This window comes from Vipera ursinii (genome assembly GCF_947247035.1).
Source record: "Vipera ursinii genome assembly, chromosome: 1".
Lineage (NCBI taxonomy): Eukaryota > Metazoa > Chordata > Lepidosauria > Squamata > Viperidae > Vipera > Vipera ursinii.
This window is the reverse complement of record NC_139512.1, coordinates 223,232,472-223,520,829: the sequence shown is the minus strand read 5'-3', so window position 1 is coordinate 223,520,829 and position 288,358 is coordinate 223,232,472. Positions and strand designations below refer to the sequence as shown.

The window sequence follows — 288,358 nt, the reverse complement described above, 5'->3', positions numbered from 1 at the left end:
CGTTTGGGGATATTTGGAGAGGCGCCCAAACCTCCCCAAACGTCGCCGGGTCTCCGTTCCTCCGAGCCCTGCCTGCCTGCTTCTTTCCGCTGTGGAAAGAAGCAGGCAGGCAGGGCACAGAGGAACGGAGACCCGGCTTCGTTTGGGGAGGTTTGGGGAGGTGCGCGCGCACCTCCCCAAACCTCCCCAAACTTCGGCAGGTCTCCGGACGGCGGTGGCTTGGGAGAGGTGAGCGCGATCCCGGAAGCTCCAAAGCCTCGGCCGCGCACAAGTCCTTGGTAAGTTTTTTTGTTGACTGGAGTATAAGCCGAAGTGGAATTTTTCAGCCCAAAAAGTGGGCTGAAAAATTCGGCTTATACTCAAGTATATACGGTAATATCTGTAGTGTATGTGACCAAAGCATACACAGGCTGTCAGCACAGCAGGAGGCGCGGGGCTGGACAGCTGCAGGCTATAACCGCATTTGGCGGGAAAGCCTGGTTTAAACAAGTTTGACAGCCCCGGGCTATAGCCAGCTCTGGCGGGAAGCCAGGGTTTAAATCTATTGGCCACCTGCACTGGCGGGAAGCCCAGGTTTGAATCCATTGGTTGGTATTCACCTGGGCAGGTATAAAGGTATGCCAGGTAACCCCCTTTCCCTAGCTTCGTTCCTGACCTTAATAAAAAAGTCTTCTCACCCAGCTGAGTGTCTGTCTCTGTGTGCAACCACACTACTTTACAATATCCATTCTTTTAAGTATATTCTTTGAGGAGTTCAGTGCACCTGAAATGCAACTTTTGATGAATTAACCGTAATGTTAAATATGTAGAAATCATTTTAACATTTTAAGAACCTCAAGGCAGAAATTCCAGTTCTTTAGTCCTTGTTTGAAATATCCATTTATAAATATTCTCCACTTTAAAGAAAGATATGCTCTACCTTTCGGTTTTGCACAGTACAAAAGTGTACCAACTGAGAAAAGCCTCTGAGACAAAGTATTTGGTTCTTACACTGTTAAGCTTTATGGTTGCAGATTGTGAATTGAATTTGGCTGCGAAGACCACATTCAGTTTGAAATCAGGAGAACTCTTTAAAGTGGTCACTAAGTAATAGTTGTCATAAATCATTTTATTAGAAAGTTTCTGCCTAAGCTTTCTAATAAAATGATTTATCACCAGTGTTCAAAAGTAGAATTTTTCTAAAGTCTTATCTAACACTAACACATTGTTTCTTCTTTTTACTCCCATTTGTGGATTTTAAATTTATCAGATCAGATCCAGCACATCTCCTTGTGGTAGAATCTCTTACCCTGGTTTCACTGCTAAAACACATCAAATCAGTCAAAAATAAAACCTGGAGATGTACTTGTTAGATCGTGAGTTCTGGATCGCATGGCCAAGATGGACGACTCAGGACAACAGGGTTCATCATAGTACACTTTATTGCTTCAGCACCAACTAACTCTAACAAAGGGCAACTGCCCCTTTTATATACCAAGCCAGGTATACTTCGAACCAATCCCAATATCCGGATTTCCCGCCAAAGGATGCCCTGCCAATCCTGACAGGGCACCCTGCCACCTGGTGGTGTCAGTGGCTTATCTTTGTGTGACATCCCCTATGTACATAACAGTACTATTCTTTTTAAGCAATGTCTGGTTATGTGCTAACTATATTCCTCCTCCTCCTCCTCCTCCTCCTCCTCCATACACTGGCTTTGTAGTGATGGTTTTGTTGGTGGTGATGGCTTGAGATTCTGAATTGCCTTGTTACAAATCTCTAAACGTAAACCTTCACAATCTGGTGCTCTCTGAATGCTTTGGACTACAATTCCAATCATCCCCAAGCAAATTGCATGCTAGCAGGCACTGGCCTGGAAATAAAGCATATCACATCCAATGCTCTTAGAGTACACCCAATTTTTTTGGGGGGGGGATTCACCCAAAGCAGGAACAGCTATTTGAAATTTCCCAGATCCAGTTGAGCTGCTCTAACATCAAAGGTGTAATAAATCTTGTCAACTCAAAGCTGTAATAAATCTTGTCCCTGCAGATTATGGCTGGGGATATCTGTGGTTTTGTTTTTAATCAAGGCAAGGAAGTAGAAGAGATAATAATTAGTTCTGAACTTTTTGGAGGTCAGGGCAATGTGATGACTCCAAGCCTTGTAGAGATCTAGTCAGGACTCATGATAGCCAAGCAGGCAAGTCAGCCCTGCAGCAGGAGTTCCTGACCCATGGTTCTCAGCACAGCCCACTTGTCTGGCCCCAGTCCCTTGTCCTACTACAGTATGGAAAAGGGCAGCTTCTCATGAGATGAGAAGCCCATTTCCTCTACCTGGCACCAAGCTCTTCTCACCCCTCTGTGCCATATTAGAGAGAAGCCACTAAGACAGGGGTAGGCAACCTTGGCTCTTTTATGACTCGTGGACTTCAACTCCCAGAATTCCTGAGCCAGCCATGCTGAGGGGAAAGAGAGAGGTTTCCAATCTGAGCCATGCTGGCTCAGGAATTCTGGGAGTTGAAGTCCATGAGTCATAAAAGAGCCAAGGTTGCCTACCCCTGCACTAAGAGATGCCTCTCTCCCATCTGATGCAGATCTAAGCGTGATGCTTTTCTCCTCCCCCTCCGCTGAGAGGCACTCCTGAATATAAATGTCATATTCCTCAGCCAATTTGGTGTAGTGGTTAAGGCACCAAGCTAGAAAGTGGGAGACTGTGAGTTCAAGTACTGCTTTAGCCACAAAAGCCATACATTAAAAGACTGAGCTTGGGCCAGTCACTCTCTCTCGGCCCAACCCACCTCACAGGGTTATTGTTGTGGGGAAAAGAAGGAGGAGGAAGGTGTGTTGAACATGTTCGCAGCCTTGAGTTATTTGTCAAATAATAAAGGCAGGATACAAATAAATAAAGAAATCTTTCTCCAGTCAAGCAAATCTTCTGCTCCCAGGTTTCTGCGCAATACAGATAATGCAGATAGTCCTCAATTTACAACAACAATTGGGGCCACAATTTCCATTCAAAGCAAGGTGGTTGTTAAGTGAATCACACCTGATTTTGCAACTTTTTTTTTTTGCCATGGTTGACTTGGCTGGTTGGAAGCCAGCTGCGAAGGATGCAAATGGTGATTTGTATGGGCCTGAGATGCTGGAACCATTATAAATATATGTCTATTGCCACTAAATTAATGGTTGTAAGTCGAGGACTACCTGCATTCCAGAAGTCCAGAGATGTCATGGTGCTTGTGGATCACAAATAAGATACCAGGATCCCCTGTAACATCATTCACTTGAAGAAGACAAGTCCCTTCCTCCTGTTTTCCTTTGTTGTGTTTACAGGTGTTTAAAACTAAATGTCTCCAGTGACTAAGTAATCACCCATAAGGAAGTCAGGTTAGCCATAAGGAATTAAACCTCATAATGGATTTGCTGAACTGTGATGACAGCTGCAGCTGAAAAGTGTGATAACATCTTCTATAAACTTTACAAAAAGGGACAGAAGGAAAAAGGCATTAAAGCCAGGCTTAAGACTGTCCAGGTTAAGGGAGGCTAAAGTTTCAATGGCAGGAAAGAAAGATAATACCGCAGAAAATGAAAGAAGCTAAATGATTGTCACGCTTGCTGAAATGTGCAAAAACAGCTGCTGCTTTGAATCAGATCAAGCCAATCCATTATGACAGACATTGGAAAATGATGGAATTGTAGTTATGAATTGCAACAATTATTGTTTGGACCAGTTTGAATCTATAAATGTAACAGCAGAGAGAAACACACATGCATACACATGCATGTGCCCCTTGTACATGCGTATAGAGACTAGAATATAATTCTCAGTAGGAAATTTATGGGAATCAGATTGAGGGGAAGAAGATTTTGATTGCAAAATCAATGAATAAGGTGTTTGTACATGTTAATTGATGTCTTTTAATATGTCTAAATCTTTAGTATGTTGTATATATTTATTAAGGGACGCGGTGGCTCAGTGGGTTAGGACGCTGAGCTTGTCGATCAGAAGGTCGGCAGTTTGGCAGGTCGAATCCCGAGCGCCGCGTAGCAGAGTAAGCGCCTGTTACTCGTCCCAGCTTCTGCCAACCTAGCAGTTCTAAAGCATGTAAAAATGCAAGTAGAAAAATAGGGACCACTATGGTGGGAAGGTAACAGCGTTCCGTGCGCCTTTGGCGTCTAGTTATGCCGGCCACATGACCACAGAGATGTCCTCGGACAAGCGCTGGCTCTTCGGCTTTGAAACGGAGATGAGCACCGGCCCCTAGAATTGGAAACGACTAGCACACATGTGCGGGGGAACCTTTACCTTACCTTTATATATTTATTGGAGCTATGTTTGACTTGTGGTGAAGCTTAAATTTTGAAATGACTAGGGGCAGGCAATTAGGGACAATTTTTTATTCATACTCTGTGAAGCTCCAGTTCTGAGTTGTCATTCCAGTCAAAGTCATGCAGCATACCAGTTTAATAAAATGCCAATAATAATGGGGCTGTGTGAGGAAAGCTGTAGCAGAAGCAGAAAACAACGACAACAGTGGTTTTAGAATGGCTTGTACTGTGGTGCTTAAAAAATTGTATATCCATTTGAATGTTCTAAGATGGCCTAAAACATGATCTGTTCTACACCCAAAGCCTTAGACTAGACAAAGAGAACTCAATTAAACATATGTGCCAAAAACATTACTCTTATTCATTTAGTCATTGAAGAAAATGATCCAACATTACATACTGTACAGCAGTGGTCCCCAACCTTTTGGGCATCAGGGACTGGTAACATGAAGAGAGGTTTTTCAGTGGACCAGAGGGGGTGTGGTTTTGTGTGCTGCCTGAATCCCACAGATGGGGCTTTGCTTGTTTGTGCGTACCAGTTGCTGGCATACTGCGGCCCGGTACAGGTCCACGGACTGGGGGTTTCTGTACAGCATACAGAAAGGGAGACCTTTTTTGGCAGCAAAATTGAGTCGACTAACTGCACTGATGGTACTTTTGAAACAGCCAGTAAGCTACTGACAAGCGGTAGGCTCACCCCTCGAGTAGATAAAATTTGTTCTTCCAAATAATTTCATCCTTTAAAATTTAATAATTTCACTTTTAAAATTTAGGGATCATGAAGAGCTCGGGCTGTTCACTTGGAAGCCAAATAGCCTTTTGTATGTGAATATCCAAACCATGAGGAAAGTAATGGAAAAGCAGCTAACAGCAATAGCAATTAGCACTTAGACTTATATACTGCCCCATAGTGCTTTTACAGCACTCTCTCAGAGCAGTTTACAATGTCAGCATATTGCCCCAACAATCTATGTCCTCATTATACTGACCTCGGAAGGCCATTAGGATCGAACTCCAGACTGAGGGCAGAATTTGTCCGCAATTCTGCATTCTAACCACTGTGCCACCACAGCTAGCTAAAAAAGAAGGCCAACAAGAATTGTCAACTCAGCCTGTCCTTTTCACTTAACATCTTATCTTATTTGGCTCAGCCCTTTAACAGAGGAGAGGGAAATCTCCAGAATCATCTATCCAAGTAATTGGGTTGATGGCTTGAAGCTTGCAAGCACCACCCAATTCTTTGATGCCCACTGCTCCCTATTCTTGCCTGTTTCTCCTCATCTGCAAAATTGCTGCTATTTATTCACATATTTCACTTACAGTAAACAAACTGGGCTGATGATGATTAATTTGAAACTCCCATGCCAAGTAGCACTGACCTGACCTGAATCAGCCTGTGTCTCTGAGAAAGTTGACAGTTATTGCTGGTTAGTCAATGGTGACAACCCAGTCTGAATGAATCTTTGTGCCAGGGTGGATGACTAGCAGGCTCAGTTGTGATATCATCAGAAGTGGAATTGAAGGATCTGGCTTTTGTCACCAGGTAGCGGAGAAGGTTTACCTCTGATATCTTTTGAAAATCTTAGAACTATATTCCTGATTGCACCAGCAATTCTCATTTTTTGGCAGTGCGGTCATGGGATAAACCCAGTGTAGATAAGGCTAAATGTAGCCCGAAGGTTGCCTGCCTTTGGCTTCTAAATTGGGGAACTGTTGCTCAACTAGTCCAACATAAGCAAATCTGTAACTAAAACACTTTTGTGCTAAGAAACAAACCCACATTTGGTACACTTTTTGTTTGGCTTGGTTTTTTTTTTTTAAATTCCATTTATATCCCGCCCTTCTCCGAAGACTCAGGGCGGCTTACAAGCTTAGCAGTAGCCTTCATTCTATGTATATGCCTGCATTATTAGGGCTTTCACTCACCCCCAAGCGGCATTATTGCAAAGTCAGCTTAATTGCCCCCAACAATCTGGGTCCTCATTTGACCTACCTCGGAAGGATGGAAGGCTGAGTCAACCTTGAGCCTGGTGGGATGCGAACCTGCACTAATTGCAGGCAGCTGGTGTTACTTATTTATTTATTTATTTAAGGATTAAAATTTATTTATTTATTTATTTAAGGATTAAAATTGCAAGCTAGGGATGTAAAGCAAGGATCCCCAAACCCCAGCCCATGGCCCGGTACTGGGCTGTGGCCCTTTGGGAACCAGGCTATGCAAGTGGCAGGCAAGCAGATGAGCAGGCGAAACTCCATTTGCGCAAGTTGGGGGGAGGAGCACACGTTTGCACGCTCAGCTCCATTTGTGCAAGCGGCAGGCACCCTATGTGAAATCATCCTCTCCGCACTCCACCACCGCGACCGCCACTGTCACTGCCTCTGCCGGTCTGCAGAGCTGGAAAAGTTGGGGACCACTGGTGTAAAGAATAATAGCAAAACCCTAATGTAAGAAATGAATAAAATGTAGCAGTTATATTTTCATCAGGGTTATTTATAATGATAGGCTGAATTTTGTGGGAAATTGATCTCCAGTTTTAAACTTTCTACCTATCAGAGAATCATAGAATTGTAGATTAAGAAGAGAACAAAAGGATCATCTAGTCCAGGGTAGGCAACCTTGGCTCTTTTATGACTCGTGGACTTCAACTCCCAGAATTCCTGAGCCAGCATGTCCACAAGTCTTAAAAGAGCCAAGGTTGCCTACCCTTGATCTAATCTAACCCTTTGCAATGTGCTGAAAAAACATTTAAAAGATCCACCAGAGGAGGCTGTTCCTAAAACCCTTTTCGACTTAAAAACTTCCAGAGTTGGAGAATCCACAAACTCATCAGGCAGATGGTTTCTTACTGTGGCAGAGATCTTACCATCAGAAATTGTTTAGCTAAGTCTTGGTAGCTGCAGTTTAGACCTACCTATTGTTTCTGATAATTTGTCTGGCCATAGGGAAATACGTTATGGCTATCTTTCCTGTACTTTCCCTATATTTACTCATATGTGGCTATCATGTCTTCCTTGGATCTTCTTTTCTTCAGACTGAACATCCCATATGTCTTCAGCCTATCCTTACAGGGCACATCTTTGGTATAGCACTTGAATTATGTTTCATTCCTTTCTCTGAAATCTCTCCAACTTAGCGTACCCGGAATTGTATCCAATATTACATGTGTGATCTCCCCTGTGGAACAGGGAATAATGACTTTATAGGTTTTGCAGAAGATGGATATATGCCCGTGGGACAGAACTCTGTTTAGCTGTACCTGTTATGTATGCAGGCACCTGCATAGCAACAGACACCAGGGGGCGTTGGCCTGAACTGTTTTGGCGGGAAACCTAGTTTTGGTGGGAAACCTAGGGCCAACCACATTGGCTGTTCGCCTACCTGGCTAGGTATTTAAGGAGGCCAGGTAACCCTCATCCCTCAGTACGCTACCCCCTCCAATAAAGAGCTGAACACGTGCTCCGGCTGGCGTCTCTTCCTTGCGTCGGACCCACTACACAACAGTACCAATTCCATTTTTTCTTTAAACAAGGAAGAGACTTTGGCAGAAGATTAGGGTAACCCTGCAAGTTAAGTGTTATGTATTGAATATATATATATATATATATATATATATATATATATATATATATATATATATATATATATATATATATGTGTGTGTGTGTGTGTGTGTGTGTGTGTGTGTGTGTGTGTGTGTGTGTATATACACATACACACACACACACACACACATACACACATATATATATATGTAAAAAGTTGTGTTAAGCCCTGCTAAAGCGAAACTAACTTAATTCCAACTGTTTGTGAAGCTTTTGTGAAGCTAAAATGAAACTAACCTTTAGATGACCCTGACTGTTAACTCCAAATGTTTTGGAGGGAAACTTTTGAACATTCATATTTGGGCGGGCTTTTCAAGTATTGTGATTGGTTAAGGCCCTGGGGGCTCAGAGTATAAATTACAGGCAATTGTCTGCAATTCTCCTGTTCTAGTTTGAATCAATAAGCGATGTTGTAACTATGCTGGTGTGCTCCTTGCCTACTGAAGCCCACTACCAGGGCTTTTTTTCTCATAGAACGCTCAGAACGGAGTTCCGGCACCTTTTTTGGATGGAACCTTGTAGGGTAAGCAAGGCAGGTTGTATGACATGTGTGAGTTCTGGCACCTTTTTCTTTTACAAAAAAGCACTGCCCACTACATAATATTAAGTGCCAGGGTTACAACATAGTGACCTAGTGTTAGTTCCTGCTATTACAGTTAGAATAATTTCTTAAAAGCTAATTGTCAAAACTGCTAATAGGAGTGCATTTTCTTAGCAGCACAGCAATGAATGGCATTGCCTGGAAACTTGCAATAACCAGTATAAATTCTTTTTCTCTATCTGAAATGCCTGTATAAGTTTGCCAGACCATGAGCTCAGAGTCTTAGTGAAGGAAATGTCAGGTGTGTTTTTTGGAGGCTCAACCAGGCTCTTCATAAAGACTTCACAAATTGTGTCCTGATGGAACAGAGGATGGGCATAAAACCTCGTCAACTGAGAAGGGAGAAGAGTGTTGAGGGAACTCAAAATGTTTTTTCCCCAACAATCTTTGATGCAGGCTGCTTCCATTGGAACCCCCAATGAATGTCATGTGATCAGCTTCTGTTCAGTGACTGCACTATCAGCAGCTTTTCTGATAGCGTGTTTCCAAGCCATGAAGTGTTCCCATCTGATATACGTTCTCATTTTATTTTTCTCCCAGTGATGGTCTGAAACATCCCCTCAATTTCCGCCCTAACCATTTCCCTCTCTTAATACTGTGTTTGTTTTGGTTCTTAGCCCTGCTGTGCTAAGAGAAGCCAGTTGATTTTGCTGGGCCATGCCTGTCCAAATGTCTATTTTTGTTTTGCAGTACAGTATCTGGATGTTGTTTTCCTACTGAAAACTATGTTTGAGACAACTGATTAAAAACAGCCATTTGTACCTTTGTGGTTATCTGAAATTAAAGAACAGCGCAACCCAATCTGCCTTTTAACACATCATGCACTAAATGGTTTTAGATTCAAAAGGGATGCAAAGAAAGAAATTTGTCATTTGGAATTTGTTGGAAATCCTTGCTGCTTTGACTTTTTCTGATTTTGCAATTCATCTTCTGGTGGGCATCTCTTTAGACTTCCTCTGTTCGTGCAGTGTGTCAGCCAAACATGGTTTTCTGAATTAGCCCAGTTTTCTAGCTTCACATCATAACAAATCATACGTAACCCTGATGGCTGAGTTCATACAAGACGTTAGGATCAGCTGTCATTGCACCTACTTTGTAGTTCAGTGATCCCATGATGCAAACATAGCTGAGTTTGAATTTGTCTTTGATTGGGAATACATAAGGGACTTTCTTCTTAATTAATATGTAGGGCGTATAATCCCACTTTTGGAATATAAATCAGGTTTGTGCCTCAATTATTGCTCTTGGATGTTCTGATTTGTAAGCAGAGGAGCAAGTGTCACGTATGCTCTGGGGATCAGAGAACATCCATTTCCTTTTTTATTTAGTAAGCTATCAAAATGGTAGATGTTATCCGTCTTCTTTTAAATTCTCAGAACAGAGTGATATGGATGTTACATTATATCACGTCTCATGTAGAATGCTTGACACGACTTCCAGCCCTCCCTTTAGATTTTAAAAGAACAAAATTCAGTTTTTACCCATCTTATATCTGTGTGGTGTTTTCTGTTACTGCACATCATGTTCCCTTTATCATAAGCAGGTCATTGCCACCCAGTAACTAAACAGGGGGATTACTGTTGAGCTTTGCACTATAAATAGTCTGGATCTTAATGAGATGCCAGGTTTTCTTTTTCTTTTATATTTTCCCCAAGTCTTGTCGAAAATTATATCCCACATATTCTTCATGCTAATAAATGTTTACCTTAAAAAGCGGAAACTCCATAGGTGGATTACTGAAATGCAAAGTAAAATTACACTTGGAATCTCTTGAGGTAGGGTATTTTTTCCCCCTTTAAATCTTTACCAGTGGAAAAAGGGAGCCAAAGATTTTCCTTTTAAATAGGTTTAGTCACCTTACAGCAGAGCTCCCCAACCTTTCCATTTTTGCAGACCAGCCAAGAAGGGAGGAGAGGAGATTATTCCCTGTGAACGGTGGGCAAGTGTGCATGCAGACGCAACTCCATTTGCGTAAGTGACGGGCACAAGTGCCCACCACTCAAGCAAATGGAATGCACACATGCCTTTGCCTGCTACTTGTGCAAGTGGGGATGTGCATGCGCACACTCACCCACCACTTCCATGGCCCGCTTCCAAGTGGCTCAAAGCCCAGTAATGGGCCAAGGCCCGGAGGTTGGGGACCCCTGTCTTATGTACAATCTGTACATATATAGTACGTTCTAAAGACCAGCATAACATTCTCATGGTGCTGAAGTCAGTGACAAAACGTCCAGTGACATCAATATGTCAGCCCAATTAATAATCCATCTGAGCGACAATACCCACCTCTTTGGGAGATATGGCCTTACTTATTTTGATTTGACAGCCCACTTTTATTTCTATGGCCAGGTTGACATGAAAGAACCACAGGAATATGAGGAACTGTTCAAGGTATGATAGAGGCATCTTTGAGTCCTATGGCTGAATTCAAATATTATTAAGGGTTAAAGTCTGCTGATTCATGCCTTGTACTGGCAGTAGAATTTGCACTGGCAGAAATCTTGTGTGGTTTACTAACATGTGATGGAGGTTGGTCCTAAAAAAATTCAGAAACTGCAGCCACTCAAAATAGAGTGGGCAGATGATTTGTGTGTTTTATATAAAATATAACCCAGAAACTGCATTGAATTCCAATTGAGTTGTAAGCACAAATTCTTCCCTATAAATCCCTACATGTATATGTTTAAGGTATTTGGATACTGGTTGCAACAATGCCCTTTTAGAAGTATAGCCGAATAATTCCTCTCAACAGTGATAATTTTATTACAGATTAGATTATGCAGATAAAAAAACCTACAAAAGATAAGAACATTAAAAAAGAAAAAAGTGCAGAAAAAGGAAAAAGAAAATTAAAAAGGTCACCTCCCCCTTCATCCCAAGTATAAATAATTTATTTATCACTGTCCTTTAAAATCTACAAAACATCTTCTCATATCCCACCCCTTTCTTTATAAACAAGTCTTTAAAATCTCACCACTCCATCCTAATCAGTAAAAGTCCATTAAGGATTGTCAGAAATAACCACATACCTATTACAAATTAAATCTAATAAACCTGCTTAAAATCTTTTGTTTTAAATCTATATCTCATTTTCTATCTTTAAAAAAGCCCACAAACTTAATCATTCAAATCTATCAATAAAAATCCAATAAAATTACCAGAAATAACAGCATTATTTTAACACTGTTTTAGCCGTCATCAAATAAACTTAAAATCCAATAAATGAACTCTCATTCCCATATATCTTCTCTTATAGATAAACAAAACCTTTAAAACATTGTCATCTGCTCCTAGTCATATTAGTCATTAAAAAATACCAGAGACAATATCCCATCTATTTTAACATTGATAAAAAAACAAATTTGCATTCTTTCCCCTCTCAACAATCTGTAATCCCTTCAACTATTGCCATAAGGCTGTTTCCTTTCCATGTTCTCTTTGTCTCTTCTCATGAAATCATTGACAATTTTAATATATTTTTTTTGTAAATCCACTATATGAAGTTATCTATGTTATTCTTCTGGATAGTATTTGTACTTATTTTACAATATCTTTCATTTGTACACCTTTTTCCATCTCCTTCTTACAGCTTATTGTTTGAAAATCCACATTTAAATCAATTTCAGTCTTTTCCAGTGAAACTTGTTCTCTTCCATGGTACCATTTTATCTGTCTATAATAGCAAGAGTTTTCATTTTTCTGGAGAGATTTTGGGAGTCCTGTATCCAGACATTATTTCCAGTCATACTCTCTTCCAGAGAGGTCAGTTTGCCATATGGCACTACTGGCTGTCTCAGAGAAATTCCTCTGAACATTGAAACCCTTTTATTTTTGAGGCCTTTCAGCCTGCTCTTCTAAATTTGTCCATTGTTTCCCCAAACCATACCTTCCTCACTGATACATTCTAGGAGGTTGTGGATATTACTTGCCATCTTCTCTATTTTCTAACTACAAAGGTGAGAAAACCTCAAACCAAGAAAACTGCAGGGACTAATCCACATGGTCAGAAATCCAAACTGACTCACAGGGACAAATAATAAAATAAAAAATAAATTAATAAAAATAAAATAAAATAAAATAAAATAAAATAAAATAAAATAATGAAATAAAATAAAATAAAAATAAAAATAAAATAATAACATAAAGTAAGATAAAATAAAATAAAATAATAATCCTTAAGGAAAATTAGGAAATCACAGCTAGGCCAGTTTCTATACAGACTATCCATCAAAATGTACAAGCTAATGGATTTTCCATATTCTCCAGTATGAATTCTCCATTAATGGATCTTGCATTTATTATGCCCAGCTCATCTCTTTTTGTAAAATGGTTATGGGAAAAGCAGTGGTAAATTCCTGATTAGAAAATCCCTAATTATGACTCTGATTATTTCAGGCACGATGCATAATGTAAACTAGATGGAATCTTGTTTTATAGTAAGATGGAGAGGCTTGCAACTATATATGACTATACGTGAGGATGACAATAAATTTTATTTATTAATCTCCTTGCTCCACAGAACCCCTCGGGTTGCCTCAGGTGTTGCAACGAACCATTAAAATTGCATCTTTAAGAAGCTTGCAAGCATTTGTTTGTCCTTCCAAAAGTTTTTCAGCTTTGGATCTTCTTTCTTTCAAGCAAAAATGACAAGCCCTGGTTCTAGGATGTTTGCATTTGAATTCTGTTGTCTGATGAAAGATACATGCTTTTTCCAAACTTTGTTTTAGGAATTTTAAGTGATGTACCTATTCTTGTATCCCTGGATAGCGTGGCCAAATGATTGGCCCAGAGTAATCCAATAGACTGAGTGTAAACGTGTTCCTGTTCCGTGTTAGCCCTATTTCATGCAACCTAACCACTGCATCACCTCAGCTCTTTTAGGAATTTTTAAAAGTACAGTTTCTTCAGACTCAACATGCATATATCCTCATTGAGTACATTCCACACCATTCATTAACCTTTTATCTTTCAGTACTTGCTTTCTTCCACATAGGCTCCATAAATTCAGCTAATTTTCTCTCCAAATAAGCATACAAAATTGCATCTGAAGGGAGAAAAGGTGTTCTTGGTGGCTCCTTTTTAACTCTGCTTGGTATTTCTTGAAAGTGAGACTATATGGAGCATTACATTCCAATTCACCTGGGAAGCTTGAATTATACTGGCTTCTGTTCAGCTACTGGCCAGAGATTGAATTATAGATAGAACTACCTCTGTACCCCCTGGTTGTCTGGCACAAAAGTAGCAGTCTTCGTGTGGTCTGTGAGAGACCAACATTTTGCTACTAGGCATTGCCATGCAGCCCAAGGCATCCGTTCATCCTCATAAAAATGCTCTGCCAAGTAGTTGGTATGTTTTAAGATAATTACCTGTTAACTCAAAGTCTAAAACCCACTGAATTTACATTGGTATGACTGCCTGTTACTACAGTGAACATGAGATGAAATATATTAGGCAAGGTGACCTACTTTGGGGTTCATGTGGTTGTTACCTGGAGATTTCTTGACAGGTAGCATTTTTAGATTTTTGCTCCCAATTCAGCATGACATTTTGTGTCAGATGTGCTTCTGAAAGTCAAACTCAATATATGCCTTGATAAGTTTGGACTGTGGTAGATTTCTTTAGTTCTACAAGAAAAAAAAAATCAAACACAGATTTGAGAAAAGGATTTCAACAGTCCATAAAGTCTGTTAATGCATTTCATGTTCTTTCACATGACACATGCACATGTATGGTCGGTCATGAGCTGTGAAAAAATCTTAGCAAAATTCTGTGCACATTTTATTCCGTGTCTCCCAATAAGGTGCTTGTTTTATGAGACTGATAATTTGGCAATTGGGCTGTTTCAGTAAATTTATTTGGTTATCAAATTTATATAGCCACCTATATAACTATTTTCCAGATATATTAGATTATAGTCTTATGTTTTCCAAAAAAATTAGTTTGGAATTGTAGGAGTTTTAATCTCACACATTTGAAGGGCACAGCTGCAGTAAATAGTTTTATGTTGAAGGATATAACAGTGCCATTATTTAGGGATCATAAATCTTTAGATTGTCTTTTTGTCATTGCAATGCTCATGCGATTTTTGGAAATATCAGCAAAAGAGCACGGGATTCCTTATAATCTTCCTCTAAGAATATCATTTGTTTCACTTGCCTACGTGTTACCTGTGATCCCCTTAGCAGAAAACATTAAATGAACAGTTCTATTTGCTAAAACAACCACACAATGGCATGCATGGTTGATGTTATTACTAATATATTAAAAATTGCCTACCGAAGTAGATTATCTACAAATGATATGTGATGACAGATAGCTATTATGTATTGAAATGTTTATGCAGTATTTTTATATCTTTATATCTATCTGCGAATGGAGCATGGGCATTTTTCCACCAGACTGCATGGTGATTGATAAATGGGTTCAGCTGGAGTAGCTTGCTCAGATTCAGCAACTGAAGTCTGGGCCAGGACTGATTAGGTTTCTCATATTCATTCTTTCTTTCTGGCTTTCTGAAGATTTGTTAGTGTGTGGCATACACCTTAGCCTTGGGAGAAGCGCGTTTCTTTCTGGAGACATTGCAATTCCATTCGTCACACGACATGCAGTATTGTCTGAGGGGATTAAGTTCCAAGCTGTTTTTGACTTCCTTCCCCGCCAAAATGGAGGGGCCGTTATTTGTCTCTTTATGATCTCCCTATTAGTAAATCTGAGTCAATAAAATGTGCTGATGCTCAAAGTGCCCCTCCTGTTATCTCTGTCCTCTGCGTTATTCAAAGCAAACAAAAGGATTTAAAAATGAGATAGCGCTGGAAACTTATTTAAAAAACCCCATTAGTTAACAACAATGACACCAAGAATCTGAGGCCATTTCCTGAAAGTGAGCCACATTCGACTGTTGAAACAAAATCAAAAAACGATCTTACAGCATCTTCAAATACAAGGATGACATCAGTCACATCTGATGAACTATTGTCTAGCTAGTCTATAAAATTAGGCAGCTAAATACAGAAATATCATTGATGGTGACCACAAGGGAAAGAGGAACCTATTATAGTCAACTGAAAATTTACAAAATAGGTGAAAAGGTGAATTTCTAAGAATCCTTAATCTAATTTAGAAATTCAGTAAACACAAAGGAAGGAGAAAATGACTCTGTTAGTAAAATTATGTGTGGACACAGGCTTATCTGGGAAGTTTGCACTTAGTTCCTATTAGAGATTGGTAGCTTTAAAAAGGTAAAGGTAAAGGTTCCCCGCACATGCGTGCTAGTCGTTTCCGACTCTAGGGGCCGGTGCTCATCTCCGTTTCAAAGCCGAAGAGCCAGCGCTTGTCCGAGGACGTCTCCATGGTCATGTGGCCGGCTTTAGATAGTAACAAAGATAGTAGCTTTAGATAGTAACAAAGATTCTCTCAAAGAGCCTTGTGGGAAAATATCCTGATAAATAAGTCTTCATCTCCTTAATTCTTGACATTTATAAAATTAATTTATTAAAGTCATAGGTGTTTCCAATTCCTTGGGAGATATTCAGATCCCTGGATAAAGGAAAACAGAGGATGGAGTAATTGGACAGCTGGACAAGGTGGGGATAATTTAGTTCAGACCTTCCTACTTTCCTCCAAATAACCCAAATGTTTCTCAGGCTTTGGCTGAGATACAGATTACAAGACACATTTTTTACCTTTATATCCACAAAAACAGAGATATATTTTCTCAAAAGTTCTCCAATGAATGAAAACTCCATCTCAGAAGTAGTCTTTAGAAAACTCCCCGTAATTTTCCCAGTCTGCACTTGCTCAAGGGGATTCCAGTTCCTCTCCAAAAATACTTGTAATATACTGGTAGTCCTCAGCTTATAACCATTCATTTAATGACCATTCAAAAAGTGGCATTGAAAAAAGTGATTTATGGCTGTTTTTCACATTCACAACCATTGCGGCATCCCTATGGTCATGTGGTCAAAATTCAGATGCCTGGCATCTGACTCATGACTGGCTGACAAATCATACTCAATGAGTAGTTCTTAATGGTACATGGAGGGAAGTAAGCATAGGCCCAGCACTCTTCAATATCTTCATAAATGACTTAGATGAGAGAATTGAAGGGAAAAACATCAAATTTGCAGATGACACTAAGCTGGCAGAAATAGCCAACCCCTCCAGAAGACAAGCTCAGGATCCAAAAATGATCTTGACAGACTTGAACAATGGGCCCTATCCAACAAATGAAATGTAATGTGGAGAAAAGCAAAGTTTTACACTTAGGCAGCAAAAACCAAAGGTACAAGTACAGATTAGGTGACTCAAAAACAGTAACTGTGAGAAGGACCTTAGAATCCTAGTGGATGATCATCCCAAAGTGTTTTTTCGTGAGGCAACTGGACTGGCAACTGTTTTTCTTTGAAGACATTTTGCTTCTCATCCAAGAAGCTTCTTCAGCTCTGACTGGATGGTGGAGAATGAAAAGATTTATATTCCTTGAAGACAGCTGTCCATTTGCAACGAATATAAATCTTTGCATTCCCCACCATCCAGTCAGAGCTGAAAAAGCTTCTTGGATGAGAAATGAAATGTCTTCAAAGAAAAACAAGAAAGTCCAATTGCCTCATGAAAAAGCATCTTTGGGATAACTATGACCTGGATGACTGAGAATCTCCATAGACATTTAGTAGATGATCACTTAAACATGAGACAGCAGTGTGCGGCAGCAGCCAAAAAAAGCTAATGCAATCCTTGGTTGAATAAACAGAGGCATAGAATCAAAATAACATGAAGTATTAGAATCACCTTTGTTAGATACTGGGTTCTTCGCTTCAATGACGAGGCGAGTGAGTTCAGCAAAGATCATTGTTTATTGCTTGCAGGATCTGAACTGAGGAACAGGGCTGCGAATGCAGCAATTTATACCCTGGCCTCTAGGTGGTGGCCAATAGGTTTAAAGCAACCTATTGCCACCCTAGAGGCAGCCAATGGCGGCACTGGAGACGGGTTGTCTGAGGAGCTGGGAGCCGTTAGCCAGCTTCCCTGCTTAAGCAACCTTCCAGCAATTAACCCATGGTGTTCCCTTAACAAGACAAAGCCCAATACATTACACCCCTCCCCCCTAGAATGTACAAACATTATAATAACAAAAGGAAAATGATTACAGCAATACAAGTTTACAAAGCTAGAACAATAGTGTGCAATTACACGTTTTTCCTCCTGGCTAATACAGATGCTTCCTAGCTAGCAGCACAATAATGATACAGACAACATTATAGCTTCGTTATTTCAGAACAAAATCTTGTAGATATGCAGGAGGCTTGTGAACCCTTGTGGAACGCCTGGGGGACCCAGGCACTTCGTGGTCTACCAGCTTGCCCACTGCGCTGGGTAGACCAGTGTCTTTAAGTTCAAGTGAGTCTGGTTAACTCAGAATTCTCTGGCTGGCCCTTCCAGGTTGGCCCACCCCAGTTTGCTCCACAGAGTTAGCACAGTGGCTGTAGTGTTCTGGTTGGCTTGCTCTGTCAAGGGACCCATGTTGCACTCCTGGGCTTTCCTCCCCTACGGCCACCTCCCCGTTACTCTGGCTGCTTGGACCCTCAGAGCGTATGGATTGATCGTCCTGGCTGCCAGTTTGCAGTCCATGGAAAGGACCTGGGACGAAGTCCTCGCTTTGTGGCCATTCTGGAAAATGCTTTCTTAGCTGATTGATATGACGATGGACAACTCGCCCGCCCTCTAGGCCCGCTTTGTATGAGGGAGGGCCTGACATTTTGGTGATCTTCCCTGGCACCCACAAGTTCCCATGCCCATAGTTCCTGGCCCACACCCTGTCGCCCACTTGCAGCCCCCTCGGGGGTTTGGGGCAAGAGGCCTCAGCTGCCACCCACTCTGGATGCAGCCTGTCCAACTTTGTGATTAGGCGCCTCCCCCAGTGCAGCTCTGCTGGGCTTTTCCCTGTTGCCGTGGAATGTTGACAGAGCAAAAAGTCAGCCAGTCTGTGGTGCCAGTCCCCAGTCACTATACGCCTCAATGACTCTTTTGTGGTGCGAACCATATGTTTGGCTTGACCATTAGTAGATGGGTGAAATGGAGCCGATGTCACATGCCTAATGAGGTTTGCCCTAAGGAACACCTGCAATTCTGCCACAGTAAATTGGGCCCCATTATCGGACACTACGACGTCCGGCAGCCCATGCGTTGCAAAGATTTTCCTAAGCACCTGGATGGTCCTAGCAGTAGTCATATTTGCGATTGGTATAACTTCTAGCTATTTAGAGTGGCTGTTGACCACTATAAGAAAGAGCTTTTCCCTGAAAGGGCCCAGCGAAGTCTATATGAATCCTAGACCAGGGAGTGTGTGTCTCCTCCCACCTGTGAACTGAAGCATGTGGCATTTCAGGCCTTGATTGCTGGCATGTATAACACCCATGCACCTGGGCCTCAATGGTTTTATCTAATCCTGGCCACCATAAATAGCTTCTTGCCAAAGCTTTCATGCAAACAATATCCGGATGACCTTCATGAAGTGATTGCAACACCCTGTCTCTTAGTGAGGTGGAAACTATGACCCTGTTTCCCCAAAGAATACAACCCTTGTGAGCTGAGAGCTTGTGTCTCCTTGTAAAATAGCTCTGAAACTCAGGACCTGGGCTTTTATCCAGCCACCCTGTGTGCACCAAAGATAGCACTCTACTTAGAGTCTTGCCTGCTGCTGTTTCTGCAGCTATGTCCCCCGCGTGGAGGGGAAACTTTGGCAAGTCCTGAATGGACAAAATGTGGGCCAGTGGAAGCCTGCTCAGGCCATCTGCAAGGCCCATATCCTTTCCAGTTTGTGAATTAGCTTAAAAGTATAAGCCGATTAAAAAAATGGACCATCTAAGCATCCTAGGGGATAGGATGTGGGGTGTCTGTCTGTCTGTAGTGAATAACCCCAATAACAGTTTATGGTATGTGAAGACCGTGAAATCCCTGCCGTATAAGTAGTTATGGAATTTTTTCACTCCAGCAACTATAGCCAGTGCCTCTTTGTCGATTTGAGCATAATTACACTCGGCAGAGGACAATGTCCTTGAATAAAAAGCAATTGGAACTTGGTTTCCATCTCTAAGTGACTTAGGACTGCACCCACCCCGTATGGGGATTCGTCACACGCTAGGCATACTGGCCTTGACTCCTTGAAATGAGTGATCGTGGAACTAACGGACAGAAGGGCCTTCAATTCCTGGAAACTCTTTTCCTGAACACTAGTCCACTTCCATGTAGCATTTTTATCCAAGAGCCAGTGTAGCGGCTCTGCCACTGCGGCCTTGTTAGGAAGGAATGAGTGGTAAAAATTTAGGAGGCCTAGGAATGCCTGCAGCTCTCCTTTTGTTTTAGGGCTGGGTGCCATCTGAATGGCTTTTACTTTTGACTCAGCAGGGTGGATGCCGTCAGCATCAATGCGAAACCCTAAGAACTCAGTTGAGGGGACTCCAATATTGCACTTATTCTTTTTAAGCTTAAGGCCTGCTTCACACAGCCTTTGTAGGACGGCTCTGAGCCTCCTTGCAAGCACCTCGGTGGACTCACCGGCGATGAGCACATCATCAGAATAGAGGCAAACCCCCAGAATGCCCTTGAGTGTATGTTCCATGATGCCATGAAAAATGCCGGGGGCTACACTGCCCCCAAATTGCAGGTGCTTTACTTTAAACGCCCCCCTATGGGTTACAATAGTCTGTGCCGTGGCTGTGGACTCATCAACAGGGAGCTGCTGGTAGGCCTGAGCCAAATCTAATTTTGAAAAAATGGTGCCACCCTGCAAAGATGCCAGGATGTGGCTTACTACTGGTACTGGGTATGTGTGCTATTTGAGTGCACAGTTAATTGTGCATTTGTAATCTGCACAGATTCTGACCTCCCGGTTGGCTTTAAGTGGCGTTACGATTAGGGTCTCCCAATCACCCCAATCTACTGGCTGCAGTATGCCCTGTTCAACAAGTTCAGCATCTATCTTGTGTTTAAGAGCGAATGAAACCCTACGAGGTTTAATCCTGACTGGCACTACATTTGGATCTAGTTTAAATGCTATTGGTGGGCCCGTGTATGTCCCCAGAGCTGAATCAAACACATCTGCAAATTCCTTGCATACTGACGCTAGACTCAACTTGTGTCTGGTTGATCCCGGTTAGTTGGATGCCTAGTGCATCAAACCAATCGAGCCCGATCAGGCTTGTTTGCTGACCCCTTACTACGACAACATCCAGGTGCTCCGAAAACCCCTTAAATTTAATGGCTAATGTGGCCTCACCCTTGACTGCGACTCTGGCATTCTGAAAATCAGTTAGTACAATATCGGATGGCCTTAGCTTGGCCCATCTCTTACTGCGACTACAAACAAAATTAAATGTTTCAAGGGAGATAATAGAAATGGCGGAGCCCGTGTCCAGCTCCATCTTGTAGGGGACCCCTTGCAGCTCCACCTGAAGTCTATACTTTGGCTTAATCGGGCGGCGAGCCCCGGTACGGAAAATGCTCCTGCGGCTGGAGCAAAACCCCACGCTATACTGTCACAGGGCATGAAAGGTTGTAAAATGGGGCAAAACTCACTTAACTGTCTTGCTTAGTGACATAAATTTTGGGTTTGACTGTGGTCATAAGTCAAGGACTACCTTTAGAAGTCCATTATTGATGTATCAGTGGTCTGTGTGTCTTCCTCTGTGCGTATATGTGCCATGCAAGTTGTTTCCAAAAACCAGTTGGGTGCTTGTAGTTAAAGGCACCAAGATAGAAACGGGAGAATCTGAGCTTGTAGTCTCACCTGAGGCATCAAGCCAGCTGGGTGATCCTGAGCCACTCACTTATCCTTAGCAAGAAGGCACTGACGAGCTACTTCTGAAAAGGCTGCCAGGAGAACTGTACGGACTTGTCTGTGTGGTTGCCAGGAGTCAAGACTGACTTGAAAGCATAATAGATGTTTGGTCTTTGGTCCAATCAGGTTAGACTAGTGAAAGTTTCCAGCCAAATAGCCACCCTGTTCATGCTTGCTTAAAAGTAAGCAGTACTGAATTTCACACCTCCCCCCACTATTGCACAAAGGATTACAGATTCACTTGTTCAAAATATATTTCAGAAGGAGAAACACTACGTGTGGCACCAAAGTAAAACCTTGGTTATGACTATCTTGCATTTGAGTGAATTACAGCAGTTGAGCTCATCGTGAGAGCACTGAGATAAAATTGTATTTTTTTGATGTAAGCCTCATTTATCATCGATCTTCAATATTTCTCCTAAGAGGTTCATGTAGGCTACCACAGTTTTTCCTTGACTTTTTGATTTAAATCCTCAGTTGCTGGTTAAGGGAGCGAAGGCAGATTAATTGCTTTTCCTGGATATGTTTATGAAAGAGTCATAATTCAGGGTATAGTTTCAATCTTTTCAAAAGACAATGAGAAGAGCCTAGATAGATCAGAGTGGGCCTACACAGTTGTATATCTCCTGTCTAGTAGCATGCCCACACTACAGATTTTATTACTTTATTCCACAGCGAACTGTAAAACAACTTGGACCTGTAGCAGAGGATGAGCGCTGAGAATATTATGTGTTGAGATCCTTACCTCCCCTTGTTCTGACTTTCCCTTGGACATTGAATCCAGGGCAGGGGTCTCCAAACTTGGGCAACTTGAAGACTTATGGACTTCAACTGCTGGCTGAGGAATTCTGAGAGCTGAAATCTACAAGTCTTAAAGTTGCCAGGTTTGGAGTTTCCTGATCCATGGTATCCATCTGGTAATGATGAGGGATGTGAATTGTGGGTTGGCCTTGATTGTGTTATATCTTTGCTGCTGTTTTTTTTTTTTTGCTCATTGTATTTTTTTTTCCTTGCTTTTTCCTTCTACTACCTGTCCCAACTTGCAACTTACAAATTGGATGTTCATATAAATAAATGAACAACTGGATAAAATACAGAGTGGGGGAGGGGGGGAAGAAGGGAAGCAGCAATCACTTATAAAAAGAATTCCAAGTCAAAACAATATAACTGTCACTCTAGCTAAGCCAGTCGCTTGTTATCTTCTTGAATAATATGAACTTAGGTTGCAGCACATGTTCAGAGTTCATTGCAGAAAGTATACTGTGATTGGAGAGGGACTGTCTGGATTTCTTGTTTGATATTTAAGGTAGTCTGCCAGTAGAGGAATACAGATGGCAACCATCAGTGAAACGTGAGCTTAACCTAGAAATAGGAAAGTATAAGAAAGAAATCAAGATTGCCCACTTTGACACTCTTCAATATAGAGGGGAGAAAATTAGGAATTCTGCCAGGTTTTCAAGATTCTATCACTACTGCTTGGATCAATATAGTAAGAGCTGTAATGTTTTTTGTGGTCCCTGTTTTCTAACCTGGTCTCCCTTCCTTGCTTTTCCAAAAATATTATCTTCAATTTGATAAAAAGCTAAGTATAAATAAAAGCCAAAATCTGTGTGTGTGTGTGTGTGTGTGTGTGTGTCTGTGTGTGTGTGTGTGTGTGTGTGTAAACTAACTGTGGCTTTTGTTGTCTAATCAAAGAAAACATACTACTGCTGATATTTTGAATCTTGTCAGCAAATCAGAAATTATCTAGTGATTAATCTTACTTCCCTATGAACTTTGGTTGAATAATAAAAGTGCAGTCTTATTTTGACCAGTTCTGCAATCCTATAAATGGGATTACAAAGAGAGAACTGAATTTCATATATTTCCATCTCTTTTATTGGATGTTTTAGGTGGTAATGTTGGATCCTGCAAAAAACAAAAAGGCATATATTCCTAACCAAAATGGCACAAGGTCCTTGGAGCAATAAATTAGAAGATATATAAAACACATACTTCATATATGGAATTCCTAGCCAGCCTGAAACCTTTGCTGATAGACTATAAAGTGTCAGATGAAAAATGCATTGTATACACAGAGGCCTATTTCATTTCCCTGTGCTTTTAGTTTTGCTTAGTGTGAACTATAGTGCTGATTGTTCATTGCAAAACTGTTAAAGATAGTCTGCCAGTATAGTGACCTACATGTTTATCTTCCTGTCCTGGATTCATTCACATCTCCTGAGGTATTTGGGAAAGAAATGAAAGATTTGTGTTTGGACCAGTGGGTGGGGGTGGGGGGCTGATGTAAGACTTCAGACCTCCCAATGAGAGAAATCTTTTCCATTATAGTACACCATCACTCTGCTTTGTTTTGTAAACATGTAGGCCTTGATAGGTATATGAATAAAAAGTAAAGGTAAAGGTTCCCCCGCACATGCGTGCTAGTCGTTTCCAACTCTAGGGGCCGGTGCTCATTTCCGTTTCAAAGCTGAAGAGACAGTGCTTGTCCGAGGACGTCTCCGTGGTCATGTGGCCGGCATGACTAGACGCCAAAGGCGCACAGAACGCTGTTACCTTCCCACCGTAGTGGTCCCTATTTTTCTACTTGCATTTTTACGTGCTTTCGAACTGCTAGGTTGGCAGAAGCTGGGATGAATAATAGGTGCTCACTCTGCTACACGGCACTCGGGATTCGACCCGCCAAACTGCCGACCTTCTGATCGACAAGCTCAGCGTCCTAACCCACTGAGCCACCGCGTCCCTGTGGTATATGAATAGGTAGAGGAAAAATGTGTTCGAGTGTATACTAAGTAGGACAGGGGTCCCCAACCCCCAGTCCGTGGACCAGTACTGGGTCATGGCATGCCAGCAACTGGTCCACACAAACAAGTAAAGCCCCATCCGTGGGATGCAGGCAGCACACAAAACCATGCCCCCTCTGGTTGGTGGAAAAACCTCTCTCCCTGGAACTGGTGCCTGGTGCCCAAAAGGTTGGGAACCTTTGAAATAGGAGATGGATTTTTAAAAGGTGGATGTGGGGGAAGGGAGGGCTAGGAAAAATAGCATGGAGACCAAAAAAAAAAAAAGACAAATTCCTCATTGGCCAGAGGTAGGAAACGATCCATTTCCAGACAGCATTCTCCTTCTCTTTACAAACTTTAGACAGGGGAATGTGCTTTGGGACTATTAAATATTTTAGCAAATCACCTGCACAGCAAACTGGTTCCAAATCATTCTCATGATGAAAACAGGAATGGATGGGAAACCATATTTATAAAATGTAGCCCAGAAATTCACAAAACAAAGTTCAGTGAAGTATTTGCATGTATTATGGCCTGCAGCCTTACAAAAGAGAGAGGGGGGCGAAGGAAGGAAGGAAGGAAGGAAGGAAGGAAGGAAGGAAGGAAGGAAGGAAGGAAGGAAGGAAGGAAGGAAGGAATCACCTTTTAGGCTGTCACTCAGATGATAGATTTCTAAAAGCCAAACAAAAACCAAAAAGCTATCTAAAGGATATCCCTCCTATTGTGAACCTGTCCACTTGTTTGAAAAGCTGCTTCTAGCATGTGGGGAAGGGACTTCTACAGGTAGTCCTCAATTTACAACAGTGCATTTAGTGACTGTTTGAAGTTACAATGACACTGAAAAAAGTGACTTATGACCATTTTTCACACTTACTACTGTTGTGGCATCCCCTGGTCATGTGATCAAAATTCAGACTCTTGGCAACTGGTTCATATTTATGAAGGTTGCAGTGTCCCAGGGTCATGTGATCAACTTTTGCAACTCTCTGACATGCAAAGTCAATAGGGAAGCCAGATTCACTTAACAACCACATGCTCTCTACATGGGGCTGCCCTTGAAGTCCACTCGGAGGCTCCAACTGGTGCAAAATGCAGCCGCGCGAGTTGTGCTGGGGGTCTCCCGATACTCCCATGCTACACCTTTGCTCTGCGAGCTGCATTGGCTGCCGGTTGCCCTCCGGGTGAGGTTCAAGGTGTTAGTGATGACTTACAAAGCCCTACATGGCATGGGTCCGGATTACCTACGGCAACACCTGCGGCCGGCGTCAACTTCCCTCCGTCCAGTGCGCTCAAACAGAGAGGGCCTCCTCAGGGTGCCTCCGATCAAAGAATGCCGATTGGTGGCCCCCAGGGGGAGAGCATTCTCTGTGGGTGCGCCAGACCTATGGAACCGCTTACCGGTCGAGCTCCGGATGGCCCCCGACCTTTGCTCCTTCCGGCGCGATCTCAAAACCTTCTTTTTTGAACAAGCTGGCCTGGTCTGATGGGTTGGGGTTGGGTTTTTATAATTAGTTTTAACTTTTAATATGTATTAATTACTACGGACATAGTTGTTTAATCACTTTTTAAATTTTGTATCTTGTTTTTTATTATGTATTGCCCTGTTCACCGCCCTGAGTTCTTCGGGAGAAGGGCGGTATACAAATTAAATTATTATTATTATTATTATTATTATTATTATTATTATTATTATTATTATTATTATTATTATTATTATTATTATTATTACTAACTTAATAACTGCAGTAACAATTGTGGCAAGCAAGGTCACAAAATGGGGCAAAATTCACTTAACAAATGTCTCACTTAGCAACAGAAATTTTGCACTGAGTTGCGATCATAAGTCAAAGACTACCTGTATCGCATCATTTTTAGCTATGGAATACAGGAGTGGTGCTTGTACCTTACCCTATCAGTATTTAACACACCTGGAAAGGCACATCATTTTTGCCAAGCTTTTCATTCACAGACAATTCTAGTACTTATTGTGCCATTTTATTCCTATTTTTAACATTTTAAATTGCGTGAGCATTTGTGTGTATGCATGCATTTTACACTTCATTGGTCTCGAATGCTTGTTGGAGCAGAAGAGCAGGATATACATCAAATAAATAAAATATTCTTGTCCAAGATCTTGACTAGCTGCTTGTAAGAAGGTTCTGAAATCAAGCCAAGACCCCTGAAAAATTAAGCCCAGGACCTCAGGTCAAGCAGTCCAACCAATGTGATAATCTGTTCCACTCCCAAAACTGTTTTAAAGCTTTATGCATTGTCATACTTCTTAAAGCATATTGCAAATTAAAACTAGTTGGGAATAATCTTAGAGGTAAATAGGATCTAGCATCTCCTCTTCAGTGATGTCCTGCTTCATTGCCCTTAAATGCAACAGAAATAAAATGATGAAAACGAGGGAGGGAAGGGAATGTGCTTTGGGACTATTAAATATTTTAGCAAATCACCTGCACAGCAAACTGGTTCCAAATCATTCTCATGATGAAAACAGGAATGGATGGGAAACCATATTTATAAAATGTAGCCCAGAAAGTCACAAAACAAAGTTCAGTGAAGTATTTGCATGTATTATGGCCTGCAGCCTTACAAAAGAGAGAGGGGGGCGAAGGAAGGAAGGAAGGAAGGAAGGAAGGAAGGAAGGAAGGAAGGAAGGAAGGAAGGAAGGAAGGAATCACCTTTTAGGCTGTCACTCAGATGATAGATTTCTAAAAGCCAAACAAAAACACTGGCTAATTGGCAACTTGTAGTGGGCACAGGATATTGAGGAAGAGTCCATTAAAACGCATGGTTATTTCTTGAAACAGGGATTGAGGGAGATGCTCAGATCTGTCAGTCATTCCTAGTAAAGTCTTCTTGATGGTGTGCACCGATTATGCTTGAAAGATGCCTTTTGAGTTGAAAAATGGACTATCCCAGGCCATTTGAATCTGAGGGACTCTTCCCCATCCTGAATTCATCATCCAGAGTCCTTTATAGGAAACTTAGCCAAGGCTTTCTTCTTCTCTAGTTTAGAGTTGAGTTACTAATCACCTCTTTTTTTGGGGGGAGAGGGTGTTAAGAAATTTAAATAAGCACATTTTTATATGGAAAGAGCTAATAGAATCACACATTTAAAAAGAAGCCATACAAACTAGAAAAAGAACAAAATCTATCAGGGTGAGGAAGAACAGTGGCTACCAACCTCAAAAATTCTCCAAAAGACTTAAAAGGTATTGTGCGTCAACATATTTAGTTACTGTTTGCCCTTTCAAATATCCGCTCTGTATAGAAAGTCAAACCTGAGTACCTTAAGAGTCACTTAACAGTGATACAGGTGGCCTATAAATTTAATAAATACATAAAGAAATAAATAAAAACTCAATGGGTTGATTAAAGTAAAAAAACACTCCGACCCTCTGCTTCTTCCCCGAGATCCCGGGAGCGAGGATGTGCAGCCTCCTGAGCTCCGGCTGGTGTACCTGAATGCCAGGTCCGTGGTTAATAAAGCTCCCCTCGTTAGGGATTTAGTTGAGGGTGAGCATGCGGACCTGGCTTGCATCACGGAGACTTGGTTGGGCCCAGAGGGTGGGGTCCCTTTGGTTGACCTCTGCCCACCAGGCTTCCGGGTGCTACACCGGCCACGAGCTCATGGTAGGGGTGGGGGAGTGGCGGTTACCATTAGGGAGACCTTATGTCCGCGGGAGACCACCGTTTCTCAGATAGTCGGGTGTGAGTCTCTCTTTGTGAGATTTGGTCCTGGGGCGCAGTTGGGCTTGCTGCTGGTGTACATTTTGCCTAGTCGCGCAGCGGCAGCCCTGCCCGAGCTGCTCGATGTCCTCTCGGGCTTGGTGGTTGAGTTTCCCAAACTTATAGTTTTGGGAGACTTCAATCTACCATTCCTGGGAGGTTCATCTGAGCTAGCTCGGGAGTTCATGGCTTCCATGGCGGCCATGTACCTGACGCAAGTAATTTCAGAGCCAACTCATGAGGGAGGCCACACCCTTGACCTGATTTTTTTATCTAGACGGTGGTTGGATGATCTTGGTGGTGGCTCTCCATTTATTATGCCCCTGTCATGGACCGATCATCATCTCCTGCGGCTGGTCTTCCGTTTTGCCACCCCCCGCCGTGGGGGCACGGAGCCAATTAGATGGTACCGCCCCAGACGCTTAATGGATCCTGATAGATTCCAAGCGGCGCTGGGGTCCCCACCTGCCTCCATTGCTCACAGCTCGGCGGATGCCTTAGTGGAAGCCTGGGAAAGGGCAGCCACTGAGGCACTTGACCGGGTTGTACCCTTGCGGCCCCTGACCCGGCGCAGATCCCAGCGAGCTCCATGGTTTTCCGCGGAGCTCCGGGAGATGAAGCGTCGGAAACGGGGCCTAGAGAGCTGCTGGAGGTCTAGCCGATCCGAACCCGACCGGTTGCGGTTAAGAACCTATATTAGGTCTTATCTCGCAGCGATGAGGGTGGCGAGGTGCAATTACTTCTCCATCCTCATCGCGTCCGCAGATAACCGCCCGGCCGCCTTGTTTAGGGTGACTCGCTCACTTCTTAATCAGGAGGTGAGGGAGGATCCCTTGCAGGGTCGTGCCGAGGAATTTAGTCAACATCTGACGGATAAAATCGCTCGGATTCGGACCGGTTTGGACTCCAGCTGGGCAGAGTCTGGCGATCAGGACACGGGCGGTCCTGTCAATGTTATCTGGGAGGAGTTTGATTCTGTGACCTCTGATGAAGTGGACAGGATTATGGGGAAGCTGAGTTCCACCACATGTTTATTGGATCCGTGCCCTTCTTGGCTGGTTTATGCAGCTAGGGAGAGGACACGAGGCTGGCTCCAGGCGGTTATATCTGCTTCTTTGAGTGAGGGTTATTTCCCCACCGTCTTGAAGGAGGCGGTGGTGAGACCTCTCCTCAAGAAGCCTGCCTTGGACCCAGCTGTATTGAACAACTTTCGTCCAGTCTCCAACCTTCGCTTTCTTGCGAAGGTTGTTGAGAGTGTGGTGGCGCATCAGCTCCCTCTGGTCCTGGATGAAGCGGATTATCTGGACCCTTACCAATCGGGTTTCAGGCCCAGGCACAGCACGGAGACGGCATTGGTCGCTCTGGTGAATGATCTCTGGAGGGCTCGGGATAGGGGATATTCCTCTGTCCTAGTCCTATTAGACCTCTCGGCGGCTTTCGATACCATCGACCATGGTATCTTGCTGCGGCGTCTCAGGGGATTGGGAGTGGGAGGCACAGTTTTTCAGTGGTTCTCCTCCTATCTCCTGGGACGCTCGCAGTCGGTGTTGGCAGGGGGGCAGAGGTCGACCCCTAGGACTCTCGCTTGTGGAGTTCCTCAGGGATCGGTCCTCTCGCCCCTCCTGTTCAACATCTATATGAAACCGCTGGGTGAGATCATTCGTGGTTTTAGAGTTGGGTATCATCAATATGCCGATGATACCCAACTTTTTATTTCGACCCCAAACCACCCCAGTGATGCCCTTGCTGTGATGTCCCGTTGCCTGGAGGCGGTTCGGGTCTGGATGGGGAGGAACAGACTTCAACTCAACCCTGACAAGACTGAGTGGCTGTACATTCCGGCATCCCGGGACATTCAAAATGTTCCATCTCTTTCTATGGGGGGTGAGCTCTTACCCCCCGTGGATAGGGCTCGCAACTTGGGAGTCCTCCTAGATTCACGGCTTACCCTGGAAGATCATATAGTGGCCGTGACTAGGGGGGCTTTCGCCCAGGTTCGCCTGGTGCGCCAGTTGCGGCCCTATCTGAACCGGGATGCCCTGTGTACGGTCACTCATGCGCTCGTGACCTCTCGCCTTGACTACTGTAATGCTCTCTACATGGGGCTTCCCTTGAAGACCACTCGGAGGCTCCAACTGGTACAGAATGCGGCCGCGAGAGTTGTCTTGGGAGTTTCCCGGTACTCCCATGTTACACCTTTGCTCCGTGAGCTGCATTGGTTACCAGTTGTCTTTCGGGTGAGGTTCAAGGTTTTGGTTACGATCTTTAAGTCCTTACATGGCATGGGTCCGGGATACCTCAGGGACCACCTGCTGCCGGCATCAACTCCCCTCCGCCCTGTGCGTTCCCACAGAGAGGGCCTCCTCAGGGTGCCGCCAGTCAAGGAATGCCGACTGGTGGCCCCCAGGGGGAGGGCCTTCTCTGTGGGCGCTCCGGCATTATGGAACCAACTGCCGGTGGAGCTCCGGACGGCATCAGACCTCCGAACTTTCCGTCGTGGCCTGAAGACCCACCTATTTGAAATGGCTGGTCTGGCCTGACGGGGGATTATGGGTTTTAATTTGTCGTTTTAGATTTGTATTACTGTTTTTAACTGGGCATGGGTTTAATCTTTTTTAATTTTTGTATTGTCTTTTTTATATATGCCCTGTGAACCGCCCTGAGTCCCTACCAAGGAGAAGGGCGGTATACAAATTAAATAAAACTTGAAACTTGAAACTTCTAAAGGAAAAACAAGGTAAAACAAACTTTTCTCTCCTCCTCTCACTTCAAATAGCAGTGAATAAATTGTGGGGAGTGGGATATTACTAATGAGATAGGAAATTTACTTTCTATTAATACTTCAACCATGATTTCATGATAAATAGACTGTATATAATATCCACTTGCATAAATGGAATGTATCGTCTTTCTTCTGGCATATTCTGAAGTGTGTAATATCTAAACTGTAAAATGCTGGGTCCCAATATATTTCTCTTATTACCTGCCAATTGAACAAGTGTTTTCCATAAGCAAAACAATGTTTTATTTTTAAGAACAGCCACACTGAGTCCTACAATAACAGATAGCAATCCCCCTTGGGACCTATATTTCTTTTCCCTCAAATGGTAGGTTTGGATTATTACCTCTGAGTAATTTGGGCCAAGCCTCTTGGGGCTTTCTCCTCAATGGGAGATGATTAACCTCTTTTCTTTTCCACTGATGGAAGAGGATAAATTGGGTTCAATAAAACCATTTCCCTCTCCATTCTGTTCATAAACTGATTACATAGAAGAGACCAATCTCGAGATGTTTGAAGCAGAAATCATCAATGTTTCCTGTGCTGAAATGTCAGGCATTCAAAATAAAAAATGGACTCACCTAATCCTGGAGACAAATTGCTCACAGGTCAAGAATATTAATGGATATTTGATGGGTTGTTGTGCTGAAGAATGAATCCCTAAAAGCTTAGAAGTACCAGGAGAAAGCACAGCTGTGGAGAAGGAGGAAGAGAGAGAAAGAAAGAGACAGATTACTTCTTTCCCCGCTTAAGGGCTGAAGGCACAGTCACAGGCAAACATGTTTTGAAGGAATTGGAACTGGTGGCAGTGAAGGAGTGATGCGGCTAGAGGACAACTGAGAGGGGTCTGCCATTGCTGGCCTTCTGAGTCAAGGGCCAAGGAGTGGCAGATTAACGTGGTTATGAGGAAGAGTCCTTGAGGGTGGAAATAGTTTCAGGAAGGGCTAACAGAGGAGAACTTCCTCTCCTTTGCTTCTTTCCCCCTCATTCCTTTTTTATTATTATCCCAGCAATGTGTTGTGTATTGCAATAAAGGTGTGCAGAAGAATGTTGTATAATTTTCTGACTGCACCTTATTTCAACCCACCCACCCACCCTTCACAGGTATACCTTAAGCCTGTTCTGCAAATCAATAATTTGATTCCTGGCCCATAACATAAACCGGTGGGCTTATGAAGCCATTCAGTCAAATTTTCTCAGGATGTTGTTCGACACCTCAAAATGCACCTGCAGTGCAGTAATAATGCTTGAAGCTAACATGCTGAGTATTAAGGCTCAGGCCTGGATTCTAATCTCAGGTCTTCAAATCATGTTTAATCCTGTAGGCCTAATGGCTCTGCTACTGTTGGCACCACACCTGCATAGCAGAATTATACAGCCTTGACCTTTCTCCTGAATACTTAGGCCAGCTAACCCCAGAGAACACAAATCAATAGTAAAAGAGAGAGAGAGGGACACTGATCACCAAAATATTACCAGTGACCCTGAACTCTATTCCTAGGTGTTAGACAATCATAAGGGGTATCTATACAATTCAATCCTAAGCAAATATGAATGGGACTTTTCCAGAGCTTGTTTTGATGCCCTCTCATCAGCTCTACTGGTGGGAAGATTTCCTGGGACTCCTTATTTGTAGATATTTTATACTTGTGGTTCCATATCTCATACGGTGTCCTTTCTATGATGCTCCAAGAGAGGCTCTGATTATCCCAATCATTTCCAAATATGAGGGCCATGGAGATAACTTTTATGTTTATTATATTTTAAGGGATGCTAACCCGACCATATCAGGTGGCCAAATACCTTCACCAAGTTATACAACTGAGCAAAACTTTTAATTACATATGTTACTTTATTGTCCTATTATTTTTTCCCTTCTCCATAACAAATTGCTATGTTAAACTATTTCCCTTTCTACCATACTCTTTGATTGTAAAGGCTGGTCAAAACGGTAATAAAGGCATTTGATTTGATTTGGAAATGATTTCCAACTGTGTTTTCTGGCCTCTCTGTAAGTGTTTTTCATACTGCCTTAATTCACAACCATCCCTGACAAAACATAATGCCTCGGTTAACAAAACACTAAGAAAAGCCAGACAAACTGCATTGCAGATTAGCCTGATCTGTGAATCCAGACACTGGTTTTTTGTTTTTGTTTTTGTTTAAACACAGGAACCCTTAAAGAATATATTCTTAGCCAGGTGCTTTCCATATGTGTTGCAACTCAACTACATTGTTTGGGAATCCTGAGACTTATATTTCAATGCAGCACACCACATTGGAAAAAAGCTATGGTGAAGCACATATCTTCATGCAAATTAATATATGCTTGGGATTTTTGTTATGTAGACGGTAACTAAGCAGTGTGGATTTTTATTTTCTTTAAAAGCAACATTTCTTTTCTGGATCCTCATTTAGTTTTTAAACAAACAAAGTAAGCAAGCATCCCTAACTTGGTGTAATCAACAGTGCTTGACATGTTATTCATAGTTATCCAATCCATTACAGTCATACTGAATGGTTGATTAGGTCCTCCTCTTGTGCATCGCTATAAAGTTGGTTTTATAGGAAAGTCGGTGTGCAAAATATCAGAAAAGATGCAGTTCAGTTGGTTCTCTGTGAAACTTCAGTGTATGCTTACATCATAGTAATATCTATTTGTGTGTGGGGAGGGGAAGGTTAGGCATCACAAATTCTTTTTTAGTTGAATGAATAGTATTTCCAATTTCAGCCTCAAATCATGCCTGAGTTTCCTAAGAGATAGCCTCAATAAGACACTGCAGGAAAAACAACGAATATTTTGATGCTATAAACTAGGGCTAATATTATCTGGGCTGGGCTGCAATATTTATCTTATCTGGGCTGCAAAATCCAAAAGACCAACAGTTGGCATTTTGGGCAGCCAAGAGAACAGAATTCTACCATAAGGCACAAAAGCTTCTTCTAAGAGATTACAGATAGTCCTCAATTTCTGACCATAATTGAGCCCAAAATTTCTCTTTGCTAACTCAGGCATTTGCTAAGTGAGTTTTGCCTCATTTTATGACATTTCTTGCCACAGTTGTTAAGCGAACCACTGCAGTTGTTATGTTAGTAACAAGCTTGTAAACTGATTTGGCTTTCCCCAATGACTTTGCTTGTTAGAAGATCGCAAAAAGTGATTACATGACCCCGGGACATTGTAACTAACATAAATTAAAGCATCTGAGGTTTTTTTTTTGAGACAAGACCTTTATTATGCCAGTTCAATATCACAAAAATCTTTCCTAATTAAGAAATTTTCATTGGCCAAGGAAGGGTAGGTCAGCTGTTAAAACTGTGTTTGTGTTTTCTTATAGGACAAGCATACCTGTATATATTATGGCAGGTCACAAACAAGTTCCATTGATGACCAGAGGTACTGCACCAATAATGATTAGGTTGAATTGGGTAACATGAAAAGTGTTTCCTGATTTTTTTCTTTAATTATATGGATGCTGTATTTAGAGTTCAAAACTATACACACCCAATCATTTAACAATCCAAAAAAGGCTGGCTTTACAGAAGCTGTTAAGCCAGAACATGCTTTATTTTTTTATTTTTATTTTTTGGCTTTTGTATGTTGTATGAAGCTAACAAATTGCACTTTATTAAATAAATCTTGTTTCAACCAGCATTGGATGTGGAGACCATCAGCAGAAGGCAACAAAATGACTGAGAAAGAGAGGAAGTCACTGGAAACGTAGCAGCTATTTCACTACTTTGACATCAGCACTCCTATTATCATCATCATCATTCCCCATCACTCTTTTTTTAAAAAACAAATTTTATTGAATATACAATTAAAAACAAAAGTGGACATGTTACAACTTCCCTGGCTTCAACACTGCTATTAGTATTACCTTATATAAAGAAAGAAAGAAAAAAAAGTGATTTTTTTCTACATTTGTAACAAAATGTGCATATAACATCTATGAGTTTTCTGGTAAACATTCTTTCATTGGTCTACACTGTGATTAAGTATCTTTCAATTCTCTCCTGTAATAGGTGCTAGTAAAAGGTTTCTAAACTATAAACTAATTAGTTGGTGTTCATCCCAGCGTTCCTCCTTAGCTCTAGCCATTTGTACACATTGTTCCAAATTTCACAATAGTCCGTTTCTGTTTTATTTTTGATCTCTAATGTTAACCTATCCATTTCAGCGCAGGATAGGATTTTGCTTATTACTTCTTCTTCAGTAGGGGTTTCTTTTTCCCCCCATTTTTGAGCATAAGCTAATCTTGCTGTAGTTAAAATGTGCAGTACTAAATATAAAGATCCTTTGCTGAATTTATCATTGATAATCCCTAGTAGAAAGTTTTCCGGGTTTAGTTCAATTTTCATCACATGACCATGGGGATGCCACAATAGTCGTAACTGTGAAAAATGGTCATAAGTCACTTTTTTCCATTGCTGTTGCAACAGTCAATAAATGAACTGTTGTAAGCCGAGGACTACTTATAGATGGAGTATGTCAGTTTTTTAAAGTGCCACAAGACTCTTGTTGTTTTGCTCTGGGGCAAATAAGACTCCTGTAATTGTGTTGTGTGTTGAGTGATGCAAGCTTCCAAAAATTGTTTTGCAACAGTCACCTTCACTTTAATAAGTGGAGTATTTAAAGCAATGGCATCTTTAGACTTCTGTGGAAAAAACTGGTCTGCTTGAACAAAGGGCAAAGTCCAAAGCACTTCTGAATAATTTTTCAAGCACACACAGCCCTATTGAGCAATGTTATGACTAACTCTGAAATGACAGAAGGTAAAGTGCTAATCACCTAGCAGTTAAGCTGCTTGTAATCACAAGAAAATGAGGCTGAATTAACTGACTTAGGAAATATTCCCTTTGGTCAGCTAAGTTTCTTATCGTTTGGGATGTTTATGTAACTCACAAGTCAAGGTATTTGCCACTCCCTGAGGTCTAGGCCCAGATCAGCATGGATTAATGATTAGTCAAGTTCAGCAGTAGTCAGAAGCCACATTACATTACAGCACTAACAGGAACATTAGAGCTCTTACATTCGCAGTGAGCATCCTACATTTTTTTAGTTTGAGGTGCAATATTGTGGTCATTTGACTTAATTGCATATGACACTCAGTGAGTGATTTTTAGGAAACAGTAAGTGCAGTTGGAATACGTGGTGAACAATGGAGGGCATAGCCAGACAACTACATTAACCTGCTTTCAACTAATCCATAAGCAAGCAGAAAAGCATGCTTGCGTTAACTGAACTGCCATTATTACTGATTCTATTCTGCCTATGCAATGAAGAAAGGTTGTGCACCCAGGTATATAGGTATAGGACCAAATATTTATCATGCTGAAGGTTTTGATGAAATCAGAGAAATTATTTAGAATAGCTCGAAACATCTGAATTTGGGATTTTCTTCTGGGATGAAATGCAAAGGCAAAAACCACTCAAAATAGTGTATATAAGAGCTTTGAAGAAACCCTGATTTTAGCACTCCGTTGGTCATCAGAATCCAGAATGGTTATCTCAACTGTACCCATCTGAGCAATATATGATTATTTTGAAAATATGTATTCATTTATCTAGCAGTTACCACTCGTTCTTGGACTGAATAACAGCATATTAAATTCTTGAAAGCATCCATCCATCTATCAACTAGAACAGAGGTCCCCAACCTTTTGTGCACCAGGGACCGGTTCCGTGGAGAAAGGTTTTTCTGCGGATTGGAGAGTGTGTGATTTTGTGTGCTGCCTGCATCCCACGAATGGGGCTTTGCTTGTTTCTGCAGACCAGTTGCTGGGATACCACAGACCCATACTGGTCCACGGACCAAGGGTTGGGAATCCCTGAACTAGAAGTAATCTTCAAAAGTGGTAATCGATCCACTTAGTCTAAGAAAATGTCATCTATGAGCAGGTGTTTTACACATGAATACATGAAGTAGCAGTATAAAAACCACAAAGTTTGTAAGAAAAAGCACATTCTTCATGGCATGTATAATTTAATTTTTTTGTATGTATGTGTATGTGTGTGTGTACACAGATACACATTGTTGTTGTTGTTAGTTGCGAAGTCATGTCCGACTCCATGGACAACATTCCTCCAGGCCTTCCTGTCCTCTACCATCTTCTGGAGACCATTTAGGCTCACGCCTACTGCTTCAGTGACTCCATCCAGCCACCTCATTCTCTGTCATCCCCTTCTTCTCTTGCCCTCAACCTTTCCCAGCATTAGGCTCTTCTCCAGTGAGTCCTTCCTTCTCATTAGGTGGCCAAAGTATTTGAGTTTCAACTTCAGGATCTGGCCTTCTAAAGAGCAGTCAGGGTTGATCTCCTCTAGGACTGACCGGTTTGATCGCCTTGCAGTCCAAGGGACTCGCAGGAGTCTTCTCCAGCACCATAGTTCAAAGGCCACAATTCTTTGGCACTCAGCCTTTCTTATGATCCAACTTTCACAGCCATACATTGCAACTGGGAAGACCATAGTCTTGACTATATACACTTTTGTTGGCAGGGTGATGTCTCTGCTTTTTAGTGTGCTGTCTAGATTTGCCATGGCTTTCCTCCCCAGGAGCAAGTGTCTTTTAATTTCTTTGCTGCAGTCCCCATCTGCAGTGATCTTGGAGCCCAGAAAAATAAAATCTGTCATTACCTCCATTTCTTCCCCATCTATTTGCCAGGAATTTAGAGGGCCGGATGCCATGAACTTGGTTTTCTTAATGTTTAGTTTCAACCCAACTCTTGCACTCTCCTTCTTTACCCGCAACAAGAGGCTCTTTAGTTCTTCACTTTCTGCCATTAGAGTGGTATCATCTGCATATCTTAGGTTGTTGATATTTCTTCTGGCAATCTTAATTCCAACTTTTGATTCATCTAGCCCTTTTCTGGAACTCCCTAGCTTTCTCCATGATCCAGCGTATGTTGGCAATTTGATCTCTAGTTCCTCTGCTCTTCAAAATCCTGCCTGTACTTCTGGTAGTTCTCGATCCACATACTGCTGGGAGTCTAGCTTGTAGGATTTTAAGCATAACTTTACTAGCATGTGAAATGAGTGCAATGGTGCGATAGTTTGAACATTCTTTGGCACTGCCTTTCTTTGGAATTGGAATGTAAACTGATCTTTTCCAATCCTGTGGCCACTGTTGAGTTTTCCAAATTTGCTGGCAAATTGAGTGTAGCACTTTTACTGCATCGTCTTTTAAGATTTTGAATAGCTCAGCTGGAATACTGTCTCTTCCACTAGCTTTGTTGTTGCTCAGCTTTCCTAAGGCATACATATATACAAATACCCACATGGCTTGAAAAGAAAAATAACATCTACAGAAATTTTATTGGACCTAGGATTGACGTGTGATGCTCTCCAAGAATTGTCAGATTTAAGTTTGGATCTAGAGGACTGCAACATCGACTTGTATAAGGCAAATAAGAAAATAAAAATACTGGTACAAGTTTTTGAAGAAAGAAGGCAGAACTTTGGGCCCTATTATAAATGTGCTGTTGCTGCTGTAAGTGATCTTCTCATTCATGGAATTTTACTTCACAAGAGATTCAAAAAAGGATCCTCCCATTGACCCAAGTATATTTTATACAAAATTGAAAGAGTTAGTTGAAGAAAGATTACTTGATAGCAAAGACGATGAGTTGGCATATTGGTCTCATGTACTTAATAAAAACATTGGCCTGAAGATGTTAATACTCAACTGACATTTGGAGAAGTGGAAATTAGAAACTTATCAATCAGACTGCAACTAAATGAAACAGAAATGATTCATGGATTCCATGAATACATTCTCGAAAAGACATATCCAGAAAAACTGTTGCTTCGGCTCAACCCTGACAAGACTGAGTGGCTGTGTGTGCTGGCGTCTCGGGAAATTCAGATTATTCCATCGTTAACTATGGGGGGTGAGATATTACCCCCCGTAGATAGGGCTCGCAACTTGGGTGTCCTCCTAGACTCACAGCTCTCTTTGGAAGATCATATAGGAGCTGTGACTAGGGGGGCCTTCACCCAGGTTCGCCTGGTGCGTCAGTTGCGGCCCTATCTGGACCGGGATGCCTTGCGCACAGTCACTCATGCACTCGTGACCTCCCGTTTGGACTACTGCAACGCTCTCTACATGGGGCTGCCCTTGAAGACTACTCGGAGGCTCCAACTGGTGCAGAATGCAGCCGCGCGAGTTGTGGTGGGGGTGTCCCGACACTCCCGTGTAACACCTCTACTCCACGAGCTGCATTGGCTTCCGGTTGTCCTCCGGGTAAGATTCAATGTGCTGGTTACGACCTATAAAGCCCTAAATGGCATGGGTCCGGGGAGGGCGTTCTCTGTGGGCACGTCAGACCTGTGGAACCGTTTACCGGTGGAGCTCCGGATGGCTCCCGACCTTCGCTCCTTCCGATGTGACCTAAAAACATATTTATTTGAACAAGCTGGCCTGGTCTGATGGGTTTAGGGGTATTTTAATGTTATTGTATTAATTGTATTGAATTGGGCTGTAATATTTAATATTTTTAAATTTTTGTATGTTGTATTTTATTGTATTGCCCTGTACACCGCCCTGAGTCCTTCGGGAGAAGGGCGGTATAGAAATTAAATTATTATTATTATTGTTATTGTTATTATTTGATACGGACTCTGAATACCATTTCTATTTCTTCAAGTGAATGTGAACGTGGGTTTTCACAGATGAATCTAATTGCCACCCCAACAAGAGGTTCATTAAAGACTAAGACAATTTCAGCACTTTTGTTCATCAAACTTGTTGGACCACCTCTGAGACTTTTTGATCCTTCAAAGTACATTGACCTGTGGTTACTCAGAGGACGACATTCAGCCATAGATACTAAGAGCAAGGAAAGGAGTCAAGAAGATTTGCCAGATGAGAATTGGACAAAAGTTTGGAATTTTCTATGAACATTTGCCTTAAATACAATAAATTAAATGTATGTTAAGAATTGAATATATAATTGTTTAATTATATAAATAAATATATAAATAAAATTATATAAATAAAAGATTAACAAGATGAGAGTTCCAGCACCTTTTTTTTATAAAAAAAAAAGTCCTGGAACTAACAATGTATAAACCTAGGTCATGTGCAAATCCTGGCCTGTATCAAGTACTTGATCTGCAGCAAAAACTGCATTAAAGAAAACCATGGTAAGCCATGTCAAGAAATCCCTTTTCATATTTAATTGTGCACTTCCTGTTTAATGCTCTTCTCATCTCTCTGAGCTATTCAGTTTTCTACAGGATGAATGAAAAATGATTTGCAAAAAGCCTGCACTGCAATTTGTCATCTCTACAGTACCTGACCAAAAAAGGATTACTTTTATTGCAAATGATAATGCCAGAGGAAGCAGATCAATGACAGCAGAAACCTGCAATTAACAATAAATATCTTTGTGGAAGAACTATAAAATTCAGAATACTCATTTAGCTGTACTCTTCTCTGAAATAACCCTAGTGATACATCTTAACATTCTGTCATCAGTATCCTTTTTGAGCTATTCAAGAATTTTCTGTCAAAAATCGCTATTATTACCAGTTCCTTGTGTCGTCTTCTTAATTTTTTCTTCTGTTTCCTGCAAAATGGAAGCTATCATATTTTAACTTTTCGAAAAGGAAACAGTGTGGAGAGATTGTCATATTAGCCAATGTATTGCAGGAAATCTATATATTCATTTTGCATTTTATTCTCCTTTTCTTCCTAAGACTTCAAGATAATTGCTAAATCTGTTTTCTCCCTTAACCCTGTCATTAGAGAGAGATGTCATGGAATCCATAGGGTTTTAGAGTCTGAGATCAGAGTGGCTCTGCTCTTAATATATTCCAAATATACCAAAAGTCATAAGAAGCATTGAATGTGCATAGACTTAGTATATGTTTATAATCAGATAGTTGCACTTTACTGAGGGTATGTAGGGTCAGTGGGCATAATGCTGACTCCCATGCCATATGTTCACTCTACATAGCATTTTATGTAAAGATGGTGGATAAGAGATGGGAAGCCTGTAGCAGTCCAAATGTTGCTGAACAACATTTTTTGGTCGCCCAACTTAGTGTGACCAAGAGTGAAAACATGAGTTTCTCCTTATTCTTGATTGATAGTGTGATAAACTTTCACTGAAATGCAGCTAATTCAATCATCTCCCACAAATGATACATAAAATTTATCATCATTTCTATCTGAAGATTTACAAATACATCAATATCCATACACATACCCCAAGATATTTTTCCTATGCAGGGAGATAAAACCAAATGAGAAGCTACCTTGTTCCATAAAACAGGGGTTCTTAAACTATGAGTCATGATTTCCAGCAGGCCATAAATAAACTAGAGGAATATCACAAGAATTTTTAAAATTTTGCTCAGGCATGGTGGTCAAGCTTCAACTTTGGAGTACTGCTAAGTTTACAAATGGAATATTATTAAGCTTTTGCTAGCAGAGGCACAAGATTACTATGAACATTTAAGAGTGATATGTTCTTTAAATTATTGTAGACATTATTTTGAAATATTGATACTTACATATCTAATTTATAAAACTTTTAAAAGTTGTATATCACTGTTCTGTTAAAATGTATATAAACATATATAATTTGCTTTTTATTTGTGCACTGAGTTTTTAACACAATTAAAATCAGCAAACCTGAATTCTAAATAGCATAACTACTACACCAGGTCTTCATGTGATAAACTATTATTCTTATACATATACACGGATCACCATCAACTAGATCAGGATTCTCTTATAAATATCTCTGTGTCTGGGCATTTCTGGCAGTAAAACATATACAGGTAAAACTCGAAAAATTAGAATATCGTGCAAAAGTTCATTTATTTCAGTAATGCAACTTAAAAGGGGAAACTAATATATGAGATAGACTCATTACATGCAAAGCAAGATAGTTCAAGCCATGATTTGTCATAATTGTGATGATTATGGCATACAGCTCATGAAAACCCCAGATCCACAATCTCAGAAAATTAGAATATTACATGCAATCAATAAAACAAGGAGTGTACATAGAACAATATTGGACCTCTGAAAAGTATAAGCATGCATATGTACTCAGTACTTGGTTTGGGTCCCTTTTGCAGCAATTACTGCCTCAGTGCAGAGTGGCATGGAAGCTATCAGCATGTGGCACTGCTGAGGTGTTATGGAAGACCAGGATGCTTCAATAGCGGCCTTCAGCTCTTCTGCATTGTTCGGTCTCATGTCTCTCATCTTTCTCTTGGCAATGCCCTATAGATTCTCTATGGGGTTCAGGTCAGGCGAGTTTGCTGGCCAATAAAGCACAGTAATCCCACGGTCATTGAACCAGGTTTTGGTGCTTTTGGCAGTGTGGGCAGGTGCCAAGTCCTGCTGGAAAATGAAGTCAGCATCCCCATAAAGCTCGTCTGTGGAAGGAAGCATGAAGTGCTCCAAAATCTCCTGGTAGACGGTTGTGTTGACCCTGGACCTAATGAAGCACAGTGGACCAACACCAGCAGATGACATGGCTCCCCAAATCAACACAGACTGTGGAAACTTCACACAGGACTTCAAGCATCTTGCAGTGTGTGCCTCTCCATTCTTCCTCCAGACTCTGGGTCCTTGGTTTCCAAATGAGATGCAAAAGTTGCTCTCATCAGAAAAGAGGACTTTGGACCACTAAGCAACAGACCAGGTCTGTTTTTCTTTAGCCCAGGTAAGACGCTTCTGACATTGTTTGTTGTTCAGGAGCGGCTTGACAAGAGGAATACGACATTTGAAGCCCATGTCCAGGATCCGTCTGTGTGTGGTGGCTCTTGATGCACTGACTCCAGCCTCAGTCCACTCCTTATGAAAGTCCCCAACACTTTTGAATGGCCTTTTCCTGACAATCCTCTCCAGGATGCGGTCATCCCTGCTGCTTGTGCAACTTTTTCTTCCACACTTTTCCCTTCCACATAACTTTCTATTAATGTGCTTTGATACAGCACTTTGGGAACATCCAACTTCTTTTGCAATTAACTTTTGAGGCTTTCCCTCCTTATGGAGGGTGTCAATGATGGTTTTCTGCACAACTGTAAGCCATAATCATCACAATTATGACAAATCACAGCTTGAACTATCTTGCTTTGCATGTAATGAGTCTATCTCATATATTAGTTTCCCCTTTTAAGCTGCATTACTGAAATAAATGAACTTTTGCACGATATTCTAATTTTTCGAGTTTCACCTGTAATAACATATCCATAGTTTTTGACCATCTGTAATGGTATAATGGTAATGAACTTAGGGAATCTATTCAGTGCTTGATTACAGCTGATACACTCCATACTATTGTGGAGGAACAATTGATAAATGTATCTTCTGATGCTTCCTTGGGGGAAAAAAAATCCTGATGTCTCTCCTTGAAATTTGATAGTGCTCATTAGCACAAAAAAACTAAATACAAAGACAATGAATACTCTTGCTGTAATCTAATTTAATCAGGATTTTCTGTGATTGATGATGTGCTGTCAAATTGTGTCTACACCTAACAACCATAAAGAGAGTTTTTCCCTACAATTTGTCCCAAACGTGGTCTTTCAGGTCTTGCAGTTGCTGACACATTGAACAAATGAATGAGGAAAAATATTAAATACAAAACAAGCAATATGTTTTGTTGTCTCAAAATGAATTCCAGCTTTTAGGAATTACGTGAAAGTAAGCAAACTCATCCTTTCGTTTAAAAAAATGTGGTTTTAAATCTGATTTTGATTTTTGTTTGTTCCCCATGAAACAGATTTATTTTATAAAGTTAACAGTTGCATTAATTTAATGTGATAACTTTTAATTCGTAAAAGTGCTATAATTGTTTCTTGACCAATTCTAGTTTACTCATGAAGGCAGAACATTTCCACACAAATTCATTATTTTAGGGGACTGTCATCATGTTAGTTGTGAAGTTTAAAAGAGGATTTTTTTCCCTGTCCTTTACTTTTCACAATAATTAACGAAATAACTTATTATACTCTGGAAAGAATGCAAAAGTACAGTGGATTTCCTTTTGGATCAGCAACTTTGACACATTACTATAAGAACATACACACACAGCAGTAATAAATTTCTTCCATGTTAGCAGCATTTTGGGGGGGTAACAAACCTCATTACAGTGAAAAAAATAGGTTTCACAAAGACTTTTCAGCACGAAGCTTAAAATACAATTACATGACATATTTCGCAGTTAATAGCAGATTGGAGAGCAATGGACAAATGCTCAAGATACATCTCTTACAAAGCCCACACTCACCTCTTTTAATGCCTCATTAATATTATCAAAACATATAGAGGATTAAATGGGCTGCATTTACTAAAAGCAAAATAGCCGCTTACTGTTCACCAAGCATATTTTTTTCACCAATATACTCTATTAGTTAGCACTTTAAGTGCTGGCTTAGCTTCCCAAGCCCAGAATAAATTAAAATAAAAAATATTTCATTTCTGATCCTTGCATGCAGATCTACATAAACAGAGCTCTCTTACCCATTGGGATTAGCAATCTTTCAGTGGTGCGGACTGAAGTGTATGTATATAAAGGACACACATTAAGAACAAGCTCACCCATTGTGGCAAGTGGGGGGTGAGGGGGGCAAGCGAAGGGAAAGTAAGAGCAGAAGAAAAAGCAAGGGGCCGCAGCAACAAATGGAATTTGAAGTAATTTTTAATATATTACTTTATACTAATCAATGGTAAAGTTAACATTTGTATGACCAGAACAAATACCTATCTAAACTTGGATCCAATTTCCTGCAATGATCAACCAATCACCTCTGGAAAACCACAGGCAAGATATGATGGCTAAATGTTCTCATGTATTAATCCTTGGTTTGTTTAACCATGGTTTCTTGAATCAGTCACGGTGATTGTATTTAATTAGGTAAATTAAGGGTATGAAAAGGTATGAAAAGATGGCCTTCAGGGCCCCTAGAGATGCCCCTCGCAGATTAATTGGGAGGGGGCGGATTTAAGAATACTATGAGTACCTGGTCATCCCTTAGCCCTAAGATGGAGGCAAAAGCAAATTAGTTCTGAGAAACCTTGTCAAGAAAACTGCAGGGGCTTCTCCATGCAGTCACTAAGAATCTGACATGGATAACCTGAAGGAGAAGAAAAAATAAATCCTTGCAGATGCTCATCTAATTTCAATTTTAAAAAAAACTCTGAAACTCCACCCTTCCCAAGCCCTAATGTTCAACAGCAGGGGTGGGCAACTATGAGCCCTTTATGACCTGTGGCCTTCAACTCCCAGCATTCCTGAGCCAGCCACATGGCTCAGTAATTCTGGGAGTTGAAGTCCACAGGTTGTAAAGGGATCTAGTTTGCCCACCCTTCCTCAACAGACTTCACAAAGAGCAATGCAGCCATTGGATTTGTGTTACTGTGCCATAAGGTTTATAAAGCATATTGGCTGCATTCACACATTGCAGTAAAGCATACAGAAAGAAATGAGTGCAACTCATGGTCCCCAGTAGCTGGATTCTAGGGACAGACTGTTTCCAACCCTGCAAAACTATCATAACTAGTAGATTTCGGGGGTGGGGGGAGAAAAATATATTATATTGTATGGAGCTGCAGTGAGAATAAACTTTTAAAAGAGATCCCTTTTTGTATTAGCTCGCTACTAACCCCAAACAGTGTCAGGAATATTGCGGGAGAATGAGAAATCCCAGACCGAACCTTTTCCCACTATAGGAGTATGATTGGTTTGTGTTAGCATGAAAGGGTTCCTGATTTCCAGTCTGTGCATGCCAGCCTTAGACAAAAGGGCTGCTACCTTTGGGGAATGCGGAATGTTCAAACAAGTCTCTATTTTCCTGGTAAGAACTGCCCTACATTTTCTGAGGCAGAAAAAATCATTTTGATTTTGACTGCAGTTAAGTTTGGTTATTCAGTGTCTTTCTTTCTTTCTTTCTTTCTTTCTTTCTTTCTTTCTTTCTTTCTTTCTTTCTTTCTTTCTTTCTTTCTTTCTTTCTTTTTCTCTTTCTCTTTCTCTTTCTCTTTCTTTCTTTCTTCTTTTATCTAGGATAGATGATAGATAGATAGATAGATAGATAGATAGATAGATAGATAGATATGATAGATAGATATAACTAGAGATAAATATAGATAGATGATAGACAGGTAGGCAGGCAGATATGGCCATTTGCTATATATGAATGCCAACAAGGCAGTCTTTCTGAAAGAGCAGAGAAAGACATGTTTGCACTTGCTTGCTGTTACAGAAATGACAGCCAGCGATTCCCGGGTGGCAAAGGAACAGACTTGGAAAACCACAGTCAGAAACCAATCTTCTCAAAGACACTTTAACAACCCCAGACAGCTCTATGCCCGCTGGCTTGTTTAAACCAGGCATCTGCCTGTACAACCTACTTATACCATTAAAAAAAAGCAATGCTGGTTTATAATAACGAGCACTATTCCATTATTTGTGTGTGGGGGGGAGCCAACTGTTTAGTACCAGGGCACATTAAAACTGAATATAGTATACAAGACAAAAGTCTTACTTTGCAGACATGAGAAATGGGATTGGATTACCAGTTGCAGCTCCGGGGTGACATTATTTCTAATCTGAGACAATCCTGAACCTTTTGGGGTGATTTTTTTAAGACTCTAAACTAATGGAAAGGAAGGAAGGGTTCTGGGTCAAGCAATGGTGCTGTAGGCCCCTTGACAGTGCCACGAAGTTTTTTTCTCTGAAATCCTAGAGTGGGTGCCAGTACTACTGGCAGGGTTCATGTCTCATGCTTATAGGTGTTTATTTTTTAAAAGCCCTTTGCAGTTCAAGCATTGCACTAAGGTCCACAAACTCAGAGTTCTGAGTTTGCACAACATATTCAACCCAGGCAAAATCACTATTATGGCTTCCTGTAATGTTTCATCTCAATTACTACTGAGATGATAGGTAGGCAGGTAGGTAGGTAGACAGACAGTCAGACATAGAATCTACCTAACTGAAAGGCAGCTTTCTATATTTATAGAAGACCATACCTATTCTACTGTAAACATTAACTGAGCAATTAAAACCAGAATCTTGGAGAGAATTGTTTCCAAACATTTAACTTGTCCCACAAGTTAATATACATCCATATCCATCAGAGTAGCATCTTATAAATACAAGCCACAAAAGTGGACATGTACCTCTCTCACTCTTCATACAGTGCACCCACCCACCCACACGCACACACGCACGCACACGCACACACACAAACACACGAAGATTTCTTATACAGAAATTATGCTTTTCATTGTTGGAAACAATGACATTATCTCTCAGAGACAATTAACTTTAGGTTTCTGCTGTGTTATTAAAATGTACATCAAAAGAGGTCCATGCATGAATCAAGATCACTCTTGCTTTCTGTTCATAACCACAGTAAAGGAGCATTGGCTTCCATTTCTTGAGTCTGAGCTTCAGGTTTCAATTCATCCTTTAAGAAGCAATAAAGATTCTCCTGCTCCTCTGTGAAGAAGTAAGGGAGAAATGGTTGCTGTAAACCCACTCTCTGTTGTGTTCAGTCTTCATTGAATGTATCTATTCTGAAAAAAAGAGAAAGATGTTTTATTGAATTGCTCGCATGCTTAACACTCTGCCGTGTTAAGGTGCTTTATTCAGATGGATGCCGAGAAACATTTTTATATTCATTTCCACATGTTTGTTGCATTTATCGCAAACCAAGGGATTTCATTAAATTATAATTTATCACAAATTATAAGGGTCTTGTTATCTTGACTGCAAACCAGAATAAGTGTGGAGAATGTTACTTTAGAATGGAAACTTTTCCCACTTCCCATAGTCCATGCTATGTCCATGCTATCTCAAAAACCTTCAGATCCAATACAAATTAATATTCTTCCACTACTGTACATTATAGTCAGGTAGTTTCTTTAACCAGATTTTTCCATGACTTAGTGAGCATAATATTAGGAGATCTGCTCACTTCACCTGTGCATCATCAGATCTGAATATTAAACTTCTTTTTTGAACACAGCACCTGCCACAAACAAGTCACTCTGTTATCTCCACTGCTCCTCAGTGAAAGGGGTTCACGATTATACTTCTGAAATCAAAGCAACAAAAAAAAAATCACATCCAATTCCTCTGTCCATATTCCCTTTCTTTTTTTCCTACCTATTTCTACTTACTCTAAATAATTGAAGTTTGTACTATAAACAATTGCAGCTTATACTATATATTTACACAGTTCTTATTTTGAACAGTATACGTGTGTTATACTGCTTGTACTCTATACTCTAATAATAATCACATCAATTCCCTTTGATCGTCAACAAAACAATCAAAGAAAGGACACATAACTGCAACTCCTGTGTCATGCGTATGCAGTGGATGCATTTTTACAAAAAGTCTATAAAATATTTTTATAAAAACAGGGCTTTTATGTCATAGAATGCACCAGAACGGAGTTCCAGCACCTTTTTTCAACAATTTTTCCCGAGTTGCTTTGAACAAAATCCTAGTCTTTTACATACACTGAAAATTGAAGGTTTTTTTTCCCCAACTACAAAGGTAAACCTTGTAGGGTAGGCAAGGCGGGTTGTATGACGTGTGTGAGTTCCGGCAAAAAAGCACTGTATAAAAATATAATAAACTAATAATAAGAGGAGCTAATAAACCTATAAATACATTGCACTTGGCATCGTACAAATCATGGTAGAAAAGCTCAAGATCCACCCATCGTACTGTGAGAATCAGATACGTATACCAAGTCCATATTTTCATTACACTTTTATCATAGTAACTAAGTTGCCTTCATGCTTTTGAGTCGCTGGAAAAACAGCTTTCCCAGAAGTGCCCAATATTTCCCAATTGCTCTCTTCATCAGTCTAAGATCCAGTGTTACGGTGGTGGACCGGGACCAAAACCTCCCAGGTTTTGGTGCATTCTGAGTTATGAAGGTTTCATTGACTAATTTTAGGCAGATAGTCAGCCCACCTTCTTCACAGAGTCGTGGTCCTGAGAAAGATGGGGGGAGGGGAAGAAATCCTACTTGGGCTGCCATGAGCAATTGAAGGAGAGAGATCTAACAAGTAAATGAGTATACAACAGACAGATATCAGATAATGCTATGGAATAGAACAGAATAGAACAGAATAGAAAGTGTTAGAGAAAGACTTTAATTTATCTTTACAGGCAGCCTTTTCTTATAAAATGTAATTTCTTTCTTTAAAACCGAAACAAAACCCGAATGCTTTATTTATGTCAATCTCATTAATGAATATCCCTTGAACGACACAGATTTACAGTTTTGCCAGTATCTGTTTGATTTATTCATGCTGACAAGAAAGCCCCATAAAAAAAATTAAGTGGTAAATATAAAAAGTTCATGATTAAGCAAGTTCTGATCCATTAAGAGAGCAACTTTTGAGAAGAAGCTATTCTCTCAGAAACCATAGCATACAGGAGGATACAGGTAGTCCTCGACTTATAACAGTTCACTTAGTGACCTGTTATAACTGCACTGAAAAAAGTGACATGATCATTTTTTACCCTTATGACTGTTGCAGCATCCCCACGGGATGCTCATATTTATGATAGTTGCAGTGTCCCGGGGTCACGTGATCACCTTTTGTGACCTTTTGACAAGCAAAGTCAGTGGGGGAAGCCATATTCACTTAACAATCACGTTACTAATTTAACAACTGCAGTGATTCACTTAACAATTGTGGCAGGAAAGGTCATAAAAAGAGGCAAAACACACTTAACAACTGTCTTGATTAGCAACAGAAATTTTGGTCGTATGTCAAAGACTAACCTGTATCTGCCCAGACACAAACACTGCTAAGTTTCCCACTTTCCTTTTTCAAAGGTGGCACACCCCACATTGCTCATCTTCAAGCAATACTAGGTAACTATACAAGCCAACTCCTTCCACACCATAAAGTTTAAAACTTTTTTTCAGGTCAAAGCCAGATGAATGTACGTAAGAGGAGCTTGTCTTTTGTTCTCAGTGGGATTGTCTCCTTTGTCCCTTCAGTTTTTGAAAGAAAATGTTTAGGCCACAACACAAGAACCCACTGAACTTTAGTAGTGAAAAGGCAGAATGAAGTGAGCCTGGAGTAGGTGGGGCCAGCACCCACTAATTCTTTGTGGGTAATTGCTGCCAGACAGAATTTAGCAGGTATTGGCAAGAAAGCTGCTTTAACTACAAGTTAATAGCTCCCTTGCAGATAGAAGCTTAGCATCCACTGGATGAGATATGCCTGAATTTCTGCATTTATAGATTCCATTTCCAGCAGACACAACAAGAAAATGTCTCCTGGCCTAACTCACCAGTATTCAACATAAAGACAGACTATACCAGCTGAATACATAATAGTGATTACAAACTTTAAACAGTGATATGTTTATAGCTCCATGAATTATTCTAATTTCAGGAGCATTCGTGCAAAATTATTGCAGCACTGACTTCCTTATCTGACTTCCTCTATGAGCATAAATTTAACCATTGTCTACTATCTTGGCGTTGGATGGACCTGGAAGAAAGAAAGAAAAAGTGTTCTTCAACTAGTCAGTGAATGCATGTACTGGATTATTTTTACCATACAGGTAATCCTCGATTTACAACCATTTGTTTAGTGACCGTTTGAACTTACAACAACACTGAAGAAAGTGAATTATCATCATTTTTCCTGCTTTTCACTGTTGCAGCATCCCCAAGGTCATGTGATCAAAATTTGGTCTTTAGTATCCAATTTTAAAAGATAAAGAAAAAAAACACAAAAAAGTTGTAAAAAGTTTAAAAAGTGGCAAGGCTGCAGGTGTTCATAATAATACTGGAAAAATTTAAAATATGAAAGTGATTTCCACCTGGAATGGTTGTTTGACATGCGTCTGAAGAATGCATCCATGGCTAATGATTGGAAGAATGCCATTAAGAGAGAGTATCAAAACTGCAAGGGGATTGATTAGTTTATTAAATGTTTCTGGAAAGTTATTTGACAGAATCCTGAAGGAAAGGGAACAAGAAATAACAGTGAGCAAAATCTGATACAAGTGTTTTTGCTGTTCAACATGTCAATGTGAAATATATGGAGGTAAGAACTTTTTTGTATTAAAGAGAATCTAGAGGGTACATATGAAATATGTGTGGTTAAATAAGAAGACATAGATTCAAGAATGATTAGGTGTGAAAGAATGTGAATTAAATAAAAGTTAGTGAACAGTATGAAAAGCAGCACATTGAAGTGATATGATCACACAAAGACAGTGATTGAGAATCAAGTTATAAAACAAATATATAAAGAGAAGGCCCCCTCTCATGACATTGATGAGATCCTAAAAAAAAAGAAATGTGAGGAGTTTGAAGACCAAAGATAACATATAAATGTGTGAAAAGAAGGATGGTCTGCAATTATAGGAAGCTATAATGATGTAGAGTGAATGTTGTATAATACTTTAGCTATACAGAAGAAACTTGATTTAGTATACTTTGAATTCAGTGGAAGAAATTCTTGTTATATTTATGTTATTACAGAACATAACAGGAATTTCTTCCAATTTCAACTGTTGCATCTGTGGATGGTGTAGTCTCCAACTTAATGGACTATTGGGAACAATGGGCAATACCTCCAGTTGATCTGTTAACAGAGATTTATGTTGTTTTCTTTTTTTTTTCTATCTCATCTCTTTAACCCTATTTCCCATTCCTTTCTGGTTTTTTTAAATCTCCATGGAGAATAGTGGCAATGACTGATGAAGAGTTAAAGGGAGACTAGTATACTGTAGCTATTTCAAGCCCTTTAACTCTCATCAGCTAGTCTTATCCCTCTGGGATTCGAACCTGGGCAGCTTGTATGTTAGGCAGCCATATTAACCTTTATTTTATTTATTTATTTATTTTAATTCCATTTATATCCCGCCCTTCTCCGAAGACTCAGGGCGGCTTACAAGCTTAGCAGTAGCCTTCATTCTATGTATATGCCTGCTTATTAGGGCTTTCACACACACACCAAGCGGCATTATTACAAAGTCAGCTTAATTGCCCCCAACAATCTGGGTCCTCATTTTACCTACCTCGGAAGGATGGAAGGCTGAGTCAACCTTGAGCCTGGTGGGATGCGAACCTGCACTAATTGCAGGCAGCTGGTGTTACTTAAGGAGGCATTAGCCCACTGCTCCAACAAGGCTCTTTAGGCCACAGGCTCCCCCTTACTCCTGTCAGTAGAGGCCAGGGAAAATATATATCTATGTGTTGGGTAGAGCACCTGGTCTACATATCAAAAAGTCATAAAAGGAAACCCAAGGGAAATAGGATAATGGTAGTATTTTCTCATGGTTGACTCAGCCTTCCATCCTTCCAAGGTCATTACAATGAGGACCCAGATTGTTGGGGATAATATGCTGACTCTGTAAACTGCTTGGAGAGGGCTGTAAAGCCCTGTGAAGCGGTATATAAATCTAAGTGCTATCTGCTATTCTTCATTGTTTGACAAATCAATAGAAACCATTGGCTTTCCACATGTAGCTCACCAGTTGATAAACAGTAATTGTAACACAACTTAAAAGTCAGTTGCTAGATAAAAGTACAGTGGCCCTGATCACAATTAAGCCCAATACTTCTGTTGCTAACCAAGACATTTGTTAAGTGAGTTTTGCCCCATTTTACGACTTTTCTTGCCACAGTTGTTAAATGAATGACTGCAGTTGTTGAGTTGGTAATATGGTTGTTATGGGAATCTGGCTTCCCCATTGACTTCGCTTGTCAGAAGTTTGCAAAAGGTTATCATATGACCCCAGGACATTGCAACCGTCACAAATACGAGTCAGTTGCCAAGCATCTGAATTTTGATAACATAACCATGGAGGGATGCTGCAATGGTCTGAAATGTGAAAAAACGATCGTAAGTCACATTTGTTTCAGTAGTGTTATAACTTTGAACTGTCACTAAATGTATGGCGTTAAGTCTAGGATAACCTATATAACACTGATGTGATGTTAAGTATAATTGAATAGATTGGGACTGAGTTTGGTGGGTCGAATCCTGAGTGCCGCGTAACAGAGTGAGCGCCTGTCCCAGCTTCTGCCAACCTAGCAGTTCGAAAGCACGTAAAAATGCAAGTAGAAAAATAGGGACCACTACAGTGGGAAGGTAACAGCGTTCCGTGCGCCTTTGGCGTCTAGTCATGCCGGCCACATGACCACGGAGACGTCCTCGGACAAGCGCTGGCTCTTCAGCTTTGAAACGGAGATGAGCTTTTCTTGCCGGAAACGACTAGCACGCATGTGCGGGGGAACCTTTACCTTTACCTTTACCTTTTAGTGGTTCACTATAATCACCTTCTGGGCCTTTCCTCATTGTTGAGATGAAGTGCCATCCTCCCATTCTTTTGGTGGCAGAAAACTATGCTGGTGTGAAATCTTCTCCTATTTCCAGTCCCTCTTCTTCTATATGTTGTGAAGCTTTGATGAATTGTAGGGAGCCATGGGGCTGACCTTGGAGAAGGCATCCTAAGGAGAAATTTCCTGAACAATTAATCAGGGGAATGACTTGCCTTCAGAACTTGTGGGTGCTCCAATATTGGAGATTTTTAAGAAGAGACTGGACAGCCACTTGTCCCTGAGCAGAGGGTTGGACTAGAAGACCTCCAAGGTCTCTTCCAACTCTGTTATTCAGTAACTCTGCATCCCGAAGACAACATGACAAGAGCAAGTACTAAAGCTGCATTGCACCCAGGAAGAAAGGAAAGTGCTACAAAAACACTTAGACTGGTTACCCTATAATTTCCCTAGGGTACAAGTAAAAGGGAGGGATGGGAAAAAGCAGGCAGACTTCTCAGCAAAGTATAGTTGTACTGTACTTCCTGCAGAGTCATACCTTGTACTGCTGACACAAACGTCCTGATTTGGGGTGAGCAACACAGGTTGAACAATGTGACTTGTTGAGTTTCTCCTACTTCAGACTCACTCATAGGCTGGAATGAGATGAAGCTTCATGAGGGACCAAGGCAGAAAAAAAGATGCCAGAAGTTTTGGGGGCCAGAGTTAGGGGCATGTGGGGATACAAACTATCTGTACGAACCATGCTTTATCTGTTGGCATGATAAAGGTAAAGGTAAAGGTTCCCCTGCACATGCGTGCTAGTCGTTTCCGACTCTAGGGGCCGGTGCTCATCTCCGTTTCAAAGCCGAAGAGCCAGCGCTTGTCCGAGGACATCTCCGTGGTCATGTGGCCGGCATGACTAGACGCCAAAGGCGCACGGAACGCTGTTACCTTCCCACCATGGTGGTCCCTATTTTTCTACTTGCATTTTTACGTGCTTTAGAACTGCTAGGTTGGCAGAAGCTGGGACGAGTAACAGGCGCTCACTCTGTTACGCGGCACTCGGGATTCGACCCGCCAAACTGCCGACCATCTGATCGACAAGCTCAGCGTCCTAACCCACTGAGCCACCGCGTCCCTGTTGGCATGATAGGTGTAACTATATTTTGGCTCGGTATGACTCTATAGAAATGTTTTCTTATTGCATCAATCGGGGGGGGGGGACTTGTGATTCTCCAGAATTCGTTGGTTTCTACCCACATCCCTGTCATACTTAATGATTTGCTGGGTGAGAGGAAAGATGGGGTTCTAATCATATTTAGAGGGAATCACATCTCCATCTTCGTCCTATATAAAAATTGCAAGCTTGATTTATTAAAGTACTAACAGTACTTTGTTCTGTTAGTTTAAAGAATTACTGCTACAAGTTTAAATTAATTATACAGTATTATACAAGCAGCATAGAGAGAAATGAAATTTGCAAAATCTTACAGGGAATGAGGATGTCAAGACCTTAAGCATGTAAAGAAATTCTACTGGAATACTTCAGGCATCTTCACCCCAACTGTCTACAATGAGGCCACTTACACATAGACCTTGCTAACAAAGTTAAAAGTAGTCTACTGCTCCAGTATGTTGTTTCAATCTGCACTCATTCTCTAACCACATTGATAATCTGGTCTGTTGGTTATGTTTCTTTAAAAATGAAGCAACCAAGAAAATTATTAACAGGTACAGGCAACTGTGTTTACTTTTTGGAAAAAAGCCAATATTTGCAGGAAATCAAGGATGTATTATTTCATAGCAGGAAGTACCTAGCATTACAGAACTAGGCCTGGATTACAGGACTGTAAATATACGATTCAGTAGCCTCCTTACAACTCATTCTCTGACTAATGAATTGTATAAATACTATAACAATGAATTACAAACTGGGCACTTTGTAGAGGATTTGCCATTGAATTCTTCAGTGCAAAGAACTATTCTAAACTATTCTAAATTAACAAAGATAAAAAAATCTCTCTTCTGATATTTTGAAGGACACAGTGAAATTAGCTACCAACAATATTCTCAAAACATTGCTATTTTGAGCTGTTCTTTTGATAGTACTAGCTCTCAGAGTTATTTACAGACTAGATTCACACATTATGCTAAGCCAAAATATGGTTTGTTTGGTTTTAGCATAGTGTGAAGTGTGACTTAACCATTGTCGATTGCATAATATGGTGGACATCTTAGCATATTATGGAAACTCAGCCCTTTGTGGCTCAATTAACAAACCATGGTTAAGTCAATAATGGATTATTGCAATGCATACATCTTTTCCCTGGGGTCTGCCTTTAGAATCTTTTAAATGCTTGCAAAATTCTATATCCAGAGGAGCTTCATAATAAAGTGTCTATGATTATTTCCAGCCTCAAATCTGTAACTGTAGCATATACCAATCATAGGGGGACAAAACTTGATTTGACAAGCAAATTTAAAAATAAAATTCTTAGCCATTCCCTTTCCATCACCACCATATTTCCTTTTCCACATCCTTTCCAAGCTGCTACCCTCAAGCACTGGTTAGGGAAGAAGGCTTTCCTGTTTCAAATATTTTAGAAAAGCTAAGAATCAGCTATATTTATTTTTATTTATTTGTATCCCACCTTTATGATTTTATAAACAACCCAAGTCAGTGAATCTATCCAACAGATTTTTCCCACCACAATAACCCTGTGAGGTGGGTCGGGGAGAGAGAGAATGAGAGAGAAAAACTTGGCCCAAAGTCACCCAACTGGCTTTTCATGGCTAAAGCAAACTTGAACTCACACTTTCTAGCCTGTTGCTTTAACCACTAGACCAAACTGTCTCTCTATGTAGAAATCCCAATCTTTTGGGCAAAACTGAGCAAACAATTCAATTGTTTTCAACCTGACGTCCTTTACAATGTGTTTCTCCTAGCCAAAAATCTGGAGAGTTTGAAAATTTGAGGAAGATTTAACTTGGAGAAGGCCATTTTTGATATATCTTTCCGCAAAGGGAGATGGGGACAAATAAGAAAGATGGTGGGAAAGATGCCTCATTCTTTATCATGCTCCCTAGATGGCTTTTGATGGTGTTTTGGATTAGCCAGCAAATACCCCAAACACCAAAACACCTGCCTTCCACTCTAGGATTTAGTCAAGTCTTCAAGGTCAAGTCTGTGAAACCAGCCCTCCTCCTAAACCAATTTTTGGTCCCAAGATCTCCTTTACTGCTTTCTCTCCTGCAGCTAGGCTTCCTTCACTACTAGTGTCAGTTTAAAGGATGGGATGGAGATTTCATTCTGAAACTATCATCTGAACTGGCTGACTTATCTTGTGTGTTCCTTTCTCTCATCTGTTGGTGTTCTTTTCCCAATGTAGCAGATCCGGTTTTAGAAAAGTTACTACTCACCCAGCTCAGCCTCCTAACTAATTTATATATTTCCAAGGATAAGTTAAAGAAAGAACCATTGATCAGGCCTCTGTTATAGATGGATTTTTTTTCATCTTACTTTTTCCTGGTAAATTCTCAGCTCTGCCCTGCAGATTTTCAAGTAAGAACACTCTTTTATTTAGGGCCATTTGGAGACATAAAAGGTAAAGGTTCCCCCGCACATGTGTGCTAGTCATTTCCAACTCTAGGGGCTGGTGCTCATCTCCGTTTCAAAGCCAAAGAGCCAGCACTTGTCTGAGGACATCTCTGTGGTCATGTGGCTGGCATGACTAGACGCCAAAGGCACACGGAACGCTGTTACCTTCCCACCGGAGTGGTCCCTATTTTTCTACTTGCATTTTTACGTGCTTTCGAACTGCTAGGTTGGCAGAAGCTGGGACGAGTAACAGGCGCTCACTCTGTTACGCGGCACTCGGGATTTGACCGGCCAAACCGCCGACCTTCTGATTGACAAGAACATACTTTCATTTAAACAAGTCTAACTATACCAACAGGATAAAAACCAGTGAGGTCTTCACTTAATGACAGCAACAAAACTGCTGATATTGCTATTGCCACTTTACAACCATGCAGCTTAGCAAAGAAATTTCAGTCCCAATTGCCACTGTAACCAGAGGATACCTGTAGTTGCTTGTAAATATACTGTATCAGATGATTGTGACTTATTAAACAAATCATAGCTTAACATGAGGTCTGTCATTTTCCAAACATAAGACTGTCAAGAGTCTTCTGTTCAGAGAAATATTTTCTCAGACTGTATTAATGTAATTGAGCCAGTTTGGCCTAAGTGATTAAGGTGCTAGCCTAAAAGCCAGGAAACTATGAGTTCTAATTCTGCCTTAGGCAGGAAGCCAGCTGGGTGACATTGGGCCAGTTACTCTCTCTCAGCCCAACCCAACTCAGGGTTGTTGTTGTTGTGAAAAATGGAAAGTGAAAGGAGTCTTAAGTAATACGAAATACGATAAAACTCAAACAAACAAACGATTTTTTTCCCCTCAGCAGCAGCACTATTCCGGAAACTGTATGTTTGAGTGGAAAGATGAGTAAAAAGAAGTTGGAAGCCAATCTTCTTGAATTCAATGGTGTTTCCTTACAAATGAACCCATGAAAGTTTCTTTGTATTATTTCTTCTAGAGCAGTGTTTTTCAAACTTGGCAATTTTAAAATGTGTGGTCTTCAACTCCATACTGGCTGAAGAGTTCTGAGAGTTGAAGTCCACACATCTTAAACTTGCCTAGTTTGAAAAACACTGGTCTAGACTTTTTCCACCCTGTATTCTATGAACTCTTTCCAAAGCTGTTCCCCATAAAACACCAAAGATTTTCTTTGGTTGTTTTTTTTTTTAAAAACCCTTTCCAATGTATATAGTATGTGAGAGATGCATGTGCATTTTTTAGTTTTTATTTTAATTTAATTTCTGTTTTTTGGCTGAAGCATAGCCAGTCTAGGGGATTGGACTCATAAGACTGTCTGATAGGAGACAATCATCAAATACATAGAGGTTGAGTTGGTGTAGGCTTATTCTTTTCTGAGATAAAAATGGGAACATAAGTGGATGTAACTACTTTGCTATTTTCCTGTGATGAAAAATAAAGAGATTTATATTGTCATGCTTTTTAAAAAAAATCAAGGAAATCAAATTTCACTTATTTTCCTTCTGCTAAGAATGAAGTACTAGTGAATAATTAAAACCTTGGTTTTCTATTCAGATGTTATCAAATCTTTCTCTCTTTAAACAAAACCGCTCCGGGTGATACAGCAAGGACTTCTCTGTTAAGCTGTGGGATCATTTCTTCATGAACAAACACTATCATGTCTTAACCAAATGCAAATTCCTTAGTGCTTGAACCTCAGCTAAGATGGCTCTAGAGTCTAGCTAGACAATGCCTACCTTATAATTAGGCAGGGAGATAACCTCCTTGAACAGAGCAGCAAATTATTCATTATTTATTTGGTTGTTGCTGTGTTTTCTCTCCCAAGCATTTCTGCTTTGTGTCAACATTGCTTGCTCAGTTTTCAGAAGGAAATGCCATCTGAGACTTACTTCAAGTAGCATGTTATCTCGGAATGATCCTGACCAAGACACTTGCCCTTCCAAAGATGTATGTAGGGCTTGGTTGCTTATAATGTACAATACACTTACCTCACTATTTGACCTACAGTAAATATATTTTTGCATGTATCGCATTTTATGATGTGCCTAGCATCGGAACAGATTATTATGGCTAGATTAGCTATGGCTCAAGGGCGCATCAACTGATTGATCTCTCTTGGCCGATAGATGCTAACTGATGTCTTTTACTTTGTAAGTTTATTTGGTAAACTACCTTATTTAATCTCAGTATGTTTAACCAGAAACACTGCTGCTCCAAGTGGTAAGTATCAGTATTCGATGACTGCATTTGGGACAGCCAGTCAATACTCTGTGTTTCCAGTAAACACCATTTAGAAAAACATGAGCACATCCCTAGCTGTTGAAGAGTAGAGTAGTCATAGCCCATGCAAAGTGTCCCATGCACAATAGCACACTTCCTTCATGGAGTGTAAATCTCTTAATTTCCATTTATTTCAACTGCACAAGCGATTCTATCTCATATGTATGATCATTTAGCTGTTGCAACTGATGGAAACAGCTTGGGGTTGTTTTTTGTTGTTGTTGTTTTTTGCCTTGATGTACCAATTGTTAAATTCTGGGTCAATGCTTAAAGTTCAGTGAAGGATGGGGAAACTGCCAAATCAATTACAGTATATCAAAGGTTCAAGTTTGTGAATGGATCTTCTGACTCCTACACAACTTTTCAGTAAGTGATGTTTTTAAAATGTCCAGCCACAAAGCCATTGCAAAGTCCAAATGCTAAGTATATTTGGTGAGAAGTAAATCTTATGGATGCACTGTATCCTACTTCCTAGGAAACTGTGCCCAAGACCATATTACATCATGCTGTCCATTTCCCGTTTGACTGGGAACCAGTCCTTTTAGATTTATTGGGGCACCAGCTGAATCAACAACAACCCTGAAGAAAGTTTGCAGCCCTAATACTTAAGCCCTCCTTTTTGCACGGATGCAGTTGTGTATCCAATTTCAGTCAAGTTGAGGCGAAAGGCAATAAATAGAATGAAACATCAAGAGATATCCCACTCACTCCTCAACAGAATGGAAAATGAGAAATGCCAGGAAATAGCTGCGGAACCTGTTATGTTGTGACGTAAGAGGAAGGCTTATCAAATGAAATACAGTGGGGGAAAAGGAAGCACACAAAGGGATAAATAAGAAAGAGGATAGTAGAGGGATGATGAAATTGACAGGTCCCATTCTGCAAAGGACAAAGTGTGTGCCAGTTTATCTTAATTAGATAAAATGAAGGCTTGAGCAAATGGCTAGGCTTTTTGTTATCATGGCCCAACCTGCTGTAAATAAGCTATTTGCCAGTCAGAGGACAGACATGATGTGTAAATATTGACTTTAAATTTCTTTGGTGGTTCTCATTTCTCCTTAGCAAAGTCCATGACTTTCTAAAGGTCAGCTCAAACAGTGGAATCTTTCATAAAAGAAACAGTAACCAGCTGTAACTTTCTGGAAACATTTACCATTATAAAATTATGGAAGGCCCAAAGGGAAGAATGATCAAAACTGGTACCATATGTTATGCCCATAATTCTTTATATATTAAATATATTTATATATTAAAGACAATTTCCCCATCCCTTACTCCACGAAGCTGGAGAGGTAAAAAGGAGAGAAACTTATTCTCTATATATTCATAGCTATGCACAGTGATATCAAAGGTGCACAGATACACTTTGCACACATGCATTCGTGTTACACTGACCTGAGTGTCTCTATGAAAGGAAGCAGTCCTTATGCAAAGTCCTGCATCATCACATTAGCCTCTTTGGCTTTCTTGCACATGTACAGCCACTTGATTATCCGAGCATTGCGTTCAACCACAGAGGTGCCACTAGGCCCCTGTTCCGTGAGCTCTTCCTCCAGGAGTCCATCTTCATCGCTGTGTCTTGTGAAGTCACTTTCAGAAGCTGCCCCGCTGATGCTGTGCAGATGGAATGAGAAATTGTCTGAATTCTCTTGGCCTAAATCTTTTATTACCTCAGGTGCAAGGCCACAGTTCTTAAAGAAAGTGTCAAATTCAGAGAAGGATTTTGAATATCGTGAACTGATATCTGACTGAGATCTTTGAAGACCTTTCGATCTCATCTCCTTTAGGTCATAAGGTGATGAAGTCACATTTAGGGCAGTTTTGCATCTGCTGACCAGGAAGGGCATTGGGTTTGCCTTTGTGGATGAATTCTGTCCTTCTAGATCATAACTATGGCTTGTGTCTTTGTCCAAGATAGTCCCTTCCACTTCAGGAACGGTTTCTTCCTTGAGAACTGCTTTGGACACCTCAGAAAACAGCTGCTTTTCCTTGAAGGAACCCTGGAACAACCTCCGGACCAAATTCCCACGAGTATTCTCCTGGCTTTGACCTCTGACAAATTCACATTTCTGACGATAGATCACCAAGGAATCTGGCCGGATCTGCCTTTTACCACTGTTGCGCCTCACAATGGGCGGACCGCCCTGCCGGGCTGCCAGGCTCAGTTCTGTGGCCCTGGGAACTTGGGCTGCCGTGTCCTTCTCCTCTCTCGAGAGTTCAATCTTCTTGCTTTCCACCGAGCAAGTCTCACTGCTGCTCTCCGAAGTTGAGCTGAGGGTGATGGCAGGCACCTGCTTCCTGCTGATGACTTGCTGGCTTTTCACATACTTGGCCTTATCTGCTGCCAACCTTTCCACGGCGCTCTTCCTGCTAGGGTTGGCTGCCTCCATCTGCTTGCGAAGGTGTTCTGGACCCTTGTGGAGAAGCCGTGCTGTCAGTGAGGAGGGGAAATCAGAGATGGCATGCATTCTCCCCATGTGGGAGAGTTCGCTTGGCATAGCAGGCTCAGGTGTCCCACGCTGATTTGCACTTCCGGGGGGGGAGGGAAGAAAGAAAAAATCAAATCTCCTCCTCCTCCTTTCTGATTCTTCTGGGATAAGCAATCCAAGGAGCCTCTCACAAGCAGCCAGCCCCTGTTGCTGTCTCCCTCTCAGTGCTTTCCAAACAAAGCAAAACACCTTCTGCTCTGGCCAAGCCCAACTGTCTGTGCCTGCTGCCGACACTCTCTAACTGCACACATGCATGAGTACACACCCCTCCACAGCTGCTTCTTTGCACATTCACCTTTCCACTGAGCCAGCCTCTAGGAACCAGGCACAGCCAATCCTCTCTGACATCAGTCGGGAGGGAGATGACTCACTGACGCTAGAGGAGTGTCTCAAACCATCAACACTCCATTGCCTCAAGCAAGGGGGAGCCTTAATGAATAGGTTTAAAAAAAAAGAATAAGAAACAACACATAAGCTTCCTTCTGCCTCCTCCTACAGCAACAGCAAAAGCCCAATGGGAACAAAAGTGCTAGAGGAGCTTTCTTTGGCAGAGATTGAGGCGCAAGGGACAAAATAAACACGCCCAAGATCCTTCTGTAGATAAGGTGGTCTTTTCCTTGATGACCTTGAAAGCCCTATTGGTGAGAGGAGGGAAGTTCAATGAACTTGGATTTGAGTACTGATGTGTATGTTGATGAAGAAACTGAGCTACGAAGCTGGAAGTTCCCAGTTCCGAGTTTGAATCTGCCAAGAAACTTTCGAGGCAGTTGAGAGGCTCAGCCTCATGCTCTGCACTCTTGTCACTTGGGGAACAAAAATCACGATTTGATTGGCAGGTTTGCTGTAAGGGGAATGCTTCCAATGCATTTTGAACACGTGTGAAAGTACTATTCAAATGCCAAAGATTATTTATATTGCAGGCAGAGGCAGGGGAATCTATTTCCCTTTTACCACTTCCATGATGTATTTACAATATGGAAAAGAATTATTATTTTTATAAAGAAGTAACTAAATTCTCTCTCTTTCTGAAATGGTGGGAGGAGAGGTGGGGTAGTCTATGATGGTTAACAAAAAAAAATCAAAAGGGTTCTGGTGACATTTTTTCTGACTCAGGCTTTTTTATTCAAAGGTAAAAAAGCTTTTGTCTTTTGATGAGAGCTGTAGGGCTCAAAATTTTATCCCGTTTAATAAAATGTCCTAGTTGGCAAAGGTGCCATCAGTCCTCGGTTATAGTCCTCAAGGGAATTGTGTCTATACAAGTGCTGACCTACAAGGTTATTTCAAAAAGGACTGCAGCACTCTAATAATTCGGCAAAAGACATGCTTTGGTAAAGTGTTTGCTTTCCATTTTAAACCCTGCTTAAGGTACTCAAGTCACAGCCTGGCAAATTGGCCTGGCTCCAGAGCTCTGATACTCGCCCCCTTTCCTCTGACAACTCATCCTCTCTTCCTGTTGCTCATCGCCTCTCCCAGTGGCTGGAGCAAACCAAACTCTTACATTCCATATTGCGTGTAAAACGGTACGGGTGGGTAGGTGGAATTCTAAGGCTGTTGAAAAGTATATTTTCACACCATCATAAAGAAGAGGGGAGTCCCCAAATCCCTCCCACCCCAAACCCACCCACTTCCCCCCCCAAAGCTAAATACAGGATTATAGTTACAATAATCATATTCTAAATAAAAATTATGCATAATATACAATTAACCAAATTCATAATATGCTTTAACTCCCCTTTAACATAACTACAAACAAAGTACCAATAACAATATCCCACTAAAATCTACTCATAAGCTAAATGGAACTTTTTAGTCCCATATTTGTTCTGAATATAATTTATCCATCTCCTCCAAACTGAAATATATCTTTCCTGTGAATGATCTTTCAAATAAGCAGAAATCTTAGACATTTCTGCAAGATTCGAAACTTTAAACACCCATTCTCCTATAGTGGGCAAACTATCCTTCTTCCAATATTGTCCCACCAGTAACCGTGCTGCTGTTATCATGTTCAACATCAAGTTAGTTTCTTTAACATCACAATCTACAACAATACCCAATAAAAACAATTGCGGAGAAAACTTTATCTTTCTCTTAAAAATCTTTTGAATGTTCCGCCAAATTTTGATCCAAAAAGCTTTTATATTTCTACAAGTCCACCACATGTGAAAATAGGTAGCTTCCAAACTACCACATCTCCAACATTTAGACTGTAAATTAGCTTTATTGTAAATTATTGTAAAATTTTGTTTTTGTAAAACTCTTTAATAAAAAAAAGAAGAAGAGGGGAGTCAAGCTATTCTCCAAAGCACCTGAGGGCAGGACAAGAAGCAATGGATGGAAACTAATCAAAGAACAATTAACCAGTGGAACAACCTGCCTCCAGAAGTTGTGAATGCTCCAACAGTGGGAAGTTTTTAAGAAGAGGCTGGACAGCCATTTGTCTGAAATGGTATAGGGCTTCTTGCCTGAGCAGGGGTTTGGACTAGATGACCTCCAAGGTCCCTTCCAACTCTGTTATTCTATTATTCTGCAAGGGATTATAGCAATTTCTAGTCAACCAGAAAACATGATTGCATACCCTGAACAGTTGCTGGCATGCTGGATTTCCTTACAGAAGGTCATGGGGAGATGTCAGAAGAAAGGGAACTGATGTAAGAGATGGAGCTTAAAGTGTAACCCCACTTTTGCTTTTGTCTGGCCAGGACATTCTCCCAACTCATTCATTGGATTTTTGGAGTACAGCACAGTTTTTGGTTGTCATAGTATAATTTGTCCCTTGACTTTTATCTCACAGACTTGGAGATATATATTGTTTAAACATCACCCCTATGAGGTAGACCAGACTAAAAAACAGACTCCACATAACCTAAAATGTTTTTTTTATTGAAATTGGCTATAGTAACAGAATTTAGCAAGTCTGACTGTCTTTCCCTCCTCCCTTTTTATATTTGTGTGAATTAGGGCTGTCTGTCTTGAGATATTTTTGTAAAATTCTTCCCTCCTTTGAGCTTAAGCAACGTTTACCTTTTTGTTGCCTTGGTAATGGAACTTCCTTTTCTCCATCAAGGCCATCTCTATCACTCTCCCCATTAAGAGAACTTTGCACCGAGAACAGCATAATATTGTATTGTGAACTTTTCTCTCCAAAAGGAAACCAAGTAATCCCCAAAGAAAACAAGTAGTGCTCAGTTATCTCACATAGTTAATCTTGCTGGTTAATTTTTAAGAAGCTTAGTTCTTTTAAAGGACTGCTTTCCAATTAGGAAGGTGGCAAAAAGGAACAAACCTCCCAGTCACACTCTAAACCTTATTGAGGCTATGTGGAAGCTTACTCTGAAGCTTTCTTGAAGTGAGCCTGGGGGATCTTGGTGCTTGGGGGATCCCATTCTTGAAAAAGGGGCAAATGAGAAAACAGGCAGACAGATCTGATATTAGGCCCTAACAATACCAGGGACACTTGAGAATTGACATACTTACTATAGTAGCCTTTCTTGTAGTTCATTTTAAAAGTTTATTTACAGAAAGGACTTGGAATACATCCATTATGTGCTTTTACCTTGTATTACTTTTTTCTTCTACAGAAAGATACATATGCCCAAATACACAGTCAGCAGGAGCAAATTCCATTTCATCCTTATACAGGTAGTCCTCGATTTACGACCATACAGTAATTGAGCCCAAAATTTATGTTGCTAAGCAAGAAGGTTGTTAAGTGAGTTTTGCCCCATTTTATGACCTTTCTTGACACCGTTGGACTAGAAGATCTCCAAGGTCCCTTCCAAATCTATTATTCTGTTATTCAGTTGTTAAGCGAATTGTTGCAACTGCTGAGTTAGTAACACAGTAGTTGATGAATCAGGCTTCCTCATTGATTTTGCTTGTCCGAAGGTTGCAAAAAGTAATCACATGACCCCAGTACACTGCAGCCATCATAAATATGAACCAGTTGCCAAGCATCCAAATTTTGATCACTTGACCATGGGGATGCTGCAATGGAAATAAGTGTGGAAAATGTTGATGGTGATCAGTAACTTCAAATGAACGCTAAACAAACTGTTGTAAGTCAAGGACTATCTCCAGTCATGAAGCCAGTAAAGCCAGTAAAGGTTTTCCCCATCTAGTCATATCCAACTCTAGGGGACGTTGTTCATCTCCATTTCTTAGCTGAGGGAACCAGCGTTGTCTGGAAAACATTTTCTGTGGTCATGGGGTCGGCTATATGCTGAGGTGCACAGAATGCTGTTACCTTCCCACTGATATGGTACCTATTTATCCAGTTGAATTTACATGATTTCACACTGCTAGGTGGGCAGGAGCTGGGGCGGGGAACATGAGTTCACCCCACTGCACATTGGCTATGGAGCTATTGTACTTTTTTTTTAAGAAATGCTTTGATTGGTATAATGCAAAAGAAGGAAAGAAAGATATTCTCCATGATGGAATTCCTTGGTATTTGGAATTCTCAATACTGTTTGATTACAATCAAATAGCAGATGGTTCATAGCAACACTCTTTAACCAATGTCCATTGTTTTGTCCATTGTTTTCTTCTGCTCGATTGCTATAATAACAGTTGGTGCAGTGCTGAATCTTCAAGCACTTGACATGTCATGATGCATTGACCTGACAGCAACTTTGATTTAAGGTAAGAAATTTAAAGACAAAAATTACTCTAGATATATATATAGAGAGAAAGTTACATGATATGTCAGAGCAGACATTTAGCTACTTGATGGTTCACACACACAAAAAAAATCAGTTTCATTTGTTGGCACCACATAAGATCTTCACGAAAAAGATTAGTCTGTTCAGTCTTTGCTTCCCTCTTTTTAACATTTGCAGGAATGTAGGCTGAGGGAGACTCTTCCTGGGGAATTACTGCCAGTTCAATCAAGCCAACATCGGGAAACCTCAGATACTGACAGACTTCATATTCATTCAGTGCAATTGGTGGACTTTAGGGGCTTATGAGAATTTCTCCCTCCTAAAATAGATAGCATTTGTATAGTCCAATGATCTCAGCTAAAAAGCGGTGCCTTCCTGTGTGTGATTTGAGATATAGGTAGCAAAGTTGGAACTGGATGATAGGGACACTTTCAAACATCTCTGTTGAAATGCTTCTATTTATATTTGAACACTGCCCAGGAAGGAGGCTTTTAGTATCTCTCTCTGTCTCCCTCTCCAAATACTCCAGGTAGCTCTAGAAATGAACTTTCTTTAAATTCTGGCAATCCACTACTAGCTGTCATAGACTGGACTTTTCCAATCTGAGATTTTTTGATGTGTGGGATTTGCATAATTCCCAATAAGCATGGGTGAGCACATCTGTTGGGTTTCATGAAAACATTCATAGACAATTGTCTCAAAGGTGCTTTTCCAAAAGGCAAGTGGAGTTTCTTGGTTTTTTCCTTGAAGATATTTTGTTTCTCATCCAAGAGGTTCCTTCCTTTTTCAAAGAAAACAAACAAACAAGGAGGTCTGGTTGCCTTTTGGAAAAGCATCTTTGGCACAACCATGGTCTGGATGATTGAGAATTTCCATATTCACAGACAGTACTGAATTAGATAGACAATATCCTTCATATGGCATACAAAAAAGCTTTGGTTCTTACATTATACAGTGAATTAATTCCAAAACAGGACAGCATGATAATGAGGATGACGTTATCCATTCATTTGTGTCTGACTCTTGGTGATTCTATGGGCCAGGTCTCTCCATGTCTTCCGATCTTGCACTACTTTTCTGTGTTGCTCTTATGCTCTGGCTGTTGTCAGCTTTGATGATCAAAAAGCAGGACATAAGTTCTGTTACAGATCCTGAAGTTGAAACTCAAATACTTTGGCCACCTAATGAGAAGGAAGGACTCACTGGAGAAGAGCCTAATGCTGGGAAAGGTTGAGGACAAGAGAAGAAGGGGACGACAGAGAATGAGGTGGCTGGATGGAGTAACTGAAGCAGTAGGCGTGAGCTTAAATGGACTCCAGAAGATGGTAGAGGACAGGAAGGCCTGGAGGAACGTTGTCCATGGGGTCACAATGGGTCATGCACAACTTCGCAACTAACAACAACAACAAAGTTCTGTTAAAAAAATGACTGCAATTCAAAAGGTTCCCCGCCAAGATGCAAAATAGGGATTGAAAAAGTTAGGGTAGTTTAATTAAATCTCAGCCCTGAATTTCCTCAGTTTTGACCTTTTACGTTCTTCAAAAGCAACAACCAGGCTGGAAGGTTAGCTATCCACTTTGAGGACTGAAATAATAAAAATATTAGATGCTAATCAAGTTTTCTTCTACAGAACAAGACCCTTTGTGCAATGCAATTTTAAATAGTGTTTAAAAATGTCTCAGTAATTTGTTAGCAATTAAATGAATGAAGTTTTCAGAAACTAATGATCAAGTTTATTGTACCATACATATCTGCACACAGACAAAGACAATAGTTAAGATTTACCTTAGCATTGGAGAGATCCAAGTTTGGGTATATCCCTGATGTCACTTCAAAGGATTCTCCCAAGCTCTTTTCAGTTTCCACTTAGAGTTCCAAACTGGTTCACATTATTTTGCATATGAGAGAAACCCCTGCAAACATCTCTCATCAGCCCTGTCTCCCACAGTTAAAATACAACCATCATCATTGATTTGCTGCTGCTTCTTGCTACCAGCTGCTTTGTTTAACAGTAAATCTGCTCTGCCCCCCCCCAAAACACCCATGATAAAAATCAGAAAAGAACTCAGTTCTAAAAATGTTCCACTTGCTTTGGAAAGTTGCAGGTTTTGGCACTTTCTGCACCGCAACAGTTAAACTACCTCTTAATAACAAGCTTCCACTAATTGAAATAACTATAGAGATTAAATAATGCTGTGGATAACAAGGGTAAAATGGCTCAACTCTTCACTATAATTATATCAATTCCAAAACTATTACAAACAATTTAAACCCTGTGCTCATGGTTTGTTAGGTTTGCCCAACCAAACACACACACATGCACACATACATATACAGGCTGAAATCCAGTCAAATGTTTTGTGTGAGATTGGATCTCAAAATGGTGTGCTACTGGAGTGTGAAATTTTCAAAGTCCGTATGGTTTAAACTCATCTCCCTCCCCCCCAAAAAGAAATCCCATAAAACATTATTGGGCAAGTATCTGTACATCAGAAATCTGCTGGGATTTCTAAAGTACTGAAGAGATGTTCAGATCCAAAGCAAAAATTAATAAGAAGCCCTCTGTGTGCTCCCAGAAAAATACTCAAACCAGTTACACTACTATTTGCTGAAAATCTACCGCTGGAGAAAGAAGTGATGAAGCCTCAGCCAAAGATTATTAAAAGTGCAAAGTGTAATGCAACAAGCTGGGACTTGCCTATATACTCCTGGGTCAATCTATTCATTTTTCAGGTTTCCCTCAATCAGAATAAAGACCACTGTTCTGGTCCAGAAAATGGGCAAACTACAAATCTGAGTATTTTAATATTTCATTTTTTATTTTTATTTTTTTGTCTGTGAACTGTATCTGAGCTGGTGCAGCAGGATGAGATGCCATCTTTCCTTTTCAGTAGCTGAGTGTGCCTCTAATACACTTCAAATCACAAAACATCAAGATTCTTGCCTGACCTGCCACCCAGCTTCTGGCTACAAGTCGGTGTGACTCTCCCTAATCCTCCCCCATGATGGCTGCAGCTGATGGGGAAAGCACCAGGCTTCAAAGCTTCCCGAAGGGAATTTATATGCAGGAGGAATGACAGTTGATGGGGAATACAGCTTTCCTCTTGACACACGGCTCAAATTTTGGGCAAAATCAGCAGACAAATGCACACAGTATGTCAGAGAGGCATATCCCCCTTGCCTATGTGCGATAGGACACACAAGATTTTTTGTTACTCCAACAGGTTACTCTTGCCCCTCTTCTGTTTTTTCACCGAAAGGAGCACTGAACACATTTATCATGGTCCCTGCTTGTTCTCAGCACTCCAAGGTCAGAAGTGAAGATGGCTTCAAAGTGCTTGGGAGAGACTGGGGAATAGAACCGATGTGTGGATGTGCCTGTAGCTTCATTGTAATGTAAATATTCAATAGTTTGTGCCTTGGCTTGCTGGTCACCTCCAATTTCACAAAACCATGGGAAATGCATGTTTGAAAATGTGTTTTTAAAAGGATTATCACAAAAAAACACCCACCTTGTAGTTGTCAGAATTGGAGGCTTTGCTGTAACTGAACAAGTGCTAAATAAAATGCCAACTTGACTCCACAGCAGTTAATACGTGGTGTCACTCGATCTAAGTGAACAGAAGAGAACATGACCTTTGAGAAGCTCAATCTCTGTGGTTTCTTTAAGTCAACTGAGATCAAGGGGAGCCCTGAAAGGGTTTTGAATCTGTGTGTTGTTGATTACCTCACTGGAAACCTGAGCTGGTCTTGCAAGAGCAGGTTGAGAATTGAAAGGGCAAACTGGAGATGCTATCAAGCGAGGAGGATTGGATTAAAAAAAAACACAAACAGCTTGACAAGAAGGTGAAATAAAGTGAGATATAGTGAACAAACGACATGCTATGCTTTATAAACTGGATTTTGCCTGCAATGAATCTTTACAAATCAAGCCAGGATTTGATTAAGGTCTGCCTACGCATATGCATATGACATTGGAATAGCATTGTCCAGCCTGTATCATAGCTTTCTACAACTTGGTGTCTCTTGCTTTGTGTTGGATTTTAGAATTTTCCAGTGCATATAGGTTGTCTTTCAGGGTTGCATAAGCAATATAATTTTCTTCTCCCAGAGACCTTGCTGTGGATAATAGTATGGAAACAAAGAGATCAAGTGAAAGCGAGTAGGAATACGGGCTCAAAGTTGATTACAGCTGAGAAGGAGAATTAATTATCTTAATTAAGTGAAAAGGCAAAAAGAGAAGATTGAGAATGTGTTTAGAGAGAGAAGTTACTGTTTTCCACTGAAGTTTTCATTCTAAACTTTTTCAGTTGCTATCTACTTATTCCTTCCCACCCCAACATGTTATATCCTGTACTCAACCCCTACAAAATTACCTAATTCTGTTCTTTCCTAAATAGATAACATGGTCTAAAAATGGTTGCCCATAGGCAACACCTAGCAAAAATAACCCAGCATGTTATCATGACTACTAAGCTATCATTCATTTCATTAGAGAGATAGATAATTAGAGTAGCTTGGAAAAGATCTTAAAGGGTCACCCCTGCAGCCCCATTGGCGAGAGTTAAGTGGTAAGGGAGGGGCTGAGGACCCCCATAAAACCTCTGCTCAGGGGCTGCTCTCCTCTCTGTTCTTTTTGTTCTCTCTTCTGCTTGCTTGCTTGCTGATCCATGAGCTCAATCCAGGCATGGATGCCTCCATGCCAGGGAACTCTTTCTATTTACTTTATCGTTAAATAAAGCTTTGACTGATTGCACCCCTGCGTGATGCCTTTTACTTGGAAGCACCTTAACGAATCATCGACCTCGTGAGACCGTAGTCCAACCAGCTGCTATGCTTGGATACCCAGAACTACCATTTGTTTTTATTTCACTCCCTATGTCAGATAACTATCTTGATGAAGACTTACCTCCTTCATCTGTGATCCTTCTTTAGATGCCCCCACCAAAATGCATCAATACAGGGAGCTATAAGACAAAGATTTTTGGACCGTGATATTGTGTTTGGGGAACGTGCATTGTGTTAAAACAAGGATAAAGGCACTGTGTATATCTTGAACACCTGACAGGAAGCCCTTATTTAGCTATACTTACCATATGAGAAGTTGGGTGTCCTCAATATTTGGGGCAACCAGTGAAGAAGATGTTACATCATCTCACATAGTCATCAGGGACTGGTTGTGGGAATATTCTTGTAGGAAATCTAACATTTCCTTTACTCTTTAGATTTTTAGGCAGAAAAGATATCTATTAAGTGACCAGGAATTGCAACTTTGTCAGGATGTGCACTTTTCTAGATGTCCCTCAGGTATATAATTGGCTGAGGTCCCAATTAAGGAACCTTTGTTCCAAAAGCTCAAGTTTCAGAGAGTTTGCAGTGAACTATTAAGTATAATTTCCTTCAAGCCCTAACACCAAAAGTACTTTTATCTTCTGAATTTCTGTTAATGGTAGCATTTGCTAGCTAAGCCATCTATGACTTGTCTGATACTTAACAAAGATCAGAGTGTTCCATGACAGTGACTGTGAGACTGGGCAGCCTGTGTGAGGTTTATGTTATCCCTTTCGTCTTCTCTGGAGAGCTTTTTTTTTTTTGCAACTCAGATTTGAATATCCAATGATGTCATTTTTAACAGATGTAGGGAATAAGCCAGCTGGGTGACTTTCAGCTAGTCACTCTCTCAGCCCAACCCACCTCACAGGTTTGCTGTTGTGGGGAAAATAGAAGGAGGAAGGTGTATTGAATGTGTTCGCTTCCTTCAGATAGATGTAAAAATAATAAAGGTGGGATACAAATTAAATAAATAAGCCATTTTGAACACAGAAAGACTTCATGTCTGGTTATCGCTTTTGCAGCTTGGTGGCCCAGCTAGGGAGGGAGAGGGAAATTGGCCTGCTGCTTGCGTGAGTGGAGCTGTGTGCGAACATGTGCACTGGCCCTCCTCTTGTGTGGCCCAGTTCCAAATATGCCACGGCCCAGTAGTGGGCCAGGGCCCAGGGGTGTCAGGTCCACCATGCAGGTGTCCTGCATTTCTGTTGGAGGGAAGAGGGAGGAAGGCTTCTGGCATTCCTTGCATGTTTTCGCTGTTGGGAATTCAGGGAGAGGGACTGTCTTTGGAGAAGAGGCAGACTCCTTCTCATCAGCCGGTTCCAGCCTGCTTCCAAGGTCATCGTGCCCTGAGAATGATCCGTTATCTACCCAGCACCTCAGTATTCTCATAACATTTCTGTGGCATCATATTGGCTGCCGGTGGACTGGTCAGGGTGGGTTGGGTGTGGGGGAAAATGAAAGAATTGCTTTGCACTTTGTGCGGGACCTTCAGATTCTGCCTGACATTTATGCACCCACTATTTCTCAATAAAAGTTCTTTTGATCAATCTCAATGGAGACAAGAGTTTTGCTTTCCTGCAGGTGCAGCTGGGGCACATCCTTACAGGGAGTTTGGGACCCTGGCATAAAGTCCATTATATTTTTAAGGAGAGCTATAAGTCAGCAGATGCGCCCACTTAAGCAGCTGTCCTAAATAAGCCTGATTTGTTATATATAGTACATTGACCCTATTTGTTTTTGCAGATCTGACTATTTTACGTATGTGTGCTGGCTGTCATCCTAAAATAAAGGGAGTTGTCTACCCTAGGACAAGGTTTCACTCTGGATCTTAGACATCAGGTAAACCCACAGGTCAGTGGCAGGCCAGCAAATGCTATGTGCTGTCAGAAGTGAGTGAACTCTCTAAATGGCTTCACTTCCAACCTCTGGAGTCATGGGAACAGTAGTAAATATGTCAGAAAATTAGCATAAATGGTTTCAGGTATTTCTTTTGTATGTGACTGCTAGCAGGTCCAAGTGGAAAGAAGAACAACTTTAGCGTGTCTTGTTTTTGCATTTGGTTGGCAAAAGGGCGCAGGAGATTTGTGACATTTCAGTATACACAGGAGGCAGATAAGCAAAAACTGCAGACAAGAATAGAAAGGTTTACTGCATAGTTTATCAGAAGGAAGAACATTACTTTTGAGACATGTACAGTATTTTTTTTTGTTTGCCGGTACTTGAGAAGCTGAAAAAAGTGTTGACTCGTGTGCTGTAGAATTAAAGATTTTCTCAAGCCTGTAAATTCAGATAACTTTCAGAATTGCTTATAAAGGACAGAACTATGTTATGATGTATGCTCAGCCATTCTGAAAAAGAGAATGCTGAAAGTGTGATTTGGCCCTGAATAGATTCAGATTAATCGATTCGGTAAGAGCAGGAGAAGTCTTCACGTCTCAAATATAAATTTAGGGTGCCTTTGGGAGTGAGATACATATTTTGTAAGTTAGCTTCCACACTTTCCAGGCCTCTTTCTGTTACCATTTTAGATGAGAAAGTTGGGCATTAGCAAGTGCAGCTTGCCAACAAATCTGCAGAGGTGTGGACATTCAGCTCCCCATGGATTGGGCTTTACTTGAACCATTTTTCCTTTGGTATGAAGTCAGCTGATGAGGTGTTTCAGCAAAAGAACTGGACATATTTGGCTACATCCAAGGAGTTTTCACTATCACTGGCAATATGATCAAAGCCACAAAGGAAGAGCATTGGCTAATCTTGAGATGGGTTGGAAAGAGCTATTGAAAAGGTTGTCAAGTTTAACAGTTGATAAAATTCTCTTTTGGTAGATGGTGTAGGGTATATGAGACACATCTCTAAAGATGGGGACAGTCCAGATGACACTTTAACAGCAAGCTTAGGTCAGTGTTACGACTTGCCTCCAGAAATTGTGGGTGCTTCAACATTGGAGGTTTCTAAGAAGAGATAGGACAACCATTTGTCTGAAATGGGATAGGGTCTTCTGATTGAGGGCTGGACTAGAACACATCCAAGGTCCCTTCCAGGTCTGTTATTCTGTTATTCTATTAGGAGAATACCATACCCAAAAGTGTTCAGTGCATTTTAGGATGGTGCAGTATTTGGCACTATACATATCCAGAGAATTACTGCTAACAGTACATCTTAGAAATCTGTTCAAAAGGGATCCAGTTTAGTGTTCACATATATCACACTAAGAGACAATAGATTAGATAGCCAGTTTTACTTTATTTCGATTGCATTTTACAGTTAGAAATCAACATTTCAAAAGTGGGATTTGGCACATTAGTTTCAGGCATAATAATAATAGTGGCTTATAGCTATTATTTTTGTCTTTGATCCATTTTTATCAATATGCACTTAATAGGGTGTTGATAGTTTATTTTGTACAAAGCCTTTGTGCCAGATTCCTGCTTGCTTCCAAAGAATGTTGCCGTAGTTTAGAATTATGAATTTAAAGTAGTTTATACAAAAAAGATGAGATCTTTGCAGCAAATACATTGACCGCAGCAGCAAAGAAATTATCTTCTGATAAAGGAAATGTACCATCAGTTGAAATGGATGCTTATAGTTTATATCCTATAGATGCAGAACCAGAAGATTTCCAGTAATGCACTAGTGACAACCTAATTTTGTTAACCTTAAAACATAAATTTACAGGATGACATAGATTGTGTGAATTAGTTAAACCTGAGGTCTGCCCACAGTGGCTGGTTAAAGTTCAGTTGTGTTATCGGGATATAAGGTATTAGTCCCTTCAGATGTCAGGAAAGAAATGGTGCAGTTTATCCACCTGACCTCTGATAGAGGTCGAAGGCACAGGCCACATTTGTTATATACTGGCCAGGCATAAAGAAACAGATTGAGCAATTCATTGCATGCTGTTCACATTGTCAGCGGCTTCAGCACAGCTGTGTATGAGAACCTCTGTTTCCTCCTAAGATTCCTGAGTCGCCTCAGATGAAAGTAGCAGCCGAGATCTTTAACATAAGATGCTCTTTTCTACTAAGGGTTGATTATTGGAATACTGGACTATTCCAGATGGTAAGTTAAAATCTTTATTTGCATGACATTGGATTCCAACTCAGTTTGTTTATGACCACGGCTCTTTGGCAAGTCAAACAATGTTGGAATTTGCACTCCAGCGGGGCATCTAGATAATCCATTTCTAGCCCTACTTTTCAACACTCCAGAGAGGAAGCACAGAGAACAGTTTAGACAATTTAATTGATGCTGAAAAGGCTTATCTAAATGAATACAATCCACATCTTGCACCCCTTTGTTGGAGGAATACACCAGTGACAGACACCAAAGTCTTTGGGAATTATTTTCTGGGCCAATAATAATGAAGATAATGAGGATAGAATTGCATTCTAATCACTGCATTCTTATCCTAAATTTTTAAAACAAAAAATGTCTTCCCACTTAGTAGCTTACTATCACCATATAGAAGGGGCACATACTTATAGCATGGCCCTCCCCATTGCTAGCATGAAAAAAAGGGGACAGTGTGATTAAAACTATACTTTTGTGCAGCTGTCTGCAAAAAGACAGAGTAGATGTTAACTTTCCAGAGCTCACCATAGGCTTCCATCTTAATTGCTACATCAGAACTTGCTTCACATTCGAACCCTTCCCTCGCTATACCCTGAAGCGAGCAGTCCCTGTGCTCGGGGGCAGATCACTTCCTTGGTTTAGACCATCTTTTGAATGCCCTGGAATTTAGTCCAGGTTTAATCAAGAAAGAAAATACAAGATTGACATTCTGCAGACTTTGTTCCAGGAGATTTGGAGCTTGAGAAGAAAAAAAATCCTCTCTCTTGGTGGATCTCAGGCTCCATGGTATTAGTTGTGGCCAATTATTTTATTTCCTCATTGCTGAACTTTCCTACCATCATATAACAACTTTAATGTTCTGGATCATTAAAGGTGATTTTCAGGGGCATCTGAGCTTATCGGATTTTACATCAGGGAAAGTCTGAATGTTTCATTTAATCAGTTAAGGTTCCTCTGGTCTCTCTAACAAGAGCAAAGTGGGCCTGAAACTGTGCTTCAGAATCAAAGTCTCAGCTATTTAAATCAGGCCTTGTTAGGGGAAATCAAGTCTGGGAAACTGTTTCAGTGTAGTGATGAATTGTCCTGAATAAGAAATAAGCAGAAATAATATAGAGCAGTTTTTGAAAGTTGGCAGCTTTGAGAGGTGTGGACTTCCACTCCCAGAATCCCCCAAGCAAGGTCTTAAAGTCACCAAATTTAAGAAACACTTGGATACAGCATGGCTTGCAGGAGGCAGAAACTAGAGGGCAGATGTCAGGTATGTAAGAATGACCTTGGGAGACAAGGCAATAAGGCCTTTAAAGGGACAGCATATACTAAACATGAATGACAGATATGGGGATTTCCTGACAATAAAATTGGACTGCAGTGAACACACAGAGCCATGGTTTAATCATGACTTGTTGAACATTCTACATTTTATAGCACGCCATGAGATAGCCATGATGTACAAAGCATAATACACGTAACATATTTGGGCTCAGAAGTTAAGCAAATTAGTAGTTGAATGGGAGAAGTCCAAGATATACCAGGGTTGAAGGTGAAATTGGGAAATCAAAAAATATTATAGCAACAGTAAACCACTTCTGCTCACTTGCAAAGGAAATTGTTTTTGCGATGTGTAAACTCAGAAATTGACTAAGGAGTTCAAATAAGGCCTGTAATATGCCAATAACAACTACCAGCTTTGTTGTCCTTAGGGATAAATACTTGCTTACAAGTATAGCATATTTTATTATGAAGTACCAGTGAATAGGAGTCTAAGAGTGCTTGGCTCATAAGTTACTTAAAAAAAATGTCAGTATCACAATGGAAAATGTAACTATTATAGGATGAGACAAGGCCTTAACCAGTAATTGTGGTGAGAAAGCTGTAAATATGATTTCTATCTTAGTTCCATAGCCTTTTGGAGCTGCAGTTTATGTTTTAGAATCACTAGGGGTTCAGCCTAAGAAACAAACACACAAACCCATAGGAAGAAAACCAGCATGGTCTTTTTGGTAATTACAGCTGTTATCTCCAGAGAATGAGGTAGTTGCTGATATAAGAGCATGGCAATTCAGCTTAAATTGAGAATAGAAAGTTAGCAAGAAAGAAACAGGGTGGAAACATTAAGTCCCTGGGCATACATCTATGGTGTAAATAACCAGTGGGACTCATTTATGAATAGAGATAGGTGAAAATACCTGGGAGAAGGGCATTAACCCTGAGTGAGAAAATATATATATATATAATTTAATTCTTTGTTAGCAATCCAAAAAAATTTACACACACACACACACACACACACACACACACCAAGGCCATCTACAGGCAGTAGCCACAGCAGTGGCAGCTCATATTTGTGTAAATTTTTTTGGCTTGCTAACAAAGAATAAAGGGAGACAGATATGATCATTTCAAACTTATTTGTTCTCATCAGTCAGCCATACCCTTCTGAGATTCGAACCTGGGCCGACTGCCTCTTAAGAGAGAGAGAGGCTCTCTCTCTCTCTTTGTTAGCTAAAAAAAAATAAAGGGAACACTTAAACAACACAATGTACTGTATTTAATAGTAGGATGTCTTATCTTGTGTTCCCTTTATTTTTACATATATATATATATATATATATATATATATATATATATATATATATATATATATATGTCAAATACTTAACTATTTGGATTACCTTGCTAGGCCCCAAACATGGGGCAAATCTTTATTTCCTGTTTTCAGCCTATCTTGAAGGCCATCGAACAGGCAGTAGTCACACCGGACAGGTCATATTTATTTATGTAAATTACTAACAAAGAATTAAGGGAGACTGAAATGCATTTCTAACTTATTAGTTTTCATCAGTCAGCCATACCCTTCTGAGATTCGAACCTGGGCTGATTGCACATTAGGCAGTTGTATTTACCTCTTGAGCCACAGGATCTCTCTTGCCTTGTTAGCTTTCTGCAAGGGGAGATATGTGTCAAATACTTAACTATTTAGATTACCTTGCTAGGCCCCAAACATGGGGCAAATCTTTATTTCCTGTTTTCAGCCTATCTTGAAGGCCATCGAACAGGCAGTAGTCACACCGGACAGGTCATATTTATTTATGTAAATTACTAACAAAGAATTAAGGGAGACTGAAATGCATTTCTAACTTATTAGTTTTCATCAGTCAGCCATACCCTTCTGAGATTCGAACCTGGGCTGATTGCACATTAGGCAGTTGTATTTACCTCTTGAGCCACAGGATCTCTCTTGCCTTGTTAGCTTTCTGCAAGGGGAGATATGTGTCAAATACTTAACTATTTAGATTACCTTGCTAGGCCCCAAACATGGGGCAAATCTTTATTTCCTGTTTTCAGCCTATCTTGAAGGCCATCGAACAGGCAGTAGTCACACCGGACAGGTCATATATATTTATGTAAATTACTAACAAAGAATTAAGGGAGACTGAAATGCATTTCTAACTTATTAGTTTTCATCAGTCAGCCATACCCTTCTGAGATTCGAACCTGGGCTGATTGCACATTAGGCAGTTGTATTTACCTCTTGAGCCACAGGATCTCTCTCGCCTTGTTAGCTTTCTGCAAGGGGAGATATGTGTCAAATACTTAACTATTTAGATTACCTTGCTAGGCCCCAAACATGGGGCAAATCTTTATTTCCTGTTTTCAGCCTATCTTGAAGGCCATCGAACAGGCAGTAGTCACACTGGACAGCTCATATATATTTATGTAAATTACTAACAAAGAATTAAGGGTTCGAATCTCAGAAGGGTATGGCTGACTGATGAAAACTAATAAGTTAGAAATGCATTTCAGTCTCCCTTAATTCTTTGTTAGTAATTTACACTGGGTGGAGGCGTGGCTGCTTTCTGATTGGGTGGGGGTGTCCTCCGACTGGGTGGAGGCCACTACACAGCCCACTCCTCAGGACACCAAATCACAACACTCAGGATATTACGACACAACAAAAAACCCCACCCATTCAGAACACACCCCACCCAATCAGAAGACAGCCACACCTCCAACCAATCGGAAGACAACCACACATCCACCCAATCAGAAGACAGCCACGCCTCCACTCAATCAGAAGACAACCACGCCTCCACCCAGTCGGAGGACACCCCCACCCAATCAGAAAGCAGCCACACCTCCACCCAGTCGGAACACAGCCCCACTGGCAGTTGGAAGGAAAGGAACAGACAGACCACGCATTGCTCCTGAAAGCAGCAGGAGGAACACTCCGGCCTGATGATGACGGATGGGATTTCGTCGAAACGTCGCCACAACTTTCTGAAGATGAAAGGAACGCGGGAAGAAACCCGAGACTCTAGACCTACACACACACACACACACACACACACACACACACACACACACACACATATATATATATATATATATATATATATATATATATATATATATATATATATATATATATATATATATCCTTCAGAGGTAGTGAAGGATGCTGCCCATTACAAATATTAAATATTAATCTGTCATCTGATAATTTTATAAGTAGAAAAGTGGGATGCAGGTGCCCTAAGTTGTTTGTTTGCCTCAGGTGAAACAAGGTTTTTAGTTGGCCCTGAAACTCTAATTAAGAAGTGGAGCAATACTAGGATGGCCAACTAAATAATAATACTATAAAAATATTATTGAATTGATCCAGCTGAAGGGACACATTCTTATAGAATTAATTCTTTGGAGATGTGACGTGGTTTGGAATGAGATCAAAGGAAAAGAATAGAGAGCACTGTAAGTTGAGGTTTTGTTTCTATTAAAAGCATGTCAGATTCATTCATTCAATTACTCAAGCTAATTTACAAAACAACAAATAGCTGTTAGCTGTTACAGGCACACTGCACATCCTGAACTTGAACTCCTTGCTTAATATTTGAGTTTTCATGTCATAGGAATAAAGGAGTTTTCTTTGCAAGTGGACAGAAATGGTTAACTATGGCTGGGATTTTTTTTTTTACTTCCCAGTCTACCTCTAATTCAGAGTTGTTCTAACTGTTCATGATTAGCTTGCTGAAATCCATCAACAAGCTTAGCATAATTATGAGTTCAGGTCAAAAAGAAAATGAACAAAAATGACCACTTAAAACATTTTGTGTCATCAAGCAAAAATTGCTTGCAACTCTAAATGGGAGTTACGTTTCATAGGGCTCTCCAAAAGCATTCCAAAGAGATGCGCGGCACTATATGTTAGTGCAAATGAAACAGCTTTCTTCAAAGTATTAAAGTAGCAGCCTCTTTGCAAATCTTGTGTAGCTGCTCCAAATGATCTCCCCACTATCTACCTGTACAGATGCTGGTGAAGGCACAGGTAGTAATTCCACCACAGTAACAGAGAGACTTAAGTTAACTAGATAATTGCTAGCATGAGATATGATGCATCTTTCAAGGAGAGATAAAAATCTGTGTTGACCCAATTGCATGGCAAATTCAATCAAGAGACTTTAACTGAATCAGGGGGCTAGAGGTAAAAAGTATGAATCTGAGAGGAGGATTCTTTTGCATTGTAGAAGAAGCAGGAACATTATAATGGGACATATTAAATCACTTACTGAAAAGTGTGTATACACTCATACATATTCTTAGATTTACTTTTCTATATGCTAAAGTTCAGAATATAAAAATTAAACAATGTACCAAGCAGTAAGCCAATTGTTATCTGTGAGTGGTTCATTTTTCATGGTATTTTGTTAAAAATTTGAGGGTCATATTATCTGTGGATGGGCTTATTTGCGAGCTTATACAGTGATTAGAAGCTAATAAGATAGTGGGAATTTCTAAAAATGGCCAATGTCCAACAGCAAACACTAAAGGAAAATGGGAGAAGCCAACATGACTGTATAAAAAAATATATATTAGAAAACAAGCAAAATAGGAGCTTGAGGCTGACAGAGGTTCTACTTAGAATGTGTTTCAGTTAAACTGACAAGTGATTGCAGGAGAACAATTGTTTTTCCTATCTTCAGAAAGGGGGTAAAAGAAGATGATACTACACATCAATTAATCCGACAGGATAACTGGGAATATTCCAGGGAAGCTCATAAAATATTAATCTATAACTGCATTGAAATCAGTATGGTAATTATCAAAAGTCAGTATGCATTTAACAAGAATATATCTTTGCTAGATGCAATTGTTATCCTGTAACATGCCTAATAAATTAGGCCAATGCTAGTTTAGAAGTAGTATTTGGATTTTTGCAAATGTGATGGAATGCAGGTTCCCAGGAGGAAGGCATGCATTCTAGAGGAGTCAAAGGCAACTCAGTCTGGAGAGAAAGAGGGTGAAGACAGCCACTACTTAATAGTTCTCATAGTATAATGTAGTTGCAAAGAGTAGAGTCCTCAGTCTGGCAAGATTTTGTCTATAGAGTTAGAATACTACAGCGGATGACTGCAGTTTGAGGGTCAATCAGCTGTACAATGTTGCTGCAAAAATAAAATATAAATAAATAAATAAATGAATAAATAAATAAATAAATAAATAAATAAATAAAGCTGCACTGATAGAAATATAATTTTCTTAGAGAAACACAGTTCAATACAGCTGGTGTATTTAGTGATGTTTAGTATTTGGAACCTGCCTTTAAGAAGGCTAGATAAGCGAGTTAGAGAGAAAGGAATTTGATATGCAATTTTGAATTTATTTGAGTAAGAAAAATAGTATGCATTGAAAACTTAGTATCGTTTATGATAATTTATTATACCTATCATTGTTATCAATTATTAGCTTTATTACTTTTGTTTATACTGTATATATTTACCCAGACAATATGCTGTTTGCCAAATATTGAATGTTATTGGGGGAAAACCCAACCCTCACCCCCAACCTTTCCTGTATCCTAAGCCTAATTCCCATCCCCTTGTCCCCCTCCTTAACCTTATAAAAACTAATAAAAAATTTTCAAAAAAAAAGAAGAAGAAGGATTCAGGAAACCTGGAAAAGATTCAAAGATGAGGAAGCATCTAAGTCTGGAAATAAAGACTGGTGTAAATAGAAGAAAATAGCCCTGTTCAGCCTTGAGAAGAAATGATAGCTCATTTCAAATACCTGAAAAGGTATCATCCAGAAGGTCAGCCCTTAATCTCATTCCTTCCAGAGCAAAAGATACAAAATAATGGACCTAAGTTACAGGAAAGCAATTCCTGACAGGAAATAAAAGACCATTAACAATGAGCAATTTGACAGTGGAACCAATTACTGAGGATTTGATGGATTCCTTCACCAAATGTGTTCAAGGAGCCTTGACTGTTCTTTTCAGGGGGCTGTGGGAAGAATCCAGAGAAAGAAGTATTTTTTTTTGAATATTAAAAAGGCAGAATATATTTCCCCAAAGGAATAATGGAGAAGATCTTTAAAAAAGACAGAAACCAGTCCCAGCCCCGTTCCTCCCAAGTAGAAACTAGGCAGAAGCCAGCTTTTAGAAATGCAAATTCAATAATCCTTTCAGAAAGGTTGGATCCAGGAAGCTAGTAGCTGAAGAGATTAGAAAGACAAAGACTCCTCCCAAACTCTAAGGACAGGAAACATAATAGGATTGACCCACCAATACCAAAAGGACACCCTCAGACTCAGATCAAAGTACATGACACAGGAAATACAAAGCCTCTAACAGCAACAGGAAACAATCTCAAGAGCCCCAGAAGGTATAAAAACCCACCACTCCCAGCAACATGTGGTCAGCTGCTCCAAAGCCTCATGTCTTGTGGTTCTGCTTTTCAATAAACTCCAAACTTCTTTCTAAAGCAGTCTCCATTTTGTTTATTCCCAGCTTGGACTGGACCCTGATGAAGTTTTTTTCTTTCAACAGGGCCTTAGTGTGAAGTCCTGAATGGAGCGTATGGTTGAATGCAATCTAAATGGCGCCTTTCAATTCTTTGACTCTACAATTTTACATTGTAACTTTAAACAAAGTAAAGGGGGGAGTGCGCGGGTATCTGCATACCTGTATGTATGTACCTAATTAAATACTGCCTTCATCTTCTACCTTAAAAAATAATTTACAATATTAACTATTTATATCCAGGCAATTCTACATTTAATGTCTACACACTAAATCTTTATGGCACGTGTTAATTTATTGCCTCATTTTTCCTAATTTAGCTGCCTTTATTTTATCATTTATTCTTTCTTTATTCTACTTCTTATTCTGCTTTTCCTAGTTATGAAAACAAGTTACAATCGTAATATACTGCTCAAAAAAATAAAGGGAACACAAGATAAGGCATCCTGCTATTAAATACAGTACATTGTGTTGTTTAAGTGTTCCCTTTATTTTTTTGAGCAGTATATATTAATGGTATGTTGACTGCTCACATATTAGCAAGCAGTACTTCATAATGTTTCATTGATATAAGGTAAAGATAAAGATTCCCCTGCACATGCGTGCTAGTCGTTTCCAACTCTAGGGGCTGGTGCTCATCTCCGTTTCAAAGCCGAAGAGCCAGCGCTTGTCCAAGGACGTCTCTGTGGTCATGTGGCTGGCATGACTTTACGCCAAAGGTGCACAGAATGCTGTTACCTTCCCACTGTAGTGGTCCCTATTTTTCTACTTGCGTTTTTACATGCTTTCGAATTGCTAGGTTGGCAGAAGCTGGAACGAGTAACAGGCTCTCACTCTGTTACGCGGCACTCAAGATTCAACCCGCCAAACTGCCGACCTTCTGATCGACAAGCTCAGCATCCTAACCCACTGAGCCACTGCGTCCCTTTTCATTGATATATAAGCTGCCTAATTGCAAAATAATTCTGATACATAGAAAGTGTTTGAAGTCCAGTAACAGGTTAAGTTTGTGAAAAAGGGATGTAACAAAATGAGACATGGAGGGAGGAATATTCAGCTGTGGTTGGTGCAATGGTGATACAAAGGACTAATGGACTGTCTGAGGATAATCCTTCCCTTTGAATTACTCCATTCTATATCTCTTCTAAAACCAAATGAAAAGCAAGCAATTAGCCATCACTAGTTTGAATATGGATAGCAAACTGAACTACTTCTTTGTGGTTCTTAATGCATTTAGGAGAATCATTAAAGAAATTGTGTCAAGTTATGGAAAGCCTACTTTTTTTTGTTTTGAAAAAACAGATAAAATGAATGAAATTGTTCCCTCAAGACTTAAGGAAAACATTTTCTTAATAGAGTTGAATCAAGAAAACATTTATGAATGTTTCAAAGGCTTTGGTTATTGTTCTTTTTATCTCTGTAAAGCAGAGATACTCGTGATGTCACGTATCACAACTTTTTCCTGATTGCCGGCAATGGGGTGGGTGCAGTTTCAGTATGATGCATCTGGCCCTTGGGCCGGCAGTTTGACATGCCTGCTGTAAAGGATTTGTGCTTTCCTGTTTTAAAGAAAAAGAATAGAGAAGTTATCAACCAAAGCATCAATACCTGGGAAGATCCTGGAAAAGATAACAAAAAAACAGATCTGCAAACACCTAGAAAGAAGCAAGTAAAGTTATAACCAGAGCAAAACATGGGATTGTCAAAAACAGATCATGCCAAACAAATTTTATTTCATTCTTTGACAAAGTGACTTAATTACTGGACCAGCAAAATTCTGTGGATATAGTATACTTGGATTTCAGTAGAGTATTCAACAAAGTAGACCACAACCTACTTCTTGGTGAGCTAGAAAAATGTGGGATAGACAGGGCTTTTTTTCTCATAGAATGCTCAAAATGGTGTTCTGGCACCTTTTTTTGCAAAAAAAAAAGCTCCCTCTGAAAGCCTATTGCAGGGCTAGGCAATCTTGGCCCTTTTTTATGACTCATGGACTTCAAACTCCCAGAAATTCTGAGCCAGCCATGCTGAGGGGAAAGTGAGAGGTTTCCAAGCTGAGCCATGCTGGCTCAGGAATTCTGGGAGTTGAAGTCCTTGAGTCATAAAAGAGCCTGCACTAGAGGAGGACATTAAAATTATTTACAGGGTTACTTCTTTAGGAGCTAAACTTTTAGAATCTAAAACAGCTAATTCAAAAAAGCCAACAGGAAAGAACCACACGTTTTTCATCTGCTTCTGTCTTTTGGAAGGTAAAATTAGATAACAAAATAATCTATTTCCTATGTTAACATCTCTGCAATGAAATCAAGGTGACAGGAAAGAAATGAGGAACATTTTTCTCAATGTAATATGTCTAATTTAGCTGATGCTAGAAAAAAATAGCATCTTTTGTACATACTCTTGAAAACTATTTTGAATCTAACCATCTATTACAACTAAACCACTTTAAATTAAACAATTCTTAAGAATGAAATATTCTTAATTTGGACTTCACTTTTACTGTTTGGACTGTTGTGTGTTTTGAAAAATAGATTATTTAGAATCTAGTTATGTTGCACTTCAGTCTTTAAATAATTAACCTAGTATATACATAACAATATATGATGTTTTCCATGGTGAGCTTAACGTCAATAACAACATTTATTAAAAAGGCTAAAATAATTTCTGGTGGTTTTATCTGTACATTAAAATTTTGTTTAGTCACAATCTTTCACTTTTCACATTCTGGAAAAGCAGTGGTCATTTAAAAATATCAAACATACAAAGAAACAAAAATAAGTCCAAAATATCTGTATTACATCCAGAAATGCCAACTTTGCAACCAATATTTCTCATCCATAACTATGGCACCCTAAGGATACCTGCATACATGCAAATGCTTCTCTGGGATCAGTAACACAGCAGGGATTGCTTTTTCCTTCCAGTAACAGATTGCTGGGAAATACCAAACATGGCCTTAAGAATTCCAATGTTTGTTACAAATTTTTCTGGATGTGGTTGGAAAGAGGCCTAGAAATGCCAGCACAAATACATCACACTTGCTGAACGTGCACACGGAACTAATTACAATCTTCAATTATATGTGATATATCCAGGGCTTTTTTCCCCATTGAACACTCAGAATGGCGTTCCAGCACTTTTTTTTCCACAAAAAAAAAAAAAAGCTGAAGAAAACTGTTCCAGAAAGCCAAATTCTCCTCAGGCAGCCAGGTTGCAGAGCAGCAGAATGCAGGGCAACAGAATGCATCGCAGCAACAGGCCTTCAGATGGCTCAAATCGAAGGAAATGAGATCCGTACAGGCTAATTTAAAAGTGGGAGGGTAAGAAGGGCCAAGTGTGAACAGGTTGCTTAGCAACCTGCTTAAACAGTCTCTGTAACTTTGAGCTCCTGGTGCCTTGCCTTTTTTAAGCTGGGAAGTTGAAAAAAAGGGTAAAAAGAAGGCAATAGAGTGCTATCAAGGAAAATGTATAGATATAGCCAGCAGACGTTTAGGGAACCTTTATTTTACATACACTGTTAGAATTTTGTTTTAATGCCATGGTGATACACAATCAAATGTAGTCAGTCTTTTTTTAATCCCAAAGCATCTGTTTGTTAAATACAGTATAACAAAGTTTTGGATGATGGAATTATTTTTTATCCAAGGATAACTAATGATAACAGCTCTTAAATCTCTTTTGTTTTATTTTTGCACAAAAAATTCTATAATTTGCATTTGCATTCATTTACAAATAGAATATGTTGTTAAAATGTATTGGTGTTGAAATAATTAGTGCACACATATACCTAAAACCAGTTTATTGCATTTGGCAATTGTACTAAAAAAAATCTCATTGTCAACCAATATAATTCATTTAATTTGAAATCAAGTGAAAAATTGATTTAAATTATTTTATTAAACCCAATTAATGGCAATTCTTTTATAAAAAGTTGCCTCAAACAAAATGAGTTTGACATGCCTACTCTAGATAGTTGAATGCTCCAAAATAAATTCTAGACCAGGCCTGTACATGCAGCCTACCAAGTACCCTTGGACAGAGCAGACTTTTTTAAAAAAAAAAAAAAGTAATAAAATCACCACCACTGCCCTGAAAGTCATGTTGCCTAGTGCCTCTATGGCTTACTATGACCATGAACTCCAACACTGTAGATGCTCCTCTAGTCACCAAATCATTGATTAGCCCACCAGCATTCCTTTGCAGACCACAAAGATTTTTAATTTATCAGTGTGGGCCTTTCCCTTCTACAAGTTGCACAGACCTCTTCTAGATTTTCTTCTTGCCTTTCCGAGTTAACTCCTTGGTCTGTCATTGAGCAAGAATTGACTTTGTAGGGAAGCATATTATCATTTAATGTATATTTAATATATGTACTACCTTTATTTACTGATTATATAATATTTCTATGCAATCCACATGGCGAGGTTTGGGGCAACTTACAATATTTTTAAAATCATAAGATTAAAATATAAAAGCAGGGCTTTTTTTCTCATAGAATGCTCAGAATGGCGTTCTGGCACCCTTTTTTTGCACACACACAAAAAAGCTTTTGCACAAGCTATGCTACTCCCTCTATTGGCTTTTGAAAGCCAATAGGAATTGCTGCTGAGCATGCCAAAAGACCTGGCCGGTAAACGTTGCACCGGCAAGTTTTTTGCAGCGAAGGCGAGTTGGCAGGAACTTTGCATCCCTCCCTGCTGCCCAACTACATCATCTCAACTAGGTAAGTAAGAGAGGACAAGGAGTGGGAGGTGGGTTCTGCGGAGTCTATGTGCACTCCTTCCTTGTGCTCACCCGTGTCAGCCAGGCTGGCGGCCTACCTGGTGCTGGACCTGTGCCACCATTGCCTCACCCTGTGTGCCTAAGTGGCCGCCCTGCATCGCCCGGCCTGCACTGCCTCCGCCGCCCACCCCGCCCACCCCCGCTATATAGAGCGGGCCCCGCTGCTCCTACAGCACCAGCCGTGCCGCTCCGGCCCTGGGGGGGCAGCCCGCCACCAACACCCCTCGCACCTGTGACCACAGCAGCACTGCCCCCCCTGCCCCCCCAACTCCTGCGCCCACCACCTTTTTTTTTTAGAAGAAAGGCACTGGGGATAGATATCAATCTCCTAACAGTGAGAACAATAAACCAGTGGACTGGCTTATCTTCAGAAGTTGTGGGTGTTCCATCACTGGAGGCTATTAAGAAAAGACTGGACAGACACTTGTCTGAAATGGTATAGGGTCTCTTGCTTGAGCAGGGGTTTGGACTAGAAGACCTTTCTAACTCTCTTGTTCTGTATTCTGTAAAATTAACTAGCTGTTTTCTAATGAAAAGGAACAATAGCCACAAAAGGAATCTCAATGCATTTTGCATAGCTTTCTAGTGATACTTTCCATCTACATTGTCAAGAGGGACAGTTGATGGCATCATTTTTAAAAGTCCTCTGGGAAATGGTTATTTGATTACATTTTTATCAGGCCCATGGAAGCTACAAGAGAAGCTCTTATATCCTGCACATTTAGACTCACAGTCTGCGACCTATGGTAAGCATGTGATATGTGCATAGTGCTGCAAAATCAGTGCTCTGGGCACATTGTATCTGACCATGTTCATCTGCCCATAGACCAAGAGTTAACATGCTCAAAATTTTTCTTCAGCTACGTCTACCATATGGTCATAGGAAGGATGAACAGCAACACTCATGAAAGTTTAATGAAAAAGAGGAACTGCTTCTTAAACTGCCAAATTAGCAGTTGGCCATGTTTGCAGGATAGAAGTCCCTTCTAAATTGCACAGAATACCTTCCTGCACAAAATGTCTGCTTGAGATGGGATCAAAAATTTGGAATACAAGAGAGGGAGTGAGAGTGTTTTAGTGGTGTTTGATGTGCTCCTCTTTAATCCAGAACTCCTCCCAGTTTGAAAGTTCTTCATGAAACAGATTGAAATTTACAGAGGTCAGTTATGATCTGTGATGGATGGACATTTGACCCATCAAATGAAAGAACATTCACTTTAACAAATATAAAATAATTACATGAATCAATAGAAAGATCTAGGCTTTGTTTCGTCATTGCTTAGTTTCTTCATAATTTGAGAGACTAGGAATGTATTTCATTTTCTATTTTTAAAAATGATACCTATCTATTCTCTTCAACTGCTCATTAAATATCATAATTTGAAAGGTACACATTGAATCAATAAGAGTGAAGAATATTGAAATCACTACTTTCTCCTAAAAAATAGCACATACACATCAGAAGATTTTTAGTAAAGTTTAGCAACAGTACTAAATGTCCCAGTGGGGAAACATCTTAAACTGGAATGCCAAATGTACTATTAATTGCCACCCTGATCTCTTTAGAGGAGAGTTTTGAAATGAAAGAAAGACAGTTATTCTGACTTTTGACATTTTTGTATAAAAAGCATGTTACACTCTATATAGTAAACAGTGTTTGATCATAAGTACCAGGAGGCCTCAGAAAGTACAAATGAAAAATGGAAAAAAATGAACCTTTTATTGTCAAAGTACAACTATGTGTACATTGAGATTAGCTGAGCCTCCCTTTGTGCTCCCACCCCCCAACACACAGTGACAACAAATCCTCCATCTTACTACACCATATGAACCAACTATACCACACACCGGCCTCCCAAGTCAATTCTGCATAAAATTCACAAAAGTTCACAAAAGTTATTTCTCATTCGAAAGCCTAACAGCCCACGGATAGAAGCTGTTTTTCAGCCTGTTGGTGCGGCTGGCTATACTTCTATACCTCCTACCCGATGGTAGGAGAGTAAAGAGATACCGTCCAGGGTGTGAGTCATCCCTGAGAATTTTCCTCACTCTTCCAAGGCAACGAGCCCTGGTGATGTCATCCAGTGATGTCAGGGAACAGCCCACAATGTCTTGTGCTCCACTCACTACCCTCGGTAATACTTTCCTGTCCGCGGCTGTCACACCAGCATACCAAACCACAATACCATACGAGAGGACGCTCTCTATAGTAGACCGGTAGAAGAGGGTCATTAGCCGTTGTTCTACCCTGTTCTTCCGCAAGACCCTGAGAAAGTGAAGCCTCTGTTTATGACTATATTCAGAGCATAGTAGCAATAGATAATAGACCTGGGCAAGATTATATTATTGCAAGAAAGTTTATTACCAAAATACAGTCCATAATACATTGACTTTTCTGAATCATAATTGAAGATGATTGACATTCTAGTGAAAAACCAGTTCATGATTCTTCATGAGAATCAAGTGAATGAGTAATCCACATTTCTTAAGAAAGGCACTGTGAAAAGATGAAGAAATAAAAATATTTCTTGCTGCCCTACCCAAGTTCACATTCCATGCATGTTGGGGAAGAGGATTAAGTATAATAAATTGTATCCTATTTTATAGATTTATTAATTTTGTACTACTCGGTTCACTGATTTACTACATCTCATTATTTTGTTACATGCATTCACACTAATTTCTAAAATTACTTTTACCACTTTTTAAAAAGACAGTAACAGAAATACATGTTTTTACTGAAAGGGATACATTCCACCACTCTTCAAAAATAAACATGGTTCTTTTGCCTTGTTCCATAAACCAGACTACATTTTGATCATTTTACCAAAATCACACTGATGGTATACAATATTTCCTGGGTGGCTTAACTTGGACTACTCCATTCATCCATCATCAGGGAAGGGAAGTTTTGGCACTGAGAGGCATTGACTGAGAGCCATTACCCAGCCTAGAGATAATGGCATCTCCGATTTAGGAGCAAATGTTTTCTGGAACATCTGTGGACATCTTGTTTTCCATTTTGTAAAAGAGAATCCTCGCTAGAGGGCATTTTCTGTTTTGAATCATGTTCTAGTTAAAATGATGTTCAATAATCGCTGATGAAGAACCTCAAGGAGTGAGCAAAAGCCCAGCAGCTGCCCCTCAACAGTGAGATATGGATTCAGTAAAACATGAACACAAATGAGTTGCTATTGTTTTCTCTATTACAGGGGTGTCAAACTCAATTTCATTGAGGGCCACATCAGCATTGCGGTTGCCCTCAAGGGGCCGGGTGGGTATGGCCTGGGTGGGCGTGGCCTACTGGGTAGGCGTGGCTAGAGTGCGTATGGCCTACTGGTTGGGCATGGCCAGCTCTACATTGTTCACATCAAGGGTGCCTATGGGGGCCTGGGCAGGAGTGGGACAGATCTGAGGGTCTCTGGCAGGAGGAGGGTCTCTGGGCCAGGGCCAAGGCAGTGGGGGCCATTCCCTCACTGTTTCCAGGATGGCTTCGCAGGCCACATGAAACCACTTCACGGGCCAGATCTGGCCCCCGGGCCTTGTGTTTGACATGTCTGCTCTATTATGATGAGACATTTTGCCTGGAATGTTATAGCATATATAAAAACTATTTTTCTTTGCCTTTATTCTGTTGCATTTTATGCCGCTGTAGCTTTAAGAAAAAAATCTGTTCTGATTTTTCTTTTGGTTTAGGAAAGGACAAGAATGCAGTCATGTGATTTATTTATTTTTTTGCTTTATGGCCACATTGCTTAATGATGGAGTTCCTGGTTCCAATTATGGTAATGAATTTAGGAGTTAACAGAAGGTCGTGTTTTCCCTTCCCTTCCTCTTATACTAAAGACAGTCAAGGCCAGACAACTTTAAGGATGTTGTCTTGTCTCCCCAGGCAGGGCTCCTTTGTGCAGCTTCCCCAAGGTCATTTCTGTGTTCCTATACAACTACCCTCATGGCTGATCCACTAATAATGGTGCTGCCCTTAAGATTTTAAAGCAACACAAGTTAAGGAAAGCAGTTGGTGGATTGTGTTGTGTAGCGGGTTCTTCGGCGCAGGAATGAAGACGAGGTAAATGAGTACAGGAAAAGTAATGGTTTATTTTGTGCAGAATCTGAACAAAAGGCTGTAACTAGCCTCAATATATAGTCTAGCCCCTAGGCGGCAGCCAATAGGTTTGAAGCAACCATTGCCGCCTAGAGATAGCCAATTGCAGCACTAGAGACTTGTAGTTGGGTTGCTGGAGAGCCGTTAGCTGCTCCAGCAACACTCATGGTATTACTAATGAGCCCAATACATAACAGATTGTCAAAACTTTGTTTCCTTGACCACTGCAATATTGCTAGGAGAAAAAAAAAACAATCACCAATCACTCTCCTAATTTCCAATAGCTCTTCTTAACATAGGGCAGGGATCTAGTTGGGCATCAGATGAGTTGCCTCACAGGAATCTGGCGGATAGACTCTCTATTCCTGTTATCTATCAGTTTGGTATTTATGAACATGGGTCTAAGGCCAACAAATGTAAGACTATGGGGAAAGTAACATTGCAATGGTGGGAATAGGCTTCTTGTGTTTACTTGTTTGTTATCTTGGTACCAGTGATGGCAGGATTACCATTCTCTGGGTGATTTATGCTTTGTTCCTGGAGGGATGGAAGACTGATGACCTAGGAAAGCAAGGGCTGTCTTCAACCCTGTCCCTTTCCTGTCTACTCAGGAGTGAAGCAAATCTAGCCTGATGGGTCTAAGAAAAGTTCTTGTACTAGAGCAATGTTTCTCAAACTTAGCAACTTTAAGATATGTGAACTTCAACTTTCAGAATTAAACATGGCTGGCTGTGGAATTTTGGGTGTTGAAGTTCATCCGTCTTAAAGTTGCCAAATGTAGGAAACCACCCTACTAGAGGATGCAAGTGAAATCAGATTTTAGAGTAGCTTTGTTCTCAGGTGACGAGCAACTGCTCTGCTGTACGCTATAGGAAACCCACAATGGAACCATCATTTCAAGGCAATTTGTTGCAGTACAACCCAATGCATCTATTTGCCTGGGAACTTGATTACACTGTAGTCAGTAGGGCTTTGGGATCCCTACAAAGTTTATTTTGCGCTGCTCTTAATAAGCTTTCTTTCTAAGGAAGATAGTTGCCTAAGCTGCAATCTAATAAATATTTGTCTGGGAATAAAGTCACTGGAAATAAGGGAGCAGCTAATGAAATAATCATTGGAATTTCAGTGCCTATCAATCAAAAGGAGGGATATTATGACATACACACATGCTCACACTCACGTAGATCAGTTTGTCAAGAGTGAAATTTATCAACAAATTTCCTCTCTGTCCTCATATCCACTGATGTTTACCTACTACAGTGAAGAATAAACTTGAGAGATGTTCAATCTCTCAAACCAGTTTGTTGACCATTCTTCCCGCTGCATTATTTCTGGCAGTCCTGATATTTTGCCCTATTATCTTTCCTTTGGATTACTTGATTCTTTTTCTGTTTCTTTATGAGGCTTAGCAAAGATCTTTATCTCTTGAAATCCTCTCTCTCTCTCTCTCTCTCTCTCTCTCTCTCTCTCTCTCTCTCTCTCTCTCTCTCTCTTGTATGTATATACAGACATGCAAGCATAGACCTATATAAGATAGACAAATCTAAATAAAGATTGTGTAATATATTTAAAAATAGAAGTAAAAGAGAGGATACCAATATGTCTATCTTTTTGCTGTGCATTATAGATCACATAAAACTAAGATCTGGTTTGGTGTAGGGGTTAAGGTATCAGGTAAAAACAGGGTGATTGTGAGTTCTTGTCTCAAAGCCAGCTGGGTGATCTTGAGCCACTCCCTCAGCCCTAGAAAGCAGGCAAGGACATATCACGAATGAAATTTCAGAGACTAGTCCATGCAGTCACCAGGAGTCAAGACTGATTAGAAGCTACCAAACAAACAAAGAAATTTCCATACACTCTGAGGAGTTTATCCAGAAAGGCTGAGGTCTAGACTTTCCAATTTTATTAAATAAATTGATCTCCCTTAAGCATGAACACACACACACACACACACACACACACACACACACACACACACACACACTTTACAGTGTTCTTCCCCAAGCTGTGACTTCCAGATGGGTTGGACTGAAAATTGCAGAAGTCCTACCAGTCCTCAGACCTCACTGGCTTCACATTCTAGAAGATGCAGTCCACCAGATCTGAAAGGTATCATATTGGAGAAGGCAGACAGAGTCACTTAATGGGAGGTAAGCAAGTCCAACCACTGTCAATTGATATTGAAACTGGCAAACAGGCCAAAGATTCCATCTGGACTGGGTTGAAAAATAACTATGTGTAGGCTGAGATAATAGAGAGACTGCACTACATTATTCTATCCCATGACTCATAAAAGCATCAGTGTACAAGCTGTACTGCCTGTTCACTCTTTGCTCTCACATCAAGCAACAGAATCAATTCATGAGCTTGCCACAAGGACATTAATTTAGTGGTGAAAATGGAGGGTGGTGTAGACTCAAATAAGTTTAGAGACTTGAAATACTCCTCAGGTTAACTCCCACTCCAGTTTATGCCTCAGGTCATGCAAGAAAAGAAAGGTACCCAAAAAGAGAAGCCACCTTCTGGTTGGTGACTCAATTATAAGGGATGTTAATTTAGGAAAGGATACAGAGGTTTCAAAAGAGGTCAGGTATCTTCCAGGTGCTACTGCCAGTAGGGACAAGAAGCGTATTTTCAAAATAGTCAACAATGCCAGCAAAGACTGTGATGTGGATGCCATTGTACATCTTGGCACTAACGATCTGTCCCAAAATAATGTACTCTCTGTGCAGAATGATTTCCAGAGCTTGGGGCAGGAACTTAGCAGAATAGGCTGTAGGATCACTTTTTCAGAGGTCTTACCAGTGTATAAGGAGCAAAATGGAAAAGGCCAGTGTATAGCAGAATTTAATATGTGGCTAAAGGAGTGGTGTAAAGGAGAAGGCTTTAGTTATATTAGTCACGATGTCTGTAGCTGGTCCAATGAAAAAATGTACAAAAGAGATGGTCTGCATCCATCCAAGAAAGGGACTGAGTTACTTAGCAATAAATTCACAGTTTTTGTGAAGGAATATTTAAACTAAACAACGAGGACAGTGAGTTAATTGATACAGAACATCACTGTCCCCGGCAATCTAAGAAGATAGGGGAACTTAGGCACCACACAAGTTATGTAGCAAGTAAACACAGGGTCAGTCATAAAGGACTCAAATGTCTGTACACCAATGCGCAGAGTATGAACAGTAAGCAGGGTGAACTAGAAATTCAGGTAAATGAGGGTGGATATGATATTGTTGCCATTACAGAAACATAGTGGGACGAAACCCACAAATTGGAACACACAGCTAGAGGGATTTAAATTATTTAAAAGAAATAGACTAAACAAAAGAGGAGGTGGAGTTGCTCTATATATAAGAAATAATTTTATCTCTACAGAAATAGAGCACAACAATGATGAAAACTGTAAACTTGAATGTATTTGGGTCAATATAAAAGGGGGAAAAATGACATTGCCATAGGTGTATACTATAGGCCGCCCAACCAAACAGAGGAAATAGATGAACTTTTTGCTAGTCAGTTAACTAAGGTATGTAGGAAGCGCATCACAATACTAATGGGGGACTTTAATTACCCTGATATCAACTGGGAGACAAATTCTGCACCAAGTGGAAGATCTAGCAGATTCCTGACAAACCTAGCAGACAACTTTCTCTCCCAAAAAGTAGAGAAGGGAACTAGGGGATTAGCCATATTGGATTTAATTCTCACTAACAGAGATGAAATGATAGAAAGTGTCAAAGCCACAGGAACCTTGGGGGGAAGTGATCATGCAATATTGGAATTCAACATTATGGAAGCACAAGCAATAGAATACAGCCAAACTAGAGTCTTGGACTTTAAAAGAGCTAATTTCAATAAACTTAGAGAGACCTTGGGAAGAATTTCATGGATGAGAATCCTAAAGGGGAAAACAACTCAAGAAGCTTGGGAAATTTTGAAAAGTGAGATAATAAAGGCCCAGTCTAGCACAATACCAACAAAGAAGAAAAATAACAGCTTTCAAAGGAAACCAGCATGGCTGCATAAAGAACTCTCTCATAAACTGAAAGACAAAAGGGACAAGTATAGGAAGTGGAAAGAGGGGCACATAACTAAGGCAGAATATCAGCAAACAGCCCATCCCTGCAAAGATGTAGTGAGGGAAGCTAAGGCTCAAAATGAACTAAGGCTTGCGACCAAAGTCAAAAATAACAAAAAAAAGCTTCTTTCAACATATAAGAAACAAGAAAAAAGTTAAGGAAATGATTGATCAATTAGTGGGGGAAAGTGGCAAGAAGGTGACAAGCAACAGGGAGAAAACAGAACTATTTAACTCATTTTTTGCATCTGTCTTTACACAAAGGGAAAAAACAGTCCAACCTACCAAAACCAGTGCCATAAAAAACAGAATAGAAATGCAAGTTAAGATAGGCAAGAAAATGGTAAGTGAGCACCTGTCCAGCCTAGACAAGTTCAAATCACCAGGACCAGATGGATTACACCCCAAGGATCTCAAGGAACTGGCAGACGTGATCTCAGAACCACTGAACTGTATTTTTCAAAGATCCTGGAGCACTGGGGAACTACCAGAGGACTGGAAGAGAGCTGATGTAGTTCCCATCTTCAAAAAAGGGAAAAAAAACAGATCCAGGAAACTACAGACCTATCAGCCTGACCTCAATACCTGGGAAGATTCTGGAAAAGATAATCAAACAACAAACCAGCGAACACCTTGATGCGAACAAAGTTATAACTAAAAGCCAACATGGGTTTGTCAAAAACAGATCGTGCCAGACAAACCTTATTGCATTCTTTGACCAAGTGACAAAACTAATGGACCAGAGGAATGCTGTAGATTTAATTTACTTGGATTTCAGTAAGGTATTTGATAAAGTAGATCACAACCTACTACTTGATAAGATAGATAGCATCACCACCAGATAGATTCGTAGCTGGCTGACAGGCCGTACTCAGCGTGTGGTCCTCAATGGAACTGCATCTACATGGAAGGAAGTGTGTAGTGGGGTGCCCCAGGGCTCTGTTCAGGGCCCAGTGCTCTTCAACATCTTCATCAACGATTTGGATGAGGGGATAGATGGGGAACTCATCAAATTTGCAGATGACACCAAGCTGGCAGGAATAGCCAATACTCCAGAAGATAGGCTTAAGATACAGGAGGATCTGGACAGACTTGAACACTGGGCACTATCTAACAAAATGAAATTCAATTGTGAAAAAGTAAGGTTCTGCATTTAGGCAGGAAAAATCAAATGCACAGGTATAGTATAGGTGGTACCTTGCTCGATAATAGTAACTGTGAGAGGGATCTCAGAGTCCTAGTGGACAATCACTTAAATATGAGCCAGCAGTGTGCTGCAGCTGCCAAAAAAGCCAACACAGTGCTAGGCTGCATTAACAGAGGAATAGAATCAAGATCACGTGAAGTACTAATACCACTTTACAATGCCTTGGTAAGGCCACACCTGGAATACTGTATCCAGTTTTGGTCACCACGATGTAAAAAAGATGTCGAGACTCTAGAAAGAGTACAGAGAAGAGCAACAAAGATGATTGGGGGACTGGAGGCTAAAACATATAGGGAACGGTTGCTGGAATTGGGTATGTGTAGTTTAATGAAGAGAAGGGTGAGGGGTGACATGATAGCAGTGTTACAATATCTCAGGGGCCGCCACAAAGAAGAGGGAGCCAAGCTATTCTCCAAAGCACCTGAAAGCAGGACAAGAAGCAACGGATGGAAACTAGTCAAGGAGAGAAGCAACCTAGAACTAAGGAGAAACTTCCTGACTGTTAGAACAACTAACCAGTGGAACAACCTGCCTCCAGAAGTGGTGAATGCTCCAACACTGGAAGTTTTTAAGAAGAGACTGGACAGCCATTTGTCTGAAATGTTATAGGGTTTCCTGCCTTAGCAGCGGGTTGGACTAGATGACCTCCAAGGTCCCTTCCAACTTATTATTATTATTATTATTATTATTATTATTATTATTATTATTATTATTATTATTATTATTATTATTATTATCTTCTTCTTTTTCACTTCATCTTTTATGCTTCAGGTGTTGAGGAAGATACAATAATATACAAAAACAAGTTCAGTTTTTAAAATAAACATTTGCAGATGAAAGTTATTTATGAACTGGAAAAGAGTGAAAGGAGAAGCTACTATTTATTTATATCAAATGAGTCAGTAAACCTTGGCAGAGATTTGGGTGTGATGATAAAGACCACATCTGTCACTGATTCTAGGATGCACTGACTAAAAAAGAGAAGAGAGATTAGGGGAGAAACAGAAAGTCTGATTTGTAGTACCTTAAATGCTGATCAATCTATACATAAACTTCCATGGATCCCTTTCTTTTCCGAAAAAGCAAAGAATGAAGTAACTCACTGTGAGATAGATTTGGTGCTTAGATACAGTTGCCAAGAGGTTTGGAAAAGTTAGACAAAGGAAGTGGTAATCAGGGAAGAATGTTTTGGCAGGTCAAGAGACATGAAACAAAAACCAGTAATCAATTCCTAAAAGTCAGCCCTTGTCAGTCTGCTACAAAATCAGAAATCTGATGGCTCTTCAAAGACCAACAATGTCTGTTCAAGTCTTGCTAGCTTGCTCACTCTCTTAAAAAAAAGAATCAAGGTAAGAATATGTTACTACACTTTGAAGCATAGTTTAATGGCTAAAAGTACTGTATAGGATAGCACAGGGGTCTTCAAACTTGGCCCTTCTAGGACTTGTGAACTTCAACTCCCAGAATTCCTCAGCCAGTGTGCCTGGCTGAGGAATTCTGGGAGTTGAAGTCCACAAGTCATAAAAGGGACAAGTTTGAAGACCCCTGGGATAGCAGATGGAATCTCAAATGGTAGAGAATAACAATAGGCTTTGTTTGTTGCTTAGATCATTGGCTCTCTGGTGTTCTTACTTTAGTTGATGGGATTGATGGGGGGAAAAAGAAGAGTCACATTTTAAACCTACCTACCGAGGTAGGTAAAATGAGGACCCAGATTGTTGGAGGCAATAAGCTGACTTTGTAATAATGCCGCTTGGGGTGTGTGTGAAAGCCCTAATAAGCAGGCATATACATAGAATGAAGGCTACTATGCTAAGCTTGTAAGCCGCCCTGAGTCTTCGGAGAAGGGCGGGATATAAATGGAATTAAAAATAAATAAAAATAAAATAAAATAAATGTCTACGACCTTTTATATGGAATATCCATAGCATCACAATCATCCCAGTGTCCATAATTTAGCAATCTATCTATATAAATTTGCTAAATAAGTAAATTTGGATGGGGAAACATGTAGTGCCTCTTAACAGGTTCATTACCCCAACAAATAAAATGTCTCCACAAGTGAAGAGCTTAGTGAGGACATGCTGATTTTTTGCTTCTGCAAAAAAGCCAAATAGGTGCAGTGACTTGCAACTTGTTTTCATTTCTCATATACCATCATGTCAGTCTCCCAAGTAGACCAAACAGGAAACACGACCAAGTGAGCTAATTATACTTTATTATAAGACTACTTTAATAGTATCTTGCCAGTCTGAAAGTACAAATCTCCTGCCATCTCTTTTTACTCTCTGATAGGTTAGGCAGTTCTTAAAGAGATGGGAGTACCAGAACATCTTATTTGTCTCTTGAGAAACCTATATGTGGGCCAAGAAGCAACAGTGAGAACTGGACACGGAACCACTGATTGGTTCCAAATTGGGAAAGGTGTCCGGCAAGGCTGTATACTGTCGCCTTGCCTATTTAACTTATATGCAGAGCACATCATGAGAAAGGCAGGGCTAGAGGAGTCAAAAGTTGGAATTAAGATTGCTGGAAGAAATATCAACAACCTAAGATATGCAGATGATACCACTCTAATGGCAGAAAGTGAAGAGGAACTGAAGAGTCTCTTGTTGCGAGTGAAGAAGGAGAGTGCAAAAGTTGGGTTAGCATCCGGCCCTCTCAATTCCTGGGAAATAGATGGGGAAGAAATGGAGGTAGTGACAGATTTTATTTTCCTGGGCTCCAAGATCACTGCAGATGGGGACTGTAGTCAAGAAATTAAAAGACGCTTGTTCCTCGGGAGGAAAGCCATGGCAAATCTAGACAGCACACTAAAAAGCAGAGACATCACCCTGTCAACAAAAGTGCGTATAGTCAAGGCTATGGTCTTCCCAGTTGCAATGTATGGCAGTGAAAGTTGGACCATAAGAAAGGCTGAGCGCCAAAGAATTGAGGCCTTTGAACTATGGTGCTGGAGAAGACTCCTGCGAGTCCCTTGGACTGCAAGGCGATCAAACCGGTCAGTCCTAGAGGAGATCAACCCTGACTGCTCTTTAGAAGGCCAGATCCTGAAGCAAAAACTCAAATACTTTGGCCACCTAATGAGGAGGAAGGACTCACTGGAGAAGAGCCTAATGCTGGGAAAGATTGAGGGCAATAGAAGAAGGGGACGACAGAGAATGAGGTGGCTGGATGGAGTCACTGAAGCGGTAGGCGTGAGCTTAAATGGACTCCAGAAGATGGTAGAGGACAGGAAAGCATGGAGGAACATTGTCCATAGGGTCGCGATGGGTCGGACACGACTTCGCAACTAACAACAAAAGGTTAGGCAGATCCTTTCTAAGTTTCTTTTGCTGCCTATTCTTCAGTTACAAGCTCCTCCCCCTTTTATCTGATCATTCCCTAGGAACCATCATTCCTCCCTCTCACCCTTCCAAAGCCACTCACATTCCGTTATATCAGGTGGCCCATTTTGGAGGAAACTTAGTGTTTACAAAATGAAAATTTAAATGCAACTAGAAAGCATTGTCCTACAATTGCTTTTCCAAGCCTTAAAAGAGGTCCTTATAACATAAGATGCCAAGGACGTAGTACCCTAAATTTTCCTACCTAACAGCTTTGCTGAAGACTTTGTCAACACAATTTTGTCTTTTGAAAAATCATGAACTTGGATATTCTTCCACCTCTACCATTCAATGTCTTTTCAAAAGGTAAGACTTGTTAAGGAGAGAAACACAAATCACACAGCTAGATGACTCAGTGCCAGAAAAAGACCTTTGGATACTGAATTCCCTCCTAAAGTCAAATATTTCCAAGATGAACTCCTTAGCTTTTCACCATACTCGGATACTAGAGGAAAGACAACATCAGACAAGTACAGTAGCAGGTTCAAATTATGCTCACTTCATTCAGTTTTAATCCACACAAACACTAGCACTGGGCACAATTAATGAGTCACTGTTAATAAATTGCAGCAGTGAATTGCACAGCACGCAGCAAGCGTTACTGAGGACCAGATTTACTCAAGTGGTATCTAGTGGGCATCCCACATTATGAATTCAGCAGTAACTCATGAAAATGCCCTTCAAGCTGTCATTTGCTTGGTCCCATAAGATGCTCCAAATAAGCAGATAATTCTAGGGACAGGTTCATTGAAAAATTACATCTCCTAATAAAGGTATACTGAGGCATGCACAATGATTGGAGAGATTGTTATCTTTGTATCTGTGAAGATATAATAAACTTTCTGTCAGTGGTTTATCTCATGTGGCTTCAAGAACTAGCCTTTCTAACTTGGATTTATATGTTGCAAAATATAAATTCTCATTAAGTTGTTTCATAAGGAAAACATGAATTTTATCTTTGCTGTGGATCCTACCATTTCGGATAACATATGGATTAACTGACACCACCCACCTTTTTTAAAAAAAAATACAACTGATCAAAATCTTCTGATTCAACCCGCTCCACTCCAATAGCATGTCAAGGTATTGGGATTCAATTTCTAGAATTACCCCCTAAAATTGTATATTACATTGACCAATATGAGGGAGGAAGAAAAATATTAATTAGCAGGGATGAGATCAGAAGCAAATTTTCAAATAACCAAAGCCAAGAGAATAGTGGGAAATGGGGCAGAGATGCAGAGTTTATATTTTAAGACTGAGAGGAAATTAATCATGAAGCTTTAAAATATGGTGTGAGAGTAACCAAGCAACCAAGTCTATTTCATTATACCACATTCATTTTAATCCTTTGTCCCTTAGTCTCAGAATACTGCTCTTCTTGTCTCCAAAATCCTGACATTTTCTTCTCTAATGAAACAGTCAAAACCTGCTCCCAAGGTTAATAAATGAAAAACCATCCAGTTTTACTGATGGAATAATATACTGCAATTAATAAGGCAATGAACTGGTTTTCAAAAATGTTTTGGGTCTCCTGTGTTCTTTGTTGTTATGTATGTTGTATGGGATTTTGAAAGAGACAATAAAAAATGTTTTTAAAGTATTTACTACCACTGTGAAAAATAACTGCCCCATCAACAAATGCATATTACAAAATTTCACTGCTATGGACACATATATTTAAATTTCTCTCTTCAGGTATTGCGCTTCTAATTTATGGCAGGCTTTCTCAGGCTGTTTTTTTCCTTTATCTTCAATAAAAATTGATATAAGAGCTGCTGATGAATATTGATGACAGGCAGCATGGTTTTGGAATGCATATTTGGCCTACATTGTTCATATCAGTTGTTTTAGCTAGAAAAATCTCAGAAACCTTGCTAGTTCCAGAGACAGTTCAAATGGGGCAGCTCATCCAAATTTTGCTGTTGAAGTGTGTCACATCTAAGACGCTTCCAGGGCCAAAGAGCAAACTTTTAAAAATAGCCAATTCTCACCTCAAAATTATGTTAATAAACTATAAATACACTGTTATTATACATTTTAACAAACTTTGAATCAATGCTCAGTTTAAAATCCTCAACAAGTATTAATTACTGCATGACTACCAATCTAAAAAAAATGATTGCTATAGCAAGCTGGCAGCTCTTTAAATGTACAGGTAGTCCTCGACTTAAGACCACAACTGAGCCCAAAAATTTCTGTTGCTAAGTGAAACATTTGTTAAGCAAATTTTGCCCCATTTTACAACCTTTCTCACCATGGTTGTTAAGTGGATCACTGTGAATGTTAAGTTTGTGACATCGTTGTTAAGTGAGTCTGGTTTCCCCATTAACTTTGGTTGTCAGAAGGTCGCAAAAGGTGGTTAAATGACACCAGGACACTGCAAGCGTCATAAATATGAGTCCGTTGCCAAGTGTCCGAATTTTGATCATGTGATCATGGGGATGCTTCAACAGTCAGTTTTCAAAAGTGTGAAAAACAGTCATAAGTCATTTTTTTCCAGTGATGTTGTAACTTTGAATGGTCACTAAATGAACTGTTGTAAGTGGAGGACTATCTGTACTGCTTTGGTGGCAAATAAAATGTGCATTGCTGAGTATTCTTTTTAATTTTGCTCTTTGTTTTTGCTTTCCAGTGACAGAAAATACAACATGAACCTGCCAAACTGTGAAAAAAATTTCAGACTATTCTGCAAGCCTGCAGCACAGAGCTTACTTTGAGCCAAGAGAGAAACATTGTGATATCATCTATCTATCTATCTATCTATCTATCTATCTGTCTGTCTGTCTGTCTGTCTGTCTGTCTGTCTGTCTGTCTATCTATCTATCTATCTATCTATCTATCTATCTATCATCTATCTGTCTGTCTGTCTGTCTGTCATATTTGTATAGCCACCTACATTACATGAAATATAATAAAATACATTAATATAATAAATTATGTGATTAGCATCAGAATGATCTTTGAATGAAGATGCATTGAGAACGTGTGTTTGTATAATCACTGGAAATTCTGTGTTTCATATCAGAACTTGTTTGTTTTATTTAAATAGAATCAGTAAGACTACAGGTGAAATGGATAAATAACTAAAGGAATGTGAAATTATCACAAGTAAAAATGTAAAAGCCCAGGGACAAACCAATTCCTTACTTCCTGTCCCTCTTCTCCTGACCACTTAGGACACTTTCAGTAAGGCCTGAAAATCCTATAATACTGTATTTTTAGTAATACTGAAAAATTGAACCGTCAACTAGTTCATGGGAGCTTTGCAATGAGAAGCAGGGTTGCACAGTTGTATGGGGTTTGCTACCTCATTGAAAACAGCCACCTTGGCCTGTCTCTGTCATCCCAGCTATTACTTCAGTGAGCTAAAGGGATCTCCACACTTGGCAACTTCAAGACTTGTAGACTTCCATTCCCAGAATTGCTGGCTGAGGAATTCTGGGAGCTGAAGTCCACAAGTCTTAAAGTTGCCAAGTTTGCAGATTCCTGAGCTAAAGGCCAGCATTAAGGAAATGGTGGAGGCAGGAAAGATTTGCCATTTGCAAAGACTACTTGCCAAGTCAAACTGAAAACACGTGTGCAGAAGGGGAAAACAACCAAAACTTCAGTAGGCCCCATCTCACATTCAGAGGACTTTCCTCTCATAGTTGCTAATACAAACAGTCCTTGTCCTACAATCATTCATTTACTTCGAAGTTACAGCAATACTGAAAAAAGTGACATGATCGTTTTTCACATTATGATCATTGCAGCATCCATATGGTCACATAATCGACATTTGGGCACTTGGCAACTGGCATGTATTTATGACAGTTGCATTGTTCCAGGATCATGATCACCATTTGTAACCTTCCCAGTTGGTTTCCGACAAGCAAAGTCAATGGGAGAAGCCAGATTCACTTAACAACTGCATTATTCCTTTAACAACTGCAGTGATTCACTTAACAACTATGGCAAACGAAGCCATAAAATGGGACATAGCTCAATAACTGTCTTGCTTAGCAATGGAACTGCTGGGCTCTATCGTTGTAAATCAAAGACTACCTGGAGCTATTATTCTGAGGCTTTGGAGAGTATGAATTCATGCACCATTTTAAGCCATTTTAGTTTAACATATAGTCTGAAGCCAATTGAGATTTAAGGAACAAACCATATTTAGCAATATCTCAGAGTTCATGTAATATGTAAACAATGTGAATGAATGGCTCGGATTTAGAGGAATAGCTTCCAAAGTCAAATATCTTTCAATTCCATCTACCAGAGTAGTGTTGGGTCCTAATAGTTTTTGTTAATGGTGGGCCAAAATGTCTGAACACATTTATCTTTTCTTTTTCACAAGGACCTGAATTTTGTATAATTTCTTTCCAATTTATATATCTTTTTTCCTCCCTCTCATATAGGTAAAGGTAAAGGTTCCCCTGCACGTGCGTGCTAGTCGTTTCCAACTCTAGTGGCCCATGCTCATTTTCATTGCAAAGCCGAAAAGCCAGCGCTTGTCCGAGGACGTTTCCGTGTTCATGTGGCCAGCATGACTAGATGCCAAAGGCGCATGGAACGCTGTTACCTTCCCACAGTAGTGGTCCCTATTTTTCTACTTGCATTTTTTATGTGCTTTCGAACTGCTAGGTTGGCAGAAGCTGGGACAAGTAACAGGTGCTCACTCTGTTACGCGGCACTCGGGATTCGACCCGCCAAACTGCTGACCTTCTGATCGACATGCTCAGCGTACTAACCCACTGACCCACCGCATGCCTCCCTCTCATATACATATGTACAATAATGAAAACAGCATGTGTTGTGTATATTCTGGGAAAGTGTGTACAAATATTTTTCTTTTCTTGATTTATTTAATTACATTTGTCTAGCTGCCCAGCTCCATTAAAGCTATAAATAGAATATGTTTAGTGAGGGTACTTTAAAATAGTACTTTAAATTAAATTAAAATTAAACCTTTAGACATGAAAGCCAGCAGGGTGACATTGGACCTATCACTCTGTCTCAGCCCAACCCACCTCACATGGTTGTTGTTGTTGTTGGAAATATAGGAGGAATATAGAATAGAATAGAAGCTGGAAGGGACCTTGGATGTCCTCTAGTCCAGCCTCCTGCTAAGCAGGAGAATCTATACCATCTCAGACAAGTGACTGTCCAGTTATTTATAAAGGCAGGAAGAGAGAGAGAGAGAGAGAGAGAGAGAGAGAGAGAGAGAGAGAGAGAGAGAGAGAGAGAGAATTTCATTATGAAGACTTGTTTTAGAACTGTCATAATCTGATAAATGGACACAACCATTTTACAACCAAAAGAAAATGAATGCAAAGCAAAGCTTCTTTGTGTGTCTATGGTTCGGTATTTTTCTCTTAGGTTTTTCTCTTAATTGGCAAGCACCCCAGACTGCATGTGGGAGAAAAGCCTCTGGAGGTGCTTTTTTTTTTAAAGTGGAATTTTGAACTCTTTTCAGGTCCAGATTTTAAAAAAAAACACACGCTTGGGCTGTTTCCCCTCCCCCCTCCCCCCACCTTTCTTTGAAAGGAATCCCCAGTGCAATTGCAAAATCAGCTAAGAACTGGAAAGGGATAGTTTGTCTCTGGGAGGTTAGTCTGTCTTCTTGTAAAAGCAAGCTTCAAAGCCATCACATTAGGGGTGGAGAAGCCTTGGTCAGCTCTGTGTGTTCCCTGACAAGAGCTGCCTGTTCTGGCAGCCTTTGTGTCTTGTATCCCCGAAGGGATTGCCATTGTGTCTACATGCTTCTGTCTTGTCCTTTTTTAAGGGACGCGGTGGCTCAGTGGGTTAGGACGCTGAGCTTGTCGATCAGAAGGTCGGCAGTTTGGCGGGTCGAATCCCGAGTGCCGCGTAACAGAGTGAGCGCCTGTTACTCGTCCCAGCTTCTGCCCACCTAGCAGTTCAAAAGCACGTAAAAATGCAAGTAGAAAAATAGGGACCACTACGGTGGGAAGGTAACAGCGTTCCGTGCGTCTTTGGCGTCTAGTCATGCCGGCCACATGACCACGGAGACGTCCTCGGACAAGCGCTGGCTCTTCGGCTTTGAAACAGAGATGAGCACCGGCCCCTAGAGTCGGAAACGACTAGCTTGCATGTGCGGGGGAACCTTTACCTTTTTTAAGTTCATCATATTGCTGAAGTTTATGTAACAGCAGGCTTTCTGCAAACAGACTTGTGACATAGGGTGGTATTATCCAAAAACATCTTTCCAAAGAATCTAATTGTCTAACACAATTTTAGATCTGAGCCACAATGCCTTTAGTGAGGCTGATTGTTGGCAAGAGTTATGCAGATGTTCCTCACCTTACAATCATTCATTTAGTAACTATTCTAAGTTGCAACAGCACTGAAAAAAATGACTTAAGACCAGTTTTCACACTTCTGGCCATTGCACCATCCCCATGGTCATGTGATCAAAATTCAAATGCTTGGCCACTGGTTTAGATTCATGACCATTGCAGTGTGCCAGGGTCATGTGATCCCCCTTTGATTCCTTCTGACGGGCAAAGTCAATGGAGAAGCCAGATTCACTTAACAACCGTATTACTAATTTAACAACTGCAGTGATTCAGTTAACAACTGTAGTGAGAAAGGTCGTAAAATGGGGCAAAACTCACTTAACAGCTGTGTCACTTAGCAACAGAAATGTTGGGCTCAATTGTGGTCATAAGTCAGGGACTACCTGTACTTTCAGTATAATTAAGCAATACAGGATATCTTTTCCTGGCTCATGATGATTTTCCGAGCTCTCCTCACAAAATCAGGACATTTGACAAGCTCAATTGTAAACAATAGGTAGTTGATAGTTGATTATCGATCATATGATGCAGTTCCAAACTGCTGTGACATTTTTGTGCAATCTTTGTCACTATTCAACAGAATTACATAATGATGTCTGTAGTTTTTGTTTTAATTAGGCATTAGATAGAATGTTTCCATTGTATATATTAACATCATAAGTGTTCTGATATATCTATGTGAAAAGTCTGCCCTTGATTTGATTTCCCTGATGGTTACTGAAAACCATTTTGCAATGCTAAGGAAGTTATAAAATACTGAGAACTATTCTAGTTAAGGGCAAGAGGTTTTCTGAGGGGGGGAAAATGGACATTTCTTGAGAGCAATTAGGAGCAGAGAAATGCCCCAGGAGAGAGCCAAAGATCTCCTTTCTCTGCTTTTATTTGGTCTAATTTCTCCCTGATTTTCTTTGAAAAACACAGTGTCACTACTGTTGTTATGCATTAAATTCTGGCATATACTTTTACTTTTGAGATGAAATTTATTGGTTGAGATTTGGTAAATGCCAGTTTTCTGGACTGAAATGGAAAATATAATGTGTCTCTTTTAAGCAAAGCAGGATTCCCTCCAAAGCAGCTAGTCCTGGGAATGTTCTTGTTCTTTCTTCAGTTAACCAGAAGAAACAACCACCATTTTGTTAAATACAACAGGACAGCATTAGAATACATCATTTCTTTCCAGTGCTTGGTACACCCTTCTTTCTCTAGAAGACCCCCACACCTAATGACTTTTAAATTATGAGATGCCAGACCACAAGTACAGTTTGTCTTTTTCCTCTTTGGAAGTTTTTCTCTGAACACACATGGTAAAGTGTTGATAGGTTTTTTTCTTCTCATAGTTTAAACTATAGCCTGAAATTCCTTGAGTGAAATGAAACCAAAGTGAGAGAGGACCCAGATTTGCAGAGACTTGGGGTAAAAATGGTGCATTAGGACACCCAGAAATAATCAGCAAGTGAGGACCATTGATATGAACTCAACTAGGATGGTTCTATTTGCACTGCATATTCAGAATTTTTTTTAATCTTAGGAGGAAAATGGTACTCTCTCAAAAAATGGAGGAGATGAACAATAAGAAAGTTCCCCTACCCTCTTATTGCTTTGTCCTTTTTAAAATAAACAATTGTCCTAAGGTGACCATGCATGCATTTATTCACATCACTGATCTAGTAGGAAATTGCATAGCATATGGAAAGCGAGTCTTACATTGGACTACAAGGAATGCTGTTTGGAGAAAATTGTAGGAGAAGGAGTGGCAGAACCTGGGGGCAGAGTCAAAAGAGGAACCAACCTAGAGCTCTACATAGCCACAAACTAAGTCCAACTCCTCTTGAATTCTGTTGACCCTTATCTAGCTCCAAAATAGTGCTAACCATTAGTTGAGTAGATTCCTGCACAGAGGCACAAGTAGTAAATCTGTTTAATCGGAACTTCAAGTGTGGTGCTGGTCTTTTGTGTCTGACAAAATGCCAATGTCTTAAGCTTTCCCCAATAATGATACTGTCTGGAGGTTATGGGTATTGTTATTCAAACCATCTGGGAGAATGCTAAGTTGGCAAAAGCTGATTTAGGTTAATCATTCTACTCTGACCATTTGTTGCTGGAGAATTCCCTTCCCCTATACCAGGGGTCTCCAAACTTATCAATTTTAAGATTTGTGGACTTCAACTCCCAGAATTCCTCATTGTCCCTGCCCTATACCAAAGAGCTTCACTGGGTCTAGAAGGCCTATTTACAGTGACCCCATATCAACAACACTTGAACCACAAGAATTCAATATGGAAGTACTAAAGAATGGACTAACTGGTAGACAGTGAGACTAACATGTTTGGTCATTGCTAGCTTGTGGAAAACTAATGTATTATTTCATCCTTGCTTCATAAAATAATTCTACTGTTAACCTCAACTCACAATGACCATTTGGAATCACATTCCCCCATCTACATATTAGTTGTATAATTACTTTTATTCTAGGATTTCCGGGTAAGCCAAGTAGGCGATGTGTGTAGCTTGTGGACAACCACTTTAATGAGATGGTTTGACCTGCAGAGTCAAAGTTACTGTGTTGTTCCATCGTAAGCTTGATATCTTGCTCTCCCTCAGCAATGGAGTGGCTTCATCTAGTGTCTTAATTTTCATCTTTGGTGGCTCTTTATAGACCTGTTTGCCTAGTTGCACTCCCAATTTCAATTTTAACCTCAGAGCAACATCCAGTGAGGTAAGTTGTGCAGACTGGCCTAAAGTCACCTAATTAGCGTTTATGGTCTAATGTGGACTTGAATCTAGCTCAATCCAATCTAGTCCTAGATTAAGTACTACACTATGTTGCCTCTCAAACAGATCATATGGGGCACCTGCCAAAGATTTCAGACTATGATACATTAAACACAGAGACACAAAATCATTTTATTAACTTTAAAGAAATGCATATATTTCCTACCTAGGGGGTAAATTTTCCAAAAATCCAAAGAAGTCGTTTTTTTCATGTACACATGCTTGGGATTGCTTAAAATCACCATAATAAAGGACAAGATTTGTGTGTACACTGGGCTGGAAAACAAATCTTAAGTTTATTTTTCATTCACCATCTGATAGCCTATTTTTCAGCTATAAGGGAAGAAAGGGGTGATTTGAAAGCTGCTAATTTGCAAATGGTTCTTGAAAGGCTGAATAAATTTACAGCTGGATCCTCTTCATCAAGTTAAAAAGCACCCGCCTATAGCAAACAGTCTTATTCTGTTCTTCCCCTAGTGTAGCAAAGGTTTCATGAGTATGTATGTGTACGTGTCTTTTTGGCTTCTGTTTTGTGCTTGTACCAGCAACATGGAATGCATGGAGATATTAACAGTTGATAATGCTTATCTCTCTGCTTTGAAAAACTTAGCCTGTTGATTCCTGCACAGCAAACAGCAGTTGAAAGGCAGGAGCTGTTTAGGCAACTTCAACACCACTCCCCCAACTGCTGCAATTAGCTTGGGTAGAGTTCAGGTATTGTGTGCTGACAAACTTGAAGCAAGCTGGTGCTAAGAGTTCTGCCTGTGTGTGTGGCATATTGTCAGTAAACAATAAAGGCCATTGTAGTTATAGGTACATGTGGCTGTTTAACTAAGCTAGCTTTAAACTCATGTCTCAAAAGTCCAAGAAAAATATAAATTCTTTTTTAGTAAAAGGTAAAGGTTCCCCCGCACATGCGTGCTAGTCGTTTCCGACTCTAGGGGCCGGTGCTCATCTCTGTTTCAAAGCCGAAGAGCCAGCGCTTGTCCAAGGACGTCTCCGTGGTCATGTGGCCGGCATGACTAGACGCCAAAGGCGCACGGAATGCTGTTACCTTCCCACCGGAGCGGTCCCTATTTTTCTACTTGCATTTTTATGTGCTTTCGAACTGCTAGGTTGGCAGAAGCTGGGACGAGTAACAGGTGCTCACTCTGTTACGCGGCACTCGGGATTTGACCCGCCAAACTGCCGACCTTCTGATCGACAAGCTCAGCGTCCTAACCCACTGAGCCACCGCGTTCCTTAAATTCTTTTTTAGGACACCTGAAATGATATTTGGCAGAATCCATTTACTTCCTGCTGTTCTTCCGTTTTCTCTCCTCCATTTGGGTAGCCTGTTATTACAAAACCCACTAGCTATGTTTGAAAATTAAACAGTTGGTTTTGTTAAATACAAAACTTGTCTGCTGGGTTCTCCAAAAATCTGACAGGGGAGCAAATGTACTTTCCAATAATTTTGTGTTCCAAGTAAAAGACAGAGGCACAAAAAGGTGGGAATGGGCTAAAGCCACCAGAGCAGTTGTGAATTAATGTAAATAATGTGGGCAGGTAAGTTCTCATAGAAAAGATATCTACATGCCAGAATTATTATTTTGTTTATTATTAATTTATGAGAAAATAGTCATAAAAGTATAGGCAGCATTGGTTTGAATTTTTATTAGAGTCAGATACTTGTTCTGTATCCAAAAAGGAAGAATTAATCTCCCTGTTAATGTTTACAAAAATATTTTAAATGTGGCTATTACTAGTTTTGGGTTCCACATTGTAATGCTGAGTCATGTTTATTGAGATGTCCATTAAACCTACTAGACCATTCTAATGATATTTGTGCCGTACAATGCAGGAAAAAGGCAAAATCTGGTCTTTTTCTTTATATCTTAATAGCGGTTGTAAGAATTCATTCACAGGTTGAAAAACATACAGTATACAGATTTTTCTGCAGATGTTATTTCTTCAGATATTTACTTGAAGTGCCTTCACATGATTTCCCATTAGTTTAACTACAGTTGAAAATTAGTCTAATTTTTTTTGACATCAGCACTTGTTTCTTGTAGTGCCCTTGAAGGATGTCAAAACCAGCAGTTCTGAATGTTGTAAAATGCTCATTTCCTGCTAAATTCATGATTACCATCTTGTTATCAACATATTACTGAATTTCTGCTTCACGTACAGTTCTGATCTGGAGGCTCATTACAGCCAAAAGGCCTCAAGGTTTCCTCTATCTTTTCCCCCAAAATCTGATTTTTAAAACACTTTCCTCAATGTATTTAACCACAGTTCAGCAAGGAATATCTCTTTCTCTTTGCTTTTATAATATTCATATTACTGTTAAGGTTTCATCACTAATCCTGAAACAAAATGTAACTTACTCCAAGATCTGAAAGAAACATGGTTTGTGATAAATTGTATTAAGAGCAGATAAGAATTTGGTAAAAATCAGGCAGACCATTATTTTCTCTCTCAAAATGCCATGCCTGGTTCTTTAAACCACTGTTTATACTTTCATGAAAAACAGGAATTTGAATAGCAAAGAATTCCTTCTTTCCACCTTTATTTAGACGTATCTTCTTCATTAAAGAGAAAGCAATGTGTTTTAAGTTGAAAGGGCCACAAGGAGTGAAGTTGGATCAGGAGACTCTCCACTAAATATTTATTAGAACTGTGCCAAAAAATTCTATGTACTTCAGTTTTGTTCTAGTTCATGAAAGTGAAAGAAAATAAGCATAATGAAACATTTATTGGCTGTGAGATCTAGCCCAAGAATGATGTAAAACAATCCAGCCAAAGTTCAGTTCTTATTTGCATACACCACACAGACAGAATCTTGCCAGACTAAATCTATATTACCCTAACCCACAGGTCTGCAACCCACGGCTCCGGAGCCGCATGCGGCTCTTTCAGCCATCTCCTGTGGCTCCCAGTCCTCTGCCATGTGCAGTTCCAAAAAAAAAAGTGGGACTAAAAAAGTTCAACCAATCAATTCAAATATGCAGGGTAGGTGCATATCTCACCTTGGCTCCACTCTTCAAACCCTGTTCTGCGCATGCGCACATGTACGCGCATGCGCACACATTTTTTGCGGCTCCCAGTTTTTCCTTTTGTGAGGGAACCGGTTCCGAGTGGCTCTTTCACTGTTTCAGGTTGCTGACCCCTGCCCTAACCTAATGGATATACCCAGAAATTTCTAGAGAGTGGCTATCCTCAATCTCTTCCTTTTCCCATGATCCAGCTCCAGACTGTACTGTCTCTTGTTTCAGCCTCCTCCTTGGAATGTGCTCCCTCTTTTCTGGGAACCTGATGTGTTACTGAAAACCATCACATCACACTTTCCATAACATTGGCCCACATTTTTATCAGTTCTTCTTAAAATTCATCTTGGAACACTCTTCATAGAACAATGAACTGTTCATGACCTCATCTCAAACACTGAGGACAAATTGTCACTGTAAGAAGAAATTAAGATGGGATGTATGAGCTCTTGAACAAATTAATCCAGAATTCTCACTTGAGGCACCAGGATTGAATTATCCTACTTCAGACACATTGTGGAAAGACCTTGCTCCAGTGCTGGCAAAGGTGGAAGAAAGCAGAGATAACCATCGGTAAAAGTGGGTGGACTCAGTTACAGTGACAATGGGTATACTGATGGAAGACTTGAAGGATCTGATTAGAGATAGATCATCATATGAAGGAAATCTATGTGGTTGCTAAGAGTCAAGGCTGACTTAATGGCAAATAATCAGTCAAGAAATCAAGGTACCGTAAGCTTTTAAGCTGTTCCAAGGATATTTAAATGTTTTATTTTGAAAGAGCAAATTAAACAGTAAGTAATTCTGCCCACAACAAGAAATTATTGGGATTTGTTTTTCTTCTGAGAGACAACATGACAGCATTTGTTTTTTATACTGTATTTCCATCCCAGATTCTGTTGAACTAATGACTTACATAGCATAAGAAAGTGGCTTATCATTAACTTTTTCCAATATGTGTTTCTAACTTTTCATCTACAGCCTGAGACTTATGACTGGTGTCCTATTGAAGTACTACGGTAATAAGGATCAAGCCGGTTTAGCTTTTTCAGTCAACCAATTCTTTGGCTTATAGTTTCATACCCTTTTCCTGTATGGTGTTGCTTACAGCAAAAAGAATGAGTATCTATGTACCATTGTTGCAGGATATAACTCCTTTAAAAAGTGGATGAAATTATAAGCGAATGAATTTAAAGGTCTGAGGTTTAACAAAATGGAAAGTAAATATACTTAAATCTAGTTTATATCATCTCTATTCACTATCATTCTTCATACCTTTCTATCTTTGAAACCTATCCTGCTTCTGTTATGTCCCCTTTCATACATTGCCATTCCTCTCTTTTTCAAGATCCCGTCATTTCCACGCAAGCGCAACTTCCTTGAGCTTCCTCTTCCTATTGACTCCTTTATGTTTCTTTCATATATTTGTTTTGCAATTTGATTCTCCTTTGTTCTCTCTGGCCAAACCACTTCAGCTTGTTTCCTGCTGGAAAACTCCCTTTGTATTCCATTCATTCGATGGATTGGATAGAGTCCAGATCTGAACTGCAAATGTTGCCATCTTTTCGAATGTCATTTTAATAAGATGGTTCTTTAAGGCTTTGGTTTTGATTGTTGTACTTTGTTATATTAGATTGGTGTAACTACAGGTGACTGTCCATAACAGGACTTCATTGGATTCAATTAAGCTAGAGGCCCTTGTGACAGCCTGATTTCTCATCAGCATTACCTTCTAACAGCTTCCTCTCTCACTGACTGTTTAGTTCTTAATTTTTTTTCCTTTCCATTTCCCCCAAATGTTGTCCCTCAATATCCTCTCAAAATCATCTCAGTCTCTTCCTCCATCCTCACACCTCTGCAACAAAAAACAAAACAAAACCACACTTCATTTTGGGGGCAAAAAGAATTCCTCTGCGAGGGTCAATTTATTATTAATTTATCAAACTTGCTTTACTGCAATCTATTGAAGTTTCCTGGAGGCTCATAATAAAAATGCACAGCTATGTGTAAATTAATCAATATATTTCTGGCCACAGCACAGTCTTAATTAAGCCTTGGGGAAACCTTTCTGGGTGGTGGGAAAGGAAATCTTTGCACTCCACCAACTGATAGATTTAGGCTAGCAATGCCAAATGCAATACCTCAGTCTAACCCCATCACCGGCAAAAAGTATGGCTATAAATCATAACAGATAGTATGGGAATTGTAGTCCTGCTCTAGACATGCCATGTCTCTGCTCTCTGGCTGGAATGGGAGGCGACTGGTTTGGGCAAGGCTGTTTTATAACTCTTCATTTCAACAGCCTTTTGCTCTCGTTACCAGAATTAGCAGGCAGAGCAGGGAGCTGAGACGCAGCAGTCATGTTGCAGAGATTAAGAAGGCTGGAGGAAAAAGTGCTCTGAGCAACCTCATTAGCCTGATACAGATCCTTAGCACAAGGCAGGGTCATGATTGGGAGAAGGGAGGGAACGCTGAAATGATTTGCTAAATACTCTGAATAAATTGAAAATCCACGGTTTAATCATCAACTTCTTTTTTGGTAATGTTACAAATGCCCTGGTCAGGACAACCTTGAAATGGGCTGTGAATACAGTTCAGGAAAGCCAGAAGAAGGAGACATAATCTCCCTCCCCCCTCCAAGCAATTTTTTTGAAGATATTTCCCTTATGGTAACCGTTTCTGATTGCAGTCATGGCAAACTAACTCTGGAACTACACCTAGTGGCCTTCTCTGAATATTGCCCTACCAGAAGGCCACTGCATTTTATGGTCTAATTCCAATGAAATCACAATTGATCTAAGTCTGAAAATTGATCGTTTTCTTTTTTTTTTTTTACATATGGCATGCCAATTTAGCCCCTATAATATTCATAGGATTGTGGAAAGTATAAAAACAACATTGAAAGCGTCTTAAGCCTGCATTCAGAACACTTAAATTTACATTCACTTACATTTATATAGCTACACTGGTATACCTCTGACCTGAGCATTTTTTTTTCTTTTTATGGTGCCCTTGAGTCATGTTGACTCCTGGTAATTGCACAGACTAATCTCTGCAGTTTTCTTTGCAAGGTTTTGGAAGTGGTTTGCCATTGCCTGCTTCCTAGAGCTGAAACAGAATATGACTATCCCATGGTCACTCAGCTGGCTTTGTGCCTAAGGCGGGACTAGAACTCATGATCTAGCCTGATAGATATCAGTTTCCATCCTGATACCTTAACCACTACATCCAACTGGCTCTCTTTTGTGAGCTGAGCACACACACACACACACACACACACACACACACACACACACACGCTAGATGTTTACAACCCCATCCAGCAGAAAAGAAGGCAAAAAGGATCCATGTGTGACTTACACACATTGTACAATGTCAGAATTCTCTGAATTAAAGTATGTCTGATCCCAGTATTTCTTACGTTTCTTACATGTCTACCAAAAGTGAAAAAGGAACCTTCAGATAGTTTACATTTTTAACATATGTTTGACATACTGTACTCTATTTTTGTGAATAATTCAAGATGGCATACATATTTACTATTCCTTCCTTCTCCTATTTTCTCTAAAACAACAACCCTAATGTGAATTATTCATTGTCAGTTCTACAGGCTTCAAGTCAAGAATGAATAATGGCAGAATCACCTTAGTTTCTTCGATAGCAAACTGCACCACATGTTTAAATCCCAAAGAAAGTTCGTAGATGACCAAGAAATTATATCTATACGTGCACATAAACTGACAAATTACTTTGTCCAGAAAGGTGTGTACACTTTAGAGATATTTTCCCCAAGTCCCTTTTATTTGTTTTTGTTTTGTTTTGAATGGGAACATAGAGCAAGACAAAAAGACAAGTAAAGGACAGATCATTATAATGAGAGTACTTATTGTTAAAGGGGCTGCTGGATTGCTTTTGTGCTGTATATTCATTACATTCCCAAAACATTTCAAATACAAGTAGTCCTCGACTTACAATCCCTTGTTTAGCAGCCAAAGTTACAACAGGACTGTAACATGTGACTTACGATTCATCCTCACATGTACGACTGTCACAGCATCCTCCGGGTCAGATGATTCGGGCAACTGGCATGTATTTACGATGGTTGTAGCATCCCAGGGTCACCCAATCACCATTTGCAATCTTGCCAGTCAGTTTCCAATGAGCAAAATCGATTGGGGAACCTGTGATTCAATTAATAACTGCAGTGGTTCATTTAACAACCACAACAAAAAAAGGTCATCAAATCAGTCTGGATTCACTTAACAACTGCCTTGGTTTGCAACAGAAATTCTGGTCCCAGTTCTAGTCATAAGTGAAGGACTACCTGCAGTACCTCTCTGTCAAGTGAAGCTAAAGGTAAAAGAAAAGAAAAATTACGGACTGTGAACCCCTTTGGTTTGATCCAGTGCAGCTTTTTTGTTTTTGAGCTACATTTTAATTCTGAAGTGTACAGATGAATGACTTAGACTGTATTAAGGAAAAGAGAGATAGAAATTTTCAGAAGGTGTATGTGAGGAAGAGGCAAGTGGAGGTTAACTTATCAGGGATGGATGAATTTATATGTGGTTTATTGTCTGCTCATCTTTGCATTGCATCCCATCAATCAACAGCTGTTTTTAGAGTATGTTTAGCACAATCCTAAACAGAGACACCTAGAAATAAATTCCACTGAATTCCAAGGGAACTTCATAAATTCCACTGAATTCCAAGGGAACTTCATGCAAGCATCAGAGTTCTGAGAAGAGACACAATGCCGAAAAGAAAAGGTTCTGGGTTAGCTGATTCTGACATTGGAGACAGGCAGGCAATAAGCCACCAATGAACTCATCCATACCTGATGACAGTTTTGATGGAATAGTATGTAGAACATCACAAGTCCCATCTCTTTCTCCATAGCACCAGATAACTCCGGAATCTTATCAGCATAATGGCGATTGTTGCTGCTGCTGCTGAAGAGAATATAAAGCACGTTAATCTTTAACCACTTGAGCGCAAAATGCTGCCTGTCCTAATAAGGATGATTGATTTGATGCGTGGTCTGACTCTCAGCTGAAAGGGCACTCCATATTGATCAGTGACATTTAAATGTGTGCTAATGTTAAAGATGAGAAAGTTTGAAAACAGATCATTACATTTCATCCCCTGAATCATAAACATGAAAGTATTTTATACAGTAAATGTAAAAAAAAAAGGGAAATCTGTTTCTTTTTCAAATATGGCAGATAATATTTTCTGGTCATTTTTGCAGATTGTTTCAATTAGCTACTCTTTAGCAGAAGTAACTTCATAGTAATTAATATCTCCTAACGTTATCCAGGCTACTAAGAGATGGGAAGTAATCCTGCCAGCGTCATAAAATCCAGATGATAATCTTTCTTCCAACATTTGAATGCTTCCCCCCACACTCTTAATAAGTGGAATTCTCTGTGACAACGGTCATTCACATTCTCCTGCATAATGTCTGCCCATTTCAGTATGACAGAGGAATCTGGTTTTTTACCTTTCACTTTTTTTAAAATTACATTTATATCCCGCCCTTCTTCGAAGACTCAGGGCGGCTTACAAGCTTAGCAGTAGCCTTCATTCTATGTATATGCCTGCTTGTTAGGGCTTTCCCGAAGTTCTGAAAATGTCTGCAATTTCTACATCAAATGGTTACAGCTGCAAGACATTTCTTGTTCAAGCCCGTTTCCTGATTGTGCTTTAAACACTACACCCCTCACCCATGCCTTTACTTTTCTTATTCCAAGGTAAGGTTTATGTTTAAGATAATGATCGTGCCTCCATTCATCAAAAGGTGACTCAGTTATGTGCAATAGATTGTAGTTATGAGATGGTGGATTTACATCTCCCACAACCTCTTTCTGTGTTTCATATATTCAATCATTGTGTAAACCTGAGACGATTGCTAACAAATTAATGGCTCTGAATCTAGAATAAGCAGTTGTCTTCAATAAATCAGGGCTTATCTTCTGCATCTCCTAACGTGTACCCAGATCGTACTTTATCCATTCTGCAATACTTGTCATTTATACATCATGCACAAAAATGGCCTGTACTTGTCAAGAAGAGCTGTTGTTATAGCTTGGGAATGGAAAGGAGGAGGAGGAGGAGGAAGAGGAGGAGGAGGAGGAGGAGGAGGAGGAAGATACACCTCAGAAAAATAGGATAGTAGGCAGATTTATGATCACAACCCTCTGCCCTTATATTCTGGACAATTCTCACTAAATTAAATTCAACATACTCCTCAATAAATGTGCTCAGCACTACACTGCAAACGGCTACAAACAGGATTAAAACATAATATTTTGTTTTAGGTTTCCAATTGTGTGCAGGAATTATCTCTATACAAATTGCAGCTGTTCAACGAGGCTGTTTATGGGAACATCAGTTGGAGTAGGTCACAGTCCCATCCATTCTCCTTGGCATAGAATTCAACCTCACCCTTCATACTGTGCAATAGATTCAGCATTATATTTAAAAAGTTGGCAACCATTACTGCAATGTTTTAGTGGCCTAAACATTATTAGACAAGCCTGTGGAAAAAAAATTACCTTAATACATGAAGAGGTTTTTTAAAAGAATAATAATTGATTACAGTTTATTAAAATTGTCTCTTTATATCCCCTAGCAACAGGCTCTTTCCCAGGGCATGATGCTCTGCATTTTTTTTTTGCAAGTCTCAGAGGGCTTGCTAGGTAATCAAACAATAAAAGGAGGTCTTGAACAGCTATGAAAGGAAACCATGTGTTTAGATAAAATCTGGGGTAGGTATAACTATTAATAAATGTTCAAAAAATCAATATAAGAACAATGATAACATTTTATGAAAGGTTTCATTTACAGTTTTTCTAAAACAAAAATCCCATTGAAGTGCAAAATAAAATCAAAAGCTAATGTATCTAACGCTCCATGATTTTCTATAGTTGGTTATCTCCATGCTCAGTTCAAAGTTATTAGTACTGTAGATTCTATTTATTTACTGCTCTTCCCTTTTAAAAAAATTAGGTTTTTGTTCATGTTGGGACCAGCCTTTGCAGTCTGCATATCTGATCAAATTCATCATATGAAACAGCAGAGACAAGGAAATTGCTACATGGCACAGGGCCCGGTTACTTGATGGACCGCCTGACTTCCATTGTATCTGCCCAGCCAGTTTTATCCTGCAAGTTGTTGCATTCTGAGCTCCATCACTTAAGCCAATGTTTCCCAACTTCAGTAACTTTAAGATGTATGGACGTCAACTCTCAGAATTCCCCAGTCAGCATGTTAACAGTTGGGAAACACTGAATTACACAGTGCTATTTTGGGGGGACTCTGAAAATGTTTGTTTTCTCTGCCATCTCTCTTTTCTATTGTTTGGTGATTTTTTTTCCTGCTGGTCCTTGTTTTAAATGTTTTGGTAATTTGTAAACCATTGTTAAGTTGGGTAGCATATAAATTTAAATTATTACTATTGTTGGTCATACAGTCAGCCAGATATTTAGACTTGGCTTTTTATCCACCTATCGAGTCCTTTCCAAGCACTTGGAGGAGGCAGATGTTGTTGTCCAAGCTGATTTTTACAATTAACTGATGCTGATTTTTGTCTATGCCGATGGTATTCAAGTGATGCTCCAGATGTTTTAGGATTGCACCCAAGGTACCTATTACTATTGATACTTCCTTTGCTTTTTTTGCCACAGTCATTCCGTTAATATGGTTGATTGCACAGTCAACCAAGTTTTTAGACTGGCTTTTGTTATTATCATTGGAAGATAAGGTGCGTAGTTAGTTTGCTGCTTCTTTTTCCCCCTAGCAGACCCCACAAAAGTGTCTTTTGAGGAGAGTTGTTACTGGTAGGAAATAGGTTGACTGATACTTACATGGAAATACTTCCCTGTCCTATTTTAGAATAGTCACCAAAAAAACCCCATCTATTCCAATGATGTCTCATGGGATCTAAAATATTTTTATTTATTTATTTATTTATTTATTTATTTATTTATTTATTTATTTATTTATTTATTTGTTTGTTTGTTTTTATAAACCGCCCTTCTCCCGAGGGACTCGGGGCGGTGTACAGAGTAAGGTAGGCAAACATAATGAACAGTACTGAAAAACAATAAACAAAACAAAACAAACTGGGACCCCAATTAGAGCTATCAGGCCAGGCCGGACTGCTGGAATAGGTGAGTCTTCAAGTCGCGCCGGAAGGTGCGGAGGTCAGGGGCCATCCGGATTTCAGTTGGTAAGCAGTTCCAAAGGGCTGGCGCACCCACTGAGAATGCCCTCCCCCTGGGGGCCACCAGCCGACATTCCTTGAGCGGTGGCACCCTGAGGAGGCCCTCTCTGTGGGAGCGCACAGGGCGGTGGGGTGTTGACATTGGCAGAAGGTGCTCCCGTAGGTAGTCCGGACCCATGCCATGTATTGCTTGAGAGTGGAGAGGACTGATTTAAATCCAACATCCAAGAAGAAATACAAATGCAGATTTAAGCTTTTGTTAACAAGTTATAACATTGATTAATACTTGCTAAAAGTCTGTGAAAACATATTGATCATAGTGAGATGCCTGTGATTTAGCCTTTTTAGCTGGGAAGCTGTTCAGTGTATTCACTTGTCTTGAAGCAGGTGATTATTATATAATGAATGTCTATTTCATAAGGAAATCAAATTAATTCTTCTCATCACTGTTACAGTGAACTTTATTAAAGCTAATTAATACATAACAGAGAACTCAGTGTCTTCCATCAAGGATTTAAAACATCTGATTGTTATCTACCTATAATCATTATGGCAGAAAGAAGCTCAGATTTGTTTCAGTGGGTATCATTGCTAATGGAATTTAGGATTTAGGATTTATTAAATTTATATGCCGCCCTTCTCCCTAAGGACTCAGGGTGGCTCACAACAATAAAAATTAAGAGACATAAAACACAAAAATTAAAAAAGAATTAAACAATGAATATAAGAAATACAGGACAATTTACACAATAAAAACCAAATTAAAAACCATGGTCAGTCCAGGCCCGCTTGTTGGAACAACCATGTCTTCAGGTCACGGCGGAAGGATCGAAGGTCAGGGGCTGTCCACAGGTCTGGAGGAAGTTCATTCCAGAGGGTCGGCGTTCCCACAGAGAAGGCTCTCCCCCAGGGGGTCGCCAGCCGGCATTGCCTGGCCGACGGAACCCTGAGGAGGCCGACTCTGTGGGAGCGAACTGGGCGATGGGAGGTTGACATTGGCAGCAGGTGGTCTTGCAAGTACCCTGGGCCTAAGCCATGTAGGGCTTTAAAGGTAATTACCAGCACCTTGAATTGCACCCGGAGGGCAACCAGAAGCCAATGCAGCTCGCGCAGGAGTGGTGTAACATGGGAGTATAGAGATACTCCCATAAGCACCTGCACGGCCACAGTTTGCACCAGCTGAAGCCTCTGGGTGTAGTTCAAGGGCAGCCCCATGTAGAGACCATTGCAGTAATCCAGGCGAGAAGTGACAAGGGCGTGGGTGACCGTGCATAGGGAATCTCAGTCCAAAAAGGGGCGCAACTGGCGCACCAGGTGAACCTGTGCAAAGGCCCCCTGGTCACAATGGTTAGATGGTGTTCCAGGTTAAGCCGTGAATCCAGGAGGACACCCAAGTTGCGGGCCCTTTCTGAGTGGGGCAAGAGTTCTCCCCCCATCAAAAGAGATGGAACATGTTGGACAATGTGAGATGCCGGTATCCACAGCCACTCAGTCTTGGAGGGGTTCAGCCTGAGCCTGTTCCTTCCCATCCAGACATGCACCACCTCCAGGCACTGGGACATCACGTCAAGGACATCACTGGGTGGGCTCGGGGTAGAGATAAACAACTGGGTATCATCCGCATATTGGAGATACCTCACCCCAAAGCCATGGATGATGTCACCCAGCGGCTTCATATAGATGTTAAACAGGAGGGGGCAGTGAACCGACCCCTAAGGTACTCCACAGGAAAGGGGCCTCGAGGTAGATCTCTGCCCCCCTGCCACTACAAACTGCAAATGGGGTAGGAGGAGAACCACCGTAAAACAGTGCCTCCCACTCCCAACCCCTTGAGCTGTCGCACCAGGATACCATGGTCGATGGTATCAAAAGCAGCTGAGAGGTCAAGTAAGACCAGGACAGAGGAGCAACTCCTGTCCCGGGCCCGCCAGAGATCATCTACCAGTGTGACCAATGCTGTTTCCGTGCTGTAACCGGGTCTGAAACTGGACTGGTACGGGTCCAGATAGTCCACTTCATCCAGGAAATGTGGAAGCTGACATGCCACAACACTCTCAACAACCTTCGCTACAAAGCAAAGGTTGGAGACAGGACGATAGTTATTTAATGAGGCTGGGTCCAGAGCAGGCTTCTTTAGGAGGGGCCTCACCACTGCCTCTTTTAAGGCGGAGGGGAAGACACCCTCTGTCAATGAAGCATTGACAACTGCCTGGAGCCAGCCCCCTGTCACCTCCCCAGCAGCCAAAACTAGCCAGGAGGGACATGGGTCCAATAAACAGGTTGTAGTGCTCAGTCTATGCATAATCCTGTCCACATCATCCAAAGACACAGGGTCAAACCCCAAATGGTAAAACCAAGACCTGCCCTCTCCACCCCACCGGACTCTGCCCAGTCAGAGTCCAAACCAGTCCAGATCTGAGTGATTTTGTCCTGCAGATACTGTACAAATTCCTCAGCCCTACCTTGCAAGGGGTCATCCCTTGGTTGCTGTTTAAGCAGTGAGCAGGTCACTCTAAACAAGGTGGCTGGGTGGACACAATGAGAGCAGAAAAGTAAACAAGCTTTGCCATTTCCATCGCCACTAGGTAAGATTTAAGATAAGTTCTTAGCTGTGTTCAATCCGATTTTGATCTGCTGGACCTCCAACAGCTCTCTAGGCGTCTTTTCTGGTGCTTCATCTCTTGGAGTCCCTCGGTAAACCAAGGGGACACCTGGGATCTGCGATGGGTCAGAGGCCGCAAAGGCACAACTCAATCCAAGGCCCCAGCAACCGCCCTCTCCCAGGCCGCCACCAGGGCCTCGGCAGAGTCGTGGGCAAGGGAAGCAGGAAATGTCCCAAGCTCCATCTGGAACCTCTCAGGGTCCATCAGGCACTTGGGGTGGAACCACCTAGTCAGTTCTGCCTCCCAGTGGCGGGGGATGGTGTACTGAAAGTCTAGCCAGAGAAGGAAATGATCGGACCATGACAGGGGTTGGATGGTTAAATCTCCCCTACCATTAATCCACTGCCCAGAGATAAAAACCAGGTCAGGTGTGTGCCCTCTGTTATGAGTCAGGTCCTGAATTATTTGAGTCAGGTCCATGGCCATCATGGAGGACATGAACTCCCAAGCCAACCCAGATGCCTCACCCATGGAAGGCAGATTGAAGTCCCCCAGAACTATGAGCCTGGGGAACTCAATCGCCAACCCGGACAAGACATCAAGAAGCTTGGGCAGGGCCGCTGACACGCAGCTGGGAGACAGGTACATAATCAATAGGCCCAACTGAACTCCAGGACCCCACTTCAAAAGGAGACTCACACCTGCCTATCTGAGGGATAGTGGCCACTTGCAGACAAAGACTTTCCCTAATAATAACTGCCACCCCCCTGCCCCTGCCCTGGGCCTGTGGCTGGTGAAGCACCCGGAAGCCTGGTGGGCATAATTCCGAGAGGGGGACAACCCCCTCTTGGACCAACCAGGTCTCCGTGATGCAGGTCAGGTCCGCGTTCTCCTCCTCATTGAGATCGTGTATGAGGGGAGCCTTGTTCACCATGGACCTGGTGTTGAAATAAACCAGCCTAAGCCCAGGGTCCTGCAATCCTATGCCCCTGGGGGAGTAAGAAGAGCAATGAGGGTGGGAACAGGCAACTGCTTGAAGACAGTGGTGGTCCGTTCCCCGATTACAATACAGCCCTCTGCTCCCACACTCTCTGCCCCTCCCAATCACCATCAAAATAGGAAGACCCTCCTCACTCAGAGCTGAGTCCACCCCCAAATCCCTACTCCCCCCCGTGACCATCCAATGGTCTGGACTGCTGTCCGGGTCGAACTCCCCCAAGTTCATTCTGGATCCCTTGGGCCTCCCCCCTCCCGGATCCCCTTAAAATTTTATTTAAAAATCTCAGTAAAAAACCCCTCAAACTCCTCTTTGCAGCATGCCATCTCTCAGGGTCCCACAACCTGTCATCAAGAAAGATCTTCTGCAAAACAGATGGACGCTCCTGTGAGAGGGGGGAATCTTGCAGCGAGTAAAGTTCTTTTAAGGTATACGCTGGCATATAAGAGAGACGGTAATGGTAACATCGGGCAATGGAGGGTGCCAGTAGATGGAATCGATGAAAAGTTGAAAAGTTCAGAAAAGTTCAGTCGTCCGGTGGCAGGTCCCAAAGCCACCATCATGATGATAATGGAATAATCAATGGTGGCGACAGCAGAAGCCATAATTAGGTAGAGATGACAAGTCCAGAAGAGGGGGAGGAGGCAGCCCGATGAGAATGACGATGGACCCAAAACAATGGGTTCAGGCACAATGACAGGGACAGCTGCGACCTCCGCGGCGGCAAGAAGAAGGAACAGCAGCAGTGGCAGACCCCACCACCACAACCACAGCGCCACCAGGTCCACTGCGCTCACAGAGCCAACTCGCTGAGTGGCAGAGAGGGGGGGGGAAACATGATATCGAAGCCCCCTTCCCCCCTGCCATAACCCAGATCTCACAATAAAGCAAACAAGCATGAGCAGAGCCCAAATTCCGACTCAAGTTCACTTGGGGTCCAGCTCTGCTCGGCACAACAAAGGCTCGGCAAAACAAAGAAACAGTCAGGTCGGCCCCGCCTAGCCGCCAGCATCCTCTCACCGAAGTGTTAGATGGTTGGCTTCTCCTCCTCCATCCTCCATCATTATGAACTGCATCCAGATGGGGGAAGGCACTAACACTCCGACCAAACAGGGGCCAAACGATAGCAAAAAAGCCCCATAGCCACCCAGCAAAGCCGAAAACTGTTCCATGCTAAAAGCTCAAGACCAGCAGACAGCCATCTTGGACATGAGCAGAGGTAATGAATGCTTGGTGGGAAGTGTTGTGCATTTGTGTACAAAAATACAATACATTAATCTAAAATAATTTAGAATATTTTATTAATCTGTGGATCACTTTCAACTATCCTATCCAGTTGCATTTTAAATCAGTAGAATTGGAGATTGAGGATACGGAGTAGAGCTAGGGCCTTATGAGGTGATGAGAGAGATCAAGAGGAATCAAGCCAGATCATTAGCCATGTCACCTTTCTGGAGCACCCTCTGGATCTTTCCCTGTCACCTCTGTTGGAGTGGGTATTTTTTCTGATAGGGGTTCCCATTGCTATGACAGATTGCTGCTCTTCCTGCATGATTGGGCAATTGTTACTTGGCAATGGAAGAGCAAGAGACGAGATAAGTTGCTAGCAAGAGGCTGATTTTATCATTTCCCATATTAGCCAATTGGAAGAAGTCCTGGCTGGATCAAGGGGAAAGGCAAGCCCATTGGTGAACTTCTTGCATTGATGGTTTGTACAGTAGAAGGTGGTGATTTTGTGGGAGGAGTCCAAGTCATCCAGGAGGTAGAACGATAGAAGAGAGCAGAAGCTTAATTCTCTTTCATGTAAAGTTCTGCCGACTTAATGGATATGAATGAATGAATGAATGAATGAATGAAAGAATGAATGATATGTACGTACACATGTACATACATACGTATCATAAAGGAGTTTTTGGCACAACATGGAAGTGACTTGTCACTATCTCCATGTGGGATTTTTTTTAAATGTACAATATTAAAAGTACAATAATGTATAATATTAAAATATATATTAAAGATGTATCTGGGTAGACAGAAAAAGGAGTGCAATTTTAAATTCATCCCTGATTAGTACTAAGACAACTAATTTTACCCTGATGTTTGCCTGGATTATGTTATTGGCAATAATAAACATTTCAGATATAAAGTTGTTTATTCTAATAAAACATTTTATGGATGTTATAGAAAATGGATTAAGCTAAGGCTAATTTCATGGCAGCTGTGATAGGTAGTACAAATAACCTTAAGGAACAGGAGGAAAAGCTGCAACCAAAGCAATGGTCAGAAAAATGAAATCTGAGTCCAGGACAGAAATGTAATATTAGAAGCATTTCCAACATGACCTGCCCACGGAAGCCGGGAGGAAGTGCATTCAGACTTTCTAGTTTCTGTTACTATAAGCTTACATTAAAAATAGTATTAGCATTGCATATGGTAACTGGCAAGATTATTGTAGGAAAAAATTGGAAAAGCAATAAAATACCTACAGTGGGTTAATAAATTAACAGAACTTGCCAAAATGGCTAAGCTGACTAGTTTGGTCTGGGGAAAAACAATAAAGACTTTTTAAAAGTACTAGAAATCTTATATGAACTTTTTGTTGAAAGAAGAAAAAAGGAATTGATGATTTTGAGACAAAGAGGTTGCAGAAAAGATTAATGTGATAATTACCTGATAGAAAGAAGGTGGAAGGCATAATTGTACACTTTTGCTTTTGCTTATTTCTTCCTTTTTTCCTGTTTCTTATTTTCTATCTTTGCTTTTGTTTGTTCTGTATATTTTTATTACATTGAAAAATTTGTATTTATAGTATTAGCATTTATAACTCTAGTTTCCTAGCCTGGTGTACTTTGAAGGACTGACAGTAGCAGAAATGCTTCCATTCAGAACAAAATTATACAACCACCCTTTGCTAATTGCTCCTGCTTCAGTCACCAATCCTATTTCCTATACTGTTCAAGAGGGTCACCACACCTTGAGGAATAGCTTGGTGGATACCATGGAGTTTGCAAATGTAGGATAATTGACAAACTTCAGGGAGTTTACTTGCTAAAATAGAAGTGTTGTGTTTTAATGAAAAGCCATTGTAGACTGAGGGGGCTAACCAGGCTATGTTCGATGTTTGCTTCGGAGCAAATAGCATTCAGTAGAGTGGGATAATTATTTTTAATTAAATACACATACTACATCCTTATTGTAAACACTAGACCACGGGTGTCAAACTTGGAACGTCACGTGATGTGTCACGATGTATCGCGACCTTTTTTCCATTGCCAGCAATGGGCTGGGTGCGGTTTGGGCATGATACATCAGGCCCATGGGCTGGCAGTTTGACAAACCTGCACTAGAAAGACAATACATTGAGATTTATTTTTCAGGGCAAATTAAAAACATCTGTTACAGGAGTCTCTTTAAAAAAAACTGACATGATCCTCTATGGCAAACTCCATTCGATAGATAGATAGATAGATAGATAGATAGATAGATAGATAGATAGATAGATAGATAGATAGATAGATAGATAGATACAGTGCTTTTTTTGTAAAAGAAAAAGGTGCCGGAACTCACACATGTCATACAACCTGCCTTGCCTACCATACAAGGTTCCGTCCAAAAAAGGTGCCGGAACTCCGTACTGAGCGTTCTGTGACAAAAAAGCCCTGGATAGATAGATAGATAGATAGATAGATAGATAGATAGATAGATAGATAGATAGATAGATAGATAGATAGATAGATAGATAGATAGACAGACAGACAGACAGACAGACAGACAGACAGACAGACAGACAGACAGACGACAGACAGACAGACAGACATTGAATGCATCCCAGAGTATATTATTGAAATTCATATATAAGAAGTATAGGTTTTGGTTATTAGCATATAGGAAAAATATGCTAATAACTTAAAGAAATATTTATTAAGAAAAAGAGTTTTTAATTAAATGATTTATATTGAACTTTTTTTTCTGCAATATTTTTTTCAGTCTGACTTTTTTTTGCACTACTTTTTTCTGTACTACTCTTAGGCAATATAAATCTTGCTTCTGCCATAAACTGCTTAATGACATTGGATAGATTTCAGAGAATTTCATTCAATCAATGTCATTTAAATGAAATTCAATGAAACTCAAATTTATTTTTCTTTCCCAAACTTTGCCATATAAATGTTCTATAATGTCCACCTTAGTTAGATCCTGTTGCCTATTTACTAGCATGAATTACACAGAATGATTTTATGGAGGCAACTTGTGGAACTCTTTATATTGTATACCAGGCAAATATACCATAAATAACATGTTTATATTTCTTTATATCAAAGTTCTGTACTTTGCTTTGCTCTGCTCTGCTCTGCTGTGCTTTTCTCTGCTCTGCTTTGAACACCATTCCATATCACTTGCCCAATACATAACACCCCTCCCCTCTTAGATCAGACAATATTGCAACACAATTTAGACTTAATACAATTATCCAGATTCATTATCAAAATAATCCTAATAATAATAATAATAGAAAATAAACCCAAGGTTAACTTACAGCGTCTGAATGTATAGGCTTCATTGACAGCACACTAGGCAGTTAACATCATAACTCCCAGTTCTGTAGTACAGTGGCAAGTTGCAATACAACAACACACTAAAATAAAAGTAATAAAAAAACCATATAGGTTACAATGTTATTAAACAACGTCTGAATGAATAGGCTTCATGGATAGCACACTTAGACCGTTAAAACATAGCACTAGTTTCTGTGGTATAGTGGTAAACAGCAATACAACAATATTACACCTCTTTATTTTACAACGTAATCAGCAAGATATGAAGGAGGCTTGTGTGCTCTAGTGGAACGTCTTGGAGTTCCAATCACTTTGTGGTCTACCAGCTTACCCAGTGGGCTGGATAGACCCATGTCCCTTGTTGCTCCTGAGTCAAGGGGATTAGATGCTCTCTGGCTGGCCTCTCCAGGTTGGCCCACCCCAGATTCAGACTGATCAACAGAGTAGGCACAGCGGTTACTGAAATCTGGTTGGCTTGCTCCTTCAGGGGATCCATGTTGCATACCTGGACTCCCCACTTCTCCATCTGGTTCCTCATTGGTTATGAAGGAAAAGTCCTGAGAGTCCAAGTGAGGACTATCTTGGCCACAAGTTTGAGGACCTTGGGAGGGACTTATGATGCAGTCCTCACTTAGTGGTCATTCTGGAAACCATTTTCTGAGCTGATCAATGTGGCATCTGACAACTCGCCAACCCTCCAGCCCCACTTCATAAGATAGGGGCCCAGATGCTTTGGTAATTTTACCAGGAAACCATAGATTCCCATGACCTGGCTCATTTGCAGCTCCCTAGGGGGTTTTGGCTGAGAGGCTTCTGCTGCCACTCTATCTGGATGCAACCTGTCCAGTTTAGTGATCAATCGCCTCCCCCAACGTAGTTCTGCAAGACTTTTGCCTGTAGCAATGCAGGGCATAGAATGCTGGCAGAGTAGAAAATCTGCCAATCTGTGATGCCAGTCACCTGTTACAATGTGCTTGAGTGATTCCTTCATTGTCCTCACCATGTGTTCAGTTTGACCATTAGAAGTCAGATGAAAGGGCGCAGACGTTGCATGTCTGATTTAATTTAATTTAATAATATTTCTATACCGCCCTTCTCCCTGAGGACTCAGGGCGGTTCACAGGGCAAAAGTAGAATACAAAATACAAACATTAAAAAGAAATTAAATAATTGCCCAAGTTTAAAACAATTACTATTCAATTATAAAACCCCAAAGATAAAATTAAGAATACAAAAAATAAAAACCCCACCAATCCCCATCAGGCTAGGCCGGCTTGTACAAACAATGATGAGATTTGCTCTAAGGAAGGCCTGAAATTCAGCAGCAGTGAATTGGGCCCCATTGTCTGAAACTACGACATCTGGCAACCCATGTGTTGCAAAGAGTTTTCTCAGCACCTGGATGGTCCTAGCAGTAGTCATGTTAGGGACTGGAATTACTTCCAGCCATTTGGAATGGCTGTCCACCACTATGAGAAAGAGCTGTCCCTGAAAGGGTCCAGCGTAGTCTATGTGAATTCTAGACTAGGGAGTGTGCGTTTCCTCCCACCTGTGAACTGGAGCCTGTGGCATTTCAGGCCTAGATTGCTGGCATGTATAACAACCATGGACTTGTGCCTCAATGTCCTTGTCAAGGCCAGGCCACCAAAGGAAGCTTCTAGCTAAAGCTTTCATTCTGACAATGCTTGGATGGCCTTCATGTAATGATTGTAAGACCATGTCTCTTAGGGAAGAGGGAATTATGACTCTGTTTCCCCATAAAATGCACCCTTTGTGGGCAGAAAGCTCATGTCTTCTGACAAAATAATTCTGAAATTCAGAACCTGGGCTTTTATCCAACCACCCCGTTTATACTCATGAAAGTACTCTACTAAGTGTTCTATCTGTAGCTGTTTCAGCAGCAATGTCCCCAGCATGGCAGGGAAATTCAGGCAGGTCCTGTATGGACAGAATTCTGGCAGCAGGAGCTGGATCTGGTTCCATTTGTGGCAGTGGTAGTCTACTGAGGCCATTAGCATGGCCCATTTCTTTGCCCGGTTTGTGAATCAATTTAAAATTGTATGCAGAAAGAAAAATAGACCATCTCAACATTCTTGGGGACAGTATGTGGGGGGTTTGTTTGTCTGTTGTGAAAAGTCCCAACAGTGGCTTGTGGTCTGTAAAGACCGTGAAGTCCCTACCATATAAATAGTCATGGATTTTTTTAATTCCAGCAACGATGGCTAGGGCCTCTTTGTCAATCTGAGCATAGTTGCGCTCAGCAGAGGACAACGTCCTTGAGTAGAATGCTATAGGAACTTATGTTCCATTCTTTTCTAAGTGACTTAAAACTGCCCCCACCCCATAGGGAGATGCATCACATGCAAGACATACTGGTTTAGACTCTTTCTAATGAGTTACAGTGGACTTTTTAAGTCCTAGAAACTTTTTCCATGTAAATTAGTCCATTTCCATGGAGCTTTCTTATCTAAAAGCCTGTGCAAAGGCTCTGCTAATGCTGCCTTACGAGGTAGAAAGGTGTGTTAGAAGTTAAGGAGACCGAAGAATGCTTGTAGCTCTCCTTTGGATTTGGGCCTAGGAACCATTTTAATGGCCTTCACTTTAGATTCAGCAGGGTGAATGCCATTAGCATCAATTCTGAATCCCAAGAATTCTTTTGAAGGAACCCCAATACTACACTTGCTCTTTTTTTAATTTGAGGCCTGCTTCACGAAACCTCTGTAAAACAGCTCTGAGCCTGCTGGCTAATACTTCTGGGTACTCCCCAGCAATAAGAACATCATCAAAATAAGGGCAAACTCCCTGAATGCCCTTAAGTGTGCGTTCCATTATTCCCTGGAAAATGCCTGGGGCAACACTGACTCCAAACTATAAGCATTTTACTTTGAAAGCCCCCCTGTGAGTCATGATCGTCTGAGCTGCAGCTGTTGCCTCATTAACTGGCAATTGCTAATAGGCCTGTGCTAAATCAAGTTTATCAAAAATAGTACCCCCTTACAAGGAGGCTAAAATGTGGTTGACCACTGGGACCGGGTAAGCATGTTGCTTGAGGGCTTTATTTAGAGTGCATTTATAGTCAGCACAAATGCGAATTTCCCGTTGGCTTTAAGTGGTGTGACTATAGGAGTTTCCCACTCCCCACCATCAACAGGCTGTAAAACGCCCTGTTCTACAAGCTTATCGATTTCTGAATCAATTTTATGTTTTAAGGCAAAGGGGACCCTACGAGGCATAACCCTGATTGGAACTATGTTGGGATCTAGCTTAAATGAGATAGGCAGGCCTGTGTATGTTCCTAGGGCCTGTGTATGTTCCTAGGACTGAATCAAAAACATCTGCATAGTCCTCGCATACTGATGTGAGGTCTGCAGTTTGTGTCCGGTTTATACCAGTAATCTGAATACCTAAGGCATCAAACCAATCGAGTCCAATGAGACTCGTTTTATGGCCCCCTACTACTATGACATCCAGGTACCCAAAAAAACCCTTAAATTTTACCGTCAAAGTGGCTTCTCTTTAACTTGAGCATTTTGAAAGTCAGTTAGGATTATGTCTGAGGGCCTTAGTTTGGCCCATTTGTTACTGTGCCTACACACAAAGTTAAAAGTGTCTTGAGAAATAATTGAGACTGCAGAGCCAGAGTCCAATTCCATCTTACATGGAACTCCTTGTAGCTCTACCAAGAGTCTGAGTTTAAATTTGAGGGGGCGTCGGGTCCCGATGTGGCACATGCTTCTATGGCTTCTTGAAAGCCCCACAATAACCAGACCCTGGGCCCCAGTACCTCTCCTAGTCAGTTCTTCCGACTGGTGTTTGGGTGGCCAGTCTCTCTGGCGGGCTCTGTAAACCACTGCGATGTAGCCTGCCCTTCCACAAGCTCTGCACGTGGCTGATCGGAATCTGCAATCGGTGCAAAAATGGTTGCCCCCGCACCCTTTAAATCTAGGTAACAGAACTGCCTCGTAAGTGTTCTCTCGCTGCTGGCTGTTGTGGTGTTGCACGTTGGGTTGCTTTTGGAGTCTGTTGATTTCAGGCTCTTCTTCCTCGGAAGATTCTTTGGTGCATTTGGCTTCCTCATGATGGACTGTTTCTTCATGCTTTGTTGTTTTGGCGGGCTGTACTGTTTGAACTGCACCCCTGGCAGCTTCATCAGCCATTACTTCGTCTTGTGCTTCTGAAAACGTCAAGTTTGGTCTGGCAAAGAATCTCTGCTGAAGCGTTTGGTCCCGTAGGCCGCAGACGAGCCGGTCTCATAATCACTTTTCTAAGTTTGAAATTTGCAAAGGTGTGTGGCCTTCCTCAGGCCCACTATGAATTCTGAAGCTGATTCGCCGGGTTGCTGCACTCTCTGGCCGAACTTGAACTGCCAAGCCATTTCAAACATCTTGGGCTGGAAATGTCTGGTTAGCTTCTTTTTGAGGTCTGCGTAGGAGACCCCTTCTATCGGTGTTGGAGCGAAAAGTTCTTGGCCAAATCAAAGGTTGCTGGGCCACACAGGCAGAGTAGCGTTGCGGCTTTCAGTCCTTCTTCCATGATCTGGTTTGCCCGGAGGTAGTTTTCTACCTGGGACAAATAGGATGGCCATTCCACTGGATGCTTCACGTCGAATTCTCAAAGTCTCCCGACCTTCGGCATTCTGTCTTTGCTGGTTCCTGTGTTTTCTACCTAATCCTGCTTCCCAGGCTGAGGGAATGAGTCCACTGAGCACAAGGTCGCTAGCATAGCTTGCTAACCGACCTTGAGAGAGGGGGGGGAATGCCTTTTCCCTCCAGCGTGCACTGCCTTCCCCTCGTATACTTCAGCTCTTTTTCAGGGAAGCAGGATCCCACCTTCGTTGCCAGTGTTGTGTAGCGGGTTCTTTGGCGCAGGAATGAAGATGAGGCAAGTGAGTATAGGAAAATTCATGGTTTATTGCTTGCAAGATCTTAACATACAATTGGGCTGTAACCAGCCGCAATATATAGTCTAGCCCCTAGGCAGCAGCCAATAGGTTTGAAGCAACCATTGCCGCCTAGGGACAGCCAATAGCAGCAGTGGAAACTTGAAGGCTGGGTTGCTGGAGAGCCGTTAGCTGCTCCAGCAACCCACGCGGTATTACCATTGAGCCCAAAACATATATATAAACAGAACAGGAGATTGTATTGTAGTCACTGCCCCAGACTTGAGGTGCCTGGCTGAGGAATTCTGGGAGTTGAAGTCCACAAGTCACAAAAGGGCCAAGTTTGAAGACCCCTGCTTTAAGGTAATACTTTGGCTGTGTTAGTTTGGTAATCTCATTGATTACCAAACTGCTCTCCTGCATGTCTAGATCTGATCTTTCATAACATGGGTGTAGTTTCAAGTATGCCCCTTTTCACTCCGTGTGGAGCTACAGGGTGACCTTGTCTTGTTTCTCCCAGAGGAAAGCAACTGTGGTGACAACAACAGCAGCAGCAATGGCAAAAGCAGTTTGAAAAATATCCTTGTTTTTATTTTTGGAAAAGGCTGTAATTTCTAGAGACACAAAGGATAACAGGTGAGCATTTGCTATTATGTGAAATGTAAGCTGTACCTCCAGGGACGAGTTAACATTCCCAACATTTTTTAAAAAATGGGCTCACAGAGAATGTGGACTTTCCAGAATACTGTAGGTTCTCTAGAAAGCACTATTTTCTGGAACCTGTAAGTTTTAGAGGTGGATTTATACACCAGCATTTAGAAAATCCAGAGCATTAACTGCCTTGCCATGTGGCCAAGACTCGCTTTAATCAAAACTGAACCTTTGAGTTCACATAATAGAGAAAATGAAACAATAAATCTGAGATTTTGTTTAAAGAGCCATGTTAAAGGTGTCCAAAATATATCATTTTCAGCAAATTTCCAAACCAAGATATTCCCATATAATAAAAGGCCAGGCCGAGACTGATGAATAATTCCTGAATATTGAATCATATTGTTCCAGTGACTGCTAAAATACAGGTTATTGAATTTTTTTTTACAGACCAGAGCATCTTAGATTGAAACTATATCCAGAGGTAAAGGGATGGTTTTCCAGTGTTTTTTTTTCTTCCTGAATGTCTGCTATGGACATTCAGGGGATCTTCTAGAACTATATTAAGTGCAGCGAGAGGCACCAACTGGAAAAACAAAACTACATTATTTTGTCAGCAAAATTCTCCACTAGATCTACATCTTGGTCCTGTCTACAAACTGAGAAAGAAGCTAAGGAACCTTTGCAAAAGCCATGGATCTAAACCATAAATGCCATTTATTTATCAGATTTTTTATTGCATCTTTATTACTACATAAGTAACTCAACATACCTAATTTTTCCTCCTCCTATTTGCTCCACAACAACAACCATGCGAGGTGGGTTAAACTGAAAGACTGTGACTCTCAGCTGGCTCAGATGCTCAACTAGCTTTCATGCCTAAGGCAGAATTAGAACTCACAGTCTTCTGGCTTCTAGGCCAGCACTTTCACCATTACACTAAACTGGCTCTCTATTATTAATGGTTTCTATCCTTCTTCTTCAATTAATGAAAACTTTATTTGATACAAAATGCTGCCCAGCCTGTCTCAAGAACCTCCAAACTGTCTATCCAGGGCACTAGGCCAGAGTTGTGTATAAACTATATTTTCTATTACTATTTTTAATTTCATGATTTTTTTATTATCTGCATATGATAGTTGGGGGGGGGGGGGAAACTACAGGTATTCTCATAATGATAAAAAGACACTGAATAAAAAGGCCTGAAATAAATCTGTAAAGATTTCATGTGCAAAGCATTTGTGGTATATAGTGACATCTAGGGACTAAATGGTGATGCTGCATCCTGAAACAGAACCAAACATTTTTGGATGGTGAAGAAAACTAAGTTCCAGGCCATTTTTGCCTGGGGACTGGGGAAGATCAAGATGACCCCATAGGGTATATCTTGTTGCAATGCAATTTATGGGTTCAGGATGCCTATAAAAAAATCTGAAGAGTTTCCTCATGCAGGTTTTTATTGCACCATTAAAACTATCATTTTACTAATCTTCCTTGTTCATAAAATTACCTTTTTTCCCACTCAGCAACACAAATGGGATTTTCCCCTTTTATTTCCCCCCCACAATAAGAAGGTGGGCGGGGCTGAGAGAGAGTGTGACTGGCCCAAATTCCCCCATTGGCTAAAGGTTGATTGGAAATAGGTTCTCTCTGTTCCTCATCAAATAAACTAACCCCATTGCCACACTGACTTTCTGTTTCTCCCTCAGGAAAAATGTCTGGATGTTCCTGGGAAATCCAATTTTATGAAAGACCCAAACAATGCCATCCTCTATCTAATTTTGTATTAAGTTTATATCATGCTTTCAGGAGCTGAAGGCAGAATACATAGCATTCCCTTCTCTGATCTCTTCCTTGAGTGAGAATGAATGGATAGGCCCCAAATCATCCAGGGAGTTTCTGTGGGTGAAAGCAGACTCTGGCTCTCCCGATGTAATGTTTATTACTGTAGCACAATCTGGCCAAACCTGAGATAATTTCCTGCCAAAGAGCAAAGCCACAGATAGTAGTTACCTGTGCAACTTTCATCACATTCTCAGGATGGAGAGAAGTAAATTGTCCCCCACCCTTCCAAGTCTTCTGTGCGTAAAAGAAACAACAAACCCATTTAACAAAACAGGCAAGCACCCCACTGGTTTAGAGAAGCAGTTGTAGAAAGAAATTGAAGAAATCTCCACCCTGAAGAACTGAAAGATAATGAGATTCTGAAAGAAAAGCAGTCCGGTGTTGGTAATTTTTATAATAGAATTTCTCTCAATAAATCATGTAAAAACAGGATTTAATGGACACACTGCTTTTAGCTACCAGGAGCCTGACAGAATCACTTCAACCTGAGATGGGCAGCATATAAATTTATTGAATATTTTTTTAAAAAAAATCTTCTCATGACACAAGGCAATATTGGATTGTCATTCCCCAGCTAATGACTCAACAAAAGCCAGGTGTGCTTCACCTGTGACGTATAATGCTCCCCATGACATTATTTCCCCTTTTATTTGTTTCTTGAACCCTCATATGGCTGGTTCTCCTTGATTCTGCAGAATCACCTTTTTCAGCACACATTTATGTCTCTCGAAGAACATCAGTTTCACTGATGCCTTTGCCTTTCAACTGTCACTACTATGTATAACTATGGTTGATTGCATGTCCTAATGACATCCATAAGTAGCCACTCTATCTTGGTGTGCATTCTCATATTTTTATCCTGCTACAGTAACATTAGGGAGTTTAGCTCACTGATTATAATAGCAGACCCATACTACTTGATTCGGTTGTAATCAATACCTTACTTTCAAAACTAAATTTGGATTCTTGCACTGATAACAAAAGTATACTTCTCAACATCCTGCTCATCCAAATCTGTTGTCTAATTGAAAACTTCCAATATCACAATAAAGCTATGTACAAATGTTATTTTGTGATTTTTTTCTATTTATTTCCCCATCAAGTGTTTCATAGATTGTATCCTGCTTTCCACTGTGCCATTAGAGGTTAGATGTACAGGGCTAGAGAAACATTGACTAATTCTTTAGAAATGCAAACTGACAAGACCTCCTGACTTGAAAATAGAATGATCACGTACCAACACACTAGAAATTTCAGGTCAAGGAAAAAAATTGATTTATCAGTAACAGCCTTTGTTGCCTTATTAACCAAACTCACAACCTCTGACTGCTTAGAAAAGTATTCAATCATTAACAAACATAGCCAAAAATCAAGTTCAAAAACACCATCAACCTTTTCCATGGTAGAGCTGGGACCTCTTCCATGGAAAGCAATAACTCCTTTTGATTACTGATGGCATGCAAAGAGAACATTCTCTTGCAGTAAACACAGTCTGACTGAATTCATGACAAATGCATAATCTTTAGCACTTGCTGTTAAATTTTGTAGTCCCTGATAAGAAATATATTCACTAGCCCAAGGCATCTTGCTTCACTGAGGCAGGAACCACCAGTCATATTTCAAAATATAGAATGCCATACTCTACAGACCAGTTTCGGACACATTATCTTGGCCATTATTTTCTAATAATTACTATAACTACCTCTTATGTAAATCTGGGAATGCTTTCTTATCTGTATCTCCAAACAACATATCTACCACACCTTCACCAGACTTGATTCATCTGCTGAAGGATCCTTGACAACATGCTACCTGTACCATTTTTTATGAACTCTATCTTCCATTCCCCACCCCGATAGCATTGCAATTATAATAACATATACTGCATGTGAACTGCTACATTACCCTTTGGTTTTCTAAAAATTGTTTCCAACTCCTTGAAAACCATCTGTATCACTAAACCATTTGTACCATCGCAATTCTTCCACAGGTTCTGTTGGAAATTCTTTAATACAAAAACTACAGCCAACAATGCAATTTCTATTTGAGCATAATTTAGTTCTACAGCATTCAAGGCTTTAAGAGCATAATAAACAAAGATGGCCTCCTGCTTTCCTCCATTTTCTTTGCAGTGGGCAGTCACAAAGGTTGATGATCTGTCTTGGCCATCATCCAGGACTGTTGTGGAGTGGATGGAGGCCAACCTTGTATTTAAGAGTGGAAGCTAAGCTTGTATCTAGGAGCTGGAGACTTTAAGACTTTGGGGGATTCTCATTGGTCAAGCCATTGAGGATATATAATATATAAGTGTTGGGAGCTAAAACTCCAAGGGGAACTCATCTCCTCAGTTGCTGGGAGAAATGATGCCAGTTTCAGTCATAAAGGAAATATATAGGGAGAGAGAGAGAAGAATAGAGAGACATGTTGTAGCATCTGAAACCTGAGAGAGAAAGTTACAAGCTGGGAAGTTCGGAAACTCTTCTGAAAAAAGTTTTTTTTTACCAATTCACACACAAAAAAGGATGGTTTCCATCTTGCTGCCATGAATATAATCTTACCTTTTTAGACTCCACCTCCTCCAGTCTACAGGTAGTCCTTGACTTACGACCACAATTGAGCCCAACATTTTTGTTGCTAGGCGAGATAGTTGCTAAGAGATCTTTGCCCCATTTTATAACCATCCTTGCCACAGTTGTTAAGTGAATCACTGCAGTTGTTCACTTAGTAACACGGTTATTAAGTGAATCTGGCTTACTCATTGACTTTGCTTGTCAGAAGGTAGCAAAAGGTGTTCCCATGACTCTGGGACTTTGCAACTATCATAAATATGAGCCGGTTGCCAAGCATCCAAATTTTGATCACATGGCCATGGGGATGTTGCAATGGTTATAAGTGTGAAAAATGGTCAAAAGTCACTTTTCAGTGCCGTTGTAACTTCAAACAGTCACTAAACAAATTGTAAGTCGAGGACTACCTATATAACATTTCTTTATAGGGGAGAACTGTGAAGACAGCAAATCCAGACCTCAAGAGTGTCCAGTGCTACTCCACTTACACAGGACTGTAACTGAGACAGTTTATTAAAAGCATCTAATAATCAAGATGGTGTGTGCCAAACCAATTATTGTGGCAAAAAAGATCTATGAGTGTTTCAGTTAAAACTCCTATGTGCCAAGCTATCATAATCAACAAAAATAAGCAAAGATTTGCCTTTATGCCACTTCAAAAGCAAGGAGGTTTCAAACATATCTTTGTTTAGCCAACTGCTATAACATGTTTACAACTTGACCACTAGGGTTTTTCCCCCCTCAATGTTTCCACTCATAACTAACAGATCTAACATGCAGCTTTTTTTTACACTCTTTGCTTATATCTGAACGCAAAGTCTGTTCATCTCTGTGAAGTTGCTTTTACAATTAATCATGTGTAAAAGGAAAAAAAAAGATGGGGAGGCTGATACTTTCAGGAAGCAGGAAATAGAGATGTGGAGAAGACAAAGGCTTCCTTTTCATTGAAACAGCCGCTTAAATTATGCATTGGTCTTCCCCAAAGTGGCCAATATTGACTCCTAAGGATTAATGGGGTTGATGTTATTGTTGTTATTATAGTTGGTTGCACAGATGGCCAGATGTTTGAAGTGGATTTGGCTTTTTCATCCACAGGTCAAGTCCCTCACAAGAAGCTTATGTGTAGTCACAGTTGCCTGTACTTTAGCTGGTGTTAACTTTCATATTCCTTGAGTCCTTCTCAAGAACCTAGGATACTGCAATGTACTGGTATAGTATAAGTTGCGGATCCAAGAGGTGTGGCTCTTTTGCAATTGACAGATGGGAATTTTGTCAATGCACAATTTTTCTAAGTTACATCCACATTTTTTTGGTATGGCACAGTATGTTGATAACCACTGAGATCACTCCAATCAGTTTATTCCAATATCTTTCCATTTCAGTTTTCAGATCTTGATGTTTTATGATCTCCAATTCTTCACCTTCTGTTCTACGGTCTCCTGGTATTGCCACAACAATTATCTACATTTTCTTCTTTTCAACCACAATTAAGTTTGGTGTTTTATGAGACAGGTATGTGTGTGTGTGTGTGTGTGTGTGTGTGTGTGTGTGTGTAATAAGAAAAAAACCCTGAAAGAAATCATGGGAAAACATGTTCATAAGAAACACCTCAGCTAGAAAACAGCATGATATTCTCATGCATCTCAGAATTTAACTATTCTCTTGTTTCTTTCAAGGTTCTCCATAAACAGAGATTACAATGTACCATCTAAGATCTGGTTTGTTCTCCAGAATAATTTATGAAAAACATGTGGCCTTCTAATCCAGATTTCTTATTCCCCATACTTCCTACTAATACCTCCATTGCATTCCTCTCATGATTTTCAAAGAGTTCTATTGTGCTTTGCTTGCTTGTCATAAAAGCTTGCCATGAAAAAAAGAGTTGGGGCTACTTCTTTTCCCAGCAATATTTCTGCCAGCTAGCCTTGGTCTTCTTACTGAGTTTCTGAACATTTTATAAGTACTTGAGCTACAGTCTTGGCACTTTGAAAACATCTCCTGGAGTACATATTCCCTCTCCTTTTCCCATCCCACAGATGGATGTGGAATCGGACCCAATATGGACTAAATAGCTCCCTAAACCAGGTCACTTGAGTTAACATAATATAAATCAACTATGGAGTCACCCTGTTATTTATTTGTTTATAACATTCCTCTTATGTTAACCTCCAAAAGTTGAGCCTATTTTTATCAGATCTAATAACAGGTCTCTCCTAATTTGAGAAATAAAAAGCCAAGTTTCTTCCTGGATGAAATCCATAAGGCAGAGAGGCATTTTAGCTTCCATAGGGTGAACAAATATGTTAACTTCAATAGCACAGGCTGCTATGGCAATGTAATCTACTGTAACTCTTGAGGAAATAAAATCTGTTTAAAGTCGAGACCCACACAAACACAGGCCCTTTTCCACAACTCTCTTGCCTGCTTATGAAGCCCAGCATACCATAAGTTAAACAGACTAATTGGGAGAAAAGATGCCCTTTTATTCTTTGAACCTGATTTTTGATGTCTTGGTTTTACCTTGGCTTTGTTGTACCCCATCCAAGCCTCTGGATCAGAGAGGGCTTACATATATTTCAAAATAAAGTAAATGAAATTAAAGGAATTTTACGGATGTTATGATAGAAGAGAATATATGTAGCTCAAGTTGAACTGTGGAATCCTTAGTGGTCTCTGAGCATATTTGTTTGCATGCAAAAATTTCATTAATTGACTGGGTAACATCATCAGGCTATGGAGGTTCACTCCCAGTTTAAATATAGTAACTTGCTTGCCAATGCTTGTCAAGAAACCAAGGAAACCAACATTGGTAAGGCAAGCTACTGTATAGAAACAGAGTGCAAACCTTACACTCACTAGCGCTGAGGACATTACCTATATCTGCAAGCAAACAACCAAGCTTCTGTACTGGTATCTTTTACTCATATATAAAATGGTAAATGACTTTTATTCATTGCATCTAAAGTCCAATTAATTGAGAGTTTAATGTAGTCACCTTATATAAAAGAAGCCAAGGCCTCTAACGAGAATCATTCCAATGCGCTCACACACCCAGCTAGATGGCAGCATCTAGTTGACTGTGGCTAATGTCAAAAATGCTAAGCAGGATCCCAGCAAAAATGACCAAACTGTAGTCATCTCCCCTTCACAGAATGTCTCACAATGGGAAAATGTTCCCATCATAAACTATCACTTGTTGACACATCAATTTAGAGGTCGCATCACACAGAACCAGCAACATTTCACATGGCTGACTGCCAACCAAATAAGAACTGGAATTCATTTAATTCTAAAGGTCTTGCCCCTTGCTTGAGTAGAATTTCCTATATGATCACACCAAAGACAAGTAGATTTATATTTAAAAGGACAGTAAGTTATACAATCAGTGCAAAGAACATGGAATAGGGTCAGACTATTTACAGGGGAATCAAGTTTCCTGAAAACTTCAGTAAGAGGGGAAAAAGATATAAAGAATGCTAAAGAAACAAATGGTCATGTTGTTTTACATCATGTGTCACAGCAATATAGGCTGTATAAGTACTCATAAAGTTTCTTGGATTTATATAGGCCCAGCTAGCTAATAAAGGCCACAATTTCAAGAGCACTTTAATTCACCTTTTATTCTATAAATCCAATGTATTTCATGACACCATGTTCTTTGACTGCAGAAAGTAAGTAATTTTATGGAAATAGGGCGGGAGGGGGGGGGAGAGAGAGAGAGAGAGAGAAATCCAGTGTAGAAATTAGTGTTTCTGTTGGATATTTGAGCTTTTTACTTTTTAGGTGAGTGTAGAAATCAGTTATACCTTCTTCCTAAATTTAGATTGTGCAAAACTTGGTGTTTTTATTTAAAGGACATGAAATTGAATGATCTCAATAATGCAGACCTGTTGCTGCATTACCTACCCTGCTCCTCAGAGCGTCTCCCCCCCCACCAGTGGATTCCCGTCACTTGACAAGAAGTCAAGTGATTAGTCCAAACAAACTGGCCTCAGTGCTAATTTGAAACATATTTCATCCAACACGCAATGTGAAATATCAACATAGAGCATCCTTATTTGGTTCAGGCTTATTTCTTTTCATTAGAACGTGGTTGCTTATTATCCTATGCAATATATAAAGCTGAGCATCTTTTCCAGTTTGATATCCAAGGTCTATTTGGAAATATTTCTTTAAACACTGGATGGAATGAAGTCTGATTTAACTTTAGTTAGTCATGTGGGTGGTTGTGGTGCTTGTGAATATCCTGTGTTTCACTCTGGAATCACTTTAGTAATCTGCAAACTCCCTATAATCCTCCAGTTCAGCTAAAAACCAAAGGAAAATATTATGAGCACGATGACCATATTTCTTTTCAGATGTACCTCTGAAAGAGGTACATGAGGAGAAAAAAATTAAGTTGTTTAGGTTAACGGCTTTGCTTTACAAAGGACAATTCAAGAAAAAAGAGGATTTTTTTTACAAAAATGCATATGTTAATAAAAAATATCTAAAAGCATATAACCATGAAGTTATAAAAAAGCAACTGTTAAAAAGAATTCCTGCAATCAAACTGCATTAAGTGGTACCATTTGTATAGTAAATGTTAAGTGGCCAAAACAAAGGACAAAAGCGAATTTTTGAAAAATAAATAAATGTAAAGGATAGTTCTCTGAAATATAGGCCTGTCCTTTGTAATAAAAGACATATGGTCAGTGTAATTATGAGGGAATTTCTCCCATTGGACTTTTCTTGATTGGAAAGCTAGCATATGCAGCATGGTACACCAAAAGCTATTTTAGTGTTATGGTTACAATATCATTGAACTGAATGTGGGAACATCCAGGCCGAAGTCCCCAATTAACTATAAAGTTCCCAGGATTTTAGGTTAGTCAGTCTCTCTCAGCCTACTTCACATAGCTGTCAGGATAAAAGGAAAGGGATGTCCATATAGTATTATTCTAGAAGAAGAGCAGGCAGAGCTGGAATGGAATTAAGCATATCATCTGCTTAGAATCCAGATGTTACTACAAACTCTTCAAGTCCAACACCCCCCCCCTTGAATTCCATTGATCATTATCTATTGCCAATTTAATATAGAACTTTAGTTGACTAGATTCTTGTGTATAGGCTTGAGCAATGAACCTTCTGAACTGCAACTTAATGTATGCTCCCATTTGCGCCTGACAATTATTATGTCATAATAATAAAACTGTAAGCAGTTGAAGAGCCAACAGTGATCAAAAAGTGTGTAACACAAAACAGCGCTACTGTATCAGCAATAGCAGCTTCCACCAATAAGGTATCCGCAATTTTGACATTTGAAACAGATTTTCAAGCATCTTGAAAATAAGGCAGAAAACCAGGAACCCCTTTGCAGGAAAGAACTAAGAAATGGCAGGGCATCATTCAACACACTATGAATTCAGAATGGAATAGAAACAACACAAACTGAAGATGTGCCGCCTTGTGTGTAATGGACAATTTGACAGAGCATTTGCAAGGCATTACCCATCACCAAGATTAGCCTTGGCTACTATAGAAAAATTCATTGAGACTCAGGAAAAGTGATTTTCACAATCTAACTCCAAACAAGAAAACATCCCTTTTGTGAAAGAAAACTGTTATGTGAATGTGCAAAATGGTTTGCTCAAAGATGAATGGTTCTCTCTCTTCTTCTTTCTGCAAATGTTCAGAAACATAGGCACCAACATGATTGTTTTTAAAAATGCTTCTTTTAATTCAGGACAGGCACCTGTATCAGTAACTTTTTTACTTGTGGGATTGGAGGCTGGCATTTTATAGAGCAATGCTATGTAGAACAACTCAGTAAACGTATATTCATTCTCAGACCAGCATCAATAGCAGACTTTAGGGAGAGTTTTATCATTTGTATCATTCTTGTTGTAATGTTAATCCAGTTAAATAGTTGACATTTATTCACAATACCTGAATAAACCTCTGACATTTTTTAAAAAACTAGATAAATGCTGTCCTAGGGCTTCCCTCTCCTAAAACTGCAGATCTTCCATGTGTAATATTATTCAAGGCCGAGTGATGTCAGAATGCCTTGACAACAAGCAAGGATATCCTTTTGTGTTCACTGGGGGTTATGCTGGGGTAAATACTGTACAGTAATCACGTTATAGGAATGTGGATGCCATCCCAAACATTGTTGGTATTGGATTTTGTCACCGCATGCTGCAAAATGTATGTTTTGTTCCATTGAATCAGCAGCTGACATTTGTCTAGATGCTAAATAAACAGAATCCCAAAAGAAGCAACTAGTGATGTGACGGGAATGGGAATCTTCTGCTGCAATTATTCTGGTCCTGGGTTTGCAATATCCAGCAGGTTCTTCTGGAATGCCCAGTTTCAACGTGTAATTGATTAAATCAACCCTTTCTAACTTAGTATCCTTTAGATATGTTAGATTTCGACTCCCAAATAAAGATATGGGGATCACAATTCTCTAAGATGAAGCCTAATAAATCTGGAGAATACCAGGCTTGAGAAGTCTGGTTTAAGCAGACTCTTTGCATGTTTCTAATAATGCCAATACTGAAAATTCATTTTGGAACAACCTATTTTTTAGATGAAGGGAATTTCAATGGCATCTAAAAACTGCTAAGTTAATGCAGAACAATTGTATGTGGTTTCTCCCAAACCCATTTCTCCTTTTGCTCTCTGCTAGAAATCCATTACTGGGAATCAGTGACCACTTTGATTGGAGAGTGTAGGGCTTGTAGCCCTGCACTGCTTGAGGACAACAAGTTAGGAAAAGCTGCACTGCATCATTCGCAATGCAGATTGGATAGAAGGTAATTTTGACAGGCTAATTCAATCCAGATTGACAGATCAAATCCATCTGTATCTGTTAACAATTAATCATCAGTTTAAACAAGCTTGAAAACCAAGGGCAGTTTCCAGCTTTACAGAGCGACCTGAGGTAGACTTTAAAGACTCTGTTTTGGAAAGCTGTTTATTTATTTATTTTCTCCTTTTTTTAGCACAGGACACCTAAATGCCCATTGAAAGGATGTCCCTATAAATAAAAAAGGAATATATAAATTATTGTGTCTTCATAGAATTTAGTATTATTGAACCAAAGTTCTCCACTGCTTATTTCCCATCTTAGTTTCCCACAGTTATTATTTGAAAAAAAAACATTTTTCCATTCCCACGTTGTTTCTTTTTAATATAATATATTTAATTATGAAAATAAAACAAGGCCACAAGGTTGCTTTGAGAATTATGGGTGTTTTGGACAGCTGGGGTTTGCAAGAACTGCCAATTCTCCTATTTTTTTGTGGGAATGTAATAATGCTGAGATATTTGGTGAAACTAATGCTTGCAATCTTGATAAGGCACATAAGGGACACTAGATTTTTGTAGTGGATTTCCTCATTTGCATCTCCTAAACGAGGCATGGCAAGTAGGAACAAAATTACAAAAAGCAAATGGAGAATGTATACACTGAATCAGAATAAGAGAATTGGAAGGGGTCTTGCAGGTCATCTAGTCCAACCCACTGCTCAAGCTATACCTATAACATTCCAGACAAGTGGCTGTCCAGTCTCTTCTTGAAAGCTTCCACTGATGAAGCACCCACAACTTCTAAAGGCAAGCTTTGTTCCTTTGGTTGATTGTTCTCACTGTCAGAAAATTTCTCCTTATTTCTAGGTTGAATCGCTCCTTGATCAGTTTCAATTCATTGTTCCTTGTCTGGTCTTCAGGTGCTTTGGAAAATAGGTTGACCCCCCTCCTCTCTGTGACAGCCCCTCAAATTGAGAAATGAAGCATCTTCCACTTTCTTTGATTTCATTGATAACCAGAGGTGAGAACTTTATAAAACCTGATACGCTGATACACTTTATAAAACTGATATGCTGAGCATATAGTGAACTCTAGGCACTATAGTGATTGCAGCACTTAAAGCAGCAGTCATTACAGTGAATAAAAATATGTAATCCCAGAACTGTTCCCAAAGGCAACTGGACTTTCTTGGTTTTTTCCTTGAAAACATTTTGCTTCTCATCCAAGAAGCTTCTTCAGTTTTGAAAAACCTCTGAAAAAGCTTCTTGAATGAGGAGCAAAATGTTTTCAAGGAAAAAAAACCCAAGAAAGTCCAGTTGCCTTTGGAAAACCATCTTTGGGACAATCATAACCTAGAGGATTGAGAATCTCCACAGACACTCATCTCAGAGCATTCAAACACAACTAATACCATATGATATAAGAGGAAATGTATAGTTAAGGCTTTTAGTAAGATGAGCTATCAATTTCCCTGGGATCAGTGATCAGTTTCTAGTTAATATCCCCTTGCCAAGTGAAAGATATCCATCAGTGAGATGAAGGGACAATTACTGGCAAAACTTCTTCATCAGAGCATCTCTGAAGTAAATATGAGAGGAAGTATAGCTATTGTATTTCAAATTCCTAATTCCAAGCTTTATATCCTCATTAAGACTTGTGCCAATTGAAAAAAGATACTTGTATTTATAAAAAAATTAAAAAAATTAAAAACCAAAGCAATAATGGAGTAAGAGATCATGTTTTAATGCAGAGCAATGAATTTTGGGTTTTTGTGTTTTTGTCATGTATTGGAGGAGAACTAAAGTGTGTCGTTCTGGCACTCTCCTAATTTATTGTTTCTTTTCCCTCTAGAGCAGTGTTGGGGAACTATTGCCTCTTTATGACTTGTGGACTTCAACTCCCAGAATCCCTGAAGCAGTCATACTGGCTCAAGAATTCTGGGAGTTGAAGTCCACAACTCATAAAAGGGCCATAGTTACCCACCTCTGGTCTAGAACTACTATGGCCAAATTTACACTTTGATTATAGTGATAAGCAATGGCCATCAACATTTCCTGTTTTTCCATCATACTGCTTATACAGTATTTGCTAGGCTTTACATAGGACTGCCATGGTATTTTCTTGGACCTCAGAAGAGGCATAGCCATACAATGAAGCAAAGTGACAAAAGTTTTATAATGGCAGACAATTATTTCATTTAATACATTCTGACAGCTTCTATGGTGCTTTTTCAATTTTCTGCATTGGTCATCCTCTTCTTGTCTCCCCTCATTCCATTTCTCTCTGATTCTATGCTAAGGTGGCCTCTACACCTCATCTCCTTTATGCTCTGAGGAGCAGCTTGAGGGGTAGGAAACAATGAAGTTTTGGATACTCAACTTTGGAAAAGAATGTGCCACCATATCTGTCATGGACTAGGCCAGCATCTCTCAACCTCAGCAACTTCCAAGATGGGTAGACTTCAACTCCCAGAATTCCCCAGCCAGCAGTGCTTAATGTTGTCTTAAATTGCTGAAATTGAGAAGCACTGGGCTAGGAGAATGCCAGTATCTGATTTGTCACAGGTTTAACTGGTTTTAGGAGCATGCTGGGCTAAGCTGAGCATCTTGTATCTTGCTATGGCAAGTGAAGAAAGTTAAGAATACAGCACATTCCTAGGATGAAAGGTCATGTAGACATCCCACAATCATTCTCATAATCATTCTGCAATGAAAGTTGTATCCTCTTACTTAGGTAGAGTATTATACATGGCTTTATAAGTCCAGGATATGCTCCTATAATTTGTGGGATAAATTATTTGCTTAAATTATTTATAGTAAGGAATACTAATTAAACAGTAAACCTATTTATTGCCACTGTCAGTCAAAAAGCTGAATTCATACTTTAGCCTTCTTTGATTTTTGGATTATGATGTTGTATTAACTGAGATAGTGTAAAATGTAATTTATGATGTGTCTGTTGTTGCCCATGTAACAAACAGCAGTTAAAGCAAATTATAACTTAGTGTAATTAAAAGCGTGTTGTAACGTAAGCAGAGTTTTTTCAGCTAAGTGGCTATTCTTAACTACATTTTCACGAAGGAATATTGCATTAAAGGAGAAAGACATACAACCTACTTAACTGCTGCAACCTTCCTACCTGCAACAAAAAGCCTAGTGTTGAACATTGTGACAAATTGTGTTTGACAGCTCTGTTTATGTTGCAAGGAATATTGAGTGCTGACAGTTGTGAGGACCACCCACGAGATTATTTACTTTCAAAGTCAACTGTGTTTAGATAGTGTTTCAGCTGTTGCATCTGGCTAGCCCACAGATGCTACTTAAATACAGTATTTCAGTTAGCACAATCTACCAGGAGTCTAATCAATAATGAGTGCGTGTCAGGTTGTCAAAGCAAGCACTATTAATATCACACTCTTGAGGCTTGTATTAAATATTTTGTTCTCTTAGAGGCCAAGACATCTTGTTAAAGAGTTCTTCTTTTGCATAATAAGGAAAAAAGCACACTTGTGGAATGGTTTATGAAGAAACAAATACAAGATAATAACACAGTTACAAAGAAAATGTTTAAATAGAAAACAAACAAAATACACTTTAAAAATATTAAAAATGCTTCACCAGAAAGGAACAGTCAGATCTGATGCCACAAAGGGAACACAATCAGTAACATTACAAAGGACATCCACTTGGGGTGCCACCATAGAGAAAGCCCTTTTTTTAAATATATAAGGGCATACGTTTTAAAAAAAATTATTAAGATTTTTACACTATAATAAAAGTATAAAAGATGAAAAGTAAAATTAGAACATATAGGAAACAGGAAAAAACACCAATAAAAAAGTAGAGAAAAACTTAGAATTTTGATATCCATCCTTCTTTCCATCAAGTACCTGCTTTCTTACACTTTCTGCATACATTGGTTTTCTCCTATCAGTTAACAGAGAAGGATTTTCCCTCAAAATTTTAATGTACAAGCAGGTTGATGTGTGAGGAGATGCTGTTTTGGAAATTGTGGCCCCTAGGCCAGTATTTTTCAACTTCGGCAACTTTAAGTCACGCGGACTTCAACTCTCAGAATTTCACAGCCAGCATGGTAAGCTTGAGAAACATTGCTTTAGCCAGTTAAGACTATAAAATTCTAAGCCACATCCTGAATTGGGTTAGGAGCCAATAGATGTAGGAGATGACCAGGTGGAACCCAAAGGAGAGGTCAGACACATAATCAGTTTGGAGTGATTAGAGTCCAGCTCCCGGTGAATTCAGCTTATTTTTATCTAGCGCCAATTTGGCTTGGTTATTAGTAGATCAAATTCTTATGTGTAAGTATCATCAGTGGTGGGATTCAAATATGTGAACAACTGGTTCTCTGTGTGGATGCCGCTTCCGGAAGTCCATTTCTGGGCCTTGGCAACAAAAAACTAACTACTGGTTCTGCTGAAGTCATGCGAACCAGCTGAATCCCACCACTGAGTAGCATGAAATAGACTTTTAATGTTTTGACTACTATTTCTATTTCTGGTTTTTTGTGCTTGATAGGAAAATATTACTTAATATAAAATAGAATATAGAATAAAATATTACTTAATGTAATTACTTAAGGTAACATAATTACTTAAGGTATAGTATGGAATTAAGAAAACCAAGATCATGGCATCTGGCCCTCTCAATTCCTGGCAAATAGATGGGGAAGAAATGGAGGTAGTGACAGATTTTATTTTCCTGGGCTCCAAGATCACCGCAGACGGGGACTACAGCCAAGAAATTAAAAGATGCTTGCTCCTGGGGAGAAAAGCCATGGCAAATCTAGACGGCACACTAAAAAGCAGAGACATCACCCTGCCAACAAAAGTGCGTTTAGTCAAGGCTATGGTCTTCCCAGTTGCAATGTATGGCAGTGAAAGTTGGACCATAAAAATGGATGAGTGCCAAAGAATTGAGGCCTTTGAACTATGGTGCTGGAGAAGACTCCTGCGAGTCCCTTGGACTGCAAGGTGATCAAACCGGTCAGTCCTAGAGGAGATCAACCCTGACTGCTCTTTAGAAGGCTAGATCCTGAAGCTAAAACTCAAATACTTTGGCCACCTAATGAGATGGAAGGACTCACTGGAGAAGAGCCTAATGCTGGGAAAGATTGAGGGCAAGAGAAGAAGGAGACGACAGAGAATGAGGTGGCTGGATGGAGTCACTGAAGCAGTAGGCGTGAGCCTAAATGGACTCCAGAAGGTGATAGAGAACAGGAAGGCCTGGAGGAACATTGTCCATGGGATCGCGATGGGTCGGACACGACTTCGCAGCTAACAACAACAACAATGGAATTAACAGGAAATGTAACTTAAAAAAATATTTAGTTTCATTTAAGCCATTCTATTATTGTAAGTAGCCCCCTGGTGAGATGGGCGACAAAAAAATTTAACAAACAAAAAACAAATAAGTAAATAACAATAATAAAGTAGCAACCAAATTTTGAAAAGGTTAAAAACTCCCAATCGTTTAAGGCAGGGGTGTCAAACTCAATTTCATTGAGGGCCACATCAGCATTGCGGTTGCCCTCAGGGGGCCGGGTGGGTATGGCCAGGGTGGGCATGGCCTACTGGGTAGGCGTGGCTAGTGTGTATGTGGCCTACTGGGTGGGCGTGGCCAGCTCTACATCGTTCGCATCAAGAGCACCTATGGGGGCCTGGGCAGGAGTGGGACAGATCTGAGGGTGTCTGGCAGAAGGAGGGTCTCTGGGCCAGGGCCAAGGCAACAGGGGCCGTTCCCTCACTGTTTCCAGGATGGCTTCGCGGGCCACATGAAACCACTTCGCGGGCCGGATCCGGCCCCCGGGCCTTGTGTTTGACATGTCTGGTTTAAGGTAAACACCAAAGTTTACAGGTGGGGCATTTTGCAGTGCCTAACCATCTCTAGGGTAAAACATCTTCAAAGAAAAACAAGAAAGTCCAGTTGCCTCCTGAAAAAGCATCTTTGGTTTCTCTAGGGCTTCTTACTTCTTTCGGACCAGGAATCAACAAGGTTTTTCTTTTTGCCAGTTTCAGTGAAGAAATATAATTAATTTGAAAAATAAACCCCAAACTGTGTTTAGTGTAATTTTGAAGAGATCTTCTCCTAAACAGAAAAAAAGCTTTAGAAACTTTTAAGTCTGCTCACTGATTTCATCCAGCACATGTACAATATACTTTTGAATAGTATAGTGTTTTTAGCCTCTGAACAAAGTGAGATATAAATCTAATAAATCAACCAAAAGCTATGGTTCTTAAAGACTATTAAGTTTTTGTGACTTTCAGATCTGAATAAGTAATTAACATGTTTTCTTTTATGTTTACTGGCATCCTGTATAATATTTTAAAATGATTGGCTGTCATCCTTACCATGTTAGATGTGTAAAGTAGGTTGGGGAATACTTAGTCATGATATAGGCTTGCCCCATTTTTTCCATGCTTTGCTTTAATATTCATATTTTGATCAATACCTTTTAAACATCTGAATGTATTCTTGAATTATATACCCCAAACGTGGAACTGTATCAGATATCAATGATTTATCAAGCACGGTGGCAGCAAGAATTGCTCAACGTTGGAAAGTCTGGCACCAAATCTGCAGTCCTGAATCATCAATATGCATTTGCTTTCTGTTATGAACTAGCACTGCAATGGAAAAACTGATCAATACTACTCCGTGTGGTCAAGGTTGAATGAAGTTTTTAGAATCTGTGCTAAATGATTTTCTCTGTATGTGTGATACACTCACGTGTGCGTGCACACACACACGTTTCTCTCTTTTCTGTATATTAAAGCAATAAAAATAGAAAAGAATTCTAAGATAAACAGTGCAGCGTATTACTTAAGATATTTATTTTAGTCCATACAAGTAAAAAGGTACTATAATTATTTTGTCTGACATCTCTTTTGTAATCCTAATTTGGTTCTCAGCCTTTTCAGAAAGGACTGGAAGATAATATTAAATCCAGGCTGAGCTACAAATAATGTTGTTAAAATGGTGTCCTACCAATAGCTTAAAAAAGGATATCAGCTAAATACAAAACAAATGTTACTTCATGAAAACAATGTGCTGGGAATTAAAAAGCCAGATTGGTGAACCAAAGGACATTCCGCTGGCAAAGATGAAATATTCAGAACAGGAGAAGCTTAAAAAAATAGTTTAATTAATGGTCAGCTATACAATATACGTGATGCATCTTATTACTGCCAAAATGAATGGAAATGCCATTCATTACTTTTGAGATGTGTGAGGGTTCTGTTGTTGTTAATTAATCCAAAGCCAAGAACCTCAGTAGATTCACTACATTCTGTTTACAACTCCATGCAACATGTCTTCTTGTGCTACATGGACACTTGCTGGTCCAACAGTTGATGTTAATTAAAAGCCCATATACAAAGTGAGTGACCCAGAACACTTAAGTGACCCACAACCCATTTGTTGAGTTCTTTTTTCTTCATACATATTTGTCAGAATATGATAGATGACAAGCAACCAATTAAAGCCAGAATGATGGCTTTAGCTTATAACTCAGGGTGGGGAGTTAGTTTTAAAAATCTTGAAGGAAGGAAACAGATTAGGTGCTTTAATACACAAAGAATCTGCCAAAGGGAATAAGAAGCAACACGAAACAAGACACCATTTTCAAAATGAACTGCATTTAGTTCTCTAAATAAATTGGTCCTGAAGAATGTGCACAGGGATTGACATGGAAATCAGTCAATTAAGCAGCATCAGCTTTCAGTATTTGGGATGAAGCACAATTTCTTGATCCCAATCAGAAATTGTCAACTCTAGTTTGTAGCTGCTAAAAGAATATTGCAAGGATAACAGGCAATAGAAAAATTACACCTTTACCTCCCTCATTTTGAGCCTGAAGAAATATTATGTACAAATGAGCATGCACACAGATACAGTTACATAAGCACAAGCTTAACCTCTACACTCATATACTGCATTTTACCCTACATGTTGCTTAAATTCACTCAAGTTTTTGCCATTTTGAACTCCTCTGCTAGAAGGACATGATAAAGCTATGAGACTTGCATTCTCTGCTTCCACTCCCCAGTGCACAGAACTATAAAGAATAAATGAGTTGGGCTCTTCAGGACTCTTGTTTTATCTTCAGTGTGGCTTGTATTGATATAGAATAGTGATTAAGGGACATCGGTATGAACTGTTGTTAGTATCCTGATGATACAAAGAGAGAAATCTGTCGATTCTGGTGGACTGGTAAAACAGGCCAGTAAAAGTTGAAACTGAAGCCTGACAAATTAGAGACACTTCTGATATCAGGAAGATTGGCTCCATTGAGTGGAACTGTCATTCTTCTAAAAGAATGGTTATTTATTCTATACTTACAGAGTTAATGCTACTAGTGAAGGTACAAGGAATGCTTTTACAAAGGAAATGCTTTTTTCCCCAATCTCTAGTCATCCTTGTGTAGGCAGCCCACAGTGACACTGGTAGGCTTAAGTTTGGACTCTTGCAAGAAAGTTTATATGGTTTTACCTTTAAAGCTGTCTTGGTAGTTGCAGTTTATGCATTAAACGAGATTCAATCTTGACTGCATGCAGTCAAAGAGTTACACTGGGTGCCAGAATATTATTCGGTGCTTGAACTGAGAAAGTTTGCACATCTTCGGACCTGGATGCTGATGGATCACCTTCTCTCTTATACACTAACCATGTATTTCTTCATCTCTAGAGAAGATGGCATCTTGATGGAGACACGTCTGACAAGTAGCAAGGGGATAGAAAGCATTAACAATGCATTGATCGTTGACTGTTGAAATTCCTTCCTCCATTTCCCTTGGTGCTAGATCTTACAAGCTGTACAGAAGACCTTCTTATTTACTCTTGGTTTCAGCTGAATCTATGCTATTGTGTCCTTTGTTCCTCTTGCCTACTATGATTTTGCTGCTATCTTCTCTCTTGTTTTATGGCTTCAAATTACAGTACATAATTTTGTATGCTCTTAGTCAGTTTTACATTCTTGCTTTGTATGTTAATTAAAAACAGACAACAAATCTTACATGAAACAAATAATGAAGCTTGGCCTACACATCGTGAGGAACAACTAAAGGATGTGTCTTGGAGCTTAGCAGAGTTCTTATGGGAAATGCTCAGAGAAAGGCACATGGATCGAGATCAGTGCAAATGTTTGAGACTTGTCACTATATATAACAATATAAGATGGAAGGATTCTTCTTTTACTGATCATGATTTTATTAGTTTAAATACAAGAAATACAACCAGCAATTTAAACCAAATCAAAAGGAATAACATTTACATGCTTAAACACAGTGCATAGTATGAAAACATTCTTTTGTTCAGAAGAAATACAGAAGACCCTTGGCAAAAATAATTTAAGGTTTTATTTTGAATTAGTAATGAAACCATATTAAACACACAATATAATAAATGCAGCACCTGCCATGCAGTTCATTCCAATTAATTCTATGTTCAAGTATGTTATAGAAAGATATTAAAATTTATTAAAATATTACTTTTGAATTTATTTTCTAAAAATGCTTGAAAAATATGGCAGAGTGATCCCATAAAACAAATCTGATCCACATAAATAGAAGAGCACTTGTGGATCTCTGTAGCAGCCTTATTTCCTCTGCCAACAATAGCATGAAACAGAACAAGGGAATTCAAGGAATCCAAGTGTTTCCATATCCCTGTCCAACCCACCCCTAGCTTTAGAATGGAAAACTGAATATAGGAGACATAAAATATGCAACTTTTCTGTTCTCTGCAATCTCCTTTCCAGAAGAGGGCTGCAGTGGAAGTTGAGACCTTGACAAGAATGCTTTAATGGATCTTTCCTACAGTAGCCCACATTCAACTGAATCAAAAAAGTATAAAATGATCAGTCTTATGTTTACTTAGGAAAAGGTTACTAATCAAAAGTATAAGGCCATTGTTAAGCAAATATTTAGTTCAGTGTTACATAATTAGCAGGAAAAATGCCAGTCCTGCCGTGTAAACTTCCTTCCCACCAATCAAATTGGGAATCTGTTTTTGTTGTGACCTTGATTTTGTCTCCAGTGTTAAAAGTCAAATCTCCTGGCTGCTGTCCTTGAAAGGGATATATTGCTGTCACAATTGTAGGATTGCACTTGGAGTTTTCTGAAAAAAGAAAGTAAGTTAACTTTGTACAAATTTAGCTGTGTCATATTTTACCGGGAATAGCTAACTTCACAATCTAGAAACCTAAGATGCCTATGTAAACATCTGAGGAGCTGCCTAAAATGGCAAGAAATGGACAAATTCTTAGTCAAAATATCACATTCGTCTTCTTTAACTTTATTTTCTTAAAAAGACCAAATGCTTTTGAAATGGTGCAAAACAGCTAAATTGGCTAAGTTAATCTTTTAATTGTTTCTTTTTCATTCTAACATAGAATTGACAAATTGTTACTTGTTTAAGTTAGATTAAAAGTGCTTGACTGGATTGTAACGGCCCTAATTCTTGAGAAAAAGATGTTCAAAGCACAACTAAACACATATTTTGAAAATATATTGAGTTAGTTACTTGCTTCTGCTTAAGGAGGCAACATTATGCAGTACACGTTTGCTTAATCATTATGTGTATGAAGTTCTTTCAGTTGTAAATTTTTCACAAGATGGTGCTACAGTGCCACCTTCAAAAAAAAATCTAAGTGACTGAGTCATGTTGATCCATTAATTTGGAACTTCTGAAGCAAATACACTGATTTTTATGTTAACATTATTGCTACATTATACATTTTAGAATAGGAAAAAATAGCACAGAAACAGGTACATGTCAGCTGAAAGAAGGCACCTCTGATCAATTTCTCGAGGTAAATCTAAACTTGAAATTTGCTAAAGATCATTTTATTTGTACAGCTTTGATTACTGAACCTGCTTCAGAAATGTTGTTCTCACCTCAGTGATTCCAGAGGAAACAAGATCATAATTAACCTATCACAGAGAGACCCAATTAATCTAGACAAGAATCACTCTGCTATATCAAAAACTTCCAGCTTATCACATTTTTTTGAACTGTATAATACCCCTTACTGACTCAGATTCATACATGAGAGATGCCTATATTTTACTATCCACATATTTTGCAAAATAATCAGAAAACATTTGTTATTTATCAGTGATCATGATAGCAAATGTTGGTGTGTTGTCAGATTTTGGGAGCAATATTCGCTCTCCTTTTGTGTGTGTGTGTGTGTGTGTGTGTGTGTGTGTGTGTGTGTTATGCAGTGTTTTTCAACCTTGGCAACTTTAATATGTATGGACTTCAACTCCCAGAATCCCCCAGTCAGCATAGCTGGCTGGGGAATTCCAGGAGTTGCAGTCCATACATGTTAAAGTTGCCAAGGTGGAGAAACACTATATTAAAACATTACCCAGGCCCTGATCCAAGATCTCCTGAGTAGTGCCACAGAACTTTTAGCCCGGCATGTCATCCTGCACATTCTCTCATACAGTTTTTAAGTCCTCTTCTACTAAGAGGTGACCTATAATAAACCAAGTATATTGACATAGTCTAAGGCCACACTTGTCTTCTCTAAATTCTCATGAAGCAGACGTTGGGAAAGTTTTAAATGGCTATCCAGAATGACCTGACATATCTATGACTATTAATTTGATTTAAATACAAAAATACCATGTTTCTTTTTTGCAGTTGGTACTGAAAAATACTTGCAGCTACTTTAATAATATATCTGCCATAATCTTCAATCATACTTTTGTCAGAGTTTACTCTTAGTAGAATGCTTGGATCATCTCCCAGGGGATAATGTTGCAAAAGGAAACTATAGACTGAATGTTTCCCAGATTTCCAAATTCACTTCTGAAAAGTTAATATCTACCTGCTAAAATTAGCATAAAAGTAGTTTTGTGGCAATGAAAGAGTAATTAATTATGAAATACTTTCACAACAAAGACAAAAACCATTTAGTTCTTGCAGCAGCTAGTATTTTTTTTAAAAAAAATTCAAACTATCATCTAATATTCTAAATGCTAATTTTACAATTGGGCAAAGGAAAAAATTCACAATGAGCACATGCATATAATGTCTACAGCAATTTGTAGACATTACTTTGATCCTTTATTTTCCTACTCCTCTGTCATAGAGAGACCCACTAGAACACAGGTGTCAAACTTCATTGTGTCATGTGACATATCGTGATGTATCGCGACATTTTTTGCCTTTGTGGAGCAAAGCATCCAGCCTGCTGGCCACCAGTTTTGACACCTCTGCACTAGAACAAGCAACATCCACTTATCTAGTTGTGGTTATTAAAACATACATTAATAACTGCTGCAGTGCATTGTTTTCACAGTGTCTAAGTCTGGACAGGTAACGTCATTAAATACAACAAACAAGAGAGTCCATGCTACATTTTGTAAAACATGCTAAGATGCTTATATTCAGATACGATACCTGAAATGATATAAGACAAAATAGAGGCAATGGTAGTAAATCTATACTTGTTTACAAATGAATGAAACATATTCATATTCAAACAGTAAAATTTTAAGAGGAGATATGCAGGTCATATATTTAATTCCTTTTCAATTTATCTTGCAAAACCCTTTATTTCAAATATTTCCACTCTAAGGTTCCAAATATTGCCCTTGGTGACTTCATGTAAGGCTGGGAAAGATTCCCATCTGGAGTTCTGTAAAAACATTGTTGATCAATAGAGTCAAGGTTGAACCAACTAGTTTTAACTTGGTATAATACAGCAAACTTATGTTCCACTTCTGATATTAGAGCTGATATAGAAATAAAAAGGGCAGATACATAAACAACAGATGAGGCTGCCTCCAACAACTACGAGCTGTGTGAAGTTTAGTAACATTTAAACTAGTTTTCCAAACTAATGGCTTCAGATATGTTAAATTACTATGGCCACCATCTCCAACCAAGTAGGAAGAAGGTTATCTTAAAGGCTTGCATATCAGGCTTTGGATACTTATACAAAAAAAATTCAATGGATTCATATTGGCCTTGGAACTGGTATTTATACATAAATAAACTATCTTTGTACTGTAACCTTTATTACTTGCCTAAAAATTCAAGCTACTGCACTGCTGGAAGGAGAAGAGGTTTAAAGTTTTAGTGATATTTTCAACGATTGTTCAAATACCATTGCATACCATAAGAATTTATTTCTTTGGCAAAAACAGCAGAAGTACCAAGTTAAGAATGTTAGAAAAATACATGTTTCTAGTACCTGCCTATTATTCAGTAAGTTTAACACAGCGGCATTGGCCCAAAACACATTTAAAACAAAGACCTCAATTTTCTAGTCCTAGCATGCACTGACCTCAGTTGCTATGTGCCTTTGCAAGCAGCTGGCTCAGCAGAAGAATGGATTTTTCAAGTTTTTTTATCCTTGCTATACTGTTTTGGTTTTTTTTTGCTCATTTCAAGAAAGTACATGCCAAAAAAGAGGCTTCATTCAAAATGATTGCAGAACTGATCATAGCAATGTTTATTGTAGAACAGCAGTTGCAAAAATAATCTTAGCAAGATTCCTGTGATTTCCTGCTTTAGTAAAAGCATTAAGAGAATTTAGATTAGTTAATACAGCAAGAGAGACACTATTAAATTCATGATTATTTTACTTGAAAATCAACTATAAGTTCACCAGAGGATCACAAAATAGATTATGCTGTCAGAAATCTCCTTAAAGAGGAAAGGATTCATTGTTGCACATCAGGTTTTATAAATTTATATAGATTATACTTTTGCTTATAGATCTTCAGATATACATATTTATTGGTTACCTTGATCTGGCTTGCTATCCTTATAGTTTATAACCAACTACAGGTTATTCCCTTAAAACTACAAAAAATATATTGTAACACAGTTTATGAGCATCAGTTCTGATTATCCCGAAACAGTTGAACAGAAATATTTTACCTGCTTCAAAGCGACATACACATTCTGTTCTTATGAGAGGCAAACATTACTATTTAACTACCTTGTTCAATGATATTATGAAAGCTGTTAACTCTCAGATGCAGCTAAATATAAAGGCAGAGACTTAGCTCCTTTGGTGCTGCTAGATGTGTTAAAACTGCAGTTCTACAGTACTACCAACAATATCTTATTTTCTACAAAAATCTGTCTGAAGGACTGTTTATTTTCCATAGATTTGATATTCAAAAATGTCCATTCTTTCTGATATGAAACTCGCTGTGTTCAATAGGGCATACTTCCTTCATCTTTACTAAGTTTGTACTGTTTCTATATTACAATTGTAGTGTGGGAGCCACCTCCATATAAGTCTATTTTATACAAACTGCGTCTATACTTGTTATTTGGTCTGAAAAAGGCCAAAAGATTATTGGGCAAAATATTACTAATTTCTATGAACTAATATCAGGAGTATTATGCACAACAGTCTGTAAGTACATTACTGTATGATATACTGTATACTATACCATACAAGTGGGACGCGGTGGCTCAGTGGGTTAGGACGCTGAGCTTGTCGATCAGAAGGTTGGCAGTTTGGCGGGTCGAATCCCGAGTGCTGCGTAACAGAGTGAGCGCCTGTTACTCGTCCCAGCTTCTGCCAACCTAGCAGTTCGAAAGCACGTAAAAATGCAAGTAGAAAAATAGGGACCACTATGGTGGGAAGGTAACAGCGTTCTGTGTGCCTTTGGCGTCTAGTCATGCCGGCCACATGACCACGGAGACGTCCTCGGACAAGCACTGGCTCTTCAGCTTTGAAACAGAGATGAGCACCGGCCCCTAGAGTCGGAAATGACTAGCACGCATGTGCGGGGGAACCTTTACGTTTTATTATACCATACAAATCAATACTAGGAACAACATACTCCAGAAATTATGTGGAACTAAATGGGGAGCTTCAGCTGCTACCCTCAGATCATCAGCCCTAGGTTGGTCTTCTCCACAGCAGAATACTGTGCCCCTGTATGGTTTAAAAGCTGCCATACTAGTAAGTTAGAAGCCAGACTCAACAACAACATGAGGATTATAAGCGGATGTATTAAAACCAATCCAACTTGCTGGCTTCCTGTTCTGAGCCATATAGCACCTCCAACTTTACGAAGGCAAGATGCACTAGTGAGAGAATACAGAAAAAAATTATGAATAATTAACTCCTAGCAGTGCATTCTGACCTTCCTCATTTATCAGCAGGAAGACTCAGATCCAAGAAGCTCCTGGATTTGCACAACTTCTACACAACAACTTTAACATTGATTCCCAATAGAACTGAATGGCCAGCTATAGGAAGATATATAAATGACCCCATTAAAAAAGGTGCCCAGCATTGAACTACTATGTCAGCAATGGACAATCCTGAATGGGATTCGCACCTCACTTCTGCCAGGACTCTCTGTATAAATGGGGCATAGTATCCTCCCCTCAATGCAACTGCGGGGTCCCATGTCAAACTGTTAATCACATCATGACCAGGTATAAACTGAGGGCATATACCGGTCCAGTATCAGATTTTAATTTAAACAGTACTACACTTCAGTGGTTAGATGGCCTACATTGATATATGAAAATAGATCTTTTGATCTAGATATTTTATTGGGCTCTATTAAACTAGTTGAAATGTTAATTTATATTGCTACTCCATGTATGATAAGCCTTATACTAAATAAATAAATGAATGAATGAATGAATGAATGAATGAATGAATGAACCATATAAACATTTGGGACAATTACCACTACTGTACAGAATATGCTGATCTCTGATTCCAGATGAGATAAACAAAGAGCTAGTATTTGCTCAGCACCTCGGCATACATATATTAAGGTGCCTAGATATACATATTGCTTCTGGAAAAGCAACTCAACAACTTAGTTGCGTTACTATCAGTGATGTCTTTGGATAATAAACCTGTTTTATGGAAAATTACGTCTCTTCATATGTGCCAGGTTTTAAACAAACAGGTCCTAGCTGTTTATCATACCCTGACTCTAACAAATAGCCAAACTAGAGTTATTTAAATTTTAACATAAACATGCAATATCTCTACAAGTTCTTCACAGGAATAAAATGCTCACAAGGACAGTGAAGTTAAAGAACAGAAATAAATTTATGTGTTTCTACAGAAAATAAACTAGTTCAGAAGGCAGTGCTTTCTCTATCTAAAAAATTAAACCCACCATTAATTGACTGAATAATATCTAACAGGAAACGTTTATATCAAAGCCCTTGGCTGCAAATACCTCATTTTATTGTGCTTTTCTTTATTGCGTTTCACAGATATTGTGGGAGGTTTTTACAAGCTGCTCCTCCAGCAAAAAGATTATGACTTGCCAAAGGCTCAGATTTAGCATTTTTGTAACTACAAATATCTTTAAGGTATATATATTGTAATTTTTTTAGACATAATACTATTGCATGCTTAACAGACTACAGTAAACATAAATTTTATATGCAATGTGAGACCAAAAACAATCTTATGAGTCGCTATTTGCTTTATTGTGGTGGTCTGGAACTGAACCCGCAATATCTCCAAAGTATGCCTTAGACCAGGGGTCCCCAACCCCTGGTCCGTGGATCAGTACCGGGCCACAGTATGCCAGCAAGCAGTCTGCACAAACAAGCAAAGCCCCATCTGTGGGATGCAGGGAGCACACAAAACCACGCACTCTCCAATCCACGGAAAAACCTCTCTCTGTGGAACTGGTCCCTGGCACCCAAAAGGTTGGGGATCTCTCCCTTAGACAAAATGTTAGAACTCTTCCAAGCTCTGAACAGGACAGTTTCATCCAGAAGGATCTAAAGAATTCTTTTGCAGCACTTAAAAGGCTGATAATTTTTACTATTCGGTTTAGCGTTTATGTCAACTGTTGCTGTCCTGTCAGCAACAGAGTGGGAGAACCCAAGCGTAAAGTCACTTGGTTGAGCTGGGCAGCTATATACAGTTGCAAGAAAAAGTATGTGAACCCTTTGGGATTATATTGAGTTTTGCATGAATTGGCCATAAAATGCGCTCTTAATGTCATGTAAGTCACAACAATAGAAAAATACAGTCTGCTTAAAATAATACTACAGAAACATTAGCTGTTGTCATGTTTTAATTGAACATAAGATGGAAACATTCACAGTGCAGGGTGGAAAAAGTATGTGAACCTTTGGACTTAATAACTGGTTGACCCTCCTTTGGCAGCAATAACCTCAACCAAACGTTTCCTGTAGTTGCAGATCAGACAGACTGTCTACAAATGGAGAAAGTTTAGCACTGTTGCTACTCTCCCTAGGCATGGTCATCCTGTAAAAATGACTGCAAGAGCACAGCGCATAATGCTTAATGAGATAAAGAAGAATCCTAGAGTGTCAGCTAAAGACCTACAGAAATCTCTGGTACATGCTAATATTTTTGTTGACACATCTACAATAAGGAAAACATTAAACAAGAATGGAGTACATGGGAGGACACCACGGAGGAAGCCATTGCTGCCCAAAAAAAATATTGTAGCACGTTTGAAGTTTGCAAAAGAGCACCTGGATGTTCCACAGCACTACTGGCAAAATATACTGTGGACAGATGAAACCAAAATTGAGTTGTTTGGGAAAAACACACAACACTATGTGTGGAGAAAAAAAGGCACAGCACACCAACATCAAAACCTCATCCCCACTGTAAAACATGGCGGAGGGAGCATCATGGTTTGGGGCTGCTTTGCTGCCTCAGGGCCTGGACGGATTGTTGTCATTGATGGGAAAATGAATTCCAGAGTTTATCAGGACATTTTGCAGGAAAACGTACAACCATCTGTCCGCCAACTGAAGCTCCGCAGAGGATGGGTGTTGCAACAGGACAATGACCCAAAGCATACAAGTAATTCAACAAAACAATGGCTTCAACAGAACAGAATACGCCTTCTGGAGTGGCCCAGTCAGAGTCCTGACCTCAACCCGATTGGAATGCTGTGGCATGACCTTAAGAGAGCGATTCTCACCAGACATCCCAAGAATATTGCTACACTGAAACAGTTTTGTGAAGAGGAGTGGTCCAAAATTACTCCAGATCGTTGTGCAGGTCTGATCTGCAACTACAGGAAACGTTTGGTTGAGGTTATTGCTGCCAAAGGAGGGTCAACCAGTTATTAAGTCCAAAGGTTCACATACTTTTTCCACCCTGCACTGTGAATGTTTCCATCTTATGTTCAATTAAAACATGACAACAGCTAATGTTTCTGTAGTATTATTTTAAGCAGACTGTATTTTTCTATTGTTGTGACTTACATGACGTTTAGAGCGCATTTTATGGCCAATTCATGCAAAACTCAATATAATCCCAAAGGGTTCACATACGGTACTTTTTCTTGCAACTGTAAATTAAAGACTGACAGAACGCATCCATGAACACCAATTGGCAGTCAAAAGGCATGATGAGAATTCTTTAACTTCACAACATACAGACATATTTAATCATAGTTTCCATTGGAAAAATGTGACAATCCTAGACCAGGCCAAATCCAAAAATGCCAGGGAATATCTAGAAGCCTGGCACTCTGACAAATCAGCCATCAAGAGACACGTAGACGTTAACAACATCTGTAGACTATGCAAAAGAGACAAATCAACTAGCCCCAAAGAGAAAAAGACTCTAGCACCTCCCCATCAATAATCAGCACTCAGGTCAGCATAGATTAACTCCGAGGTCACCTTCAGACCAACAATCAAGTAAGCAATACCCCAATACTGCCACAAAGCCATTAGTAAACAGCCCAACCAAAGAATCCCTAAGACCCCCCCCCCCCCCACACACACACACCCACACCCACAGGCAGGCAAGACACCAGAATATAAACTGACAGCAAACAGCACTCCTTACTAGCACTGATGATGTTACCTAGTCAGGGTAATGAAATGTCTGCAAGGGAACAAGCAAGCTCAGAGAGCACCAAGGACCCCTCATGTCAACCCTGAGCTACAAATATTCTCCTTCATTGGTAACTTTGTTGCATTAAGCTTCTTTTAGCCAGGCACCACATCCTGAGAATCAAATTCTTCTGGAGCAGAGGAGAAAATAATAGGAATAATGAAAAGAAATGCTGGGGAGCAGAGGTGTTGGATATGGTACTTCAAACTAAATGTCGTTTGTATGCTCCAGGATTTGGAGGACTTGGCCAAAAGAGTTTACCAAGCAAGATTTCTAGAATCAGGATAAATAAGAATATGTAAAATGAGAATCTGTTCCTTCCTATTTACTTTTTGGGTGGAGGAGGGGAAGAATGGAGGAATGCCAGGCAAAAAGTAGAAGGGGAATATAAACTCTGTAGATTTTGCTCTATTTATTTATGCTGGTCTATGACCATAATAAAGATTTGATTTGCTCTCCACTTTCTGAAAACAGCCCTGAGCATAGCAGAAAACATACCCTAATGTTTTACTTACATAGAAACATTCATTTTTGGATTTTTCCAACTTATTTTCCACTGAGCCAATAAGGAACACACACACACACACACACACACACACACACACACACGTCATGCCGGTAGAGAATGTAATGAGCAATAGTCCATATTGAAGTTGAAAGTGGAATATGCTAGCATCAGTTTACACAACTTTCTTTTTCAACAATATTAGACTGCCTTGCCAGTCCAAGGTCCAATATTGTGGCTGTTTTGGTCGTGTGAGCATAAGAACACTACATTTGCAGTTTGAAGAACTCTGAATTATTGGTATCTGATTTTCTTTCAAAGTAACATCAAAAACTAGCACTCTATAGATAGTAGTTCTATTTGTTCTACTTGTACTACTTTGGTAGGCCAAAACTGCTAAGATTCTAAATAACTGTAACCAATATACAGTATGTGTCTGTGCAGGTTGCCCCTTACCAAAAGCTGCATATTTTTAAGTTTAATTTTCCCCTCAGATATTGTAGTCCAATCTCATTAAATCATAGTTAAATTGTAGGTTGGAATAAATTTCTAAATGGGCATCTGTAAGTGGAACAAGCAAGAACTAATGACAAAACAGGCATCCCAAAATTGCAAGAGAAACTGCATCTTTTTTGTATGAGTGTTGTAAGATTCTGTGGACCTTTCTGAGTTCATATGTGGAGAAGGGGACCCATATCACAGAAGCCTTCATTTACTTCTATTTAAACGATTTCCTAAGTTCCATAACTCTGGGCTGACTATTATGACTATACTATACTATACTATACTATAATACTATGAATACTCACCTATTGCAGTGTAGTTCTTGGGAAGCTCAGGATAAAGTCTGTTTGATGTCCTTGGAGCTATAGAACAATTTAGAACATACTATGTTAGTTAATACATTCTTTATGATAGTTACTCCCTTTCTTATATAAAAACTAAAACTACTGGCCCAAGCTAGTCAGGAGCTAGAGTATTAAGAAAACAAAGAGAGGACACTAAATACTAGCTTACCATGAGAAAGAATTTATAAAGCAACAGAAGAGAAAGCCCAGTCTTAATATGTGCTGATGATTATTTGATACAGCACATTGTGTCCTCACAAAGCAGAACTTTAAAAAGATTATGGGAGGAAATTGACATTTTCTTTGAAAATACATAATATAAATAATGGAAAAATTGATGAGGGTGAAGTTGGAACACTGAATGTACCAAGAAGAAAATCATCTCCGCCGTGTCCTCAACTAGAATAATGTAAAAAGAAATAAAAAGGTTTTTCAGAGCTTGTGATTTATATTGTGTTTATCATGATTCTGATTGCCTACTCTTAATAGTAATTCCTAGTTTTGTTAAGTCATGTATTTTATAATTCATAGGTAATGAATGATACACTAGAAAACTGTAATCTTCATGAAACTATAAATCCTTTATTTGCATGTTACTATTTACATTTTATCATTCGTTTTACATGTTTTGTCTCCGCTTATACTCTTCCTTTAAAATTTTTAATTACAAAGTAGAAAACAGAGAGAATAAGGAAGTATTAGTATATATGTTAAAACATGCTTAACTCCTGATGGAAAGAAATTACTGAAACAGACTTAGATTAAAATTTAAAAATCGCAAGGAATGTTCCACTGACTGATTCAAAAGGCCTGTGTTATTCTATTGTATGGATGCAGAGGATCAGTCATTACTTAAAGATGTTTTAAACTGTCTTAAACAATCCTTGTGTTAAAGTGGTGGATTTAATTTGTCTTTGTTGGACTAAAAGACAAGGAAGAGCACTGTCAAACAACTTTTTGGAGTTGCTTCATTTATAACATAATTTTCAGGCTTGCTGCCCTGGTTTTTTAAATGGCAGTGTTTTATTGAGGAATTTTGATTTGTTTTTTAATGGTGTTATGTGTATTTGCATTTTTCTTTTAGTGTTATGAATGCATCTTGATTACCACTGTTTTCCTAGCAGCCCTCTGAGTTAGGACAGTCAGATATCACAAGGTCTACTGGAATTTGACTCAATAACCGAATACAATACATTAATGTCACTTTGAACCAAGGCAAAAGAAGTGAAAACATTTCAGTGTTCTTAAAGAATAGCAGATCAACCATGATATTTTGTCATGAAGTATCCTTTTTGTGACAACATATGACATGATGTGTTGCCGTAAAATTGCACTTTATGACCATATTGCTTGGCAAATGAAATTGCAGTCTGAATTGCCATCATAATCTGAAGACTATTTTTGCACCAAATTGGCCCTAGATGTCATTTACTGTCTCTTATATCTGCTAAAGGTTCTTGCATTCCTTGGCCAACATTATCTTTTCTATGTGGTCTAAAAGTAGCCTTAGTCACAATATATATCATTGTTTCAGACATTCACTATGCATCCATGCAGGTGAGACAGAACTCTTCATCACACACAGAGTCAGATTACTCCAATCCCTCTCTCTATGTCCAAAAGGTCTGATCATTTTAAAAACAGCAGAAGTCAGAAAGAAAGACTGAGAAAAGCAGAGCATTAGAATTATTTCCCCACAGCCTCTGATTAAATTTTTTATCAGGAAAAATGGAAGGCTGGGTAACTGGAGCAGAGGAAGTATATTTCTCAGGACTCTTCTGTTTCTGAAGAAATTGTTAATAGGTTTAGCAGGAATGTTGCACTAGATTTGATTTCTGTTTTCTATGTGGCCCCAAACCTCAAGTTTTTATTTCCCTACAAAAGCTGGGAACTACATATATCTTCAGCCATTATCTATCATTCAGCGTGGGTTCATTCTAAGGTTTTCTTTAGAATCTATTTGTGATTTGTAATTATACTGAGAACAGTCGTTCTCCAGAGACCTGCAGATCATTTTTTATTAGGAGCAGACCAGTGCTGTCTAAAAGACTAGATTTCTTAATTAAGTTAACAGTTATGTGATTTGGATGGCTCTGTAGTAGGACCTCTCCATAAATGAATGTCTGCATTTTAATATTTTAGAGTTAAAAGTTATTTTTAATGTTTTGTATTTTTCTTTGGAAAAAAAAGTTTGTTTATCTCTGAGGTAATTGGTCTATCTGCCAAAAGGACAAAAAAGGGGCTGGACCTTGCAGAAAGTAGCATTACTGAAAACAAAAAAAGCATTTTTCATCAATATTTCAAATTACACATTACCTTCTGTTGGAATGTTCTGTGGTGTTCTGCTTGGCTGTTGCTTTATATTATTCTGTCAGGAAAGGAAACAGCCCAAACCTTTATTTTCCATACACAGCATAAACAATTTCCTGAAACCTTATAAACATATTGGATTACAACTGTCATAATTTCCTAGCCGATATGACTGTTGGCTAAGCGTGGGGGAAAAGAAAGATATGGAATATGTACACATTTTCTATGGGTAATTATTTTAGTCTGTGATTAGCTAATTCTGCATGAGTCTGACTCCTGCCTGAAAAGGTATACTCTCACAGATTATGGATACTGTACTGTTAAGTTTGTCTCTTTCTCTGGAGGCCTGGATATTAGGAGCAGCTCTCCACCACTTAATGCTCACACGTCAGCTATAACTCCTCAACTGAGATAGCTTACACTTCATTATCCATGCACTAGTAAGAAGCCTTTAAGTCCACTCTAACACATCATAACAAGGGGCTGCCCTGTTAATGCAAAACAGAGCAATCATAGCTACCAGCTAGAACTGAACAGAGAGCACAGCATTGGGATACCTTTACAGTTTTCACGTACTATTGAAAACACTGGTCAATCAAGAGTACTTACCTCCTATTTTCACATGTTTACCTTCTCTGGGGAATTAAACAGAATAGACCAAGATGTCCCAAAGGTGCTTTTTCAGAAGGCAACTGGACTTCCCTTGTTTTTCCTTGAAGACGTTTGGCTTCTCACCCAAGAAGTGAAACGTCTTCAAGGAAAAACAAAGAAAGTCCAGTTGCCTTTTGGAAAAAAAAGCACCTTTGGGACAACCATGACTTGGATGACTGAGAATCTTCACAGGCAGTAGAAAAAGATTTGCTTCAGATTGTATGCCAAACAATTCAAAATCTCTGCTGGGGGAAGGGACAGTTAATTAAAAAAGTTTTTTGCTTTCTTTTACATTTGCAGGTACAAATCCGTACAATCACTTTCAAGGCTTTTTTAAAGGTACTACTGGTAGGAGGTAGATTTCCTTGCCCTCGTTCAGCTGAAACAATAAACGGTTAGAAGTGCAGAAAAACACTGCTATACCATAGGAAGGAACTAAGTAGGCATGAAGCAGGTTAACACAAACCTTTCTTGGTTCTTTGGCCACTGGTGCACTACTATAGCTTCTCCCTTCCTCAAATTCATATTGCAGAGTAAAAGACTCAAGGATATCATAAAGATCTTGTGCCTGAAGAGGAGGAGAAATATCACCAAACAGAATGGCACTGGCACGGATATCTCGGCCATAGAACCTACAAACAAACAATGATCCTATATATTAGTCCACAATGTTTATTTATTTTACTGATTTAAGAAAATGTATATGGCTGTCCAACTCACTCTCAGGGAGTCTGGACACTTTACAAAGTTAGAGGGGGCGGTGGAACAACGCTTCATGTTCCTAGTAACTTCTTTCGGTTTAATTTCTTTCATCGCAGGCTAACTAAATATGAAACCTGCATGTTGCAATAAGTGGGATCTGGGCTGTTGCACTGAGTGTTCAGGTTGGAGCCACAGCCTCTTTCAGGATGTTCCAATATCGGTGCATTCATGATCTACATTAGTTGGAGTTCCTCTCATAAATACACAAAGTCTTGGAAAAATGTACATAAACAAAAACTTCAAACATCTGTATGTGTGTGCCAGAAGCATACATAAAACAAGATGCTCAGTAATTCCTTATTAGGTAACTAGGCTTTCTACAAACTACAATCCTTTAGTAATGTTTCCCAGCTAAAGCATTCCATACTGTATTTTGATTACAAACTGGTTTTCTGGGTAATAAACATCTCAGGACTGATAATCGCTGTCATTTTATCAATATTCCTTGTCACAATGCAAAGCTACTTTGAATCTATTCCAGCTCTAATCCAATTTAAAGATGCTGATGGCTGAACATAACATTTCCTCCTGTTATTTTATATAAACCATATGCGGCATTTTCAAGAGATGATTTTTGAAAACAAAACACTTTTGTTTATATTATGGGGTTGGTGTGGTTTTTTTGCACCAGAGGATGTAGATTTTGAACTAAGCACATTGGGCTATTCCTCTGAACGTACTTGCTGTTGGTTTCTTTTCTTTCAATTAAGCAAGTTCCTTCCAAAGAGACTCCTGCAAATAGTCCTCGAGATATGCAATAGGTATACACAGCAGCAGAGCTCCGCAGTGCCACATCTCCTTCCAGATTTCTAAAAAAGGTGGGAAACATTACGATGAGGTCATGTTCATATACATTTTTTTACTTTGCCCAGTGCTAAAACTACCTTTCGCTTTTCTCCACCTGAATCAGAATGCTGGAAAGTGACCCCAATAGCAATAAACTACTGCCTCAGTAGAGGGACATGACCATGGAGACATCCTCAGACAAGTGCTGACGGAGATGAGCACTGGCCCCTAGAGTTGGAAACGACTAGCACGCATGTGTGGGGGAAGCTTTACCTTACTGCCTCAGTACACCTACTAGCACCTCCTCAACCTTGGCTTCCAGATTAGCAAATGGCTGGGACACCAAAAGGAAATCTCAGCACTTCAGGCTAGATTAGGAAATTGAAAAAAACCTTCTAAAAGAAGGCAACAGAAAACCACTATCCTACTGCTGTTCGGAAATCTGCACAATCATGGCAATATATTTATTTGGAACTGAACTCAAGGAAAGTTTATTTTTCTACTAAATTGTTAACTGAATCTTATAATTAGATATAATGGAAGTAGCTAATTGAAAAACCCCTAGTTAAATGCCATCATGGCACTAAAATGCTAAGTCAGTAATCCTCTGCTCTTCCAGCAATTGTTAAAAACTGAACTGTTTCGGAAAGGCTTGCCTTAAGTTTACACCTGCTTTCTTGACATTTTATGTGTTTTTCTATGGGTTCTGATGTGATTATTGCTGCTACTGTTATTATTCAGAATAGATTTAAGCTAATAGTGGATATTTTAAAATCTCAGTGGGCAACTGAGAATCATTCTGATTGCAACAGGGCTGAAGTATGATTTATAAATAAAACAAACATCCTCCTAATATCAACATATTTATTAAACTTTACTGAACTTTTATGCTTTTAATATTTTATAGTACACCATCCAGAGTGGTTCTTAAATATGACAAATAAATAAACAAGGCTGGGCAACACACTGGTGTTGACAAAGGGCTTTCCTTTCAACTGTGGAGGACCTGTGTCTTCCAGAAGGCCTGGGATGTCAGCTTCAAAGACTTGCCTATAGGTTGTCCCCAAAAATGCTTTCACAATTTGCTGTCACACACCACAGAAATGTTATCTGCATATATCTGCAGAAAACCTGGGCAAAGCCTACCAAACTTGTCAAGGAATTTTCCTCGTTGCTTCAAGAAAGGTGGCATGTAAGGCAAATATGCAAGTGTTTTGCAGAATTTTTACTACTGAAAAATTTGCCTTCAGTGAAATTCTATCTGAAATTCTATCACTCCAAAATAAACCTTTGCACACAAGTTACTTCCTTTTAGGTTGCTTCTTAAAATATTTTGCTGTTTTAAAGCATATCACACTCCTCTATTAAAAGAAATACCGTATTTTTTGGACCATAAGACGCACTTCTTCCACCCAAAAGTGAGGGGGAAAACGAGGGTGCGTCTTATGGTCCGAAGGTGATCCGTGTGGCCAGCCCCAACCTCCGCAAGTGGAAAGCAAGGGAGATTGCCAGGAGCACAAATCGGCATGTGCTGAGAAACGCCGATCTCGCGCTCCTGCAATCTCCCTCGCTTGGTTTCAGCTTCCCTTGCTACAAGAGAAAGCAGGCTGAAACGGAGTGAGGGAGATTGCCAGGAACGCGATCTCGCACTGCTGCAATCTCCCTTGCTCTGTATCAGCCTGCTTTCTCTTGTAGCAAGGGAAACTTAAACCGTGTGAGATCGCGTTCCTGGCAATCTCCCTCGCTCCAGTTCAGCTTGCTTTCTGCAAGAGAAAGCTGGGCTGCAGGGCCGCCTCTGTGGGTACTGCTCTAACACAGAGAGGGAAGGACAAAGAGGGAGAGAAGGAAGGAAGGAAGGAAGGAAGGAAGGAAGGAAGGAAGGAAGGGACAATGGGAGAGGGAGGGAGAGAGAGAAATAGAGAGAGAAAGAGAAAGAGATAGGGAGAGAAGAAAAAAGAAATAGGGAGGGAGAGAAAGAAAGGGAGAGAGAGGGAGAAATAGAGGGAAAGAGAAAAATAGAGAGGGAGAGAAAGAGGGAGAGAGAAAGGAGAAAGAAAGGGAGGGAAATAGAGGGAGAGAAAGAGGGAGAAATAGAGGGAAAGAAAAATAGAGAAAGGGAGAGAGAAAGAAACAGGGAGGGGGAGAGAGGGAGAGAAAGAGAAGGAGAGAGAAATTAAATTATTAACATGATTGTTAAGTGAACCTGGTTTCCCCACTAACTTTGCTTGTCAGAAGGTTGCAAAAGGCGATCACATGACCCTGGAACAATGTGACCATCATAAATATGAATCGATTGCCTAGCATCCGAATGTAAATCACATGACCCTGGGGATGCTGCAATGGTCATAAGTGTGAAAAATGGTCATAAGTCGCTTTTTTTAGTGCCATCGTAACTTTGAACAGTCACTAAGTAAATCGTTGTAAGTCGAGGACTACCTGTACTTTATCAATTTTTTTTCCCTTTTTTGGGGGGGGTGTCAGGTTTTTGACACCTTGCTGGGCGACTGGTGGTACTCGGACATTGCCTTGTCCTAAAAGTGGTACAATGGATGAAAAGGTTGAAAAGCCCTGTTTTAGTATACTGATACTATTTGGTTCAGAATATTTTTTTCTTGTTTTCCTGCTCTAAAAACTGGGTGCGTCTTATGGTCAGGTGCGTCTTATGGTCCGAAAAATATGGTACTTCTAAAGATCTGAAAAAACCCAACAACCTTGAAGTACTGAATCAGAATAGAGCTGGAAGGGACCTTGGAGGTCTTCTAGTCCAGCCCCTGCTCAAGCAGGAGACCCTATACCATTTCAGACAAGTGACTGTTCAGGCTCTTCTTAAAAACTTCCAGTGATGAAGCACCTACAACGTCTGAAGACAAGCTGTTCCACTGGTTAATTGTCCTCACTGTTAGGAAGTTTCTCCTTAATTTCAGGTTGTTTCTCTCCTTGATTAGTTTCCATCCATTGTTTCTTGTCTTGCCTTCTGATGCTTTGGAAAATAAATTGACCTCCTCCTCCTCGTGGCAGCCTCCCAAATATTGCTATCATGTCCCCACTAGTCCTTCTTTCCCCTATAGACTGGCCATTCCCAAATCCTGCAAACGTTCCTCATAGGTTTTAGTCTCCAGGCCTTTAATTATCTTAGTTGCTCTTCTTTGCACTTTTTCCAAAGTCTCAACATCTTTTCTGTAATGTGCTGACCAAAACTGGATGTATTCCAGATGTGGCCTCTCTAAGGCTTTATAAAGTGGTGCTAATACTTCATGTGATTTTGATTCTATGCCTCTGTTTATACAGCCAAGGATTGTATTAGCTTTTTTGGCTGCTGCCTGAAAAAAGGTTGTAACTGCCTTATTCCATACCCTTTTGCACGCAAATGTTCTGACGTGGAGAAACATTAATTCAGGTGAACTCCCTCAGGCACTGGGAATTGGTACGAGAGCCAGGGAAGTGGTATTACATGTTTCGCCCGAATGACTCTCCAAGCATAAGATGAACAGTACATTTTTCAGTTCTCAGGAAACAATTAAATAAGGAGCACAGAAAGAGTTTCAGGCACTCTGACTTTACAGGATTTTAATGATACTTACCTCCCTAAAGGCCCAATTGCCACCGTGAAATTTCCTCCTAGAGTAAGATTTCCACCTTTTGCAAAAGCTTCAACTGCTCTTTCATGGTTCAATATTATTACAAGATCTGATATCTGATAGCAGCAGTTTGGGGGTAGAATAGGAGAGAGAGGGGAAAAAAAGAATTGAATGTTAGTCTTTTTCCAGAAGCAAACTATGGGTTGTTCAAAAAAATCTTGGCTTAGTGCAAAGGTAATCAATAAAATGCCTGTGGCTGTTTGTCAAGATACATTATAGGCACATATAAGGCTACTGTACCTATTTTTTAAAATGTTAAAAATATAAGAATTCATGAGATTTCAGCAATCTTGAATTAAATTTTTGTGATTTTTGTAGTAAAATCTCATGCAACTTTGACAGTTGTGACTAATATTCTCAATATCAATCACAATTGGGGCAATAGGTGAGGAACCTAGGTCAGACTGATCAACTCCAACTTCGTATAATGCAGTAACAAAACCACTGTGTGAGAGAGACAGAAGGAAAGAGATTTCTTGAACTCTTTGTCAGTGGTATGATAATTCTCTAGAATCACTGAAGTAATTTAAGTGGCTATCATCTCATAGTAAATTAAAGGAAGACCAACCCTTTATTAGGAACTGAAATATAGACACTCATTCTGAACTTGTCTGAATGTTGTCTTTACTTGCCTTGACACAACTGGAATGGAATTAAGTGCATTTCACAAGCATTGCCGCAGAAAAGAAGCATTTCTTTGAGGGAGAGGAAGCAATTAGGTTGACTTTGAAAACAGCAGAAAAAAATTAGGATACAAAAATCTTGGAGGGGAAGAAAAAAAGAAGAATTATTAGGCTGAGGAGTATGCTAGCGCAATCCTGCTGAAGCCCTCATTATTTATCAAACCAGAGAAATCATATGCCCTATAATGATCCACGGTAGATACAGGATTTGCTATGTGACCAGTTAGTTGCTGTAAAACTGTGCCATATTATATTGATGATTGAAAAGGCCACACACATCATTCCTAGTGGGATACAGCTGAAGGCTCATGTGTCAAGGGCTATTTCCCACCAAGTCAACCTGGCTAACCTGGCTCAATAATAGTAACTATGAGAGAGATCTTGGGAGTCCTAGTGGACAGACACTTAAATATGAGTCGGGTAGTGTGCTGCAGCTGCCAAAAAAAGGCAGTGCAGTTCTAGGATGCATTAGCAGAGAGATAGAATCAAGATCACATGAAGTGTTAGTATCACTTTATAAATCACTTTATAATGCCTTGGTAAGACCACACTTGGAACATTGCATCCAGTTTTGGTTGCCACGACACAAAAAAGATGTTAAGACTCTAAAAAGAGTGCAAAGAAGAGCAATAAAGAAGATTAGAGAGATGGAAGCCGAAACATATGAAGAATGGTTGCAGGAATTGAAAAGAAGGACTAGGGATGATATGATAGCAGTGTTCCAATATTTGAGGGGCTGCCACAAAGAACGGGGTGGGTGGGTGGGTGGGTGGAGTGATCAACCAATTCTCCAAAGCACCAAAGCAGGACAAGAAGCAAGGGATGGAAAGTAATCAAGGGGAGAACCAACCTAGCTCTAAGGAGAAATTTCCTGACAGTTAGAACAATGAATCAGTGGAATGACTTGCCTCCAGAAGTTGTAGGTGTTCCAACCCTAGATGTTTTTAAGAAGAGATTGGACAAACATTTGTCTAAAATAGTATAGAGTTTACTGGTTGAGCAGGGGGTTAGACTATAAGGTCCAACGTCCCTTCCCATTCTGTTTATTAGAGATCCTGGCATGGTTCCTCAACTCAGAAAAACTTCTGAGCAACAATCTTCACTTTCTAATTTCTGATTTTACAACTCACATTGCTTTTATTTCCTTCCATTAAATAGTAATGGTGGGAGACTGGATGAATAAAGCACAGCCAGAGAAATAGTTGTGTTATCCCCACCAATTTACTTGAGTTCATTGCTTAGTTTTGATAATTGACAAGTGCAAGACAAATGTGGGCAATGCAATTGTTTTTAATCAAAACCTCAGGATCATGTAGTGAAATAAATTAATCATCATTTAAAGGTAACCCGCTACTCTTTTAATCCACAAACTTTGATACATTATTTTTTTCTTTTCATCTTGGAATATAATTCTTAAAGAAAGAATACATCTGCATAACTGGATAAATGAGTTTGCAAACTAGTGGCTGTGAAGCCGCTATCCACTGTAAATATTCATTCTTCTTAAACGCAGAGTAAACTCTCATGGAATTACTATTGTTGTTTTGAAAATATTAACAAATATGGAAAGAAAATGAATGTAAAAGCAAAAATAGTGTATGCTCAGCTAAGATCTTATTAACACCGAGATCTAGTAACTTAAATTATCTCTGCAAAAAAGAAAAAAATGGGATTCTGGAAAAGGCAATCACTCTAACATTATTATTGGATCATATTAAATCTAGTAAATCTAATTAAATCTAAATCTAGTTAAAATCCTCTTAGAAAACAACTGCTCCATTTCATCATAAAGGATGACTCTCACTTGGTTCACTGTTGCTGTTTTACATATTGCATGACTTTTAAAACATTACCAAATATTTCAATTTGTTGTCTAATTTACTGCCCTCGTCTTTTTAGTCGTTTTTAGAACCATTCAGTGTAACATCACAACTCAATACTTACCTCAATACCAATTTCAAATCCACCACCAAGGCCAGCAATTCCTATGGCAGATGGAGCAGACCAGCCTATAAAGGTAATTTAGAGAGACATTGTGACTATGCTGACAGCTTAATTTTGACACAGTAAAAAGCAAAAGATGGCAGAAACAGTTTTCAAGAACAATGCAGTGATGTCCCAATGAGAACAAGAGAAGAAACAAAACGTACCTAAGTATGAAAAATAGTAGAAAGCAAAGTTACCTCACCAAAGTCCAAAACTCCATATCCACAAAAGAAAGAGACTGTTGTGTTTCTGATAAGGACAGAGGAAAGTGAAAGTGAAAGGGTCAAAGGCAACTAGTTGTGTCCACCAAGGAACTTTAAGTGCATTAGCTTGGCACATTATGAAAGTAAATGGCCAAATGGGATGCAAAGAGGTAGCCATTCTACTAATGTTCTTAGGAGGAAGGACAAGAAAGAGTAGGTACTTAAGGTTTGTCTGTTGCACTAAATTAGAAAAGAGAAATTTACCTCCATTAGGCAGGCGAGCCAGTACTATCCCACTGCCTCCTCGAGCTGTTACCAAAAATCCTGCTTTGATAACAGACAAGATTGCAAGGCCTTTTGCTTTGGCAATTACATGGGCTACAAACAACAATACAATTAAAGATTACATTAGAGGTACTTTTAAAAAAACAAAAACCAAAACATTAGCTAATACTTATATAGTCAATACCTTCCTGCCTTTCTAGGTGGACCAAACAGGAAATGATGAACTAGTAAACTAATTCACATTATTTCTTTATGGTAAGTTTACGTTAACAGAATCTTGTCAAGTCTGAAACTACTACTCTCCCCCTCTACTTTCCCCTTTACCCAAGAAAACAGGGGGGGTCTCTTCTGAGCCTCTAGCCCAGCGGTCTTCAAACCTGGCCCTTTTATGACTTGTGGACTTCAACTCCCAGAAGTCTTCAGCCAGCCTGGCTGAGGACTTCTGGGAGTTGAAGTCCACAAGTCATAAAAGGGCCAAGTTTGAAGACCCCTGCTCTAGCCCTACCCACATTCCTGCTCCAGGCTCAGCTGCCTTTTATCTGACAGTTGTCCCGGCTGTGTCTCAGTGCCCTGTGTCCTAGTGTTATTCTCACATACCATTACAATGTGTTGCTATTATGCTAACAATCAGCTGCAGACTTCCTGTTAGCAGTGAAGAGACCAACTTCTTTGCTTTTTTCATTAGAAGACTGTTAGAGTTAGATAGTCTCCACACCAAGGAACATGGGGTTGAACTGATTCTGAATTGAAAACAATTCAGTTCTTGTAACGGCTTTAACTCCTTTCAATCTATCTCAACAAACCTTATTAAACAGAATTCTGAGAGTGCTGTAGGCATGGAGGAATTTTGGTTTAGACAGTTACCCAAGTGCCTGAGAAAAGCTGCTTTTCTGCCAGGATCATGTGGCTGCCACAAAAACTCAGGAAAAGCTGTCTTTCTTTTCAACAGTTGCAGGTAGAGCCAACTCCTTTGCCCTTGTATTCTCTGTATCACCATTTTAACTTCCTATCTAAAGCACTACACAGCCTTAAAAAATTACAGCATTCTTGAGAAAGAACTGTCAATTTAATGATTCCTTTTCATTTTACACAGATGTGGGTTTTCAGTATAGAGCTGTCTTGATTATTGCAGCTCTTTAGAAACTGGAGAGACTTGATTCTAATTGAAAAATAAGATTTGGGTTCAGATTGATTTATTAGAGTATGCCATTTATTTGTTTATTTTTATAGGGCTTAGCCTGAATCCAATTTAACTCTAAATTTTACTCTAAATTCCCATCCTCAGATGTTATTACCAAAGTGGCAATTACTACTGTATCAGAATCAAAAGTGAAAAAAATAAGATCCCAGAACGATCATGCTTGAAGTCAGTCTTTAAAAGAAACACATTTTTCTCAAAAGACAAAAAGTAGTTTTCTATTACAAAAAATTCAAGCAGAAAAGGCCGTAGAAGGGCAAACTCTAAAGTCCATTTATTTTAGTTGGTTTTAGTTGATGGTATAAAAATACTACAATACTGCTGCTGCGTAGAGCTTTCTCTCTTAAGATATTTGATAAGGAAGATGCTTATAGGGAAGAGGTGAAGGCTCTGGTGGACTGGTGCAATAAAAGTAACCTGGTTCTAAATGTTGATAAAACAAAGGAAATCAATGTAGATTTCAGAAAGAGCCAGCATAGTCATACTCCACTCAGTATCAAGGATGCAGCTGTAGAGGTGGTCAACAGTATTCAATATCTGGGGGTACAGATAACTAACAATCTGGTCTCTGCACATGTCATCGTTAGTGAAGAGTGCAAATCAGTGTCTGCATTTCCTGCATCGGATGAGGAGAGCACATCTTTCTCCTTCTGTCTTGGCCACTTTTTACAGAGGCACGATTGAAAACATTTTAACAAACTGCATCACTATCTGGTTTGGTGGCAGCAGCACCTCAGATAAAAAGTCCATACAGAAAATGGTAAGGATCACTATCTGGTTTGGTGGCAGCAGCACCTCAGATAAAAAGTCCATACAGAAAATGGTAAGGATAGCCAAGAAGATCATAGGAAATTCGCTCCGTGGTGTCCAGGATGCTGCTTATAAGCGCTATGTCCTTAGAGTTCAAAGCATTGTTAAGACCTCACACATCCACGTTGCAGTCTGTTTCTGTTGCTCCCCTCTGGGAGGAGGTTTTGAAGTATTTGTAACAGGACTACTTGATTCTGTAATAGCTTTATTCCCTATGCCATCTGTCTGATAAACTCGCAAGATTTATTTTTCTCGCCATGTACATGTATACATAACCCGAACTAGACTGTTGTTTCTGTGTGTCATATAATATATTTGGGTATATGCATAATTCTGTATTTATTTATTTTTGTCATATTTATGTACTGTATATCGGAGGTGGTGACCCTTTGCAACAAAATTTCATTTTAATGTATGCCAATTAGTGTACATTCAAAGTGACAATAAGTTATTATTCTATTCTATTCTATTTCTATATTTGAAGATAAAATTTTGCTTCATGAATAAGTAGCAATGAGGTCTGCTGTCATTAATATTGGAAAAGAAATGTGCATAAAAATATTTCACAATATTATTTCAAATAATATCACATTATTATAATCCATCTGAAAAAGAAGTACATTGTAATTGCAAAAACATTTAAAAAAAACCTCTAGATCTAGTGCCACTGCCATTGGGTACTAATTGCTATCTTAGGTTTTATAGAAAACAGGCCTCTTAAAAATGTAACAACATGTGCTTTTTCATGCTCATAATCCATTTCACAATGTAAATACAGAATCCATGCCTTTACATTATAATTTTTCAAATAAACTCAGCAGGCAAAGACAAGGCTTTAGAGATACTTTAAAAGAGAGAGAGGAAAACATAACTCTAGGCAGGATATGGTATAGAAATGAAAATCTCACTCTTTACCAGGTATGATCTTGTCAGGACCATTTCTGGAGGTTATTTCAGTAAATTCTCTTAAAATCTTAGCTGCCTTTTTGACTTCCGATTTCAAATTGGAAGGTATGGGATTGTTCACTGGAAGAGAAAAAATATATATACAAAAGGACATTATAATAGTATAACATTAAGCCGAAACCATCTTTCATTTTTTCTAATGGTTTTCTAATGCTTGATTGGACCATAATTCTCTACTTTAATCACATTCTGTGATGCCATTACAATTTCTTTCCTCTGCATAATGGCAGAACTCAGGAGAACATTCGCCCTTCATGGGATGATGAACTGAGTGACAATCTCTTTCCAATCACACCTACTGGTCCCATCAGGGATGGATATGCTTTGTAACCTGTCAGCTAGGGAATGTTGTCTAGCTAGAAAGAAACATTTTTATGTCATGGCTTCCTCCCTTTGGAACATCATCCCTCAGAGACCTAAGATGGCGGCGCCTGGAATGGCTGCGGCTGCATTGGCTCTTGAAGGCAAATAGTTTTTAAGGGCTAGTATAGGCCACATGATCAGGAAGATTTTAATGTGTTTGAGCAAATGGTGGAACTAAGGTAACATACGACATACGACCAACAATCTTTGGTAGCATGGCGAGTTTCTAGTTGTTTTGGAACTGTTGGTGAGACCGTTAAAAGTCGTTGGCACTGTTTGAATTTGTTCTACCAGCAGCAAGATCTGACTGCTGGCCCAGTGATGGATTTTACTGCAAATCAGGGCTGTTTCCAGAGGAGGCAGAGGAGGAGAGGACCTGGAGCTTATGGAGCGAAGGAACTGGATGAGGCTGTCGGCAGGCCCAGAGGAAGAGAGAGAGGCTTTTGGAGGAGTTGGTGGCGGCGGCAGCAGCGTGCTCCAGGGGCAAAAAGAAGCAAGGCCTTTTTAAGGAAAGGGTGGAAGAGTCAGGATCAGAAAAAGGAAAGAAGGAGAGGTTGTCAGAATACAAGCGAATTTGAGGGCTAATCCACATGGAGCCCCATTTCCATCTGTCCTGTTTGCCATCGTTCACTCCCTAGAGACTAAAATGGACAATGTGAAATTTGAGCAGGCCACGAACAAGGAGTATATATTGGAGGTGGTGACCCTTTGAGAGCTGTATGCAACGAAATTTCATTTTGATGTATGCCGATTGGTGTACATTCAAAGTGACAATAAAGTTATCATCAGATTAGCCCTGACTGTAAGGCCTTTGAAGTCGTTCAGAGAGGGAAGCACTAACCATGAATATTAACAGTAAGTTTACTGTAAAGTTATAGTAACCGCATCTTGCAAGTCTGAAAGTACATCTCCCCCTCCCCACACCTTTACAGTCCAAGAAATTAGGGAAGGTCCTCTTTTTAGGGTCCTTTTGCCACACCACATTGCTTCTGAAAATCCAGGTGCCACTTCTCTGATTGCTGCTAAGGTCCTCCAGTCTCTCAAGGACATTTTCACAGACCGTAACACTGACCTTATAACAGTTACAATTAAATACCAAGTTGTCCATCTCTCTCACTCGGGCACACGCACGCGTGGGCACACACACACACACACACACACACACAGAGAAATGTATTTACATATATGTATGTATTATGTATTTTTTAATTTAAATACTGCCAAAATTGTGTGAATCCTGGGAGTTTCTAATAAAAAACAAAACGAAATGAAATTTAAACTTGTTCACTCTTTATAGAAAACAAATTCAACATTAAAACTTTAAAATAAATATTTATTGGTGTTATCTTCCCACCAGGCAATATCAGTTTTAAAAGCTTCCACTATCTATAGTGGCTGCAAGTACTATTTCGTAAGGGAGCTTGCAGCCGCCTCATGTGTCAATATTGGATCAGAGTGCAAATACTGTGGTGTACTACCCAGTTGCTTTTGGTGAGTTAGGCTGCTACACAAGTTTGATTAATAAATAAATTATTAAAAAATGGAAATAGGATAAAGGGGTGGAAATATTTCAGGAACATTTACTTATGTCATTGTCCTTTTATTGCACTAGGGGTATGTCTAATAGTTTGCCAAGTACCAAAGACCAGATTGAATTTACAATTAGTATTTGACATAGACAGAGAGAGGGATCACATGGGATGAGTCACAATTTCACATACGTAATTCTAATTATAGTACAGGATGAATGCACTGTTTAGGAAAATATGAGATTTGAGAAACTGAGAAAGAGATGAGAGAGATAAAGGAAGGAGGAAGGGAGAGAAAGAGATGTCATTTCACAAGAATTTTTGCCCTGCATTATTCATAATTAAACAAATACATGGTGCAAGACATGATTAGAAAAAAAGCAATATACCAACAGTATAAAAAATACAAATAAAACCGCTCTTACAAATTGGCATCAAATCAGTTAAATTTACTTAAATAATATGTAGATGTATCAGTCTTCTGAGTGGTGTGGTGACCTAATGGGAGGGGCATGGTGGGCTAATAGTAAAGACACTTGCCTCCCACTTGGAAGATTGAGAATTCAATCCTAGGTAGTGGGCAAATATTTCTCTCCTAGGGAGCAAAGAAAAAAATATCTGCTGTGATATTGCGTGGTGTCAGGAAGGGCATCCGGCCAGTAAATGCTCAGCTCCATCTAGTTGCTCTGACTCTACCCTGAATTAAGATTTCACAGGGTTGTAAAGAGGGAGTTAACACCTAACACACGAGGCAACCCATGAAATACTGCAAATAATAACGTACTGTCATACATCAAGGTCCTGGGAATTACAGTATAATACATCATTTTCCCCCATTGACCATTTGTACTACCTCCACAGAAAATGGACAGTCCATGAACCATAAATTGGGAACCATCATAGTATAAGTAGTCCTTGAGTTACAACCACTTGTTCAGCAACCAGAGTTACAATGACACTGAACAAATGGAATTTACAACCGATGATCGAGGTTGTGGCTGTCGCAGTGTCCCAGCAGTCATATGATTGCTCACAATTATAAAGGTTGCAGTGTCTTCTGGTTCATGTGATCACAATTTGTAACCTTCCATGCTGGTTTGCCATAAGCAAAATCAGTGAGAACACTGGCAGGAGGTTGCATGTTACTCACAATCCTGCAGGGTTTTTTTTTCTCCTTAGGAGCCCCTGGGAAACATGGGGATTTAATACTCCTTAGTGCATACCAACCCATACCCTTTGGTGCTCACCCTTGGCACCTACAGACCTGCACTCTGTAGCATTCACAGACTTGCGTGCCTGGGATGCGCTTTTAGCATCTCTTACCACATTGTGTTCATGTGAGGTCCTTGCTTAGCCACCTGTGTGATCCTTGCTTAATGTCAACAGGATTGCCATCATGTGATATTACACTTCATGATCACATTGCTTAGCAATGGAAATTCCAGCCCCAATCATCATTGTAACTTGAGGATTATATGTAAAGAATAACTACTTCCACATTCTGACAGTTCTCTGCTATTGTTAATAATATTAATCTCCCTTATGCAGTTGTTTTTGAAAAGATGATGGAACACCAGAAATAACAATAAACACCCTAAAGCTCACCTACCATTTGCATATCTTTCTTTAACAAATAGCATGTATTAACTATTTGTTGATTTAAATGTATATCCAAATCAGCACAGCCCTTCTGCCATGTGCCTCTTTACCTACATTGTATTGATAATGCATTGTATTGATAATGTATATGCTACTGCTAAGCTTGTAAGCCGCCCTGAGTCTTCGGAGAAGGGCGGGATATAAATGCAATAAAAATAAAAAAATAAAAAAAATAAAAAATAAAATAAAATAAATAATAATCCTGTTCCCATTTGTTTTAGAAAGAAAATTCAGGAATAGTCTTAGAAACACTCATTTCTATTAGCGCATGCTTCTACTGCTTGCTTTCTATGTAATCAAAAGACCATGTCCATTTTTAAAAATTGCAGTTCATTTATATATTGACCAACAATGAGGTGGAGGCTAGATTATTTGAGATGTTTATAAAGATGATTCATAATTAATACTGAAGATTATTAGAATCTGAAAGTTTACTGAATTTATTAATAAAATTTATTATCCAGTCACAGCTAAGTAGTTCTGCTCTCAAAAGCTAAAGCCCCTGGTTTGATCTCTCTGGGAAATTGCTATGAAGAGATAAGGATCATCTGAAATAATTGGGACATAGGATAAAAGGCTGCAGAAAATGGAGAAAAATGCCTTTATCCCAGAGCTACAATGTACCTACCAGTCCTTCACAACAAGTGGCTCACCACTTCCTTATCCAATTTTTTCCTGTGTTTCAATTTTAACTTTTACTGTGAATATATTTAAATTAATAGATTTTGTCCACAATTCTGTTGTAATATTCTACTTCAAGCAGATCAAATAGTAGAGAACAGGTTAAAATATTTACACAATTATTGCACCTGTGTGAATAATCCAAGGTAAAAGGAACTAGCTGAATTGCTTTACCTGAGCAAACTTTCAATGCGGCTCTAAAGGAAGATCTACCTTAAAACCGCTTTAAGCTAATTTTGAGGAGGGGGGGGAACAGCCAGTCTAGGTAGCTGAAGAAAATCAAAAGATATTACAAGCACAACAGTATATTCAGGACTTTAACAGTTAAAACTGGAACAATTGTCCTAAAAATGCCGGTCCTAAAATTTAACTAGTAGCCAATGCAGTCACATGAAATTCAAAGTGATATGCTACTCATAGCTATCCCCTGCTAAAATTATCCATAGAATTATAAAAATTGAAGCTGCCAGCAGCTTCCAAATTAGAAAAAAAATACTTGAACAAAGATAATTTTTAATAGCTTCCACTAACTCAAAAAGGCAGGAGGAAAAAGCCTAGAATTTAAACCCAGAAATAATAAGAGCTTTTACTTCTGTATACAGATGGCTTCTTGCTTGCCTGCTACAAATTAATGAAATCTTTCCATTGAAGTCATGAGTTTTCTGCTAAGAAGCCAATTCCTAAACAAAAGCTAGGTATCTGGAGAACAGAGTTTTATTCTGCCTAGGCCAAGGCTAATAATAATTTCAAATTAAATTCAGCTTTTGAAATATCTTTAAAATTAACCTCATGGAGTAATCTACAAAGACTATAGTCCAGACATGTCAAACACAAGGCCCGGGGGCCGGATCCGGCCTGCAAAATGGTTTCATGTGGCCCGCGAAGCCATCCTGGAAACAGTGAGGGAACGGCCCCCACTGCCTTGGCCATGGCCCAGAGACCCTCCTTTTGCCAGAGACCCTCAGATCTGTCCCACTCCTGCCCAGGCCCCCATAGGCACCCTTGATGCGAACGATGTAGAGCTGGCCATGCCCATCCAGTACGCCATGCCCACCCTGTCCATACCCACCCGGCCCCCTGAGGGCAACCGCAATGCTGATGTGGCCCTCAATGAAATTGAGTTTGACACCCCTGCTATAGTCCAAGCGTAAATGAGATAACAATGTAGTCAAGTATTATGGAGTTGGGCCTGTCTCCTGGTGTGTGGGTGAAGAGATATATAGCTCTTCTAATAAACAGCAATTGCAGCTTAAATGGATAAGATGCCTAGAGCCTAAATATGTAAACAAGTTGGAAACCTTAACAACATCAACCCTTTGGGTCATGTGACCAGGAGGGAGGAGATGGAAGAATGGAGGAATCTGCCGCAGGGTTTTGAGTCACTTCTAAACTGTCTCTCCTAAAAAGATACCTTGTGGGATTTTTTTTTCTCCTCTGCAGGAGCCCCCATCCAGATCCAGCCAGTTTTTAGATGTTGTCATTCTTTTGCCAGCTTTTCCCCTTTTCCTTTTAGAGACAGATAAGCGGTGTCTTGAATCCTTAATCTTTTTTCAATATTCAACTGACTTGAGAAGACTAAAAATGGATATTAGAGCTCTTCCAGACCTGCTTTTTGGCAAGGACATATGAAATCCCATCATGCCCAGTTCACCTTAGTTTTGTCTATATAGCAACTTATAATGGTAAAAAGTTTATTTAAAGAACTGCATGCCATTAAAAAAAGCCTGTTCTTCTGGTTTTTATTAGTCTGCCCTCCATTCACTGCCTGAAACATTTAAATGAGGAAAGAAAAAGTAGAGCAAGGGCTTATTGTTTATCTGGATTTTCAAGTGTTGAGAATACTTTATCCAATTACTAACCATAAGCATTTTCAAGCTACTTCAGGGTCCAACACCGCAGAAAGTAACACAACTGCCTGTATATCTCCTAATTTACAGGTTGGATAACTATTACAAAATGTCTTTTTCAAAGCAATTTATAGAAGTAGCAATTTATATGAACTATTTATAGACACACACTTTTATTATTTTTATAAATAACTAAATAAATAACTCATATTTACAAATTCCTTCCTCCTATGTTCCTCACAACAATAACAGGTGGATTGGGCCGAGAGAGAGTAACTGGTCGGGTCCAAAGTCACTCATGCGGCTTTCATACCTACAGTGGACGAGAACTGAGTTTCCTGCTTTCTAACTTGGTGCCTTAACCATACTGTATACATAATGTAATGTGATATTTCCCTGTCTCTTCTCAACAGTTTTTACTGCTGATGTATTTTGAGAATTGATAGTTAATGTTATAAAGCAGGGTTATCAAACTGCCAGCCAACGGGCCAGATGCATCATAGCGAAACTGCGCCCACCCCATTGCTGGCAATGGCAAAAAAGTCACGATACGTCACGACACGTCACATGACGTTGCAAGTTTGACACCCCTGTGAGAAATTTTCAGTTACTACTACTTTTGCCACAATTTTAGCACAAAGAAGGTACTGACCTAGATTACAGCTCAGTGGCAAAATTTATTCTAGTAACTCTTGGATATTTCCAAAACTATATTTTGATTCTACAATTTCATCCATGATTATTCTTTTTACATATTTAGGAGATCAGTGTTAGTTCACAACATGGGCGTCAAACTTGATTGTGTCATGTGATGTATCGTGACATATTGTGACATTTTTTGCCTTTGTGGAGCCAGGGTGGTCATGGCCTGCATGTGACACATCCGGCCAGCAGGCTGCCAGTTTGACACCCCTGGTTTATAATATCTCAAAATCAGAGATCTATCTATTAGTATCTTTTCAGACTAATATGTTTTTTAAAAAAATATTAGTCTGAGAAGGTGCTATAGACTTTTTCTCCTGTATGCCTGTAAAACTATTTATTTGCCAAGTATTTTTTTATTCTTTTATCACATAAATTACTAGGAAATAAATCAATCATCCTGGGTACCCTTGAACCCCATTGATCACAACAAGAATAAACCAAACAATTTTACCTCAGCAGGTGGCAGCACAGGGTTTGCTCTGTCTGGTTTACTCATAGCTTAAGCATGGTTGGGCGTGATTAATATTTGGATGGGAGAGTATCAGGAAAAACCAGGGCTGTAGGTTAAACTAGGAAGTCCAAAAACAAAAACAAAACCATATCCCCATCCTGACATTTTAAAGCAACAGCAAGTCACATGGAAAGACTATGCATGTTCAGAGTCATGTTTGCCTCTGTACTTGAAATATATGTTTATGTATTAGATTCTTATCCCACTTTACCATTAAAATAAAGAAGTCACATCATTAGTATAATCCCAAAGATTAAGAAGGAGATATGAAGCGTTTAGTTTTAGCTGGTGTAGATCTATCTTCCTCATGCATTGGTTGCCAGCCCAATACATATTATACATTGCAGCCAAATACAAATACAGATTTCTAACAGTTAAGGAAAGCTATAGATGCGTCTATGCAACACAAGGAAGAAACGAAAGCAGATGCGGACCCTCCCGGACTAAAACATCACCACTTTTCTCAAAATCCCAATACATGAAATCCTCTCTATGGAGATTCTCAGGCATCCAGGTCATGATTTGTCCCAAAGGTGATTTTTCAGAAGGCAACTGGACTTCCAGGTTTTTCTTTGAAGACGTTTCGCTTCTTATCCAAGAAGCCTGGATGGTGGGGGAATGAAAGGATTTATATTCCTTGCAGACAGCTGGTCATTTGCAAGGAATATAAACCTTTCCCTTCCCCACCATCCATTCAGAGCTGAAGAGGCTTCTTGGGTGAGAAGTGAAACGTCCTCAAAGAAAAACAAGCAAGCCCAGTTGCCTCCTGAAAAAGCACCTTCGGGATGAAATCCTCTCCTTCGCAGATCAGCCTCATCCAGATACTCACTTCTGCCGGGCGTCCGCGCACGAGCTAGAAACCCTGGCTGGAAAAGCTCTTCTTGATAAAAAAAAAAAAAGCCACGCGCCCACCCACGCGAGAAAAGCAACGCCGTCACATCCCTTCGCCTGGGCAAGACGGAGGCGGCAGCGGCGGCGGTGGTTGCTCACCTGTAGCAGGTGCACGGGGGTGGGGGTGGGGAATAGCTGACTTCCCGAGTGCCTGATTTTTAAGAGGGAAAAAAAAATGAGCGAAGGAAACCGCGTGGGTTGACCGACATTTTACTAATATTTTGGGGCTCCCGTTTGAAATTCTACGTCTTCCCTATCAAAAGAGGCCAAGCGTCTCTCGTCTTTGACATTTTAAATTAATATCCAGGCAATGGACGAAGACAGACCGGGCCGTTGCCGTAAAGCGACGGAAAAAGATTTTGCGTCAGTTCGAGAACGGCTTTGTCCACTTTTCCTTTCCCTCGTTGCCTTCGGGGTTTTGAGCGATCATGGCGGCGGGGCAAGGGAAGTCCGTTTTATTCGTATGTCTGGGTGAGTGGCGTTTTTTGTTTTTTTTTTAAAGGGAAAGAGAGGTGGAGTGCATCGGTTGGCAAAAAATGGGGGACATTAGCTATTAATCTTTCCCTTTATTTTGATACAGGGACTATTAGGAAAGATTGGAAATTAAAGATTTTTTTAATTTACTACTTCCGCTCTTTTCCCCGCTGTTGCGGGGAAGGACTTTTATTTTTAATTGCATATATTCCTTATTTCTCATCATTACAGCTCCTTCCTTGCATTTTTCTTGAGTTGCTGGATTGCATCCTTTGCCTGCGTCTTTGGCATCAGCATTTACTTGTACTGCAGCAGTAACAGCAGCAGCAGGGAGGGCTGCTGTTTTACCCTAAAAGTCAGTTTACCGGCCCCATGATTCACGAAGAGGGGGAATAACTGTAACGGCGGGAGGATAAACTCTTTATTTTGGCAGGCGTGCATCATTCTGCACAGGGGAGAATCTACTTGTGACTGCATTGTTTTCCTTTGGATAGCTTCAGTGTATCTGGTGAAATCAGACACTCAGTACATTTTTAGTCCATTAGCTTCATAATTTTATTGACTTCATATTTTTTAATCTCACCTCCCCCCCCTTCCATGCTTTTTTCCAGTTAATTTGGGATGTTATGAATAATAATAATAAGCAATATAAAATGACTGTTTGCATGCACTTCTCTCCACTTTTGCTATTCCAACTGCAATAGCAGTTGTCCCTAGGCAACTGTGACATGTACTGAAGTTACAGAAGTCATTCATTAATTGAAACAAGTGATTTGGATTTTTTTTTAAAAAAACAGCAAATAGGATTTAATTCATAATATAAACAATTCTCTAAAAGATCAACCCTATTTCAGGTTTGGGTTTGTATCAGTGGGGACCCTGTCATTCACAAATGAGGCACTGAAACTTGGGACAGCTGTAAATAACACAAATTGGAACTTTAAAGAAGATATTATACAAATCAGTCCTTTAAAGAAACATTTAAAAAATACATAGCAGAATATGTGCTGCCTAAAAGCATGTATACTTATGCCTACAGATGCCTACGATTACTTTTATAACAGATATTTTACAAAAAGAACCCTTAGTGTGCAGAAAAATTGATGGAATAAAGGTTCCTCAGTCAATGTTAATACTTTCCATTGATTCTTTGTAATATTAGCAACCATTGAAACGTTAGTTTAATCACATTTGCAGATGCTTCTTTGAACGCATTCTAAAGTCTCTTAAAATATAACTTCATGTACATGGAAAGGTGAAGCAGAGTGGGCAGTCATCTGCATTCTGATAATTCTTTAATCCACAACGTAGAATAATGAGCATCTGTGGGGGGAGAGCATTGGGAGACAAGTGATAAAATGTGCATTATGATGTCCTTCAAAAGCTATGACAAACATATTTGAATCTGATGTTGAGAACCAAGTATCACAGCATTTACATGGTGACCTTACCATATACAGTGTGTGTCAGTATTTTGGCATGATTGCAGTTTGCTAAGCTACCATTACTCAGAATTACTTTCTGGGATTTGATTGCTATAAATTTGTGATTGTTAGAATGCAATTCCATCACTCTCAAAGCATTTACTAGTGATTATTTCAGATGCCATTCTGTTGCTTGAAATATTTACCTGCACTGTGAAGACTTTGCTAAAATGTCCTCCATTCAGCTTGTTGTGTTGGTACATCATAGTTTTGGTGAGCTGTTATCCTAATCTGCAGATAATTAGATACAGTTATAATCCTATACATGTTTATTCCAAGGTTGATCAAGTTAAATTTAGTTAAACTTACTATCCGAATAGTGTGTAGAGGTTAAAGCCCCAATTTCTGTTATCTCACTAGGGGAGGAGAGTCATGAGTCATTTAATTTCTGATAATTGCATTAAAGAACAGGCAAGCAATTTTCTATGAATATAGTCACAGCTCTGTTTAACTTCTCTTTGGATATTTGCAGATTGGAAAGTTGATGGAATAATTTGGTTTATGTTATGTGTGATCATAGCTTATTGAATAAGCCCCAGTGGCTTATTCCATATACTAAGTAATATTTAGCAAGCCATTAAATACAAGTTGAATAATTTGTCATAAAACCAGTAAATAACTTAAAAGTTAAAAGTACTGTGTGATCCTAATAAGTGAATTAAATTTTACCAGCATTTTTTAGTGGCAGCTATTCTCTATTAAGTACAACCAGATCTACTATTTTTAAACGTACTGTCATAGTAATTTTGTAAACACCATGCTTTTGAAACCATATAGTGTAGGACAGACAGAATATAGGACAGTCCATAAAATGAATATACATTGATGCATTCATACAAGATGGTTAGCATGTATTGAGGATTCTGATTTATTAGTAAAAGGATTCTGTTTGTCAATGGTTTTTACTTGTTTCCTGCACTTGTCTCCTGCACCTGAGAATGATTGAAGTAACCAGAAATTTAATATGCACATATACATCCAATTATAGTTTATACACAGTCAAGAGATGGTGCATAGAATTTGAAGTTGGTTTATGATCCAAAAGTATTAGATGAACAACAAGCCAGTATCCTTTTGGGGGTGGGATGGGTGGTATAATTCTGTCTTACTCAGTTTCTAATTATCTGAACCATTTCTAGAGGGATGAAAGTGATTCAGCAATGTGTTTGCTGCTCCTTGCTGATAAGCTACAATTCTTACCTACTCCAGCTTATCATTTGGTGCAAACATGGCCTAATCAACATATGGACGATATGAGGATAACAGTGTTACAGAGGGGTTTTTCTCATTTCATCTGTGAAATGTTGAAAATTATGTTATAGTACAATTCTTATTTTACATTAATTTCAAAATATAATATGCCGGTTAAATATTACTATACCATCCAATTTCAGCTTGTAATAGGAGCAATTATTTACATAGCAAATTGTAAGTATGTAATCCTTGAAGAATTATAGTACCTAGTATTATTATCAATAAATGGCATTTATTACACACGTAACTATGTAACTTCAGAATGTTACCTGAAGAAGGGAGAAGGGCGGTATACAAATAAAATTAATAATAATAAATAATAATAAGCCCAACCCCCAAAATAAGCCCTAGTTTGGGGACGAGGTACATACCTAAAAATCAAGCTGGGGTGGGGGTGGAGCTTCACCATGCACCACACACCCACTTACTTTGCAGTCAGGCCTCTCCTCGCCAGCCCACTTCTGCAGAGTCCCCAGGCCTACATTTCGCAGTCAGAGGCCTTTCCTGAAGGCCACTGCAGCCGAGAACCAAGCTATGGATTCAGTCCATAGCTCAGTTGTGCAAGTCCTCTGCAACTGAAAACCATAGCTCAGTTCTCGGCTGCAGTGGTCTTCTGGAAAGGCCTTTTAACTGCGAGGCCAAAACTCCATTCTCAGCTGCAGAATGAAGCTGCTCCTTTGGCTGCAGAAGTGGGCCGGCTTGGCGGGGCTGTCCATGCTGGAGGTGAGTGGAAAAGACATCCCCCCCCCCAAATAAGACCAAGTGCCTCTTGGAGACAAAAAAAAGACCAGGTCTTATTTTGGGGGAAACACATTATATCAAATTTGTTCTAAGCAGCAGCCTTAGTTCATACAGCATAATAGGGCCAAACCAATATAGGCACTACCTTTGCATATTCTTATTTACTGGAGTGCAGGGTATAAATGGCAGTACTCTGAAAAACATAGCAATCCCACATTCCTCAATAAATGAAATGTATTTAATGATGGATTATAGAAATGTTTGGAATGACTCAGCAAATCATATACCATTTTTGGATTTTAATAGATATATATAGTAGATAAGCATGATCCCATTTAGTAATATATTCTGAAATAGGGTAAAACTTTGCGTGGTAGATTATCATCAGCCAAAAGAAGTTTTGTAAATCCATTAGAATTTGTACATGAGCTATCTGTTTGGATCGGTGTTTCTCAATCTTGGTAACTTTAAGACATGTAGACTTTAACTCCCAGCATGCTGATTGGAGAATTCTAGAAGGGGAAATCCACATATATTAGAGTTGCTAAGGTTGAGAAACATTAGTTTGAACTATCAGTTAGGACTGCCAGATCTAGAATGCAAAAATCTAGACAGCCACTAGATGGCAGAAAGTAAACTTATCTGTATGCTACCAACTAATGGTTACCTTAATTGTGCAGACAAGATTTGGTAGCCCTTTGGACAATATTATTAAATAGATGTTAAAGGTAAAGGTTCCCCCGCACATGCGTGCTAGTCATTTCCAACTCTAGGGGCCAGTGCTCATCTCCGTTTCAAAGCCGAAGAGCCAGCGTTTGTCCGAGGACGTCTCCATGGTCATGTGGCCGGCATGACTAGACGCCAAAGGCGCACAGAATGCTGTTACCTTCCCACCGTAGTGGTCCCTATTTTTCTACTTGCATTTTTACGTGCTTTCAAACTGCTAGGTTGGCAGAAGCTGGGATGAGTAACAGGTGCTCACTCTTTTACGCGGCACTCGGGATTCGACCCGCCAAACTGCCAACCTTCTGATCGGCAAGCTCAGCGTCCTAACCCACTGAACCACCACGTCCCTTCTGTTGAAATCATAATAGAATTGAACTGCCCAAGTAATATTAGTGTAGGTATTTAATAAATTTGTCCTAATCTATATCTGTGTGACAATATTGGAACAGTGTCACAGTAAATACTTTTCACTGTTCTAGTCAGGGTGGGTTTGATTTCAATCAAGTTGACTTACCGTATATACTTGAGTATAAGCCGAATTTTTCAGCCCACTTTTTGGGCTGAAAAATCCACTTCGGCTTATACTCCAGTGAACAAAAAAAAAGAACTTACCGAGGACTTGTGCGCGGCCGAGCTACTTTGCCTGACGCTGCTGGGGGCGCGTCTCAGCCAGGGCCTTGCAGGATCCGGCCCGGGCGCCTCTGCTCGCCCTCAGCAGCACCTGGCCCGGAATCACATGCGAAACAAGCCCGGCAGAGGAGCCGGAGCGGCGAGCAGAGGCGCCCGACCCAGATCCTGCAAGGCCCGGCCGAGACGCGCCCCCAGCAGCGGAGCTGCTCCGGCTCCTCTGCCGGGCTTGTTTTGCATGTGAGCTACTTTGCCTGACACTGCTGGGGTCGCGTCTCGGCCGGGGCCTTGCAGGATCCGGCCTGGGCGCCTCTGCTCACCGCTCCGGCTCCTCTGCCAGGCTTGTTTCGCGTGCGAGCTACTTTGCCGGCCGCTGCTGAGGGAAGATCTCTGGAGAGGAGCATAAGGTGAGCTGCTGCATTTCCGAGCCTCGGCTTATACTCGAGTCAATAACTTTTTCCATTTTGGGGGGGTAAAATTAGGGGTCTCGGCTTATATTCGAGTCGGCTTATACTCAAGTATATACGGTAAATCACTAGTAAAAAGGCTTGATTTAAATCAATTCAATTTAAATCATAATTTTTAAAGAGCAAATGTCATCTCTGTCCCGCAGCGGCGGCATCTCTGACATGCTGTTGACTCACTGACAGTCACATTCACTTTAATGGGATGGCTGGTGATGCGGTAGTGACACAAAAAGATGAGGGATGTGGTGGGCAACAGGTGAGTGGATGCCCGCTAACAGGCGCTGCCATGATGGATCTGAAATGACAGGTGCTCTTTAAATGTAAGGACTCATTCTTGCTGGTAGTTAGAATGTTTGATATTATTTGCAAACAAAATGAAGCTTTCCTATTTAGGATAATAAGCTGTCAGCAATATCAAAACCGATTCTAGGTTAGTAGGTTAGTCTCACATAGTTGGAGAACTACTCAAATTCTTTTATTTAAAACAGAGCCTGGTACAGATGCATTTTTCTTCTCTTCATACAGTTTGTAGTATACATAGATTTGCAAAACAATGGAATAAATGAATATTCCTGAATTTTGTTTTATGATTTATCTCATGTTTACTGTGAAATTGTGTTGTGAATGCATCAGTGCAATGCATGTTATCTCAGCTTGCAGAGCTTGGATTCATTGAATGAGTTTACCAAAAATGTAAATATTGCAGAATATACAGCCTCATGCTACATAACTAAGCTCCAATTCATGCTGAATAAACTAAATTATTAATGTATCTTAAATAGAAAACTATCTTTAGATAGATTTTTACTCCAAAAGCATTTTTAAAAATAAATTTGATAAAAAAATCCATTTTTTTAAAACAAATCATCGATTATTATCCACCGTGATTCTAGTAGCTATGATGAATTAATTATTTGAAATTTACTGTGGCGTTGTTGCATCAAGTTATTTGGTCAGGAATTCAGAAAATTCATCCTGTGGGATTTGTCAAATGGGTTAATGTGGTTATGGGAATAGTTTTTTCCACCTTTATTTTTCAATTCTAAAGTATATTCAGTTCCTTCACACATTGTCTGTCTTCAGTTACTTCGAACAATTGTGCCTTTTGTAGGGGGGAAAAAAGCACCCCTACATTTACCTTGAGTTTATTTTACTTTAGCAGATTAAAATAATATGTGACCTTTACAAAGTCACAAATAGAATGAAGCCAAAACAGTAAACTTAGTTGTATTCATCAATAATACCACTTCAAATGTGAGTTTAGGTTCTGGGACAGCCTGTTATCTATACTAATTGTTATATTGGGGTCTGGAGTCTTTGACTTACATTGTGTCACTCAGTTCAGATTTGTACTCTTAATTCATAGGAACAATGACTAAGGTACTGTATAGTGGGAAGGAATTTATGTTTTATCAAACTTGTATCTTTTTGAAGTTCAGTTAATATTTCATTAATGTGAATTTAGAAGACTGCAAATCATTTCTTGCAATAGGACAAACTGCCTATCTGTAGTTTCACTAGGAATTGTCTATTGGATTTAAAACCCACAAACTGTAGGCTTGAACTTATTTCCAGTTACATTGAGATGAGTTGGTAAAACTCTAATTTGGAGGTGATGGTGTTGGCATATAAGGATGGAGAGTGCCTACATCAAAGGTCTTCCTAGCTCTACTGATATCCAGTAAAAGTTGTTGATGCATACAGTATACTTCTGTCATAGAAGTAGTCCTGAGCATTTGTGGTAAAATAATACATATGTACGTATTACTCCCAGACTTTGAAACAGGTTGGCTCTTTCTGGATTATACTTGTGTGAACAAGAAAAATACTCTTATGGGGAAGTGTGTTGTTAGGCTAGTACAGGGGTCGGCAACCTGAAAAAGGGAAAGAGCCACTGGGAACCGGTTCCGTCACACATAAAAAAAAGTGGGAGCCGCGTGCGTGCGTCCATGCATGCGCATGCGCAAAAAAGTTTTGCACATGCGCAAAATGGGTTTTTCTTGCGCATGCGTGGACGCGCGCGGTTGCCAATTTTTTTTATGTGTTGTGGAACCGGTTCCCGGTTGCGCGACGGCCCGTTTGCAGAGCTACCGCCTTCGGCAGCCTGCAAACGTGCCGCAACAGCTTTCCCAAAGAGCGGCGCCGCTGCCCGTTGGTGCGGAGGTGCGCGCGCAAAAGAAACAGAGAGAGAGAGAGAGAGAAAGAGATTGGTGTAGTTAAGGCACCAGCCTAGAAACCTGGAGACTTTTTGAGTTCTAAATCTGCCTTAGGCGTGAAAGCCACCTAGGAACAGACTTTGAGCCAGTTGCTCTTTCTTTCTCTCAGCCCAAATTACTTCACAAGATACTTGCTGTGGGGTAAGTAATAGGAGGAAAGTGTGTTGAATATATTTACTGCCTTGAGTTATTTGTACAAAGCATAAATGCAGTATACAAATAAGTAAATGGAAAGGCAATATACTTTATAAATTAAGTATTTCCTACATTAGAAAAAGAAGACGTAAAGTGGAAAGGAAGCCAGTGGCTCTCTCCAGGCCAGGGGAGATTAGATTTGCCTTTGGCTGAAGCCAAAAACAGACAAAGATTGCCCTTTCTTCCTCAGATCAGTCTCCATAGGTCTAATGACTGAGTAGATTTTTTTTCTCAGTATAGGTGAAATTGTAATTGAGATTCATTGGACTGAATCTTTATTTCTACAGGGAATATTTGCCGGTCTCCCATAGCTGAAGCTGTTTTTAGAAAACTCGTAAAGGAGGAAAACATTGAAAATAAGGTAAACTTCATTTTAATTACTCAAGCCATTTTTCTGCTAGCATTATTTGAATAAATTGCTTTTGTTTTTCTGTAGTGGAGGATAGACAGTGCAGCAACCTCTACATATGAAATAGGAAACCCTCCAGATTATCGAGGCCAGAATTGCATGAGAAAATATGGCATAATTATGAATCATATTGCCAGGCAGGTACTGTACCCACATATTCTTTTAAACTTGTGTCTGCCTATGTTCTTATTGTTTGCAGTGGATAATAGACAGTGGTGCTGTTTCTGACTGGAACGTGGGACGCTGTCCAGATCCAAGGGCTTTAAACTGCCTGAGAAATCATGAAATTGAAACAGCTCATAAAGCACGACAGGTAGAAGTGTGTGTGTGTGTGTGTGTGCGCGCGCGCGTGTGTGCGTGCTTGGGTGCATGTGTTCAGAAAACAAGGGCATATATGTATGCTACAACATTTTTGTATTCTGTGCAAGGGTGGATAAAGCATTAAAAATTGAACATCTTTTGTAAAATTGAGGTTAAGTCATAGATACTGTTAACATTGTAACTTGATTCACCTCTCTCTCTGAGGTTTTGCAACAAACCCATACTGAGAATGTTATTGGCCATTGGCCATTTCCTCTGCTTGGACTTTTGGATACCTCTTTGCTTGGGTTTCCACATGCTGAAGAAGGTGGCATCCAGGACAGATTAAAAGTTAATGGTTTTTAAACATTTAATTTTTTAAAAATGTAAATGGAATTTTTTAAAATTAATCTCAGATTTTAAACTATATAAAATAACCATGGAAATTTTATTACATTCTACCTTATACAAAATACTCTATACAGATAGTTCTCAACTTAGGATGGTGCTATACAACTTGTCCCTGCAGTTGCAGTATCCCTGCAGTCACATGAACAAAATTTGGGCACTGGAGCTCGTCCACAGTTATGACCATAGGGGCTCTGCAGCTCCCCACGATCTCCCCCCCCCATCTCAGCTGCCCACTTAGTACGCAAACCTACTATGGCCCGGGAGACCTTGGCTGGCTATAAGGTCCACCAGCATGTTGAAAGCACCACACTTACCTTCATTGTTTTTCTTCAGCTTCTGAGAAGCATGCCTAGGCTGTGTGAGGTATGTTCTTCCTACCAAACGACCTCATACCTTTCTCCAAGCAGCATTAATTGCTACAGGCAAGGGGGGGGATTCATGGCCCTCTGTGCCCCTTGTAAGACCGCAGAGCCACGTTTTGACCCCTTTGCAGAAGGCCAGGACCCTGGGGACTGACCTCACTTCTAGGAAGAGGATGTTCCACAATACAGGGGCACCGGCAGAGAAGACTTTCTTCCTAGACCCTGCCAAACGAAATTCCTTGACTGACAGGATCTGCAGCATGATTGAATGGGATGGGCTAATGTAATGGAGCGAAGCTGGTTCTGCAACAAATGTTTACTGTTTATATTGTTTATTGTATAAACATTATATTGTAGATGTTTATTAAATAGAAGAATACATCATTGTAGCAATTTATGTAATTTGTGTAGTGGCCATTAGGCAAATACTTATGTCATCACACAGATGGCTTTATTTGCATATTGGAAATCTATTTGATATAAAGTCCATTATATCAAAGTCCGGTGAATTGAGGTGTCACTGCAAATACCATTAAAGCAAGTTTTAAGGTTCTTTTCATAAAACTCTTGTGATTAGGAACTGTATACAATTATTTGTTGGGGATGTGTTAAGGACATTATTTATTATATTTGCCAAAAGAACAATAGTTACCAGTTTTTATATATTGTACTAGAATCTTTGTTTCTTTCTGACTGGCATTCTTCAGCAAACAACAAAAACATTGCTTCTTGTTAAAATAGCAATCAAGTGCGTTTTTTAACTATTCATCAATAATCTTTTTTTTCATCTTTAAAATGAAATCTATCTTTCGAATTTTAGATTACAAAAGATGATTTCCTGACGTTCGATTATATTCTTTGCATGGATGAAAGCAATCTACAGTAAGTGTTAAAAGCTGTGAATTTTGCTAATAAATGTTTGTATCTACCTCAGCATTCTCTCTACTTGTCACTGAAAGGAAACCCCTGTAAAATTCAATGTTCTTCTTTCCCAATAGACTTGTGTAAGCTTATTTGAAATGTATAAAAATATTAGAATGGAACATAGAGGTGTGAAAAACAGGGGTCTTTCTGTCAGTCTGAAGCGCTGACCTATAGTATCTCAGCAGCCCCTTTTGTCTACTGTGTCTGTGTCCCACCCACAAGGATAGCTTCAAGTGGTCCTCAGAATTCCAGTTTTAAGGAGTAGCATTTTCCACACGAAGCAGGCTGCACACCTGGACAGTTTTACAGTGGGTATAGATTTAATGGCTATTCTGCTGGACTCGCAGTGAAGTGAAATCTAGAATATCTATGGCCCACTTCAGCTGGCTCGGGTCCCCCCTGTCCCCCCTAATATCTGTGCACTGTTAGATAATTTAATTTTAATTCTAACAGCAGGAAAATCCAGTTTGTTCATACGTGATCTCCCCTTTTAGCTGCTACTACTTCAGGCAGAGGATCCCAGATTAGTTCAAACGGTAAGCTGACCACCGGTAGTTCCCACTCTACCACTTCACATAGCAGTTCCCTTCTGCCATGCCTGTAAGAAGCAACTGGTTTGGCCGTCTCAGTAGAGCTTTAAATCTGCATCCAGTAGAAGCCCGAGTTCTCTTTGAACGGACTTGTGCAATACACAAGCACAAAGCCAGGGTGTGTCACTAAACCCATCAGCCTAGCCATCTGTTAGAACTCACTTCCCATCCTACATGAAGGAATGGTAAATGTTTTCCTCATAGCTGCTTGATGGATCAGGAAAGAAACAATGCTGGGGGAATCTCCTTGTCCCTTTTAACGTGCTGTGCACACAGCAAAATAGGGCCATAGCCAATTGGCAGAGTTACGCTGTGATAGGATAGGTGCAACAAATTTTATGCTGGTTAAAGGACTGGTGGATAATGCTTTAAATTGGCTGTGGGAAACAGTCATCATAACACAGCTCCATTTCCTCATCTCCACTACTTTGATTGCAATTCCATAATTGACAGACAGATTGACATCCCTTAATTGCAGCTTCCCTCTACAATTTAAATATCTTCCCTTTCTTTAGTATTCTCTCTTTTACATCAGGCCAAAGGCTGGATCGTGATTTAATAAGGGCTTGCCTATGCTATATGTTCCATTCTGATAGATATACTTTCTGGATAATTGCAAGAGGTCAGCTATTACCTACTGGCAGGTACCCGAAAGAAGATGCAGCAACGTTTTTATATGTGATTTTGCATCCCATTTTATTGGCTGAGAGTAAAACTGCCTCCCCCCCCCAATTTTTCTTCCAAAATGAATTATTAACACATTTCCATTTCTGCTTGGCAAAATGCTTGAAAGCCATGGAAAATTCCTCACTGTAGATCTCATTGTGAATAGTTACCTTTGTCATCAAGGGAGTCTATTACAAGTGCAGATGCTTCTTTTATATACAGCAATATACTGATGAAAAAGATATGCTTTACTTAATAATAATGGAAAGTTAACTAATCTCTTTTAGAGACTTGAGAAGAAAATGCAATCAAATTAAAAACTGCAAAGCTAAAATTGAACTTCTTGGTAGTTATGATCCACAGAATCAGCTTATTATTGAGGATCCATATTATGTAAGTATTTTCTTATTTAATCTATTTAACTGTCGTTATTTGTAAGAAAAATAATGTAATTTAGGACTCTGTTTTTTTTTCTTTTCACCTCCAGGGAAATGATGAAGATTTTGAAACTGTTTATCAGCAATGTCTCAGATGCTGTAAAGAATTTTTGGAGAAACCTCATTGATGTGGTTATGTTTCTGAACGTGAATAATTCTATGACATTAGAGCAAAATCTCAGTTAACATTAAACTATGATAGTGTGCCTCTAAAATAGATACACTTGTGCGTTCTTAATTTTAATCGTTGTAGTACACCGAATGGGTATACAGTATATTACTTGAGAACATGTTTTTTCAAACTAAATGGAAAAAAAATATGTGTGATTCCATATACTTCTGACCACAGTTGAGCCTAGAATTTTGGTGGTAAGTTTTGGTCATTAAGCGGGTCACCAAGTGACCTAACTCAATTTTTCAACTGCATCATGGCTGTCCCAAGCATGATTGTTAAGCGATCAGGCAGGCTGTTAAGCAGGGTGTCTCAGGAGGTGGGGGAGTCCCTGGGGGGCTTGGCGCAGGCCACGTGCAAGTTACAGGGGTGCTGTGGCATGGCACAGATGTAGGGAAGCCAGGGAAAGAAACTGTAGTTGCCTTCAGTGCAGCGAAACAGTGCGAGACGGAGAAAGATCAAAACACCTGAGAAGCTTCCACAGTGGGGCATAAAGCAGCCTCCCCTCATGTAGCTCTGAATGCCTGGGAAGCTCCAGCCCAGCTGCCCTTTTTGCCCTGCCCTGCACTGCCCCATGGCAACTGACCTTCACCAGCCTGGATCTTTATGAAAAAGAAGAAAAATACTAAAGGCAGCAGCTCAGCTGCAGTGTCTTAAACTACCCCTTTTCCCATGTTCCTGGGCAAGGCTGGAACACGAGCTTGCTTCGTGACGAAAAAAAAAAGAGCTTGCCTCATTTTGCCAGGGCTCTGGGAAGAAAGCTTGGTTTCCCAAGGCTGCGTAAAGCACCCTTGATTCTAAAAGCTAAACATTGTGGCTGGCTTTTTCTCTGCAAAGAGTCAGACTGAGCATGCCTTAAAGCAGGGGTGTCAAACTCAATTTCATTGAGGGCCGCATCAGCATTGCAGTTGCCCTCAGGGGGCCGGGTGGGTATGGCCAGGGTGGGCATGGCCTACTGGGTGGGCGTGGCTAGAGTGCGTATGGCCTACGGGGTGGGCGTGGCCAGCTCTGCATCGTTCGCATCAAGGGTGCCTATGGGGGCCTGGGCAGGAGTGGGACAGATCTGAGGGTCTCTGGCAGAAGGAGGGTCTCTGGGCCAGGGCCAAGGCAGTGGGGGCCGTTCCCTCACTGTTTCCAGGATGGCTTCGCGGGCCACATGAAACCACTTCGCGGGCCGAATCCGGCCCCCGGGCCTTGTGTTTGACATGTCTGCCTTAAAGCTTGATAATTTTAAGAGGTTTCGGGTTGACTTTCCTGGGTTAAAACCATTGAGCTCACGTTCCCAGAGGAAATCGGCTTCAGTGGAAATAGCTCCTTTGCGGGGGGGGGGGAGGGGGGGCTGCCTTACGCCCTTGGAGTCTCCTGGGCATTTGGAACTTCCCATGGGGCAGCTGTTTTGTGCCCCACTGTGGAGGTTCCTAGGGTGTTCAGCCCTGGGGAAGGTTGACTGCTTTGTCCTGCACCATTCGACTTCCCCGGCATTGAAGATCATAGAAGGGGGCAGGGGAGAGAGAGGCAAGTGGAAGGAACTTGAATTTTGATCAGGTGACTACGGGGAGGCTAGGGTGGCTCTAACTTCTGGCACAGGTCATAAGCCAGTGCAGTAGTAAGTCGACGAACGCCTGTATACAACAGTTTGTTTAGTGACCATTCAAAGTTACAACAGCATTGAAAAGAGTGACTTTATGACCGTCTTTCACACTTATGGCCGTTGCAGCATCCCCATGGTCATGTGGTCAAAATTCAGACGCTTGGCAACTGCAGTGATTCATTTAACAACTTTGGCAGGCAAGAAAGGTTGTAAAATGGGGCAAAACTCAACAGCTGTCTCTACAACATAAATGTTGGGCTCAATTGTGGTCATAAGTCGAGGACTATATTGTAGTTACATAAAAAAAAAACCTTAGATTCGTAAATATGGCACACAGGTCTGTTTCCTATTGCTGTTGTTAACTATGGTGTGCTAAACATTTTTCTTTTCACATTGAAACTTTATAAATACTTCCCTGTACATTTTTATTTGTCAATTGTTAGATGACTGAAAAATAGTATGTTTTGATATCCTTTCATCACTATATATTATACAAAATATAGATGTGGAGGTAAGCCAGAAAAAAAAAATAATGTAGGAAAGACTTTATGATATTCAGCCATATAGAATGCTGTGAATCAAATAGCTGATGCACTGACAAAAGAATTTCCTAGTGGTATGATCTTTTTTAAAGAATATGAATTGAAGTAAATAACCACTTATTTATTTTTAAACTTTAAAAAAAATGCCTTAAAGGCTATTGACACAATGTTTGAAAAAAATACTATAGCATTTGGAAGGAAGATAATAATAGATTATGTGTTTCAAATTCTGATCAGTTCCTTAGAGCTCCAGCACCAATAGAAATAGAGTAGACCAGGGCTTTTCAACCTTTTCACCCATTATACCACTTTTAGGATATGGCAGCATCTGGGTGCCACCAGTCGCCTAGCAAGGTGTCAAAAACTTGACCAAAAAAAAAAAAGGAAAAATGTGATGAAGTACAGGTAGTCCTCGACTTACAACAGTTCACTTATAGTGACTGTTTGAAGTTACAATGACACTGAAAAAGTGCCCCCCCAAGCACTTTAACTATGGTATGCTGCTTGCTTTCCTGCCCGGCAGCGCTCTTCCTCCTGAGGTTTTCATTGTGAGCATTTCTGTTGAGGATTGGCAGCGGGGGTGGGGTGTGTTTGGTTTTTATTCCCCCCATCCATCTGCTGGGTGGTGGCAGCAGGTTTTGGTCACTTCCCATGACCCTGGGACACTGTGACCATCATAAATATGAATCAGTTGCCAAGCATTTGAATGTAAATCACAAGACCCTGGAGATCCTGCAACATTCCAGCTGATTGGCGCTTCTTCTGGGCTCAGCAGAAGTGCCAGGATCAGCGCCAAGCTCCAGCTGGAGCCTGGCGCTGATCCTGGCACTTCCACGGAGCCCTGACAGCCGCAAAGAAGCGTTGATCCTGGCGCTTCCACTGAGCCCTGACAGCTCTGCAGCTCCAGCTGTCTCTCGTTCAGTCTTGTGCAGTGCTGCCATTCCCCTCCCCCGCTACCACTTTTCTAGGAAGGTCGCATACCACCTGCCAGGTGCCAATGTACCACAGGTGGTACCCGTACCACTGGTTGAAAAGCCTTGGAGTAGACTATATAAGAGTAAACTTGCTTAATTTCCATAATATGAAAAAAAAAATACAAGTTTTCTGTTAAGAGAATTGTACACAAATGTAACCTTACGGAGCCTGGTATATATTTTGTGGAAGGCATAAAATGACGGAGGGAAGGATTAAAAAACCTACAGAGTTCATAGTTTTCCAGTGGAAATAAAGCCACAGCCCTCCCCTTGCATTTTATGCCAGTTTTTACTGATTTTTCTTATGACATCACTGGTTTCTTTCTTTCCTTCACCTGCTCCCTCCTGTTTTTTTAAACAGTATTTATGGATGCATCAGGATTAAGCCAAAGAGAAGCTGTTAGACAGAAGCAGGCAGCAAAGTCAGCTGGCAAAGATCTGCTTATTAAAAAGCCCATGCTGAAGGATGTTGACATAAACCAGTGATTCCATGCAGATGCTGTATGAGTCATTTCTACTGATGATTGTCAGTATATGCAGTATGATATTGTGTGGTTAATGGTTTAAAAAGATAACAGAGGGTTGTAGGCAATTATTTGCCAAAACTTTCATCTTCTTCTCAGAGTATACTTCGTCTGCATTTTGCAATTATTCAGAGCGTTGCCAGAGTCGAGTCCTTATAAACACTGCATGGGGAAGTACAAGCCAGCACTGTTTTTTCCCTTCTCTTTTAGAGTTAGGATTTGTGTGTCTTCAAGTCTTCCCAAAAGAGGAAGCCTCATAGGCCTGTAGTGGACTTCGCCGCTGTTCATGTTACCTTCTGGATTTGTCATTTTTAAGCAGCCGTATTTCCTATTAATAAGATGCTTTGCTCAGGTTATATTAAAACGTACTCTAGGAACCCTTTTTTGCTTTCCTGAATGTCGGGTTTCATTTCAAATAAATTTACAGCCGCCCTAATTAACTTCTAGATTAGTATGCGCAAGACCAAATAAAATAGTGAAAATGCTATTTTACTTTGTACAATTTTCATTTTATGATCTAGCTAGTAACTTTGTATTTTTGAAATTAGCTAAGCAAAGCTAATGCAAAGCTAAAGCTATGCTATACGAAACCTGGTCCGATCATGTACAAAGTTTCTTTCTATGATAACTGTCGATTTACCACTTAAAAATGAAGGCACTATATTCTTATAACATTTATTAAGGATATTAAAAATGAGTGTTATCCTTAACTGGACATTTTGTTAGAAAAATACATTGTTAGCAAGCAACAATATATTTGAACAAGGTTTTTCTTATTCTAATTAATAATTCTTTATCTTATCTAATTGAACACAAAGGGATTTTATACAGTAAATTTGACATTTGTGTTTCATAGCCAACAAGTTTTGGTAGAATTTTTTTTAACTTAGAATGATTTGATCATAACCATTTTTATTAGAGTTAATGATTGGGTCAAATTTCGATGGTATTAATGATTATTGTAAGCAAATTCCTCACTTTTGATATATTTAAACAAACATGAGACTACTCAAATATTCTTAAATACTGATGTTTTCTCTGAACAGTATACTATTTTCCCCGAGGTCTCTGCTATTTTTTTAAGCTGTCTCTCATTTGTGGGTAATTGATGCCAGCACTGAATGTTTATACACACAGAAAAACACTGTTACCTATTGATTTAATTTGAAAAAAATTAAGGCTATTTTTTTAAAAAGGTTTAATCAGTTATAATTTTACTTGAATCTTTTGTGTGTTTTTAAGGGCAGAAAATCTAAATAATTAGGAAATATAGTAAAATGTTTATAGTTAATTAAAAATAAATTGTTTCTAGTTGTGAAAGATATACAGAAGCTGTTTGTAGTGTGATGTAGTATTGTCCCAAATAAGACTGCTAATTTTTTTAATCATGTTTCCAAGGATGCTGTGGGTATAACATTGGATGTTTTGGCTTTGACAAGATCTTGATCTCAGTAAAGCATTTGACCAAGTACCATTATGGATGATAATACCTATTAATTGACCCCACAGTGGACCCATACTGGGTTTAAATGAATTCTCATAGTGATTTCTCATCAGGTTGGAGAGAGATCTAGTTATTAAACACTTTTATTAGAATCTTGAGCACATACAAATACCGTCCTGATGACACAACCTTAGATGTCTGAACTTAGCAAGAGTTTGGAATCAGTGGCCAAAATGCTGTCTTCCAATTCCATGATTATTGTTGTTGCGAAGTCGTGTCCGACCCATCGCGACCCCATGGACAACGTTCCTCCAGGCCTTCCTGTCCTCTACCATCTTCTGGAGTCCATTTAGGCTCACGCCTACAGCTTCAGCCACCTCATTCTCTGTCGTCCCCTTCTTCTCTTGCCCTCAACCTTTTCCAGCATTAGGCTCTTCTCCAGTGAGTCCTTCCTTCTCATTAGGTGGCCAAAGTATTTGAGTTTCAACTTCAGGATCTGACCTAAAGAGCAGTCAGGGTTGATCTCTAGGACTGACCGGTTTGATTGCCTTGCAGTCCAAGGGACTCACAGGAGTCTTCTCCAGCACCATAGTTCAAAGGCCTCAATTCTTTGGCGCTCAGCTTTTCTTATGGTCCAACTTTCACAGCCATACATTGCAACTGGGAAGACCATAGCCTTGACTATATGCACTTTTGCTGGCAGGGTGATGTCTCTGCTTTTTAGTGTGCCGTCTAGATTTGCCATGGCTTTCCTCCCCAGGAGCAAGCGTCTTTTAATTTCTTGGCTGCAGTCCCCATCTGCGGTGATCTTGGAGCCCAGGAAAATAAAATCTGTCACTACCTCCATTTCTTCCCCATCTACTAGCCAGGAATTGAGAGGGCCGGATGCCATGATCTTGGTTTTCTTACTGCCACTCTAATAATACGGTAAGTAATCAACTGATAGTATATTAAACACAGAGTGATAACTTTTTTGAACTTCATGTGGATCTGGTTTTTCGCACCTCACACCCAGTGAACTAGGGACATTTAAACTAGGAATGCATTATAAATTCACACCAAAAACAAGAGTTACGATGATATTTTATTTCTGTGTCATTTTTCCTCCTAGATGAGCCCAGAGCAGGTTCATAAAGAATAAACACAATTTTCAATAGAGTAATAAAAATCAAGAAAAATAATAGATGAAAATATTAAATGGCTAATTTTAAGAAAGGATTCTAAAAGATGGTATACTGGGAACAGTTATCTACTCATGCCTGGATGAAGAACTATTATTTTCAACATAAAAAAACCCTGAGGCTAGAGGGCCGGATGCCATGATCTTGGTTTTCTTAATGTTTAGATCCAACCCAACTTGCACTCTCCTTCATTCGCAACAAGAGGCTCTTTAGTTCCTCTTGATTCTATGTAGCTTGAAAGCAGTGTTGTCTATTTTAGAATGGAAGTAGGTGAAGCAAATTTGGAGTTAACATCTTATTAACTGGTAGGATGAGAAGGATGAAAGCATGATTGAGTAGGCAATAGCGTTTAACTCTGCAAGAGTTATTTGGCAAGTTTGAAATATGCCCTCAGTTACACCTGTGGTAGTTGACTGTGCAGTGCAGTGCAGTGCCAAGTTACATTAAAATTAATTCTTAGAACTATTTAAATGAACAGTGTTTATTGTCAACCCTCAAGTATTGAGAAATATTAATAGAATGGAAGTATTGAGATCGGTAGTACCCTTCAGATGTACTGAGTTGCAATCTCTGAAATCTACCCAGAATATACACTGATTAAGTATTATGGGAATAGGAGTCTAACATATGTGGAAGACCTCAGGTTGCATACCTCTGCTTCAGAAGCACAATTTCTTCCAAACTTGAATATGCAAGGAATAAACAGAATCAAATTATATACAAAACATTTTATTACATATATTTGTGAATTTACAATATGTACATATTGCACATTTAGCTGGAATGTATATTCTATTATACAGGAAACAAGTGACTTTAGAGTGGGTGCAGAATCCAACCTAAAACATGTTCATCCCTTGCCTAGGGCATGCTGTCTAGTAGACCACAATCATAACAGCTCTATGAAAAGTTTGTAAAGTTACATTGTCAGTTTTATAAGCAATAAAGATATCAAATGATGCTTCCTCTAAAGCAGGGGTGTCAAACTGCCGGCCCGCGGGCCAGACTTGTCATGCAAAAGCTGCACCCACCCTGTTGCCGGCAATAGCAAAACCATCCCGATACATTACGTTGCGAGTTTGACATGTCCGCTCTAAAGGCAAGTTTCCTTGACAGTGACTAATCTCTCTTAAGGGAAACATGTCTATACTTGAAAAGATGTTACTTTTTTGGCAGTACAACACAACTGTTGTAGAGCAACTTTAAAGCATAAAACATGAACAAGTAATTAACATTTTGGTAGTTTTTCACTATAAAGAATGCATCTGTAAACAGTGATGATGGGATACAAAACACATTTTTAAAGATTTATGAGTAGTTGTCCATCAATTTCCAAAAATAAATCTCTGATTCATAATGCCGTATGTTACAAAAATGTTCAATTTCCCTGTCAATTTCCAAGGCACTTCTCTTGGTTCTTTTATATATGTTTCCTTTGATAATAGTAGCATCTGCAGTAAAACAATAGCACAAAATATTAAACTCTTACTTTTCCTGATATTTCGTATTAATTTTCAATGAATTCTGTTAAATATTTCAGTTTGTTTTCAGTTCCTATTGCAATATGGGGACTAAGACAAATGAGAAAAACCTTCCATAATATAAAAATCTAAACTTGATCATTATGTTACAAGGTACAGTAGAACATTCCCAGGTTCCAGTCACCAATTTCCATCCCTGCAGTACTTTCTAAGCTTACTAATAATAATATTTTGCACAAGGTTGATCGTGACTGGTATTCTGAAGCACAGCACAGATAACTTGAAAATTGGAAACAGAAGAAATGGCATTAACTTACTTTTCTTTTATATGAAATAACTGATTCAAAGAAAAAAATAATTCAGCGATTCTCTTTGGGGGGCATTTGTAGTTCCTGGTATTGCTGTACTGTATTGCTAAGCAGGTATAGTAATTCAAATACATATTGCAGTTGAATAAGCAAATACATATTAATGCTGTTTCATGCTATGTGTAACAAAAACAACAATGTTTACATACTGCATTATATCATGAATGGTGTATATATGTAAGTGGCTTCTAATATAAAAATATGTCTATTATATGGACAAAAAGGTATCCAGTATAAATAGAGAAAAATGGCAGTTGATTTTATGCCTGAAAAATTAGCTATGCCCATTAGCTTTGAATTTTAAAAAATACACTATCTACTAACTGCACACTATTATGAATAATTCACAGTTGTTGCCTGAGAGTCTACTGTTATTACTTTCCAGTAGGGAGTATGTTTTTATGAAGGGTAAATATTTTACTAAATGAAAGGGTTTGCATCACTGTTTGAAATGAGCATATTTCAATCCAAAACATATTCTCCCAATGCTTATGAATTAGTTATTGTTACCAACATGGTGGAAGCGTGCAATTCTTCCTCTCAGTAATCTTACCTTATCCTTCTGTGCACATTGGACTTACTGCCAAGCGAGTAAGGAGCCTGGCGCATCTTTTATAATCTGTGGGAAGTATAAAAAGAGGGTCAGGTTATTACATTTTTTAAAATGTGCAATTTGTATGAGGGAATATAAATGTAACTGTAATTCATCTTGGAGCACTATATTGTAGATTTGAATTTGTACGCTTAAGGAGCTAATTTTAAAAGCTATTTAGATTTAGATTTATATGTTTGTGTGTGTGTGTGTGTGTGTGTGTGTGTGTGTGTGTTTTAAACTAGAGACAAGGATCACTAAGACTTAATTGCATCAGTCCTGTCTTCATCGAGCGCGCTGACATCTGTTTGAATTTAGGCGCTTTGCCTCTCTCCACTCGCCCCGCCCGTTCATCCTGCCTCAAGCAGTCCTCTCGTTTAACACTTCTGCACTCGCTGTTGCTGTCCTAGTCCGCGCGCTTAATGGAGACAAGACCAATGCAATTGATTGCAGGAGGGTGTGAGCAGAACGGACCTGTAACACGCTCGTTAGCCAAACTACTGGCCTCACAGAGACTATAAGAACATGCTTCCCAATCCTAGCTTATACTCTGACGATGTCACTAGGGGCTGACTAAAGCTCAGTTTTAATAAATTTTTAAATCTTGATGATCCTTGTCTCTAGTTTTAAACATGAATATACTCAAGACTCATATTTTTAGGACTATTTTAGATAGATTAGATTAGATTAGATTAGATTAGATTAGATGATTAGATTAGATTAGATTAGATTAGATTGATATATGTATATATGTATATGCATGTATACATTATGTGTGTGTGTGTGTGTGTGTGTGTGTGTGTGTGTGTGTGTGGTTTGTTTGCCCTCCTACGAAATCTGATGTGGCATAGGAAGGATGCTGTTGAATGGATGGATATTTTCTCAGATTAAGATGATGGATATTTACTAATATCCATGAAAAGATTGTCCACATGCATGAGAAAAATCGGTTTCTACGTTTGTGCAATGAACTATTTGTATAACTAATTGTCCCTATGAAGAAAATAAACAATTCAGGTTTATTTTAATTTTTATTTTAATTCCATTTATATCCCGCCCTTCTAATCATCATGCAAATTAATCAGCATCTAGCTACCCATCTAATATGGGAATAAGATAACTGCTAACAGGGTAGCAGTAAGAAAGCGGAAAGGAGGACTCGGATGCTGAAAAACTAGTAAAGGAGGGATACTGCTGCTTCCATTTGTAAAGATTACCTAGAACAGCAGTTCTCCGTCTTTTGCATCTTAAAACACATCACTCAGCCCATCAAAAGTCAAGTCCCATAATAAAACCTATTATTTCAAAAGAAGGTTTCTATATGTTCAGACTTTCTGTTGCCATAAATATAGGAAGTATTGAAGGACAAGCGCTGGCTCTTCGGCTTTGAAACGGAGATGAGCACCGGCCCCTAGATTTGGAAACGACTAGCACGCATGTGCGGGGGAACCTTTACCTTTTTAAGGATGTAATAACTTTTCAGTGAATTACCCTGTGTCCCATTAAACAATACTTTTTACTTATTTATTTTGCCTATTTAGGAACTGCCCGTGTCCCTCATAGAGGGATTCTTAAATATTAAATTATGCAACATTGCTTGTACAGTGTCAACCTTTAAATGAAGTATATTGATGCTCATTAAATAGTTCCAGAGCACATTAGTGAAAACACTGGGAGCCAAAAACGAGTAATAGAAGCAGTAGCAAATCATGTAAATTCATTTTCGTCTCAGGAACTAATCATAGCAAGTTTTTGTTAAGGAGCAGTTTCATATTATATATTTGTTCCCATGCAGATATATGCAGAAATCTGGATGCAGTAATAAAAAGAAATGTGGCTCGCCAAATACTGTATTTAGGCTGCCATTTCTGTAATTCAGTTCCTCACGTATCATTTAAGTTCATTCTAGCAATCAGAATTGGTTATAAATCCTGTGAAAAGTACCCTTAGTGCAAAAACCTTGCTATAGGGTAATATACTTTGCCCAGAATATAGTTTTTCTAGAATCTAATTAATTCCCAATCACCAAGCTGATTTTAAAACATTTCTTTAAAAAATCCATAAGATTGTTGGAAAATAGGAAACACTTTGTTGAATTGCTAACTCTTTATTTGGGAGGTCTTTGACTAGATTTGACTAAATAAATAAATGTAGTCATTGTAGTGAGACTTAATATGGTTCCTTGGTTTTGGCTTAGACTAGTTGAACAAAAAACTGTTGGTTCTTCAACTAGGTATTTACAGATTTGGCACAATATGTGAGATTTTGTGGTCAATTTGTTTTGTGAATAGGATAATCTCATCAGGAAAAACTAATGTACTTGCAGAAATCGTATCACCTGTTTACATCTTAGAAGTAAAAATGTGCAGTTTATGCATTTATGCAAGTTCAAACTCTATGTACTAAATGACTAAGTTCCAATCAGGGTTTTTTTAAAAGTATTCTTTTATTGTTAGTATCTTCTCTGTATTTCAAGAAAAAGAATATGAACTTTTTCATTTTTCTTGATGTAATTGGCAAAAATTTTGAATTTTTATATCTAAATCACTTAAAAAGTGTTGACAGCAAGGGGTAGTCAGTGATTATCATTGTCATCAAAATTTATACATTTGCCATTTAATAATGTTGAATTGGTTTCACTGGTAGTACTTCATTTCAGAATTCAGAGTATTTCAGCATAGTATAAGTTGTTTTTCATTTTCTTAAGAAATTGCTTTTCTAGCAACCAGGATTTTTCAGCTGTGTATTTGTGCTCTAAGCGCAAAACAATTTTAATTCGTAAATGACGGTTATCTGATCTGATAAGGAATTCAGTTCCTGTATTGAAATCCTAAAACATAAAGAGTTGGCATATAACGAAAGAACAGATTGGCTGCCTGAAAAAATATGTTTTAAATGCTTGTTTATGAAATTAGAACCATTTAGATCTCCCTGAGGAATTGCAAGAGAGCACTGTTCTGTTTCATCACTGTAACACTACAAACTCTTTAAGTGTATCATGATAATTACACAGGGTGATTATTCTTTAAAAAGCTATATTTATCAGTAATTCTGGACTTAGGTGATAGAACTTACATGCAGGTATGGTACAATCTCTTGTATGGTGATAAAGTCTGTGAAAGTGTTTAGTGCATTTTGGGCTAAAATAAAGGTGACCTGTAAAAGAAGAAAATCAGTGGATTAATTTAATTGGTGCCACAAGACAAAAGATTATAATTGAGGCAATAATTCAGAAGTGAAATTTGGCTTACCTGTTAAATGATTTAAAAATTTGTCTTTCATTCTTAGGTCTCTAGGAAATATTTCTGTTAAAGAGAATAAAAACACGTCTTTAGAAGAATCAGTATTTATATTCTGGTTCATAATTTCCTGGAATATACCATTCAAGGCAAAAGTTAAAATTATCTGAAAGGGCAGTGATGTTTTAGAAGCACAGTATAATCTGTCTCTTTTGTTTTCCATTGATACAATTGGAACAAAAGTCCTATATAATTAAGATATTCCCATTTAATAAGAGCAGCAAGATTTTGAGTAAAGATGACTAATATTTGGAATCACAGCTATAATTTTGCTAAAAGTTCTCGGAAGTCGGTAAATTGTAATTATTTTGCTTTATTTTTGTGCTTCATAGGCACAACATTACTGAGTTCAATTGGTAGAATTAAATAATAATTAGGACTATCTCAGAGGAATTGGAATAGATAGGTACTTCATGCAATGGTTCTTTCTCCAAAAGGGTGTTTTTGGCACTAATGATACAGAAAAACACTGTCTCTGATTCTGAGCAAGTACTCTCCCACTCTCAGGTGGTCCACAATTTGGACATTCTCCTAGCTTTGCTTGGGGAACAGGTGGTTCCTGTAGTAAAAAAAGGTTTTTGCCCAGTTTCATCTTGGGCAATAATAGTGACCTTTCCTGGATCAGGGCCCCCTGCTCATAGATAATAATTTTCTAGCCCCGTGGTGGTGAACCTATGGCATGCATGCCCCAATTGGCATGCAGAGCCCTCTCTGTAGGCATGCACACCATCGCCCCAGTCCTAGGCCTTCAGCTGAGTTTTATAAAACCTTTTCACCTTAGGCTTCTGCCACCATATGCAAAAAAAAAGTTCAGTCAATCAATTTCAACTTCTTGCAAGGAAAAAGAAATCTTGCAAAGTTGGAATTGACTGATTGAACTTTTTTAGTTCCACCCAGTCTGCTGTTACCACCAAAGCCATGCCCACCCAATGGGCCATGCCCATCCAGCACCCGACCATACATAAGTGGGTTTTGAGTGGCAGTTTGGGCACTCAGTCTCAAAAAGATTCACCATCACTGATCTAGCCACTTCCCATTTGGACTTGGAGCGTCAAGAAGCTATAATTGCAGTGGCCTGAGCAGTCCTGGATGTATTTTATATGTACACAAAATGCAGTGGCTTAGGCAGTCCTGGATGTATTTTAATCTCTGTTTTGGGATTACAAACTAAAGGGATTCCTCTTATCCCTTCAAATTCTAGCTTCTCTGTGAATTTCTATTCTTTTGGCTTGATGCTGATTTGTTGGCAAAGGTGTCATGGACCTTCTAGTTGCTTTAAGTAAAGCTGCTCTGACATGAGGGAGAAAGGACTGTCAGCCTAAGTCTTGGCCACTGTGCATAATATCCTTAAAATCCAACATCATTCATCTTAAATTATGCAACATTGCTTGCACAATGCCACCTTTTAAATGAATTTTATTGACACTCATTATTTAAATAGTTCCAGACCACATCAGTGAAAAAACAAAGCTAAAGTGAGTAATAGAAGCAACAGCAAAACTTGTAAATTCATTTTCATCTTGGAATTAAGTATAGCATATTTTTCTTAAGGAGCAGATTTATATCATATGCTTCTATCCATGCAGATGTATGCAGAATTGTGGATGCAAAATAATGAATGAGAAAAAAATGTGTCTTACTAAATATTGTATTTAGGCTGTTATTTCATTCTGTAATTCAGTTCTTCACATCCTTATCTAGGATGGAACAATGTTGACACATATTGTCAGAGAAATTGACAGAATATTGTATTTTGGAAGAAATGAAACCATGTTGTTAAACAAAATATGGAGGTGATTGGGAAATACATATAGCTATTTTGTTATTTACTGCTGTGGTTTGCTTCCTCAAAGCTTATTCAAGGGATAGAAATATAACTAGCTTATTGAAATCCTCTTTAGCTTCTTATGGCCATCTCTTTGATTTAGTGTCACATTTAATATTATTTACAATTTTGTCATGATGATAATTGCATATGATCATTAATATTACCATAAATTAATGCATAAGCAGCATTTCCCTTTGTAACTTTTACATTCAACTATATCTGGCCCACTGGGGAGTTTAGCTGTTTCTCAAAACTTAACTTTTATTTATTTCTAAGTATGGTCCAACTCAGTTGAATGGATCTTTTCATATTTTGATTTAATTCTGTCAATTGCAGCACTAAATGCTTAGATACATCTCTCAAAAGTCTTGCAAGATGAAGGCAATTCAAAAAGGTTTCTTTAGAAAAGTATTTCAGAAATTGGCAAGTTTTCATTAGAACAGATAGACTTCATCTATATAATCCAATTATAGTCTATATAGCAAAATTACACGTTGAATTCAATCTGTTGCTTAAGCAGATTTTGCAGTTGTCTTAAAGTTGTATATTTTAAAAAATTGCTAAAATATATGATAAAATATATATCTCAAACTTTTGGTGAATGCATCCTTGTCATTTTATGGATAATATTGAAGTGGTTTGCCCTTGCCTTCTTTCGAGATATTTTTTTTTCAATTTCTCTCTTTAGTTCTAACCTTAGCCAATAGTACTAAGGTTTCTAGCCACAGTTGACCTTGCTGGACTCTGAGTTTAGCCAAGCTGAGCTAAATGTTCACCAAATGATGAACAGATGAGTTCTATAAGCATTTTAAAATACACATAACCATTATTAGCAAAATGTATCTCTAGGATAAACAAACATCTATTAAAAGTACCAAGCATGTTTCATCCATACATTTTCCCCCCTATAATAATTAAATTTCCTCATACAAAAATAGAGTATACCTTAGGTTTAAGCAAGATCTGTTCATTAATTTTGTTGGTGTTTGAGCTTCTAGTATTGTCCTACTGCTGCCCAAAAATTGCATGGCTATAAAGTTTTTTGTTGTTATATTTGCTGTGGTTTTAAAAGGTCAGTTTTGTTCATTTAGTTGAGGTAGGACATAAGTACCAGTGGTCAATATAAAATAATGGCTAGTTGTCACCAAATTGGAGAGGAAGATCTCTAGGGACATACTATCTGGAGCTTTATCAGTGGCACTTAGTGATGTAATTGGTACTTGTGATGTCAACTGATTTCAGCTGGACATCGGCCCTGGTCTTCAGAATTGTGCATAGTTATCTCTGTTTTCAGTGGCTAGCAAAATCAAGATAAACAATATAAAATTATTTCAGTTGAAGTCAGCATATTTGGTGCACAATTTAGATTGAGTTATATTTTTAATAAAATATTCATACCTAGGCAGGTAAAATGCAGCACTAAGCAACCTTAATTAATTGATCCCTGACAGACCTTCTTCCAAAGAAATACAGCATGTATTTCACTAGGATGAAAATCACATTAAGCATTAATAGATTATGATAAGTACAACTGGTTTTCCCATGGTAAAATTGTATGTTTTGTTACATTGAAAGTTCTTTTTCCCCAACAAATACCAATGCAAAATTAACTATTCTGAGAAAAACCTTTAAATCTGAGATTCTGATTTTTTTTCAATAAAATGAGATGTGTTTGCAGAAAAAAAACCCTTTTTATTTTATAGTATTTTGCATATGTGAGGAACCAAAAAGCTAAATCTATGTACCTAGTTTCTGGGCAGTCAAATAGTTTTAAAGTATGTTCCATATTCACTGTTTTCTTTAGACTTAAGACCAGACAATATTCTTAACATGAAATTTAGACCATCAGTTCTGTTGAAACTTTAAGAAGAAACAAGTTCGTTTCACAGATAGCAGAGCACCAGCATAAAAGTAAAATAATTTATAAACACGGAGGGTTTAAACAAGTGCAATCACTCATTGGTTCCAGAGTGGGAGGTGGGAAAAGAATTATAATTGCTTACAATTGTACATTCTATCAACAACTGTTTTTAAAAGCACATTAGTCTCATATATGTCATATCCTTCCTGTGGAGGATCAGATGAGTAGAGAAAACATTGATCTGATTTACACATTGCACTGAACCATTTTAATAGACTAGTTAGTTGGGCTCAAACAATATGCTAAGACAAAATCAAGCAATCGCATGTTGGCTTAATGCAATAAGTTACTGTGCACATATTAAAAAGAAACCTTATTTTGCTCTAATAGCACAAACTGTCAGTTACAACATTCACTTTGTGGAGATGTTAAAATTAATGAGGTTTTAAAAAAAATAAACTACTGAACACTATGGCACATCATCTTGAAGGAATAAAAGGTCCCATTTTCTCAAAACCATGCTTGTTTATGTGTTAATTGAAGAGTAATAGGAGATAACTTCCTATCTTTTTAATTTTTCCATTAATGCCAATGGGACTCTAGGATGCTAAGCTTAATATAGAATAAACAAACAGTAGAGAAGCAAAAAAAAAGAGATAGATTCAAAGGCAACTCAATCATCAAACAGGATTGGATTCTTGCACAACTGCTTTTGATTCCAAGCAGACAGCAAGCAAAGCACACTTAAATATACATATGAAGAAATGGGAATTTTACCAGATGCATTTGCTCCATGCATATAAGACTGCACCTGAATAGTAGGAGTGAAAATCTGAATTGTAAGAAATGAAATATTTTATAACATCATAAACTGAATATGCCTGTAAGCAGCTCTAGCAGTCATTAGAAAATTCCCATTGTTGTTATTAGTTGCAAAGTTGTGTCCGACCCATTGCAACCCCATGGACAACGTTCCTCCAGGCCTTCCTGTCTTCTACCATCTTCTGCAGTCCATTTAGGCTCACACCTACTGCTTCAGTGACTCCATCCAGCGACCTCATTCTCTGTCGTCCCCTTCTTCTCTTGCCCTCAACCTTTCCCAGCATTAGGCTCTTCTCCAGTGAGTCCTTCCTTCTCATTAGGTGGCCAAAGTATTTGAGTTTCAACTTCAGGATCTGGCCTTCTAAAGAGCAGTCAGGGTTGATTTCCTCTAGGACTGACCGGTTTGATCGCCTTGCAGTCCAAGGGACTTGCAGGAGTCTTCTCCAGCACCATAGTTCAAAGGCCTCAATTCTTTGGCGCTCAGCCTTTCTTATGATCCAATTTTCACAGCCATACATTGCAACTGGGAAGACCATAGCCTTGACTATATGCACTTTTGTTGCTAGGGTGCTTTTTAGTGTGCTGTCTAGATTTGCCATTGCTTTCCTCCCCAGGAGCATGCATCTTTTAATTTCTTGGCTGCAGTCCCCGTCTGCGGTGATCTTGGAGCCCAGGAAAATAAAATCTGTCACTATCTCCATTTCTTCTCCATCTACTAGCCAGGAATTGAGAAGGCTGAATGCCATGATCTTGGTTTTCTTACTGCCACTCTAATAATACGGTAAGTAATCAACTGATAGTATATTAAACACAGAGTGATAACCTTTTTGAACTTCATGTGGATCTGGTTTTTCACACCTCACACTCAGTGAACTAGGGACTTTTAAACTAGGAATGCATTATAAATTCACACCAAAAACAACAGTTATAATGATATTTTATTTCTGTGTCATTTTTCCTCCTAGATGAGCCCAGAGCAGGTTCATAAAGAATAAACACAATTTTCAATAGAGTAATAAAAATCAAGAAAAATAATAGATGAAAATATTAAATGGCTAATTTTAAGAAAGGATTCTAAAAGATGGTATACTGGGAACAGTTATCTACTCATGCCTGGATAAAGAACTATTTTCAACATAAAAAATACCCTAACGAGTATTGCTTTGGAGAAGACTTTTCCTAGCTAAACCCCAAAGGAGACCACAAGAAGAACCTCCCTTCCTGATCTTCAGCGCATGGCCTGGCAGTTTTGTAAGCCTTTGATTCTTAAACTTATTTGAAACACTAGTGTTGGTCCAAGAATTCACAGTCGGTACAGCATTTTCAGGATCAATGTTATTTGATTGATTTATTCATTCCACTTAGCAATTGAGCTGCTACCTTCTAAATGTGACAGTGTCCAATGGTAGCCCTTGATGGAGTACATTATGCTTATCCCATCATGAGATTACTAGGGAATGGTTCACTGAAGCCAGACTAACAGACCAGATGCCCGGACAAACTTGGTCATAGGATTTCTTTGCTAATAAACTAGCTGTCCCATTTGTTGACAGATTAGAATCAAAGAGACACCCCATTGTATTCATCTGTGGGAGTGCTGGCTCATCTAGAACAGGACACTTAACTCCTAGATCTGAAAATCCCTCATGTACAGCCATTTTATTTGGTTCAGCTTACTGGACTTCATCCAATTTATCACTGCCTCTAAGCCAAGAGTCTGAACTTCAGATGATCACTAAAGCTGGATGTGCTCTATTAGTTCTTTAGCCAAGAGCTGCAACACTACTCTTTTCATACCATACCATTTCCTAAAGATAAAAAAAAATCTTTAGGAAATATAAAATTAATACCATCATGATAGGCTGTGAAATATAAATTTAAAAAAACTTTATTGGGAAGTAGTACCAATGAAACCACTACTTCACTTTAGCTATCTAGCTGACATTTTTTTTAATTTAAAAAATACAAGTGGTTTGATTCCCAGATAGATAATATAATCTAGAAAACCCAATCTATTAAGAGCTGTTGCCCAAATCTTGCTTTTCTTTTTCTTTGTTGTTCCCTTTCCATTCTCTTGTCTCCTTGCCTCAAAACAGTCCTTCATCCATGTCTTACCTTAGCAATGAAACCTTACTTGTTCATTGACTTTCCGATTCTTTGCCCAGCAAAGAAATCCTCATACCAGCACTCCTAATATTGAAGACAATTTTAGGAAGGAGTTTCCAGAGGGTGGTGCTACTTAGTATGGGAGTTCTTGGGACACCAAATGTTTAGAACAACCAAACTGGCTCACTACTTTTGGAAGATCCACTGTGCTGAGGAGATTTGCTGGGACGTTACTGCTACCACACCACACCATTCCCTATGATCCGGAGTGTACATGCACATGGCATTCAGCACCCTAGCCTTGCTAAGCACATCTTTGACTGCAACAGAATATGGGCCACATAAGACAAATTGGAGGGCTGCATATGATTCATGATCCAAGAGTATGTGGTTTCTTCTCTAAGCAACTTACTATTATCAGTGTGATCTGATTAAGTGGGTGAAAATTGATTTCAGAATTATCAACACATTCCTTATATCTGCCTGAGCACCTTAGTAGCGCCGTGCTGGTGTTGAATAATCAAAAAGAGAGAATGGCTCTAACCCTAAACAAAAATTTCCCTCAGCTATTCTGATGGTGGCCCTGCAAATAGGACTAGGCCCCCTGAAACACTTGAGCTGAGCTGAGCTGCTTTAGCAATACCCTGCTAAGGGTATTTCTGTGTCGAAGGCACATCCCTGCAGTCTTTCTAAACAATCCTATTCACAGTGAGAATTAAGTCACATATACTCTTACTAGTTTTTTTTTTAAAATCCCATTTATATCCTGCCCTTCTCCGAAGACTCAGGGCGGCTTACAATCTAAAGCACAATGTGCTTAGCAATAGCCTTCATTCTGCTTATTAGGGCTTTCGCCCCCCCCAAGCGGCATTTTTACAAAGTCAGCTTATTGCCCCCAACAATCTGGGTCCTCATTTTACCTACCTCGGAAGGATGGAAGGCTGAGTCAACCTTGAGCCTGGTGGGATGCGAACCTGCACTAATTGCAGGCAGCTGGTGTTACTTAAGGAGGCATTAGCCCACTGCTCCACCAAGGCTCTTCTAGTTGAAAATTTCTTCATTGCCCATAGGTCCATATTTGATGGCTCCATATTTAGAGACCATACATGATGATAAACCAAACACCCTTTTCGTTTCCAGGTGCCATAACAAGGCCAGGAGTGCAACAGAAGTGCCATATATTCATCTCTGAAGCTAGACCATCTTAAATAAAATCAAGCACAGCAATTTCAAATTGGAGTTGTTGTGAGTTGGGTCATTTTATAAATGAAATTTAGATATAAGTAAGTAAAGTAAATAATACTGTTTTGGGGCAGCAAGGTATGCAGTACCCTGTTCTGTCTCTGCATCCCAAATTAAGTAAAAATAGACCACAGCGAATGGAATATGTTACCTCTCTAGTCTATGCTTATGCTAAGCCAAATATCTAATTGGGTAAAACTTGGTCAGATCTGGTCTTCTCATTTCCTCTAGCTTCAGAGCAGTTGAACCCATTCATCTATGCAAAAGTCAGTCAGGCTATCTTTATAAAAACTTTATAGAATTCTTCAGGGACAACTAGCAATGTGATGGCACATTTTTCTTTTTAGTAAAATTTGGGGGTGGGGGAGAGAGATATCTTAAACTGTATTTAATACAACACAATACTTACCAATTTTCTGTTTTTCTGAGTAAGTTCCATAGTCAGGCACTTCCCTTTGATCAAGAGGTGGGTAGTCTTGTTTGTACTGCACTCCATTTTCTTCATCCTCTTCTAGATGGTATTTTTTCAGTTCTTGAATGATCTCCATTATCAGATTTAAGAGGTTTTGTCTTTCCTTCAGCCCCACCCTAGATTCTGATTTTTCTTTACAATGGCCTGCTGAAAGTATCAATGCCATCAGCCCAATCAGCACTGAAGACCTTAGAAGTTTGCACATTGCACTTGTGGAGACAACCCAGGAAAAGAGAATATATTTCCCACTTACTCCCTGAAAGAGAGAAAATGTTTTTAAAAAAAATCAGAAAGAAGACATGAATTCTAATAGAACAATTTTGATTATATATATGGAACAAACTACTTAGAGTTGTTGCTGCTTTCTTATTTCAGTAAAATATTTTTTAGCTAGGAAGACAATTGGACTTTAGATGTAATAGTCTGACCTTATCCTTCATACTCAAAAATATCAAGAAATGTAGTGAAATTGGTGTGGGAGGGAAGAGACACTACAAAATCAGCTGGGTAACAATAAATGAAAAACAAAATATTAGAAAACAGCAAACTATAGCAAAGATAAAATTTATCCATTTGCTTGGCAGATCCTGAAATCCTGACCGAAATGTATGTGTTAAGCACCCTGCCTCTTAACATAGCTAAGAGCAGATAAGAAGCTTCAACAATGAGTAACCAAACATTTGGGAGGGAGACAGAGAAATCAATAGCAGTGTCACCTGACTCCAGTATATGGTTTCTAAGTCACTGGGAATTTTTTCAGCCTCTTCAGATTTGCTTGACTTGATCTTGTTGATTTATTAAAACTTCATATAGTTTTCTGCTGATGGATACAGAGGCATTGATCAAATAATAGCTTAGCTAAGTATTTAGAAATCTACATGACAATCAGAACGGAATTATTACTTTAATCTTGGTTTGGTAATGTTTTCACTCTTTTCAGTCAATACATTGGGAACTATTTCTAATTTGTACACTGGCCTTCTATTAAAATTTTCAAAGCAGAATATCTCTGAATGATTTGCATTCTGAATTATTTTATCTGCCTTCAGTCATAGTAGATTCTACAAGGCTGCCAAATGCTATTACAAATCATCAATTTACTAAGTGATTACACACATTATACCACATGGTATATGGTCCTTCAATAAGCCAGTTCTGAACACTCCGAAACCTCTCAAGGAAAACTTCCACATCATACAGCTCCAGACGGAATTGGTCTGGCCTGATCCCATCCAATGCATGCTGTTCAAGGGATAAAATCCGAATTTAATCCACCCCGTTTATCTTATCTGCTGAGACATCAGCAGTGTGTCAGTTCGGCCTTACTCTGAGAGGTCTCCTCCTCCACGTTGCTGGGGATGCTCAGTGCAGCTTCCTTGCATTTGGATTCCCAAAGATAAAGGATGGCAGAAAAGAAACCACCCAACCCATCACGGTGGAGCACTTGCACAATTTCCACGGGACAGGATGGATGTCAGGTGTCATCTAGAGATACAACGCTACCTAAAAATGACTTAATTCGGACTAGATGTTATGCTCTTTTCTTTCCTCGGAGTGTCTGGCTTTTTATTCGTAGAAGCAAACCCTCCCCCCCTCCCCCCCCCCCACACACACACACCTGCCCTTGATTTCTACTGCCCCTCCCCAGAAGTGCCTTTTCTCTCTCCGGACTAACATCAGTTCAGGAGCCGAAACGATCGAAAGAAGACCTCGCAGGGCGCGCCTAGCAAGAAGGGAAGCCTTCTTGAGACAGGCTCCAAAGATTCGCTCGCGCATCGCTGCAAAGAGCGCCCCGGGAACTGTTGAGAGGAGTCCACAAACTTGGCAGGAAGCGAGCGGGCACTACCCCTGCAGCCGCCACTCCTAGCAAGGAACCTGATAAGACGCCGGCGCTAGCCGTTCGTTCGCACTTGGGCGACTGAGGAGCATACCTGTCTCCGCTGGCTCCAGTCCCGGATGTCCCCCCTTCCCTGAAGAGCTGAGCCTCCTCCCGCAGCCCAAAGAGGAGCCTTTCACCGCCCCTTCTCGGCTTTCCGTCTTCTCCCAGGCGCGCCAGCCGTCTCTTCTCCTTCACCCTAGTCCATGGCCGCGCTTTTTATAGGTTCACAAGGAGTTCATGAGGTGGCCGCCGCCGCCGCCGCCGCCGCCGCCGAGTCAGCTCGTGTCTATTTGCGAGTGGGTGGACGGCCGTCTCCGCGTCCCGGCTTGGTCACCTCGCGGGCGCCGCAGCTCCCCTGTTGCCGCCACCCAAGTTCCCTCAGACTCCCCCGCCTTTGCCGCCGCGCGCTCTCCTCTTATGCTGCTCTCTCCCACCCACCCCCTCCCCAGCAGACGTAGAAGGAGCTGTCCCGGCTCGAGCAAAGGGGAGGGGGGGAGGAGGGGGGCACCCGCCAAGTTCCTTTAATTAGAAATCCTGCGCCGATCATTTCCCTCAACGCGCGCGCGATCACTTCACACACACCCTCCCTCCCTCCCTCCCTCCTCATCCACCCCCCACCGCCGTTTCTTTCGGACGCCCATCCTCCTCCAGGCTTCCCGTCTCGGGGTTGCCTCTTCGGGGCATTTGGCGGCGGCTGCCAACTGAGCGCGAATTGCCATCGAGTTTCGTGACTGGACGGCGCTGGAGAGGCGAGGACGGACGGAGTAGGAAAGGGCGGGAGCGAGGACGGGCAACGGCGACGGTCTCATCTTCCCGAACGAGGAAAAATGAAGAAGCGATGCCAGTCCCACCTTCCCGGTTGAAGGGAAAGAGGCTGTCCGGAATTCCCGCCCTGTCACCGGAGAAAGCTTCAGCCGGTCTTCCCCCTGGGTTGCTCCCTCAGCCCAGGACGAAAGTCCTGCCCTCAGACGGCCAACTTGCGTGCCCGGTTCGGTTCTCACGAAACGAGGAGCGCTGCTGGACCCCAGTTTGTCCGTTCTCCTATGTTTGAGGGATGGGAGTGTGCCAGGTCAAGACTTGCCCCTCCTTGGTCTCCCACTATTGAAACACACTAAAGAGCTGTGGAGAGTGGACTAAGTCTTTGTGATGAAAGTGTCTAATGCTTTTCTCTTTTTTAAAAAAAAATAGTGGGGGGGGGGCATCAAGGAATGCCAGAAGTTGTGGTAGCGAATTCCGCACGGTGAATTAAGTGCTCCTTGTGGGGAAGAAGCACTCTTGTTTCTAAGCCTTGGATATCCTGTCAGACTCATTAGATGGAGTGTCTACGAAGTTTAAGAGGAAATTTGTGGCTTGTTTCAATTTATTACATTGGTGTCCTGCCTTTTCTACAAGCAGCTCAAGGGGGCGTTCGTGACCTTCCCTGCTTTAATCCTCACATTAACTCTGTGGCTGTGCCTGCATAATATATGGTTGAGGGAACACAGTCACTAAGCTACAAATTTGGCCAGCCATAGTTTTAAGCTAGCAGGATGGCCAACTTAGTCTATGAGTTTGACTTAGCAAGCAGGTCTCATGTAGGAATGTCATACCGAGTAAATTATTTCTTTCCACTCCTTAGTTTCTGGAGTTTGTATTACAACTGTAGCTGTTAAATTGTATATAGACATTTCATTGCTTTAAATTTCTGGTTGGGCAAGTAAAAAGTACATCCCAAGAGGGAGCCCTTCTTCACATTTATTTATTACATCTCTGTATAACTCATCTCACCTAAGTGATTCACCTAAGTGACTAAATTTGAATTTTTGAAATATATACACCAATAGTAAGGTCAGGACAAAACATCAGCATCAGAAAAAATGATATGATAAAGTTCAACTGTATTAATTAAATAAGTCAAGTAGGATTTTTATCTGTCTGTCTGTCTGTCTATCTATCTATCTATCTATCTATCTATCTATCTATCATCTATCTATCTATCTATCTATCTATCTATCTATCTATCTATCTATCTATCTATCTAAAAATGACCAAATAATTAGAATTTAGTACATAGACTTTATTGGTGCACTGTGAGACAATTCAGGCTGATTTTTTTTTATTTTTATTTTTGCTCATTCAAGTGGAATGGAAGTTTTCTCTCTCCAGGCAATTTTTTTTTTGATACGGTGTTCCAATTATGGATCTCAGAGCAGTGAGAGGCATTACATTCCAAAAACGAAAGACATTTTTTGCTTGTACTTGCTTAGAAAAATTGGCTTGGAGAGTGAGAAAGAAGAGAGGGGATTAAATTCAGGAGTTCATAGATATGACCTCAAATTAGAGTGGGCCTCAAATGTGACCTTTTGGATGTCTGGCAAAATCTGAGAGAAGAGGAAGAGGCAAAATTATGTTTGCTGTTATTCTACACCTGATTTTTTTTTCTGAGATACTCTCTAAGGAATTCCATGTGAATCTACCTTTTCAGATTTGGTGTTTTTCAATGTTTCTAATCAGTAAAAAAGAAAACCAAAGCAACATAATATAAATTCACAAGATAGACACACATGCAGGGCTTTTTTTCTCATAGAACGCTCAGAATGGAGTTCCGGCACCTTTTTTGGATGGAACCTTGTAGGGTAGGCAAGGTGGGTTGTATGAGTGAATTCCGGCATGTGTGAGTTCCGGCATCTTTTTCTTTTACAAAAAAAAAGCACTGCACACATATATTGGATTTTCCTAACATACCAGTCATGATGCTTGGGGAAAATATTAGATCTCAAAATCCTTGTAGAAAGCCAAGGGACAAGACTCTCTGAATCCTGGGGGAGGATGTTGTTCCATAGGACTTTCCCTGAAACAGAGAAGACATGCCTCCTTGGTCCTGGAACTGGATGGGACCTGAAGGATGTTCTCCCTGTTAGATTTGGTGTAAAGACCATATAATTTGAAAGCTTGTACACTAATTTCTATGATATTTAGTGTGCTTCATTATCTCACAACATCTACATGTTTTCTCATGTTTTCCTTGATGAAAATCCAGTTGAAATGGGTTTAACCAATTGAATCCAAATAAGAATAGAATAGAGCTGGAAGGGATCTTGGAGGTCTTCTAGTCCAGCCCCCTGCTCAAGCAGGAGAACCTATACCATCTCAGACAGGTGAATGTCCAGTCTCTTCTTAAAAATCTCCAGTGATAATGCACCCACAATTTCTGGGGGTAAGCTGTTCCACTGGTTGATTGTCCTCACTGTCAGGAAGTTTTGCCTTAATTCCAGGTTGCTTCTCTCTTTGATCAGTTTCCAACCATTGTTTCTCGTCCTTCTGTCTGGTGCTTTGGTGAACAACCTGCCCCCCTCTGTCTTGTGGCAGCCCCTCAGATACTGGAACACTGCTATCATGTCTCCCCTATTTCTTCTTCTTTTCTTTAGACTAGCCAAACCCAAGTCCCGTAGCCATTCTTCGTATGTTTTAGTTGCTCTTCTCTGATTTTTTCCTAAACTCTCAACATCTTTTTTGTGATATGGTGACCAAAATTGGCTGCAGTATTCTAGGTGTGGTCTTACTAGCGTTTTATAAAGCAGTACTAATACTTCACGTGATCTTGATTCCATGTTCCAATGTTATTGGAACTTGTAAGTGAAAAATGTGAACAGGACAAATGGTTGCCAAGTTTCATATACCATGTCCCAGTCTTCTACTCTTACCAAGCTTTATAGCAACAACTACTCAAGAACTGAGCAGAAACAATGGTTCATATACAGTAAGTGGTCTACATGAGTGGTGTATTGTATTCACATCAGAAGTGTGCTATTTAAGAATTTCCCAAAAAAATCATAACTCTTCTTCCATGGAACAATACTTCTATCTCATCAGCCAAATGGGAATAATATCTCCCCCCCAAGATAGTTACTATAGAAATGAATGGACTAAAAACTGCTATAAGATTCTGTGTACTTGATCTATGCAAGTGATTAATCGTAATAATAAGCAAAAGATTATTTTAAAAAAATCATATTACTTAAGTGAAACACATTCATTTCTTACAAAGAAATATAATATCATTAACATACCTCCTAAGCAAGATAATACGGGACCAAATGCTACTGAAACAGGATCTAGCAGAAGAATCTTATTTGCTCTAATGCTGTGTACATAAACCGCTCCCTTTTCTGCTAATAAAGTAAATAGAAAGTTGGTGTGTATGAAACGGATAGAGGGAAGCACTAGAGGTAATTAAAATGAACTCTGCTTGATGTAGATAAATAATCATATCCCTTGTAACATAATTGTTTCAGAAGCAAAAAAGAATAAAAAAGCCTGATCAGGTGAGTTGAACATTGTAACTAGGTACTAACAGTAGTGACACATAATGGTGATAGCTGGTATTGCTCTAGGGAAGCCTTTTTTAACCAAACAAGCATAAGAAAGACACAAAAAGAAGTATTTAATTAAAAGTCTTCCTCCAAGAGCAGTGAGTCCATGAACCCTTCACTACATGCACATTTTAATTCATGCAAGCTATCTCCTGTTCATTATTAAAGTATCATTACATTTCTCTGGCTCAGAACCACAGATTTTAGTTACTTTCATCCTTTGAGATTTTTTACAAACACAGAGAAATGCATACTGTATTCTTATTTCCAAACTTTTTGTGTCAGTTAGACCTCATACATGACTAGACCTGACTGTTTATCTAACTTCATTCTAATCTCCATGATGAAATCAAATCCATTTCAGACAAGGCATAGCAGATATTACCCTAAGAAACTGTGTATTATAAAACAATGGGTGTTTCTTCATGGGTAGCTCCTATGCTACCTATCAGAAGACTTCTTAACATTTTTTAATAACAAGGAAAAGACAAAGGAAGATTGGAACATATATGTGAGTTACAAGTGAGAAATATCATCGTTTCCCCCCTCCCATCTCATTAAATTCTGAGCAGGAAACCAGGAAATTGCAAGGTAAACTTTTCATCTGGAAGGCTCTATTATTTTAATTTATTTTTGATTTATTTGTTTGCTGCCTTTATTATTTTTACAAATAAGATAGCAAATATATCCAACATACCTTCCTCCTCCTATATTCCCACAACAATCCTGTGAGGTGGGTTGGGCTGGGAGAGAATTACTGGCCCAAGGACACCCCAGCTGTCTTCCATGGTTAAGGCAGGACTAGAACTCAGGGTCTCCTGATTTCTAGCTTGGTGCCTTAATCATGGAACCAAACTGGCTTAATTGGTATTAAGGCCAATATTATTCACCTATAGCTATAACTCTACACTAGGAAAACTTACACTTAACAAACATAGATATCTTTCTGTCTCTTACTAGAAATTAACTCCCTCCCAGTGCCAAGACTGTTGAAGCAAATGGAGGGTAGAATGCCATGCCATTTTATCATGTGTGACTTATTTCATTTTCAGAATTGCATTCCTTCCTGTCACAGTAAATGTCTTTTTCCCCAATCAAAGACTGTTTTTGAAGTCCCGGAGTGAAGCAGTTCGTTCCTTGTATGGCTTTGCTTGCTCTTGTCAGAGGACTGTTGTACATAATCTCAGTTGTACATAAAAATGTCATGTTTTCAGAACTGCATGTTCAGTCTTGGACTTCATGTGGGACAATTTTCAGCTTTCCAGCTATTAGGAAACGCGTTACCATTTTTGATACCCCAGTTGATGAATTTGCAACTAAATTTTGCACATAACCAAATGCATTTTTCCAGCATGATTACCTGTACATATTTACACATCAACAGTGTTTAAAGTTGCATTCTCAGTATTTTTTTAAAATGCGTGAATTAGGACCAAAGAAGCAGACATTTTCTATTATCTCAACTAACTTCAAAATGGAATAAAATCTAAGCTAATGTATGTGCATTTTCCTGTATGAATTCCCTAAAGCTAATTCCAATATTCAAGACAAATCAAAATCATTTGATTCAATTAATATATTTCAAAACACATCCTATTGGTTCTGCAAAGGAGTCTTTGGGCTTTTTTTGCTCTAATATAAAAGCTCATAGCAAATGGCAAATGGCAAAGAGTAATGTATATTATGAAAAATTGAGAGAGAAGGTGATATCTACTGCTCAGAGGAAGAAGAGACAATCTGATCCTTTGGAAGAAGGATTTGATCCTTTGGATCCCAAGAACCTTTGTTTTCAGGACACTTACATTTTTAACAAAACAGAAAGCAGAAAAAATGGGTAGCAAAATATAATAAAGGCATTTCTTTTTCTAAAATATCATTTTAAAATTAGAAGAGATTGGTGGTGGAGACAGTTGGGGTCTGTAGTATTAAAATTCTTATTGTAAAAGTGTAGTGTATGCTCTTAAAGCATACACGGAATGTCAGCACAGCAGGGGGCTGGACAGCTCCAGGCTACAACCGCTTTTGGCGGGAAAGCCTGAATAGAGCAAGTCGTTCACAGCCCCAGGGCATGGTCAGCTCTGGCGGGAAGCCAGGGTTTAAATCCATTGGCCACCTGCACTGGCAGGAAGCCAAGGTTTGAAACTATTGGTCGCGATTCACCTGGGCAGGTAGAAAGAGACGCCAGGTAACCCCTTTGCCCCAGCTTCATTCCTGATCCAATAAAGAAGTACTACCCAGCTCAAGTGTCCATCTCTCTGTGCGACCACGCGACATTGCAAAAAGTTAACTGAATTTCACAAAATTATTGTCTCTAGAAATGTCACACTGTTTACTAAACTCTAAGATCTTGGGAGAATATATGTTTATTTTCTATTTATCTTAGTAGTGAGAATAGATACTCTACTGGTGACTTTTAATTCCAGTCTGTTACAGAGTATATCTTGATCAAGGAAATTTAATTATGTAGGCTTTCTGCATTTTTTGAAAACCTGTCATGAAATCAATGTTCATGTAGTTTGATTTCAATCTCTTCAACATATAGTATTACCTCAAATATCAAAAGGAGAGAGTGACAGCTCAAGCTAAGTTAAAAGATAATGAGGAAGATACTGCCATGAAATAGTTTTAAGTTTCTAGGATCAAACCAATTGCATCCAAGAGCACTGAAGGAATTTGCTAATATCACCTTGGGACCTTTATGATTTTGAGAAATCAAAGAAAATAGGGCAAATGTTCCTTTTCTTTAAACAGAGGTGGAGGGGGGAAATGACTTAGATAATATAGACCAGTTTCTACAAACTCTATACATCTCTACAAACTATAAATCATGCCTAAAGTATTGTTCTGTTTCTGGGCATGTTGATATAATAAACTGGCGCATGTCTAGACAAGAGCAACAAAGGTGATCAGGAATCAAGAGTTTATGAAGAGAGGTTGGAAACATTGGGTATACTGAGTCTGATGAACTATGAGGAGATGTGATAGTTGTCTTCTGATATTTGAAGGGCTCTCATTTAGAAAACAGACCAGAATTGTTGAGAGTTGTTCCCGATATCAGGACAAAAATAAAAATACATTTAAATTGCAGGGAAGTTGGCTTTGATAATAAGAACTGTTCAACAGTAGAATAGATCTTAGGAGTTGATGGACATTTTCTCACTCAATATGAATGGCCATTTGTTGGGTATATTATACTGGTGGATTTCTGCAGTGACAGGGCATTGACCTAAATAATCCCCCCAAATTTTCAAAAGTAATTTTCAATGATCTTATCATATTTGATGCTGCATTTGTATTTTTTAAAATACTGGATTGCAAAACACGAGGCGGCACAAGCAAATTTCCTGCCTCTTTCTCTGCATTACTGCATGTATGCTCACCAGAAAAAAAGATACATAATGGAGTTGAGGGGTAAACAACACTTGAGAAATCATCTCTTGCACAAATAGAAATGTCTTTTTATCAACATGAAATATCATTGGATCCCAAGTGCAATTTAGCATTTGATAGAGTTGATAGTAAAAAAGCAGAATAGCTACTGAAAGAAACTAATGGATGGTACAGTATTAACAAATTTATTATTTAATTACTTATTAAAAGTATTTGCATTACTTAAATGTTTCTGAATTCCAAAGAACTCTGGGAAGCATACACCATTTTTTTAAAAAATATCATTATTATTATCATCCTCATCATCTATTTTTCCACCCAATGGATGTTTTGAAAGGGGCTCCCATGCAGATGTTAATAACCAACCATGTTTATAACAGAAGATGCAGGCCCTTTGACATTGAATATCTAAATTATTGCGGCTTTAAAGATTAAAAAAAGCAACATTATACACAGTGAACAATTGGAAACTAGTGCTAATCTTCTATGCAGATATCATATGATTCAATCACTTTGCATCATTTACCAACTAGCTACCAGTTAGTAACTTTTATCTTCAGTCAGAACTTAGACTTATGCAATAATTTTTTGGGAGGATCAATTATTTCCATATATTAGAACTATATTATTAGATGTCATGCTCAGCTGATAGATTGTAGATTCAATTAGATGAGATGCTCAATATTACCTGGAAGATTGGATAAGAAGTAATGTTGTTCTTTTTCAAAAAAGGAAAGAAGGACACCTCAGGAACTACAGACAAGATCCTGGAATGAGATTATGAACGCTCAAATAGGCATGTTACAACCAACTCGAGCCAATATGGATTTGTCACAAACAAATCATGCTACACTAATGTTATCTTCTTCATTAGAATTACTAGCTTAGTTGATCTGGAAATTATTGCAATGATCCTAGATCTCAGCAAAGCATTCAACAATAGTAAAATACGGCTAGAAGAAACTACTGTTAGATGAATCTACAATTGGCAAAATGATTGCATCCAAAGAATGTTTGTCAATGGCTCCACTTCACATTGGAAAGAAATATCAAGCGGATGCCACAGGGCTCTGTCCCAAGCTTTGTCTGTTCAATATTTTTATTGAATGTCTTGGATGAGAGAATTGAGTTATAAAATTAGCAGATAACACAAAGCTGGGAGAGTAGCCAATATGTTGGAGAGAAAGAGAGCATGTACAAGATGATCTAAAGAGGCTTGAGCAGTGGGATAAAAAGAATAAGATGAAATTTAACAGGGAGAAAAAGTTCAGCAACTTGGTAACAAAAATGTAAGGCACAAGTCTCAAATGGAGGAAACATGGCTTGACTGTAAGATAAGATAAGATAAGGTAAGGTGAGATGAGATGAGATGAGATAGACAAGACAAGATAAGCTTTGTTGTCATTTTTTACTGTGAGCACAACAGCACACATCAAAAATGAAATTTAGAGATCTAGGTGTCTTGTCAACTAGATGTTGAATATTAACCAGCAGTGTGATGCAACTACCAAAATGACAATTGCTATCTTGAAGTGCATTAACCAGATCATAGAATTGAAGTCATACGTAGGAAGTAATTGTTCTTCTGTACTTCCCTGGTTCAGACCCCACCTGGAATATTGTGTCCAGTGCTGGGCACCATATTTCAAAATGCATGGTGATGAATTGGAATTAGCTATCAAGATGGTGAAGGGTCTGGAAAGCAAACCCTTATGAAAACTTAAAGGATCTGGTATGTTTCGCCTACAAAATTTATATTGGTAGCAATCTTCAAATAACTATCACAACATGGGGAATAATCCTAGAAAGATTCAATAGAAAGATTTTGTATATAAATTTTATTTTATAAAAGAGGAGTCCCTCAAATAACATAGTACTCTCTCTTTCTTTTCTTATTTCTTGATATGAGTAATATAAAAATGTTAGAATGGCTTATATATAAGGACATATTTTAGATATTTAAATGTGATTGATTTTAAGAAAATTACAACGGATTGAAAAAAAAATGTTTTGAATAAGAGTTAAAAGACCAGATGACTAGATTTATTAAATGGAATATTTAAAGATTAAATATATTCTTAATTATGGTAAAAAAAAGAATAAAAAGTTTGGAAATAAATATGTATTAGCTGAGGGGAAACCTGGACTTTCAGTAGTATACTATCTTTTGATCGCTCTTTACTCTTGTTCTTTTTTTGTCTTTTTTAAGTCTTATTTAGTCCTTAAGTAAGGTAAAAGTTATGGGATGGTTTACATGAGAAAAAATAGAATCAAATATCTAAATGTAATTAACTTTGAGAAAATCTTAACCAGTAAGAATGTCTTGAATATTGTGGGAAAAACAAATGTAAACAAGAACTGTAAATGGGATCTATGATGAGGCAATCAGAATGACTAGATAGAAAAGAAATATTATATTGATGTGATTATTATTTGCAGAAGTATTAGAAAAAAATTATATTCAATTGTTATCTATCAAAACAAATGTCAAATTTAATATCAAAATGTGAAACTATATAATCCTTAACTAAGTTAGAATAATTTATGTAGCTCCAACAGATCTAATTTCAGAAGTACATGGATTGTTAACAGATGTTCAATTTAGCATTCTGTACATCCAGTTCTAAATCTATGTGGGAAGATCACCACTTTCTCTTTCTACTTGATTCTGATTGGGATATTTTATGGAATAGTAGTTAAATCACCTTTAGCTCATCTCTGGGATGCATAATCAAGACCACATGGCTGTCATTCAAAACCCATCAAATTACAGTGAATGCTGCCTTCCATGACATTTTATTGGGGAATTTATGGTGAATCTAGTATATTTCTGCATATGTGGCTTCTCTATCCAGCTGTCAAGAGCTTTTGAAATTAGGAATTTTTTTAATGTAATTGGAGAAGTTAAGTTAAATGTTACATTCTGTGTAGTAATTTTTCTCCATCTAATGTTAATGGAAGTAGTCTTTAATGTATAGGCATTAATAAAACATTTTGAGCAACATAAATTGTAATTGTCTCCCATTAAAAGACAAAAACAAATTGTACCAGGCAGAATTGAATGGCAAAGAAATAGAACTTGGTTCTCTCTGAAAAATGATCATGTAGCATGATGTGTTGTGACTCTCAGAAAAAGAGTCACACAAAAATGTTGGTCTCTCTCTGTCTCTCTCCCTTCCCTCCCCTCCCCTCCCCTCCTCTTTCTCTCTCTCTTTCAGCATTCACCTGGAACTCTTCTTCCAGTCAGTTGTGGATCTAGAAAACATTCTTCCAAAATGACTTCTTTCTCTTTTTTTCAGATTATGCTACCAAACTTTATTGTTCTCTGTATTTAGCATTATGGATTTTATTCAATAATTTTATTTCAGTTTTTATCTTCTTTAACAAAACTTAAACATTACATATAAATATTATATTCTAATGCTAATATTAATGCGAGGAACCCAAGAGATGTTGCCAGGGCTAGCTGTCCAGGTTTTGCAAACATTGCTTTATGCTGCTTTAAGGGAAAAAAGCCCTCAGTGTAGAGTTATGTGTGCATTGCATATATTGCAAATGTGGGACTTGTGCACATCACTTATTCTCTGCACTTCTATCTCACTGTAGCTTGAGTGGAAAATAATAGCCCAGTTCCAAAGGAGTAGATGCCAGGTTCATTTGAAGAAGCTGCTTTCTGAAGTGAAACTGGTTACTTTTCATATTGAGAAAGATTTTTGGATATGCTCTGGTATACATCGATGACAGTAGCAATACATTTGGCAGTAACTGAACCACTTGCAGCTATTGTGGCAACTGGGATATTGGTGAGTATTGATAGACAAGGAGGGAGGATTGGGACCATGGATTGGGGCAGTGCTTTTTTTGTAAAAGAAAAAGGTGCTGGAACTCACACATGTCATACAACCTACCTTGCCTACCCTACAAGGTTCCATCCAAAAAAGGTGCCGGAACTCCGTTCTGAGCGTTCTATGACAAAAAAAAAAAGCCCTGCATTGGGTGTCCTGGCATAACATTAAGACAGAGGAACCTTGTAGCCCAGCCTGGTTCAGGGGTCCAAGGACCATTAAGCATATGGGAGTGTGCTTAAAAATGCTGGTCACCACTGTCAGCTACTCAACTGCCTGGGACAAAAATATATAGCCAACAAGAAGGTTGGAAAGATGCAATATTCTGAATATGATTCTTCAGCTCCATCAACATCTTAAGTTAAATGTACCTAGTAAAACTATGCTACATTTCCCCACTACCTTAAGCACATTGCCAGGCATTTTATGTGTAATCCTTTTGTTCCACTTCATGCATTCTATTTTATATCACCTCTCCTTCACTGAAATGCCTCTTCCAACCTATATCACAGATAGGTTGGTACTCTGGACCTAGAATTCCCTCCAGACATGTTGACTGGATATTCTGAGAATCACAGCCTTAACAGATCCAGACAACACAAGCTTAAGAAAGGCTATTGTAAGTCTGGAGGGGTAAGTAAGGCATCTGTAGGAAATGTGGAAGTATTTTCAATTCACTATATGATTTAACTCATATTTAATTTCCTGTTTTTATTTCATTTTACCAACTTTGAGTGGTTTACACAAACATCTACAATTATATTAAAATAAGAAATGATTACAAATAACAAAATTACAACTATTGCTTGTACACTGAGGGATATGAAACTAGACACCCAGGCACCCCATCACATATCTTAAAATTCTATATTTTTTTTAAAAAAAATCTGTTTATGAGCATCTCCACGTATATTTTCCCATTCTATACATTTTACACTGTTTATACCAAATATAGTAACATAAGTTTATGTATCAGAATCTACATAAATAGCCACACTATGACACTTTCCTCCAAAAAAGTATTGCATATAAATATAAAATAATATATGTATACCTAGCCCATTTCTATGTAACCCTCCAAGGTAACAACAGCTGCTGCTAAATGTATATAAATTTAGTTGGCCTGAAATAAATCCTTCCATCCCTCCACCATCCATCTAGAACTGATGAAGCTTCTTAGATGAGAAGTGAAACGTCGTCTTCTTCCTCAGTCACCTCTTGTAAAAGTATCTTTGAGACAACTATGACCTGGATTAGCTGCTACTGAAGGCAAATAGCAGAAGTCCTCTAGAACTCCTAGTTAGCTGGGGGACATTTATAACAGATGTAGGGATTCAATATAAGATTTTTCCCATCTGGTGCACATGTTAGAAAGATTAAAATCCTCATTAACACCATTGGAACAAAAATCCAGAGAAGTTGGCTATAAATCTGATACACTGCTAAAGTGCCACAACTGCATGTTCGTATGGAATGCCAGTAAAAGATTATAGTTTTCTCCAAATCAGTGCATCAGTTCAAGGATCAGAGAATCTCCTGAACATTTTCTGTTTTACTTTTCTCTTTGCACATTTTTTGCCTCTTGACAAAAAAGTGAATTATTTTATCAAATCACAAATAGTCTGCATTTTCCTACATATTTCTGTGATGGAAGCTCAGATTTATGGACAATATTTTAGTACTGTACTTGCTATACAGGTTTATCAATCTATAATCATTTATTGACTTTTATTGATATTTCTTGACTAATGATTATACTTTTTCAGCACTTTGCTCATTAAATATTTCTCATCAAACAAGTTATATTTTGAGGAGTCTTTTTTCCCTTTCTTTAAAATAGGTAATATGCTTATAGAATTATCTTTTAAACTGCTCTGTCCATCCATTTATTTAATGCAATAAACTTCCAGGGAGAGATAGAAATGTATCAGAATCAATTCTGTATCATTCATTGTGACACCATGACAATTGGAGTTAACTTTCTTATTCCCTACTTGCAGGTGCCTTTGTGTGCTTATTATTCTATTGTCATGATTTAGATGCTGCCATTCTGGAGATTTTTAGCCCCATTTTATTTTTCTTGTATAATGGCATCTGATAATACACACCACCCTACAAGTTGTTGGAATAAGTAAATAATAGCTAGTCCTGCTGGCCCATTTTATTTCAGAATTTTGTTACTCATGGGTTGCCAGCCGCTGGGGATCTCACAAGCAAAAGCTGGAGACACACCATCATTTGCTGCAGCTGTTCCATAGAGGCGGGTCATCTCCACCAGTAGGTTATACTGAATCTTCCTAACCAATACCCATTGATAACTGTTAATGTAAGGACACTCCATGACAAAGCGGATCAGGTTGGTGGCCATAACCATGTCTTGTGATCATGGATTTCAATGTGTCCTGTACAAAGACTGTTTTCTCCCCCCCCATGTTTTCTATCAATCAGCTTCACTGGATGACATCAAGGTCCAAGCATATTGAGTTGGGGAGAAAACTTACTTCTGTCCATTTTCCCTGGGCCAGTCCTGATTTTATTCACCCCAATGATACACACACCCATTTGGCTTTTCTGAAGCTGAAGAGCTTCAAATGAACCTATTCTTAAAAAACGAAAATCAGAAATGTCCCTATTGGACATAAAATAGGGAGATGCCACCATTTTGGGCCAACACAGAAGATTCTAGCTTGTTTTACCTATATTTTATTTTCAAACTGAAACTTTATTTTCAAATTTTATTTCCAATCCATAATTAATACTAATATTTAGTTTAGAGAAATAAAGAAAAAGGAATCACAGAACTATTAATATGGCTGCCCCACACTTATGGAAAGCCTTGTCTTCAATATTTGCCAAAGATCCCTTGTTTTATAGGCCAAGACAGGGAATGTTACACTCCTTATTACATAAGGAAAAGATACTTGTTATTGGCATATCGTTGTGGCTTGCAAGATTGCCTTAAGGAGTTCTGTAAATAATGGAGAACATTTTGTAACTGAATAGGAAAACCCCAAATAAACACCTAATGGGGACCATAAATTCCCTATCTGTACCATCAGTTCTCAGGGGAAATTGTCAGGCTACAGTGATTTCCTGTGTTTTACAAAATCCCACCATTAAAACCATATGGTTAATATAAAAACTGGTCCCAACTCATTTGCTGAAGAGTGGAAGTAATATATGACCATAATGCATGGGTATAAAAACTGAAATGGGTTGCAGAGAATATTGAAATGTACCCAATAAGAATTTGAGTTTTAGTTTGTTCTCCTTATACTCAGATTTTATCTCATTTCACTTTTCTGTTGTACAGTACGTTGCTTTGTAGGGACATATTTTGAAGCCTTAAAGCATTTCTAAACTTTTTAGCAGGTCTGATTGATGGAGGATTTCTTTGATTTGTTTGCTAAATTGGCAGTAGCTTTTTAGAAATCACTCAAAATGTGATAAAAATATGGGAGAAATAGCTGTTAGATTGTATTGAGAACATAGACTTAATGTAGAGTTCTAGATCAGGGCAAACATTTCACATAAATAATTGGTAATGGCATCTCAAACCATAAAGTATGACGGCAACTACTTTATTAAGTTAGTTAGAGGGTTAAAGTTAGAATGGATGCAAAAGGATTATTTAAAATGAATGCATGAATGAATTCTTAAACATTATAGGCCCTATCCATTATTATGCAAATGGATTTGGCTTGTGCAATGGGCCTTCCCTTAGTCTTCCATCTCTGTTGTTGTTGTTAGTTGCGAAGTCATGTCTGACCCATCGCAACCCCATGGACAACATTTCTCTGGGCCTTCCTGTCCTCTACCATCTTCTGCAGTCCATTTAAGCTCACACCTATTGCTTCAGTGACTCCATCCAGCCATCTCATTCTCTGTCGTCCTCTTCTTCTCTTGCCCTCAATCTTAACCAGCATTAGGCTCTTCTCCAGTGAGTCCTTCCTTCTCATTAGGTGGCCAAAGTATTTGAGTTTCAGCTTCAGGATCTGGCCTTCTAAAGAGCAGTCAGGGTTGATCTCCTCTAGAACTGACCAGTTTGATCGCCTTGCAGTCCAAGGGACTCACAGGAGTCTTCTCCAGCACCATAGTTCAAAGGCCTCAATTCTTTGGCGCTCAGCCTTTCTTATGGTCTTTCCCTGCCATACATTGCAACTGGGAAGACCATAGCCTTGACTATACGCACTTTTGTTGATAGGGTGATGTCTCTGCTTTTTAGTGTGCTGTCTAGATTTGCCATGGCTTTCCTCCCCAGGAGCAAGCGTCTTTTAATTTCTTGGCTGCAGTCCCCCTCTGCGGTGATCTTGGAGCCCAGGAAAATCTCTGTACATTCTCTGTACATCTCTGTACATTCTGCAAATATGCTTTAAAAGACCCCATAACTCTCTGGGTAACTGGGGAAAAAACAGATGGAAGAAAGGTCTGTTCCACTGGTGGATGGCATTCCACAAATGCATTTGATAAGAATTAAAGCTAAACAGTTTTTCATAAACAATCTCTGCATTTTCTATGACAACTTGGAAAGATCAATCACCACGTATCACAACAAGGCACAAGAAGCACTGAAGGTAGGATATTTTCACACTTCAAAAATTGCTCTGGATTCTGTGATTCCACACTATTTGTTGATTTTAGCAGCTGAACCAATTTTTTTCCAGCTCACGCACAGTGAGCCCCAGGTCGCAAAAGTTATTGCAGAGTTTTCCCATTGGAGGAAATGCCTGTCTCCTTTCAGTTCCTAAATTTTACACACAGGTGCAAATACCAACATAGCAAAGATAAGTATTTGACTTTAACCTACAAGGCAGGGCTGGAAATGGTTAGACAAGCTCTCAAGGATACAAGAACTTCCAATAAGTAGCTTTTATTGAAGAAAAGTTTAAAGCCCTCAAAAAAAAGAATCCAATACTTCAAAAGTAAGCTATTTATATAGAAAAAGTATAGTGTGTGTGTGTGTGTGTGAGAGAGAGAGAGAGAGAGAGGGAGAAGGAGAGGGAGAGGGAGAGGGAGAGAGAGAGAGAGAGAGAGAGAGAGAGAGAGAGAGAGAGAGAGAGAGAGAGAGAGAGAGATTCTCCCTCTGTAATGGATTGGCTCCGTCTTTGGGGCAGGGAGGGCAGGCAGACCTAGTTTCCATCAGTTCCTTGTTTAGGCAACAGTGGTATCATCTTGTTCTTCTCTGACAGTATGAGAACTGATTTTCACAGCAGGTCTGCTAAGAGTTCTACTTACCACCATGGCTGCAACTGTTGGACAAAGTTTCTAGTCCCAGAATTTATGACACGGCATTAAACTACCTTCCCAATGGTAATCTAAAAGCAGAACAAAAGATGGCTTGGCAGCCAAGCAGCTGCATCTCATTATAAATGCTCAGATTTTTTTTAATTGCATACAAATGGACAAATACAAAATGTATTAAAAATGTGGAAGGGGGCATCAACAGTTTATCTGATCTGTTTCTTCGTGTGCAGTAGAGCAAAGAGGGCTTTTTGTATTTCAGAACTGATAATATCATGAGTAAAATACTAAAAGTTGGTTTTTTGCACGCTCTTCTGAGATGGCATCCATTAGCTGGATGGAAACTAGCTCACTTGCTTTTTTGGCAAGTTGGAGGAAAGAAAGTTGGCAGGTCCATTTCATATTAGTTTGGAGAGTGAAAATGAGGACACATGGTAGACAGTTAAATTAATTTATGATTGAGGCAAATTAGGAAGAGAGGGTCTTTTTTCATAATTAGTTCACAATATACACTTGAAAGACATGATATTTTTAATTAATGGAAGAAAAATATAGACACATATAATCAGGGCTTTTTTTGTCATAGAACGCTCAGAACGGAGTTCCGGCACATTTTTTGGATGGAACCTTATAGGATAGGCAAGGTGGATTGTATGACATGTGTGAATTCCGGCACCTTTTTCTTTTACAAAAAAAGCACTGCATATAATCATATGATTAGTATAATTTTAATGTTAATAATCATGATAATAAAAGTAGCCTGGACAATGACATTACAAATACAGTTATTATAAAGTGTTTTACTGTTTCCTTGACCTGACAAACAATACATTATAAGAAATAATAGTACCATAAAGGACAGCTCTTTACCAGAAATTTCTTTTCCCACCTTTTTTAGAAGCCATCAAGTTTCTTCTTTTCACTGAATATTGAAAGGGGAAGGAGAAGTGCCAGTCTGGAAAGATGAGAGAAATGGATTATTAAAGCCCTGATATGTCTCAAAGACTGACCATACATGTGCTCTTCCTGTGCCAAATATTAGCAGAATAACACATAGAGAAATTATAAAAAACATTTGATGAATTAATTGATTAATGGTACATTTCTTAATTCACATTTAAATCATTCCTATGAAGCATTCCTCACCCCAGCTCCCGCCAACCTAGCAGTTTGAAAGCATGCATATGCGAGTAGATAAATAGGTGAAGGTAACAGTGTTTCGTGACATCATGCTGGTCACATGACCATGGAAATATCTTCAGACAGTGCTGGCTCAATGGCCTTGAATGAAGAAGAGCATGACACCCCCCCTATAGTTGGCAACAACTAGCGGAGTAAAATTTGCAGGGATTCCTTTACCTTTTTGTGAAGTATTAACATTGAGGGCATACAAATTAGAGGGTATAACATCAAAGGAAAACTAAAACACACACTGATCTAAACTCTTCACACTTTCAAAGACACTTTATCAATAAGCCAGACCAGATATCAAGGTTCCTTTTACCTCAATAATGGTATCAAATTCCTCTTCCTTGTAGAGTAAAAACCTCTTCATCAATGCCATTTTGTTGTTGTGCCAAAGGAAAGCAATTAAGAAGCAGATCAGCGGGTGGATTTGAATCTATGAGAGTCAGCATCTTCTTATTTCTATCATATGTTATGGCATAGTTAAAGAAGTATTCCAGACTGAAAAAAGAAAGAAAAAGGTTTCAAATGCATTTGCAACAGTAAAATAAAAAAAATAAAAAATAAATCAATAAAGGAGAATGTTTATAGCTCAGGCCTGTAATGAGGGGCACTGATGATGTTACCAAGTTTGGGTAATAAAACATCTGCAAGAAAACAATCAATCTCAGAGAGCACTAAGGACCCCTCAAATAATAAATCCTCCACTCACACCATGGATGTAAGGCAGATAAACCATAAATGGAGATAGTTCATTTGTCATTAAATTGGAGCTTTTTTTTTAAAAAAAAAATCAATTTAGAAAATTAACCACATACATTATTAAAGACACTTATCATAGAAGCTACAGTGGCTATATTAACACTAAATAGACCATAGTCTATCAAGCAATATATTCTTGTCTTCATTTCCAACTTTTGGTCGCTCAACAGTGAGAAATTGGTGAAGCGGGCACAGTAGCGCCTGCATTTTCTGCATTGCATGAGAAAAGCACATCTTCCTTCCCCTGTCCTGACCACTTTCTACAGGGGGGTGATTGAGAGCATCCTGTCATACAGCATCACAGTCTGGTTTGGAAGCATCCCTGCTTCAGACAGGAAGGCGGTGCAGAGAGTGGTGAGGATGGCCAAAAAGATCATTGGCGGTTCCCTCCCCTCCATCGAAGCACAGAAGCGTTGCTTGAGCAGGGTCCGTAAGATTATCTGGGACACCACACATCCTCTTCACGACCTGTTTTCCTTGTTACCTTCTGGAAGGAGGCTTCGTGGTATCCTCAGCAAAACATCCAGATTCAGCCATAGTTTCATTCCATACAGCATTAACCTTGTGAACTCTCAGGCTTCCTCCTTCCGTTATATATTCAGGATGGACAGTGTTTAATATTTATTTGTTATGTATATGTAGGGGTGTGGGTCTATACATATGTGTATATAATATGTTTAGGTGTGTGTCATGTATGTGTTCCACTTTGAGAGCGGGCAACTAAATTTCATTTTTGATGTGTGCCATTGTGCCCACAGTAAAAAAAATGACAATAAAGGTTATCTTATCAATTGAATTCAACTGCAAAATATTCCCATCTTCATAAATTCAGGACAGATATCAGTCATCATTTAAACAGTATCATGCAAACATCATTAAAGCACTGAAAACTATATATATTACTTGCTATTTAGGGCTTCTTTTTTAATTTGATCATAAGAAATAAGTTCTATATAAATGAATGTGATGGACAAAATGCCAAATACACATCAACTTTATTGCTATCCCTGCTAGCGAGTGGTCTCAGCATCCCAGTCAAGACAGTAAAATTTGATTCTCTTATTTCTTGTCTCCTCTTTCTATAGTCAGTTCAAGACACCAGCTGCTAAAGTCAATCTCCCCCATCTACTATTATTAAGATATTCTTGGATTGTCCTCGACTCTTAATGTGTCAGAATTTACTTCTTGTTATATCATATGTAGTTATGGTTAACTTGAGTCAAAGAATGTGAAACTAATGTTCTTTTATTAGTTCAACTTGATTTGCAGAAGATGCCTGAAATTCCTATGTAATTTTCCATACATGATCTGATTATAACTAGTTTTATTAAAAAAAAAAATGTATTGGCCTTCCCATTTCACTGGAGGAATATGATTTGCCTCGGCTTTTCTCATGAACGATAGATATGTTGTCTAAAGGGATAATGTGATTTTTCATATCTTATCAGGGACTGTGAACCAAGATATTACACTGTGTTACCATACTGTAATATATTAGATAATGTCAAATTAAATTATAGACTTCCATTAAAGATTTGTTCTTTGCAGAAAGTTTCCTAAGACAAAACTACAAGAAGACAGGACATATTTAAGCTTGTAAATTAAGCTAAGCATGACTAATGGTGAATTAACATGATTAATAGTGTCCAAAAGTATTGACCAATGTGATTATTATATTATTTTGTGCCCAACCTGTTAGGGTCAATTGATACTTTAGGATTTTTTCCTACCTACTTGCACCAATGCCTTTGAGTTATTTGTCCTTTATAGTTCTTCCTTTTTAAAAGCTTCTGAAAAGTTATCTCAGGCTAGTTGATCTTTTTACTCTACCCTTATACCAATATATCTAGCTATATTTAGGGGTGTCCATTTGTTCAGAATAAAAGAGATAAATAGGAAAATGCACCATACGGTATCTAGTCAGCAAAAAAAAAACCACTTTGATGCCATCTAGTGTCATCTGGGTTTTTGTGGACCAACTATTTAGGTTTAAGACAGTAGTCACAGACATTTTCCTCCTACTAAATAATTATTCTTTATTGAGTACCCCTTTATGGAAATGTTTTATAGAAAAAAAAACTGGAACATGGCAAATGAATCAAATTGTTACATAGGGACATTTTATTTTAATATAGTGTGATCCACCAAAGTAAATGATATTGTGGCATGTACAGTAACACTATCAGACTTCACAATAACATCCACCAGTCTCTGCTCTAAAAGTTTTAAAATTAGTGAACATGGTGGAAAATAACATAAAAATCAATCTATTTTTACAAAATTAAACCACATCTCATTTTAACCCAAGGAGTTACAGTATGAGTTTTGCTGCTACTACCCAAAACTTCCTGATTTGGGGGACTTCCGGTGGCGGCGCGGTGCCGGAGACAGCCGTTTCGGGCTGCCCGCTGCTCAGCTGTGTTGTTTTCACCCGAAACAGTGCCGATCAGCTGTTTGGGTGGATTTGAAGCCCCCTCCGCGGGAGAAGAGGAGGGGGTGAGGCCCCAGGTAGGGGTTGAGTTCTCCGGGGCCGCCTGAGCTTAAAGCTTGGGCGGCTGAAGGATTGAACTCCCCCGTAGCCTGGGTTGCTCCCAGCTGTTCAGCGTCTCTGCTCCGGAATTTTTGGAGCAGAGCCAGGCGTTTGTGACCACCCCTGCCAGAAGGAAAGACCCTGGAATAAAAAGGAGCAGGCAGAGCGGTACAGGAGGACAAGGTGAAGAGGACTTTTATTTTTACTCTCTAGCTTAATGGACTTTTTAAACTTAAAGTGAAAGTGCGCAACAAGTGAAAGTAAAAAGATGGCGGCTAAACCTCCCTCAAAAACTCTTCGGAGTGCTGGAACTTCCCTGGTGCAACAGACATCGTTGCAAGCTTTGCTTCCTCCTGCTGCATTGACATCGAAGGATTTACAAGATGCTCTTGAAAAACAAGCCCAGGTAATCTTAGAAACACTGGGTGATAAGTTGGCAAAGGTGGAGGAGAAATTGGAGAAACTGGAGGAGAGGATAGAAGAGAGGATAGAAGAGAAGTTCAGTGCGATGAGGGTAGACATTTTGTCTACAGTGGAAAGTGTGGCTGAATGTGTGCAAGGTTTGGATGAAAAAGTGGAAGACCTGACTCAAAAGAATGCCATATTAGAAGTAAAGGTACTGGAGAATGAAGATTGAAGAGACAAAATGGACAGAGAATTGAGTCTTGTTCAGTATCATCAGATGCAGTATGCTGTTAGAATCAGAGGCTTAAAAGAAAATACCAAAGAAGACCTAAAGCAGCTGATTTCTGAGGCTCTGGAAGCAGTATTTGGTCAGCCAGCATCTGAAATAAAGGGATGTATGGATAAAGTCTTTCGTGTAAACTCATGGATTGCTAGACAGAGAAAGCTACCTAGAGATGTGGTGGTTTATTTTGCAAAGAGAGAAACTAGAGATGAAGTTATTCAAGCTGCCTATGATACTAAAGTAGTGGTTGCTGACCAAGAAGTTTTGGTTTTAAAGGAAATTCCTCCAAAGATTTTAAGGAGAAGGAAGGACTTTGCATTTCTTGTGCAGGAACTTAAGCAACGTGATATAAGGTTCAGATGGGAGATTCCAGTTGGATTGGTGGTGATGCATGAAGGTAAAAGATACCGTCTGGTTACTGTGACACAGGCGCGTGATTTCTACAATAATGTTTTAAAAGCAACCCCACTATCACTTCTGGAAGCTGCAAAGGGATCTGGAGAAGGAAAACCTCAAGAGGCCGAAGATGGACAGGCAGAGGAGAATGGTGCTGGAGGGGATCAAATTATAACTTCGTTGGCTGATGCTGGAGAGCAGAGGGTGACGCGTGCTGCTTTAAAACGAGCAAAACAAATAAAAGAACAAGACCAGCAGAAGTTTATGGAACTTTCAAACCGTACTTACAGCGAAGCAGTGGGAGGAGCGCGGCCCAAAGGAGACAGAGGGGCTATTAAAGATGTGCTCCAACAGCTTCGGGATGACAAGCATGGCGACTAAATTTCTAACCTGGAACGTTAATGGACTAAACTCGCCTCAGAAGAGAAAGAAAGTTTTTCAATATTTAAAACAATTCAAGATTGATGTTATATGCTTGCAAGAAACGCATATTAGGGTTATGGACCAAAAGTATTTATCGAACTCAAGGTTGGGCACGCAATTTGTCGCCTCTGCAATGAATAAGAAAAACGGAGTGGTTGTTTATGTTAAAAGTGCTTTAACAGCGGACTTAATTGAAGCAGATAAGCATGGAAGATACGTTATCATAGATTTGTTGCTAGAAGGCAAAAAAAAACGCTTTTAGTTGGACTGTATGCTCCTAATCAACAACAAGCTGACTTTTTTAGTTTACTTCATACAAAGCTTACTCAGTTGGATTACAAATCATTTATTTTTATGGGGGACTGGAATGGTGTTTTGGATGTACAGATGGATAAGGCTGGTTTTTTTAAGCGTGTTCCATGTCATGCCAGATTGCCTAAATCTTTTTTTTGAAATGAAGGATGATATGGAACTGCGAGACATTTGGCGTGACACACACCCGCATGAAAAGGATTATACTTTTTTTTTCTGATAGACATCAATCTTTTTCCAGGATTGACTTCATTTTGTTGACTAACGATTTTTTTTCGAGGATTAAGAAGGTAAAGATCTGTGCAAGAGCTATTTCTGACCATAGTCCAGTATGGTTAGAGATCAATAAGGACAATAGAGATAGGCGCTCGTGGCGCGTAAATGAGAACTTGTTTAGAAATCAGAAAAATGTGGAAGAATGTAAACAGCGGATGAAGGATTTTTTTGAAATTAATATGAATAAGGATACTTCTATGGACATGGTTTGGGATGCTAGCAAGGCCTATATGAGAGGGGTGTTGATATATATGAATAATAAACACAGACGTACTTTGGAAGCTAGAAGGAAAGAATTGGAGAATGAAATTAAGGAAAAAGAGAAGGCCTTGATTTTGAATCCATTGGATGTGAAGACTAAGGAGGTTATTAAGCTATTAAGAGGACAATTTGATAAACTAATGGCTGACCAGGTGGCAACCAATTTGCAGTTTGCCAGGCATAATACTTTTTGCAATGCTAACAAGCTAGGTAGATGGCTAGCTTACAGACTAAGGAAAAAGCAAAGGGCTTCTAATATAGACAACATTGAACATAAGGGAAAGGTTGTGTTTCAACAGGATCTTATTAAGGAAGCCTTTGTGGATTTTTATTCTAAATTATATGCTAAGGAGAAGATTAATGAAAAAGACATTGATGTATATTTGGAGAATGCTAGCATCCCGGTTCTTACGCAAGTACAAAAAGAGGAGATTAATCAATTGATTACAGAAGAAGAAATTCTTACAGCAATTAAGGAGTTGAAGTTGGATAAAGCGCCAGGTACGGATGGTCTGACTGCGGCTTACTATAAAAATTTACAATTAGAGTTGATAAAACCGTTAAAGGAATTGTTCCAGATAATTCAAAGAGGGGGAAAGGTGCCTCCGTCTTGGAGAACTGCTTTTATTTCTTTGATTCCGAAGGAAGACCAAGATGTTACTCAAGAAAAAAAACTACAGACCGATATCACTTTTAAATACAGATTACAAGATATTTGCTAAGGTGTTGGCTAATAGATTGATGAGGGTTCTGCAACAGGTGATTCATGGGGATCAAACTGGGTTTATTAGTGGTAGGCAAATGAAAAATAACGTGAGGCATATAGTTGATGTGTTGGAATTTTTGGAAAGGAACAACCAGATCCCTGCGGCGCTAATTTTTTTAGATGCTGAAAAAGCCTTTGTTCAATTGAATTGGCAATTTTTGATGAAAGTTTTAGATAAAATGAATTTTGGGGATAAATTTCTGCAACCAATTAGGGCACTATATCAAAAACAAACAGCCCGAATAATAGTTAATAATAGCTTGACAGAAGCATGTAATATTGAGAAGGGTACAAGGCAAGGGTGCCCGTTATCGCCTTTGTTATTTGTGTTAACATTGGAGATATTATTGGTAAAAATACGGAACTCGGAAAGAATTTAGGGTATACAAATTAGAGATCAGGATTATAGATTGAGAGCGTTCGCAGACAATCTGGTTGTTACAGTGACCCAGCCGGAGAACTCTGTTGTGGACCTGATGGAGATAATAATGCAATATGGGAAGGTTTCTGGATTTAAAGTTAATGTACAAAAAACTAAAATTTTGGTTAAAAACATGACAGCATCGCAAAAGGCCCTTTTAGAAGGGTTAACTGGATTTGAGATTGTTAAAAGGGTCAAATATTTGGGGGTGCTTCTGTCGCCCTCTAATACAAAATTATATAAACATAACTATGAAAAATTATGGGGAAAAATTCAAAAAGAAATGGAGAGTTGGGAAAAATTGCAATTGTCTTTGTTGGGGCGAATCGCAGCAGTGAAAATGAATGTCCTGCCTAAATTTTTATTCTTATTTCAAATGATACCGGTTCTTAAGAAAGATTCTAATCTGGAGGAATGGCAGAGAGGTATCAATAAATTTGTCTGGGCAGGGAAAAGGCCACGAGTTAAACTTAAGATTATGCAGGATACTCGTGAGAGAGGTGGTCTTAAAATGCCCAATCTTAAACTATATTATGAAGCTGCTGCGTTAGTAGGAATAAGTGATTGGATTAATTTGACACAAGAGAGATTATTAAATCTTGAGGGCCACGACTTGTTGTTTGGCTGGCATGCATATTTGTTGTATGATAAGAAGGTAGATAATGTGTTTAGAGTGCATATTTTAAGACAGGCATTGCTGAGAGTTTGGAAGAAGTATAGACATAAGTTAGACTGTAAGATACCTTTGTGGGCAATTCCAAAACACGCAATAGAAAATATAAATGTTGGTTTTAAACATGATGTGACTACGTATAAGGAGATTTTAAGCTTGGAAAGAAATGTCTGGTGTCTGAAACCATACAGCCTCTTGCGAGATGAGAAGATTGTTCAAACTTGGTTTCAATATATTCAGCTACGGGCCAGGTGGAAAGAAGACCAGAAAACTGGTTTTACAATGACTGATGAAAATCTGATAAAGCAAATTAGAAATCAGGGTCCAGCACATATTAAACGGATATATCTTGCATTGATAGAGATTGACTCAGAAACAGAACTTGTTAAGGATTGTATGATAAAATGGGCCCAAAACATCCAAGAAGTTATTACAATGGACACGTGGGAAAAGATTTGGGTGAGGAACGTAAAATTTACACAAGCTCAAAATTTAAGAGAGAACTTTTATAAAATGTTTTATAGATGGCATCTAGATCCTAAAAAGCTTGCAAGTATGTACCCGAATTATCAGCCAAAATGCTGGAGGTGTGGCGATGAAGATGCAACATATTTTCACATATGGTGGACTTGCAAAAAGGTTAAGGCCTTTTGGATAAAAATCTGGTGGAATATGCAGAAGATTTTCAAGCAAAGGATAAAATTTTGTCCGCAACTTTTTTTGTTGGGAATAATTACAGATGCTACGGTTGTGGACACTAAGTTGATGTTGAATTTAATTACGGCAGCAAGACTCTTAATAGGTCAGTATTGGAAGAAGGAGGAACTGCCGACCATAGAAGAATGGACTTTAAAGGTTTCTGACCTGGCAGAGATGGCAAAGATTTCGGCTTATTTGAAAGATCACTCACAAGAACGTTATATTATGGAATGGAGAAAATGGATTGAGTATATCCAGAACAAATATAGGACTAAAAAGTTTCATGTAGCATTTGAATAAGTCTTCCTTTTCTTTTTCTTTTTTCCCTTTTTTTCTATATATATTTAATATTAATAGTGTTTGTATTATCCTATATGAGCCAGAGAGTGATAGATTTTAGAGTTTATGGTTGTTAGCATATGGATGTTTATGATTGGGTTTTTTTTTGTTTTTATACCTTGTACTTAGCTCTGGGAAGTCGGGGGGGGGGAGGGGGAGGGGGAGAGGGGGAGGGAGGGAGAGGGGAGGGGGAGGGGGGACTGTTAAAGATAAAATGTATGTTAAAACTTTTCAATTAAAAAAAAACTTCCTGATTTGGAAATTCCTTTATTTTTTGCCTAAATCATTTTATGAATCTCTGAACTAACGTGAGAGCTGTAGACAGAGCATGGAAAAATATGGAACAGTAAGTCACACTGTTAACTTTTAAAGAAGGAATTAAATGACTCTTTATTAAATATTTTATAAAAGGTTGTAAATAGGTTCCCTAAATATGTTGAGGTATTTATAAGGCTGTCAATCTTTGCCTTCTCTGGCACTAAATATACATTCATAAACCTCTCAGTGGGATAGATGGAGGTCATCAGAGGTCTAGGACTCTGGATTTCCCTTCCACCCACATCTCTCCAATCCCTCCACTCCCAAATCCCCTTCCCCTGAGATCCTCCCTCCCTCTGGAATGTAAACTGGGCGGAAGTGCCCTGCATTACATGCTTTGGGTGATGGATCTAATATCCAATGATCACAAACTTCTTTCTATCTTGACTGGTTTTATTTGGCAATATAAAAGAGTTTGGTTTTTAAAGAAGCTTTGGAACGTTCTTTAATTGTGTAATTACCTACAATTGGCTAGAATCCATCAATCAGTTAGGGCAGTTTTCTTGGATCTGTGTGGTTTAAGACCAATTGAATTTGGAATAAGAACATAATTCTGTTCATTTGAGTAATGATATAAACTTCTCTTGTCATACTGAACACTTATTATCATCTGGGAAAGAAGCTCCAATAAAATGGATTTAAAAAAACAAACAAACACTGATGATGTTACCTAGTTGGGTAATGAAACATCTGCGAGAAAACAAATAAACCAGAAATTCTGAGTTCTAGTCCTGCCCTAGGAATGAAAGCTGACTGGGTGGCTTTAGGCCTTTCACTTTCTCTCAGCCCAACCCACTTCACAGGGTTGTTGTTGTGGGGAAAATATGAGAAGGAAGGAGTATTAGGTATGACCACCACCTTGAGTTATTTTTATATATAAAAGCCACAGAGAGCAGCGCAGACTCCACAGCAAAGAATCTTCCAGGATGGCACAGATTATGGGTTGCCATCTTTGTTTTATATCTTTGAAATAACAACCTGCATATGCAGCAAATAATGAAAATCAAAACTGAATAACACAAGGATACTTTTGAAAAAGTTCAGCCCATATTGACCATATGGGTAATTCATTTGGTTAGAAAACCAGGAATCTTCCACCTTGTAATCTATACCCATGACAAAATAACCTTCATTTTCAACCAGCTATGTTGTTAACAGCTGATCTCAGGAGGAGGAGAGAAAATTATTCTTACCATTCTTGGTACACTATTTCATCAAGTTGAATATATTACCTTAGTATCAGCACTTTTATGGCGTTGACATTTTATGTTCAACAAAAAGAATGATTCACCGAGTTGTTTGGGGAAAAAATGGAAGACTGATGCTCTAGATTTCCATTGAAGAAAATAGTATGGATTGTCCAGTTTAAGTGACTGGAATAAAATCAAAACAATCACTTTTTTTAAATGAATCAAATTAATATTAAGCAATAAAGATCTGAAGTATTTTGTTGTGGTGTTTTCTTTGAGTGCTATTCTTGTTTCAGTTAGAATGAAAATGATTTTTTTATTTGCTTTTTTTAAAAAAAAATTGAAACAAATGTAAAATTATAAAAACAAAAAATGTATTATGGCCCAGCACTTAATTCTTAATCAGTTAAAATATGCTTAATTATGCTTTTTAGTTAAATGACATTCTTTGCTACCCACCTACCCCAAATATTCTTTTATATTAAACCAAAGTAATAGCTCCAGTTGTACTGGGCAGACTATTCATTCTGATACATAGTTCAGGGACAGATAGCTATACAGTAGCAATAGCATTTAGACTTATATACAGTCCCATACTGTTTTACAGCACTCTCTTATGTTTTCATAGAGAGCTACCAGTTTGAGCCCATATAACACAAAGCATCTATCCTGGGAAAAAGAAGCAACATTCTGCAGGAAGAGAAAGCAGGACCAGCTAGAGAGACTTTCTTTCCAGCTGCAGAGAAGTATAATTGCTAACAGAAAACTGTGGATGTTCATCACTCTTCTCACATGCCCTGGTTTTCTGGAAAAGAGAGGAAGACAATGTATGTTTCATTTCTTGTGGCTATTTGTATGTAGCCCTGCACAAGGATTTGGCACACTTGCTTAATAGAATAGAATAGAATAGAATAGAATAGAATAGAATAGAATAGAATAGAATAGAATAGAATAGAATAGAATAGAATAGAATAGAATAGAATCTGGAAGGGACCTTGGAGGTCTTCTAGTCCAGCCACCCGCTCAAGCTGGAGAACCTATAACATCTCAGACAACTGGCTGTCCGGTCTGTTCTAAAAAACCTCCAGTGATGGAGTGTCCATGAGCTTATGCTGCAGGATGAGTAAGCTTAAAGACATGCTGAATTTCATAAAGGGACTGAGACATTTTAAAAAAAGTTTTTAAAAGCACACAATTTAGCAGACTTGTGTCATTTATCGCTTTAGAAGTTTGTCCAGAAAGCTTCCAGAAAGCTTCAAATTTCCCACACATACTTATAGCCTTAAATATTGAACACAATGTTTGATCTTTAAATAGCAGTTCCAAACCCAATTATAGATTTAAGCATAAGCAAACAAATATGGCTTAAATTTTTCAATCAACCAGCCTTTTGGGTTGTTGGATCCACTGGCTTATTTTTGTACTTTCTCAAGAATTGCTCTTTCATGGGACAAAGAAATCCTTTCAGGGTTCATAATGTTAATAACAATACCAAGATTTGTTTCTATTTTCACTCAGAATGTTTTGTTTAAGAGAAAGATGCTTCTCCAAGCCAGAGCGTTGTTGCAAGCAACCATGAGAATTGCCAATTTCTGATGGAATGAGCATTTGTCTTGCAATCTGCAAATGTTTGTGAGGCAGCCTGCTCCAGATGAAGTCTTCCATGTATAGAAGAATGCCTAAGTATGGGAAAATCTATGGCCTTCTTGATGCTTATGCTCCTGGGGAAAGTGGGGTGATGGTGGTTATGAACATTTCTTTTTTTCATTTCTGCTACAGCTTCTGAACTGCCTCAGGGCATCCCCCAACTTTGAAGGACATGCTGTGTTTGTGTATGTGTGTGTGTGTTATCAAGTCTTTCAGGCAAAGTGAGAATGAGAAATACACTGGAATACACGGAATAAATGACATAAATAAACAGGATGTAACAATATCTAAGTCCTATGTTATTTAAAACTTACTTAAAGCACTCATTTTGCCCACTTTATGACTTCCTTTTCTTTAAAATACAAATATGGAAATATGGCTCAGTGGGTTAGGACGCTGAGCTTGTCGATCAGAAGGTCAGCAGTTTGGCGGGTTGAATCCCAAGTGCCGCGTCGCAGAGTGAGTGCCTGTTACTCGTCCAGCTTCTGCCAACCTAGCAGTTCGAAAGCATGTAAAAATGCAAGTAGAAAAATAGGGACCACTATGGTGGGAAGGTAACAGCGTTCTGTGCGCCTTTGGCATCTAGTCATGCCGGCCACATGACCATGGAGACGTCCTCAGACAAGCGCTGGCTCTTCGGCTTTGAAATGGAGATGTGCACTGGCCCCTAGAGTCGGAAACAACTAGCACACATGTGCGGGGGAACCTTTACCTTTTACATGACAGTAGGCCATCAAAACACTTGTGGGTCTGCTCTTACCACCAGATCCAGCAGGCTAATCATATTTTGGATCCTTTCTATGTTGCTTAGACCAGGAGATATCTGTTATGATGCCTGCCCTATAGAAGTCTCACCCCAGAGATTCAGATGTTCTTGATGCTATTAATCCTTATTTTTGCAGTCCTAGAGCACTTAGGTCACTGTTTCTCAATGTTGTGTCTTTAAGCCATGTAGATTTCAAGTCCTAGAATTCCCCAACTAACTTGAGTCTGGAGAATTATGTGAGGTGGAATCTGTACCTCTTAAGACAGCTGAAGGTGAGAAACACTGCCCTAGCTCATGCTTTTAAAAAGCCAGTAGTGCAATTTTCCACATTTTGGGCATAATAAGGGATAAAATGGATGTGTTAAGAGCCCTGATAAGTTCAATGCACTTATTTTAACCTTTTTATTAAATAAAAATATGCCCAAAATTCTGCCACCATTTGCACAATGCTGTTGTCACTTCATCAGAATGAATGACCAGACAAAATATTTTAACAAATATGCTTCCCTCCGCAAGAAGGTTATCTAACCATACTTTTCAAACTGACTGGTTATATGGGCAGCTTGTGGGAGTTGCAATCAGCAACAGGAAAAATCAGCTACTTTAATATTTAGGATGGCTTTACCTCTACAGCTAAGAGAAAAATCATGATAAATGAGTGCATTATTCTTTTGTCTATATCAGGGGTGTCAAACTCAATTTTATTGAGGGCCGCATCAGCATTGCGGTTGCCCTCAGGGGGCCAGGTGGGTATGGCCAGACTGGGCGTGGCCTACTGGGTGGGCGTGGCTAGAGTGCATATGGCCTACTGGATGGGCGTGGCCAGATCTACATCGTTCGCATCAAGGGTGCCTGTGGGGACCTGGGCAGGAGTGGGACAGATCTGAGGGTCTCTGGCAGGAGGAGGGTCTCTGGGCCAGGGCCAAGGCAGTGGGGGCCGTTCCCTCACTGTTTCCAGGATGGCTTCGTGGGCCACATGAAACCACTTTGCGGGCCGGATCCGGCCCCCGGGCCTTGTGTTTGACATGTCTGCTCTATATCTATTGTGCTACTGATGAAAGCTTCCCATTGCAGGGACTGCTTTCCCATCTGAAAACTGGGGTCAACAAGGTTTTGTTGTTGTTGTTGTTGTTTTTTCTTTACTAATTTACTTATCTCTAGTAGTGTCCTTAATCTGCCTGGCCCTGATTTTTGCTTAGTTTGTATTTTGTCCAACCTAAACTAATATATTTCATGTGATTAATGTTAATTCTCAATGTATGTTAACAAAAGCAGGACTGTAGTGTTCTCCTTTTCATCTGTGGGAACAATGAGATCCTTTGTTTTCCACCTTCTTCATTTCCAATTAGGGTGGAACAATTCAAATGACATTTAAAAAAACACCAGTAAAGTGAAGATAGGAAAAGAAGATGCTGTGAAGTTGGTTGGCTAATGACTTCAGAACTTATTTCTTTGTATGAAAACCTGTCACCATTTAGTTTATAAACAACCCAAATTGCCCCAATCACTGATTTTCTTTTACTAAGTTAAGAAAGGAGGGGGGGAAAATCCCCAAAGCTGTCAGTGACTGTGTAGATTTCATTACTGTCCAGCATGAGGTTTGCTTGAGAGATTCTGAGAGTATGCTGTATGTTTAAAAATAAGCAGATAAGGCTAAAGTAACACTCTGATTGCATGCAGAATGCAGTGCAACCTCTTGTACTTTGCCTAAAGGACATAGCATGTGTCTCAGGAATAAAGGAAATTATTTGCCTTGTGGATGAAAGACTGGATTTTTCTCCCGGGTCTCGTACATTTGGACAAAGTATTCACCTGTCCAGTGCAAGAAAGACTTCTGCCATCACTCATGTGATATAGTGGCTGTCAAGTATTTCTTCCACCAACCAAATGTAAACACCCTAGGGAGATTCTTAAAGCATCTTTGAATCTCCCTCTCTGAAGCCTTTTTAGCTCTACATTATCTTATTTGTTGACTTTTATTTTGTACTAATAGGTCAGTCAACCAAGGTAGCAAAGAATCAAAAGTAAACTGTAGAAAAATTAAAACTTCATTTAAAACAGCCCCTGCAACCATAATTATTACAACCGAAGGTAGAGTAAGGAGGAAAATCTTGATTCATTTACTAAGACAGAAAAAATAGAGATTAAGGAAGAACATACTATGACTTGGAGCGGCACTGGAGAGCAGCCTCTTGCATGTGCTACTAAAGAGGCCTCTGAAAAGGAAGGGCCTATAGAGAGATTCTCCAAATAGTCTTGATTCCCAGGTAGGTGGTCCTGTAGGTAGTCAGGGATGAAAGAACAGTCATGTTGGGTGAGACCAAAGTATCACCTAGTCTAGCATCTTTTCCTGCAGATGGCTATGCGTCTGGATGTTTTTCCCAGGGGATTTTGCATGCTGTTGGATACGTTATTGCCACCCAACAAACTAGTTAATTCATGGTGCTAAATAGAAGATAGATCACTTTCCATCTCTATTCTGCTGCCATTATGTACATGTGAAGGTTAATGCTGGAATAATCAAAATCCTCTCTTTGGGGTATTGGCCACACTAACAATACCACAGTATTGTTTCTGCAAAGTTTTAGAGAGACAGAGAGAGAATCTCTTGCTTGCTGCTCATCTCTCTCTCTCTCTCTCTCTCTCTCTCTCTCTCTCTCTCTCTCTCTCTCTCTCTCTCTCTCTCCTACTTTTCTCTGCCTTTTGCCTGGTTTTGCCAGTTTTCTTTTAAATGTTTGTTGATATTTCATAAATGAGCACAAGGCATTATTGTTTATGCTAGTTAAACTGAGTGGTGTTTTCTATGCTTGGTCTGATCTGGAGGTGGGGATTGACTGAGAGGATGCTGGCTGCAAACTAAACTGGAAATTGTCCACTATGATTTCCAACCCAAGCAACTGTGTTTGCCACTATTTCTCCCCTGCAACCTATGCTCAATGGCAGATTATTTATGATCATGGAGATTCCATATCACTGTGTGCGCTTCAAAATCCACCCATGAGGCTTAAAAGTAGGACAGGGGATACAACCACATGTTGCCCTTTCCCTTCACATCTCTGAGTTCACCCTCCCTTTTAACCTGTTCCTTCCAGAGTGCCACCTTAGGACCCCTAACAGTTACTCTGCTCTAACTGAGCTTCCAGATTTGCAGGGCAAAAACTCATTCAGATTCTGGTTTTAGGGGTTGAGTAGAGAGGATGAAGAGGGAGGCAAATGTCTGAATCAGTGAGCTAGCCATTTTAATGTTCCAACTCTTGTCTAACTCTTTATGGGAAATTTTAACGGCAGTTCTCAGTTGATAAGACTTTGCTCAAACTGGTCCTCTCCCCATCCTACCACGGGCATCTGATAAACTCTGAACACTTTCAAAACAAAAATGGCCACCATTGTTTTAGATTGTTCTTTTATGGTGTCATAAGCTGCCCAGAATTGCTTGACAGGGAGGTGGGGCCATCCCTTCAAACCTGCAGCCAATCATAGTTTATAATTTGTAAGTAAACTGTTTTACACAATTGCTAATACATTATCTTTTATTTTAATCCAAACAAACTGGGTGGCCTTTGTTGTAAGCTAAGGGTCTGCATTTATTTAATAATTGCATTTTTATCTATTGCTTTTCCCAGGGGTATTCCATACTCATAGGTGTAAGAAGTGAGCACCCCCCCTCTTCCTAGAGAAGGAAATATTTTGGGGGATATTTAAAACATCAGAATATTATATTTCCCCAAAGGAATAATAGAAAATCTTAGGCAGAAACTCCCCCTTCCAAGTCTCTCTGCCCCAAGCATAAACCAGCTTTTAGAAATGCAGATTCCGTGATTCATTCAGGAAGACTGAGACCAGGAACCTTGGAGCTGATGGGATTAGAAAGACAAAGACCACTAAAACCTACATTCCCCCACCCAAAATCTAAATACATGACCTTTAGGACACAATAGGATTATCCCACAAGGATTATACCACAAGGGCACACAAGCTCAGGTCAAAGTTCATTGCACAAGAACAGAAGAACGTCAAATACAAAACCACAGGAACAACTCCAACACAAAAGCCTAAGAAGGTATAAAAACCGACCCCTCCAGTTCCATTTTGTCAGCTACCCCATAAACATGCTATGTCACTGAGGTTTCTGGCAACTCAATAAACAGAACCTTCTTTCCTAAGCAGTCTCCATTTTGTTTATTCCCAGCTTGGACCAGACCATGATGAAGAATTTTCTTTCAACACAGGTTTACACACAATAAAAGGCACAACACTGAAAGAGGAGGACAGGGCAAAAGAGGAAAAAGCAAGCTCAGTTCCTTTAAGATACAGTTCTTAAAATATTTTTGGGAGGGAGGGGCACTTTAAAGAATCTCAAACCCTGTGTCTGTATGTGTGGGGGAAGAGGGGGGGGAGAGAGAGAGACCCAGCTTTTCCTAGTTTTCTTTGCTTTTTCAGAAACATAGAGATCTAATCAAGATCAATCAAACATTGTACAGTGAAACCCCTCCTCTCTAACCAGTCACCTCAGGTTGGGAACTCATCCCTTCTTTGAAATTTCCCACTCTTGAAAATGTGCATTTGTGAGTTTTGAAGCTGGAGAGAAGATTTAACCTTACTCTACCCATTTATGCTGGTTCCCATACTTTCCAGCGGGTCAGAATAAAATAATAATTGCAGGGTCCTTGGTGCTCTCTGAGCTTGGTTATTTTCTTGAGAGAAAGAGAGCACCAAGGACCCCACAGTTCAACCTTGAGCTACAAATATTCTCCTTCATTGAAAATAACAATTAAAAAATCCCTATGGGAGCCACAGGGAACATACATAAGAGAATATGTAATGGCCCCCAGAAAATGGCTGTGGGAGGCATTTCTGAAAAGCCACTGGTTTCAGAGCAGAAGGGATCACCCAGTATGACTTTTCTTCCTCTTCTCTGCTCTGCTGGAGGAGGCAAAAACTTCCGACAGCCTTGTGGCCTCCCACAGGCCTCTTTTCCTCTTCTGGAGAAAAAGAAATTCTCTCTAAGAACTCCTTCCTATTCCTCCCACCAGGCAAAACTGGGAATTCTGAGTTGAGGAAAATGCCTTCATTTTCCAAAGCACACTTGGAGAAGATCTTTGACTCTTCTAGCTATCAAGATCCATACATCCTCCAAAACCAGGAAGAACTGGATTTGAGTGCAACCCATTTGCTGAAGTGTGCGAAATTGTGGGGACGTGATGTTCTCTGTTTTTCGAACAAGAATAGGGAACATGAGCGTAACACCACATCATCTGAGCAATGTGTAGTCCCTTTGATATTAATATACTTACCCTTTCAAAAGATGAATATGAACTATTGATTTGTGTGAATAATTGTGGGGCCTTTCCCAGTCTGTTGCATTTCACTTTATTGGACTTGAGATGACAGAAAGGAGACATAAAAGATAACACACAATAATAACTTCATTCTCATCAGCTGATTCTTTTAACATGTTAAATGTCAAATGCTCCTAATTAGTTATTAGTCCTGGTTCTATCTTTCTTTTCTTATTTTTTAATATCAAGAAGGAATGAGATCAAATGAGGATATTTCAATAACTCAGCAGGTGGGGGAAACCCCAATCAAGATATAATGTTCTTATATGCAGTCATTTTCACCTCATTCTCTTTTAGTCCACTATAACACTTTTAGGGCATCTTATTTTAAGATAGGAACCCTTTGGGATGGAAGTTGTAAGTTTGCAAACTTTGTAAAGTCTGGTACATTTTTATGATGCTAAATAAATAAACAAACTCTGAAACTCTGCGTATAGCTACAGCATGTACCTATTTTATCTAATGGATTGAACCCTGATTTACCATGTTTTACTTCACTCAAAGGGACGCAGTGGCTCAGTGGATTAGGACCTGAGCTTGTCGATCAGAAGGTCGGCAGTTTGCTGGGTCAAATCCCGAGTGCCGCATAACAGAGTGAGTACCTGTTACTCGTCCCAGCTTCTGCCAACCTAGCAGTTTGAAAGCACGTAAAAATGCAAGTAGAAAAATAGGGACCACTACGGTGGGAAGGTAACAGCATTCCATGCGCCTTTGGCATCTAGTCATGCCGGCCACATGACCACAGAGACATCCTCGGACAAGCACTGTCTCTTTGGCTTTGAAACAGAGATGACCACCGACCCCTAGAGTTGAAACGACTAGCACGCATGTGCGGGGGAACCTTTACCTTTACCTTTGGCTGACCTCAAAAAAGAAAAAGAAATATCAAGAATCAAGATGTTTTCTGCATCTTGTGGACTTCCACTCCCAGAATTCCAGCCAGCCATTGCTTCTCTGAGAAGCAACAGCTGAATCTATAGAATGAATTGTAATGTGGAAAGCATCTCAAAAGTGACACTCTCTAATTTCTTGGAGAGGGAGGAGACATATACTTTTAGATTTGCAAGATTCTGTTAATGTAAACTTACAATAAATTTAGAGTTAGCACTTTGGGTGTGGTTCTTGTCTGGAGTACGTTGCAAGGCTGGCAGTAATGCAGGTATTGTGTCTAGGTTAAACATATTGTGTGAAGACAGCCAGTTAATTTCATAGTTAATCTTCTATTTTTTTTACCTCTTCTTTCATTGTTTCTCTTACCACACACACACACAAAATGGTAGAGATGAAAAAATTGGAATAGATAGACAAAGCTTAACTGGCATTATACCGAGGCAGGAATGAGAGGCTTTTCAGAGTAATAGTAGGAGATTTGTTCCATCCAAAAAGGAATGCTACCAGGAAAATTATTAAATTAAATTAATAAACTACCCTTTAAAAACAATCGCCCTATCCTCCCTCTCCACACAGATGTTCTCCACACCATTTCCACTCACAAACGATTCTAAAATTAAGCCCAGTTAGATAGATAGATAACAGACAGGCAGACAGACAGATAGAAGAAGGGCATGACATTATACAAATTCACTCAGGTCAAGTAATGTTTGCAGCTTGCCTAAATACACTCTTCCAAAAGCAGATTTGGTGTGTGCATTCAATCTAAGGTTTACTCAAAATTGCAAATAATTCGGGCCCTAACCCACTGAGCGGTGGCTCAGTGGGTTAGGACGCTGAGCTTGTCGATCGGAAGGTCGGCAGTTTGGCGGGTCGAATCCCGAGTGCTGCGTAGCAGAGTGAGCTCCTGTTACTCGTCCCAGCTTCTGCCAACCTAGCAGTTCGAAAGCACGTAAAAATGCAAGTAGAAAAATAGGGACCACTCCGGTGGGAAGGTAACAGCGTTCTGTGCGCCTTTGGCGTCTAGTCATGCCGGCCACATGACCACGGAGACGTCCTCGGACAAGCGCTGGCTCTTCGGCTTTGAAACGGAGATGAGCACCGGCCCCTAGAGTCGGAAATGACTAGCATGTGTGTGCGGGGGAACCTTTACCTTTACCTTATAGATAATCAGAGAACAGAAAAGATGACTTCTCTTTTCTTCCCATAGAACCATATCCTTTTTAAGAGACTTATGAGTCTTCAGATATAAATAAAACCATAGGGTTCAGTTCACTGGCATTGTATAGAGAATGAAGTGAAAAATGGGAAATGAATGTGAATATTACATCTTCCACAAATGCTTACTGGGATGTAATAAAAGAGGGGGGATACATATCTAATCACTTCACTTGCTGTCTCCAGGTCCAAATTAAGAACTGTTCCCTTACTCTTATTTTTTTTATCTTACTACACATTTATTTTAAAATTCAGCAGTGGCTGGTTATGTATGTAAGAGAAATTCACTGATATTTGTGTGATTCCTTCTCTCCCCATTTTAGGTAGATAAATAGACACTGTGATTAATCCTTGAGGCAGAGATTGACATTTTAAAGCCTAGCTGTATTTTGAAATGTTCAAGTGCTCGAGGGAAATTTATATATATATATATATATGATGTTGCTTAGATTCTGCATGATGAGATTAAACAAAAACAGGTATCTCAGTATTTTAGATAAAAGTCTTATTATGATCTAAATATTACCAGTAGTCTTATGCCTAGGACTAGGATATAATGGGAGCTTTATTCTGGCTCTTAATACAAAACCTGCTTTAAGAGGCTTATGTAAGTTGGCTGCATGACTAATATTCATTAAAAATTCTTTTAATATATTTCTGAATTTCAGTGCGCATCATATGGCATGGTGATCGTGCAATGGTGCTTGATAGAAATTAGAGTTATTCATCAGCCTTGGGCTAGAAATCTGGTGGGAAAAGGAATTGCAGCAATTAACATTGGATATTTTTATCTGATCATACAAGGATGATATATGTAGGCTGGATCGCTTTAAATTGCACTTTTAAAATGAGAATGCAATATTATGTACAGGTAATCTACAGTTAGAATCACAATCTAAGTCTGGTGGAAACTGGCATGCCTCTGGACTCTTAACAACTCTCAGTGGCTCATAACAATCAAATAAAAAAATTATAATAAAATCAATGGAACCTAGAAATAAAGAAAAAAGATGGCAAAGGGTTTCATTCTTCCTCACTATAGCCTGGTTGATGAGCTAGGTCAGGGGTAGGCAACCTTGACTCTTTTATGACTCATGGACTTCAACTCCCAGAATTCCTGAGCCAGCCAGGCTGAGGAAAAAGGGAGAGGTTTCCAAGCTGAGCCATGCTGGCTCAGGAATTCTGGGAGTTGAAGTCCACGAGTCATAAAAGAGTCAAGGTTGCCTACCCCTGGCCTAGAGTAGACAGATCTTCCAATTTCTCTAGGTTGCAGTGCTGTTATTAGTCCTTGAGTTATGACCACAGTTGAACCCAAAACCCAAAACCACAGTTGAACCCAAAATTTTCTGTTTTTAAGCAAGACATTTCCTAAGTGAGTTTTGCCCCATTTTAAGACCTTCCTTGCCACCGTTGTTAAGTGAATCACTGCAGTTGTTAAGTTAGTCACACGGTTGTTAAGTGAATCTGGCTTCCCCATTGACTTTGCTTGTCAGAAGGCTGCTAAAGAGGATCATGTGACCTCAGGACACTGCAACCATCATCAATACGAGTCAGTTGCCAAATCTCTGAATTTTGTTCATGTGATCACGGGGATGCTGCAATGGTCGTTAGGAGTGAAAAACTGTCATAAGTCACTTTTTTCCTGTGCCATTGTAACTTTAAGCAGTCATTAAATTAACTGCTGTAAGTCGAGGAATTCCTGGACCTTAGTAGCTACGAATAACAGACTGGGTTTTGACTAGGGTAGGGATAGGCAACCCTGGCTCTTTTATGACTCATGGACTTCAACCCCCAGAATTCCTGAGCCAGTCATGCTGAGGGGAAAGGGAGAGGTTTCCAAGCTGAGCCATGCTGGTTCAGGAATTCTGGGAGTTGAAGTCCACGAGTCATAAAAGAGCCAAGGTTGCCTACCCCTGAGCTAGGTCTTCATGACTCTTCTAAACAACTGCAGAATGGTGGCCATTTGGATCTGAGGGAAAACTGTGTTCCAGAAAATATATCAATTAAATCTATCCTTATCTATATTTCATAATTTCATGTTATATAAACTAACAAACTAGGATTTGATTTGCTGTGATGTAGAACCCCTTGCATGGAGCTTCTACCTCTGATGAAGCTTTAGATCTGCATGGAATTCTTTGTTATTTCAAGGCTAAAAGGAAAATCTTCTTTGTGCATAAAGTTAATAATGTTATGAAAATTCAGTACAGTTTCAACAATTAGTTATTTTTGTTTTCAGTTTATATATACAGTATATATACACAATGAGGTGACCTATATACACTAATAATAAAGAAAAAATAAGTTCCATGTAATATCATTATCACATTAATTCAGTCTTTAAATTTATTTTTAAATCTAAATTATATAAAACATTAAATAATATTTTGTGACAAAATTAACTTTATTCTTGAATCAAAAGAAATATATTTCCCATTTCTTAAAACTTGCATCTATGATGATGATGATGATGATGATGATGATGATGATGATGATGAATGGAATTCTAATTCCTTATTCTGCATTTCATGCATATTACTAATAATAACCTTCATGCTGGTTTGTTTTTTCATTCCATGTAAAATTGAATTCTTGATTTCACTTTAAGTCCAGAATCTTAAGAAGCCTATACATCTATATTTCCAGGTACATGTAAGGAATTTGGACTAGTTGGTTTATATTCTCTTTTCATTAATATATGCTGTTTTCTTTCCTCATCTTTTTCTTTTTTAAAGTAACCCATCCATAGTCATTATGCAATTGAGCATAATTCTGAAATTAACATATTAAATTATTACATTTAATATTGTTTTGACAGTATTTTCAACTGTATATATTATCAAGCAGATGTTGAGGGGTAAATCATGGTCACAACATAATTTCTCAAATTCCTTATAAATAATCATTATAAATCAGTTGATTTAAGGTATTTATGCCTTCTTTGGCCCCGGCATTAAGTAAAACATCTTCCCCACTACCTTCAAATTTAGATTTTTCTGTAGTATCACAGCATTTTTCGTGGGACTGAGAGTCAAAACATAAACTCTTATGTTTGACAGCTTTCTAGGATGTTACATATAATTTCTGTTAAAACTTCTAAAAAGGAAGATTAAAAAACTAGAATAAAGTAAGGGGAACAAAAGAAAAAGAAAGAAATCAAAGAGAGGCTGAAAGTGCAAGAAAAAGAAAACAGACAAGAAACAAGTTATGAAGAAGTGGCTTTTGATATTCTTCACAGTAGTTGCAAATACTTTAACCTCTTTCTCTGAGGACCCAGATTGTTGGGGGCAATTAAGCTAACTTTGTAATAATGCCGCTTGGGGGTGTGTGAAAGCCCTAAAAAGCAGGCATATACATAGAATGAAGGCTACTGCTAAGCTTGTAAGCCGCCCTGAGTCTTCGGAGAAGAGCGGGATATAAATGGAATTAAAATAATAATAAAAAAATAAAGTTAAATCATCATTTTCTTTCTGTAATCCACTCATCTTTCAAGGGTGAAAAAGAAAGTTCCTTTTTTTACCTTGACTCTAAAACTTGCCAAGAATTAATGCTTAATCTCTAATTAGCCAATATTCATAGTTTTCTTTCTGCGGGAATATAGATGTTGAAATAAAAGCCTAGTGATAAAGTTGATAAAGTGATAAAGCCTGTCTTAATTTTTGTTTCAATAATTTATCTATCTATGAAGGTAAAGGTAAAGGTAAAGGTTCCCCCGCACATGCGTGCTAGTCGTTTCCAACTCTAGGGGCCGGTGCTCATCTCCGTTTCAAAGCCGAAGAGCCAGCGCTTGTCCGAGGACGTCTCCGTGGTCATGTGGCCGGTATGACTAGATGCCAAAGGCGCACGGAACGCTGTTACCTTCCCACCGGAGTGGTCCCTATTTTTCTACTTGCGTTTTTACGTGCTTTCGAACTGCTAGGTTGGCAGAAGCTGGGACGAGTAACAGGCACTCACTCTGTTATGCGGCACTTGGGATTCGACCCGCCAAACTGCCGACCTTCTGATCGACAAGCTCAGTGTCCTAACCCACTGAGCCACCACGTCCCTTCCTATCTATGAAAAAAAATAGCAATTGGACCCTAACCCTCTGAAAATACTGTATTCACTGTATAATTTTCATTTTGGTTATTTTATTTTTGCCTGAAAGTTTCAATTGACAATTTAACAACAACTTTTTATCTATGTAACTCATATCTAAAGATTCAAATAGGTCTTTTGATATGCTTAGGAACTAGGAAAAGCCTATGATTGTCATGGAGACAATGAATTCCTGAACAATCTCCAAAGCTATGGAGACTGAAGTCCCCTGCACAACATATCTCTAACACCAACCCAAAATGATACTAAAGAATATCTAATTAACTAAACATACAGTAGAACAGCAGAATCCCTAGCTTGATCCTCAGATCCAGCTTAGGTATCCAGTCATCTCTAGAGGAGGACTTGTGGAAACAATCACATTCTCATGAAGTTTGGTATTTACGATTCCTCCCTGTCCTTGATAGCATGACTGCTGAGATACTGAAAATTCGGAAGACAGATCTCAGAAAGGGTAATGACCTTAACTTCACCCCAAACAAGGTTACTATGAGACATGTTAAGTCTGTCTGGCCCTCCATAACTAATTCTTGAAGGAGCAATCTTATTCGAAATAGGCTAGGTGTTCAGCAAGCCATGATAAGGTAACTGCAGAAGTTGTGCCCAGAACCATAGGATGAGATTATTGTCAAACTCCCTTTGAATGGCCTGCCCAGTGCCTCCCATCTCTCAGCCAGACACTATAAAATTCCAGTTTCGGCCATTTCCTATACCTTTTGATTTCTACTTCTATTGAAGAATATGACTAGGCTTCACATAAAAATCTTAATGCCTCAATATGCCATCAACAAATTTTATACTGTACTAATTATTATTCTCAAAACTATTTCTTGAATTTGTTTCACAAGTAATATTCCAATCATTTGTTTCCAGTTGTTGAAAAATCCTGTGGTTTTTTTTTTGCATACTATTATGAGCCTTCAGTGAAGCTAATTATTCTTGGGCACATTTTTTGTCAGTCCTTTGGGGAAGGCTCTATAGCTTTTTTGTTTTTTTAATGCCATTTTAAAACTTCATTGTGTTTTCACTGCTATTTTTCCCCCACAAAACTTCATTTATCAGTAAATTAGAACTGACTACAATTCTGTCACTTCCCTTCTTTGGCTGCACAGACAAAGGCTTGTTGATTTCAATCTGGCTAAATGATGCTTGTCAGGCCTAGTTGTTTAGAGCAGCCATGTAACTGCTGCAAAATACTTTTAAAGATGTAAAAAATTCAGGATTTTGCTTTTTGAGTTTCTCTTTAGCTCTTCTATTTATTTCTCCCTCAAGAAGGAACTCTAGCTTTATGTTAGCATTTCCTGTCATAGATCCTTCTGTTTTCATAGAAATCAAACACTTTACAGTGATGGAAACCAGGGACAGGCAAGAAATGTGAAGTGATCTCTCTGTGGCCCAGCTGTCTTCTTGGTTGACAGCCTTATCTTGCCACACCTTGATAATGTGGCAACCTCTTAGTCCTCCATATACGTCCTTAGGCTTCACTTTCTTTTCAGCATCAGCCTCAACTCACTGTTGCCAGTAGCTTATAAGAATTGAAGATACTTTAATAGTTGTTTTGAGGATCTTAGGCTGCCCACCCCAATTTCCAGCCCTGTTGGAGCCTTCAGTATAAAAAGCAGATCCATGTAATACATAGTCCATGTGAATGTACCATTTTCATGTGCTAGACCTTTGATGAAAAAGGGTTCAAGAATTTTGTTCTATAGATATTCTTTGAAAGATAATTTGTTAATGATATATTAGTAAAAACAAAAATGTCTATTGCATTTAGGAGTGAAACTGCAAAATGGATTTATCTTAGCAGCATGTAGAACTATTATGAGATCATTTGCTTCCTGGCAATATTTCTTTTAAAAAAATAATTAAATTGTTATGTCTACAGGGTGACTCTGGACGGCTTACAGGTTATAGAACAAGGAAAAAATAGTTAAAATATTAAAACAGCACAGAATTAAAATGTTAAGTAGCAGGTTCTTTGGCACAGGAATGAAGACGAGGTAACTGAGTACAGGGAAACTCATAGTTTATTTCGTGCAGAAACTGTACTGAGCAAATGGCTGCAACTAGCCACAATATATAGTCTAGCCCCTAGGCGGCAGCCAATAGGTTTGAAGCAACCATTGCCACCCTAGGGATAGCCAATTGTAGCGCTGGAGACTTGTACTCTGGGTTGCTGGAGAGCCATTAGCTGCTCCAGCAACCCACGTGGTATTACTAATGAGCCCAGTACATAACACCCCTCCCCTCTTAGATCAGACAATATTAACACAAGTTAGTCTCAATGCAATTATCAAGTCTCATTATCAAAACACACTAAAATAAAAGTAATAAAAAACCATATAGGTTACAATGTTATTAAACAACGTCTGAATGAATAGGCTTCATGGATAGCACACTTAGACCGTTAAAACATAGCACTAGTTTCTGTGGTATAGTGGCAAACAGCAATACAACAATATTACAGCTCTTTATTTTACAGCAAGATATGAAAGAGGCTTGTGTGCCCTAGTGGAACGTCTCGGAGTTCCAATCACTTTGTGGTCTACCAGCTTACCCAGTGGGCTGGGTAGACTTGTGTCCCTTTCTGCTCCTGAGTCAAGGGGATTAGATGCTCTCTGGCTGGCCTCTCCAGGTTGGCCCACCCCAGATTCAGACTGATCAGCAGAGTAGGCGCAGTGGTTGCTGACGTTCAGATGGCTTGCTCCTTCAGGGGATCCACGTTGCATTCCAGGACTCCTCACTTCTCTCTCTGGTTCCACCTCAGTTATGAAGGAAAAGTCCTGAGAGTCCATGTGAGGACTGGCTTGGCCGCAAGTTTGAGGACCTTGGGAGGGACTTATGATGCAGTCCTCACTTAGTGGCCATTCTGGAAACTGTTTTCTGAGCTGATCAATGTGTTGTCTGACAACTCGCCCTCCCTCCAACCCCACTTCATAAGACAGGGGTCCGGATGCTTTGGTAATTAGACCAGGAACCCACAGATTCCCATGACCATAGTTCCTGGCTCATTTGCAGCTCCCTAGGGGTTTTTGGTCAAGAGGCTTCTGCTGCCACTCTATCTAGATGCAACCTGTCCAGTTTAGTGATCAATCGCCTCCCCCAACATAGTTCTGCAAGGCTTTTGCCTGTAGCAGTGCAGGACATAGAATGCTGGCAGAGTAGAAAATCTGCCAATCTGTGATGCCAGTCACCTGTTACAATGCGTCTGAGTGATTCCTTTGTTGTCCTCACCATGCGTTCACCTTGACCATTAGAAGATGGATGAAAAGGTGCAGACGTTGCATGTCTGATGAGATTAGCTCTAAGGAAGGCCTGAAATTCAGCAGCAGTGAATTGGGCCCCATTGTCTGAAACTAAGACATCTGGCAGCCCATGTGTGGCAAAGAGTTTTCTCAGCACCTGGATGGTCCTAGCAGTAGTAATGTTAGGAACTGGAATTACTTCCAGCCATTTGGAGTGGCTGTCCACCACTATGAGAAAGAGCAGTAATCTGAATACCTAAGGCATCAAACCAATCGAGTCCAATGAGACTCGTTCTCTGGCCCCTTACTACAATGACATCCAGGTGCCCAAAAAACCCCTTAAATTTTACCGTTAAAGTGGCTTCTCCCTTAACTTTAACTTGAGCATTTTGAAAGTCAGTTAGGATTATATCTGAGGGCCTTAGTTAGGCCCAATTTTTACTGCGCCTACACACGAAGTTAAAAGTGTCTTGAGAAATAATTGAGACTGCAGAGCCAGAGTCCAATTCCATCTTACATGGAACTCCTTGTAGCTCTACCAAGAGTCTGAGTTTAGGTTTGAGGGGGCGTCGAGCCCCGGTGTGGCACACGCTTCTACGGATTCTGAAAACCCCACACTAACTGGACCCTGGGCTCCAGTACCTCTCCTAGTCAGTTCTTCCAACTGGTGTTTGGGTGGCCGGTCTCTCTGGCAGGCTCTGCAAACCACTGTGATGTGGCCTTCCGCAAACTCTGCACATGGCTGATCAGAATCTGTAATCGATGCAAAAGTGGTTGCCGCCGCATCCCTTACATCTAGGTAAGAGACTCTCTCGCTGCTGGCTATTTTGGTGTCGCACATTGGGTTGCTTTTGGAGTCTGTTGATTTTGAGCTCTTCTTCCTCGGAAGATTCATCGATGCGTTTGGTGTCCTCAAGGTGGACTGTTTCTTCAAACTTTGTCGTTTTGGCGGGCTGTACTGTTTGAACTGCGCCCCTGGTGGCTTCATCAGCCATCACTTCATCTTGTGCTTCTGAAAACATTAAGTTTGGTCTGGCAAAGAGTCTCTGCTGAAGTGTTCGGTCCTGTAGGCCGCAGACGAGCTGGTCTTGTAGTCGCTCTTCTAAATTTGAAAATTTGCAAAGATGTGAGGCCTGCCTCAGGCCTGCTATGAATTTGGAAGCTGATTCAACAGGTTGCTGCACTCTCTGGTTGAACTTGAACCGCCAAGCCATTTCAGACATCTTGGGCTGGAAATATCCAGTTAGCTTCTTTTTGAGGTCCGCGTAGGAGACCGCTTCGATCGGTGTTGGCGCGTAAAGGTTCTCAGCCAAATCAAAGGTTCCTGGCCACACATGCAGAGTAGAGTTGTGGCCTTCAGCCCTTCTTCCACGATCTGATTTGCCCCGAGGTAGTTTTCTACCTGGGACAAATAGGATGTCCATTCTTCCAGGTGCTTCACGTCGAATTCTCGAAGTCTCCCAACTTTTGCCATTCTGTCTTTGCTGGTTCCTGCGTTTCCTTCCGAATCCTGCTTCCCAGGCTCAGGGAATGAGTCCACTGAGCACGAGGTCGCTAGCATAGTTTGCTAGCCGACCTTGAGAGAGAGAGGGGGGGGAAATGCCTTTTCCCTCCAGCGTGCGCTGCCTTCCCCTTGTAGACTTCAGCTCTTTTTTTAGTGAAGCAGGATCCCACCTTCGTCGCCAGTGTTAAGTAGCCGGTTCTTTGGCGCAGGAATGAAGACGAGGTAACTGAGTACAGGGAAACTCATAGTTTATTTCGTGCAGAAACTGTACTGAGCAAATGGCTGCAACTAGCCACAATATATATTCTAGTCCCTAGGCGGCAGCCAATAGGTTTGAATCAACCATTGCCGCCTAGGGATAGCCAATTGTAGTGCTGGAGACTTGTTGCTGGAGAGCCGTTAGCTGCTCCAGCAACCCACATGGTATTACTAATGAGCCCAGTACATAACATAAAATATTATTAACTATACTAAAACTGAAATAAGAGAGCTAAAAGCCAGATGGGACAGGGATGAGGTCTTCTTACCCTGTCAGCCACCTCCAGCAGTGTACAACCCCCTTGGGGCCCCAGGACAGCTGGCAAAGCCAGTTTTGATACCTTTCTGGAAGGCCAAAAGTTTTTTAGTAGTTTTAAATTTTCTTAAAGCTTGGCTTATTGGTGATTTTAGACTCTGTCTAATGGCATATTGACACCTTGTCTTTAAATAGCAATGTGTATAACTGCACATAGTTCATAATATGGAAAGCCAGGCCTGCTGCATTTAGGGAATCTATGCTTGAGAAGCCTTGGTGTTCTACCCTTGAAATCCTGTTCCTTCCTTTTGAAGAGAAAATGGTGGAATCACATTAAGAACTTCCCAGGCTCAACTTCCCATGAAAAACTGCTCCAAAAGGATATGGAACCATGTGCAAGATGATACAAGTGTGTTTGTGTATGTGTATGTGTGTTGAACAGAGAAGGGAGGTTTAGTACTACCACCACCTCTTCTCAAACTAATTCCAATTTCTTTCTGGAAACTGAAGACAAGTTTTATTCGTAGAATGGATATTCTGCATACAACCTATAGTGATGATAAATGTGTTTGGTTTAGATGGACTGTGACTTATTTTAATGCTAAGCCACAGACTAAAAAGGAAAAAAATATCCATATTCTTATTTGAAAGAAAGTAAAAGGAAGAATATTGTACAGGGAGTGGAGTCATTTCCTTGAAATTAAAAGCTTTGTGGAAAGTTATATACTGCTGTAATAAAGGGAAGAAGTTTCAGCTGCTATATTTCATTTGCTATAAAATATTGTTAGGAACTATTTTATTCCTTATTGGTAGCAGAAATGGTTTTTTTCTTCCACATTCTCTCAAGAGATTTCTTTAACCTCAGAAAGTATTAATGTGAAAGGCAAAACAATGAAAAGAAAGAAAAGAGGAAAACATCAGTCTCTCTCCTCCACCTCTCTCTCTACCGTCTCTCTCTCTCTCTCTCCACACACATAGACATATATACATATACATATACATACTTACGTATGTACACACACACACACACACACACACACACAAACACACACACACACAGAGAGAGAGAGAGAGAGAGAGAGAGAGAGAGAGAGAGAGGGAGAGAGAGAGAGATGGTATTTTATGTGCAAATACTATGTGCAATTTTTGATGTAGGACTCCACTTCATATCACAGACCATGCGACAGTGGTGATATGGTATTGGTGGAAAGGTACATAATCCAAGAAGAGTGAGAGAAAGAGGCTTGCAAATTGTTTCATCTCTGGCTCATAGTTAGGATCTTAGTAGCTTTATCATAGTACTCTCCGGCTCAATATGGCTATGGATACATTACTTTCATACATTCACAATACAATCATTTGTACAAATAAAAAAGGTAAAATATATTACACGCTCGGTCTGAAAAGAAATAATCCTGGTTGTGTTTGGTGATCTTCCTTCGAGATGGTAATAGAAATACAATTGTCCTTAGAAGCCCAAGTTGCTATAGAGACAAGTATTCACTTTTTATTACCGTTGATTGTTATATCAACTAATACTGTGGTACCCATGGTATTCTCTGCAATACTGTTGTACCCATGGTATTCCCTGTATCCATGGTATTCCATGGTATACCCATGGTATTCCCTGTGTCTTGGTCTAGTGCACTCTGCATAAAGTTGCTTTGTATTTATTTTCAGATGAAATGCAGCAAGTATGTTATTGTGTAGTGCATCTATAGCCATTTCCATCTAACATCACTGTTGAAAGGACTGCACTAATTGCTGATTGGTCAAAAGATTTTGAAATTAACTTATAATTCATTAAACTCTAAAGAACATGTGAACAGAATACTTGAGAAAATACCATTTCTCAGATATATCGGATAACTTTAAGGATTAGTGAATGTCTTCTTGGCTATGCCATCTCCTATGGATATTCATTTGGATCAACCAGGAATGGCATATCTTGTTCATGGGCATCTCTTAACTATACTATTCCATTAGTTGTGGTCATTTGTTTATATTTTATAATATATATTTTTTATATTTTAATATACTGTATTTTACAAGCTTTATTTTAAATGCTTCAATGTTGTATGCTGCTATGCATGTACATAGCATGTTTGGTACTATAAACTTAAGCTTATTCAGAGTTTCTGAAAGAAAGTATTGTAAAGGATCTTAGAGATTACCAGCATTGAAAATATTTCAACAATGTACTATATTGAAACCTAATCTGTCCCATGTAGAATAATCTTTCCCAATCTAGCATTCTCCAGAAGATGTGTTGGACACTCTATTATCTCTAAAACAAGAATTCCTAAACATTTTACCATCTTAGAGTATGTACCTCTATTAAAATCCAAATACCAAATTAAACACAAAGGAACAATGAAAACAATATAATGAAACTTTGAGAAAGGTGGATTTATTGTAAAACTGTAACTAGAAGATTGTTTATATCTCCCCTGGACTTTATCTTCATCTCCCCAAGATAGTACACCTCACAGTTTGAAAAGACTTGATGTTGAGAAAAGTCTAACATACTTTGCTCTATCAGACTTGAGAAGACAGATCTAAAACATCTACAAAAATCTACTGTACAATTTTTGGCATACTTATTCCCAGAATCCTCACTTAGTATCCAAGATTTCATCTTAGCCTAATAATAAAGGAGTTATAACTAGAGGAACAGCTCTGTGGAAGATCCATTACATTAGACATAGGTTCTGTCATCTTCCAAATTGAGAACTGGTTCAGAAAAGGAATATTTTCAAAAATGTCTGTGCTTCCTGGGTAGTTTCCAGACCTTTTGATAAGGATAAACCAATAATTTAGCATAATTTTATGTGGTTTTTTATCAAAAAGATGCACTAACTCTTGTTCACGTGACTTCTTTCCTTCTCTATCATTTTTTTCACCCTATTGTTCTTTTATGAGGACAAAAATAATTATGCCTCAATTAGTGACTTACTGTTAGACAGAGAGGAAATGATGTCAGCTGGGTACAGGACTCTCTCTTGAACACAAAATCCATTATTATAATGAACAGGAGTAACAGTAAATTATTACAGTACTTTGGGCAATGATTTCCAGTGTTGGAAAATGTATTCTTATTAAAACTTTTTAGGTATATTGAATGTAAATATATAGTAGAAATCTTAAGATATAGATAGCCATGTGTTTCTTTAAAAGCAACCCATTCATTCATTCATTTATCTATCATTCATGCATTTATTTAAAAATTATTAGCATTATTATGATTGATTAAGTAGCAAAGGAGCTGGCTATATGCCTTGTAAATTATATTTAGCATGGGTCAAGTTATAAGAAAAGTGTTTTGCATGTGTATAGTATATATTACTCTCTATCTATCTATCTATCTATCTATCTATCTATCTATCTATCTATCATTGTAACGTAGCGTGGTCGCACACAGAGACGGACACTCGGCTGGGTGAAGAGACTTCTTTATTGATGGTCAGGAACGAAGCTGGCGAAAGGGGGAACCTGGCGTACCTTTATACCTGCCCAGGTGAATACCAACCAATGGATTCAAACCTGGGCTTCCCGCCAGTGCAGGTGGCCAATAGATTTAAACCCTGGCTTCCCGCCAGAGCTGGCCATAGCCCGGGGCTGTCAAACTCGTTCAAACCAGGCTTTCCCGCCAAATGCGGTTATAGCCTGGAGCTGTCCAGCCCCCCGCCTCCTGCTGTGCTGACAGCCTGTGTATGCTTTAGTCGCATACATTACAATCATTACACACACACACACACACACACACACACACACACACACACATCTCTTTCTCGCACAGACATTCTCACTCTTTCTCTCTCTCTGAGACACAGGTCCATAACTTGTGTGGTACAATACCATCAAGATGGGAACCAACGAGATCTCATACACAAACACTTTTGGGACCCTGCTGGATGGCATTGCTTAACTGAAGGAACTTGGAGTATGGCAAGGTTTTTCCATCACTTCCAATACCACTGCATTCTGAAGCTTCCGAGTGGTCTTCAAGGTCAGCCCCAAGTAAAGAACATTGCCATAATTGGGACATCAGGTGGCTAGAATATAAATGACTCTCTGAAGGGCCTCTCAATTTAGGAAAGAACACAATTGGCACACCAGATAAAACTGTGCAGTCTTCCTGGCCATATCTGCCACTTGCTTTTAAAAACAGTATGGGTATTTAGATACTAAGATTAACTTTCTCCCTTATAAATATGATTATTTGATATAATCATTTCCTTAAGCCCAATTCCAGATTCACTACATTGATTGATTGAGCAGCTGTATCAGAAGCAGATCACTTCTTGTGATGGCACCTGAGTTTATCATTTCAGCACTATACTGTTACATAGAGCCCAATATACATCTATTCAGTGCTGATTATTTTAATACTAGGTTCACCGATCTGCTGGAGCTGAAATTTTGATTCCTGAACTTAGAGGAGGAAAGTAAGAGGCTGTATCTCTCAAAGGTGCATGCTAAAATTTTACCTGCCTGCCATCTGGTGTGGCTTTCTGCTTATCTTCCTGCTAACTGAAATGATTAAACAATGACCAGAAATGCTACCTGTCCCAGTCTGCTCTTGGTTTCCTATTTCTCACCTATTAATCACATAACTAATTATATCTATATTATTTTGATATTGCCACACTTCTGACTTAATTACTGATGTGTAGCCTGAGAAGGAATTTATCCCCATTTCTGAAAGAATGTTAGAATCGTCATTTATTCTGTAGTTATTTATTTATTTAAATGATTAAACAATGACCAGAAATGCTACCTGTCCCAGTCTGCTCTTGGTTTCCTATTTCTCACCTATTAATCACATAACTAATTATATCTATATTATTTTGATATTGCCACACTTCTGACTTAATTACTGATGTGTAGCCTGAGAAGGAATTTATCCCCATTTCTGAAAGAATGTTAGAATCGTCATTTATTCTGTAGTTATTTATTTATTTAGCATATGGCATCTACTAAGGTCATGCAATCACTGATATACAACACTAACAAAATACATAATACATACAAACACAAATATAAGTTTAAGCAGAGCATCAGCAAATATATAGAGAGACAGTACAATGTACTAGGTAAAATATTAAATTAAGGTAAATCCATGATAAAAATCATATTATGGTGCCATAGAATCACAATAGGATAGATAGATGCCATAATTCAATATCCAAGGAAGCTGAGCATCTAACTACTTCTGGGGTGGCTGCAATGAAATCATTCTATAGTAATTAGTTGGCAAGTTATGCTACTCATATGCTAGTGTTACATGCAATTGCTTGACCTATTTGTCCAAATTGGGAACATCAGGCAGAATTCATGTAGTATTATGGACAACAGAATGGAGATCTTGCATTTAGTCATTCAGGGGTGATGCATTCAAATGAGGGGTACAGGCTCATTTTAGGGATTAGATTACTAATTAGATTAGACCTACAGATGACTGTTAATGAGAACAGAATTGACAGCAATACAGTTGTCTCTACTAATCTTCCTTCCAAACTAGTCTCTCAGTTTAGCCCAGATCACATCATTGTGATAGTAAACAAGTTATTAGAAATAAAGTTATTTGTCCTTGGGCTACAGCAAAATTACTTCAGAAAATATGTATCCAATAAAGTTTTATGTAGCTTTTTTTATAAGTCATCCTTTCCCCTTTCCTTCCCTAGTTTCCGGTATTATTCAGTATATTTTCTTTTTCCATTATATCATTGGAAGCTCTTTTAAACTCGATTTTTAGGCCATGAAAAACAAATAGTAGATGAAATAAAAGTTCGGTGTTGTTGGACAGGCAGATCTATGCACTGGAGGAAGATACCCACAGCTCACAAAAACTTACGCCTTTTGACATTTTTTTGATAGAAAAGATGCTACCAGACTCCTGATTTTCAGTCTGCAGAAGGAACCCAACCCTGTATGTCAGATTTCTTAAAAAGATTATTTCATATATTCTTGGCAATTTTTTCCTGACAATTTTTGTAAAGGTATCTTGTCACTTATGTTGAAACGTTAACCGCAAAGCACTCCTCTGCTGTTCATTTGCTGATTGTTGTTATTTGTTGCGAAGTTGTGTCTGACCCATTGCGACTCCATGGACAACGTTCCTCCAGGCCTTTCTATCGTCTACCATCTTCTGGAGTCCATTTAAGCTCATGCCTACTGCTTCAGTGACTCCATCCAGCCACCTCATTCTCTGTCATCCCCTTCTTCTCTTGCCCTCAATCTTTCCCAGCATTAGGCTCTTCTCCAGTGAGTCCTTCCTTCTCATTAGGTGGCCAAAGTATTCGAGTTTCAGCTTCAGTATGTGGCCTTCTAAAGAGCAGTCAGGGTTGATCTCCTCTAGGACTGACTGGTTTGAACACCTTGCAGTCCAAGGGACTCACAGGAGTCTTCTCCAGCAGCATAGTTCAAAGGCCTCAATTCTTTGGCACTCGGCCTTTTTTATGGTCCAACTTTCACTGCCATACATTGCAACTGGGGAAACCATGGCCTTGACTATACGCACTTTTGTTGGCAGGGTGATGTCTCTGCTTTTTAGTATGCTGTCTAGATTTGCCATAGCTTTCCTCCCCAGGAGCAAGCGGTGATCTTGGAGCCCAGGAAAATAAAATTTGTCACTACCTCCATTTCTTCCCCATTTGCTGATTAGAATTCCAGTAAGCTTTCAAACAGCAGTATCAATATTATACTTTTCCATTTCTCTTATTGCTAATTAAAGTAGGTGTACAAAACCTCTCCTGCTAGGAAGTTACATAGAAAATTAAAATGCTGTACTTATTGCTGCCTGCAGCTACCCATTAAAATTATCAGAAGAGAAGGTGCTAATGTCTAAAAACTTAATATGCTGGGACAGTTCTTCAAAACTTTCTGATTGATTTCGTTGACCAATGGTAGTGTGGTCCTTCAATTATACGTGTCTCTACTCAAAAATAATGCCCTAATTTCAATGAGACTAACCTCAGTTGTAAGCATTAATATGGTAAAAAAGCAGCCCCCAATTAGAATTATGATTTTAAATATCTTTTCTTTGTTCTCAGTGGCTGATGTTACCGTAATTATAATCCACAAAGCAGCTTTTCTGTTGCATATTTTGAAAACCAAAGCTGCATTCTGGCTTTGAGTATTTGTTATATTTTATACTTTGATATACTTTGATAACTGTTTGTACAACAGAATGCACTTCATTGGTTCTTCTGTCATTCCAGAAAACAACACTATATCAAGTAAATTTTGGGTTTGAACATATCCCAAGAAAGCCAAACTAATTAGTTTATGAATGTAAGTTATAAAGGATTATATCATTTGCCAATAAAAATACCCTAATTGAAAAATGGACTATTGCGCTAAACCAGACAGGTCAAACTCGCGACGTCACGTGACGTTGTGTGACATATCGGGACTATTTTGCCATTGCTGGTAATGGGGTGGGCATGGCTTCCAGATGACAAATCTGGCCCACATGCCAGCAGTTTGACACCCCTGCGCTAAACTGATCTAGTTACAAAGAAGTCATGGGATACCCCTCAGATCAAAAGATACTCCCCAGTGTAAAACAGAAATATGCAAAAGGATGGTATTAGATGTTCTGTTCCAGCCTACGACCGGCCCTGTTTGAATGTCAGGGACAACCCCTTTTTATAGTCAACAGGCTGAAAAAACTCAACCAAATTTATTTACAAAGAAATCAAAAGTTAAAAAAAGAGTTAAACCAAAATTTCAAAAAGAGTTAAACAGGAATAACAGACCAGGACTCTAGCAGAAGATCTTCAAATGGCTGCCTTCAGAAACCAGCACCTCCACACCTTCCCCTTTTATCAGCAGTCCCAAGGCATGGCTTCTCATTGCCTTCTTCTCCTCTCACTGAGTTGCCTCATTGCCTTTCTCTGTTTTACTCTGCTGGATTGCCTCCTGCTCCTAACGTCCCTGAATAGATCCAGCTGTGAATCATCTACATCCAATACCTCGTGCTCACATGGCTGAGTCTGATAAGAAATACGATGGCAGGGGCCAGGCTGAGAGTCCTGCAGTGCATCAGAGCCTCCCTCTGACACCAAAGGCTCTCCAAACCCCTCCTCCCCCTCCTCTTCAGAATCATCAGACTCAGCTGCCAGTATCACAGGCTGACACTGAATCACAACAATATATAGTTATATGCAACAAAATCTCATTTTAATGTATGCTGTATTAATGTATATTTAAGTGACAATAAAGTTTTTATTATTCTATTCTAAAGTAATCTACATTTCTTATGTAAACAGAAAATTGTGCTGTTCATATACACAGAAATAAAGAAAAGAGCTGCCTATAAAACCAGTGATTGAAGAATCTGGAGTATTGGCTTCCTGCCCTTAAACGTTCCCATCATGGCTGTTTGTGTTTCTAGAAGATGCATGCTTGGCATGGTGCCATTGCACAGATCGCCATGTTGTGACCACACAGCTTCAGTTCCTGGAAAAGAGTGAAGCTGGTCTAAGGTAAAAAGCAAATTGTTGATTCTTTTGTTCTGGGTGCCATACATGCGATATTAGATGAGCTTAATGTAGATATGGTTTGTGGGTGAGACTGTTATGTGCTGCCTTGATTATTGTATTATGATTATTTTAATTTCATTTTTGTTTGATTTATAAAGGCTTTATTGTATCACTTTGGGTTGATTGTTTTTAGCTGCTCAGAATGTAAATGGCACAGCTATATACATTCTATGAAGAACATTTCTATTCAGTTTTAGGAAACACTGTATTTCCACTTATTAAAGAAAAATGTCCTATAATTATTCAGGTAGAAAAAGAAAATTGTCAAAATAGAAGTCACTTTCTTTACTATACCATATTTGGTGTTGAATACTGGCAAATTATTTTTAACTGAAACCATATAATCTAGATGAGTGTTCAGGCAATAGGTTTTTCAGGTATATCTACAGGCATCGCATATTTAGGCTTCCCGGAAAATTTAACACCAGATTTACTCAACTATTTATGTCTATTCAAAGATTAGGGCTTTCAATTTCTCTTCTCCCTAAGCCATTTTCTCTTTATCAGAAACACTCTTGACATACTGTATATACTTAGATGGACAGGGAAATTAATTATTGGTACTCTCTGAAGTATTACACAAATTCAGCTCTAGTTGCATTGGCAAAAATATTATTTGTTTGTTTATTCCTATCTTTATTATTTTTATAAATAAATCAAGGCAGTGATTACACTGAATGCTCCTTTCTCCTATTTTCCCAACAATAACAATCTTGTGAGCTGGGTTGGGCTGAGAAAGAATGACTGACCTAAAGTCACCTAGCTGGCTTTAATACCTAAGGCGAGACTAGAACTCCCAATCTCCTGGTTTCTAGGCCAACACTTCCACCCCTACACCAAACCGGCTGTCTATCCAATTATCTCTTTCCAAATATCTGTCTGAGTCTTAAATAGATGCCAGAAGCATTGCCAAAGGTTAGTTGTTAATAATTTGTCTGAACCATACCCAGAAAAAAAGAAAGGTAAGCTGAACAAGCTGAGAGCATCCTGGAAAGCTAAGGGGGTTGATGGAAACATCCTCACACTGTGCTTCCTGTTCAATGTGTTCTATGATTAGCCACACCCACCATCACAGCCCTTTTGTGTCTGAAGTAGGCTGCCTAAATTCCAAAGCTAATTGTCAGTTCAAAGTGTCAGGAGAGTCTATATTAGCATAGATTTTCCTTCAGAAGCTCAAAGCAGGGCACACAGCACCATCTCCACTCCTTCTTCCTCACAGCAACAATCTTATGAAGTAGGTTGGACTGACATAATAGAAGGGGCCTGAGTCACCCAACAAATGTGTTGATTGTGGAGCTCCCCAGTACCAATCCAATGTCTTAATTACTATGCCATGTTGGCTCTCAAACTAAGAGACTTGGTTGGTGTGAGGGCAACAACCATATGTGCTAACTTATCAAAACAATGGTTTTATTATATTATTATTATTAATAATAATAATAATAATATTGTACCAATAGTAATAGGCACCTTGGGTGCAATCCCAAAACAACTGGAGCCACAGTTCAATATCATTGGCATTGACAAAATCACCATCAATCAATTGCAAAAGGCAGCTTTACTTGAAACAGCTTACATCCTGCGATAATACTTGTAATACCATCAGACATCCACCTCTCCCTATCCCAGGTCCTTAGGAAGGACTCGATAGTTGGCTATAAGTGCTAAATCCAGTCTGAAAACTTGGCTGACTGTGTGCCGAACATAACTAATAATATGTTAGATTATTATAAGAAAAATATAATACATTATAGGCGCCTAATGGACCCTGATAGGTTCCAGGCAGCGCTTGGGGATGCACATGCACTCCCTGCTCACAGCTCGGCGGATGCCTTAGTGGAAGCCTGGGAAAAGGCAGCCACGGAGGCTCTGGACCGAGTTGTACCCCTGCGGCCTCTGACCCGGCGCAGATCCCAGCGAGCCCCATGGTTCACCGCGGAGCTCCGGGAGATGAAGCGTCGGAGACGGGGCCTAGAGAGCCGTTGGAGATCCAGTCGATCCGAATCCGACCGATTGCAATTAAGAATCCTCACCAGGTCTTATCTCGCTGCGATAAGGGTGGCAAAATCCAACTACTTTTCCACCCTCATCGCGTCCGCAGATAATCGCCCGGCTGCCTTGTTCAGGGTGACTCGCTCCCTACTGAACCAAGAGGTGAGGGAGGAACCCTTGCAGGGTCGAGCCGAGGAATTCGGTCAATGTCTGTTGGATAAAATCGCTCGGATTCGAACCGGCCTGGACTCCAACTGGGCAGAGTTGGAAGAACAGGACATGGACAGTCTTGTCGACGTCATCTGGGAGGAATTTGATCCTGTGACTCCTAAGGAAGTGGACAGGATTATGAGGAGGTTGAGCTCCTCCACATGCTTACTGGACCCGTGCCCTTCCTGGCTGGCTTATGCGGCTCGAGAGGGGACACGAGGCTGGTTCCTGGTGGTCATCTCTGCTTCTCTGAGTGAGGGTCACTTCCCCACCGCCTTGAAGGAGGCGGTGGTGAGACCTCTCCTCAAGAAGCCCACCTTGGACCCATCCTCATTGAATAACTTTCGTCCAATCTTCAATCTTCGCTTCCTTGCGAAGGTTGTTGAGAGCGTGGTGGCGCACCAACTTCCTCAGGTCCTGGATGAAGCGGTTTATCTAGACCCGTGCCAATCGGGCTTCAGGCCGGGCTACAGCACGGAGACGGCATTGGTCGCTCTGATGAATGATCTCTGGAGAGCCCGGGACAGGGGCCATTCCTCTGTCCTAGTCTTATTAGACCTTTCGGCGGCTTTCGATACCATCGACCATGGTATCTTGCTGCGGCGCCTCAGGGGACTGGGAGTGGGAGGCACGGTTCTGCGTTGGTTCTCCTCCTTTCTCCAGGGTCGCTCGCAGTCGGTGCTGGCAGGGGGACACTGGTCGACCCCGAGGCCTCTCGTTTGTGGAGTCCCTCAGGGGTCGGTCCTCTCGCCTCTCCTGTTCAACATCTACATGAAACCGCTGGGTGAGATCATTCGTAGCTTTGGAGTAGGGTACCATCAGTATGCTGATGACACCCAGCTTTTCATCTCAACTCCAAACAGCATCAGTGATGCCCTCGACGTGATGTCCCGCTGCCTGAAAGCGGTCCGGGAATGGATGGGGAGGAACAGGCTTCAACTGAACCCGGACAAGACTGAATGGCTGTACGTACCGGCAAGCCAGGATACTCAAAGCATCCCACCCCTTAACATCGGGGATGAGTTACTACCCCCTGTTGATAGGGCCCACAACCTGGGTGTCCTCCTAGACTCGCAGCTATCCCTGGAAGATCACATAGGAGCTGTGACCAAGGGGGCCTTCTCCCGGGTTTGACTGGTGCGCCAACTACGGCCTTATCTGGACCTGGATGCCTTACGTACAGTCACCCATGCCCTTGTGACCTCTCGCCTAGACTACTGTAACGTTCTCTACATGGGGCTGCCCTTGAGATCCACTCAGAAGCTTCAACTGGTGCAAAGTGCAGTGGCACGGACACTTTTGGGAGCCTCCCGATACTCCCATATCACACCTCTCCTCCGTGCGCTGCACTGGCTTCCGGTTGCCTTCCGAGTGAAGTTCAAGGTGCTAACAATGACATACAAAGCCCTACATAGCATGGGTCCGGACTACCTACGGGAGCACCTTCTGCCAATGTCAACACCCCACCGTCCTGTGCGCTCCCACAGAGAGGGCCTCCTCAGGGTGCCACCGCTCAAGGAATGTCGGCTGGTGGCCCCCAGGGGGAGGGCATTCTCAGTGGGTGCGCCAGCCCTCTGGAACTGCTTACCAACTGAAATCCGGATGGCCCCTGACCTCCGCACCTTCCGGCGCGACTTAAAAACTTACCTGTTCCAGCAGTCCGGCCTGGCCTGATAGCTCTAATTGGGGTCCCAGTTTGTTTTGACTATTGTTTTTCAGTATTGTTTCATTATGTTTACCTACCTTACTCTGTACACCGCCCCGAGTCCCTCGGGAGAAGGGCGGTTTATAAAAATAAATAAATAAATAAATAAATAAATAAATTATATTATTTGGATACAATGGTATTTGTATAGGGTTAAATATTGATTATAAATATGCTAATGTTACATATCTGAAAATATTATGAAAGAATAGTATTAAGTATTATTTCAAATTTTGCTGTTAATAAACATAAGATAATTTACATCCCAAACTGAATAATAATCATGTATGCTATCGTGAGCACCTTGAAACCAATCTGGCAACATATTCACATAATTATTTAATCCCTTTTCACCTTCTCCTATTGGAGCTGGCTTTTAATGGCCTACTTTAAATAAACATTAACTGTATTTAACAAGACAGTCAATAGTTAATATGTTATGGGTAATTTCTAATCAGTGTTAACCCAAGAAATGTTTTTGACTAAGACAAATATAACAATGCCCTGCCTCTTTTCAGGGCTGGCTCAAATCCTATCAATATCTTTCCCTGTGCTTGTATAGGATGATACAAATATAATTATGATAAATGAAGTAACAGTTTATGGTTGCATGAGACCTCTCTCTTATCACTGTATTCCTTTTCATTTCTATTTAACTAACCACATGAGTTTTGTTGAATTTCCAAAAGACCACTAGGAAGTGATGGGAGATTTCCTTTTATCTTGAACTAGAATCAGCTTAGAATTTATAAGTTTTGTCAAAGGTCATCTAGAAAAAAGTAAAGCCCTTGACAAAAATATCAAGGAAGAGGGGGTTTGCCATATTTCACACAGCCCAGGCAAATGGGTTTGCCTCTCTCTCTCTCTCTCTCTCTCTCTCTCTCTCTCTCTCCAGACATAAATTTCATCCAGTTTACTTATTCTTAAGTAAATGGGCATTCAACGTAGGGCCTGTTTTTATTGGTAAATAAATCATAAGAGTACGAACAGATTCCATATTCATTGATTTAAAAACTACTGGGATCATTAGGATGGATACATTTGCTATATTTGCATTTAAAATTTAAAACTTGGTACATAGCTAAAACTATTCCCTTCACCATGAACTTTGCATTCTATCTGAATCCTCTCCTGGCACTTCCATTTATCAAAGCATATGCAGAAACCTCTTATGATGGACTTCTAATAGCTCTCTGGAAGTCTCTTGTGATAACTGGACATGCCTAGAGACCTCAAAAAGGTCTGAGAGAGACATAAGATGAAGCAATATGCCCACTTTTCTTTAATATTTAGAAGTGGAGGGTGGTGTAGTTGCTCAGAGACTCAGGTTCAGCCCCACCTCAGCCATTCCCTGTGTCACTTTGAACTACATGCATAGCCTCAAATATAAAATAACTGATTAAATAAATAATCTCTTCCTTCGGCAAATAACCCCCTCTAATCTTGAATTACTCTCACTTCCATCAACTCTACTCCCAGATCATTAGAATCATCAACATAGAAAGCTGGGCAATGTGAGAATCTTCATAATCAGGCTTCCTGGGAAAGTTACTTATTCTGAATTAAGGGGTTGTGGCTGCATTGTCATGCACTTTAACTTAACGAGCATTGACAGCAGGTGAAGTTGGATGGATGCTTTAAATGTCTGGTTCAGAAAGCATGGTCTGGCTCTGGTTAGGTGTGGAACTAGGCACACATCTATGGAGACTATTTCCACTCCTTAAGCCTGCCAAAGCATTTTCAAGCTAACCATGAAAATACTGGAGTACTAAAAATAGGCAGAGAATACCTTGAACCAAAAGCATTCTCATCAGCCAACCAAGAAGAGAGGTAATAAAATAATATTTCAGCTGCTACCCTGTCCCTGAGTTATGGGAGCTTCCGGGTAGTAGCTTCCCCTCATCTATGGAAGGACAAAATAAGATGTTCACCCTCTGCTTCCCCTATCTTCGTCATCATTTCCATTTGTTTGGAAGCTCTGCTAAAAATGTAAGTTGATGGCATGAAAAGAAAGCTGCCTGGACATCATTCTTCCTGAAAACTGAAATGAGAGCATAATATTGTAGTTTTGTGGCCTGGCACTATACCAAGAGCTGAAATCATCACTGTAGCTTGCAATAATGAGGGGATGTGTGGTGGTGGTGATTGGAGAAATGCAGTAGCTACCTCTAGGCTGGGAGGTGGGATGAGGGGGAAAAATTCAGCACACGTATTACTTAGAAGGCAAACTCATTTTTTACAGGGATGTGAAACTAATTAGAAAACAATGAGAAGAATTAAGGTCAGATTTATCTATAAACTCGACCAGGAGCTCTGGATTTAGGAAGTGGAAAGGTAGGATGAAAACAAGGAAAAAGGGGTCACCCTAAGCCTTGCTGTGCTCCACGGTCGCAATCTACAAATGAAATTTGAGTTTTGTTACCGTGCAACTGAGCATTGCACCTTTGTCCAATTATTCCATTCAACTGGACTTTAAACTGCTGGAGTGTTTTGAATTCGCTGACTTCTGTTAACTAAAATATAAACTCTAAAGCTTTTCTATTGATTCTCTCCAGTTTTGGATAGGATACCTGCCCAAATGTGGCAGAATGCTGACAAAAAATAGAAGAAAAGGATAGAATCAGTGATGGTGCTCTGTAGCAATACAACTAGAGAAAGATTAAAAAGATTTTTTTTTTAAAAAAAAAGTCTTTCCCCAACCCTTATTCTCCCTTTATTATTTATTTCAGAATAATTTGGAGATAGGTTAGAGTGATGAATAGGAACTGTATCGTATTTAAACCTTTTGAGTCCAAGTCCAAAATTCCACTCAGCAGATAGAGGCTGTTATTAGACAATTGATTTATACATTTTAAAAAAGGAGTGAAGCTGTCCCTTGTGACAGTCAGATGAGGAATCTGCACTATATAAATGTCAGGGAATTCTATGAGTAAGTTCTTCTGAAAGATTTTGATAAAAAGAACAGCTGTTTTAAAGCTTTGAGGGAATTAATGGAACAATCCATGTAAGGACAGAAGACTTCATTGTGAAACAATTAAACCTTTGCTCATTTTTCAGAGCAATGGGTTTTGTATTGGCATTGTTATTTAAGTTTACCTGGGGGGAAAAAAATCAAAATTCAGTAGAACTTTCTCCCTAGCAAGCACACTCAAGAATGCAACTGTCAAGTGCTAAAGTTGGAGTTCAAGTTTTCCAAAACAAGCAGACACCATTGTTTTATCGGTTGTATCATTGGGTGTAGCTGACCTTGACAGGACACACTTCTCATTTTTTGGAGAATGATCACCATAAACGTCAGTCCAGAGCAAGTAATGAATGGTTTAAAAGATTGTCACATGTACTAAAATATTTTCAAAACAACCCTCCAAAGTATTCCTATTCAGACAAAAATTGATGTCATTACCAATGGTAATTTATTGAAATGACATCAAGGTCATCCAATGATACTGATTTATAGTATAGGTAGTCCTCGAGTTATGATCACTCGTTCAGCGACCAGTCATCAAAGTTCAATAAGACTTTCTGATAAGTGGTTTCAGGTAAAGAAGGGGAAAAAAAAAACACAGAGGGAAGACCTGCTGTAATTGGAGATAAATGAACTAGTCGAGGGCTCCTCAACCTTGGCGAGCTTTACTGGCTGAGGAATTCTGGGAGTTGAAGTCATCAAGTCTTAAAGTTGCCAAGGTTGAGGACCCCTGGCCTAGACGACATGATCTGCTGAGAAAAAGTAAACAGCTTTCTTTGCTTTCCTATCAATTGTAGAAGAATGACATTAACCTAATATTCTCAATGGAAGAGAATAAAAAAGCAAATTCCATGAAATAAGGAAAAGTATGGAGGCTGAAGCTGAGATACATAAACAGATACAATTTTTCCATAAATATATTATCAGTTGCCTTTTCAGTTTGGCAGATATTTTTCCAGAGTGCTAAATGACAGATCAAATAAGCTGGGAAGGTTAGTATGGATGTAGGCAGAACCAAAGGATTTGCACCTTCCTTATTAGATTTATGGCTGCTGCTAAGACACGTGCATACATGAGGTACTGCTATTGGGTGGGGAGCAATCTGTGACTGTGTTAATTAGACTAGATAATATTTTGACTTATTTAAAATAGTCTTATCAGACAATTAAGATTGTTATACCAGTGCATAGACTGTCATTCTGGTGTAAGGATGGTCTGCCCTGATTGGACTGTAGACCTTTTAATTCATATCCTTTTCATCACAGACGTCAATCAGATCCATGGAAAGTTCACAAACAAGATGTAAGTTGGATATGCCTTTGCCATTGTTTTTCTCCAGAAATTGATGACCAGAACATTACATTTAGAAATCTAGAGGTCATTGCAGCCATAACGACTAATAGCCATTGATTTCTCCCTTAAATGTATGTTCCCACCTTTAAAAGCTACCTAAGCTAGTGGACATCATCCATTTTATGTCATCAAATTCTGTAAATTAATAACTTCAACTTGTAAATTATGGATTGAATAACTTTGCTAATGTAACAGTAAACTGACACCTGAAGTTTGATTAAGATTAAAAAAGATTAAAAATGATCAAGGATGATGGATGTTTGATGTCATTCCTAAGAGGTTTGAACAATAGTACAGGTACTCCTCAATTTGTGACTACTCACTTAGAGGGTCTGGACCACAGTATGGTGGGAAGCAGGCCCAAGACCTGCAGGACTTTGTGGGGTGGGGTAAGACCTATGAGGACCCAGTGTGGGGGGAAGCAGACCAAAGGACCAGGAGGGACAGGAAGCAGAGCACAGAATATCTCAAAGGATGGCCTTACAGGCCCATCTGTAACCTACATTTACATATTCTTCTGATTATTGTTCCCTGTATTGTCACTTGGGAACATTAAAATAATCTCTTATTTCCAAGAATGACCAAAGGAATGCTTTTATATTCTCATAGCAGGCTAATGCTATATTTCAGAGCTCTGGCTATATTAGACCAAATGGCCTTATCCAGCACTCTAGCCAAAATACATATACAGGAAGCTCACATGCAGGACAGAGAATGAGAGCTTTCTTCAACAATTAATCCCCAGGAATTATTGTTTAAAATATATAACCTGTGATTCAAGAGATTTAAGAGTGGTCACTAATAGTCCTCTCCTTTATGAATTCCTCTAGTCCTTTTAAAAATCATCCACATTGATAACTATTATCATATTTGATGGGCCTGATGTATTATGAGCTGACATCCTTCCTTTTATTTATCTGCAGTCCTCCTACCTGTATATTATATATCTCTGCCTCCATATCTGCATCAAGCAGTGTAGCCTTTTAGACACATGAGAAATTATAGTAATTCAGTATTCAAGAATCTGCCAGAATGATTTCTAAAAGGGACAGCTGCCATAAGAACATTATCTCTGCCTTAATGCAGAGAATCTGTGTGGAACCCAGTAGATCATAAGGCACGGGTGTCAAATTCGCCACATCATGTGAAGTGTCGCAACGTATTGTGACTTTTTTTGCATTGCTGGCAATGGGGTGGGTGCGGCTTCAGTATGAAGAAACCGGCCTGTGGTTTGATACCCGAGACTTTGGCAAAAGTGTAGAGAAAAGCAACAAAATGATTAAGGCCCTGCAGACAAAAACATATAAAGAATGGTTGCAGGAATTGGGTATGGCCAGTCTAGAGAAAAGAAGGGTGACATGATAGCATTATTCCAGTATTTGAGGGGCTGCCACAAAGAGGAGGGGGTCAACTTATTTTCCAAAGGACCAGAAGGCAAGACAAGAAACAACGGTTGGAAACTGGCCAAGGAGAGAAGCAACCTGGAATTA

The 288,358-nt window shown here is 39.5% G+C and overlaps 4 protein-coding genes across 9 annotated transcripts; 1 reads left to right on the top strand and 3 right to left on the bottom strand.

The window, feature by feature from the left end:
• Positions 1-43,099: 43,099 nt before the first annotated feature.
• On the bottom strand, positions 43,100-61,616 carry FAM110C (family with sequence similarity 110 member C). Of its 2 annotated transcripts, none has more exons than XM_083348162.1 (2): positions 60,224-61,616; positions 43,100-47,190 (listed from the first exon to the last, which is right to left on the bottom strand). In XM_083348162.1, exon 1 carries the CDS (start codon positions 61,324-61,326, stop codon positions 60,253-60,255), a length of 1,074 nt encoding a protein of 357 aa, XP_083204288.1. In that variant the 5' UTR covers positions 61,327-61,616; the 3' UTR covers positions 43,100-47,190; positions 60,224-60,252. The 2 variants fall into 2 exon arrangements, with proteins under 2 accessions (XP_083204288.1, XP_083204289.1); XM_083348163.1 differs by having other exon boundaries at positions 43,100-47,185.
• A 28,223-nt stretch (positions 61,617-89,839) lies between these two features.
• On the bottom strand, positions 89,840-188,395 carry SH3YL1 (SH3 and SYLF domain containing 1). Of its 4 annotated transcripts, none has more exons than XM_083348175.1 (10): positions 188,083-188,394; positions 179,908-180,018; positions 176,964-177,077; positions 176,455-176,519; positions 173,771-173,883; positions 170,084-170,212; positions 169,108-169,273; positions 167,997-168,048; positions 165,642-165,698; positions 89,840-89,956 (listed from the first exon to the last, which is right to left on the bottom strand). In XM_083348175.1, coding segments are annotated over exons 1-10 (846 nt in total). In that variant the 5' UTR covers positions 188,084-188,394; the 3' UTR covers positions 89,840-89,918. The 4 variants fall into 4 exon arrangements, with proteins under 4 accessions (XP_083204301.1, XP_083204300.1, XP_083204302.1 ...); XM_083348174.1 differs by lacking the exon at positions 89,840-89,956 and adding an exon at positions 128,700-128,798 and having other exon boundaries at positions 188,083-188,395; XM_083348176.1 differs by lacking the exon at positions 89,840-89,956 and adding an exon at positions 153,902-154,185.
• Positions 188,396-188,507: 112 nt separating this feature from the next.
• ACP1 (acid phosphatase 1) lies at positions 188,508-200,646 on the top strand. 2 transcript variants are annotated; one of them, XM_083348180.1, is made up of 6 exons: positions 188,508-188,615; positions 196,616-196,689; positions 196,937-197,050; positions 198,631-198,692; positions 200,278-200,383; positions 200,478-200,646. In XM_083348180.1, exons 1-6 carry the CDS (start codon positions 188,573-188,575, stop codon positions 200,553-200,555), a joined length of 477 nt encoding a protein of 158 aa, XP_083204306.1. In that variant the 5' UTR covers positions 188,508-188,572; the 3' UTR covers positions 200,556-200,646. The 2 variants fall into 2 exon arrangements, with proteins under 2 accessions (XP_083204306.1, XP_083204305.1); XM_083348179.1 differs by lacking the exon at positions 196,937-197,050 and adding an exon at positions 196,765-196,878.
• Positions 200,647-207,404: 6,758 nt separating this feature from the next.
• ALKAL2 (ALK and LTK ligand 2) lies at positions 207,405-221,900 on the bottom strand. Its single transcript, XM_083349273.1, has 5 exons — positions 220,864-221,900; positions 212,548-212,601; positions 212,372-212,452; positions 209,258-209,323; positions 207,405-208,306 (listed from the first exon to the last, which is right to left on the bottom strand). The coding sequence occupies exons 1-4, from the start codon at positions 221,129-221,131 to the stop codon at positions 209,259-209,261; spliced, it is 468 nt and encodes a 155-aa protein (XP_083205399.1). The 5' UTR covers positions 221,132-221,900; the 3' UTR covers positions 207,405-208,306; position 209,258.
• Positions 221,901-288,358: the final 66,458 nt, after the last annotated feature.

Coding starts and splice junctions, on each gene's coding strand:
- FAM110C (XM_083348162.1), bottom strand. CDS start 61,326: ATGCCAAGCGAACTCTCCCACATGGGGAGAATGCATGCCATCTCTGAT.
- SH3YL1 (XM_083348173.1), bottom strand. Junction 176,520..176,963: donor GGCTCGCCTGCCTAATGGAG/GTAAATTTCTCT, acceptor TTACCTTTATAG/GCTGGTCTGCTCCATCTGCC. Junction 155,588..165,641: donor CAAGAACTACACTGCAATAG/GTGAGTATTCAT, acceptor TTCTTTTTTCAG/AAAACTCCAAGTGCAATCCT.
- ACP1 (XM_083348180.1), top strand. CDS start 188,573: ATGGCGGCGGGGCAAGGGAAGTCCGTTTTATTCGTATGTCTGG. Junction 188,616..196,615: donor CGTTTTATTCGTATGTCTGG/GTGAGTGGCGTT, acceptor TTATTTCTACAG/GGAATATTTGCCGGTCTCCC. Junction 200,384..200,477: donor TTATTGAGGATCCATATTAT/GTAAGTATTTTC, acceptor TTTCACCTCCAG/GGAAATGATGAAGATTTTGA.
- ALKAL2 (XM_083349273.1), bottom strand. CDS start 221,131: ATGTGCAAACTTCTAAGGTCTTCAGTGCTGATTGGGCTGATGGCATTG. Junction 212,602..220,863: donor CTCAGAAAAACAGAAAATTG/GTAAGTATTGTG, acceptor TCTCTTTAACAG/AAATATTTCCTAGAGACCTA. Junction 209,324..212,371: donor AGATTGTACCATACCTGCAT/GTAAGTTCTATC, acceptor TACTTCCCACAG/ATTATAAAAGATGCGCCAGG.